This window comes from Rhinatrema bivittatum, chromosome 10 (assembly GCF_901001135.1).
Source record: "Rhinatrema bivittatum chromosome 10, aRhiBiv1.1, whole genome shotgun sequence".
Taxonomy (NCBI): Eukaryota; Metazoa; Chordata; class Amphibia; order Gymnophiona; family Rhinatrematidae; genus Rhinatrema; species Rhinatrema bivittatum.
This window is the reverse complement of record NC_042624.1, coordinates 124,511,887-124,775,532: the sequence shown is the minus strand read 5'-3', so window position 1 is coordinate 124,775,532 and position 263,646 is coordinate 124,511,887. Positions and strand designations below refer to the sequence as shown.

At 44.5% G+C, this 263,646-nt stretch overlaps 2 protein-coding genes across 3 annotated transcripts; one reads left to right on the top strand and one right to left on the bottom strand.

Annotated features, from left to right (window-relative positions):
• Positions 1 to 68,949: 68,949 nt before the first annotated feature.
• On the bottom strand, positions 68,950 to 81,493 carry LOC115099816. Its single transcript, XM_029617665.1, has 3 exons — positions 81,324 to 81,493; positions 70,103 to 70,620; positions 68,950 to 69,720 (listed from the first exon to the last, which is right to left on the bottom strand). The coding sequence occupies exons 1-3, from the start codon at positions 81,491 to 81,493 to the stop codon at positions 69,608 to 69,610; spliced, it is 801 nt and encodes a 266-aa protein (XP_029473525.1). The 3' UTR covers positions 68,950 to 69,607.
• Positions 70,239 to 224,507, top strand: ARTN (artemin). Of its 2 annotated transcripts, none has more exons than XM_029618875.1 (4): positions 70,239 to 70,556; positions 189,435 to 189,508; positions 204,588 to 204,774; positions 219,650 to 224,507. In XM_029618875.1, the coding sequence occupies exons 2-4, from the start codon at positions 189,461 to 189,463 to the stop codon at positions 220,078 to 220,080; spliced, it is 666 nt and encodes a 221-aa protein (XP_029474735.1). In that variant the 5' UTR covers positions 70,239 to 70,556; positions 189,435 to 189,460; the 3' UTR covers positions 220,081 to 224,507. The 2 variants fall into 2 exon arrangements, with proteins under 2 accessions (XP_029474735.1, XP_029474734.1); XM_029618874.1 differs by lacking the exon at positions 70,239 to 70,556 and adding an exon at positions 184,256 to 184,629.
• Positions 224,508 to 263,646: the final 39,139 nt, after the last annotated feature.

The window sequence follows — 263,646 nt, the reverse complement described above, 5'->3', positions numbered from 1 at the left end:
TGCGGCTGATCCTGAACTTTGTGCCATCAACATCCAGCGATCCTCATTTAATATCTCAGTCAGAGCTGAACGATCTGGTCAGAGATTTGGCTTTATCGAAGAGTCAGGCAGAGCTGCTTGGGTCAAGGCTGCAAGTATGGAATCTTTTGTCATCTGATATGAAAATTTCAGTATTTTGCAGCTGTCAACCAAGTAGACAGTCTGACTTTTTGCTGTGACATCAATGGATTGTTTTGTGCTCTCAGATGTGACCATGACCCAACAGAATGGTGACTGTTTATTGATTCATCAATCTTAAGTTTGAGGCTGTTTTGCTGCACAACAGCAATATCTACCCATCAATACCTGTCGGACATGTCGTTCATATGAAAAAAACGTATGAGAACATGCAGCTACTGTTGAACCACATTGAGTACTCGAGGTACAACTGGAATTTGTGTGGTGATCTCAAGGTAGTTGCAATTCTACTGGGTCTGCAGCTTGGTTACACCAAGTATTGTTGCTTCCTTTGTGAGTGGGACAGTCGAGCAAGAGATTCGCATTAAGTCAGAAAAGTCTGGCCTCTCCGCAAGAAGCTGGTTCCAGGACAGAAGAATGTTGTGCACAACCCATTGGTGGATCCAAGTAAGATATTTCTTCCACCTTTGCACATCAAACTTGGCCTGATGAAAAACTTTGTTAAGGCAATGAACAAGCAAAGTAAAGCCTTTGATTATTTGTGGCAAATGTTTCCACTCATAAGTGATGCCAAAATAAAAGAAGGTGTTTTCGTTGGCCCACAAATCTGAGCTGTGATGAAGGACAGACACTTTGATGGTCTTCTGGAAGGTACAGAACGTGTTGCATGGACAGCCTTCAAGAATGTCGTTTGTAACTTTCTAGGCAACTATAAGGCAGCAGGCTATGTCTGGCATACAAATTGTGTTCAGCTTGTTAAAATCTACTTGTTTCACCGAAGGTTGTGGAGAAAACAAAATGTTCCCAAAAATGTGTTTACCAGTGTAAATCAGTGTGCACCTGTATCCACTGTTCACATACTTCTGGGTGTATATCCATCTTATTCGATTATCATTGTATGGTACTGTATATCCCTAAACAGAGGGAAGTAAATGCAAATCATTATTATGCCTCTCACCTTACCCCCATTAGAATGGAAGGCAGATGTCATTCCCTGCCCTAGATAACAGACTAATGCGCTCTGTAAAGCAGATTTTCACCATTCCTTTGCACCTCTGAAAATCGCCATCAATAGTGGCACTTGTTCTGTGTGTGACTGAAGCCTGTTTATGCTCACAGTATTTGAAGAATTCAGCAGATGACAGTCAGAAGCCATTGAGCCCCAGCATGTTATATATTGGGCTGGGGATAGGATGGAGGGGAGATATAGTTTATAGATTAGGGATCAAACAGTGTTATGATGGACAGTTTTATCAGTGTTCACCATTCATGTGTTTTATCATTGGGATTTATAATTGTTTTTTCAGTATAATGGGATGCCTTCTTTTGTGGCTGCCATTTTCCCTTTATTTGTCCACATTGGGTTCCATCCAGTCTGAGAAGGAGCAGGTTTAGAAATGACGGAGTGCAGGCTGAACATTTCAGTTTTACTTGCTAGCAATTAACTGACTGATGCATACAAGAAGCCAGATCACTTTTGCTTAGTTATGCTAAAAGTTGTTTACTATTTGCACACTTCTGATCCTGAGTGAATGTTATTTTATTGTTGAACCACTCATTAGTGGCACACAAGGATGAATGCTTTTAAACCTTTTGTATGAAATATTGAAACAGTTTATTTTTCTGTGAATAACAAAAATGAAGTCTGAATCCCAGAAAAAGGATGCTGGGGAAAAACAGGTAAATAGTGCTTCTTTTTGTTCGCTTCTCTTCCCTCCTGAGATTTGATTTACAGCCTTCTTCAGGAATCATTACTACTGCTACTGCCTCTCATGTCTGTAGCACTACCAAAATGTATGCAGCACTGAGTTGTGACTTAAATCACAGAGCTTGGGACTCTGTTGGAACAGGGAGCTTCCAGCACTGTGAACACAGTATGAAAAAGTAAAAGGTACAATAAACAGAGTTCAGAAGATCCTGCAGAGCCTGAATGGATAACTTTGATTGGGATTTGCACTAGTAATAAAGGAAGCCTCTGATAATTGCATGAGTCTCTGTTCATTGATCTTTGTCCTCCATTCGCTTAAGATGTTTCCAAACTGTTTCATCTAAAAAATATGAGCCAAAAATATTATACATCTCTAAACAAAACATTCATATATTAAAATAATATTGGAAGGTATAATCAAAATTGACAATTTTTTTAGGCCAAGAACAGTTACTCTCGTTTAAAGACTCACCAGGTTCATATGATTACATGTTGTGCCACTTATTTTACTAATAATCGTGCATTAGTGCAAAACTGCCTTCCATTGGTGCAAAGAACATCTATGTTCTGAATCAGGTAAACATCCGTGCTTTTTCCTATTCAGGCAGCTAAACTTCTCTCCAATCAGTCCTCAATACAAAGATTATGTAAGTTTGAAATTATTTATTGTACAGGTAAATTCTACTTACAACGTTGCACTTCAAACGCAAGCACCAAGGCAAGGATCTTTGGTACTGGAGATAGGGTAGCAGGAGGGAGAGGAGGTCTCTTGTGTTGCAGGAGTTGGTTTATGGTAGAGGTAGGAAGCTTGAGGGATATGAGGCTGATTTAGCCTTCAGAAGAAGGCAGTAAGAGAGAAGGCAAAAACCTGATCGTTTCACAGGGTGTTACGGAACGCTGCTGGCTCAGAAGCAAGCATGGGGCAAGACTGAACTCTCGTCGAGAGCTGCTAAAGGAACGCCTCCACAAGCTGGGGGGCAGGGGGCAAGGTCCAATGGCAGCAAGCCTAAGAATCATGTGACACAGGGGGAGCATGAAGGGAGGTCCCTTGAGCCTATAAGGCACCTAGGAAGACTCAAGTAGATTGAGGGGCATTCAAGCTCTTCTGATAGTGAGAGAAAGTGGAGGGGGGAGGGAACTTTTCTTAAGGGCAAAGGCTCCTCTTAAAAGCAAAGGCTCACAGACTTTTATCATGGGTTACAAAAAGTGTTTCAGTATTAGGAATCCTCAGAAGGGAGGAGTGCACTAAAGACAGTTTAAATTACATATGTACAGATAAAACATGTACCCACTGCTGGGACAGAACTCTCCCCGTCTGGTATCGCAAGATACCACTATATCAGTCCTTATATCATTATGCAACAGTGCAAAGTTTACTATAACTGGATCCTTCGACGTTCAGGGAGGTTCACGATCATCTTGTTCTCTCAGTCATCCAGGCGATGTCTTCTTCAAAGGGTTTCACACAGCTGAAATGAGAGACAAACAACACAAAGAGAGAAAGAGTCTCTGAAGTGGACAACGGTCCACGGAGTTCAAGTCTCTTCATGCGGGATGAGGAGGACCACCTCATTGATGGGCCTGTAGAAGATCTTGGCTGTCCCTTGGTCACGGTCTTTACTTCAATCCTTGCGAACACGTCCGTCGTTTCCAGGATAAGTCTTGACGACAAGTCCCAGAGGCCAGCTATTGCGTTGGGTTGGTTGTTTTTGAGAAGGACGAGGTCACCTTCTCGGATGTTGGGCTTGTTGGATTGCCACTTGCTTCGATACTGGAGAGTCAGCAAGTACTCTTTCTTCCAATGACTCCAAAAGGAGTTGGCAAGCTGTTGGATTTGTTTCCATCGACGCTTGTAGAGCTCTTTGCTGTCAAAGTCTCCATGTGGCACAGGAATGTTAATAGTCTTTTGCGTTAAAAGCATGGCTGGAGTTAGGATCAGTGGCAACTCAGGGTCAGATGACACTGGAACTAGCGGCCTTGCGTATATGATGGCTACCACTTCTGCCAGAAGGGAGGTTAAGACTTCATGGGTGAATCGAGTTGGCATTAAGAATGCGGCGTGCTATCCCGATCATTCGCTCCCATGATCCTCCCATGTGTGAAGAATGGGGTGGATTGAATATCCACATGCATTTCTGATCCCAAAGGTACCTTTTAATGGTAGGATAGTCAATCTTAACAGATGCAATGTTCAACTCTTTACAGGTTCCTACGAAGTTAGTTCCACAGTCGGAGTGGATCTGAGTGGCTGAACCCTAGAGTTGAGCGTATACATGGAACCTTCTTGTCTGGTTGTAGATGTAGCCCAGTACTACTTTGCTGTCTGTGTAAAGGTGGATAGCATCAATTTGCATGTCCATTTCAGCTGTTATTAACTCCACTATTTCCACTGCTAGCACCAATCCACAAAATTCCAGATGTGGTATGGTGTGGTTAGGCTGTGGTGCAAACTTGGCTTTGCCGAAGATGAAACCCACACGCACTATTCCTTCTGTGTCTGTCGCTCTCAAAAAGGCTACCGTAGCTATGGCCTTCACAGATGCGTCAGAGAAAACGCAGATCTCTTTGCGGCTGGCTGTATTAAGTGGTATTGGGACATAAGTGCGTGGTATGTGGCGCTGTTCAAGCACTTTTAGGGAGCTCTCCCATTTTTCCCATTCTGGCTTCATTGCTTGAGGTAGTGAGGTGTCCCACTCGGTAGTACTTGATGAGAGCTCTCTTAACAAGGTTCTTCCTTGTATCATGACTGGAGCCACAAACCCCAGTGGATCATACAGGCTGTTGACTATGGACAAGACACCTCGGCGAGTATACGGTTTATCTTGGGTTGAGACTTGGAATGTGAAGATGTCTCTCTTTAGATCCCAATTTAATCCAAGGCTTCGTTGGAAAGGAGGTGTGTCCACTCTCAGGTCCAAGTTCTTTGTCTTTGGCATGATCGTCTGAAGGGAATGCTTTCATTACTTCAGGACTATTGGAGGCTATTTTGTGGAGCCTTAGATTTGCGTCTGCCAGCATTGCTTGTGTCGTCCTTATTAAATTGATTGCTTCCTCTGCAGTAGGTAAGGACTTTAGTCCCATCATCTACATTAGAAGTTCTTTTCCACAAAGTGTCTGGCATCTGCGTCATACTCTTTTTCTCCTTCTTGGGCTGTCCTTCTGAGCCTGTAAATGTGGCTACTGCAGGTGATGGACTATTACCGAAGAACATGCACTCGCATCTGGTATTCCACAATCTCCTTATTGATGTCATTGTCACGGTACCACAGGAATCTTAGGTAATTTCTGTAGTCTTGGTGCATGACAAAGCAGCAGAACATTTGTTGGATGGCAGCTGTCACAGTGACTACTTCTTTCTGAAGCGGATCACTACTCCTAACAAGTATTGATCATGTCAGGTCCCGTGAGAACCACATTGTTGAGTGAGATTCTGCGAAACTGCGCACTGGAATCAAAGACGATCTGGATTTTGGCCTGGTTTCTGCTGATGGTATACACTGAAGATAGGCAAGTACCAACATCTTCATTATCCCTTAAGGGTGGAGCTAGCTCTGCATGGCTATTGTCCACATGTCATTCATGAAGTTAATGAAGTGTTGTTTTTGTCTCCGGTTTCCTTTCCAGAGTTCTCCGCAGTACGTAAATCGTGAGAGTGCTTACTCTCTGTTGTTAGGGAGTCAAGGTCTGGGTGTCCGGAATGGTAGAGGAGCTACCCCAATTATTTGATTCATCTATAAAGAACTCTTTATTCATAATTCTTAAGAATTCTTTGTCTTCTACAGAAAGAGTAGGTTTGTCATCATCCTTGGTGACTTGAAACACTGAGTCCCCTAGATGTTCTTCTACATCTGATGGTAGCTGAATTAAGATTCAGGTCCTCGCAGTTAAGATCTCCTTGGTGCTTAGATGGTTAGGACATGGTTCAAATAGAGTAGGACGTCCATTCTCTAAGACACTCGTAATGTATGCATGAACGCTTGTCTCCTTGTTCGATTAAGCAGACAATCGCCGACTATCACCCATCCCTAGGCGAGTTGGTAAGCAGAGGGAGATGTTGGTGGGCCATCGCCTATCTCCAGGACCTTGATCAGTGCTGGTGCGTCTCTGCCCAATAACAGCAAGATTTCTGCTTCCGGATCTAGTGGTGGGAGCTGATGCATTATGGACTTTAGATGAGAATGGTGCCGAGCGGCTGCTGGTGTAGGAATCTCATCTCTGTTGTCAGGCATCTGGTCGCACTCAATGAGCGTAGGCAAGTTTGACTTGTTGCTGCCGTCTGTCACCTCTATTACATATCCACTTGCTCTCCTCCCTGTCACTCGGGTAATCCCATAGCAGGTTTTGAGGTTGTACAGAGAGTAGTGGTCATGGATATCAAACAAGTCAAAGAATTCTGGCCTTGCCAGGGATCTGTTGCTCTGCTCATCTATGATAACATACATTTTGTCTGCCTTCTCAGGTTGCTCTTTGGGATACACTCTAGCCAAGCATATTTTTGTGCAGGATTTCCCGTTGTTATTTCTCCCGCACACTTGTGTGTATTTGGGGATCACTTCAGGTTCTGGCGCTTGTTCTGCCCTTTCCTCCCCGCCGTGGTTTGAACTAGGGTGTGAGGTTCCCGAAGGATGAAGTTTTGCTCCGTCAGGGTGCAGGGCACTATCATGTTGGTCACTCCCGCACTCTGAACACTTAATGGCTATTTTACAGTCTTTGTGGTTAAATGAAGAACAGCACTGGTAGCAAATTCTGTACCTTTTTAACAGTTCTTTGCGTTATTTTAAAGGTTTCCCTTTGAATCCTCGACACTTTCTGAGTGGGTGAGGTTTCTTGTGTATTGGACACTGTTGGTCTGGATCCTCTGCTCTATTCATACTGAGAAGTTGATCAGATGTAGGTGCTGCAGACGACACTTCCATTTTGTGCACAGAAATGGGTTTCCTGTTGCTGCTATGCTTATTGGTTGGCCTCTCGCCCACTTGGTGGCTGATTCTGTGTATTAAATGTGTACTGAATGAGAAGCTAGGGTCGTTCCTATGTCTTGCTAAATCTCGTATGAACTTTGTGAGGACATGGAAAGGTGGATACTCTTTGTGGTCTTCTTTGTATCGTGCACCATGAGATGCCCATTTATCTTGTATATCACGTGGCAGTTTGTTTATGATGGTGTTTGTGCCTCGTGATGTGTCCAGAAGGTTGAGACCCAGATAAATGAATTCAGCCTTAGCTGTCTCCACCTCTTGGAGGAGATTTCCCAATTCTTGTAACTTTCGGTTATCTCTACTGGATATTTCTGGAAAGTTTTCTATTTTCTCAAATAACGCATTTTCTATGGCGACTGGGTCCCCATAATATCACTCAAGTCTCTCCCATACCTCTTTTAGCGCTATAAAGGGATCACATGGGGTAGACATTTTTTAATCCTTTTACGTGATTGACCAATTCACATCCCAACAATTTTACCATCAAGTTTATCGTTTCCTTCGGAGTCAATCTCATATCCTCTCAGCATCTTGGAAGTCAGATTTCCATGCCCTGTAACTCTCAGGGCGGTCGTTGAACTCGTAAAGCCCTGCGGTTATGAATTCCGGCGGGTCATGTACCTTGCTAGGTCTTCTCTGTCTGGAGACTCGTTCTGAAAGGCAGTAGGTCTTGATGGGTGGGTGTCTTGTGGCTGACTGTGCACGTCACCTTTGTTGTACATTTGCACAGGACATGGTTGATCAGTTGTCTCCTGTTTAGGCATAGGGTACTCAATTGGAACCCTTCTTGAGTGTAGTTGCCTAGCTCTTTCTCGTTCCCAGTCCCCACGGGACGCTGGGATCCATGGTTGCACGGAAGTGTTTTCCTTGGGCGTGTGCTTGGCATGTGAGTTAACTGCCAAGCATCCGTGTGATTTAGAGCCGGTGGATCCACTGCCATGGCATTTAGTATTCATGGCATTTTGCATTTCAGGTTCAATTTGTTTGGTCAAGGCAACCATTTGTGAGGGGGAGCGTGTTCTCCCATGATGCGAGGGTTGTTCTGAGGGAGGCGGCGTTTTGGTGCTGGCATGAGTTGGAGGGTGAGCTGTGACATACTCAAGCATCCACTGGGTGGTGTCCTGCTGGGCCATGGAGCTGAGTGGGTTCCCCCCACCGTCGTCTTGGTCCAGAGCCACATCAAATACCTTAATTTGGCTTCAAGGGCCGCTGCTTCTCTTTTCTCTGCCGCAACAAGTTCAAGGTGATATCTAGATCAACCTTTCTGCGTGCTTCAACGGCAGCTGTAGTGGCAGCTGTAGCAACCCGATCGTTTCACAGGGTGTTACGGAGTGCTGCTGGCTCAGAAGCAAGCATGGCCAAGACTGAACTCTCGTCGAGAGCTGCTAAAGGAAAATCCTCCACAAGCTGGAGGCAGGGGGCAAGGTCCAATGGCAGTGAGCCTAAGAACCATGTGACACAGGGGGAGCATGAAGGGCAGTCCCTCGAGGTCAGACTAACCGGTCTAGAATTCCCAGCCTCCTTATTACTTCCTCTTTTATGAATAGGAACCACATCTGCACTTTTCCAGTCCTCCAGAACTGTTCCCAACTCTAAAGAAGCATTGAAATGGTCAATGAGCAGAGCTGCCAGGACATCTGTAAGTTCCCTTAGTATCCTCGGATGTATCCCATCCAGCCCAAATTGCCTTATCTACTTTAAGTTTAGTTAGCTCCTCACGAACACATTGTTCTAAAAATTGACTGAGATTTACCTCACTTCCAGAAGAAATAAGTTGTTGTCATACTGGGTCAGACCAAGGGTCCATACTCCAACAGTGGCCAATAAGAACATAAGAAAATGCCATACTGGGTCAGACCAAGGGTCCATCAAGCCCAGCATCCTGTTTCCAACAGTGGCCAATCCAGGCCATAGAACCTGGCAAGTACCCAAAACTAAGTCTATTCCATGTAACCATTGCTAATGGCAGTGGCTATTCTCTAAGTGAACTTAATAGCAGGTAATGGACAATCCAAGTCATGAAAATAATGCTGGCAACTAGCTGTGGCTGTTCCCTATTGATTAATAGCTGTTTATGGACTTCTCCTCCAGGAACTTATCCAAACCTTTTTTAAATCCAGCTACACCAACTGCCTTAATCATATCCTCCATCAATGAATTCCAGAGCTTATGTGTTGAGTGAAAAAGGATTTGCTCCAATTTTATTGCTAACATCATGGAGTGCACCCTAGTCTTGTATTATCCGAAAGAGTAAATAACCGTTTCACATTGGAGAAATTACTTACCTGATAATTTTGTTTCCTTAGTGTAGACAGATGGACTCAGGACCAGTGGGTTTATGCTCCCCTGCTAGCAGATGGAGTTGGAGCAAGCTGACGTCACAGTATATGTAATCCTGCAGTGACCCCAGCCTGCCAGTATTCTCTTCAAAGCAACTGTGGACAGACTAACAAAAAACTTGATTAAAACATGATTAAAAACAGGCAACCAAAACTGTACTCAACCAGCAAGAAACCCTGAACTCATGTAAGATTCTAGGTACTCCAAGCTAGGGACTGGATGAACACTTACCAGTAATCCCTTGGGATCCATATCACCACAGGAGGACTACTGACACACTCATGTGGCAGCAGAGAGTGGGAAGCTGGGTCCATCTGTCTACACTAAGGAAAACAAAATTATCAGGTAAATAATTTCTCCATTTCCTAGCGTATAGACAGATGGACTCAGAATCAGTAGGATGTACCAAAGCTACTCCCCATCAGGGTGGGAAGCTGCCCGCGGTCCAGTCAACACCACACATGGAAAGGCTATATCCTCCCGGGCATGCACATCCAGGCGATAAAACCTGGAAAAAGTGTAAACAGGACCACGTCGCAGCTCGGCAGATATCGACAGGCTATAAACTAACCTCCGCACATGACACTGCCTGAGCCCTAGTGGAATGAACCCTAACTTGAGAAGGCAATGGCTTTTTCAGCATCCACAACACGGCAGTGACTACCTCTTTAATCCAGCGAGCTATGGTAGCCTGCGAAACCAGAACACCCTGCTTACTCCTGCCATGGAGAACAAACAGGCGATCTGTCTTTCAAAAAAGTTCAGAAACCTCCAGATACTGCATGACAAGTCTCTTGATATCCAAGGAGTGCAAGAGGCGATACTCCTCCACATCCCTAACCTTATCCAGGGACAGCAAGGAGATGGACTGTTTCAAATGAAAGTCCAAGACTACCTTGGCCAAGAAGAATGGAACAGTACACAGCTATAATGCCCCGGAGTCACCCGAAGGAACGGCTCCTAGCAATACAAAGCCTGCAGCTCAGAAATTGTATGTGCTGAACATATAGCCACCAGGAATACAGTCTTCAAGGTCAAAACTGCAAGGAAAAGCTATGCAATGGTTGGAAAGTAGGGCCCACCAAAACATCCAGCACAAAGCTAAGACTCATCAAGGGAACCAGTAACCTCAAGGGAGGCCTAAGATGCTTCATTCCCTTCAAAAAATGAATCACATCAGGGTGAGACAACAATGAACCACCATTCACCTGACCCCTGAAATAGGTAAGAGCTGCAACCTGCACCTTCAAGGAATTAAGGGCCAATCCTTTATGCAACCCATCATACAAAAAGTCCAGAATGAGTGGGATCTTAACTGAACAAAGAAGAACACCATGTTGCTCACACCAGGCCTCAAAAACTCTCCAAATCCGCACATAAGCCAAGGAGGTGGAGAACGAGCGAGCATGGAGTAAGGTGGCAATCACCTCAGAGGAATAACCACACTTCAACAGGTGAGCCTCCACCAGGAGTCTTCGCAAATCCACATAACATGGACACCTGGGCCAGTCCAATGCCACCAGGAGTACTAGTCCCCTGTGGCCTTCGATCTTGCTAATTATCCTGCCCAGCAAGGGCCACGGACGAAAGGCATAAAGTAATCTGTCTTCTGGCCAGTCCTGTATGACAGTGTCTATTCCCAGGGACCACTGATCTCTCCTGCGACTATAGAATCGAGGAACCTTCGCATTGCGAGAATTCACCAGCAGGTCTAGGAACAGAAGGTCCCAGTGATTCACAATTAGCTGAAACGCCACGGCTAACACCCACTCTCTTGGGTCCAGACTCTCCCTGCTTAGAAAGTCCACTTTTACGTTGTATTTTCCTGCAATGTGAGAGCTGAGATCATCTGCAGATGACCTTCTCTATTTTTTTTTTAATCTTACCAGAGCTCAGCACTTACCAGCTGGTACAGAGATGATCTCCAGCTGCGGAAGGGAGAGGGCATCTGCCATCTCCACCGCACTCGGCCTCCTGCATCTGCTGGCCTTTCAGCTGAACTAGCAGCTAAGTCCATGCTAGGAAACCAGCTACCAGACCAAGGCATACCTCTGAGGGACCACAGAAATCACCTCAAGAATTCTCAATTGGGGGAGGGACCTTTATTTATCACAGCAGGAGAGTGGGGTTTCTTTTCCTTGATTTAGATTTCAAATGTCTCCTTCCAAAAAACTCAAAGCAATCCCCAAAGGGAGATGCACGTCCACCATCTGCTGGAGACAGAGAATACTGGCAGGCTCGGGTCACTGCAGGAATACATATACTGTGACATCAGCTTGCTCTGCCTGCATCTGCTGGCAGGGGAGTATAAACCCACTGGTCCTGAGTCCATCTGTCTACATGCTAGGAAATTATCCATTCAAATCCTTTCATGATTTTGTTGACCTTTATCATATTCTCCCTCAGCTGTCTCTTCTTCGAGCTGAACAACCCTAACCTTATAGCTTTTCCTCGTAGGGGAGCTGTTCCCTGCCGTTTATCATTTTGCTCACCTTTCTCTGTACTTTCTCCAGTCCAATTATATCCTTTTTGAGATGCGGCAACCATAATTGCACAGTATTCAAGGTGCGGTTTAACCATTGAACAATACAGAGGCATTATGACATCCTCCGTTTTATTTGCCATTCCCTTCCTAATAATTCCTAACTTTCATTTTGTTTGCTTTTTTGACTGCCACAGCACACTGAGCTGATGATTTCAATGTAATATCAACTATGACGTCCAAATCTTTTTCCTGGGTGGTAACTCCTAAAATGAAAACTAACATTCTGTAACTCAACCTGGGTTATTTTTCCTTATAAGCATCACCTAGCACTTGTCCACATTAAATTTCATCTGCCATTTGGACGCCCAATCTTACAGTCTCACAAGGTCCTCCTGCAATTTATCACAATCTGCTTGTGATTTAACTACTCTGAATAATTTTGTGTCATCTGCAAATTTGATTACCTCACTCATCATACCTATTTCCTGATCATTTATAAATACATTAAAAAGCACTGGTCCAAGTACAGATCTCTGAGGCACTCCACTGTTTACCTTTTTCTACTGTTTGATCCTACTTTCTGTTTCCTGTCTTTTAACCACTTTGCAATCCACAAAAGGACATCACCTCTTATCCCATGACTTTTTAGTTTTCTTAGAAGCCTCTCATGCGGGACTTTGACAAACGCCTTCTGAAAATCCAAATACACCACATCTACTTGTTCACCTTTATCCACATGTTTATTAACGCCTTCAAAAAAAATGAAGCAGATTTGTTAGGCAAGACTTCCCATCAGTAAATTAATGCTGGCTGTGTCCCATTAAATCATGTCTGTGATTTTATTCTTTATAACAGTTTCACGATTTTTCCCGACACTAAAATCAGGCTCACTGGTCTATAGTTTCCCAGATTACTTCTGGATCCCTTTTTATATATTGGGATTACATTGGCCACCTTCTAGTCTTCAGATACAACAGATAATTTAATGATAGGTTACAAATAGTGTAATAGGTCTGAAATTTCACTTTTTAGTTCTTTCAGAACCCTGGGATGTATACCATCCGGTCCAGGTGATTTACTACTCTTCAGTTTGTCAGTGTGGCCTTCTACATCTTCCAGGTTCACAGTGATTTGGATGAGTTCATCTGAATCGTCACCCTTGAAAACCGTCTCCCCAACATCCTCTCAATAAACACTAAAGCAAAGAATTCATATAGTCTTTCCGCGATGGCCTTATCTTCCTTAAGTGCCCCTTTAACTCCATGATCATCTAACGGTCCAACTGACTCCTTCGCAGGCTTCCTGCTTTGGATATATTTTAAAAAGCTTTTATTAAGAGTTTTGCCTCTATGGCCAATGTTACGTTCGGTGGCCTGTGAGTTACCCCATTGGACTGCAGCACTCACCCTCAGTCCTGCGAGACGGGCGCCCCGTGTCCCGGTATGGGGACTGGCATTTGGTGCGCTGCATCACCACGCACGCTGGGGCCAGTGCGGTGCACGGCTCCTTGCACCGGGGCATCCCTTGTGCGGGCCGCCCTTAGCTTTCTCTGTCCTTCCCCCATTCGGCACGTGCGGGACAGCCTGGCCTCTTATGTTTAACGGTTTTTATTATGCAATGAAAACTATACAGATCCTGCGGAGCGATAACTCTGCAACTCCACAGGTATTTACAACACAGATAATAGACTACTTTTGCATTTTTACCCCCGAATCATAGTACCCTCAGTTGAAACCCCCCTCCCATTTCCATCCCCTCCCCCCTTCTCCAAGTTTGCTTACCCAAGGTATAAAGAATCTGCAGTGATACCCTTAAGGAAACCTGAGAGTCAGACATTCAAAATAAGACTGCGAACGGTGTGACAATGATTGAATATAGCAGTTCCAAACCAGTAAGAATCGTCGCCGATGACTGGGAGATGCGGCTGATGCCATATGTTCCATGAACATCAGTCGATGTAGGCTGTTCTTCCACATCCAAAATGATGGCACCGCTGCATCCTTCCAGAACACTAGGATGAGGTGTTTTCCCACAAGGCTCGCCTTCCGGAGCAACAGCCGGTGTGCTGCATTTCGAATGATGGAGGCATCCACTTGATCAAATAATACTGCCTCAGGAGAAATCCATACACTCGTGTCTAACAGGTCTGCCATATATTGTAAGACCCGGCCCCAGAACCGCCGGATCAGGGAGCAATCCCAAAACACGTGATATAAAGTCCCTGAAGCCCTCTGACATTTTACACAAGACCACGAGGAAGTCAACTTGACAAGGTACAAAACCTGAGGGGACAAATAGGCCGTATACAGAAATTTCAACTGCATTTCCCTATAATACATGTTGGCAGTCACCGCAGACAGGCGCCTGAAACAGGCCTGCAGAGTGGAGGAGGCAAGAGTCGGACATCCATCTTTACGCCAGCCTGGCCTCTTAAAGGGCCAACAGCAGGGGGATGGGTCCTGAAGCCCATGGCCCTTACTGATGACCTCATCAAGCCTGGGACTATTTAAAGCCAGGCCCTGCCTTCAATCAGGGCCTCAGCAATGTGTCCTGCTCCATGAGAGTGTGTTCCAGTGTGATTCCTGTTCCAGCGTTCCTGCCTGATTCCTGTTCCAGCATCCTTGCCTGCTCCTTGCCTTCCGTGCTTGCCCTCTGCTTCTGCCCTGCCGGACCTCTGCCTGTTATTCCGACTCTGAGTGACCTCCGCCTGCCTGACCTCCGCCTGGTATTCCGATTCTGAGTGACCTCTGCCTGCCTGACCCCTGCCTGGTATTCTGACTCTGAGTGACCTCCGCCGGCCTGACCTCCGCCTGGTATTCCGATTCTGAGTGACCTCTGCCTGCCTGACCTCTGCCTGGTATTCCGATTCTGAGTGACCTCTGCCTGCCTGACCTCTGCCTGGTATTCTGACTCTGAGTGACCTCCGCCGGCCTGACCTCCGCCTGGTATTCCGATTCTGAGTGACCTCCGCCGGCCTGACCTCCGCCTGGTATTCCGATTCTGAGTGACCTCTGCCTGCCTGACCTCTGCCTGGTATTCTGACTCTGAGTGACCTCCGCCGGCCTGACCTCTGCCTGGTATTCCGATTCTGAGTGACCTCTGCCTGCCTGACCTCTGCCTGGTATTCTGACTCTGAGTGACCTCCGCCGGCCTGACCTCCGCCTGGTATTCCGATTCTGAGTGACCTCTGCCTGCCTGACCTCCGCCTGGTATTCCGATTCTGAGTGACCTCTGCCTGCCTGACCTCTGCCTGGTATTCTGACTCTGAGTGACCTCCGCCGGCCTGACCTCCGCCTGGTATTCCGATTCTGAGTGACCTCTGCCTGCCTGACCTCTGCCTGGTATTCTGACTCTGAGTGACCTCCGCCTGGTATTCCGATTCTGAGTGACCTCTGCCTGCCTGACCTCTGCCTGGTATTCTGACTCTGAGTGACCTCCGCCGGCCTGACCTCCGCCTGGTATTCCGATTCTGAGTGACCTCTGCCTGCCTGACCTCTGCCTGGTATTCTGACTCTGAGTGACCTCCGCCGGCCTGACCTCCGCCTGGTATTCCGATTCTGAGTGACCTCTGCCTGCCTGACCTCTGCCTGGTATTCTGACTCTGAGTGACCTCCACCGGCCTGACCTCCGCCTGGTATTCCGATTCTGAGTGACCTCTGCCTGCCTGACCTCTGCCTGGTATTCTGACTCTGAGTGACCTCCGCCGGCCTGACCTCCGCCTGGTATTCCGATTCTGAGTGACCTCTGCCTGCCTGACCTCCGCCTGGTATTCCGATTCTGAGTGACCTCTGCCTGCCTGACCTCTGCCTGGTATTCTGACTCTGAGTGACCTCCGCCGGCCTGACCTCCGCCTGGTATTCCGATTCTGAGTGACCTCTGCCTGCCTGACCTCTGCCTGGTATTCTGACTCTGAGTGACCTCCGCCTGGTATTCCGATTCTGAGTGACCTCTGCCTGCCTGACCTCTGCCTGGTATTCTGACTCTGAGTGACCTCCGCCGGCCTGACCTCCGCCTGGTATTCCGATTCTGAGTGACCTCTGCCTGCCTGACCTCTGCCTGGTATTCTGACTCTGAGTGACCTCCGCCGGCCTGACCTCCGCTTGGTATTCCGATTCTGAGTGACCTCTGCCTGCCTGACCTCTGCCTGGTATTCCGATTCTGAGTGACCTCTGCCTGGTATTCTGACTCTGAGTGACCTCTGCCTGGTATTCCGATTCTGAGTGACCTCTGCCTGCCTGACCTCTGCCTGGTATTCTGACTCTGAGTGACCTCTGCCTGCCTGACCTCTGCCTGGTATTCTGACTCTGAGTGACCTCTGCCTGCCTGACCTCTGCCTGGTATTCTGACTCTGAGTGACCTCCGCCGGCCTGACCTCTGCCTGGTATTCCGATTCTGAGTGACCTCTGCCTGCCTGACCTCTGCCTGGTATTCTGACTCTGAGTGACCTCTGCCTGGTATTCCGATTCTGAGTGACCTCTGCCTGCCTGACCTCTGCCTGGTATTCTGACTCTGAGTGACCTCTGCCTGGTATTCCGATTCTGAGTGACCTCTGCCTGCCTGACCTCTGCCTGGTATTCTGACTCTGAGTGACCTCCGCCTGCCTGACCTCCGCCTGGTATTCCGACTCTGAGTGACCTCTGCCTGCCTGACCTCTGCCTGGTATTCTGACTCTGAGTGACCTCCGCCGGCCTGACCTCTGCCTGGTATTCCGATTCTGAGTGACCTCTGCCTGCCTGACCTCTGCCTGGTATTCTGACTCTGAGAGACTTCTGCCTGCCCAGACCTCCAGCCTGTTTCCTCGTCCTCACTCTGCTTGCTGCCTGCCTTGAACTCCGGCCTGTTCCTGACTCCGTTTGTTCTCCATCCACCTCGGCTCCAGTTAGTCCAACACCGCCTCTGCCTCCTCTTCAAGACTCTCTCTGTGGAAGGCCCCTGCCTAAGTCCTGCTGCCCCGGTACCCAAGGACTCAACCTGTGGGGAATGAGGGCTGGTATAGGTGAAGCTCCTGTGGGGCCATCCCTGCCTGTTCCGCCTTCCGCCGACAAGAGCCACCAGGGGCCCTCCCCTGGCGGAAGTACCAACCTTCTCGCCCTAACAGCCAACTTCTTTTCAAATTCTCTCTTCGCCTGTCTTATCAATGTCTTACATTTAACTTGCCAATGTTTATGCTTTTTCCTATTTCTTTCAGATGGATGCTCCTCCAAAGGTTTAAAGGAAGATCTTCTGGCGCAAATAGCTTCTTTCACCTCATCTTTTACCCATGCCGGCAATCGTTTGGTCTTTCTTCCACCTTTCTTAATGCATGGAATACATCTGGACTGCGCTTCTAAGATGGCATTTTTTAACAATGTCCACGCCTATTGTACGCTCTTACCCTAACTGCACCTTTCTGTTTTTTTCTATTTTTCTCATTTTATCAAAGTTTCCCTTTTGAAAGTTTAGTGCTAGCGCCATGGATTTACTTACTTCCAATCATTAATTCAAATTTGATCATGATATGATCACTATTGCCAAGTGGCCCCACCACCGTTACCTCTCTCAGTAAATCCTGGGCTCCACTGAGAATTAGATGTAAAATAGCTCCCTCTCTCATCAGTTCCTTAACCAGTTGCTCCATAAAGCTGTCATTTATTACATCCAGGAAATTTATGTCAGTATTGGAGTAAATGAAATTGCCTATTAATTCTGAATTACCAATTTAGTTAGCTTCCCTAATTTCTCTTAGCATTTTATTGTCCATCTCACCATTTAGGCTAAGTAGATGGTAATATTCTGCTATCACTATAGTCTACCCCAACACACATGGAATTTCTACCCATAAAGATTCGATTGTGCATTTAGTCTCATGCTATCCCGGACATAAAGCGCCCCCCTCCCGCCACCATCACCACCACCACTTTGCTCTTCCGTATCATTGTGATATAATTTGTAACCTGATATAGCACTGTCCCATTGGTTATCCTCCTTCCATCATGTCTCTGAAATATTAAGTCTATGTCATCATTCACTGCTATACACTAACTCTTCCGTCTTACTTCTTAGACTTCTGGCATTGGCATACAGCCATTTCAACGTGTGTTTTTTGTTTGTATTAATAATTTGGAATCCTTTAGATCAGGTGATTCTTTACTTATAGGCACATAGCCTACTTTTACTTTTATTGGAACCTCTCTGATGGGATGCCCTAACTCTCCTGTTTTATTAGTATTCTTTGGAGATGCTGCTGACTGATTGTCTGCTTTCCCCTATGTTCTAATTTAATCTTTATGTGGTCCTGCTTCAGGCCCTTCCACAGTGAACACTGAACAGAAATATTTCTTAAGCAATTTTGCTTTTTTCCTCATCAGCCTCTACACATTCCTTGCCTTCACCTTGGAGTCTCATAGTGCCACTTTTGCACTTCCTTTTATCATTGACTATCTAAAAAAAAAGTCTTGCCCCTCCCTATTTTACCATATTTATGTTTCTTTCTTCTATTTACATCTTTGCAGTCATTTACATCTTTTCAGTTGGGAAATTGGTCCTGCATCTGGGGTGCAGCAATCCAAAAGAGCAGTATGTGATGGGGGATGTAAGACAGATATGCATGGACCAGGAGAGAGATCTTGGGGTGATAGTGTCTGGAGATCTGAAGACGGCGAAGCAATGTGACAAGGTGATAGCTAAAGCCAGAAGAATGCTGGGCTGCACTGAGAGAGGAATAACCAGTAAGAAAAAGGAGGTGATATCCCCTTGTACAGGGCCTTGGTGAGGCCTCACCTGGAGTACTGTGTTCAGTTCTGGAGTCCATACCTGAAGGGGCTTAAAGACAGGATGGAGGCGGCCCAGAGAAGAGCAACCAAAATGGTGTGGGGTCTGTGTCAGAAGACCTATGAGGAGAGGCTGATGGATCTGAATATGTATACCCTGGAAGGGTGGAGATGCAGGGAAGATATGATATAGACCTTCAGATACCTGAAAGATTTTAATGATGCGCAACCGTCAAACCTTTGCCGTTGGAAAGAAATCAGTAGAACTAGGGGTCACGTAATGAACCTCCAGGGAAAACGACTCAGAACCAATGTCAGGAAATATTTCTTCACAGAGAGGGTGGTGGATGCCTGGAATGACCTTCCAGAGGAAGTGGTGAGGATGAAAACAGTGAAAGAATTCAAAGGGGCATGGGATAAACACTGTGGATCCCTAAAAACTAGAGGATGGAAATGAAGAAAAAAAAAAAAGTGCATGGGGTAACTTGCTGAGAAATGGAGAATGGGATTTAGACAGTAACCAATGAGGTCCTGACTTTTACGGTCTGAGGAAACAAATAAGCATGGGGGTAACTTGCTGGTGTGGTGGTTACTACCCTTAACCCATAACGCAACTCCATCATTGCTCTCTGCTTCAACGGCAAGGAGTAACAGGAAATTGGATTCAGATAGTAATCAACAAGGGCACTGAACTTTACAGTTTGGGAAACTGATAAGCATGGGGTAACCTGCACGGCACAGCAGATACTATCATAAGCTTGCTGGGCAGACTGGATGAACCATTTGGTCCTTTTCTGCCGTCATTTCTATGTTTCTATACTGGACAACAGACTTGGAGACTGAACTGGAAATACAAAGGAGCAGGAGAAAAGAGCCAGGTCAAAAAAAAAGAGAAGCTATGAGAAGCACAAAGGATCTTTAGTTACAAAGAAGTAAAAAGAAAAGCCAAAGGTCAACTGGGGTCTTTGGCATTACAGCAGGAATGAAACTGGACAGACTAGATGGGCTTTACAGTTCTTGCCTGCTGTCATATTCTCTGTTTCTATGACAGAGGTGGAATTAGAGGTAAAGGGATGTGTCCAAAGTCACACCCAGTGACTTCCAGAACTGAAAGTAGAGTTCATATCCCAGGAGATTGAACTTGTAGTTCACCCTTGCCCAGGTGCTCTGTATTGCAGCATGAAGCAGACAAATACAATTACAACTGCTATTCCTTAAAATGAAAACAGTAGGCAGCTGTCTGGGCTCCCTCATTTTAGACTTTGTCTTGGGATCTTGTAGTGAATTTCTCTTCATCTGGTCCACCCAAAGATACGCCTACTCCTTTGTTTTCAGGTGTGGGGTGAAGAGTGGCAGCCCTTTTGCACATTGTGTGCTTCTCCGCCTGCTTTGAAACTTGAGCTTTGACATATTTATTTCTCTCTTATTGTAGCTGTGGCCTCAGATTTCAGTCCTATTTGTACCATCCCTTTGTCTCAATGAACCATGACTGCAGCACAGTTTGCACAGCTGCAGAGATTTTGGTGTGGGAACATGAAAGGGAGCATATAGAGTGAAATCCTTAAACATGAGGATGTCTTGTTCTATTCCTGGTTCTCCAGCCTCTGCCAGACACTCAATGAGGTGTATTGCTATATAAACTTGTGTTACAACTGCCAGTCTGTAAGGTTTCACCACCTGTAAACCTCAGGTATCTTCAGGAGCAGAAGGCAGGAATGGAAGACAGGACTCAACTGGCACCTAAACCCCGGTCTCCAACTGTCTTCTCTCCTTCCCATACATTACATACTGACTCTCTCTACTCCCATCTGTTTATTTATTTATTTGAGTGTTTATATACAGTCATTGCATGTGAGAATCACTACTTCAAGCTTCCTCCCTCATGCAAGGACCCTCTCTTGTTACTAACACTAGACTCAGAGCTCTTACACTCTCTCTGTATGTGCGGCTCAACAGCTGTTGTGCTGGTGGTTGATATTAGCACTGTGGGGAATGTCAGTCTCATTTAGCTCATTTAGGTCACAACCTAGAGAAGGAAAAAGTCCATGAGGTAGGGCAAAGAGAGAGAAGGTAATAGACTGTGGTGGGAAGGGGAACCTTGGCCTTAATGTGAATGTACTGCACAATTAAGCTCTGGAATTTGTTGCCAGGGGATGTGGTTAGGGCAGTTAGTGCAGCTGGGTTCAAAAAAGGATTGGATAAGTTCTTGGAGGAGAAGTCCATTACCTGCTATTAATTAAGTTTACTTAGGGAATAGCCACTGCTATTAATTGCATCAGTAGCATGGGATCTTCTTGGTGTTTGGGTAATTCCAGGTTCTTGTGGCCAGGTTCTTGTGCCAGGCTCAGGATGCTGAGCTTGATGGACCCTTGGTCTGACCAAGCATGGCAATTTCTTATGTTCTTATGTACTGCAGAGAGGAATCAGGGTGAGAAGGAAGCCTATTATATAATTAAATATATGCAGTCATCTATTAGCAGACAGCTTCAGGCAGGAGCAAGGAGTATGACAGTATTGCAGTCTCAGTCCTGCCCTCAAACTAGGGTTGCCAACTGGCTCTAGATTTTCAGGACATACAAATATGACAGCAGAAATGAATATGGCTCATCTAATCTACCCATCCATCTAATTTATCTAGCCCTTACAATTCCCAACACTCCCTCAGAGATCCCCTATATTTATTCCATACTTTCTTGAATTCAGATACTGTTTTTGCCTCCATGGGGAGGCTGTTCTATGCATCTACCACCCTCTTTGTAAAGAAATATTTCCTAAAATTACTGCAGAGTCTATCCCCTTTCACCTCATCCTATAACCCCTCGTTCTACAGCCTCCTTTCCATTGAAAGAAGCTCGCCTCCTGAGCATGGAAACCTTTGAGATATCTGAATGTCTCTATCCTATCTCCCCTATCTTGCCTTTCCTCCAGGGTGTACATGTTTAGATCTTTAAGTCTATCTCCATATGCTTTAGAACAAAGACCACCGATCATTTTAGTAGCCACCCTGTGGACTGACTCCATCCTGTTTGTATCCTTTTGAAGATGCGGTCTCCAGAATTGTACTCAGTATTCCCAGTGAGGTCTCACCAGAGACCTAGAGAGGGGCAATATCACCTCCCTTTTTCTGCTGACCATCCCCCTCCCTATGCAGCCAAGCATCTTTCTGGCTTTAGCCATCGCTTTAGCCACATATTTGGCCACCTTAAGATCATCAAATACAAAAATCCCCAGATTCCTCTCTACTTTGGTGCTTAGAAGAATTTTGCCTCCAATACTGTACCTCTCCCTTGTTTTTTGCAGCCTGAATGGAGAATAAAACAGTGAATGTCACAATCCCTCTATATCACTCCATGGTGAGGCCAAATCTAGAGTACTGTGTGCACATCTGGTTGCTGCATCTCAAATATAGTTGTGTTGGAAAAGGTACAGAGAAGGGCAACCAAAATGATAAAGGGGATGGAACAGCTCCTCTGTGAGGAATGTAAAGAGGTTTGAGCTGTTCAGCTTGGAGAAGAGTCGGCTGAGGGGCGATATGATAAAGGTCTATAAAATCTTGAATGGAATAGAATAGGTAAATGTAAATCAGTTATTTATTCCATGTGTGTGTGTGCATGAGTCTAATCAGAAAGAACGAGTGCAAAAAGTGTCCTGAAATCAGAGTATGAAACTAAGGCATTGAATGTGTGTGTGTGTGCGAGTCTTATCAGTGCCCTAAAAATTGACCTTTTCTACATAAAACCCTACATATGTTTATGTGTGTGTGTGGGTGTGTGACTGTAAATGTAATTAGAAGTAAAAAGTGACCAAACTGAAAGACGGAAGAGAGGAGAAAGCAAAGAAAACAAAATAGTTGAGTAAATTTAAAAAAGGCGTAAGACCTCAAAACAAACTCAATAGAAATATGTCAAAATGAAAAAGATAAGCACATGAAAATATATGAAAATTAGGGGTTTTGAAATCTGCTGCAAGAGCTCCCTTGCACACATCAAGTCATGACTGGCTCAGCCTGTGGTGGCAACCCTGGGGGAAGTGGGAGAGAAGCAGAATATGACAAGAAAGGAAGCAGGCAACAGGAGACAAGCCAGAAAGGTAAAAAGAGGATCCCAAGCTGAATGATATGGTTCAGTCCTTATCTGTCATCTGATCTGAAACCTCAGCCTGAGCTTGAAGGCTCCACTCCCTACAGCCCTGGTGAAGGGAGAGAGAGCAAGCCTGAGATTAGGGGATCTGGGATGTATGCTACTGCACCTTGAAGAACCAGCTGCCCTTCTTACACTCAGCAAGGAAGCCTAGGATATTGTTAACCTAGCAATGTGGTGCCTTTTCCAGCACTTCCGTATTTATTTATTTATACTTTTTTAATATACCGACGTTCAAGACCACAGTCTTATCATGCCGGTTTACATCAAACGTAACCAGGGAAAATTACAAATAACAAGAAGAATAAACAAGATAATCAAGGTAAACAGGATGGATAGGTTACAATAACTGGTGGAGTGAACGAGAAATAACTTAAGTAAATCTAGAGTGATGGAATTTGAAGTTAGATTCCATTAAATTTGAAAGTTCCATTGAAGTTAAATCCATTGAATTTGAAAGTTGGAATGTAATAGCGGCATATAAACAGCCTAATCAGAGCTTAAATTACAGTGAATATAAATCGTAATAGCGACATATAAATAACTTGAAGATGGTATGTTACTGAACCAATGACAGAATCGAAAGTCGGTTTTAATGCTGCCTCGGATTAAGGAAAGGCTTGTTTGAAGAGCCAAGTTTTTAAGTTCTTCCTGAATGTTAACAGGCATTGTTCCTGATGTAATTCTGTGGGTAGAGTGTTCCAATGAGAAGGACTGGCGGTGGAGAAGGCGCATTTCATGATGGAGGGGTGCAGCGTGGACTTGGTGGAGGGGACTTGAAGGGTACCTTTATAGGCTTCTCTGGTGGGCCTCATGGAGGAGTGTAGGTGGAGCTGGATTTTTAGCTGGAGTGAGGACTGATTGTGGATGGTCTTGTGGATGATGGTCAGGGACTTATAAAGGATTCTGTAATTGATGGGAAGCCAATGTAAATTCTTGAGAATGGGCGTGATATGTTCTCTTCGACTGGAATTGGTTAGTATCCTTGCAGCTGCGTTCTGGAGCATCTGCAAAGGTTTGGTTGAGGTTGAAGGGAGGCCAAGGAGAAGTGAGTTGCAGTAGTCTGTTTTTGAGAAAAGGGTAGCTTGTAGAACTGTGCGGAAATCGTGAAAGTACAGTAGAGGTCTTATCCTTTTCAAGACTTGTAATTTATAGAAGCATTCCCTTGTGGTGGTGTTAATGAATTTCTTGAAGTTCAGTCAGTCGTCTAGTATAGTGCCAAGATCTCTCACATGGGTTGTGAAGGCTGAGGCTGAGGCTGAGGCTGTGGTGAGGTTGTTGAGGTGGGAGTTATGATCATTAGGGGAGATGAGGAGGAGTTCAGTTTATTGGTGTTTAAGGCTAAGTTGAGGCTGGAGAAGAGCAGGTTAATGGAGTGTAGGCAGCTGTTCCAGAATTTGAGGGTATTTGGGATGGATTCAGTTATGGGGATCAAAATCTGAACGTCGTCGGCGTAAATGAAGTGTGTTAGTTTCAGATTTGCGAGGAGCTGGCAGAGAGGTAGCAGATATATGTTAAAGAGGGTGGGAGAGAGGGATGATCCTTGGGGTACTCCATGTGAAGAGCTGAAGGGCTGGGATTCTTTGTTACTTATTTTGACCTAGTAGTTTCTGTTGCTCAGGAAAGACTTGAACCAGTTGAGGACTGTACCCGAGATGCCAATATCTGAAAGGCGGCTTATGAGAGTGGAATGATTTACAGTGTCAAACGCCGCTGAAATATCCAGTAGAGCCAATAGGAATGTTTGGCCTTTGTCTAGGCCCATGAGGATATTGTCTGTGAGTGAGATAAGGAGTGATTCTGTGCTTAAGGATTTCCGGAATCCGTACTGGGCCGGGTAGAGAATCCTCTGATTATCTAGATAGTCAGAGAGTTGTGAGTTAACCAGTTTCTCCATTAGTTTGGCGATGAAGGGAAGGTTAGCTATCGGGCGGAAGTTCGCTGGGTCTACAGGGTCCAGGTTTGGTTTCTTAAGAAGTGGTTTCAGAGTGGCGAGTTTCAGAGTGTCAGGTACTGATCCTTCTGTTAGGGAGCAGTTTATGATTTCTGCTAGTGGTTTGGAGATAATGCTTCGGATGGTGAGAAGATGTTTGGTAGGGATGTGGTCTGAGCAGTGCGAGGATGGTTTAATTTTCTTAAGGATAGATTCAATTTCTAGGGATGATGTAAAATCAAAGGTATCGAAGTTTGCGTTTGCGTTTAGGCCATTGGGAGGTATGTAGAGAGGGGGAGGTTGGGTATTTGAGAGAATGAGCGGAGCTAAGAGAACAATGGGGACGATGCAATACAGTGTGCTCAGCCGGATGTGGGTTGTCTAGGCGCGTCCACAGCCCCTTATACTATAAGGGGATTAGCGCGTCCAATGTGCCAGGAAACTACTCTGGGCTTTCGGTGCATTTTTTTTTTTTTTTTTTTGCATCGGCCCCAAAATGTGGTCAGGGATGTGAATTACTAGTAGCAAGTCTAAATACCAGTGACTGGAGAACCCAGCATCCAGTTTCAGAACCAGGCTGGAAGAACTTGTAGCAAGGAAAGGAAAATCTATGTGTTCTCGAAAGGAGAGAAACGTTTAAGCCACCTCCAGCACTATTGCTCTCTGGGAACTTGGGAGAAAAGCAGTGAAGATGGAAGCAGAAATTTAGTTTTAGCTCAGGGGCAGGCAACTCAGGTCTTCGAGTGCCACAAGCTGGTGGGAGTTTTTAGGATAGCCGCAATGAATATGCATGAGCAGTATTTGCCTGCATTGAGTGGAGGCAGTGCATGGATATATATATCATGCATATTCATGTCTCTTTACAGATATGTGTCCCATTGATGCTTTTTAATAATTAAGTTGGTGTAGATGGGCAAACTAGATAAGCCGTATGGTCTTTTTTTGCTGTCATGTTTCTCTGTGAATAATAGCACCATTAATAAATAAATTAAGATGCAGATCCATGCTTTCCTTTGCTGAGTAAGGTGCTATCAAACCACTTCAGGCTGAGGGCTTTTATGCTTTACACCACTTTTCTCATCATAGATTATGGAGTTAAAACTTGAGTTGCTCCACTTTACAATCATCCGTAATCACTACCCAAAGATCTCTGAATCTACTGAAAATCCCTGAAGCCTTCAGCATATGGACCAGAAAATCTCCTGGTTTTGTTCTTACTCTCTGGCTGTTGACAGCCTGTTTAGTCAGTCTACTTGCAAATGTATTTTTCCACATACATGGACAGTTGATAAACTGATTGAACTCTTTATCATCATCATCATCTTGGAACTCTTGTTCTCTCTTGTTTAAATATATTACTGTTACAAAATCTATGATTTTATGCAAATATGTGTTTGCACAACCCTCTGCCAAGTGTCAACTAGAATCATTCCCCACTGCTTATTTCCAGATTATTTGCATCTAACTCTCTCTTCCTGAGATCAAAGTCCTTGAGTTGAAAGTCCCAACAATATAGCTCTTCATTCAAGCAAACTTGCATTCATCAAAATAGTACATCCAATTTTTTTCTCAATAAGGATTTTCCTTTTTAAATTCTCTAAGTCCAAGTCAGGTTGGATAACTTCTTGGGACAATTGAAAACACCTCTCTCTACCATCAGTATTGCTAGAATCAGGAAGCCTAGCAGATTTGGTGCTGTTCTGCTGTCACTACTCTTTCAGTGCTTGTGAGTCTTACCGCCTTGTCCTTTGGCAGCGTTAACATTGTTGTGAGTAACAAACCAAATCTTCAGATTACTGGGGGGCATGAGTGCAAATATAATTCTCTAGGGATGGCAGCTAAGGGTGACAGGGTCCAGACTGGATATTGCCAAGAACAGCGGAGCTAATTTGGTTTTGCTGTGACATGGTGTGAATGCAATCAAGACTTTTTGATATTTTATCCCTAATTACTGTTACGAACCTGCTCGCAGAGCCCATCCCGCGAGCAGGCCCTCACTCACTCTGCACGCCGCCGGTCCCCTGTTGACTCGGCCTATGCTGCCCCCGACCACCGCTGCCGCTGCTTCGCAGCCCAACACCACTGTCACGGCAGGAGGGGCCACCGGCATTCCTCTTTGCAACTGGGAAGCTGCTGCTGCTCTTCTATCTTTGCGGCCCTAGTGCCGTCGCCGGAACGCCTCATCTTTGTGGCAGGAAGCCGCTGCCGACTGCTCTGCTTCATGCGGCTGGTGCTGCCGCCAATAGCTTCATCTTCACAGCAGGAAGCCACCACCAACTGTCTTTGTGCAGTCTTGGTGCTGCCACTGACTTCCTCCACCTCCCAGGCTCCTCTAGGTGTGGGCACGTGCCTCTCCATGATATTTAAAGGGCCAGCGGCGGGAAAAGCCCCTTGGCCCCAACGATGACATCATCAGCCTGCTCCTTAATCCAGTCCTATAAAAGGGCTCCCTTCCGATTCTTTGGGGTCTTCGTCTGGACGTCACAGTGGTCTGTGGTCTCCCTTCCGATCAAGGTCCTTCGTGGTCTTCCTGTGTCTTGATGGCTTCATCCTGATGTTCCTGGTCTCCTTCGTCCTGATGTTCCTGGTCCTGATCCTCGTTGGAGCTCCTTCGTTGTCTCTTTGGTGTCCTGATGTTCCATGTCCTGAAGTTCCGATGTTCCATGTCCTGAAGTTCCTGATATTCCAGTCCTGGTCTTGATGTCCTGGTTTCTTCAGTTCCTGGCTCTGGATATTCCTGCCTAATCTCGCCTACCAGATTCTGCCTCCAGATGACCATCCTGAGGGTAATTCTATATGCAGATTAGTTCTGAGGCTAGTGTCCTAAATTCTACAGCATATTCACCCAAGGTCCGGGAGCCTTGGCAAAGGTGGAGTAGGTCAAAGGCTACTGCCATGATTTGCCCTGGCTCCTCAAAGAAGGAGTGAAATTGTTCTATGAACTGTTGGAAGTCAAGTAAGATAGGATCCCCTCATTCCCAAAGAGGGAACACACAGGCCAGCACAGTTCCATTTAGTACTGAGAGGATATGGCATTGTGGCTTGGTCATCAGGGAACAATGGAGATTGTAACTGGAAGTGCATCCTCCACTGATTGAAAAAACTCTGACATCGCTTGAGATCCACAGCATACCAGTGACGAACAGACAGCTGGGGAACCGGCCGACTAGGTGCTGAGGGCGGCATCAGTACCAGTATGGCTGGCGGCTAGCATGGTCAGGGCATCCAAGCAGGTAGTGGGACAGTCCATAGTCACAGCCAGGAGCTCGAAGGCACTCTGGTGGTCTTGCAGCCTGTAGGCTATGCTGGGGATGGCCTGAAGTGAAGTCAAGTCCGCCAAATCCATGACCTCAGCAAATTTTTGTGTCTTTGGACCCTTGGACCAAGGCAAGATTGGCTCTACCTGCAAGGAAGAGCACTGCAGATTCTCATCGGCAACAGATGGACTCAGGAAAAGCAGAGACAAGTCCGGACCTTCACCTAAATCAGCCCACATTCTCTTTGGGTTGAGCCTTTGGGCCCCGGGGCCATCAGGACTTAGGCATGGGTCTCTGCTGATGAGAAAAGAGGTGGTCCCAGGCCAGGCTAGGATTGTAGGCAGTTAGCAGCCAGATGGATCCAGGGTCCAGGCAAAGGTCAGAGGCAGGCAGCGGTAAGGTGTATCCAGAGCCCAGGCAAAGGTCAAACCGGGTATCTGTCTGAGGAAGAGGGACGGATAGGGCTGAAGTAGACAGGAAAGGACTGGAATAAATTGGGCAACAAAGACTGTAAGAGGCTGAGATGAATACTGGCATAAGTTGAGATGAAGACTGGAACAGGCTAGGAAGCAACATGCACTACTCTCGGTAATTGGACCTATCACTGAGGCAAATTGCGACTGGGAAGCTGCCCTTATATAGGGCAGGGGTGCTGACGTCATCAGTAGATGGTGTGGGAATTTTTACGCCACAGTCCCTTTAAAGGTGGAGAGGTCGTGCACGTGCGTGCCTAGGGAGAGGTTTTGAGCGTTGGAGGTATCCCACACGTGGTATTGGGAAATGTGCTGGCAGCATTTTGCCATGCCAAAGAGCAGCGTTGCCAGCATGGCACCTGAGGTACGGGCGGCAGTTTGGGATTAGCCTGCAAACTAATGAATACAGCAGCGGACTTGTCTTGAAATAAAAGGGACATTTCACAATCAATGGCAGCATCTCTCGACGGCTGGTGGGCACCAGGCACACTGCCCCCCCCCCCCGAAGGGATTGACTGCGATATAAAACTTACCCAAAAACATTGAGAAACCTGGCTAGTGAAAATAAGGGGAGAACCAGGAGGGACCCTGTGTTCATTGCTTGATCCTGCAAAAAAAGTACAAGCAAACTAGAGAGAAAAAGTAAACTTCTTAAAGAAGTTGACTCAGTTTTCCATGACACACGAGGTTCTAGAAACTTTGCCATGTTTTCTGTGCCAGGCTCTATCAGATGATGTCACCCATGTGTGAGGACTGAAATCCTGCTTGTCCTCGGAGAAAGCACAGCACCCGATGTCATGAAAACTGATGACATCATTACTAGCAGCCAGTAAACTACTTGAGCCCGGTGTATTGAAAAGGTTGCAACACAAGAGGGAAATCTTTAAGTGAAGCAATGACAAATCTACTAGGGATTTGCATGAGTTGAACCTTGTTGAGCAAATCTGCATGAAACCATTGCTGGGAGATCAAACAAGCCACTGGAGACTTAATATTTGCATTTCTGGTAGATGTTGCAGGAACTCTGTATTGCTGTAATCCTGAGGATCTACAAGTGGCTGAGCATCCAGCTTCACAAGGCAGGTATGGTCAGCACACACAGCTTAATTGAAGGGCCAAGCAATCCCTCCTGTGTAAGTGCGAGTAGTATATCTGTGGGGAACAGCAGGCACACCTATTGGAAGTCTAGGGACAAGCATGAAAGCCAGGACAGGTAACAGCCCACTGCAGGCCATTTTACAATAGAAATTTGAGCAAATACTGAACAAAGAAAGGGGAGAAGTTACAGATATTAACTTATATCCAATCTGGTGTGTGTGCTGCTTGCTGGGTATTACAATACAATATGGCATTCAATTCTTTTTATTTCTACATATGAAACATGAGTCTTGCCCAAAAACCCACACCACATGTCTCGCCCCTGCTAAGAAATCTCTCCCCCATATACTTCATCTGCTATGAGAAACAACCCACCCTTGTCTTACCACTCCCTCCCCCACTTCTTATCCTCTCTCCCCACATCACACACTTCCTAAGAAACAACCCTCCCCCCCCCCCCCGCCAAGTCTCATTCTCCCTGATAAACATCTCTGCAGACCTCTTGCCATACCTGAAAATCAGTCCCCCTATTCTCACCCTCCCTGAGAAAAAAAGCTCCCCCCCCCAATTACATCTCACCCTCACCAAGAAAGCTTCTCCATGAGCACAAGATAAAGCGTTCATGTGACGGGGGAGGGGCAGCCCGGAGCAGTCCTTGTCATCTGTCAATAGGAAGAAAGGAAAGCAATAAAAAAGATTCAATTTCAAAAGTAGGAACTACAGTTAATCTCATAACTGGACCCAATACAGCTTGAAGCAATATTGTGCTGAAGTGTATTCTGCACAGGAGATCAACAAGCTCCTGAAATTCTGAAACCTGCATCAGAGACTGAGGCTGGGGAAAACCCCATGCAGGAGTAGACTCATCCTCCCTATGCACCCAGCACTCAGTCACAGATTTGGGAAGGTGCAATCCCTCCCTCCAGAGCCTCGCTGCGCTCCATCTATCTCCCTTGGGTGAACCTCCGAGCCTTGCCATGCTCCCTCATTCTGACCTCTGCTTCTCTGATGCACTGAGCACACCACTCAGTCACTGTACGGATAGCAAAGTTAGCCAGATAAACTTATCTGGTTCAATAGTGCAGCTGCAGTTAGTGCTTCTCTTAGTAGGGACTCAATCCCCTTCAGCCTGGATGCTCAGACTCCTCCAGGGCTACAAGTACCCCAGACTGAGAATGGGAGCTTGTGAGGTCTTTGCTCCCATTCCTGATGAGGAAAACCTGGAGTCTGATCAGGAGGGTCAAGGCAATGTTGGTGATATTGTCACCTCAGCCTCAGGATCCTTGGTTACAAATACTGACTTTAATTTAATAAAGCCAGCAGTGATCACTATTGATTCATTGTGGGCCACTATCATAGGAATGGGCAGTTCTCTTTCTGGAAAAAATTGATACTGTGCTGTGTAAATATGAGTATCTGTCTCATGAACAAAAGTTGAAGTTTTTGATGAGAAACTTGACTTATTGCCTTCTTACCATAAAGAAATGCAGCAATGTCAAGTCAATGATGAGAGATAAGGAATTGTCTTTTCGTCAATTTGAAAATCTAGACAATCATTCTCGCAGATTCAATTTAAGTTTCCTCGGTTTTCCAAAAATGGATCTGATAGCTCCTCTTGAAATGTTGAAAAGGTTCTATTAGAAATTATTAAAAATTCCTGTGGACTCTTTTTCACCTATCTCGAGGGTCTATTTCCTCAGGATAATCTCAAATCTGAGGCCATTGCTGATAGTAATGATTTTGTTTCTGGGAACTTGGTAGATAATGTAGATCTGACTGCTCATGTTGAAGAAGGTGTTGGAGGGGTTGGAGGCGGTGTCCTCTCTCGAGATGATAAGAATTTCCATCTTGTTGGTATTCAAAACCAGATTGAGGGTGGAGAGTAGGTGGTTAATTGATTGGAGACAATTAACCACCTACTAACAATTATTTGTACGTCATCTGCGTACAAATAGTGAGATAGGTTTAGCTTTGAAAGGAGGTGGCAGAGCGGGAGAAGGTAAATGTTGATCACCCACCCTCTTCAACATTTACCTTCTCCCGCTCTGCCACCTCCTTTCAAAGCTAAACCTATCTCACTATTTGTACGCAGATGACGTACAAATACTCATTCCAATCACAGAATCCTTACAAAAAACCTTAAACCACTGGAACTACTGTCTCCAACCAATTAACCACCTACTCTCCACCCTCATTCTGGTTTTGAATACCAACAAGACGGAGATTCTTATCATCTCGAGAGAGGACACCGCCTCCAACCCCTCTCTGTCCCAAGCAGCCAACTTATCCTTTAAACACTCTCCTTTCGTCAGAGACTTAGGCGACACTCTGGACAACCAGTTCAACCTCAAGAAGTTCATGAACAACACCACCAAGGAGTGCTTCTTCAAACTCCAAGTCCTCAGAAACCTTAAACCGCTTCTTCACTTCCATGATTTTAGACTGGTACTTCAATCACTAATCCTGTTGAAACTAGATTATTGCAATTCCCTACTACTTGGCCTACCAGCCAACTCCCTAAAACCCCTTCAGATGGTTCAAAACTCCGCTGCCAGACTTCTCACCAACACCAAGAAAAGGGATCACATTACCCCTACTCTTCAGAACCTACATTGGCTACCCATCAAATACAGGATCCTCTTCAAGGTACTCACCATCATTCATAAAGCTATCCACGACCTCACTACCCTTCACACATCCACTCAACTAAAACCGCACACCTCCTCCAGACCTATCAGGAGTGCCTATAAAGACACTTTGTATGTCCCCCAAGCCAAAACCTCCCTTAGTAAACGCGCCATATCAACAGCAGGACCTCATCATTGGAATGCACTACCTCCTGACCTTAGACAAGAACCCTGTCAGGCCACTTTCAAAAAGAGACTGAAAACATGGCTGTTTAGCCAAGCCTTTATGGACACCTAATTTCTCACTCCTGTATCTGCACCCTCCCAATTAATATTCACATTCTGACTCCTTAGCCCACCTATCAATTTCTTCTCTTTGCTCTATTTGCTCTAACTACCAGCTCTGCTGTTTCAGAGATGATACTTGAGGTCTGCTTTGCATTTCTATTATAGTTCATTATATCTTATGATATATCAAGAAGAGTTATATTATTATTTATTATGTTTTATTTTACATTATGTTTTAAGTAGTTTTGGACCGTTTTCTTTGTTATCTGTAACCTATGTTCCTTGTACCGCCTCCGAGCGATTGTTAACGTTACACTGTAAACCGATATGATTTGTATATTTTACAGGAATGTCGGTATAGAAAATAAATAAATAAATAAATAAATAATGTTCCCAGAGCCACCCAACAAAGATGCAGATTATTTCTTGTGATGCAACAGAGGGTTTTAGTTCTGATAGCTACATTCGCTTTACATTTTCCCTGTAAGTGTCTGGTTAGGTGGAATGACAACAAATATGTCTTCTGACTGTATTCTTATTAAATAGAGAGGTGCCACAAGCTGTTAGTTTAGATTCGATAGTTTTGATCTGCCAGCTCAAATTGTTATGATATATCTCTTGGACACGTCGAGGGCCATGTTCAAAAGCATTTAGCCGGCTATCTCAGAAGTTAACCAGCTCCATGAATATTTGGGCACTTATCCAGATAAATTCTAAGCAGCTAATAAGATAACCAGCTAGAATATAGTCTGCTAAATGAGGAGCATTCCAAGGGCGTAACTGGGAGGAGTTAAGATGACTCAGATATTCAGAGTTAGCCAGATGAATGAGCTGGCTAAGTCTGGTTGGGCCAAAGAGCTGTCCTAAGGTTAGGAGGCTATAGTTAGCTGGCTAACGTGAAGATAGCCGGTTATATTCAATAGTGCGGTTTCATTCTTGAATATACCTCCAAGGTTAGTTGGATAAGTTTAACCGGCTAACTTTACTAGCCAGATTGTGTCTGAATATGGACCTCCCTATATCCGTTTTTTTTTATTTGTTCCTGAAAAAAGTACCCTTTTTTATTGTGGTCTAATGTTTCCATTGATTTTGCTTTTGAATGTATTGCATTGTTTTATTTATTTCTTATGGAATTGTTTCTGGTTGTCAAGATTTTTCTGACATGTTAAATTAAAATTGATTAAATAAAGAGTTAATTAAAAAAAACAGAGAATGTCATGCCTCTGTATCGCTCCATGGTGAGACCAAACTTTGGACTGGATTTTAAAAGGGTTACGCGCGTAAATGGTCCTGTGCGCGCTGGGCCTATTTTAAAAAGGCCTGGTGGCACGTGTAAAGCCCCGGGACACGTGTAAGTCCCGGGGCTTGCCAAAAGGGGCGGAGAGGGGGCAGGGGTGTGTAACCCTTAAAAAAAACCCCTGCGCGTGCCGAGCCAGCCCCGGGACGCGCGTAAGTCCCGGGTCTTTGCTAGGGGGGGCGGGTCGGGGGCGTGGTTCCGGCCTGGGGGCATGGCCAAGGCCTCCGGACCAGTTCCCGGGTTGGGTGATGGCGCGCCAGCAGGCCACCGGTACGTGCGAGTTACGCCTGCCTCGAGCAGGTGTAACTTTTGCGATAAAGGTAGGGGGGGTTAGATAGGGCTGGGGGTGGGTTAGGTAGCAGAAAGGAGGGGGGAGGCTGAAGGAAAGTTCCCCCTGAGGCCGCTCCGATTTTGGAGCGGCCTCGGAGGGAACGGGCAGCGCGCGCAGGGCTCGGCGCGCGCAAGGTGCACAAATGTGCACCCCCTTGCACGTGCCGACCCCGGATTTTAAAAGATACGCGCGGCTACGCGCGTGTCTATTGAAATCCGGCGTACTTTTGTTTGCGCCTGGTGCACGAACAAAAGTACGCGCTTGCGCTTTTTTTTTAAATGTACCCCATAGTGAATAGCTACTGCTTGTTACTGGCATTAGTAGTATGGGATCTATTTAATGTTTGGGCCCAGGTACTTGTATCCTAGATTGGCCACTATTGCTAGGCTTGATGGATCCTCTGATTGACCTAGAATAGCAATGTATGTTACGTAGTGCTATATAAATTAACAATAATAAACACAGAAAAACAGAACCAGCAGAAAAAGACCATACACCCCATCCAGTCTGCCCATCCATATATGCCCTGCTCTGCTTTATAGTCTTGTCCTCTTCCTTGTCCCATTCTTGGTGCTGAGCGATTTAAGGAAACTTGAACAGTGGTCGAAGATGTGGCAGCTGGGATTCAATGTCAAGAAGTGCAGTCATGCATCTGGGATTTGGTAATCCAAAAGAGCTGTATGTGATGGGGGGGAGTGTGAAAGGCTGATACGCACGGACCAAGAGAGGGATCTTTGACTGTTAGTGTCTGGTGAACTGAAGATGGCAAAGCAATGGGACAAGGCGATAGCTAAATCCAGAAGAATGCTGGGCTGCACAGAAAGAGAAATAAGCAGGAAGAAAAAGGAGGTGATGATGCCCTTCTATAGGTCCTGTTCAATTCTGGAGACCATATCTCAAAAAGAGACAGACAGGATGGAGGCGGTCCAGAGAAAGGTGACCAAAATGGTGGGGGAGGGTGGGGTCTCCATCAAATGACATAGGAGAGGTTGAAGGACCTAAATATGTACACCCTGGAGGAGAGGAGGTGCAGGGAAGATATGATACAGTCCTTCAAATACCTGAAAGGCTTTAATGATGCTCAATCAATAACAAACCTTTTCCGTTGGAAAGAAATCACTCAACGCACAATAAAGCTCTGGAATTTGTTGCCAGAGGATGTGGTTAGTGCAGTTAGTGTAGCTGGGTTCAAAAAAGGTTTGGATAAGTTCTTGGAGGAGAAGTCCTTTAACGGCTATTAATCAAGTTTACTTAGGGAATAGCCACTGCTATTAATTGCATCAGTAGCATGGGATCTTCATAGTGTTTAGATAATTGCCAGGTTCTTGTGGCCTGGTTTGGCCTCTGTTGGAAACAGGATGCTGGGCTTGATGGACCCTTGGTCTGACCCAGTATGACAATTTCTTATCTTATTATGTTCTTATGTAAGGAGTGGAGAGAATGAGATGGGATTTAAGGAAGCTGGAAGATTGGTCGAAGATATGGCAGCTGAGATTCAATGCAAAGAAGTGTGGAAGTGCAAAGTCATGCATATGAGGTGTGGAAATCCGAAACAAATGTATTCGTTGGGGGGTGAAGGGCTGATGTGCACTGAGCAGGAGAGAGACCTTGGGGGTGATAGTGTCTAACAATCTGAAGTCGGTGAAACAATGTGACAAGGCGATAGCTAAAGCCAGAAGAATGCTGGGCTGCATAGAGAGAGGAATATCGAGTAAGAAAAGAGAAGTGATTATCCCCTTGTACAGGTCCTTGGTGAGGCCTCATCTGGAGGCCTCAGTTCTGGAGACCGTATCTCCGAAGGAACAGAGACAGAATGGAGGCGATACAGAGAAGGGTGACCAAAAAGGTGTATGGTCTTCATCGAAATCCTTATGAGGAGAGATTGAAGAATCTAAATGTGTATACCCTGGAGGAAAGGAGGAGTGGGGTGATATGATACAGACCTTCAGATACTTGAAAGGTTTTAATGATCCAAAGTCAATGACAAACCTTTTCCATTGCAAAAAAATCAGCAAAACCAGAGGTCATGATTTAAAACTCCAGGAAGGAAGACTCAGAATCAATGTCAAGAAGTATTTCTTCACGGAGAGGGTAGTGGATGCCTGGAATGCCCTTCCAGAGGAAGTGGTGAAGACTAAAACTGTGAAGGACTTGAAAGGGGTGGTGGGATAAACACTGTGGATCCATAAAGTCTAGAGGATGTGAATGAAGAGAGGGTGGCTTGCAGGAATGACTGCTACTACCTGGAGATAATACCCTTATTCAATAAACATACAGACGGTTAATGCGATTCCAACATTGCTCTGTGCTTCAATGGCAAGAGGAAAAGTGGAAAAAAGGATTTGCATTCACAAAAAAGCAGGTAGTAGCTTGCTTGTTACAGCGGTTACTACCCCAAACCAAATAAGTCTGATACTTCACTTTCAATGCATATCCAGCATTGCTCTCTGCGTCAACGGCAGGGAGGAATGAAGAAAAGATGATTTATATTAAGACAACAACAAGAAGGACTGAATTACATAGTCTGGATAAACAAATAAGCATGGGTGTAGCTTGCTTGTTTTGGCGGTTTCTACCCCGAATCAATTAAGCCTGATTCTTCACTTTCAATGCATATCCAGCGTAGCTCTCTGCTTCAACGGCAGGGGGGAATGAAGAAAAATGGATTTATATTCAGACAACAACCAACAAGGACTGAATTGCACGGGCTGGGTAAGCAGATAAGCGTGGGAGTAGCTTGCTTATTGCGGCGGTTACTACCCCTAACCAATTAAGCTAGATACTTCACTTAGATGCCGTTCTAGCACTGCTTTCTACATTAATGGCGGGGGTGGAAGTGAAATAGAACCAAAATGTTACTAAGGGCCAAGAGTAACGGAGAAGTATGAGGGAAAAAAAAGTGTGAAAACTTGCTGGGCAGACTGGATGGGCCTTTTGATCTTCTTCTGCCTTCATTTCTATGTTTCTCTGGTTTCTGATGCTAAAGCGTACATCAAATCCTGTAACACTTGTGCTCAACAAAAACCCCCGATCAGCCGACCCTGGGGTTTGCTTCAACCACTTCCAGCTCCCAAGGAACCATGAACCCACCTGTCTACAGATTTCATCGTGGACTTGCCTCCATCAAAAGGCCATACCTGTGACTTTGGACATCTGGCCGGGCGATCAAGGCAGCGGTGCCTCCGATCATGAATGCCCAGATACAGGCGGGAAGGTCCATGAACGGACGCCGTGACCTTGGATGTCCGAGGTCATGGCTTCCGTTCATGGACCTTCCCGCTTGTAGGCACCGCTGCCTTGAGCGCCCGGCCGGACGTCCAAGCCTTGACCTTGGACGTCCGGCCGGGCGCTCAAGGCAGCGGTGCCTCCGATCATGAATGCCGTGACCTTGGACGTCCGAGGTCACGGCTTGGACGTCCGGCCGGGCGCTCAATGCAGCAGATGTCCAAGCCGCTGTAGGCACCACTGTAGGCAGCTGTAGGCACCGCTGCCTTGAGCATCCGACCTCGGACGTCCAAGCCGAGGGCTGGCAAGCGAATCCGCTAGTCTCTCTATATTATAAAAGTATTAGGGATGCTGGGCGATCACGTCAGCATGTTCACGCACCACTACACACACATGCGGGCCTCGCATTTCGAGCATTTCTCAACCGCTGTCCGGTACGAAGCTGACTGAACACCACACTAACGCCAGGGACAGGGTAGGTGGAAAATATTCAGGTTAAAGACGCGGTAAATGAGCTGGTTAACAGGGCGATAATTTGGGTGCACGTTACTGTATCGGAGGGAATAGCTAATCCAATCATTAACATATCATATACATGCGGCGGGCGGAAAGGGATACGCGTCCTTTTCGGCAAGCGGTAAGGACGCGTAAAAGCAGATACTGAATCGCGGGTACGCCTTACGTGTCCAAAACGTGCGTCCAAAGCGGATTAAAAACCGGGTAACCACGGCCACGCTTTACTGTATCGGCCCGTCAGTTTGTTAGCAAACGAAGGGCAGGCTAAATACCAGGATGTGATGACGTCACTCGGAGGGGACGCACCCGAGGTGCCCGCCATGACATGGATATAGACGTGGGTGGCACCCTAGGAGGCCCTCAGGAAAATCATGGCGAATACCGTCACCGTTGCTGATCCAGGGACACCGGAGAGAGCGGCATGAAGACACAGCAGCAGCCATCTTCCCAAGGCTTGAAGAGAGAGGTGAGGCACAGAGGTCGAAGCCGTCTGAGACCGGATGCAACAGCACGCACATCTCCTATGCTCAAATATACGTCATGGCGGGAACCTCGGGGACGGCCCCACCGCATGATGTCAGTACCTCCGGGTATATCTAGCCTCCACTTCCGCTACCACCTTGAGATAGCAAAGACTTCGGTTTAGCTACTCTGACCGCTCTGAGCAATACGCTTAGACGCTGCTTTCTCTACCAAGGGTCTCGCTCCAGTAGAAGCTCTAGACACCCGCTACTCGGGGTTCTCTCACTTCCAACTACCCTTCGGGGTCCTCACTAAGACAACCGCTCCTCGGGGGTCTTTCTCTCTCTTCTACATTTCAGGATATTGGACCATCGGGTACTCGCTCCTCGAGGACCTATCTGCCATTATATCCTGCACCACGGACCTTCGGTCCCATCATTCCACCACCAGGAAGACGCCTCCATTCCTGTGAGTACCTCTACGATCCGGTGCGCCAGCTCCACCCACCAGCCGCGGCATTACCCGCACTGCGGGCTCCCGCCTATCATGAACATCTTGGTGAGTCTATACATCTGAGCCTGTTGAACGTACTGGCATTTCATGGATCAGTGCCTTACCTTCCTGCTTTCACCATCTATCTACAGCAGTACAATAAAGCCTCTATCCATACTGTGTCTGCTATCTGAGTTCAGCCTATCGCAGTGGTTCCCCACGGGGCTCCACCCCGTGGGTGGAGTCATCTCCATTGCGACCAAGGGTCCACAATGCCAGAAACACATCAGCTTGAAACATCCTGGATTAAACCCTCCTCCTGTATTTTCGTCGAGCATATCCGGGCAAACCCAGACCTCCAAGGGGGGGGGGGCGTAAAGGGGGGTACTGTTATGCATACCGTCCACGGCAGACCCCCGGCACGGTCCCCTCACCTCTCTGCAGTAACTCCAGTGCCTGGTTCCTCGTCCCTGGCGGCAGTAGGCCGCCAGCTGCATCCTCGGGTCACCCCTGGTGCCTCCGGCTCAGCTACAGACCCTGGTGCTCCTAGTCCAGCTACCACTTACACTGCTCCATGTCGGGCCTCTCCGCATGGCCCGCAGGGAGACGCTGCTGCTCAGTGCTGCACATTACTGAAGCTTAGGTGGGACCCACGGTGGGAACCAAGCTGCAGCCCCGGATGATGACGTCAGCGGAGCACCGGTACTTAAACCTGGCCTCCGCTCCCTAGCTTTGCCTTTGCATCAGGTCTCCTCGCTGGTCGAGTACTCGTTGCTTCCTGAAAGATTCATCTCACTCTCATGTTCCTGTTCCTTGCTGATCCTGGTTCCTGATTCCTTTGCTCCTACATTCCCGCTCTTCACCCTTCCTCGGAATGCCTACACGGACTTTGACTCTGCTTTGCCTGACTACGCCATTGACTCTCTCCAAGCCTGGACCTCTGCTTTGCCTGACCACGTCGTTGCCTCTCTCCAGACCCGGACCTCTGCATTACTTGACTATGTTGTTGCCTCTCTCCAGACCCAGACCTCTTCATTGCCTGACTATGTTTGACTATCTCCGTGATCAGACCTCAGCCTTGCTTGCCACTGCTTCCAGATTGCCGCCAGGTCTGACTCAAGCTTGTTCCACGACGCCTCTTCAGCCTACGTCCTGGACTTGGTCTATTCAGGCTTTGGCCTGCTTTTGCTCGGGCGCCCCGTCTGACTTTGTTCCTTTGGCGCACAGGTCTCTGGGACACTACCTCGTCCAGTACAAGACTATACTATCTTTCTCCTGCTGATCTCGAGCTCTCCATCGACGACGACATACTGAGGCCCAGCTGAGTCCAGCTGGCCCCGGCATCCCACAGGGAACGATGACTGGTATTGGTGAAGCGCCAGCTGGCCTCCGTTCATCAGCCCACTCCGCCTGCCAACGGTGGGGACTCGTAGGTCCCTACTTACAGGCTGCGTCAACCCCACCTCGGCCCAAGGGTCCACCTCCAGCGCAACACTACCCTTAACCAATAAGTCTTCATACTGATGATGCAACTCCATCATTGTTCTGTGCTTCAATGGCAGAGGGAAAAGAGGAAAAGGTGAATTAGATTCAGACAGCAACCAATAAGGACATTGAATTGTACTGTCTGAGAAAATAAATAAGCATGGGGTTTACTTGCTGATGCTATGGTTACTACCTTCAACCAATAAGCCTGATACTTCATGCGATTCCAACATTGCTTTCTGCTTCAACGGCAAGAGATAATGGGGAATTGGAATCAAATGGCAACCAACAAGGGCCCTGAGTTTGACGGTTGGGGAAACTGATAAGTGTATGGAGTAGGAGATACTACCATAAGCTTGCTGGGCAGACTGGATGGACCATTTGGTCCTTTTCTGCCATCATTTTTATGTTGCTATGTATGTTTCAATTCAGATACCATCTTTGTTTCCACCACTTCCACTGGGAAGTTGTTCCATGCATCCTTCATCTTCTCTGTTAAGAAATATTTCCTTAGATTACACCTCAGTCTATCCCCTATCACCCTCATCCCATGATCCCTCACTCCAGATTTATACACAAATTGTTTGTAGATTTGTATTTAATAAGCCTTTGAAAGAGAGGCTTCAATTTGTACACATTCACCTAAAGTCAGCAACCAAGAAATATGTGATAACACTGATAGCAGGTGTTATGTTTCTTCTCTGGTGGGCAAACAGCAGTGCCCTTAAAATTAAAGCTAGTCAGTTTTGAGTCACCTACACCAGGCTCCTCTGCTCTAGTAACCCAATCAAATAATTTGCTTAACTTTTGGACTGAATAGCAAAACATTTTAGAAAGAAATTTCATGGCTTAAGTTTCTAGACCAGTTTTTCTCCCCAGGCCAACCAGAGCTAAGAATGCTGCAGAGGCGGCATTCACAGCCTCTGGAGAAAAGGCCTTTGCTCAATGTTGACACCTTTTGAATTGAACTACAGTGTACACAAACTGGATTCCAGAAGGAATTGTGGTCTGTGCAACATGGTTAAGGACCATTGCTATAATTTATTTATTTAAAACTTTTAGAGGCTACACTTTCCCATTTTCTACATGGCTTACACAAATGTACTTTCATAAAATATAAGAAAAGAAATAAAACATTACTAAACATAAAAATTTAAAAACATAAATCAGTAAAAGTATAAAACAAATAAAACATATAAAATATCATACTGTGAGCAGAGTTTAACATTTCTGTGATAAAATGTAAATGCATTAATAAAATGCCTGTTGAATAATGGCTGGGCTAGGAAAGGTTAGAAAAATAAGGGGAAATTCCCTGGTTAGTTGAGGCACCATTACCCTATCAAACAGTTCTGAATCTGTTAAGCTCGATGCCCAAAAGAGCAGGAAGAAACTGCAGGGACACAAAATTAATTTCACGATTTTTTCCATAACCGGCAGTCACGCAGCAGCCCTCTTGACACTTTCAGCACTGGATAATGGGTACTACTTATTTAAAACTGTATAGCCTGAAGTATCTAAATTGTGACATGGGTAATAGTGGTATATTCATACATAAAACTATGAAAACAAAGAAGCCACTCAGAATGCATGTAGCAGCCCTGCCATATCCTAACAGCACTAAATTAGATCTGGAATTGATGAGGAAGTCAGATGGTGGAGAAGATGGCAGAGTTTGGGCAGGTGTAGCAAGGGTTTGTTGATTTTTTTTTATTTTTACGTAATGTAGTTCTTATAGGTTGTATATGATTTTTATGTATTTTATTGTGCATTTGATATTGTACACTATGTTTATTGTTGTCATATACAGATTATAAAGTTAAGCATTTTTTAAAATAAATGGACGGACAGAAAATAAAAATGCCAAACTAATCAGCCACCAGAAGCATCATAGCAATGAAAATATTTCAAATGTCTGTCCCAACAAATAGGCCTTCAATTGCTTCCTGAATCTGATGATATCATCTATTACCCTTTAACTTATCCAGCAGCGAATTACACAAGCCTGGAGCAGCCACACAGAAAAGCCTCTCCCTAGATTCGTCCAGGCCTGTTTTACGGAAGGAACATCCAGCAAATTGTGAAACGGAAATCTCAAGACCCACGCAGGCTGATAAATCTTCAGAACAAAATTGAAACATTTGGATGCAAATTTGTGAATAACTTTAAAAACAATGAGAATAATCTTAAACTTTGCCCTCCAATAGACTGATAGCCAGTGTAACCTGTATAGGACAGGGATGTTGTGATCGTGAATATGTATTCTTGTAATAATCTGTACCCTAGCATTTTGTACCATCTGCAATGCACAGCTGGATGATTGGAAAAGACCACTAGGATTATATAGCCAAGAGAAGAAATCACCAAACGGTACGCAAAATGATGATCAGTAAAAAGGCAGCCTTCAATACATTCTTAGTTAGTTCTTTATAGAAGAGCATGGATATGATTATTTCTGCTGAATTATAAGTGCCTGAGATATGCACTGGCTAAAATTCTTACAACAATTTGCTTTCCAATTCAGTTGCTTTAAAAAGAGTGTACTGACAGTAACTAAGATCACACATTAAACCAGGGCAGGCTTCGAAATATAATCTATCCTCAAACAGATCAAAGCAAAAGTAACAAAGGATGGGAAAACACATTCTCTTTCCTTTCAATATTTACTCTGTTTTAGAATTGCTGTGAACGCAGTATCAGTGTCACCCTCAGGAGTTCAAAGCTTGTATCCAGGCTGCACCACCAGCAAAAGATGGCTCAGTCTTGATCATGTGTCCCATCTGTATGGCTGAAGGTCTTTCCAAGGGCAGCAATCTGTAGACTTAAAATAGGACTGGGAAATTCCCAAAACATTTCTGCCTTTCACTCATTCACTTTTAGCATTTTGAACCCTCCATTGTTATCATGAGCCCTAGCAGGTCAACTGATAATAGGCGATTCCAACAAGCACAGTTGTTCTTCAAAGCATCAGATTTAACACTGCAGTGCTTAAAGTGGTGGAAAAATGTCCAGTCACGGGCCCGCCTCTCCTGGGAAAAAAGGAGCTCCAAACCCTTCAAAGTTTCTGCTTGTAAGCCACCTAGAACTATGCTATAGGCGGCATATAACTATTTTAAATAAAATAAACAAACTTGGACACAAGGAAGGCAATTTTCAAAGTCATTTTCCCAGCAAAATAGCAGTCTAGCTGGGTACATTGTCTGAATCTTGCCCTAAGTGTATTTTTAACCAGATTGAATGGGGGCATTCTCAGGGGAATGTTTTGGGCAAAATCAAAGAACATGCAGAGATCACATTTTCAGATCAATGTGAGTTCACTTCCATACAAACTTTACCCACGCAAAGCGCAGGTGCAAACGTACAAGCCCTTAGACAGACAGCCCCAAAATGAACAATAAGTGGTGAATGGTCCCAAAAGGCAAACTTCCATGTGGTCACCACTAAAGACACGACTAATAGCAATGTAAGCAGAAGGGCCGAAATTACCCATTAGGCTGTAATAGAGAGGGCTTAGTTTGGTGACAGTGAGTGAGGGATCCATGAGGCTGTCCTGCCACGGGGGCCAAACCCCTTCCTGCTGAGGTCATCAAGGTCCATGGTTAAAAGACAGCCCCCCACAAAGGAGAAGGGGAGGGGCGCCCTTTCGGGATCTCCTTACGTTATAAGAGCAGGGATAAGGGCATTTAGCATTATTTTTGTGGAGTGGGGAACAATTTGTTATGTAATTTAATTTTTATGTTATTTTATGTCTTGCAACAAAGCTGATTCCCTCATTGGAGAGAGTAGGAAGTGAGACTTAGCAGTCTTGGATGTATTGTTATTTTGTTTATGATTTTGTTTTACTTGTCTATCCTTATTATGCATGTAATTAATTTTATCTGGGTGTTTTCGATAACTGTAACTCTCTTTTCCAGATCCTCTACTTTTTTAGTGTAAGAAATAATCAAATTGTTATTTATTACTGTCTGGTAATAAATCAGGAAACCGGTACTCACTCCTCGAGGGCCCATGTTCCCTGTGTCGCTGCCTGCAACTTCTACCTTCTACTTGGAAGAACTAACTACAGTCACCAACTGTGAGTACAGAAAACATCTCTCTCTACAGTGCTGCTTCACCGGAATCAGGTACTCACTCCTCAAGGACCTGCCCTCTGCTCCGGTGCCAGACCTCTCGTCTAGTGGAATCTCTGCTACTGCTAGTGAGTACAACGCTACCGAGTCTCTCTGCTCTAAGGGATCAGGTACTCGCTCCTCGTGGACCTGCCCTCTGCTCCGGTGCCAGACCTCTCGTCTAGTGGAATCTCTGCTACTGCTAGTGAGTACAACGCTACTGAGTCTCTCTGCTCTAAGGGATCAGGTACTCGCTCCTCGAGGGCCTGCCCTCTGCTCCGGTGCCAGACCTCTCGTCTAGTGGAATCTCTGCTACTGCTAGTGAGTACAACGCTACCGAGTCTCTCTGCTCTAAGGGATCAGGTACTCGCTCCTCGAGGGCCTGCTCTCTGCTCCGGTGCCAGACCTCTCGTCTAGTGGAATCTCTGCTACTGCTAGTGAGTACAACGCTACTGAGTCTCTCTGCTCTAAGGGATCAGGTACTCGCTCCTCGAGGGCCTGCCCTCTGCTCCGGTGCCAGACCTCTCGTCTAGTGGAATCTCTGCTACTGCTAGTGAGTACAACGCTACTGAGTCTCTCTGCTCTAAGGGATCAGGTACTCGCTCCTCGTGGACCTGCCCTCTGCTCCGGTGCCAGACCTCTCGTCTAGTGGAATCTCTGCTACTGCTAGTGAGTACAACGCTACCGAGTCTCTCTGCTCTAAGGGATCAGGTACTCGCTCCTCGAGGGCCTGCTCTCTGCTCCGGTGCCAGACCTCTCGTCTAGTGGAATCTCTGCTACTGCTAGTGAGTACAACGCTACTGAGTCTCTCTGCTCTAAGGGATCAGGTACTCGCTCCTCGAGGGCCTGCCCTCTGCTCCGGTGCCAGACCTCTCGTCTAGTGGAATCTCTGCTACTGCTAGTGAGTACAACGCTACCGAGTCTCTCTGCTCTAAGGATCAGGTACTCGCTCCTCGAGGGCCTGCTCTCTGCTCCGGTGCCAGACCTCTCGTCTAGTGGAATCTCTGCTACTGCTAGTGAGTACAACGCTACCGAGTCTCTCTGCTCTAAGGGATCAGGTACTCACTCCTCAAGGACCTGCCCTCTGCTCCGGTGCCAGACCTCTCGTCTAGTGGAATCTCTGCTACTGCTAGTGAGTTCAACGCTACCGAGTCTCTCTGCTCTAAGGGATCAGGTACTCGCTCCTCGAGGGCCTGCTCTCTGCTCCGGTGCCAGACCTCTCGTCTAGTGGAATCTCTGCTACTGCTAGTGAGTACAACGCTACCGAGTCTCTCTGCTCTAAGGGATCAGGTACTCGCTCCTCGAGGGCCTGCCCTCTGCTCCGGTGCCAGACCTCTCGTCTAGTGGAATCTCTGCTACTGCTAGTGAGTACAACGCTACCGAGTCTCTCTGCTCTAAGGGATCAGGTACTCGCTCCTCGAGGGCCTGCTCTCTGCTCCGGTGCCAGACCTCTCGTCTAGTGGAATCTCTGCTACTGCTAGTGAGTACAACGCTACTGAGTCTCTCTGCTCTAAGGGATCAGGTACTCGCTCCTCGAGGGCCTGCTCTCCCTGTCTCGGAGCTCTCCTATTCTACTTGGGACTCTGAATGCTAATTCTATTGTGTGCTCATAACTCTCAGTCTCTTTCCACTACAGCACTGCCTACAGAGGATCCGCTGTTCCAGCGTTCTGTGAGAGACGAGCCCAGCTGGCTCTACAACCACTACTGCCTACTGCCAACTCTGGTGGTTCCATATACTGTTTAATAAAAGATTCAAATCTGTGTTTGTCTGTCCGTTTAGCCTAACACTGTGGTCCCTCAGGGGACTGCCCCCCCCCCCCCCCCGTGGGCCAGGTCAGCTGCCACAGTGTCCAAGGATCCACCCAAACACCAATAACCATAACACAAAGTATACGAATGGTTATTCATGTCAAACAGGTCTGCTATCAGTTCCACCGGCATGCATATCTTTAAACACTATTCAGTGTTACACGTTGAATCGTTTCTCATGTTGCAAACTCGGTATTGAAAAATTGTGCTTAATACCAATATGCAGTAATATATGTCGATTCAATGTAGCAAGAAAATTCCAATCGAAACAGTTGTGCTTATTAGCCATTATATTCCACCACGCGCTGCAGCTCTTTATGTCAGAAACAATATCCAAGCATCTGAGCTGCAAGGAAAATGAGGCAAAGAAGAAGCACTATGGGCCGACCTAAAAAAAGATGATGGGGCATCCATTTTTATTGGAGTGGTTTACAGGCCTCCAAATCAAATGGAAGAGCTGGACAGAGATCTGGTTGAAGGCATCCAAAAGATGGGAAAGAAGGGAGAAATGGTGATTGTTGGAGATTTGAATCTGCTGGATGTAGACTGGAGAATCCCTTCTGCAGAATCTAACAATAGTAGAGACATAGTGGATGTCCTGCAAGGGGCTTTGTTCAAACAAATGGTAATGGAACCCACGAGGGAGGGAGCTACATTTGATTTAGTGCTCACCAATGGAGATAATGTCTCTAATGTCCAGGTGGGTGCCCACCTCAGCACCAGTGATCATCAAACGGTATGATTTAATATCACAAAAAGGATACGGAAATGACAAAGACCCGAGTTTTGCAGTTCAAAAACATGGACTTTGATGAAATGGGGAAGTACCTGAAGGAAGAACTAAAAGGCTGGAAGAACAAGAGAGATGTGGAACAACAATGGACCAAACTAAAAGGAGCAATTACCAAGGCAACTAATCTATATGTTAGAAAAGTAAAGAAAAGCAAAAGAAAAATGAAACCTATCTGGTTCTCAAAGGAGGTGGCTGATTAAAATAAAAGTAAAAAGAACAGCGTTCAAGATCCCAAAGGGAGGAGCACAAGGAAGAATGTCTGGTGGAACTGAGGGAGACAAAGAAAGTAATCAAGACAGCAAAAAGTCAAGTGGAAGAAAGGATTGCCAAAAAGGTAAAGAGAGGTGACAAAACATTTTTCAGATACATCAGAGAAAAGAGAGAAGTCCAAAGTGGTAAAGTGAAATTGAAAGGTGAAAAGGATCAATGTGTGGAAACAGACGAAGAAATGGCAGAAATATTAAACGAATACTTCAGTTCGTGTTCACTAAAGAGGACCCTGGAGAAGGACCGTCACTAGTTAACAAGAAACTGGAGGGGAATGGAGTAGATGTAACTCCATTTACAGAAGAGAATGTATGGGAAGAGCTGGGGAAACTGAAAGTGGACAAAGCCATGGGGCCTGATGAGGTTCATCCCAGGATACCTAGATAGCTCAGAGATGTGCTGGCGGGTCCGCTGTGTGACCTGTTCAATAGATCCCTAGAAACGGGAGTGGTGCCGAGTGATTGGAGAAGAGCGGTGGTGGTCCCGCTTCACAAGAGTGGGAGCAGAGAGAAGGCTGGAAACTACAGGCCAGTTAGCCTCACCTCGATGGTAGGAAAAGTAATGGAGTCGCTGCTGAAAGAAAGATAGAGAACCATCTACAGTCAGAAGAATTGCTGGACCAGAGGCAGCATGGATTCACCAGGGGAAGGTCCTGTCAGACATATCTGATTGACGTTTTTGATTGGGTGACTAGGGAATTAGATCGAGGAAGAGCGCTCGATGTCATCTACTTGGATTTCAGCAAAGCTTCTGATACGGTCCCGCACAGGAGACTTGTGAATAAAATGAGAAGCTTAGGAGTGAGTGCTAAGGTGGTGGCCTGGATTGCAAACTGGTTGACAGACAGAAGACAATGTGTGATGGTAAATGGAACTTACTCTGAAGAGAGAGCGGTGTTAAGCGGAGTGCCACAAGGATCGGTGTTGGGACCGGTCCTGTTCAATATCTTTGTGAGTGACATTGCAGATGAGATAGAAGGTAAAATTTGTCTTTTTACGGATGATACTAAGATCTGCAACAGAGTGGACATGTCGGAAGGAGTGGAGAAAATGAAACGCGATTTAAGGAAGCTGGAAGAGTGGTCAAAGATATGGCAGCTGAGTCATACATATTGGATGTGGAAATCCGAAAGAACAGTATTTGATGGGGGGTGAAGGGCTGATGTGCACAGAGCAGGAGAGAGACCTTGGGGTGATAGTGTCTAACGATCTGAAGTCGGCGAAACCATGTGACAAGTCAATAGCTAAAGCCAGAAGAATGCTGGGCTGCATAGAGAGAGGAATATCGAGTAAGAAAAGGGAAGTGATTATCCCCTTGTACAGGGCCTTGGTGAAGCTTCACCTGGAGTACTGTGTTCAGTTCTGGAGACCGGATCTCCAAAGAGACAGAGACAGGATGGAGGCGGTTCAGAGAAGGGCCACCAAAAAGGTGGATGGTCTTCATAAAATGTCTTATGAGGAGAGATTGAAGAACCTAAATATGTACACCCTGGAGAAGAGGAGGAGCAGGGGTGATATGATACAGACTTTCAGATACTTGAAAGGTTTTAATGTTCCATGGTCAACAACAAACATTTTATGTTGGAAAAAAATCAGTAGAACAAGGGGTAACGATTTGAAGCTCCAGGGAGGAAGACTCAGAACCAATGTCAGGAAGTATTTCTTCACAGAGAGGGTGGTGGATGCCTGGAATGCCCTTCCGGAGGAAGTGGTGAAGACTAAAACTGTGAAGGATTTCAAAGGGGCATGGGATAAACACTGTGGATCCATAAAGGCTAGAGGATGGGAATGAAGAAAAGAGCCATGGGGGTGGAGTACTGGAGTGGAGGCTAGTGCCTGGTGATTACCACCCTTACTCAGTAAACCTTCGCACGGTTAATGCAACTCCAACATTGCTCTCTGCTTCAACGGCAAGGGGAAATGTGGAAAAGAGGATTTGCATTCAGACAACAACCAACAAGGACTGAACTTCACAATCTGGGTAAACAAATAAGCGTGGGGGTAGCTTGCTTATTATGGCAGTTACTACCCTAAACTAATTAAGCCTGATACATCACTTTGAATGCATGTACAGCACTGCTCTTTGCTTCAACGGTAGGGGGAAATGTGGAAAACAGGATTTACATTCAGACAACATCCAGCAAGGCATTGATCTGTGCAGTCTGGGTAAACCAAGCATTGGGGTAACTTGCTTGATGCGGTGGTTACTACCCTTAACCATTAAGCCTTATGTTCACCTTTGATGCAACTCCAACATTACTCTCTGCATCAATGACAGGGTATGGCAGGAAATTTGAATCAAACAGTTACCAACAAGGGCCCTGAACTTGGTGGTTGATGAAACAGATAAGTATGGGGAAATAAGTGTGGGAGCTTGCTGGGCAGAGTGGATGGGCCGATTGGTCTTTTTCTGCTGTCATTTCTATGTTATGAGGGAGTTTTCGTACACTCTCTCACACTTCGCTGTATGGGAAATAATATCCCAGATCTAGACGCAGTCATGGAAGAAGCCACCATGAGATAGTGGTGGTCACAGAGACATGGCACACAGAGCCATGACTGGATGATAGTTATACAAGGCTACAATCTATTCAGGAAGAGAATGGTAGGAAGAAAGGGAGGTGAAGAGGCACTGTACTGTATATAAAAAAATAATATTAAAGCAATAGAATTGCATGGTTTACGAAGTAAGGAGAAGGCACAATGGGTTAATCTTGAAATAGGAAATAGAACATCCATTTATATTGGTGTGATATACAGACCTCATTCACAGGCAGAAGAAATGGATAGACATTAAAAGAACACAATTATAACATTGCTATGAAAAAGGAAGTGCTGTTGCTAGGTGATTTAATCTGCCAGATACTAACTGGGACATTCTGGCTGTGGTGTCATCTAGAAGCAGGGAGGTCCCAGATTGTCTACAGGAAGAACTGGTAACACAACCAACAAGTGAGGGAGCAATAGTGGACCTGGTGCTTACAAATGGGGAGAGTGTTTCTGATATCATAGTTGGGAATTACCTGGGATCCAGTGATAACAGGATAGTGAGCACAGACAGTGATGATTCATTCAAAGGCAATGATCCTAGATTTCAGAAAAACTAACTTTGTGAAAATGGCATACCACAAGGAGGCATTAACTGGATGGGATAAGCGATGGGAAGTTTAAGAGCAGTGTTGCGTCCATTGGTCTCAGACGACTTCGTCCGACATGCCTCACCTCTATCTCAGCCTTCTCCCCCAGCCTCAAGAGAATGGTGTCTGTAGCGTCTCTTTGCCACAACCTCCGGCTTCCCCGGAGCGGCTCTGGTGCGGCGTCCCGCCATGTTGACCTGAGGTCTCCTAGGGCACGTGTGCGCGCATGCCTCACATCTTGTAGCAGTGTTGGCGCGAACCTCGGGAGCGTCCCCCTCGAATGACATCACTGCTTCCATATTCAAAAGATTGCCCATTTGCTGACTCTCGCCGAGTTAGCAACAGTTTGGATTTGTTCCGGTCTGAAGCTGCTCTGCCGCTTCTACTCTGCTGGAAGCCAACTTCACCCTTCAGGGTGCTACTAACCTGGGTACCCGCTCCTTGGGGGCCCTTTGCTTATTTCCAGGTGCCTATCCTCTATACAGGTACTCGCGCCTCGGGGGCCTGTGTATTTATCCTGGTGCCTGCTATCAATTCTTCAACCTGCTGGAATACTACCTATCAGCTACAGAGAGTGAGTAGAACTTCTCCCCGTCTGTCCATCTACAGCTCCTCGCTGCTCATCTGCATCGGGCCCTACACCACCATTGTGGAACAGGTCTCCTCTGCCGAGGATTACAGACTGCTAACATCTATCCTCTCTCTATTGCTCATTGGTAACTCTATCTACTCAGCTACCAGGGAGTGTGTTATAACATCTGCCACTCTGTCTCTCCTTCAGTGCCTTATTGGACATCTGCATCGGGGCCTTACACACCATTGTGGGACGGGTCTCCTACGCCAAGGAGCACAGACTACCGCTACCTAATCTACTCTCTACTGCCTCCTCTGATGGACCACGCTAACTGTTTAATAAAATATATATTCTCTGTGTTTGTGCATCTGAGTCTAGCCTGGTGCTTCAGTTCCCTATGGGGCTCCTCCCCGTAGGAGATAACATCACTGTTGCCCCTGAGAATCCACCAAACACCTCGGTATCATAACAAGCAGGAAGCAAAATTGAAAAGAGATTATGGTGATAGACGGGGGCAGATCCAAGATGGCCGAACGGTAGTCTCGCACACCATCGGCTCTCTCGGGCATATTAGAAATTTCTGATTTCTTGTTAACTTTTGACCTGAGATGGGAAGAAAGAGGAAACCGAGGACGGAGCCTTACCCCATGGCTCCTTTGATGACTTCTTTCTCTGGACCTACAGACGCCCACATCCTATGCAGTAGCTTAATGCCGGGGCCTCAGCCGCTGGAGAGAGGGGGAGGGGAATTTGAGTTCCCCTCTCTCCTTGGCTCTTTGTCACTCTTAAGCCCCGTGGAGAGAACCCCTCCGGATAATCCCGCTGTGACCAGAGGAGCCCCAGAGTCGGGGGAAAAACCGCCAAACCGACGTGCCAGCGAGTTGAGCCCAGTGGGAAATGAAGGGTCAGTGGCAACAGCGGAGAGTCCAGATTTCCATCGTGGACAGACCGGTATGGGAGGAGAAGCATTGATGGAAGGTGGTAGTCGCTGCAATATGGAGTCAGTTCCCCTGAGAATGACTGTTGTGTTTTCTGTAGTGCAGAGCCAACTGTTTTCTCTCTTGAGACAATCTGGGAGGATATCATAGAGATGAGAAGCTCAATCCTGCAACAACTATCACCAGTCATTGTTAAATGTAACGAGTTGGAAGGAAAAATTTTGGAGTTTTCCAGTACACTAACAGCAACGGATCAACAAGTCCTTTCTTTAAGAGAGCAAGTAAGTGGAATACAACAAGTACAGTCAGCAATGACTAAAGAAAGGGGCAATTTAGCCCTGAAAGTTGAAAATTTGGAAAATGCTGTTAAGAACAGTAATTTGAGATTTTTTAATTTTCCTCAAGTACCCCTAATCCCTCCTAAGGAAATGTTTAGGAGGTACTTAGTTGAAATTCTCCAGATTGCAGAAAATGCGATTCCACCAGTTTCTAAGATTTTCTACTTGCTGAAGTCTAAAAGAATGGAAGTACAAGGAGAGAGGATAACACCGCTGGTACCTGTTGGAGACCCAAATTTGAATTTGAATATTTCAACTGTTCTAGAGACATCTGATTCGAAGTTGGCTATTCCAGCCACATTGATAGTGACACTAGCACTTGAACCAGATAAGGAATGGTTAATGAGACTCTGTCTTCGACGTAGGACTGAGTCCTTTCTCCAGTGTAAAGTTAGAGTCTTCCCCGATGTCTCAAGGGAGACCCAAAAAAGGAGAAAATCGTTTCTCCTGTTATGTCCACAGGTTTTAAGAACATAAGAGAATGCCATACTGTTTCCAACAGGATGCCGGGCTTGATGGACCCTTTTGCAAATAGGGGGTGTTTTCTTCTTAAAGTTCCCATGCAAGTTCATGATAAAATACCAGAATTATTTTTTTTATTTATTTATTTTATTTATTTAAAAAAAATTTCTATACCGTCGTTAAGTTATTTACCATCACAACGGTTTACATCAAGGCACATAAAATATCATTAGATATTTAAAATGGATAAAATGTTATTTATTTATTTATTAGCTTTTATATATCAACATTCGTGGGTACATCATGCTGGTTTACAATATAACTGAAGGAGGAAAATACAAAAAACCAGGGTGGGGGGAGGGGAGCAGATAGGAAGCAAGAAGGGACGAGAGAAGAGAGGGAAAAACAGGAAGAGGAGAAAAGGAACAGTACCTGATGGAAAACAACATAAAAGTTGTTATAAAAGTGCCAACAAAAATCCGGTTACAAAATATAATCTTATAAAATCTATTTGATATATTTCATTTGTCTTGTCTCTTAAATACATGTACCATAGTTAGTCTACATGTAAGTATATAAATGTTTCCTGTAATTAATAATCTATATAAAAGCTATCATTTAAAATGTACCAAATGCTCCAGTGAACTTGAATAAAAAAAAATAAAAAATACAAAAAACACAATAAAAACCTGAAGTACTGAGTTTTACGAAAAATAAAATTATCACTAAAAACTTTACTATGCTCAGCCTTTTATTTATATTCTCCATTCTCATTGTAAAACGCCTGTTTAAAAAGCCAGGTTTTTAAAATTCCTTTAAATAATTTAAAATTTCTCTGCAATCTTATCCCAGGAGGCATAGCATTCCACAAAATGGGTCCTGCTAGAGACAAGGCTCGTTCCCTGACCTGTGTAAGTTCTACTGTCTTGACAGATGGAATATTTTATTTTATTTATTTATTTAGAGGCTTTTTTATACCAACATTAGTGGGTACATCATATCGGTTTACATCAAACAGTAGGAATAGTCAATAATGCCTTATTTGCAGATCTAAAATTTCTCCTTGGTACATGAGCACGCAGTGCTGTATTCAGCCATTCTGCTTTTTCATCATGAATTAACTTGTGTATTGTGCATAATACTTTATATTGGACTCTTTGTTCTATTGGTAGCCAGTGTAGTTCTGCTAATGTTTCAGTAATGTGATCTCTTTTCCTTTTACCTGTAAGTATTCTCGCTGCAGAATTTTGTAGTATTTTTTGATCCCCAACAGTTAACGCAGTTTCTAATAGGGAAACTCCCTGTGTTGACAGTGACCTCCAGTCCTAATGCAATAGTTCCCTAATGATACAGATTGCTGCAGTATGCCTACTGTTATTTCCTGTTTAAAAATAATAATATTCTGCTTTGGGTTTGGATAAAGATCTGCTCCTACTTAGAGGACTTGTATTGAGAAAAGGAAAGAATGTTTTGCTTGATATTTTCTGTTAACTTAATTATTCCTGTTCTTAATATTTCTGTTCAAGATTTATCTTGTTATTTTGGAATTGCATAAATTTAAAAAAAAGGAGATTTGAGGGTAACAAATCTTTTTGTCAGAAAAGTAAATAAATTGATTTATATAGATAACAGGAAAAAGAGGCCACTGAGTGTTATGTAGGGGTTTTTGTGTGCCCTTGGGCCTCGGCCCGACCCCAGATGAATCTAGGATCGAACCGAGGGTTGGCGGCATGTCCCAGCATGGCGGAGACATGGTCATACCCTCTGCCGGACCTGCATGCTCCCGGAGCCAACAAGATGATGTTAGTTGATGAACAGCCCTCCAACCGTTCCCAGCCCTTTCGGACCTGACGCATTGGATCGGACGCATTGGATCGGACTGAGGATGAGGGCAGACGGAGGCCTTGTGACACAAAGACGTGGCGACACTGGAAGTGGATAAAGATCGTGGAAGACTCTCGACATGATGAGGAACTTGGAAGTCTCAAGACGAGACGAGGAGCTTGGAAGGAAGACATTGGCACTGTCTCTAAGGGCGCCCTACATAGCCCACCTTCACGGGTGGACCACGCTGTCCCACTGCGCGCCCTACACAGCCTGAGGAGGCTGGTCACGGATCACGCGGAGAGTGGGACGAGCGCAGGAAGGAATCCAGCTGAGGCGAGACTCCGATGATGGAGTCGGTGTCATCCGGAGAACCACAAGAGCTGGCAGGTTCAGGAAGGCTCAGGAGCGCAAGACATGAATCCAGCTGCAGGCAATTCCACTGACAGAGACGCGACACCTGGAGAACCATGGAGCTAGCAGGACAAGAAGGCTCAAGAGCGCAGGAGAATTTGGACAGCACTGGAGAAGAACATCAAGGAACCTGGGACATCAGGAAGCGAGACATCGGAAGATGAGACATCAGGAGACCTGGACGAGGACTTCAGGAGACGAAGACATGGCACAAAAAGCAGACGAGACAAGGAGTTCCAACAATGAGCGAGAAGGACCTGATGGAGCGCTGGAAGACAGGAACTTCCAGGAGTGAAGTAACTCCGATGCGAGGCAAAGGTGGAATGCAGGAGCAGCCCTTTTATAGGGCTGATACAGGAAACAGTCTCTAGGTGGGGCCCAGGGCATATCCGGCCATGGGCCCTTTAAATCTTGAAGGGTGACGCGGCCACGCACCTAGGGAGAGGAACAGGAAGCTGTGCAGGACCGTGGACAACGTCGATGTGGGAAAGGCAGGGCTGGACCGAGGAGCAGGCCCTGACATCAGCAGCGGCTCCTGCCACTGCAGGAGGACCCGAGGGCGGCTCTGGCCATCAGGTGAGACCGGGGACTGCGGCTTCTGGCCGCGACGATGACACAGTCCGTGGCTCCCTGCCGCTGAAGAAGAAGAACACAATGGGTGGCCTCCGGGCCACGAGAGGCAACAGATTCCACGGCTCCGACCGCGGAGAAGGCCCGACGTCGGCGGCGTCGGAAGGCAGCAGCGAGCCTGCTCGTGGGGGAGCCCATGGGCAGGATTCATGGCACTGAGGTTTTCTAAAGAAGAAGCTGAAAAGGTAAGGGAAAAAAAGGCTATTAGCATTTATAAATAACAGACTGCAGAATGAGGAAGGCAGGGAAGAATATCTGGAAAAAACTAAGCGACCAAAGATGCAAATGGAAGAAAAAAACTGCAAATACTGTAAAACGAGGGAGCAAAATGTATTTTAGAGAAGGTTGTGACTGAAGGAAGTGTAAAAATGGGATTGTAAGACTCAAAGGTGAAGGGGGTGAGCATATGTAGATGCTGTTAAAGAGGTTGAAGACTTGCTTAACAAATATTTCTGTTTGATGTTCACTAAGAGGTCATTTTAAAAGTATTGCTCTTGCAAAAATGACCACATATGCGCATATGTGGGCCACATGTGAGCAAGGTGGATTATAAAAAGCCATGAAGTACGCACATATATACCTGTGTGCGTGCCAAAATGAAGAGGGCAGAAAATGGGTGGGGCATGGGCATTCTGAGGCAGGGCCAGCATTTACATGCATAACTCCGTATTTTAAAACTGGAGACTGCGGTGCGTGTGACTCTACTGCTCTTCCTGAGGAGCAAGTCTGGAGGTCTTGAATCCTTATGTGAGCACGTTTAAATCTGCTTATGTATGCATGTAAAAGCCGGCAAAGTCCTATCCAACATACACAAAGTACGTTTGCTCGAACTGTCTCTTAAAATTAGGAGCATACTTGCATGCATGCAATGTATTTTAAAACAATATCGCGCAAGTGTGTGCATGATTTAAAATTGTAGCATATTGCACACCAATAAGCGTGTTTGGAAGCACCAACGCTCATTTTAAAATCAGACTGTTAGACCCTGATTTTAAAAAGCATTTACATGCTTAAAACTGGGTTTTACACATGTAAATACACTTTACATGAGTGAATGGCTTTTAAAAATTGCTACAATTGTAAGTTACATTTGCATGCGTAACTTCTTTGAAAATTACCTCCTAAGGAAGGGCTTGGAGTAGGCCCATAGAAAACTGCCACAAATAGGAATAGAAATGGATTAAACCTCAAACAATATTCAGAAGACTGTTTGCGAGGCTCTAGCTGAAAGCAGATAAAGTGATGGGACCAGATGGAATACATCTGAGAAAGAGAAGTTTTAGCAGCTCCGCTGGCTGACCTTTTCAATGCTTTAGAGTGGAGACTGGAGATAAGCAGATGTGGTTTCTCTTCACAAAAGAGAAAGTAAGGAGGAGTCTGAATGTGCTGTTTAATCTAACTTTGGTGGTTGAGTAAATTAATGGAATTTCTGCTAAAACAGAGGATACTGCAGTTACTGGAATCTAATGGATTACAAGATCCAAGGCAGAATAGTTTTACCAGAGATAGGTCTTGTCAGACAAATCTAATCAATTTCTTTGACTGGGCGACCGGAGAGTTGAATATGGGGAGAGCACTAGATGTAGGGTACTTGGATTTCAGCAAGGCCTTTGACATGGTTCAGCCTTAGGTAAGTAAATGACTGTGTTAGGAACTGGTTAAGAAGGAAGAGACTTGAACAGTAACATTCAAACCAGTAATGGTAATTTTTTTTAACATATGTGCACATGTTATAAAATAGCCTGGCTGCACACACATGTGAACCAAATTTTAAGTGGGTGCACAAGTACGCGCAAATCCCGCTTCTACTATGTAAATAAGAGGAATTTTAAAAGGAGCGCTCACCATTGCCATTCCCAGTTTTACCAGTTCATCCCCAGTTTGCCCAGTTAATACATAGATCCTCCAAACCCCTTAGTTTGATAGTCTTCACCCCCCCAGTTAGCCCTGAACCTTAAAACCCCGCCGATCTGCCTAGTTTTCTTTAAATTTAAACTTAAACAGTATCCATAGCAGAAGTAAAGTTATGTAACAGGGGGTTTCGGCATGCACTGGATCACATCAATATTTACGCCCCTCCCAGGCCATGCCCAGAGACCATCCTTTTTTGAAAACATTTGAGATCTCGGTGGCTTTTAAAATCCACTCAGCGCGCATGAGCATGACTTCTTCACACATCCCCTAACTAATGTGTGCATCGAGCTTTTAAAATTCACCTCTAAGTTTAATGGTAAACAAAGCTCACTCTAAGGGAGTGCTCTTAGCAGAAGTTATGTCTGCTGATGTGTAAGCAGAGCATGAGTTTTGATTGATGAGGAAAAAGTGCTTAAAATTCACAAAGGAACTTGCTTGAGGGTTGAGCTATATACAGTGTTTGTATATTTGTGAGCTGGGAAGTAGTTTGAAAACGTGAATTAATCCTGTGTGGAGTCTGAGTGTATATTTGTGAGTTGGGAAAGTACTGAAAGAGCTTAAATTAATCCTGTGTGGAGTTTAAGGTTAAAATTAATTCTGAGAGTATGACTATGTGTTGGAAAAGTAATTTTTAGAATTTGAAAAAGTCATTTGCTTGCTCTGAGAAGGTGTGAGAGCTGGTTCCTGGACAAATCATTGATGTTTGATTCCCATCCATCGCAGTCACATTTCTGATATAGAGATTGTTTCTCCTATTAGGAGGAAGATTTTCAAAATAAGTCAGTTGGAGATTTACAACAATGTGCAATTTAGTAATGAACTAATTTTAGTCCTATTGCTAAAGATGAATTTTAAAACCCCGACATGTGAATTAATTAGGGGATGCATGAATAAGTTGGGCTCATGTGCACCATCTCCAAAGTTTTCAAAAACGGTGGGGTGTGGGCATGGTCTGAGCAGGGCATGAGCATTTCAGGGCGTGAATCAAAGATGTAGGCATAAATACTTACACATGCTGAGGTCCCCTGCTGCGTAACCTTATTTCTTCTATGGATGATTTGTAAGTTAAAAAATAAAAGGATCGAGCCATTTCTGAGGGTTTTAAAGAGTCTGGGAGAACTGGGGGTAGTGTAGGCTACCAAACCAGGGGGATTGAAGGACCTATCTGTTAACTGGGCAAACTGGTGGATGAGAATGGTGTGGGTGCACGCCCCTTTTAAAATCCCCCACTTTATGTGGTAGAAGAGGGGTTTGTGCGTACATGTACATGCCCACTTAAAATTTGATGCACATGTGCACGCGGCCAGACTATTTTATAACTTGCATGCATATATGCGCGTATGTTATAAAATGGCCACATCCCTGGGTGCAGGCCCACATATGCATGCAAATGTGCACCCACCGTTCCTACAAATTTAAGGGTTTTTAAAATTTGATTAAGCAATCCCGCTACTTAGTTTTTAAAAACTTTAGAAGCTCAAAAACAAGATGCAAAGAGAAGACAGCAGTGAAATAAGGGATACCCAATCTATTGTAAAGAGTGCCACATGTGTGATTACCTGCATGCTGTATAGTGCGCAACTGGTGGAAAGATTCCATGGCTTTCAGAGAAAGAGTCTTATTTCTGGAGGTCATAGTGGGAGATCTGGAGGAGCTGAGGTAGACAGAGAAGTTCCTAGAAGAAACCTTAATAGACATAGTAGAGAAGTCCTAACTCCAGTCTAGCAGTCCTTGTGCTGCTTTCGAGGAGCAAGGTCACCCAGCAGGAGTCCATCACTTTGGTTGTGGCAGGAAGTGATCCTATAGCTAGGACCTGCTCTCCACGTGATGCTTTAGCTTCTCACACCAAAGATGTGTCTCCAGAAGGGAAGGGTTAACACTGCCATTGTACTTGGCAATTCTATCATTAGAAATGTAAATAGCTGGGAGGCTAGTGGGCATGAGGATCAATTGGTAAGTTGCCTGTCTGGTGCTAAGTATTTTTATTTATTTATTAAGCTCTTATATACCGGACTGGCCATCACAGTGGCACTAAGTAGTGAAACGTGTCATCTAGATAGGATTTAAGAAATTGCTGGGGAGGAGCTGGCTGTCATAGTACATTTACCAATGGCATACAAAGATGCAGGAGGGAGATTCTGGAGACTAAATTTAAAGGTAAATTTTCAAAAGTTGCATGCCTAAAAAATAGCACTTAATATGTAAAATAGGATATACGTGAGTATATGCTATTTTAGAAACTTCAACACATGTGAATCAGGATCCATGAGTATATTTACATGTGTAAACATTTATGGGCTAGGGGCATTCTGAGGAGGGGCCAACATTTAAGTGAGTAATTTTCTATTTTATAAGAAATTTACTCATATAAATGTGGCACCTTACTTGCGTATATTTGCTCCTGCTCAATAGCAGGAGTAAGTGATTGTAAGCATATTAAAATTGAGAAAAAATGACTTGGTAGGAGGTCTGGTTGAAATGGGGGGCCTTCAGGCTGAAGAGCCAGGAAGCTCTTCACAAGCTGCAGATGGACTGGGTGAACTGGAAGACTAATTAGTAAAACAGGTAAATTCATTGTCGCATGCATGTTAGAAAATACCCAACCTACATATGTGAAAGACGACTTATGGGAGGTAAATGCGTCTAAATTACGCATGTAAAATTTATTCGCATATCCCTTTAAAACTGAAATAAAGATACGCGTGTATATCATTTGCACACACTTATCCGGGTAAATGTGACTTATCCAGCTAAGTAGCAGCACTTATCTGGACAGATTCTGAATTATCCATCTAAGAAACAGCAAGGTGCTACTTAGCCGGATAAGTGTAACAATACTGGCTGCTAGGCACCTCCCCCCTGCCAGCAGGGGTCTTCAGTGGGCCAGCACTCAATCTTGCTCTAGCCTCCATCTTGAAGAATGCTAGAGCAAGGCCAGCCCTATAAAAACTTCCCTCACGTTTAGCTCTGGGCTCATCATTGAGTCACCCTGGCTCCTTGCTTTGTCCATCCTCGTGCTACCTTGCCTTGTCTGCTTGGGTCTCCAGGTTTCCCTTCTAGCCTGTGTGTACCTTGTATTGTCCGTGCATCATTTGGGTCCTAGTGGCCCGTCTAGCCTGTGTGTACCATGCCTTGTTCTTGTCCTGTCTGGGCCTCCCGGTAGCCCTCCTTGTCTGTGTTTTCCCTGCCCTTATTCTATCTAGATCTCCTGGTGGCCTAGCTTGCATGTGTATTCCTTGCCTTGCCCTTGTCCTATCTAGGTCGCCTGGTGGCCTAGCATGCCTGTGTATTCCTTGCCTTGCCCTTGTCCTATCTAGGTCGCCTGGTGGCCTAGCATGCCTGTGTATTCCTTGCCTTGCCCTTGTCCTATCTAGATCTCCTGGTGGCCTAGCATGCCTGTGTATTCCTTGCCTTGCCCTTGTCCTATCTAGGTCGCCTGGTGGCCTAGCATGCCTGTGTATTCCTTGCCTTGCCCTTGTCCTATCTAGATCTCCTGGTGGCCTAGCATGCCTGTGTATTCCTTGCCTTGCCCTTGTCCTATCTAGATCTCCTGGTGGCCTAGCATGCCTGTGTATTCCTTGCCTTGCCCTTGTCCTATCTAGATCTCCTGGTGGCCTAGCATGCCTGTGTATTCCTTGCCTTGCCCTTGTCCTATCTAGGTCTCCTGGTGGCCTAGCATGCCTGTGTATTCCTTGCCTTGCCCTTGTCCTATCTAGATCTCCTGGTGGCCTAGCATGCCTGTGTATTCCTTGCCTTGCCCTTGTCTAGGCCTCTCAGCGGCCTATCCTGACTCTGCATTCTTTTCCTTGCTCTTGTCTTGTCTAGGCCTCTCAGCGGCCTATCCTGACTCTGCATTCTTTTCCTTGCTCTTGTCTTGTCTAGGCCTCTCAGCGGCCTATCCTGACTCTGCATTCTTTTCCTTGCTCTTGTCTTGTCTAGGCCTCTCAGCGGCCTATCCTGTCTCTGCATTCTTTTCCTTGCTCTTGTCTTGTCTAGGCCTCTCAGCGGCCTATCCTGTCTCTGCATTCTTTTCCTTGCTCTTGTCTTGTCTAGGCCTCTCAGCGGCCTATCCTGACTCTGCATTCTTTTCCTTGCTCTTGTCTTGTCTAGGCCTCTCAGCGGCCTATCCCGTCTCTGCATTCTTTTCCTTGCTCTTGTCTTGTCTAGGCCTCTCAGCGGCCTATCCTGACTCTGCATTCTTTTCCTTGCTCTTGTCTTGTCTAGGCCTCTCAGCGGCCTATCCTGACTCTGCATTCTTTTCCTTGCTCTTGTCTTGTCTAGGCCTCTCAGCGGCCTATCCTGTCTCTGCATTCTTTTCCTTGCTCTTGTCTTGTCTAGGCCTCTCAGCGGCCTATCCTGACTCTGCATTCTTTTCCTTGCTCTTGTCTTGTCTAGGCCTCTCAGCGGCCTATCCTGACTCTGCATTCTTTTCCTTGCTCTTGTCTTGTCTAGGCCTCTCAGCGGCCTATCCTGTCTCTGCATTCTTTTCCTTGCTCTTGTCTTGTCTAGGCCTCTCAGTGGCCTATCCTGTCTCTGCATTCTTTTCCTTGCTCTTGTCTTGTCTAGGCCTCTCAGCGGCCTATCCTGACTCTGCATTCTTTTCCTTGCTCTTGTCTTGTCTAGGCCTCTCAGCGGCCTATCCTGACTCTGCATTCTTTTCCTTGCTCTTGTCTTGTCTAGGCCTCTCAGCGGCCTATCCTGACTCTGCATTCTTTTCCTTGCTCTTGTCTTGTCTAGGCCTCTCAGCGGCCTATCCTGTCTCTGCATTCTTTTCCTTGCTCTTGTCTTGTCTAGGCCTCTCAGCGGCCTATCCTGACTCTGCATTCTTTTCCTTGCTCTTGTCTTGTCTAGGCCTCTCAGCGGCCTATCCTGTCTCTGCATTCTTTTCCTTGCTCTTGTCTTGTCTAGGCCTCTCAGTGGCCTATCCTGTCTCTGCATTCTTTTCCTTGCTCTTGTCTTGTCTAGGCCTCTCAGTGGCCTATCCTGTCTCTGCATTCTTTTCCTTGCTCTTGTCTTGTCTAGGCCTCTCAGCGGCCTATCCTGTCTCTGCATTCTTTTCCTTGCTCTTGTCTTGTCTAGGCCTCTCAGCGGCCTATCCCGTCTCTGCATTCTTTTCCTTGCTCTTGTCTTGTCTAGGCCTCTCAGCGGCCTATCCTGTCTCTGCATTCTTTTCCTTGCTCTTGTCTTGTCTAGGCCTCTCAGCGGCCTATCCCATCTCTGTGTTCCATGTCTTGGCCTCCCCGTGTCCTATCTTGCTTATCTGTTGCCTGTCTTGCTTTTGTCCTGATTAGGCCTCCCAGTGGCCTCCCCTATCTGTCTGTTCTCTGCTTTATCTTTGTCCTGTTTAGTCCTCCTGTAGTCTTTCCTGTCTGTGTATGCCCTTCCTTGCTCCCCTGTCCCAGTTTTGCCTTTGTCTTACCTGGTGGCCTTCCTGCCAGTGTGTTCCTAGACTTGTCCATACCGCTCCTGCCTGCCTTGCTCTTCCTCTACGTTCGGATTGACTTCCTACCACAGACCCTTGCCTGCTCTACAGCTCTGCTTCAATTCTGCCAGTCCTGAGCCTTACCTGTTCTGTGACTCTGCCTAAATACTGCCTCCCTTGACCATGGCCTGCCTTGTCTTTGCCAGAGACGTTCTGCTGGCCACCAGAACCTTCAGGCCCAACTCAAGGAAAAGGTGGCCAGACAGGCAGAAGACCCTCAAGTCTTAAGAACATAAGAACATTTATTTATTTATTTAACATTTTTCTATACCGACCTTCAAGGTTGAATACCATCGAACAGGGGGTAGATCAATATAACATAACATAACATAAGGAACAACTTTTTATAATTAGAGGAGGCAAAAGCAGAGAAGCAAAAAGTTACATAAAAACATGAACTTGGAAGCTGATTCAGCTGGAAAAAGAGAAGCCTTAAGAGGGTATTAAAAGAAATTGCCATGCTGGGTCAGACCAAGGGTCCATCAAGCCCAGCATCCTGTTTCCAACAGTGGCCAATCCAGGACACAAGAACCTGGCAATTACCCAAACACTAAGAAGAACCCATGCTACTGATGCAATTAATAGCAGTGGCTATTCCCTAAGTAAACTTGATTAATAGCCATTAATGGACTTCTCCTCCGAGAACATATCCAAATCTTTTTTGAACCCAGCTACACTAACTGCACTAACCACATCCTCTGGCAACAAATTCCAGAGTTTAATTGTGCGTTGAGTGAAAAAGAATTTTCTCCAATTAGTTTTAAATGTGCTACTTGCTAACTTCATGGAGTGCCCCCTAGTCCTTCTATTATCCGAAAGAGTAAATAACTGATTCACATTTACCCATTCTAGACCTTGCATGATTTTAAAGAACTCTATCATATCACCTTCAGCCATCTCTTCTCCAAGCTGAACAGCCCTAACTTCGTTAATCTTTCCTCATAGGGGAGCTGTTCCATCCCCTTTATCATTTTGGTCGCCCTTCTCTGTACCTTCTCCATCGCAACTATATCTTTTTTGAGCTATGGCGACCAGAATTGTACACAGTATTCAAGGTGTGGTCTCTCCATGGAGCGATACAGAGGCATTATGACATTTTCCTTTTTTTTCACCATTCCCTTCCTAATAATTCCTAACATTCTGTTTGTTTTTTTTGACTTCCGCAGCACACTGAGCTGACGATTTCAGTGTGTTATCCACTATGATGCCTAGACCTCTTTCTTGGGTTGTAGCACCTAATATGGAACCTAACATTGTGTAACTATAGCATGGGTTATTTTTCCCTATATGCATCTCTTGCACTTATCCACATTAAATTTCATCTGCCATTTGGATGCCCAATTTTCCAGTCTCACAAGGTCCTCCTGCAATTTATCACAATCTGCTTGTGATTTAACTACTCTGAATAATTTTGTATCATCTGCAAATCTGATTACCTCACTCATCATATTCCTTTCCAGATCATTTATAAATATATTGAAAAACACGGGTCATAGTACAGATCCTTGAGGCATTACACTGTTTACCCTTTTCCACTGAGAAAATTCTCCATTTAATCCTACTCTCTGTTTCCTGTCTTTTAACCAGTTTGTAATCCACGAAAGGACATCGCCTCCTATCCCATGACTTTTTACTTTTCTTAGAAGTCTCTCATGAGGAACTTTGTCAAATGCCATCTGAATACACTACATCTACCAGTTCACCTTTATCCACATGTTTATTAACCCCTTCAAAAAAGTGAAGATTTGTGAGGCAAAATTTGCCTTGGGTAAAGCCATGCTGACTTTGTGCCATTAAATCATGTCTTTCTATATGTTTGTGATTTTGATCTTTAAAACACTTTCCACTATATTTCCTGTCACTGACGTCAGGCCAACTGGTCTATAATTTCCCAGATCGCCCCTGGAACCCTTTTTAAATACTGAGGTTATATCAGCCACCCTCCAGTTTTCAGGTACAATGGATGATTTTAATGATAGGTTACAAATTTTAACTAATAGGTCTGAAATTTCATTTTTTAGTTCCTTCAGAACCCTGGGGTGTATACCATCTGGTCCAGGTGATTTACTACTCTTCAGTTTGTCAATCAGGCCTACCACATCTTCTAGGTTCACCATGATTTGGTTCTGTTCATCTGAATCATTACCCATGAAAACCTTCTCCAGAACGGGTATCTCTCCAACACCCTCTTCAGTAAACACTGAAGCCCAGTATCCTGATTCCAACAGTGACCAATCCAAGTCACAAGTACCTGGCAAGTACCCAAACATTAGATAGATCACAAGCTACTATTGCTTATTAATTACCATAATAGCAGTTTATGGATTTTTCCTCTAGGAACTTATCCAAACCTTTTTTAAACCCAGTTATACTAACTGCTGTAATCACATCCTCTGGCAAAGAATTCCAGAGCTTAACTATACTCTGAGTGAAAAAGAATTTTCTTCGATTTGTTTTAAATGAGCTACTTGCTAACTTCATGGAGAGTTCCCTGGTCCTTCTATTAGCTGAAAGAGTAAATAACTGATTTACATTAACTTGTACAAGTACTTTCATGATTTTTTAGACTTCTATCAAATCCCCCCTCAGTTGTCTCTTCTCCAAACTGAAAAGCCCTAACTTCTTTAGCCTTTTCTCATAGGGCAGCTATTCCAAGCCCCTTATCATTTTGGTTGCCCTTCTCTGCACTTTCTCCAGTGCAGTTATATCCTTTTTAAGATGCGGTGACCAGAATTGCACATAGTATTAAATTGCAAAGTTTTATCGCAGGAGGGGTCCCACTATTGCAGTGGGGGTGTGGCCACGATAGTGGAGCACCTCCCCTGAATAAAGCACGGCTGCATGGCCCATTATTTTCTCTTGCAGTCAAACCCCGCAGGGCCAAAGAACATGCCTAGCAGCTCTTTAATGCAATAGCAGCCATTGCCTCAATGAGTCGCTGCCCCCCCCCCCAAAAAAAATTGCTGGAAAATGGGGAGGTTGAGCGGGGATCAGAAACATTTCTTGGTATTCTGGGATGACTTTTCCCATGAGAGCTGTGAAGGTACATTTTTTTAAGACTGCATATCCCCCCAAACCATATAATTAATCAATTGTAGACATGGCTTTTCTAATCTGTGTCAGGCTGTACTGTTTCTTCTCCCTTTTTTTGTCTTTTATTCTGCATTATCTGGAGTGTCCTTTTCTTAACCATAAACCTTTTTCTTGAGTTTTCTTAACTTTCTTTTGTCTTTTGCTTGCATTTTTTATTGAATTAGTAAGTATTTTTTAAATTTGGCACCAGGCCTCTCGTCTCTATTCCTCCAACCCAACCTGCCTTTCTATCTATATTCCCTTCTCAGGCTCTCCTCACTTTCAGCTACTCCCTCCTCTCCCCAGAATAAGTACATACTTCATACAGCCACAATTGCTGTGTTATTAAGTGTAGTTCTATGACAACTAACACAGCTGTGCTCTAAATAATTAATATCTCTAGGATGCAGTTGCATAGACATGAATTCAGTTCATACCCTATTTTTAATAGCCCATGTCTAAGATGGAAGTTTATTGTTGCACAGAAATTGTTCATTATCTTAACAGAGCAACCAAAAGTGAGAATTATAATTCTTTGTAATTGGACTAACAATTGAGGTCCAATTTCCTTTTTATTCGCCTGCTACCAAAGTCATACAAAGTGTTTAGAAAATCAAAGAAATGAAAAATTTTTTTTAAATGGACACAGGCAAAAACTCAAGGAGGCTGATGCCTTACAGCTTGCCGTGCGTGCATTTTGGACTCGCTAGAATAACTCCCGATGCAATAATGGGATTAGCGCATCCAAAACAGTACATAGCTAATAGCGCTCATCACATGTAAATGTCATGTAGATGAGGCTATTAGCTATTACTCCTGATGCAAAAAATCACCATGTGCCCGATGCGCACTTTTAAACAAACAAACCTTAACGCCAGCCCCGGAGTTGGCGTTGTCTTCACCCACTCCAAGCCGAAAAAAAAAATGAAAAAAAATAATGCTTTTCAGTGGTTCATAAGAACATAAGAAAATGCCATACTGGGTCAGACCAAGGGTCCATCAAGCCCAGCATCCTGTTTCCAACAGTGGCCAATCCAGGACATAAGAACCTGGCAAGTACCCAAAACTAAGTCTATTCCATGTAACCATTGCTAATGGCAGTGGCTATTCTCTAAGTGAACTTAATAGAAGGTAATGGACTTCTCCTCCAAGAACTTATCCAATCCTTTTTTAAACACAGCTATACTAACTGCCCTAACCACATCCTCTGGCAACAAATTCCAGAGTTTAATTGTGCGTTGAGTAAAAAAGAACTTTCTCCGATTAGTTTTAAATGTGCCCCATGCTAACTTCATGGAGTGCCCCCTAGTCTTTCTACTATCTGAAAGAGTAAATAACTGATTCACATCTACCCGTTCTAGACCTCTCATGATTTTAAACATCTCTATAATATCCCCCCTCAGTCGTCTCTTCTCCAAGCTGAAAAGTCCTAACCTCTTCAGCCTTTCCTCATAGGAGAGTTGTTCCATTCCCCTTATCATTTTGGTAGCCCTTCTCTGTACCTTCTCCATCGCAATTATATCTTTTTTGAGATGCGGCGACCAGAATTGTACACAGTATTCAAGGTGCGGTCTCACCATGGAGCGATACAGAGGCATTATGACATTTTCTGTTTTATTCACCATTCCCTTTCTAATAATTCCTAACATTCTGTTTGCTTTTTTGACTGCCTCAGCACACTGAGCCGACGATTTCAATGTGTTATCCACTATGACGCCTAGATCTTTTTCCTGGGTGGTAGCTCCTAATATGGAACCTAACATTGTGTAATTATAGCATGGGTTATTTTTCCCTATATGCAACACCTTGCACTTATCCACATTAAATTTCATCTGCCATTTGGATGCCCAATTTTCCAGTCTCACAAGGTCTTCCTGCAATTTATCACAATCTGCTTGTGATTTAACTACTCTGAACAATTTTGTGTCATCTGCAAATTTGATTATCTCACTCATCGTATTTCTTTCCAGATCATTTATAAATATATTGAAAAGTAAGGGTCCCAATACAGATCCCTGAGGCCCTCCACTGCCCACACCCTTCCACTGAGAAAATTGCCCATTTAATCCTACTCTCTGTTTCCTGCCTTTTAGCCAGTTTGCAATCCACGAAAGGACATCGCCACCTATCCCATGACTTTTTACTTTTCCTAGAAGCCTCTCATGAGGAACTTTGTCAAACGCCTTCTGAAAATCCAAGTATACTATATCTACCGGTTCACCTTTATCCACATGTTTATTAACCCCTTCAAAAAAGTGAAGCAGATTTGTGATGCAAGACTTGCCCTGGGTAAAGCCATGCTGACTTTGTTCCATTAAACCATGTCTTTCTATATGTTCTGTGATTTTGATGTTTAGAACACTTTCCACTATTTTTCCTGGCACTGAAGTCAGGCTAACCGGTCTGTAGTTTCCCGGATCGCCCCTGGAGCCCTTTTTAAATATTTGGGTTACATTAGCTATCCTCCAGTCTTCAGGTACAATGGATGATTTTAATGATAGGTTACAAATTTTTACTAATAGGTCTGAAATTTCATTTTTTAGTTCCTTCAGAACTCTGGGGTGTATACCATCCGGTCCAGGTGATTTACTGCTCTTCAGTTTGTCAATCAAGCCTACCACATCTTCTAGGTTCACCGTGATTTGGTTTAGTCCATCTGAATCATTTCCCATGAAAACCTTCTCCATTCCGGGTACCTCCCCAACATCCTCTTCAGTAAACACCGAAGCAAAAAAATCATTTAATCTTTCCGCGATGTCCTTATCTTCTCTAAGTGCCCCTTTAACCCCTCGATCATCTAACGGTCCAACTGACTCCCTCACAGGCTTTCTGCTTCAGATATATTTAAAAAAGTTTTTACTGTGAGTTTTTGCCTCTACAGCCAACTTCTTTTCAAATTCTCTCTTAGCCTGTCTTATCAATCTTGTTCCTCCTATTTAGTATTGTCTGGATACTAATTAGGAGGAATAACAGGAAGCAGCATGAAAAAAAAAATCTTGGTAGCAGTTAAGATTGTGCATGGGTTAGGAAAATGGACGCTCATTAGTTGAGCGTCCGTTTTCCTAACCATCACACAGTCACATCTTCTGGGCACCCAATGCCATGGATGTGCTAGGGATGCACAATATATCTCTAGCATGTCCTTTTTAGTGCAGCAGCTCATTTGCCTATTGCATTGGGCACCCAGGAGTGGGGGATGTGCGCGTCTTGAAAAACGTGTGCCCAATTTCGATGCAAGGTTTTTTGCGCTTGATATTGCATCGGCCCCAAGCAGTCTGTTATTCTCTCGGTTTAATGCTGGTTTATATGTAGAGAAGGATTACAGTAGTGCTAAGCCCCAGGGTGGAACAAGAGAAGCCCGCTTGGGAGCTGTGACCTCCCTTGCACACACTTTACCTGAAAGACCACTGACTCAGATTGCCCTGCACTGCCCCCTGCGTCCTTTCTTTGGGGGCTCAGCGCTGTATCAGTTGAGCTAAGTGCAGTTTCCTTCTACTCGTTCAGCTGAGAAAAGGTTCCAAGTTCTTTGCATTTTCTCGAGAAAAGGGAAGTGATATTTGGGCCATTCGCTTTGGAGCTGCAGGCTCCCTTCCCAGTGCAGGGAAGTGCTGCTTCCTTTCTTGGCAGGCGCTTAGGAAGGATCTTCTGTATTGTGTAAAACCTCATTTGGTGGACCATGATGCAAATAAGATGAAAATGTTTTAAAAATCCTTCTTTTGCTTGGCTATTTTCACAGCCCTCTGGGTGCTGCTACTTCTAACTGGGGACGCTGATGTATGTCCTTAATGCACAGAAAGCCACTGGCAGGATACAATTCCTTTATCGGGGACAAGGCGCATAGCCCCACCTTCAAGCTGCTCGGTATACGAGGTTGGAACCTCCAGGAGCAGCTGAGCTGCAGAATAAAAGTAAGGGATGGGGAGAGAAATCCTGCTCATTCCCTCATGTAATGCAGAGATCAGCCCTGCTCCTGCCCAGGCTCTGAAAGTCTCCCGATCTACCCCTCCTTTCCATAATCCTTCCTTCCTGTCTTCTTTCGCCCTCTTCTGTAATCATGCAGACCTGCCCTTCCCACCATCTCCTCTCATTGCTCCCTGCAGCCCACCTTATTGCCAAGCGCACGTTTCTTTTATCTGTGCCTTTCATGAGCCCCCAGTACGACTCCCTCCCTCCCTCCCTCCCTCCGGCCTCCGACCCTGTCCCCCGTCTTTCCTCCCCAGAGCCTCCAGCCCTTTAGAGCCCTCCTTACTACCCCAGCACTGCTCCTCTCCTCTTACATTGGTGCTTTAGATGCTTCTGTCCCCAGAGGGCTCCTTCTTCAGATCCGGAGCTGCGCCTTGGGACCCTGGAGGAAGCGACTTGCCCAAGCTCCCAAGGCGCAGCAGAGGATTTGAACCCTGCCGCTCTCCCCACCCTGCACCGCCCCTGGTGTCCTGCGCTTCCCTCCCCCTGCCCGCAGCGATCAGGTGACGGCGCTGCTGGAATCGGACACCGGCTGCAGGTCCAGGGCAGGAGGCAGATGGCTCCGCAGAGCTGCCACGGAGCCTCCCCGGGAAGCAGGGGCCGGCGCCCACCGCCCGGGCTGAGCGGCTGCGCCTCTGGATATCCGCGCGCGCTCTCCGGGACCCCGAAATCTGCCGGCGAGTCCTGCTTTGGGATAGCCCAGGGCCGGGGCTCCGCTCGCTGCTGCCTGTAGGAGAGGAAAGCGGCAGATCCTGGCCGGAGCTGCAGGTTAGTGCAAGGGTCAACGCCGACCGCAGCGGCTCCAGAAAGATGAAACGAGGAGTCCCCAGCGCTGTGATGCACGGGGCAGCAGACATGGCAGTCCTGGGCCTGGCCTTCCAGTCAGCTTCAGCCTAGGAGGAGGTGGCAGATACCCCACCCCTCACAGGCTCTTCAGGGGCTAGGGGGAGTCCCCAGGCTGCTCTGCACTTAAGTGGCAGATACAAGCTGCAGCCTGCAATAAGCTGAAGTGAAGCATTTAGGGGTCACCGCTTCTATCCACTTTCCAGCTAAGCAGAGGGGAGCTGGAGTAACCCAAGCCGATATAGTACTTCGCCTGGGTGAACTCTATTAATTCCTACATGTATATTGTGGGATACCTATATTAGGGTGGCCACTGGATGCTATGAGACAAATAATTATTGAGATGTAGTAGGTTGTGCACGGGGTGCTCTGGAACAGGGATAGTATTAGTTATGGAGGTACTCTGTGATGGGCAGTGGGTGCTATAAGAAAGGGGGTGTTAATGAACTAGTGGGGGAAGGGCAATAAGTGCTATGAGATAAGAAGAGATACTGAGGTGCTCTGGGATGGGCAGTGGGAAACAGGAATCGTGACTGAGATGTTGTGGGATGGGCAGTGGGTGCTCTGACGCAGGAATAGTGACTGCGGTGCTGTGCATTGGGCAGTAAGCACTATAGAATACTTGCTGAGGTGCTGTGCGATAGGTAGTATGTCACTCAGTGAGATAGGAATAGTTACTGGGGTACTGTGGGATGGGCAGTGGGTACTATGAAATAGGAATAGATACTGAGGTACTGTGGCTGGGTGCTCTGAGATAGGAATAGGATTGTGGTGCTGTGGCATGGGCAGAGAGCACTATAGATTAGAATTATTACTGAGGTGCTGTGCGATAGGCAATATGTACTATGAGATAGGAATAGTTTCTAGGGTACTGTGGGAGGGGCAGTGGGTGCTATGAGATAGCATTAGTTACCGAGGTGCTCTGGATTGGGCAGTATGTTCTATGAGATAGGAAGAGTTACCGAGGTGCTCTGGGCTGGGCAGTATGTTCTATGAGATAGGAAGAGTTACCGAGGTGCCAGTATGTTCTATGAGATAGGAAGAGTTACCGAGGTGCTCTGGGCTGGGCAGTATGTTCTATGAGATAGGAAGAGTTACCGAGGTGCCAGTATGTTCTATGAGATAGGAAGAGTTACCGAGGTGCTCTGGGATGGGCAGTATGTTTTATGAGATAGGAAGAGTTACCGAGGTGCTCTGGGATGGGCAGTATGTTTTATGAGATAGGAAGAGTTACCGAGGTGCTCTGGGATGGGCAGTATGTTTTATGAGATAGGAAGAGTTACCGAGGTGCTCTGAGATGGGCAGTATGTTCTATGAGATAGGAAGAGTTACCGAGGTGCTCTGGGATGGGCAGTATGTTCTATGAGATAAGAAGAGTTACCGAGGTGCCAGTATGTTCTATGAGATAGGAAGAGTTACCGAGGTGCTCTGAGATGGGCAGTATGTTCTATGAGATAGGAAGAGTTACCGAGGTGCTCTGGGCTGGGCAGTATGTTCTATGAGATAGGAAGAGTTACCGAGGTGCCAGTATCTCCTATGAGATAGGAAGAGTTACCGAGGTGCTCTGAGATGGGCAGTATGTTCTATGAGATAGGAAGAGTTACCGAGGTGCTCTGAGATGGGCAGTATGTTCTATGAGATAGGAAGAGTTACTGAGGTGCCAGTATGTTCTATGAGATAGGAAGAGTTACCGAGGTGCTCTGGATTAGGCAGTATGTTCTATGACATAGGAAGAGTTACTGAGGTGCCAGTATGTTCTATGAGATAGGAAGAGTTACCGAGGTGCTCTGAGATGGGCAGTATGTTCTATGAGATAGGAAGAGTTACCGAGGTGCTCTGAGATGGGCAGTATGTTCTATGAGATAGGAAGAGTTACCGAGGTGCTCTGGATTAGGCAGTATGTTCTATGAGATAGGAAGAGTTACCGAGGTGCTCTGGGCTGGGCAGTATGTTCTATGAGATAGGAAGAGTTACCGAGGTGCCAGTATGTTCTATGAGATAGGAAGAGTTACCGAGGTGCTCTGGGATGGGCAGTATGTTCTATGAGATAAGAAGAGTTACCGAGGTGCCAGTATGTTCTATGAGATAGGAAGAGTTACCGAGGTGCTCTGAGATGGGCAGTATGTTCTATGAGATAGGAAGAGTTACCGAGGTGCTCTGGGATGGGCAGTATGTTCTATGAGATAGGAAGAGTTACCGAGGTGCTCTGGGATGGGCAGTATGTTCTATGAGATAGGAAGAGTTACCGAGGTGCTCTGGATTGGGCAGTATGTTCTATGAGATACGAGTTACCGAGGTGCTCTGGGATGGGCAGTATGTTCTATGAGATAGGAAGAGTTACCGAGGTGCTCTGGGATGGGCAGTATGTTCTATGAGATAGGAAGAGTTACCGAGGTGCTCTGGATTGGGCAGTATGTTCTATGAGATAGGAAGAGTTACCGAGGTGCTCTGGATTGGGCAGTATGTTCTATGAGATAGGAAGAGTTACCGAGGTGCTCTGGGATGGGCAGTATGTTCTATGAGATAGGAAGAGTTACCGAGGTGCTCTGGGATGGGCAGTATGTTCTATGAGATAGGAAGAGTTACCGAGGTGCTCTGGATTGGGCAGTATGTTCTATGAGATAGGAAGAGTTACCGAGGTGCTCTGGGATGGGCAGTATGTTCTATGAGATAGGAAGAGTTACCGAGGTGCTCTGGGATGGGCAGTATGTTCTATGAGATAAGAAGAGTTACCGAGGTGCCAGTATGTTCTATGAGATAGGAAGAGTTACCGAGGTGCTCTGGATTGGGCAGTATGTTCTATGAGATAGGAAGAGTTACAGAGGTGCTCTGGGATGGGCAGTATGTTCTATGAGATAAGAAGAGTTACCAAGCTGCTCTGGGATGGGCAGTATGTTCTATGAGATAGGAAGAGTTACCGAGGTGCTCTGGATTGGGCAGTATGTTCTATGAGATAGGAAGAGTTACCGAGGTGCTCTGGGATGGGCAGTATGTTCTATGAGATAGGAAGAGTTACCGAGGTGCTCTGGGATGGGCAGTATGTTTTATGAGATAGGAAGAGTTACCGAGGTGCTCTGGGATGGGCAGTATGTTCTATGAGATACGAACAGTTACCGAGGTGCTCTGAGATGGGCAGTATGTTCTATGAGATAGGAAGAGTTACCGAGGTGCCAGTATGTTCTATGAGATAGGAAGAGTTACCGAGGTGCTCTGGGATGGGCAGTATGTTCTATGAGGTAGGAAGAGTTACCGAGGTGCTCTGGGATGGGCAGTATGTTCTATGAGATAGGAAGAGTTACCGAGGTGCTCTGGACTGGGTAGTATGTTCTATGAGATAGGAAGAGTTACCGAGGTGCTCTGAGATGGGCAGTATGTTCTATGAGATAGGAAGAGTTACCGAGGTGCTCTGGGATGGGCAGTGGATGCTATGGGATAGGATTAGTTACTGAGGTGCTGTTGGGTGGGCAGTGAGTGTTCTGGATTCGGCACTGAATGCTACTAAGGTGCTTTGGGATGGTAACTGGGTTCTCTGGGATTGAAACATGTTTCAGGCAAAGAACATTAGAACAATTTCTCTATGGGGGAGCGAGAAGGGGTATATAAAAGGGCCTGTGTCTGGGTTGCAAATGAGAAGCAAGACCAGTGTGTGAGAAATGTGCTGGGGGAGCATCAGAGCTGTGGTCCTAATTCCTCTGGACTCTCCGCTGATATGTCCCTTCTCTCCCTGCAGGCAGCAGCAGGTGGGCAGGGTTCTGATCACACCCCAGACAGAAGGAGCCACGTGGCTGGGTATTGTGTCTGGGCTTTGGCTGTAGGCAGCAGAGAGGATGAACTCTGGATTGGGGCCCTGCAGGAGGAGGAAAGAGGCAGCTGCAGTGCCCCTGGAGTGGCGAACACCCTGCAAAGTGCACGGTGAGTCTGGGCAAGTGCCAGGGGGCGAGTGCCAGAAAACTAGGGCCATGGACCTCTAAAATCTGTGCCCTGAAAGATGTCTGGAGGCTGGTCATTTGAAGGCCTTGGTGGGGGGGGGAGGGGGGGATGAGTAATCAGATGTTTTTCGTGAAAGATCTGTCTGGGGAGTGATCACTCTCCTGCTGTAGTTTGGGGGGGGGGGGAAGGGGGAATGAACTGATCTATACTGTCAAATGTATATTTGTGGGGAGTAGTGGATAGCAGAATTTCCCTTCTGTGGGTACTTGGATTGTCTGATCTTTTCCTAAAGAATATGAGCAGGGATGTGCTGAAGATTAACAGAAATAGTATCTCAAGAAATGCACTTATATAAACTTACTTCTCTTTCTTAACGATTCTTTTATCAAGCTGTCATTGATAAGAAATTGGCAGTACAACTCCCAGAGCTTAGACGAACTGAACAGCATCAGAACATGAAACTCCAATAGCCCCCACTGCTAAGTGTTACAGAATTTCAGCTTCTTCCTGACTTTTACGGTCTGGGGTACTGACATGCAGACATTAGGAAAAAGCACAGGACTGCTTCTATGGCCAAGTCTAAAAGCAAAGCACATTCAAGCAGCATTGTCTGAATTATCAAAAAGGCAGGTCACCCTGTAAAAATGGTGCTAGTAGTAATTTTGTTATTTATTTATTTATTTACAAGTTTTTATATACCGCATTTGGTAAATTCCATCATAACGGTTTACAGCAATGGCAAGTTATGGGCATGACTGCTGCTTGGTTTTGATTGTAAATATTACTACCCTTAACATAAGGCTCGGGGGTAACCTGCACAGAGCAGCAGTTACTCCCCTTCACAATAACTATCCATGCCATTGGCCGGCCCCTGTCACATGATAGGAGCATTGGATGGCCCGCGCCATTTTTAAAGATGGCGCCGGCCATCCAGTGCTCCCTCCATGTGACAGGGGCCGGCCAATGGCATGGATACCCTGTCACATGGTAAGGGCAAAGTGCCATCGGCGCCATTTTGATTAGTGGCAGCCGACAGCCCGGGAGCGGGAGATCGCTCCTGGGACCCCCACTGGACCACCAGGTACCTGTAAAAAGTTTTTTGGGGGGTTGGGAGGGTGGGGGAAGCTAAGGGATTAGTTTTAAAGGGTCGGGGTGGGTTTTTTGTTTATCGGCGCAGCTGATAAACAAAACCGCGATCGGGCCGGACGAAAAAAAAAAAACACGATGTGAATCCGAACCGGAATCCGAACCGATTCCGGTTCTGATTCACATCTCTAGTAAATTGCACGGAGCAGCAGTTACAACCCTTAACAGAAACATGGAGGTAACCTGCACAGAACGGCAGTTACTTCTCTTAATGGAAAGATATGAATAACCTGCCCAGAGCAGCAGTTACAACCCTTAACAGAAACATGGAGGTAACCTGCACAGAACGGCAGTTACTTCCCTTAACAGAATGCAAAGGATAACCTGTACAGAGTGGCAGTTACTACCCTTAACATAAATGTAAGGGTAACTGGCACCGAAAAGCAAATTTTCTTACCATAAACGGTGTTTCTGTAGACAGCAGGATGAATTAGCCATGCTTTCTGGGAGCGTCGACATGACCGAAGTAGGCGGAGTTTCTCTCTAGTAGTGACAGAGTTTTTAACTCTGTGCGTCTGCGCAGTCGTCTTCCCGCGCGAATCCATTTTTCTCCTCAGTCTCTTTGTAACCAAGGAGATACATAGCAAAAAACAAAAAGGTAGGAAGTACTAGTAGTAGTGGACTGTCCAGGGAGGCGGGAGGGATTGCTTGGCTAATTCATCCTGCTATCTACGGAAACACCGTTTACGGTAAGCAAACTTGCTTTTTCCCGTTGATATCAGGCTGAATTAGCCATGCTTTCTGGGAGTCCCAAGCTCCCGGTTTGAGTCTGCCCAGGTGTGCTCTTTAAGTTCAGGACGACAACCCATGAGTAGAGTAGACAGTCCTAAGTGTCAGGCAAATTGGACAAGACTGCTGCGCCCAATGTAGCATCGGAAGAAGCTTGCTTGTCAATGCAGTAGTGTGATGTGAAGGTATGCAGAGAAGACCAAGTTGCCGCTTTGCAGATGTCTTGTAGCGGAACTTTCCTGAGATGGGCAATTGAAATAGCGGTGGCCCGTATTTGGTGGGCCTTAGGCTTGCTAGGAAGTGTGATAGAGCTTTGTTGTAACAGAATTCTATGCATCTATGCATTGGCTTAACCAGTTTGCAATGGTTCTTTTGGTAACAGGTTGTCCCGGATTGTTTGGATTGAAGGAAAGAAATAATTGAGAAGGTCCTGACGGGGAAAATGTTCTCTGCTTGTAACAGGCTAAAGCTCTCTTACAGTCCAATGAATGTAGGAGTTTATCATGCTCAGAAAATTGGTAGTGTAATCGTTTGATTGAGATGGAATGCTGTAACCACCTTAGGAAGGAGTACAGAGGGTGACTTTGTCATGATAAAATTCCAAGTAAGGAGAATAGTGAACTAAGGCTTGTAGCTCACTTACCCTTCGTACTGATGTAATAGCTACCAGAAAAAACGTTTTCCAGGTTAGGTATTTTACATGGCTTGAGTCCAAAGGTTCAAAAGGAGAAGCCATGAGTTGTTTGAGTACAATGTTCAGATCCCGTGGTACAGGAGGCTTCGTAATTGGTGCCTTAAGTGAAGTATGCCCCGCATGAATCTAGAGATTAGTGGGTGATTAGAAATTGGAAGACCTTGGTGATAGTGGTGAAACGCTGCAATGGCGCTAATATGTATGCGAACTGATGAGTACGCTAGACCAGAGAGGTAGAGCTTGTGAAGATATTCCAGTACCTGGGTCGAAGTAGATGGGAAAGGATCTAGGTGCCTTGGTTGGCACCATTGTGATTAACAATGCCATTTTCCCACATAGTTACGTCTAGTCGAAGGTTTCCTAATTGTGAGCAGTATGTTTTCCAAATTTGAAGAGAGGCCGAAGTGGCTTTATACTTGCCGTTCAACCTCCATGCTGTCAGATGCAGGGATTGGTGCATTGGGTGGAGGAGAGATTCCCCTTCCTGACTTAACAGGTGTGGATGGTACTCCAGGGGAATGGGTGGGCGTATGGAGAGTCACATGAGATACGCATACATGGTTGTCTTGGTCAAGCTGGAGCTATTAAGATCAAGTCCACTGTGTCCTTAATGCATTTCTGAATCGTTTTGTAGATGAGCGGAATGGGTGGATAGGTGAACAGCAAGCCAGCCATCCATGGAATGAAAAAGGTGTCTGGGGCATAACGAAGTTTGCTTGGGTAAATGGAGCAAAAGATCCATGTTTGTCGATTGCTTTGAGTTGCGAATAGATCGATGGTTGGGTAGCCCCATTGCTGAAAAATGTCCTGAGCTACTTTGCGATTTAATGTCCATTCGTGTGGATGAAAAATTCTGCTGAGTCGATGCGCTATGACATTGTCCAGCCCCAGCAGATAAGTGGCGTGAAGTGTTACTCCAATGGCATTCACCCAAAAAAGTATGCAAGGGGCTTCTTGACACAGTGTACATGAACCGGACCCTCCTTCCTTGTTTATGTAAAACATTGCAACTTGGTTGTCGGTGTAGATCATGAGGCTTTTGCGACAGACTTGAGGGGAGAAGGTCTGGAGTGCCTTCCAGATTGCGCAAAGCTCCAGGAGGTTGATCTGGTACGTAGTCTCTTGACCTGACCAGCATCCTTGAGTTTTTAGGTCTAACTGGTGGGCTCCCCAACCTTTTCTGGATGCATCCATCGTTAGTATTAGTCAATGTGGAGGCAATCGAAAGGGAGCTCCCGAAGTTAGGTTTGCAGGGGATATCCACCAGTGCATATCCATGCACATTTGTTTGGTGATTTGAACTTTGGTAGAGAGGGGTTGCAGGAGCTGTGACCATTAAGTCTTTAAACCCCATTGAAGACGACACATATGGAGCCTTGTGAATGGGACTACATGGATTGCCACCACCATGTGACCAAGCAATTGGAGGACTCGATGTGCTGGAACATGGGATTGATTGAGAAGTCTGTGAGCTAGGGCGGAGAGATTTTGAATTCTGTCTTTTGGAAGGTAAGCTCTCTCTTTTCTTGTGTCGATGAGAGCTCCGATGAATTGAAGTGCTTGGGTTGGCTGTAGATTGGACTTGTCGTAATTTATTAGGAAACCTAATGTCTGTAGACAAATTATTGCTTGTACAGTGTGTGCACGTAGAGTGGCTGGATCCGACGCCACTAACAGCCAATCGTCCAGGTAGGGAAAAATTTGGATCGATAATTTCCTGAGGTGAGCCACCACCACCGCTAAAATTTTGTGAAAACTTTTGGGGCTGAAGAAAGACCAAAGGGCAGGACCTTGTATTGGTAGTGTACATTCAGGAATTGGAAACAAAGGTATTGCCACGAAGAAGGGTGCATGGGTATATGGGAGTAAGCATCCTTCAGGTCTATGGAACATAGCCAGTTGTTGGGTTGCAGAAGGGGTAGTATGTTTTTGAGAGAGGTCATCTTGAACTTTTCTCTCTGGATGTATTTGTTGAGGTTCCTTAAATCCAAGATTGGACGAAGGCCTCCTGATTTTTTTGGAATGAGAAAGTAAAGGGAATAGAATCCCTGATTTCATTTTGATAGAGGAAGTCTTTGAATGGAGTGTTGGAGATGTAGGTTTCTTATTTCTTCTTGAAGAAAACAGGTGTGGGATGATGTGCCCCTGAAAGGGGGAACATGGAGAATTTCTAGAGGAGTTATGAAATTTAGACGATAACCTTCTCTGATGATATCTAACACCCAGCGATCGGTAGTTATTTCCATCCAGTTGGTACAGAAATGTAGGCGACCTCCTATGAATAGGGGTGGGGGTGGCTCAGGACAGCTCAAAAAGCCAGTGGTTGCTTCTGAGGAGCTGCAGTGGCTTGTTTTTGTGGACTTTGTTGTCTAGAGTGTCCACGAGACTGGTGAGTTTGAGGCTGGAATCGTGGTTGATTATAGTGTTAATGACGATAAGGATGGAAAGGTCTGAATGACGTTCTTGGGTATGTACGCCTCCTAAAATTAGGGTAGAATCTTTTGTAGGAAGCGTGGGAATCTGTAGATGTTGTTAGTGAAAGCACTGCCGAATTTTGCTCTTTTAATTGTGCAACAGTTTCGGCAAATTTATTGCCAAAAAGGTTGTCTCCCATGCAAGGGATATCAGCCAATTTTTTGTGAACGTTCTCTCGTATTGAGCTAGCCCTTAACCAAGCTTTTCTGCGTGCTGCGATGGCTGTGGCAGCACCTCGTGAGGTACACTCGAAAGATTCATAAACTGTCCTGAGTAAATGGCGAAGTCCTTCCTTCATGTCAGTGAAGGGTTGTGGTAAGGAGTTGTCCGAGGCTAGGCACAGTGGACGTAATTTTTTAAGTGTTTCAAAGAGGTATTGAATAATGTAAAATTGGTGATGTTCAGTTTTGGTGGTTAACATTGAAGTACAATACATCTTTCGTCCAAAATCATCTAAAGATTTATAATCTTTACCAGGTGGCAAATTAGCATGGAGTTTTGATCGCTTTGCCTTGGAGAGGGCAGACTCAACCACTATGGAATTATGAGGTAATTGAGTAGAGTCATAAAGAGCAGAGTTCCGCATCCTATACTTTAAATCTGTTTTTCTGGATGTTGGACCCGAAGAGAAAGGTTTTTCCCAGATCTTGTACAGTACTGAATTTAAAATTGTATGAGGAGGTAATGCAGTAGGCTCTAGTGGCATTTCAAAAATGTTTAGAATCCCCAGAACTTCTGATCTTGGATCCGGGATTTTACCAGTTTCTATGTTCAGAAGGGCACCCACCTTTTCAACAAATTTTGCATAAGTTAAGTCCTCCGGTGAGGAATAGGGTTCCGGAAGACCCTCTGGAGGGTCAAAAGGCATTCCTGTGGACAAACTTGGGAGAAGAGGTCGACCACTGAGAGGCAGGGCTATCCGGATGCTCTCGGTGTGGAGATGATGTTGGTGGTCGAATAGGTTTTGATGGACCCAGTGCATCTGTTGGTAGAGATGGAGTTGCGGGTCATGGGTGCAAGGCTTGTAAATCCTGGAAGAAGGTATTGAGAGCCTGAGAAATCTGAAGCATAGCCTTGGATGCGAGATGCAGCTGCGGTTGTAAAGGAAGCAGAGACAGATGGTCCAGAGATACTGTCTTTTTAGGCTCCTGTGGCTCTCCCTGGGGGGACCCAGGCCTATTATAAGATGATGACGACCAATCCGAGAGTGAAGCATCACTGAGTGAAGGAGCTACAGAGGATTTTGATTCTGAAGATATTTCAACGTCAACTTCCGATTCTTCATCTTGTTGACTCGAGGCAATAAAAAGGAAGGGATCCCGAAGTATATGTTTGGTCTTCTGGGTCTTCTTTTTTGGCTGTTGTACTCCTGGGAGCATTTGCTTCGAGGAAGGAGTCCTCATGTCGCTGGTGGTATAGGCTGCGCCGGTAATCCGATTGATAACGAAGCGCCGTGTTTTACACGTGCTTTGCGGTGCGCCGATGCACTGTGGTGCACCGATGCGTCATCTGGCGCCAATGCGCCAAAGCGCCAAGATGCCTCGATGCGCCGTGGTGCCTCGAAGCGCCATGGTGATGCTTTGGCTCCTTCGTTTTCGGCGCATGAGTAGGAGCAGGAACAAGGCCCTGTATCCCGAGAGGCTCATTTGGGGATTTATGAGGCATAGCCTTCACCCTTTTCTTCGGCGCTTTTGGAACTTCAAACCTGGTCGCTGTACGGTGGTCCCCCGGCTCCAGCGATGCAGCTCTCTTCAATGCCTTCTTTGGTGTCTTTGCTGGTCCCGGCGAAGAATGCGTCGGAGGCGATCTGAGGCGTGCTACTCTCGAGTGCGGTACCTTCGGGACCGGGGAGACATCCAACCACAGTCTCTACATGAGGCTTGGTCATGCTCCGGACCCAGTCATATGTAGCAATAATTATGTCCATCTGTTATGGACATATTTTGCCACACTGGCAGTATTTAAAACCGGATGGCTTAGGAGCCATTACTGCCAGAAAAAGGGGAAAAAGACGCAAAAAATTCGTGAAAAATGAGACGAGGAGTGAGAGAGAAAAAACCCCGCATGCTATCGGCTCGCAGAAAAAGAGACTGAGGAGAAAAAATGGATTCGCGCGGGAAGACAACCGCACAGACGCACAGAGTTAAAAACTGTCACTACTAGAGAGAAACTCCGCCTACTCCGGTCGTATCGACGCTCCCAGAAAGCATGGCTAATTCAGCCTGCTATCAACGGGAAATGGCACTCCATTAACAGAAACATTGGGGTAACATGCATGGAGCGGCAGTTGCTACCCTTACAAGAACGCATGGGGGTAACCTGCACAGAGCAGCAATTACTCCCCTTATCAGAATGCATAGGGTAACCTGCATGGAGTGGTAGTTACTACCCTTAAGAGAAACATGAGGGTAACCTACATGGAGCGGCAGTTACTACCCTAAACAGAATGTATGGGATTAACTTACCTGGAGCGGCACTTACTACCCATAACAGAAACACTGGGGTAAGCTGCATGGAGCATCAATTTCTACCCTTAACAGAAAGGTGGGTAACCCACACAGTGCAGCAGTTACTATCCTTAATAGAAGACATGGAGGTAACTTGCATGGAGCAGCAGTTACTACCCTTAACAGAACTCATAGGGTTAACCTGCACGGAGTGGTAGTTACTACCCTTAATAGAATGCATGGGAGTAACCTGCATAGAGCAGCAGTTACTACCCCTAACAGAAACATGGGAGTAACCTGCATGGAGCAGCAGTTACTACCCTTAACAGAAATGTGGGTAACCCGCACAGAGCAGCAGTTACTACCTTTTGCAGAAGACATGGGGATAACCTGCACTGAGCAGCAGTTATTACCCTTAACAGAAGACTGGGGGTAACCTGCACAGAGCGGCAGTTACCACCCTGTACAGAGACATGGTGGTAACATGAATGGAGCAGTAGCTACTATCCTTAACAGAAACCTGGGGTAAATTGCACGGAGCAGCAGTTACAACCCTTAACAGAAACATGGAGGTAACCTGCATGGAGTGGCAGTTACCACCCTTAACATATACATGGGGTTAACCTGCACAGAACGGCAGTTACTACCCTTAACGGAAACATGGGGTAACCTGCACAGAGTGGTAGCTACTTCCCTTAACAAAAGCATGGGGTAACATGCATGGAGTGGCAGTTAGTACCCTTAAAAGAACATATGGGGGTAACCTGCATGAAGCGGCAGTTAGTACCCTTAAAAGAACATATGGGGGTAACCTGCACGAAGCGGCAGTTATTATCCTTAACAGAATGCATAGGGTAAACTGCGCGGAGTGGCAGTTACTATCCTTAACATAAACACTGTGGTAACCTGCACGGAGAAGCAGTTACTACCCTTAACAGAAACATGGGGGTAACCTGCATGGAGCGGCAGTTATTGCCCTTAACAGAAACATGGGGGTAACCTGCATGGAGTGGCAGTTACTACCCTTAACAGAAGCATGGGGGTAACCTGCATGGAGCGGCAGTTATTGCCCTTAACAGAAACATGGGGGTAACCTGCATGGAGTGGCAGTTACTACCCTTAACAGAACCATGGGGTAACCTGCATGGAGTGGCAGTTACTACCCTTAACAGAAACATGGGGGTAACCTGCATGGAGTGGCAGTTACTACCCTTAACAGAAACATGGGGTAACCTGCATGGAGTGGCAGTTACTACCCTTAACAGAAATATGGGGGTAACCTGCACGGAGCGGCAGTTACTGCCCTTAACAGACACATGGGGGTAACCTGCACGGAGCGGCAGTTACTGCCCTTAACAGAAACATGAGGGTAACCTGCAGGGAGCGGCAGTTTCTACCATAAGAATCTTGCTGGGCAGACTGGCTGGACCATTTAGACTTTTCTATGACATCATTACTATGTATGCTACTATGTATATGAAGATTTAGAGGGCCAAATTGGGGAGGATACAAGGCAATGGGCAGAGAATGACAGTACGGCAGCACCATATGTCCAAGAAGCCTGGTGTAATATGCATGGACCGCCGTTGTTATATTGTAATTCCAACATCAGTGAGCACAGGGTGGACAGGTATTTTGAAGAACAGGCTCACTAGTTTTGGTGTCTTTTACATTATTACAGAGGTATTTATTTTTATTCATTTATTTGATTTAAATTCCACCTTTCAGACACTTCAAAGCAAATTACATTCAGGAAGTGTATATAAAAGTTAGATGGTAAGACATGGCATAAGGGCTGGGTGCTGAATTATTTATGGGTCTTGTAAAAGCCAAACAAAAAGACAAGAGTGCTAGGAATGGTTTACCTGCGGAGCTGGTGGAGGTCAGTACTATAATGGAACTGAAACATGCTTAGGACAGACATAGAAGGCAATTGTAGGAACAGGGTTAAGAGGCTGGTTTGAAGACATAGGGGAGGAGCTGATGTAAATTGAACTGTAGGAATTTATATGTCATCTATTCAAAGTGGAAGAGTCCAGAGAGGAAGGATTTCAACTGGGCAGACTGGATGAGTCAACTGGTGCTTATCTGCTGTCATCTACTCTATTATTAGATTAAACGCTTTCTATAAAGTAAATGCAGATTGAAACATTATTTGAAAATGATACCAACATATTTCCACTTTTAAATAATTTCCTGCTTTTGTGTTTTCGGGAGCACCTTGATTCCCATTGTGCTGTGACTTTTTCTTTAGCATTTTCCTGCTTCCGCCATCCTGAATGGCCTTCTTTTCTTTTGACAACTGAGGAGAAGGAAAAAGGGAAGTCTGCAGCACTGAGAGTGGAGCGTGCAGAGGTCAGCAGCAGTATTCTGGGAGCAATAAGGGGAGCTGATTTAAGAGGGCAGTTTTCTAAAGTTACTTACCTTGGTAAAAGGGCAGTCTGAAAACTGCCAATCCAGAATGCATGGGGAATCAACATCATCATCATCATCATTTATTTTTTGTCATGTTTTTCCACCATAAGAGTTAAAATCCTGTTACATCATAATTATAACAGTAAGACATCAACCCAGCAGTGAGCTACAGTATAAATAAACAGCAGACAAAATAACGAGATCTGGTGGGATTAAGAATGAGGGAACAGGAAGCAATATTAATTAAAGACAATACAGAATTATAAAACACAAGTATAGCATCACAGACGTGATTTCCAGTGGGCTAAGATTTTACAGCAAGGTAGTGTGGAAAAGGCCTGAGCAGTTTTTATGGTTCCTCTGGGGATTTGCTCAGGAATTCAGGGGTCAGGCTGCTGTGAATAACCAGGTTTAAACATAAGGAGGTCTGGGGCAAGCCTGAGCTCAAGTGGCAGCAAGCTGCAGAGGGTGGGAATGGAGGCTGTGAAGGTTCACAAGATTGTGACTGTGAACGCACAGGTCATGTGGGAGTGCAAGGGGTGAATCAGTTCTTCAGTGTGTACTTTTTCCTGTGAGAAAAGGAGACAGGCTCAAAGGCGGAATTAGGTTGCTGTGCTAGTTTTGTATTTTCAGAGAAAAAGTATCTGCAGAAATAGCAGGCGCAGATCTTGGCAGACTTTTTCCCAGGACAAGTTTCAAAGGGAAGGTCTGGGGGGGAAATACCTGCAGACTATGTAACTACCCACCAAAAGGTGAATTTTCAAAAGGTTGTGCGTGTAAAATTAGGACTTATACATCTAAAATAGCATATATTCATGAGCAAATATACACATCTAAAAAAGGAGCAGTCCTGGGCAGGGCTAACAAAGCTGCTATTTTACAACCTGCCAAAGTGATATGCGTACGTCTCTCACTTGTATATATTACACCTGGTCATTATCTGGCTTATGTGAGAATAAAAATCCTCTCTTCCCAATTCTTATATCTTTTAAGATTTTTGCTGATGATATCCAATTATTGTTTCCCATCATTCCAGATATAAATGGATAGAGAACGTTAAAATATGTTTTAATAATATTTTTAATTGCATGTGGAAACAACAGAGGCGATATTGTACTCTAGGACAGTGGTTCTCAACCTTTTTTCTGTCGGGACACACCTGACAGATGGTTCTCACATGCATGACACCCTGACCCATGATCGTCACGGGGCTAGATGTAAAAGTACAGTTTGCATCCACGGGAACCCCCCTGACCCACAATAATGGATGTAAAGCAGAATTACGACATTCCCCATACAACTCACCCTACAAAAAAGATATTCTGGTTCTGGGGTCATCTCAGTAACAGCAACTCAAACTCCTTCTACTTCCAGGCTCAATAGCCCTACTTATGAAAAGACAGCAGTTTACCACCAATGCATGTCCTCTTGAAAAAACACAACAAATAAGACTGATACAAACGCTTACATGCTAATAAAATATCTCGGTAACAGACATAGAACCGACCTAACATACTCCCAGGATCTGTAGTAATGCACATAAACTAATCCGCACACAGTTACACCTGTATTATGGAATACACTCAAACAGGAGCAACCCTATCTATGAAAAGGCAACACTACAAATATTAAATCAGGCCCTAAAAACCAATACACCTCTTATTAGGAATTAGCAAGCAGCTATAGATCCCCACACAGAAATAATTGTAAAACTATACTAATAAGCAGAATAAATGTTTCAAAACAGCTATGAACAGAATAACATCCAACAATTAAAAACTCATAAAAACTATTACAAATTCTCCAAACACCAATAAAATATTTCAAAAAAAAGCAGATACATCACATAATATTAAATAATCAAAATGGCAGTCAATCAAGAAAAATAAACTTAAAAAGCCACCTTTACTTACCCCCTCCAGCAGCTCTCCTACTCCTCTTCCATGCAGGCCGTAGCACACAGCAGAAGCAGTAGAGGCTAAGCTCTATATTCATGGTCCTCTTCCTTAGGGCCCATGTCTCTCATACACACACCATACCAGTCATGCATGCCCCCATGACCAGTTTCTGTCTCTCACACACCAATCATCTCCCAAACAGTCTTTGATACACTCACCAGTCACCTTCCTGAACAGTTTCTCTCATGCCATATACACACACAGGCTTCTCACTCCCATGTTCTACTTACATATACGGGCTTTTCACTCTCATAATCACTTTCTCTGTCTCACACACACTCACCAGTCTCTCACTCCCATGCTTGTTCTCTCCACATGCACAGGCTTCTCATTCCCAAAATCACTTTCTCTGTCTCACACACACTCACCAGTCTCTCACTCCCATGCTTGTTCTCTTCAGATGCACAGGCTTCTCATTCCCATAATCACTTTCTTTCTCTCTCTCACACACACACAAAAACACATACTAGTCACCTGATCTCTCTCATGCATACACACACACACACACACACACTTCCCACTCCCATGTTCTCTTTCAGATATACAGGCTTCTCACTCCCATGCTGTGTCTCACACACACCCAGGTTTCTCACTCCCATGCTCACTCTTCACATGCACAGGTATCTCATTCCCATAATCACTTTCTCTCTCTCACACACGTACACATATACACACAAATCACACCAGTCACCTGATCTCTCTCATGCATACACACACAGGCTTCCCACTTCCATGTTCTGTCTTACATATACAGGTTTCTCCCTCCCATGCTGTGTCTCACACACACCCAGGTTTCTCACTCCCATGCTCACTCTCTTCACATGCACAGGCTTCTCATTCCCATAATCACTTTCTGTCTGTTACACACACACACACACACACACACACACACACACAGTCTCTCTCTCATTTCCATGCTCGCTCTTCAGGTTCACAGGATTCTCATTCCACGAAATCACATTCTTTCTCTCACATTCACACACACCAGTCTCTTTCTCTCACACACACTGTCACCTTACCAACCAATTTCTCTCTCATGCATGCACACACATACACAGGCTTCCCACTCCCATGCTTTCTTTCACACACACCCACAACACCAGGCTTCTTACGCCCATGCTTCTCACATACCCATATTTCTCACTTCCATGCTTTTTCTCTCTCTCTCACACACACACACACACACACACACACATCAGTCACCTCCCTGACTAATGTCTCACACTCTCACATACACATCAGTCATCTCCTTGAGCAGTCACTTTCATTGTCTCTCACATATACACACACACACCCCAGCTCTCTGACCAGTTTCTCTCAATCACACACATGCTCTCAATCAAATACATTCTCTCACTTACACACAGGCTGGCTGCTTCTCTCTCTCTCTCTCTCTCTTTCTCACTCACTCACTTCCACTCCCCCCACCCCAGCACAAATGGTAGCTGCAGCAGCCTCCTCCCCAGCCCCCGCAGGCCAATAAAGAAGAATCCCATCGGCCGCGGGAGGCTCATGCTGCTGTCTCCTTTCCGGCTGCTTCAATTGCTCGGGGGCCGCTGCTACTTTTCCACTTGGCACGGGCCGGCTCTTTCTCCTTCCCGCGCACCGCGTATCACTTCCTGTTCCGGGTCACGGAGGGGGGGGGGGGCGCGGGAAGAAAAAAAGGCCAGCCACGGGTGCCAGAGCTTCTTCCAGTGCCGCTGCCGTTCCTGCTGGGCTTGAACGTGCTGATAGCCCGGCGGCAACGGCAGCAGGGAAGGAAGAGCAGAGGGAGAGACCGGGAGCACGCGACACACCAGCCGGTGCTTGGCGACACACTGGTGTGTCGCGACACACCGGTTGAGAAGCGCTGCTCTAGGACACCACATCCAAATACGCTGTCTCTGGACCTAAATGGAACTCCCGTGATTTTAAAGGATTCCATTAACAATTTAGGTTTTAATTTTGATGAACAATTGTCTTTTAAAGCAGGGTAGTTTTTTACAAGTTGAAATTATTGAGACATGTTAAACATTTGTCACCCACAGATGATTTTTGTACATTAGTATATAGTCTTTTAAATTGTCAACCTTAGATAAAGCAAAATTGCTTACCTTGTAATAGGTGTTATCCCAGGACAGCAGGATGTAGTCCTCACATATGGGTGGCGTCACTGACGGAGCCCTAGCGCGGGAAAACTTTCTGTCAAAGTTTCTAGAAACTTTTGACTGGCCCTGTGAGGCCACTGAGCATGCCCAGCATGCTATGATATTCTCAGCCACAGGGGTCTCTCTCTAGTCTTGTATGTAACAATATGCTTTAGCAAAAATAAAATAATAAAGGTATTAGACCCAACTCCGCAGGGTGGCAGGTGGGTTTCGTGAGGACTACATCCTGCTGTCCTGGGATAACACCTATTACAAGGTAAGCAATTTTGCTTTATCCCAGGACAAGCAGGATGCTAGTCCTCACATATGGGTGATTAGCAAGCTAGAGGCTGAGTCATTTTGTATTGAAGCAACAGTGAAGTATTGTTGATGAAAATGAGGCAGCCGAAGATCACAGCAGGTTGGATGTAGAAGGAGTTGGGATTAAACTGGAAACAAGTTCTTTAAGACAGATTGTCCATAGACTGAATCTTGTCGTCCTTCTTTATCCAAACAGTAATGAGCTGCAAAGGTGTGAAGAGAACTCCATGTTGCTGCTTTACATATGTCAAGGATTGGCACTGAACGATAGTGTACTACTGAGGTTGACATTGCTCGTACTGAATGTGCCTTTACTCGCCCTTGGAGAGGAAGGCCTGCTTTTTCATAGCAAAACTGTATGCAATCTGCTAACCAGTTAGATAGAGTATGTTTACCCACTGTTTTACCAGGTTTGTTTGGATCATAAGAAACAAACAGTTGAGTGGATTTCCTGTGGACTGCAGTGTGGTCTAAGTAAAAGGCTAACACACGTTTACAGTCCAAGGTGTGTAAGGCTCTTTCTCCTTGATGAGAATGAGGCCTTGGAAAAAATGTTGGTAAAACTATGGATTGGTTCAAGTGGAATTCCGTAACTACCTTGGGGAGGAATTTTGGATGTGTTCGGACAACCACTCTGTCATGAAGGAATTTTGTGTAAGGTGAGTACGTGACAAGTGCTTGTAACTCACTAACCCTCCTAGCAGAGGTAATTGCTATGAGGAAGATAGTTTTCCATGTGAGAAATTTAAGATCACAGGAATTCATGGGTTCAAAGGGAGAACGCATGAGTCTTGTTAAGACCAAACACTATCTATCCAGCTATCTTAGGCCAGCATTCTCCATTTTCGCACAGAATGGTGAATCCAGTGGTAACAGGGGGGCGGGCCTGCGAAAGCCAGCAGCCATCGCACCACCGTGGTGTTATCGCTGCCGGCTTTCGCATCCAATAGCGCCACCGTGAAAGGTGGTGCTATTGGGCACGCTACTGGTGGCGATAACGTGGCTTACCTTATCGCCGCTAGCGAAGACAGCACCAAGTCTGCCTCTTCGCCACCCCGACTCCTCCCCTTGCCGCCCCCCGCTTGATATCTCTATAGGATACGGTTAGAAAATGACCCCCTTACTTAGCTGGATAAGTGTTGAAAAGCGCTATATAGCCAGCTAAGTAGCACTTTTGAGATCTATCAAGCTAAGTGGCTTTGCCGCCACTTAGCTTTGGCTTTGCCGCCACTTAGCCAAATAGGTTAGAAGTTATCTGGCTATCTTGAAAATCCATTCTCGTGTAACTTTTTAACACACAGAAATGTTTTAGCATACATTTAAATGTACTTTACATCGTGCATGCACATGATGTAAAATACATGGGCATGAGTGTGTCCGCCCATATACACATATATATGAGTGTGCATATGCATGTTCTAAAGTTATCCTCCCTGTTTTGAAAATTGCCCTCAACTTTTTCTGCAGGTAAACAGTAGAAAACTAGTAGGTTTACTATTAGAAAAAGACCCATTACAAATGCCCTCCCCCATCCAGTGATGATTTTCTGCCAGTCATGCCAGTTAACTGACCTTGAACTTTTTTTTAACTTGCTTCCTTTTCCCCCAGTAGGAAAAAGTGAAAGGTGGAGACGGACATAAAAAATTATAACTGGCCTCCACCTCAGTGCGGGTGAAAGTACTGGTATTGATCACAATGTGGGTACTTTCACCCATGGCCAAAATGTGGCATAGTGAGGTCAGAAAACCTTGTGCTTACTTCCAGCAGGCATATTTGCAATGTACTTGTGTGACTGCAAGTCTCCCACAAAATTGACCACCTAAATGTCTGAGCTTTAACTAAGAAAAAATATTTCTTCAGCTTTCTTCTGAGCACCTGCATTTATTATATTCGTGTTGTTTTGTATTTGTATTGCTATAGGACAGAGACAAATAAATTCACCCTAACTACCTGCTTTAATTAATAACCCAGAGGTCCACATTCAGACAGTCTGGATAGCAAAGTTAGCCGGCTAACTTTGGAGGTATATTCAAGAGTGCCAGCTATCTTAAAGTTAGCCGACTAACTTTAGGACAATTCTTTGGCCCGACTAGACTTAGCCAGCTAAATCATCTGGCTAACTTTGAATATTGAACTTAGTCGGTTAACTTGGCCAGCTAACTGAACTCCTCTCAGTTATAGAAACATAGAAACATAGAAATGACGGCAGAAGAAGACCAAACGGCCCATCCAGTCTGCCCAGCAAGCCACGCACTTTATCCATTTTTTTTCCCCTTTTTTTCTCTCCCACCTGTTACTATTGGCTTCCAGTACCCTCCAGCCCTAATTCCCCTCCACCCCACCACCAATTTAGAGAGCAGCGCCGTATCTGCATCCAAGTGATCGTCCAGCTCAATTAGGGGTAGCAACCGCTGCAACAAGCAGGCCACACCCTTACCCCATACTCTTACCTACCCCTGTTTTTATTTTTTTGTCTGGTTTTTTTTTTTTTTTGGAGATAGCAGCCCTCCATCCTTCCGCTCCGTGAAGGTGGAACACCAATTACTGGCCACTGGCATCCCGCTCCGTGAACGCCTCTGTGGCTACTGCCGCTCCGTGCAGTGTTTTGCTGCCTCCTCTTTATTCACGCCCTCTAGACTTAATGGATTCACAGTGTTTATCCCACGCCCCTTTGAAGTCCTTCACAGTTTTAGACTTCACCACTGCCTCCGGTAGGGCATTCCAGGCATCCACCACCCTTTCCGTGAAGAAATACTTCCTGACATTGGTTCTTAGTCTTCCTCCCTGGAGCCTCAGCTCGTGACCTCTGGTTCTGCTGATTTTTTTCCGACGGAAAAGGTTTGCTGGATACGTTAGGGCCACTCCGGTTATGCCCCGGCGCCGTGCGCCAAGCGTCGCACGCCAAAGGAGCGCGACAAAGGGGCCTGCCCCTTTGTGCGCCCCTTCGTGCACCCCCGCCGGGCAGCCAATACTCCTAAAATTCAACCTCGGCGACATCACTAAACAAAATCAAAAAGAAACATAGAAATGACGGCAGAAGAAGACCAAACGGCCCATCCAGTCTGCCCAACAAGCTTCACACATTTTCTCTCTCATACTTATCTGTTTCTCTTAGCTCTTGGTTCTATTTCCCTTCCACCCCCACCATTAATGTAGAGAGCAGTGATGGAGCTGCATCCAAGTGAAATATCTAGCTTGATTAGTTAGGGGCAGTAGGGGTAGTAACCGCCGCAATAAGCAAGCTACACCCATGATTATTTGTTGTACCCAGACTATGTTATACAGCCCTTATTGGTTGTTTTTTCTTCTCCCTTGCTGTTGAAGCAGGGAGCTATGCTGGATATGCGTGAAGTATCAGTTTTTCTTCTCTCCTGCCGTTGAAGCAGAGAGTTATGCTGGATATGCGTGAAGTATCAGTCTTTCTCCCATGCTGCTGAAGCAGAGAGCCATGCTGGATATGCATTGAAAGTGAAGTATCAGGCACATTTGGTTTGGGGTAGTAACCGCCGTAACAAGCCAGCTACTCCCCACTTTGTGGGGAGTAGCTGGCTTGCGAATCCTTTTTTCTTCTCCGCTGCCGTTGAAGCTATGCTGGAAATGCGTGAAGCATCAGTTTTTCTTTTCCCCTGCTGTTGAAGCAGAGAGCTATGCTGGAAATGCGTGATGTATCAGTCTTTCTCCCATGCTGCTGAAGCAGAGAGACATGCTGGATATGCATCGAAAGTGAAGTATCAGGCACATTTGGTTTGGGGTAGTAACCGCCGTAACAAGCCAGCTACTCCCCTCTTTGTGAGTGCGAACCCTCTTTTCTTCTCCCCTGCCGCTGAAGCAGAGAGCTCTGCTGGATGTGTGAAGTATCAGTTATTCTTCTCCCCTGCCGTTGAAGCAGAGAGCTATGCTGTATATGCATTGAAAGTGAAGTATCAGGCTTATTTGGTTTGGGATAGTAACCGCCGTAACAAGCCAGCTACTCCCCTCTTTGTGAGTGCAAATCCTTTTTTCCACATTTCCTCTTGCTGTTGAAGCTTAGAGTGATGTTGGAGTCACAGTAAGCATGTGTATGTTTATTGAATAAGGGTATTGTGTCCAGGCAGTAGCCATCATTCTGGCGAGTCACCCACTCTTCATTGGCGGCCTCTTGACTTTATGGATCCACAGTGTTTATCCCACGCCCCTTTGAAGTCCTTCACAGTTCTGGTCTTCACCACTTCCTCCGGAAGAGCTAGCCACCGGCCCCCCGCTAACAGGGAATCACTTTCACCTGACGCAGCCTCATCATAATTTTGTCCCCTCTCACTTTACTGATGACCCTCCAGTGAAAGAAGAACCTGCCTGGAATTTTGCACTCGACACGAAAGCCCGTCGGGGCAAGGCCATCACTCCTACTCTACCCTCAAACGGACACCTCCCAATCTACGAGGTGCTCCCTACCCTCTACCACCACCTGCTACTAGGCCTCCACAGTCAGCTTTCCCACCATCCCCAATGCTTAACTGCCCACGCACCTACAAATCCCTCATCCCCATCATGATTTCCCCCACTACCCAATTTTTAGGACTCACCCTTTTCACCATCATACTATTCAACGCCCAATCACTCACTAATAAAACGCTGATACTAAATGACCTTCTTCTGGACACAAATCCAGACTTCTGCGCCATAACTGAAACATGGCTCAAAACCTCAGACATCGCTCTCATAAACCAATTACCAACACAGACCTACGATTTGTTCTCCATCCCAAGGCAAAAAAAAAGAGGCGGGGGTATTCTCCTAGCATTCAAAAAGTCACTGAGATTCACATAATATCCAATCAACTCATCTACCAAACTAGAAACAGGCCTGTTCAAATCAGAACATCTTCAAATTCTCCTGGTCTATGCCCCCCCAGGCCTGCTAGATTCTGATGCCTCTCCCATTCTCGAAATAATAGCATGACACCTAAATCTGGACTCCCCAGCCATAATCTTGGGAGATTTTAACTTACATGTAGACAAATCCCCTCACTCAACTAACTGCGAAGCTTTCCTCACCGCCATGTTAGCCATGGGATTTAAGCAGCTAATCAACAAACCTACCCACAAAGCTGGATCTCATCTTTACAAACTCAGGCATTTCACGCACTGAGCAACCAGTGTGCAAACAAGTCCCTTGGTCAGACCACACCTTAATCTCCACCACCTTCTCACTGTTACAATCGGGCTACAATCACTGCTCCCTACCATCATTTCTCTAAAGGAAAACCTGCTCCTCGGAGCACCTCACCAAACTCCTAGCCCCAGATCTCTCTCTCATCGACGTCTCCACTCCTAACTTGGCCCTCCAATCCTGGTCCAAAATAACTGAATCAGTAGCAAATATACTCTGTCCCCTGACAACAAAAAAAACTCAAACACAATGCTATAAAAAGACAACCTTGGTTCAACGATGAACTTCGAAAACTCAAACATCTCCTACGTCAGAAAGAAAGAAAATGGCACAAAGCCCCTTCACCGACCTCCCTATCTGAATACAAACGCTCCCTCCACTTATACAAGAGCATCACTTTAAAAACAAAAAGGGACTTTTATGCCCACAAGATCCACAATCTCATCTTTGACTCCAAAGCTCTGTTCACCTACGTTTCCAATCTTACAAAAACCAACACTCCAGACATTCCATTCGACCTAGCCCAGACAAAAGCAGACGAGTTGGCTCTCTACTTCAGCAAAAAAATTACCAACCTTCTTAAACAACTGACACCAAATACGTACTCACCTTCTAGTACATATCTCCACCCAAACAAAGACATCTCTTTCAATTACTTTGAACCCATCACTATTTCAGAGATACAATCTGTTCTGAAGAAAATGAAACCGTCCTCACACCCTTTTGATCAAATCCCATCCAAATTGCTTCTACTAATCCCGGATACAATCTCTAAAGCACTGGCCGACATTATAAATTGTTCCTTATCCCAGGGTATCTACCCAGACGCCCTTAAAACGGCCTCAATCAAACCTCTCCTAAAAAAAACCGAACCTAAACACCAGTGATCCCAACAATTTCCGTCCCATCTCCAACCTCCCGTTCATAGCTAAAGTTATGGAAAAATTAGTAAACTCACAATTATCGAATTACATTGAGGATCACCAAATTCTGTTTCCTAATCAATATGGATTTTGCAAAGCATTAAGCACCGAAACACTACTCCTTTCTCTTACAGACTTCCTCCTCTCCGGCATTCATAAAGGTCACGCTTACTTATTAATCCTTCTGGACCTTTCGGCTGCATTCGATACAGTCAACCACTACATCCTCCTAAATCAGCTGGCAAACATCGGCGTCACAGGCATAGCATTGGCCTGATTTAAAACCTTCCTGGAGAACAGAGGATTCAAGGTCAAAATTCATAATAAAGAATCTCGCTACTATCCATCCTCTCTTGGGGTTCCGCAGGGCTCCTCCCTCTCACCCACACTAATGTTTACCTTCTCCCACTCTGCCAACTGCTAACTAATCTGAACCTGAAACATTTCCTATTCGCAGAAGATGTACAGATCGTGATCCCTGTAAAAGAATCCATTAATAAAACATTAGAATTCTGGGAAAGCTGCCTACTAGAGATCAAACACCTCCTCACCAGTCTAAACTTAATCCTCAATGCTTCAAAAACTGAATTCCTGCTTATATCCCCGGAAAACAACAACATCACTTCAAACCCACCAGCCAACCTTCAAACCTCTCACGTAAGAGACCTAGGAGCTATCTTTGACAACCGTCTTAACCTAAAATCATTCATCAACCAAACTACCAAAGATTGCTTTCACAAATTACATGTCCTTAAAAGAATTAAGCCACTCTTCCACTCTCAGGACTTCAGAACAATTTTACAAGCAATAATCTTCTCTAAGATAGATTATTGTAACTCTATTTTATTAGGTCTCCCTGCATCCCATACCAAACCGCTACAGATGGTTCAGAATACAGCAGCCAGAATTCTGACTAACTCTAGGAGAATTGATCACATCTCCCCAATTCTCAAAGACCTACATTGGTTGCCAATTCACTACAGAATCATGTACAAGGCCATCACCACCATTTACAAAGTCATCCATCACCACGCTCCGCTCAACTTACAAATTCCTTTCAAAAAACATACCTCCTCCAGACCCATTAGAGAGTCTTATAAAGAATCACTTCATGTTCCACACGCCAAAACCTTTCAACACAAATCCCTCAAAGACAGAGCATTCTCAACAGCAGGACCACCATTATGGAACTCAATCCCATCCGACCTGCGACAGGAACCGTGCCTACCGACGTTCAGGAAAAGGCTGAAAACATGGCTTTTTAAAAAAGCTTATCCAGACCTCAACTGATCCTTACCTACCAACCATTTACTATCAGACATTACAATCACTTGTTAACAATCTCCTTCACTACATCAATTCTACTACACTGTAAATAATTTTGCAACATTGTAAATAATTTGCTCTCAGTTAATCTCCTTCTTCTTCTCTCTCTTCTGCTCCTGGTTATGCACTTCCCTGTTTTATTGTAACTGCAATTTTCTAACCATGCACTTGTTATAGTTTTTTACCTCTCTGTATATATCACACCCTGTTAAATGTAAACCGGCATGATGTGATACTTGTCATGAATGCCGGTATAATAAAAACACGAAATAAATAAATAAATAAATAAATAGCTAAAAGGGAAAGCTGCTGCAACCTTTCCTCATTTATGGCTGCCAGCGGGTTGAGCTCCCCTGGTAGCCTGCCTCTCTTCTTTGCAGCCTTTTTTCGTTTTTGGCCGCCAGCAAGCTGAGTTCCGCCAGCAACCCCGCATCCTCTCCTGCTACCTCCGCCCCCCACCCCCCAAGTATTCCCGCCCCATGCAAATGCACCAGGCCTGATAGAGTTCTTTGAAAATTACTCTCTATATGTGTAGTTTTGGTCAGAAAAAATATACGCAGAATAAGCAGGTACAAATCTCTGCAGGTACTTCTCCCTGGAGCAATTTTCAAAGTAAAGGTGCACACATATTTTTCCTTTAAAAATTGGTGCAAAAAGCACAGGTAAAAGGTATCCACAAACTTTGCAGCAATGCAGGCTGTTTGCAAATTTACCCCATAATGCATAAATGACTATTTCATGAAGCAGCTTGTCCTGGAACTGACAAGAGGGTGGCTAGTATGGATCTAGTTCTCAAAGGAATGCAGGATCTGGTGGAAAGAGTAATAGTGATGGAGTCGCTTGGCAATAGTGATCATAATACAATCAAATTTAAGATAAACACCAGAGGGAGAATAATAACTACATCCACAACAGTAACATTAAACTTTAAAAAGGAATACTGTGATAAAATGAGGAAATTAGGACACTAAAAGGAGTAGTTATGAGGATTGAAAATTTGTGGGACCCGTGTAATAAGCTGCGGGTCTTACACACATATGTATTAACGTGGTTAGCATGGAAAAAATCCCCGCACAAATCCGCTCAAAAAGCTGTGGCTGGTTTAATGCTAATGCCATGCAAAGGAGCAATTAACTGTTTATGGGCAATGCAAAAAACCGTGCTAGTGCGGCTTTTTTAATAGCAGGTTTTTTAGCGCCTGGGTCAGGGCAGGAGTTAAGAATAAGTAGCTTTCTAGAGGTCGAAAAATTAAGCAGCAGAAACCAGAAGAGAGGTCAGAGAGGGAACAGGCATATGTCATAATTGCTGAATGCTTTTGTAGCCCCTTCCAAATCTGCATTTCCCCCACTCACCGGCATTCGCCATTATAACTTCCACATGGTTGGTGATGGTCTCTCGGACCACTAACTCACTAATGTTTTAAAGGCTTTCAGCCAAGAATCAATCACGGGTCACCGCATTAATGCGGGTTTATTGCATAGGGCCTTCAGTGTGCATTTTTGCGCACTTATCTGCACGGATATTTGTTTTGCAAGGATTTTCTGTGCATATCTCATTTGCATACCTTCCTACTTTTTACATCCCCTGGAGGCACTGTTTTACCACATGTGCCAAAAAAGTACGCGCTGACAAGTTGCACTAATTTGCACTAATTTCACATTGGCCCCTGAATGAGATATGAAGATTATTTTAAAATACTAGTTTGGAAACATAGATAAGAAAAGCATGGCTAAATGATGCTGTGAAAGAGGCTATTACAAAAAAGGTATCTTTTTAAAAAATGGAAAACAGAACCTAATAAGGTGAAAGGAAAGCATATAACTATTGGCAAATTAGATGTAAAACATTAATAAGGCAGGCCAAGAGAAAATTTAATGAGAGACTTGCCAAAAGTAAAAAAAACTAGTAATAAAATCTTTTTCAAGTACATCATAAACAAGAAACCTTGTGGGGTATCAGTTGGACCATTAGATGACTGGTAGATAAAAGGGGCACTTAGGGAGGACAAGGCTCTAGCAGAAAGACAAAATGAATTCGTTGCTTTGGTCTTCACTGCAGATGATGGGGAGATACACATGCTAAAACCAATCTTTATAGGTGAAACAAATTAGTGTAAATGTAAATCTGAAAGAGGGTGTAGAGCAAAACAACAAATTATATAGTAGCAAATCACCAGATCTTCATGATGTTCACCCCAGCGTTTTAAAGGAACCGAAATACAAAATTACAGACATGCTACTGATATTATTTATTTATTTGTTTAAAATGATTTATAGCCCACATGCTCCACATTCGCAGCAGGTAACAATTAGACATCATAATAAAATAGAGAAACAACAATAAAAACAGAAAAACTAGTCATAAACAGAGGCAAAAATTACAAGGGCTGCGCTAAACAAAATAAATAATAGCTGCACCTATGGTATGTCTCTTTCTATTTCTCCAAATGCCAGTCAGATGAGATCAGTCTTCAATTGCTTTTAAAAAGATTTTGCACATTTTGTCATCCAGAGAGGTTCTGGCAAAGAGTTCCAGAGGCAGGGACCGGTAATCAAAAATGCATGTTTTGGGTTTCACCAAGACATACGCTGCGTAGAGAGGGAATGTCCAGCAAACCACATTCAGCAGAATAATAGTCATAGCTTAATGGGGAAGAGCAAGCATGGATTTAGCAAAGGGAAGTTGTGCCCTACTAATCTATTAGAATTATCTGAAGGTGTAAAAAAACATGTGGATAAAGGAGAGTCAGTTAATATCATGTATCTGGATTTCCAGAAGGCATCTGACAAGGCCCCACATTAAAAACTCAAAAGGAAAGTAAAACATTATGGGATAGCAGGCAATGTCTTACTGTGGCTTGGTAAGTGGTTAAAATATATTAAACAAAGAACAGGACTAAACTGTCAGTTTTCTAAACGGAGAACCGTGAATAGTGTAATGTCCCAGGGATCTGTACTAGGACCGGTTTTGTTTAACATATTTATAAATGATTTGGAAAAGGGAGCAGTGAGTGAGGTAATAGGTTTGCAAATGACACACAATAATTCAAAGTAATTAAAACACAGACTGTGAGGAATTGCAAGAGGACTTTGCAAGACTAAGGAACTAGGCATCTAAATAGCAGATGAAATTCAATGTGGACAAATGCAGTGATGCATGTTTATAAATATATTAAAAAGCATCTGTCCCAGAACAGATCCCTGGGGCACTCTACTATTCACCTTTCTCCATTAGGAAAATTTACCATTTAGCCCTGCTCTCTGTTTTTTATCTTTTAACCAGTTGGCAATCCACTATAGGACCCTGCCCCCTATCCCATGACTTTTTAATTTCCTAAGAAATCTCTCAAGAGAGACTTTGTCAAACGCTTTCTGGAAATCCATATATATATATGTATGGATATCTGTATGGATAAAGGCTCACCTTTATCCATACAGATTTGTAAGGCAAGACTTACCTTGGCAAATCCATGTTGGCTTTGTCCCATTAAACTATGCTTATCTTTATGTTCAGCAATGTTGTCCTTTATGATAGTTTCTACCATTTTGCCTGACACAGATGTCAGACTCACTGGTCTGTAGTTTCCTGGATCACCCCTTGATCCCTTTTTAAAAATTGACATTACATTGGCAACCCGCCAGTCTTCAGGTACCATAGATGATATAACTGATAATTTACAAATGTCCAATAGAAGGTCATCAATTGTCTATTTCGGTTCTTTCAGCACTCTGAGATATATACCATCTGTCCAGATGATTTGCTATATTTAAAACAAATTGGAGAAAGTATTTTTTAGCCACGTAGACTTGGGAAAGCCACTTCTTATCCCTGATTATGAGCAAGAAGAATTGGACCTTTTTGGGGGGGATCCTACTGGGTACTTGTGACATGGCTTGGCCACTGTTAGAGACAGGATGCTGGGCTTCATGGACCTTATATTTAGAAACATAGAAACATAGAAATGATGGCAGAAGAAGACCAAACGGCCCATCCAGTCTGCCCAGCAAGCCATGCACTCTTTTTTTTTCTCATACTTGTTACGCCTGGCTTTTAGTACCCCTTAGTTCCATTTCCCCTCCACCCCACCACCAATGTAGAGAGCAGTGCCAGAACCACATCCAAGTGAATATCTAGCTTAATTAGGGGTAGTAATCGCAGCAATAAGCAGGCTACACCCATGCCTTTTTCCACTCAGACTATGTAATTCAGACCTTGTTGGTTGTTGTCCATATACAGATCCTCTTTTCCACATTCCCCCTGCCATTGAAGCAGAGAGCTATGCGTTGAAAGTGAAGTATTTATATGGACAGAAAGAAGACTCGCTAATATTGCATTAAATGTCCAAGAGGCGTGGTCATTGTTAAAAAATACCATTCTAGAAGCACAGTCCAGATGTATTCCACACATTAAGAAAGGTGGAAAGAAGGCAAAACGATTACCGGCATGGTTAAAATGGGAGGTGAAAGAAGCTATTGTAGCCAAAAGATCTTCATTCAAAAATTGGAAGAAGGATCCAACAGAAGAAAATAGGATAAAGCATAAACATTGGCAAGTTAAATGTAAGACATTGATAAGACAGGCTAAGAGAGAATTTGAAAAGAAGTTGGCTGTAGAGGCAAAAACTCACAGTAAAAACTTTTTTAAATATATCCGAAGCAGAAAGCCTGTGAGGGAGTCAGTTGGACCGTTAGATGATCGAGGGGTTAAAGGGGCACTTAGAGAAGATAAGGCCATCGCGGAAAGATTAAATGATTTCTTTGCTTCGGTGTTTACTGAAGAGGATGTTGGGGAGGTACCCGTAATGGAGAAGGTTTTCATGGGTAATGATTCAGATGGACTGAACCAAATCACGGTGAACCTAGAAGATGTGGTAGGCCTGATTGACAAACTGAAGAGTAGTAAATCACCTGGACCGGATGGTATACACCCCAGAGTTCTGAAGGAACTAAAAAATGAAATTTCAGACCTATTAGTAAAAATTTGTAACTTATCATTAAAATCATCCATTGTACCTGAAGACTGGAGGATAGCAAATGTAACCCCAATATTTAAAAAGGGCTCCAGGGGCGATCCGGGAAACTACAGACCGGTTAGCCTGACTTCAGTGCCAGGAAAAATAGTGGAAAGTGTTCTAAACATCAAAATCACAGAACATATAGAAAGACATGGTTTAATGGAACAAAGTCAGCATGGCTTTACCCAGGGCAAGTCTTGCCTCACAAATCTGCTTCACTTTTTTGAAGGAGTTAATAAACATGTGGATAAAGGTGAACCGGTAGATATAGTATACTTGGATTTTCAGAAGGCGTTTGACAAAGTTCCTCATGAGAGGCTTCTAGGAAAAGTAAAAAGTCATGGGATAGGTGGCGATGTCCTTTCGTGGATTGCAAACTGGCTAAAAGACAGGAAACAGAGAGTAGGATTAAATGGGCAATTTTCTCAGTGGAAGGGAGTGGACAGTGGAGTGCCTCAGGGATCTGTATTGGGACCCTTACTGTTCAATATATTTATAAATGATCTGGAAAGAAATACGACGAGTGAGATAATCAAATTTGCAGATGACACAAAATTGTTCAGAGTAGTTAAATCACAAGCAGATTGTGATAAATTGCAGGAAGACCTTGTGAGACTGGAAAATTGGGCATCCAAATGGCAGATGAAATTTAATGTGGATAAGTGCAAGGTGATGCATATAGGGAAAAATAACCCATGCTATAATTACACGATGTTGGGTTCCATATTAGGTGCTACAACCCAAGAAAGAGATCTAGGTGTCATAGTGGATAACACATTGAAATCGTCGGTTCAGTGTGCTGCGGCAGTCAAAAAAGCAAACAGAATGTTGGGAATTATTAGAAAAGGAATGATGAATAAAACGGAAAATGTCATAATGCCTCTGTATCGCTCCATGGTGAGACCGCACCTTGAATACTGTGTACAATTCTGGTCGCCGCATCTCAAAAAAGATATAATTGCGATGGAGAAGGTACAGAGAAGGGCTACCAAAATGATAAGGGGAATGGAACAACTCCCCTATGAGGAAAGACTAAAGAGGTTAGGACTTTTCAGCTTGGAGAAGAGACGACTGAGGGGGGATATGATAGAGGTGTTTAAAATCATGAGAGGTCTAGAATGGGTAGATGTGAATCGGTTATTTACTCTTTCGGATAGTAGAAAGACTAGGGGACACTCCATGAAGTTAGCATGGGGCACATTTAAAACTAATCGGAGAAAGTTCTTTTTTACTCAACGCACAATTAAACTCTGGAATTTGTTGCCAGAGAATGTGGTTCGTGCAGTTAGTATAGCTGTGTTTAAAAAAGGATTGGATAGGTTCTTGGAGGAGAAGTCCATTACCTGCTATTAAGTTCACTTAGAGAATAGCCACTGCCATTAGCAATGGTTACATGGAATAGACTTAGTTTTTGGGTACTTGCCAGGTTCTTATGGCCTGGATTGGCCACTGTTGGAAACAGGATGCTGGGCTTGATGGACCCTTGGTCTGACCCAGTATGGCATGTTCTTATGTTCTTAATATTGAGTTCTGGAAGGCATGGAGATCTTGGAGAAAGCAAAACTGGATATCAGAACCTGCAAAAAATCCTTAAACATAGTAACATAGTAAATCACGGCAGATAAAGCCAGCAAGTTTTTTAGAGTAGTAGCAACTGCTGCTCTGTGAAGGCCACCCCAATGCAGAAATGTAAACTTAGGGGTAATATTAAAGTTACCCCATTTCTTCATTTCCATTCTCTAGCCAGCAGGGATCTTCTGTGAATGTCTCACACCTTTTTCAATTCAATTTTCATTCTTCTCTTGACCATTTCTTCCGGGTCAGCATTCCATGCATCCTCCACCCTTTTCATGAAGAAATATTTCCTGACATTGTTCCTGAGTCTTCTCCCTTGGAGTTTCATATTGTGATCCCTAGTTTTACAACTTCATTTCCATTGGAAAATATTTGATTTTTGCATATCAATTTCTTTCAGATATTTGAAAGTCTGTATCATATTTCCCCTGACTCATCTCATATGGCTTTCTGTACAGACCCCCACACCATTTTGGTTGACTTTCCCTGGACCGCTTCCATTCTGTCCTTATCCTTTTTGAGACGGGGTTTCCAGAACTGAACACAGTATTCCAGGTGAGGTTTCACCAAGGATTTGTACAGTGGCATTACCACCTCCTTTTTGCTGTTGGTTATGCCTATTTTGATGCAGCCCAGCATCCCCCCTAGCCTTAGCCACTACCTTGTTACATTGCTTCACAACTTCAGATCATCTGACTCTATCTCTTCTAGTTCACAGATTTCACCCCTAAAAAATACAACTCCTATGGATTGCCGTAGCCCAAATGCATGACTCTGAACTTCTTGGCATTGAATCCCAACTGCGAAACTTTCAACCACTTCTCAAGTTTTCTTAGGTCACTTTTCATTCTTTCTACTCCTTTAGGCGAGTCCACTCAGTTGCAGATCTTTATGTCATCCTCAAAAAGACAAATTTTACCGTCTAATCCCTCTGCAGTATCACTCACAAAGATATTGAACAGAACCAATCCTCGAGGAACTCCATTTATCACTCTTCTTTCTTCAGAATAGGTTCCATTCATCACTACTCACTGACATCTGTCAGCCAGCCAATTTGTAATCCATTTCACCACCTTGAAACTCACTCCCAGGCTTCTCATTTTATTTTTGAGCCTCCTATACAGAACCATATCATAAGCATAGGCATCTAGGCATCATAGTGGATAATACTTTAAAATCGTCGGCTCAGTGTGCTGCAGAAGTCAAAAAAGCAAACAGAATGTTAGGAATTATTAGGAAGGGAATGGTTAATAAAACGGAAAATGTCATAATGCCTCTGTATCGCTCCATGGTGAGACCGCACCTTGAATACTGTGTACAATTCTGGTCACCGCATCTCAAAAAAGATATAATTGCGATGGAGAAGGTACAGAGAAGGGCAACCAAAATGATAAAGGGGATGGAACAGCTCCCCTATGAGGAAAGGCTGAAGAGATTAGGGCTGTTCAGCTTGGAAAAGAGATGGCTGAGGGGGGATATGATAGAGGTCTTTAAGATCATGAGAGGTCTTGAACGAGTAGATGTGACTCGGTTATTTACACTTTCGAATAATAGAAGGACTAGGGGGCATTTCATGAAGTTAGCAAGTAGCACATTTAAGACTAATCGGAGAAAGTTCTTTTTCACTCAACGCACAATAAAGCTCTGGAATTTGTTGCCAGAGGATGTGGTTAGTGCAGTTAGTGTAGCTGGGTTCAAAAAAGGTCTGGATAAGTTCTTGGAGGAGAAGTCCATTAACTGTTATTAATCAAGTTTACTTAGGGAATAGCCACTGCTATTAATTGTATCAGTAGCATGGAATCTTCTTGGTGTTTGGGTAATTGCCAAGTTCTTATAGCCTGGTTTGGCCTCTGTTGGAAACAGGATGCTGGGCTTGATGGACCCTTGGTCTGACCCAGCATAGCAATTTCTTATGTTCTTAAGCCTTGTTGAAAACTAAGTAAACCACATCAAGTGCTCTTCCTTGACCAATTCTCTAGTCATCCAATCAAAAAAAAATCAGATTCATTTGAATCAGACTATTTAAAACTGTTGCTTTAAGTTCAGATTTCAGACACTGCTCAAATAATACCGTGACTTGACTTACTTAAAGTCAGTGCCATTTGGGAGTGACCTGTTTCTTGAATTATAAACACTGCTCCCATGACTCATATATTTTGCACATTTTGTCATCCAGATGAGTTCTGGCAAAGAGTTCCAGAGGCAGGGACCAGTAATAAAAAATGCATGTTTATGGGTTTCACCAAGACATACACTACATAGAGAGGGAATATCTAGCAAACCACGTTCAGCAGAGTAATAGTCATAGCTTAATGGGAAAGAGCCAGCATGGATTTAGCAAAGGGAAGTTGTGCCCTATTAATCTATTAGAATGCAATGATGCATGTTTATGCTGAATCCTGAGATGGTGCAATATCTTACAGATCTGAGCAGATCTTGGAAAAACAGACTTTATCTCTCAATGATGAGAAACTAGAAGGAAAGGGTAACTGTGTGTGCAGTGCTAGATATTAGAGAACAGACCTTGGCTTCAACACATTACATGTTTTAGTGTTACAGATGGAAAAAAAGGAACAAAGGGAACATTTGGCAGAGATGCAAAGATATCACTAAAGAAACTTTTGTCAAACTAAGCTTGTGCCACAGCAACAAAGCAAAGCAGCTATTGGTATAGTATCAGGTGTGCCCTGTGTTCAAGTCAGAAATGTTGCCCCAGAAATAAACAGAATATTGAGGGAGAGGGGGCAGCATTACTACTCCTGCAACGTAGAAAAATAACATTGAATCATTGCCTCTTGGTAAAGGAGTTCTGCATCTTGTTTTTCGGGGCTCTCCTTGTGATAAGGAAGCTCTGCATCTTATGATACAGATATCTACATCTTGCAATAGAGGGCTCTACACATCTTGTAGTAGGAAATGCTGCTTCTTGTGGTAGAGGGCTCTGTTTCTTGGAATAATGAGGTCTGCTTCTTTAATTAGATTTTCAATGATGTTCAAGGCACTGTACAGCATATTAGAACTTCAAGTGATCTATAAAACATCAATCACACAACTACCCATACACACCAACTGTGTATTCCAGTACACCACAATGTAAACAACTCAACCAACCAATGTACTGGTCTATCTTTATATAGCACATTGTCACCAATAAACTTACGTAAGACCCTCTATTCATGAGCAGGCATGTATACTTCCATCTCGTTTGTCATAGGGGTCTGAATTACTTTAATTGTAAATCCTACGTATGTTTTGTCAAATTTTTGTTAATTTTTTTAAAAATGTCTTCACGAAAATTATAGGGAAAACCCCCCAACTAGTTCAGTCACACAGGTAATATTAATAAGGATACTTATCCACGGTGAAAAGGTCCCAATTTATCCCGACATGGCCATGTTTCGGACCGTAGTCCTGCTTCAGGGGAATAGCGGAAACCAGTTCATCAATCCAATCCGACGCGGTGATTACATCCGTGCAATTCCTTTTTCTAAATGCGGGTTGAGTTTCAATCCGCCTGATTTTCCAATGGCGACCAACCGGAAATCTTTTATACACCTCTTCCGGAAAGATAAGATGGATGCCTCCTCTTCCGGGAGCTCTCCGTAAAGCCCTCCTTCTTTGCGAGGCTATAAATAAGTTCTCTTTCACGTCCTCACATGGCTGTCGCTGCTATATGTGTAAATAACATCATATCCTCAGAAAACTGGGGTAAACGCATATATCCAAGAGTTATCAATATTTTATATCTGTGTGTTCAAATACAAACAATCCACATCTTCTCCAAATTGAAACAAAACAACAATTGATTTGACTAAGGAATAGAAAGTCCTCCATTACGTCCTCTTCATATTGTGACATCAATGGACCAAACCCTACATCAGTTCTCCATCAAGTCCTCATCTAATTAAAACCATTATTGCAAGAACCAAGCAGAATAGGGACAGAAAGAATAAACAAACAGATATAGCACCCCCAAATCAAATCAGGGAGTACCAATTTATCCTCTCATTTAGCCCATGAGGATCCACAGTATTAAGTGAAAAGATCCAGAAATGCTCGCGATGGTTCAATAGTGACTGTATGTCCCCCCCTCTTGGATTGTGAAAAACCTGCTCAAGAATGGACCAACGCAAGTCCGTAAATTGATGATGAACATTGTGACAATGTTGTACAAGAAGGGCCGTCATTTTAAGTGTCTTGATACAACTTCTGTGTTCTATGAGCCTTGTACGGATTTTTCTCTTCGTGCGGCCCACATACACCAACTTACAGGGACATTCTATCACATAGATGACTCCCATCGAATCACATGTTGTTAATTTTTCTCGGCGTATTACCACCCCAGAGTGGGGAGCCTGCCATTGTTCCCCTGTCAAAGCTAGCGCACACATATCACATGATCCACAGACTTGATGTCCCCCAGGTGGAAATTGTCCCTTAGTAGATACAAAATTAAAATGTACAACCCGGTCTCTGATGTTTTGGCCTCTAAAATAGGCGAATCTGGGACTCGTTTTAAAAAACAGAATGCAATGACAAGACCTTCCAATGTGTACGTACGATGTTCACCACTTCATTTACATGCCGGGAAAATTTCAAAGTGCACGTGAGATCTTGATTATAAGGACGTTGCTGATATTGTAGTAAAAGATTTCTATTAGCGAAAAGAGCTCGCTTGTACGCCTTTTTTATCACATCATGAGGATATCCCTTTTGAGCAAATCTTACAAAGAGAGAAGAAGCTTGGCGTTTAAAATCTTCCAAAGAGGAGCATATCCTACGTAACCGAAGGAATTGGGAAATAGGGAGCCCATTTTTTAACCTTTGCGGATGGAAACTGGAGTACCTCAAGTAATGATTGCGATCCGTAGACTTCCTATAGAGAGACGTTATAATGGAACATCCTTCTTTAGTAATGAGGATGTCCATAAGGATGTTACATTGATGACGTGTTTTTCATCTGGACAGCAACGTTGGATGCGTTACAGCAATTTTTAGGATGGTTAAATCTTCAAGATTCACACCTCCAATTCACAGCACATTTCGATCAACGCTCTGTTGCTTTTTTGGACATCCTTATTACTAAAGAAGGATGTTCCATTATAACTTCTCTCTATAGGAAGTCTACGGATCGCAATCATTACTTGAGGTACTCCAGTTTCCATCCGCAAAGGTTAAAAATGGGCTCCCTATTTCCCAATTCCTTCGGTTACGTAGGATATGCTCCTCTTTGGAAGATTTTAAACTCCAAGCTTCTTCTCTCTTTGTAAGATTTGCTCAAAAGGGATATCCTCATGGTGTGATAAAAAAGGCGTACAAGCGAGCTCTTTTCGCTAATAGAAATCTTTTACTACAATATCAGCAACGTCCTTATAATCAAGATCTCACGTGCACTTTGAAATTTTCCCGGCATGTAAATGAAGTGGTGAACATCGTACGTACACATTGGAAGGTCTTGTCATTGCATTCTGTTTTTCAAACGGGTCCCAGATTCGCCTATTTTAGAGGCCAAAACATCAGAGACCGGGTTGTACATTCTAATTTTGTATCTACTAAGGGACAATTTCCACCTGGGGGACATCAAGTCTGTGGATCATGTGATATGTGTGCGCTAGCTTTGACAGGGGAACAATGGCAGGCTCCCCACTCTGGGGTGGTAATACGCCGAGAAAAATTAACAACATGTGATTCGATGGGAGTCATCTATGTGATAGGATGTCCCTGTAAGTTGGTGTATGTGGGCCGCACGAAGAGAAAAATCCGTACGAGGCTCATAGAACCCAGAAGTTGTATCAAGACACTTAAAATGATGGCCCCTCTTGTACAACATTGTTACAATGTTCATCATCAATTTACGGACTTGCATTGGTCCATTCTTGAGCAGGTTTTTCACAATCCAAGAGGGGGGGACATACAGTCACTATTGAACCGTCGCGAGCATTTCTGGATCTTTTCACTCAATACTGTGGATCCTCATGGGCTAAATGAGAGGATAAATTGGTACTCCCTGATTTGATTTGGGGGTGCTATATCTGTTTGTTTATTCTTTCTGTCCCTATTCTGCTTGGTTCTTGCAATAATGGTTTTAATTAGATGAGGACTTGATGGAGAACTGATGTAGGGTTTGGTCCATTGATGTCACAATATGAAGAGGACGTAATGGAGGACTTTCTATTCCTTAGTCAAATCAATTGTTGTTTTGTTTCAATTTGGAGAAGATGTGGATTGTTTGTATTTGAACACACAGATATAAAATATTGATAACTCTTGGATAAATGCGTTTACCCCAGTTTTCTGAGGATATGATGTTATTTACACATATAGCAGTGACAGCCATGTGAGGACGTGAAAGAGAACTTGTTTATAGCCTCGCAAAGAAGGAGGGCTTTACGGAGAGCTCCCAGAAGAGGAGGCATCCATCTTATGTTTCCGGAAGAGGTGTATAAAAGATTTCCGGTTGGTCGCCATTGGAAAATCAGGTGGGTTGAAACTCAACCCGCATTTAGAAAAGGAATTGAAAGGATGTAATCACCGCGTCGGATTGGATTGATGAACTGGTTTCCGCTATTCCCCTGAAGCAGGACAACGGTCCGAAACATGGCCATGTTGGGATAAATTGGGACCTTTTCACCGTGGATAAGTATCTTTATTAATATTACCCGTGTGACTGGACTAGTTGGGGGTTTTTCCCTATAATTTTCGTGAAGACATTTTAAAAAAAATTAACAAAAATTTAACAAAACATACGTAGGATTTACAATTAAAGTAATTCAGACCCCTATGACAAACGAGATGGAAGTATACATGCCTGCTCGTGAATAGAGGGTCTTACGTAAGTTTATTGGTGACAGTGTGCTATATAAAGATAGACCAGTACATTGGTTGGTTGAACTATAAAACATCAAAACATAATAAAAGTGGAAGAGTAACCTAAGCCTAGTGGTTAAAGCAGTGGGCTGTGAACCAGGGAAGCCAGGGAAGCCAGGGTTCAAATCTCATTGCTACTCCTTGTCGCATTAGGCAAGTCTCTTTACCCTCTATTGCCTAATATCAAAATTTAAAGGGAGATTTACTAACCCATGATTTTTTTATGTTGGGAGGAGCCAAATAGCATGGGGGGGGGGGGGAAGGCATCCTCACAATATTGAGCTACTTCCCAACAAAATAAAGCAGCTTCGAAGGCAGGGGGGAAAAGGGGAATTGGATTTAGAAAACAACCAAGGGTCCCAACTTCTACAGTCTGGGATACATTCTGGGATACAAGTCTGGGATACAAGACTGGGATACAAGACTGCTTCTACGGTCTAATCCTAAAAGAAATGAAGGAAGCGTGCATGGGAGTAACTTGCTGGTGCAACAGTTACTATCCTAGCAGAAGGCATGGAGAGGAGGATTGGAGAGGCTCATCTGCATACTGCTCCCAGCATCCCCCGGGAGAAGAGTCCAGAGGTCACTGCAAGCCGTTCAGGGATTGACTTCCACAGCCCCAGCTTCAAGAGGCCCCGCACCCTTTGCAGTAGAGGAGGACTGGAAGTGCGCGCCTAATGGCGCGCAAATCTCAAACCCTTTCATTAACTGAGTGAAGATTAGTTTAACGGTGGTTAAAGAGGATTGGTAAGTATAGCTTTCAAAAATTTTTGGGCTTATAAAAGTTTGGTGAAAAGTGAAATTAAGGGATATATTCTTTAGAGTTTGTGTGTGTCTGAAGTAATAAGCAAGCCAGAGATAGTTAATTCTAGTGTCTGTCTTTCCCACCCACTCAACCCTTGATTTTTAGGCACGAGACACTTTCTCATTAAAAATCAATCAGGGTCTTAGCTAAATCATACTATTGTACCAGCCCTTATTGAAAGTTTAATTATCCCCTTGTAGGACACTAGCTGATTAATTAGTAAATTCACCTGTAAATTTAAAGTACTCTCATTCCAACTCCCTTAGTATCCTAAACTTAACTAGGAACTCAATAAAACTAAGATGAAGGCAGCAGTCCAGCAGCAAGAGGGGGGCTTTCCAGTCTTTTGCATTGAGTGTCACATGTATGATTTTTTTACCCGCAGGTGAGAGATTGTATGTGTGCACTCGGTGCAAAGAGCTCCTGGCTCTCAGGGAATGAGTCCGATCTCTAGAGGCTAGAGTAGCAGACTTGGAGGAGCTGAGGGAGACAGAGAGGTACATTGATGAGACCTTCAGGGACATAGTGGCCAAGTCCCAAATCCAGTCTGGCAGCCCCAGTGCTGCCTTGGATCAGAAAGGTCTCCCAGTAGGAGAACATCACCCTGGTGTAGCAGGAAGTGATCCTGTAGCAAGGACCTGCTCTCCAGGTGATGTATTGTCCTCTCGCACTGAGGACAAGTCTCCCAGGGCTACTGCCCAGGAGGGAAGGGTTAGGCCAGCCATCATAGTTGGTGATTCGATTATTAGAAATGTAGATAGCAGGGTGGCTGGTGGACGTGAGGACTGCCTGGTAACTTGCCTGCCTGGTGCAAAGGTGTCAGACCTCATGCGTCACCTAGATAGGATTATAGACAGTGCTGGGGAGGAGCCAGCTGTCATGGTACATGTGGGCACCAACGACATAGGAAAATGTGGGAGAGAGGTTCTGGAAGCCAAATTTAGGATTTTAGGTAGGAAGCTGAAATCCAGAACCTCCAGGGTGGCATTCTCTGAAATGCTTCCTGTTCCACGTGCAGGTCCCCAGAGGCAGGCAGAGCTCCAGAGTTTCAATGCGTGGATGAGACGATGGTGCAGGGAAGAGAGTTTCAGCTTTGTAAAGAACTGGGGAAACTTTTGGGGAAAGGGGAGACTTTTCCGAAAGGATGGCTCCACTTTAACCAGAGTGGAACCAAGCTGCTGGCACTAACTTTCAAAAAGGAGATAGAGCAGCTTTTAAACTAGAACAAGGGGGAAAGCCGACAGTCACTCAGCAGTGCATGGTTCGGAGAAATGTATCCTTGAAGGATACTAATGAAACAGGAAAGTTAGGGCATCCCAACAGAGAGGTTCCATTAAAAGCAAACATAGTTCATATGCCTATATGTAAAAAATCACTGAAGCTTATGATTTCCGAATTATCCCTAACAACTGAAAAGCAGGTTGTTAAAACAAACAAAAAACACACTTTGAAATGTCTGTATGCCAATGCCAGAAGTCTAAGAAGTAAGATGGGATAGTTTAGAGTGTATGGCAGCAAATGATGAGATTGACATAATTGGCATCATAGAGACTTGGTGGAAGGAGGATAACCAATGGGACAGTGCTATGTCAGGGTACAAATTATATTGCAATGATAGGGAGAATCAACTTGGTGGGGGTGTGGCACTTTATATCCGGGAGGGTATAGAGTCCAACAAGATAAAGATCATACAAGAGACTAAGTGCTCAGTAGAATCTATATGGGTAGAAATCCCATGTGTGTTGGGTAAGAGTATAGTGATAGGAGTATACTACCGTCTAGGGATGTGCAGACCAAAAGTTTATGTTCATAAGTCCATAAGTCGAAAGGGGGGGTCATTTGCGGTCAATATGGACATATGGAGAATTCCATAAGTTGAGTGTATGTCCATATGTGCAAATAAAAATTTAAACCCCTCACCCTCCTTAATCCCCCCCCCCCAAGACTTACCAAAACTCCCTGGTGGTCCAGCGGGGTCAGGACGCCATTTCTGAACTCCTTTGCAAGGAGCACGTGACGTCGGCGTCACGTCGGAGTGACACGACGTCACGTGATTCCCCGCGGGTTCGCTCCGGGACCCTCGTTCGACCCAAAAGGAACTTTTGGCCAGCTTGGGGGGGCCTCCTGACACCCCCAAGCTGGCCAAAAGTTCCTTTTGGGTCGAACGAGGGTCCCGGAGCGAACCCGCGGGGAATCACGTGACGTCGTGTCACTCCGACGTGGCGCCGACGTCACGTGATTCCCCGCAGGACTAGCAACCAATGTAAAGAGAATAAAACTGGAGTAATGTGGTCATATATCTTTGTATTTGTTAATAAATGGGCAGCAGAGTTTTGGACAAGTTGGAGGGGTCTGATTGTGGATTGAGGTAGACCGACATATAGTGATTACTAATGCCTGGGTTCAAGTAAGGGTTTTATGTGCCTAAGAAGGCAAAGTTTACAGTAAGATTTCAATACTGGTTTGATTTGTGATTTCATATCTAATTTGGAGTCAAATTTGACACCAAGATTGGGTGATATGGAGAGTGGTGTTGTCATAGAAAAAGTATTTGGGATATCACTGAAAGTGGGATTACCAAGGATCATTATCCTGGTTTCTGATGTTGTGCTCCGCGGCCGTGGCGCCCCACGACCGTGTTCCCCTACCTGAGTCTCAGGCCATGAAAGCCCCGGGGGAGGGCTCCAACTCGGGCCGTGCTGCCCGCTGCAGGGGAAGCCTCCTGCTTCCCTCAGCGGCGTCTCTCCTTCTCCACCAGGGAAATCCAAGATGGCCGCTGTCAACTCATTTGCATTTAAAGGGACCTGGTCCCTTTAACTAGACTCACCTGTTTCCAATGATCCAGAGCAGAGGAAGTATATAGGGAGGCTTCCTCTGCTCATTCCTTGACTTGGCAATGTCTCCTGTGAGCTTTGTCCAGTCTGCTTGCTTCGGTGAGTTCTTTGAGCTTGGCTTCTGCTTTGGCTTCCTGGTTCCTGACTTCGGATTGGCTTACGGTGATTCTCTGGTTCCTGACTTCGGATTGGCTTACGGTGATTCTCTGGTTCCTGACTTTGGATTGGCAAGCGGTGATTCTCTGGTGCACGACTTCGGACTGGTGAGCGACGACCCTCTGGCACTCGACCTAGGACTCCCTCAAGACTCCGTCTCCAAGGGCCCACCTAAGTCCCAGCGGCCCGGGTCCCTATGGGCTCCTCCTGGGGGGACCGCGGGCTTCCAGGGCGAAGCTCCAGTTGGCCTTTGCACCGTTGCTCTGACCTCCCTAGGTCCACCTAAGTCCCAGCGGTCGGGTCCCTACGGGCTCCTCCCGGGGGGACCGCAGACCACCAGTGGTGAAGAACACAGCGCCTCATCTCGTCTCTTCATCGCCTCTGTATTCACCTCAGCCTCCAGTGCCAAGGGTCAGCTGGTCCCGCCTCCTGTTCTGCCTCGCCACCCGACAAGAGAGCCTACGGACCCTCCGAAAGGTACACCACCCTCTTGTCGGCCAAGGGTCCACAAGCCTGAGCATAACATCTGATAAATTCAGATAGAGTTTATTATGAGTTAACCATTTATTAATCAAGGATAAACAGAAGGAAATAAATTGGGCTGTGGAGTGCCAATTTTTTTGTTAGAAAATAAAATTGAATGTCATCAGCATAAATATGGTTAAGAGAGAAGTAAAATAGAAAGAAGTTGACAGATTGGAGAAAGGTATATGTTAAATAGAACAGATGAAAGTGCTGAACCCTGTGCTACTCCTGTGTTGTGAACCATGCTGAAGTAGCTGAATCTATGCAGATTTGTTGAGATCAGCCTTGTAGATAGGACTTAAACCAGGAAAGAACTGTACCGGTCAAGCTGATGTTGGCAAGGTGAGAGAATAGTATGTCGTGATTGATGGTATCAAATTCCGCAGAAAGATCTAGAAAAATCAAGACAAATGAGATACCTGAATCAAATCCTTGATGAATTGCATCAGTACTGGATAGAAGAAATGTCTCAGTACTATAATATCGTCTAAATCCAAATTGATTTTGATCTAATAAGGAGTGTTGATTAGGTAGTTAGTAAGTTGTTTTAAGAGTGCAGATTTGTTTATTTATAAAGAAATGGAAGTGAAGGGATAGGATGCAAGTTACTGTAGTCATTACTAGTAGTTGTAGGCTTCTTTTGAATTGGCACAACAGAAGCAGTTTTCAGAGAACTGGGGAAGATACCAGTTGACAGGGAGGAATTAACAATCTGAGCAATTGGAGGAGCGATATCATCCTTGATAAGTTTTAACAATACAGTAGAACAAGGTGTTAAAGGGCAGTGGAGGACTTCATTTTGGATATGATTTGGGTAATTTCAGTTCTTGGCACGGTATCAAACATCCCAGATGATGCCTTGTGTGACCTCAGTTGTTAGATGAATCCCAGTAGTGAAGCAGTTTAATAGATTCTGAATTTCTGAATCTATTAAACTGAATTGAAAAAGTATTACATAGTTCAGTAAGTGAATTGGCCTCAGGGAACTTAGGCCCATGATTATGATTTTTTTTGAAAAATGTTAGTCTTAAAAGGAACCTGTGGGTTATTGTTAGCGGTTTGAATACATTTTGATTTAACTAAGTTAACAGCTGTTCTATACAGTGGAAGCTGTTGTTCATAGAGGTCTTGATTCACAGATGTTCTACATTTCTTCCTTGCAAGTTCAGATTTATGAAGATCTTTTTTTTTGTAATGCTAAGGTATGAGTGTACCATGGAGCATAGGATGTTCTTCTACAAGATAACTTTCTTAGCGGGGCAAAACTTTCCATTGTGCTTAGTAGGGCAGAGTTCCAGGCTTCAGTTGTTTTCCCAGAAAGATTGGAAATTAAGGGGAAGAACTCTTCCTTAAGATGTGAGGGTTCAATATGTTTACATTTATAGCTGAATCGAGTTGATTGATTAAGGTTAGGATAAGATAAATTTATCCTAATCACAGCTTTAATTAGATAGTGATTGGTCCAAGGAACAGCAAAAATAAAGATATTGGTTGGGTCACACCAAAATTCTAGAAGATTAAGAAAGAGTAAATCCAAAGCGTGAATGCTCTATAGGTTGATGCAGTAATTTGTTGCCAATTGCATGAATTCATAGCAGTAAAGAAATGTTCAGTGGTGTGCGATGGGGGGAGATTGTTCTTTGTGTAAGTTAAAGTTACCTATAATTATGATTTTCTCAGGACAATTAAGAGAAATAGAGAGAAATTCAATTAGAGGAGAACAATTGTAAGCCAAAAGTCCTGGGGGACAGTATACCAAGCAGAGATTGATATGTTGGCTGGTAAGAAACATAACCTCAAAGGCTGAGGGTATGTTGACTTGGGTCTGAGAGAAATAAAAGAAGAGTTTGTGAAAACCTATGAGATCTCCACCACGACAATGAGTCCAAGCAAAATAGTGAAAAATATAGTCCTGAGGACAGCATTCATTTAGTAAAGAAGTGTCACTATCTGAAATCCTTGCTTCTGTTAAACAGAAGCAGTCAGGTTTAGTAGTCCAAAGCATATCATAAATAATTGGAGCCTTCTTGGTTACAGAACAAGCATTAACTGAAAGTAGAGTTATGGTGGTAAAGACAGTTAATAGTTTTATCGGATGCAGTGGTGTATTAATCAAAGCAGACCTTGATCAGGATGGGTGCCATCTTGGATGAAGATCTCCAAATCTTCTTTGGCCAGTGATAGTTGTAATATTAATGAAGTTCTAGATGTATTATAGTTAATTTATTTCCTACTTCTTCAATTGCCTTCCCAGTGCCCACTTGTCCTCCCCTCCCTCCATCCCCCACTTTTTTGTTTACTATTTTTTCTTCTCCTTATGGGTTCCACTGTAAAGCAATTGCTGCTGTTGTTATGTTTCACTGTAAACCGATGTGATGAATCTTATGAATGTCGGTATAGTAAAAAACGTTAAATAAATAAATAAATGTTGAAATGGCACGAGGGTAAATGAAGAGGTGAACAAAGGTGCATGCTCCTTTCTTAGTGCTTCTATGTGCACAGGCACCTCCAGCATCCTCGACCCGAGTAAATAGGACCGGCACCCACTGATGAAGTCACATGGGAGTCAGAACTTAAACTACCAAAGTGGGAGCTCAGAGAGTTGTTGGCAGAGTCACTCCAGAGCCAGTGATAAGATTTGCACAGATAGATGACACAGTCCAATAGAGCAGTGGGAATCAAGCAGGCAGGCAAAAGGCAGCGGACAAACTTCTCCTCCAGTGTCTTCGGCCCGAGTAAATAGGGCTGGCACCCCTTAATGATCACCATTTATCCAACAAATCCCATTATCTCAATAATCCAAATTCAATAGCGCATACATTATATGACCTTCATACTAGGCGTCATAGTGTGGCAATCCATACCATTTTGTCACTCTGCCTTATGCAGAGTGACATGCATAAGGCAGAGTGACAAAATGGTATGGATTGCCACACTATGATGCCTAGTATGAAGGTCATATAATGTATGCGCTATTGAATTTGGATTATTGAGATAATGGGATTTGTTGGATAAATGGTGGTTAGTATATTGATCCCTACCTCACAAGTAAATTTAGTGGTCGATGACAGGTGGTTGATTGTGTACCCCTTAATGATGTCATGTGGTGGGAAGGACTTCCACTGCCAAAGCAGGAACTCAGAGAGACGTTAGCACAGTCATGCCAGAGCCGGTGATGAGGTTTGCGCAGGTAGATGACAGTCCAATAGAGCAATGAGAATCAAGCAAGCAGGCAACAGGAAACGGAAGTCTTCCAATCTTGCAAGGTACTCCTGCAATTTTTCACAATCTTCTTTTGATTTAACAACTCAGAATAATTTTCTGTTGTCTGCAAATTTGATCACGTCACTCATCATTCCCCTTTACAGATCATTTATAAATATATTAAAAAAACACCAGATCCCTGAGGCACTCCACTTTTTACCCTTCTCACTGAGAAAACAGACCATTTAATCCTACTCTCTGTTTCCCATCTTTGCAATCCACAGCAGGACATTGACTCCTATCCCATGACTTTTTAATTTTCTCAGGAGTCTCTCATGGAGAACTTTGTCAGACTCCTTCTGAAAATCCAAATACACTACATCCACCGGTTCGCCATTACCCACATATTTATTAAACCCCTTCAAAAAAATGTAGCACATTGGTGAAACAAGATTTACCTTATGTAAATCCATGTTTAATGGGGCACATATTGGTTGTGTCCCATTAAACTATGTCTCTCTATATGTTCTGTGATTTTCACCTTAAGAATAGTTTTCACAATTTTTCCTGGCATTGAAGTTAGACCCACCTGTCTATAGTTTCCTGGATCATCTTTGGCACCCTTTTTAAAGTCTGGGGTTACACTGGCCACCTTCAAGTCTTTAGGCACGATTGACGAGCGCAACGATAGGTTACAAATTACCACTAACAGATCTGCAATTTCATTTTTTAGCTCTTTCAGAACTCTATGGTTTATACCATCTAGTCTGGGTGATTTTCTATTCTTTAGTTTGTCAATATCCCTTATTATCTTCCAGCTTCACAGTGATTTTGTTGCGCCCGTCAGTCGCAGACAGCTGCGCCCTCTATTGCTCACCTTTTTTCTACCTGATTCAGCTCAGTTTGGGAAGATGGCTGCCTCTGCTTCTCCATGCCGACCCCTTCAGCGTTCCGAGTCAGGCATGGGCGATTGCATTCACCATCTTTCTCCCGGAGTCACCTAGGGCACGCACGCGCTCAGCCCCGTCCTTTACGTACATCATGGCGGGGACCTCGGGGGAGTCCCCACAGCATGACATCACAAGCTCTGGTATTTAATCTCGGTTCACAAATACAGATCCGAGTTAGCAAGGAATCCTCCATGCTAATCTCTCGATACCAGACGCCTTCGCTCTGCGTACTCTCGCTCCAGGATGACTTAGGTACACAGACCTTGGGGGCCTTGCCTCGCTCCTCTACACCCTCAGGGGTTATCTGCTACCAGCTAGTACGCTTAAGGTATCCGCTCCTCGGGGGCCTTGCCTCGCTCCTGTCTACCCTCCGGGGTTGCCTACCACCTTCAAGGATGCCTAAGGTACTCGCTCCTCGGGGGCCTTATTTCGTCCTGGACCTCCGCTCCTCGGGGGATCTCTGCTTCTACAACCGCCAGTATCAGAGTGAGTACTACCACTCCAGTTCTGTCTCTGCATTGTCTCATCTCTCTTCTCAGATCCTCAGCCTATTCCGCAATGCGGACCACTACTGGATCTACTCTCACTGGCCTTTCCATCTAGGCCTGGGTTCTCGGCCTACCCCGCTTCGCGGACCACTAACGGACCCATCTCCCTCACGGGATCTGGTGAGACTGTGGAACTGCCTTTTCCACCTTGCAGCCCCCAGAATGGAACATTGCCATCAGACATCTCCTCTTCTGGTTGGAATACTACCCGTTCCAGTATAATAAAAACTATACTTCTCTGTGACCATCTCTGCTTGGAGCTAGCCTATCGCTGCAAGTCCCTGCAGGGCTCCGCCCTGTGGGAGGTGCCATCTCTTGCAACGACCAAGGGCCCACGCCTCAATGTCCAAAGCACAACAGATTTGTATCACTTCAACATTGAATACAGTTTCTGGCACAGGTATCTCCCCAACAACCTCTTCAGTAAAAACCGAAACAAAGAATTAATTCAGTCTTTCCCTGAAGGCCTTATCTTCCCTAATTGCCCTTTTAACTCTTGATCATCTAACAGTTCAACCATCTCCCCCACAGGTTTGCTGCTTTGGATATATTTTTTAAAAGATTTTATTATGAGTTTTTGCCTTTAAGGCCAACTTCTTGTCAAATTCTCTTTTAGCCAGCCATATCAATATTTTACATCTAACTTACCAGAACTTAAACTTTTTCCTCTTTTCCTCAGATGGATCCTTTTTCTAATTTTTGAAAAAAGTTCTTTTGGCTAAAATAGCCTTTCACTTTACCTTTTAACTATGGCAGCAGTCGTTTGGCCTTTCTTTCATCTTTTTTAATGCGTGGAATACATCTGGCTGGGCTGCGCTTCCAAGATAGTACTTTTAAACAATGACTATGCCTAATGTAAATTCTTAACTTTTGTAGCTGCACCTTTCAGTTTTTTCTATTTACTTAATGTCCTCCCAGTCATTAAGTCAAATTTGATCGCACTATAATCACTGTTAATAAGCAGTCCCACCACCATTACCTCTAACTCCAAATCTTGTGTTCCACTAAGAATTAGGTCTAAAATGGCTCCCCATCTTATTGGTTCCCAGACCAACTGCTCCATGTAGCTGTCATTTATTTCATCTAGAAACTTTATCTCCCTAGCATGTTCTGATGTTTATTTATTTATTTATTTTATTTTTAATTTTTATATACCGACCTTCTTGCATAAAATGCAAATCAGGCCGGTTTACACTGAAATCTGAACAAGCAGGAAATATAATTCCTTAGTCGAATACATAGAACATCTAGAATTAAAACTGTAAAAGCAAAGTTATTAGACAGCTTAATAGAGGTTACTTAAATAACAAACATAACTAAACTTATTTTACACACAGCACGAAAGTTAGCATGAAGGGGAGCACAAAGGGGAAAGCCCCTTTGTCGCGCCCCTTCGGCACGCGACGCCCGGCGCACGACGCCCGATGTAACGGCGTCTTTTACCGGCTCTGCCGTTAGCATGATGATGTCATTTTGTGGGCGGGTCTCATTCTCTCTGAGGACTCCCTCCGTTGTCAGTTTCAGTTTCATGGCGATTTTTTTTCATTTTTTGTATGTTTTCTTCAGCCCGGGATTGTCTCTCAGGGTACCTGATGTTAGTGGGTTGCCCCTCACCTTCGTTGCCAGATGGAACGGCGTCTTTTACCGGCTCTGCCGTTAGCATGATGATGTCATTTTGTGGGCGGGTCTCATTCTCTCTGAGGACTCTGTTACATTTATCCTCTCAGTATTGGGGTAGTTGAAATCTCCATTATTAGTGTACTGCCAAATTTATTAGCTTCCCTAATTTCTGTTAGCATTTCATCATCCGTCATTCTTCCCCATCAAACATGGAATTTCCATTCATAAGGATTCTACTGTGCATTTAGTCTCCTGCAGGATCATTATCCTGTTGGATTCTAAGCCATCCATAACATAAAGCTTCATCCCCTACCAGATTGATACACCTTATAATTGAGATATAATTTGTACCTGGTATAGCACTGTCCCATTAGTTATCCTCCTTCCACCAGGTCTCTGAGATGCCAGTTATGTCTACCTCTTCATTCAGTGCTATACATTCTAACTCTCCCATGTTATTGTTTAGACTTCTGGCATTAGCGTACAGACATTTCAAAGCATGCTTTTTTGTTGGTATTAACAATCTGCTTATCACTTGATAGGAGTATTTTGGAATCTTGTAACTCACGTGGTTATTTACCTATAGGCACGTGGGCTACTATTGCTTTTATTGGAACTACTCTATCAGGATACCCTAACTCCTCTGTTATTTTAGTGTTCTTTGAAGATACTTCCTCCAAACCATGCACTGATGAGTAGTTGTCAACTTTCCCCCATGCTTTAGATTAAAAGCTGCTCTATATCTTTTTTAAAGGTTAGCGTCAGCAGCCTGGTTCCACCCTGGTTAAAGTGGAGCCCATCCCTTCGGAATAGGATCCCCCTTTGCCAAAATGTTGTCCAGTTCCTAATACAACTAAAGCCCTCTTCCCTGCACCATTGTTTCAACTACGAATTGAGACTCCAGAGCTCTGCCTGCCTCTGGGGTCTTGTGTGTAGAACTGGAAGCATTTCAGAGAATGCAACTCTCGATGTTCTGGCTTTCAACTTTCTATCTAAGAATCTATATTTGGCTTCCAGAACCTCCCTCCCACACCCTCCTATGTCATTGGTGCCCACATGGACCACAATAGCTGTGAGGGAGAGAGCAGGGCTCAACCACAACCCAACGGTTCTGTGGAAAAAGAAAGACTGAGGGACTCTACTTGGGACGCAAGGAGAAGATTACAGCTGCACATGCTCAGGTACAGCATGCTGAAAGCTCTAGAATCTTTGAGATCAAAGTTCCGTGATGGGCTCCATTGGATAATGTCACCCTTGTGTGAGAACTCACATTTTGCTGTTCTCAGAGAATGCAAGACTCATACACTGCCAGTGACCCTTTCATGATCCTCATCCTCTTAATATATAAACAACTTGCACTAATTCAACCCATTTTTGATTCGCAGGAAGCAAGATAGGTTGGGTATTAGCGGGCGTTGATCCAGGAGAAATTGGGGTTGATGGGTGTTACCCTTGGAGAGAGGAGAGGTTAGGCCTGAAAAGTATTAGAGGTTTGGTCTGAAGGGTGCCTGTTCCAGGAGGAAAGAAAAGTCAGACCTGGGAAATGCTGACAGGGGATGTTGTGACCTGAGGTTAATACAGTACACAAACTGCGATATATCTCAGCTGTCTATGTAAAGGTTGAAAATCTTCTCTTTGCTAGTATGAGGCTATGTCTGGTGTGGGTCCAGTAAAGCGCTGAAAAAAGTGTGAAAAGTGGAATATAAATGTAAATAAAAATAAATAAATAAATAAATAAAGTTATAACCAGTATGTATTACTCTGAGGTTATATGTGGTGTGTATTAATGTAGTATTGTATCTACATTGTGTTTCTGTAAGGTTCTATATGACGTGTAGTAGTGTAAAGTTGTGTCAGTGTGTCTATTAGTGTAAGGCACATTTGTAGCCAGGTGTAATACTTAATGTTAGTGCTAATGTGGTAGCTGCGTCAGTATGAGTTTTCCTGTAAAGGGTAACTGTGAAGCATGAAACTAGCTCATTGCTGCATCAGTATGACTCTGCATGTAAGGTGTAACTGTTAAGGATTAGAATAACGCCAAGAGAAAGGAACTCTGGTCCAGGGCAGTTAGACACTGTGGCTTTTCTGTTTTTTTAGCTCCTATCCCCCTGCAAAGCAAGAAAAGACTTGGCAAGAACCATTCTGTACTGCCACCTACTGATACATAATGGTATTGTACAACCTATCTTACAAAACTGGGATAAACATTTCTACTGCAGAAAGCAAATTATAGAGCTCCTTCCCAAGGAAAGAAAAGTCACCCAAGCCTCTTCCCTGCCTTCCCCAACTCAGCAGGAAAAGCATCAGGGACACTGAAGAGCATCTGCAAGAATGTAGGACTGATACAAGAATCACAGGAGCAAGAGAAGGATTTTTACAGGAACCACAGGAGCAGATCAAGGGACTTCTGCAGGAAATACAGGAACAGAGCATGGGACAGCTATGTAATCACAGTAACAGAAGGGCTTCTACTGAAATCGCAGTATCTATTCAAGGGATTATTGCAGTAATCACAGGAGCAGAATGAGGTACTGCAAAAGAAATCACAAAAACAAGAGAGGCTGGTACAGGAAACATTTTGTTGGGATTGTGGGGAGATTGTGCTGGGTCAAGAAACCTGCAGGGTTTTTCCCAACTCTTTATTTGCTTCAGCTAAAAGCCAGTCCATCAACACACGCATGTACCAACAGAAATGAAAGTAATTAAAGAACCAACAAGTATCAACATATACTTAAATACAACAAGAGAGTCACCCAGAGGACACATTGCTTTAAATGTTACATCATCCTCCATAGATACAAAACATACTTTCCCTTAGAGCTAATGTAATCGTCCATTCACTTGGGAGGAATTTTACCATGTTCTGGCCACGCTACACTGTCTGGTGGAGAAAGGTGACTGTATCAATGTCTCTGTCTGAATCTCTGTTGAGACAAGATGGTTATTTGCAAACAGAAGTTCAACATAATCCTGAGTACTTGGAACTGTAGCAACAACCATAAGTCATGAAAACTCTCCCTGTGGTTCTTCTGCACTGGTATTATTTGCTGATAAGCATCTTCATAAATGTCAACATGGTGATGCCAACCTTATTTATCATACCATATAGCAATGGTTCCCAAATCCTGTCCTGGAGGATCCTCAGCCAGTCAGGTTTACAGGGTATCCATAATGATTATATTATGAGATAAATTTGCATGCACTGCCTCCATAGCATGTAAATTAAATAAGCAGGGGAAATGTTGAGCCCCCAACTTGGAGCCCTTCAGTCCATAAGGGAGATTGAAAATCTCCAAACCAAAACAAGCTTTTTAAAATCTACACACAAACTAGAGTGGTCTTTCCAGAGAGGGTGAGATTCTGGATTATTCTGGGGAACTCAAGAAATGAAAATTAGCAGGTAACAACCAATTTTCCTTTCCTTATTGTTCCCCAGATCAATCTAGAAGCATGGGATGCACTCATGCTCCCTTACCTGAAAGACCTGCGCGCAGCACACTCTCTCCGAAACCAGCCGTTTTTGGAGCCTGCGTATCCAGCCCATAATGCTTTGTGAAAGTATGTAGTGAGGACCAAGTCGACACATGACAGATCTCCTCCGTAGAAACCAACTGACATTGTGCCCAAGATGCCGCCTGAGCGATAGAAGAATGGGCTCACAGACTCACTGGATTGGGTGTCCCTAACACATCTAAGCAGAGACAATAGCTCTTTTAGCCTATATGCAATGGTTGCTTTTGAATCTCTTTTCTTGATTCACCAAACAGAACGAACAAGTGATTTGACCTTCAAAACTGTTGGTGATTTTCAAATAGCCCAGCAGGACAAATAGTACATTCACGTGAAGCTCCTTCATATGCAAAGAAGAAGAGTTCAAATCTCGAAAAGTGGGAAGATTCACCGTTAGACTTAAGTGAAAAGGAGATACCACTTTTGTCAAAAAAGAAGGACCCTGCTTAAGAATACCCCAACCTCTGAAATCTGAAGAGAGGTCTCTACAAGACTACCTGAAGCTCTGAAATCCATCTGGATGAACAAATTGCCACAAGAAGACCACCATCAGGGTAAAGTCCTTCAGTGACACCTTTTGCAAAGGCTCGAATGGAGGGCCACAAAGAACTCGCAAGACTAAATTCTCACCATATCCGGGTATGAGGCCAGGGATACTTCAGAATTTTACCTCTGAAGTAGCTCAAGGCTGCCACCTGCATTCTCAGAGCATCCAAAGCAATTAATCATAACCATTTCTGCTGAAAAGCTAAGTCACAAGACAAAAGCAAACCGCCTGACCTAAGAAATTTGGCCCCTGATGAAGTAGCCTGGGAAGAATCCTGAGCCTCAGACCCATCCAGATCTGCAAACTATGGCTGTTGCAATCACTCCAGAGCTACCCGGGTCACCATCCCGCAGTGAGCCTCAATACACCTTAGAACTCTACCTATCAGAGTCCAAGGAGAGAACACATCTAATATGATCCCGCACAGCCGTGGTTGATTGAGAGTCATGAGACCCTTCACAGGTCCTAGCACCCCGGAAGCACATCTACTTCATAATTCAACTGCAGGCTTTGCACCTCTACCATCTGCTGGAGACAAAGAATACATTTGTGTGGTGAGCTGAACCTTGGAGATTAGTGGCTGCAGGAACTGCGACCATTGAGTTTTTAGGCCCCATTGTAAACGACGCATGTGGAGTCTCGTGTGGGGCACTACATGGATGGCTGCTGCCATGTGTCCTAGAAGTTGAAGAACCTGGCGTGCAGATGCTTGATTTCGGTTGAATAAAGTCCACGCTAAATCCAAAAGCGTGTGAATTCTGTCTTGGGGAAGGTAAGCTCTCTCTTGCACAGGGTTGATGACAGCTCCTTGAATTGAAGGATTTGCGTAGGTTGAAGGTGTGATTTCTCGTAGTTGACGAGAAACCCCAGTGTCTGGAGACAGTTGATCGTGCGTAGTGTGTGTGCTTGTAGTGTATCTGGATCCAATGCTACTAGCAGCCAATCGTCTAGATAAGGGAATATTTGGATCGATAATTGCCTGGGATGAGCCACCACCACTGCTAAGCATTTCATGAATACTCTTGGGGCTGAGGACAGGCCAAAGGGCAGAGCTTTGAATTGGTGGTGGACCTTCTGAACTTGAAAACAGAGGTGGCGCCACGCAGATGAGTGCATGGGAATATGGGAGTATGCATCCTTAAGATTTATGGAACATAGCCAATCGTTGGGTTGTAACAGCGGTAAGATGTTCTTGAGCGAAGTCATCTTGAACATCTCCTTCTGGATGTGTTTTTGAGGCTGCGCAAATCCAGAATGGGACAGAGACCTCCCAACTTCTTCGGGATGAGGAAGTATTGGGAATAGAATCCCTGATTGTGTTGTTGAAGAGAGATTGATTGGATTTTTAAATCTGCAGATTTACCACCTCTGCGTTGAGGGTTGACAACTGGAAAGATGTACTCCGTAGTGGAGGTATGTGGGGAAGAGATGGAAGGGTTTGGAAGTTCAGGCGATAACCTTCCTTGATTATGCTGAGTATCCATTGATCTGTGGTGATGGATTCACATCTGCTGAGAAAAAAGCACAGACGTCCTCCTATAAATGGTGGGGTGGTGGCTCTCTGGCTATTAAAAAGCAGGTGGTTGCTTTTGTGGTGGCGCAGTGAATGGTTTGGGCTGTCGTTGATGAGGCCTGCCCCTTGATGAATTAGGTTGTGAAAAATGCCTTGGTTGACCATATTGCTGTGATCTGTAAGGAATATATGGTCTGGAATATGGTCGTTGGTAGGACCTCCTACGATAGGAAGGATAGAATTTCAGATGAGTTTTGTGTGTATCAGAGGGGGTGGGAGGAGAAAGCACCGCCATGTTCTGTTCCTTTAGGTGGGACACATTTTCCCCAAACTTTTCACCAAAATGGTTATCCCCCACGCATGGGATGTTGGCCAACTTGTCGTGAACATCATCACAGATCGCACTTGCTTTTAGCCAAGCGAGACTCCTGGCTGCTATGGCCGTTGCTGAAGCTCTTGCTGAAGATTCAAACCCTTCATAGATTGAATGAAGTAAGTGCCGTAGACCTTCTTCAATGTTGAGGAAGGGCTGCGGGAGGGTATTATCTTCAGCTAGGCAGATAAGGCGAAGCCTTTGAAGACACTCATATAAGTATTGTGTCATATAGAATTGGTGATGTTAAATCCTTGTAGACAACATGATGGAGTGGTAAACCCATCGGCCAAAATCGTCTAAACATTTATTGTCATGGCCGGGGGGAGCATTTGCGTGTAGCTTGGAGCATTTCGCTTTAGTTAACGCAGACTCCACTACTATGGAGTTATGGGGGAGTTGAGAGGTTTCATAGACTGTAGAGTTCCGCATTCTGTAATTTAAATCTGTTTTCCTAGATGCGGCGGTTGTGGAAAAGGGGGTTTCCCACATTTTGTGAAGAACACTATCCAGGACCACATGAGGGGGTAAGGCTGTCGTTTCTGGAGGCATCTTGAATATTTTAAGATTCCCATCATCTCAGCCCTGGGATCTGGGATTTTACCCGTTTCCACTTGTAGCACAGGTCCTACTTTCTTTATGAATTTAGGGTATGTCAGGTCTTCTGGGGGTGAATAGGGCTCTGGTAACCCTTCTGGTGGGTCAGAGGGAATGCCTGTGGAGGAATTTAGTGAAGATGAAAACAATTGTGAGTCTGGACTGCATGGGGGAGCAGGTACTGGTATGTCAGTTGGAGCAGACTGTTCAGGAGCAGGTTATGATGGTAGAGAATGATTTGGAGACTCTATTGGTGGAACCGTTTTTGCCTGTTCAAGATCTTCGAAGAAAGAAGTTAGCACTTGGGAAATTTTAATCATGGCTGTAAATGCGAAGGTTCCCGGTTGTGGTGGTAAGTGCACCGGCCTTGGAGATGGTCTCGCAGGTATTGTAGCCAATAATATGTCTTGAGGCATTGTTCACTTGAGTTGAGGCGAAAGTGGAATGACTGGTTATGGTCTGAATCTTTTGGCTAGGGATACCTGTAGAGACGGGGATAGCCTTTTGGTGCGAGACCCCGAAGACAGGCCTGAATAGGAATCTTCACTGATTGATGTACGTTTCAAGGATTGAGATTCTGGGTCAGAAAGGAGTTCAATATCAATGTCCGGACTTTGAGGAGGACGTTTTGGTGTTCCATGGGTGTGTTTGATCTTCTGAGATCTTTTGCTCCTGAACTGGCGAGCTCGAGGAATGCTTCGAATGCGTCATAGTATGGGTTGGACGCTTATGATATGTTGCAGACTTGGAACGTTTTTCATGTGAGTGTCCAGATGGCGTTGAGTTGGCTGATGGTGCTCCGTGCACCGATGGTGCGCCATGTGCCAATGATGCACCGTGCGTCGATGATGCGCCATGTGTCGATTTTCTTTTGTGCTTCATGTGCGTCGAGTCTTTCGATGCCGGAGAGCGGGGTCAACCGGGAACAGGGCCCTGTGACCCGATCGACGCACCTACGACTCCTTTTTTCCGCGTTATATCTGCCAGAGCCCGGCTTTCTTGGGCACCTCAAAGGGTCTGTCGGACCTGAGTCCGGTACCCAGAGCGGCGTGACTCCTCTTCGTCGGCCCCAGGGAGGAGGCCCTCTTGGTGGATGTCTTACCCCTCTTCACCGGTCCCGGCGATGAGTGCGAGGAAGCTGGTGGGGCATAAGAGCCTGTCCGAAGCCTTTCCATTTTTTCAGCGCGCTGGCGCTGGGCCCTTGGTGACATCCGACCACAGTCTCTACAAGAGGCTTGGTCGTGGGCAGGGACTAAACAGATTGCCACACTGACAATATTTGAATCCAGATGGCTTCGGAGCCATCTGGGATCGAAAAAAGATTTGAAACGAGCGAAAAAAATCGCAAAAAGATTTCCTTATGGAAAAAAAATCTACTGAAGAAAAAACCCCACGTGCGAATCGGCTCATGGAAAAAAAGAAACTGAGGAGAGAATCGCATGGGAAGATTACCAAGCAGACGCACAGAGTCAAAGCTCTGTGACTCACTGAGGAAACTCCGCCTACTTCGGGGTCATGACGCTTCCCAGACAGCATGGCTAATTCAGCCTTGCTATCCACGGGAAAAAATAAAAAAAACAATAATTAAAAAATGTTCTATTCCCCCCCAAAAAATAAATATTTCAAAAGCACAGAATCATCAAATTAGACCCAATAATTAAAACTAATAAGGATTAAAAAATCTTCTGTTCTCCATACCTGTGATCTGATTTCCAGTCACCCTGAGATTTCATGGATTGGGGGAGGTATGGCTGCACTAATTTTATCCTCTCTTACACACATGCACAATAACAGTTTTTGCACAGAATCTATGCCTGAGCTGCCAAAGCAAATTGTGGGAGTGCACCTTACACCTCCTGCACCCTGTTGCCTGACCTTAATTGGGAGTTGGGGGGCGGAAGAGGGGGCACAACAGCAGCAACAGTGCCTAGGGGTGGTAAACTCCTAAATCTGTCTCTGCTCTCAGTGCTGGTGATCTTAGAGTGTCCCTGAGACTGACCCCCTCAGTACTAGCCCGAGATGCCTCAGGCTTCTATGCTTTGTTGGTTTGGTGCCCAGGTAATTGTGTAATCAGCTTGGATGATTCTTTTACAAAGGCTGTTTCACTGGTATACAGAGCTGAGAACAAATTTGTTGGCCTAGAGTCAAAAAGAACCCTGCTGCTTGTTATATGCGGCATTTTCTCAGGTAAACATGGTTTGTGCCTGTACTTTATAGATGTTGCAAACTTAGGTGCACCAGGAAGAGAGAGAGACTGGCATTGTATATTCATGTGAACTAAGGATACAGGTGTCAGGTGAGTAATGCAATTCAGACGGGCTTGTAGAGACTGGAGCAGGGACAGAGCACATTCTGCTCTGTAGGTAATAAGATTTGAGGTAAGCCTGTTCAGGAAAATGGAAGCCCTTCAGTACTTTATTAAACATTTATTGCACGCTCTTCCAGCAGGAAATGGTTAAAAGCATGTTCCAGAAAGTGGAGGTAGCAGGCATTATACTGGATAACAATTTTTAAACAACAAGCAGTATACTAGACATTATAGAAAGGTGACTGAGTATGTCAATAAACTAAACTAAACCTAAACTAAGGGAGGAGGAATAGCCTAGTGGTTAGAGCAGTGGGCTACAAACCAGGAGACCAGGGTTCAAGTTTTGCTGTTTTGTGATCTTGGGCAAGTCACTTTATCCTCCATTACCTCAGGTACAAAACTTAGATTGTAAGCCCTGTGGGGATAGGGAAATACCTACTGTACCTGAATGTAAACCAATGTGATATCTCAGATTGAATATTGGTATATAAAAAAAAATAATAATAATAAACCATTTTTAAAATAACAAGAGGTTTACATTTGATATAGGAAGCATCAAACTACTGACAGAAGTAAAAAGGAGGGAGGAGGGGAATCGGAGAGGTAGGTCTGAGTCAGTCTAGGGAAGCTTATTAAGGTGGTATCCAGTACACAGAATTTAGATGACATAGGCCTGGATTTAAGAAAATGTGATAAGTATCGCATGCGATAGCAAAAGGGGTGTGTTTTATGCTAATATACAGTTTATCGCAATTTGTGCTAATAATCTATGCAAAGAGGTAAGTTAGTGCAAATTGCGATAACATTTTCAGACTTTGCGATAAGTGCCATACCTGTTGTATTTCCTGCATTCAACCAGTGGGGATGGAAGAGAAAGAGAGAAAGAGAGGGAGAGGGAGGGAGGGAGGGAGAGGGAGAGAGAGAGAGAGAGAGAGAGAGAGAGAGAGAGAGAGAGAGAGAGAGAGACTAGCCATAATGTCCTCTCCCTAGATAGGTATTTGTATTCCTTTGGGAGGCCCACCTACTAGCTCGAGGTGAGGTTTACGTATTAGTGTAGGGGGTTAGGGGCCACTTTGACATTCAACGTGAGACGTATGAACAGAACAGTGGTCTCTTGCGAAGATTTGATGACCTTCGGAGAGAGGAAACTCACCCAAAGATGAGATTTGTGAAATGTTCTCTCCACCTAGCTTGATGTTACCCAGGTAGAGGAAGGGAATGGTTAATAAAACGGAAAAAGTCATAATGCCTCTATATCGCTCCATGGTGAGACCGCACCTTGAATTCTGTGTACAATTCTGGTCGCCGCATCTAAAAAAAGATATAGTTGCGATGGAGAAGGTACAGAGAAGGGCAACCAAAATGATAAAGGGGATGGAACAGCTCCCCTATGAGGAAAGGCTGAAGAGGTTAGGGCTGTTCAGCTTGGAGAAGAGAAGGCTGAGGGGGGATATAATAGAAGTCTTTAAGATCATGAGAGGTCTTGAACGAGTAGATGTGAATCGGTTATTTACACTTTCGAATAATAGAAGGACTAGGGGGCATTACATGAAGTTAGCAAGTAGCACAATAAAGCTCTGGAATTTGTTGCCAGAGGATATGGTTAGTGCAGTTAGTGTAGCTGGGTTCAAAAAAGGTTTGGATAAGTTCTTGGAGGAGAAGTCCATTAACGGCTATTAATCAAGTTTACTTAGGGAATAGCCACTGCTATTAATTGCATCAATAGCATGGGATCTTCTTAGTATTTGGATAATTGCCAGGTTATTGTGGCCTGGTTTGGCCTCTGATGGAAACAGGATGCTGGGCTTGATGGACCCTTGGTCTGGCCCAGCATGGCAAATTCTTATGTTCTTATGTTCTTAACGCATGCGAAAACGCCTTACCGCATTTTGATAAATGACCCCCATAGAGTGGTGAGATAGTTGGGGCTTCTGTATCAGGTTGGTGGCTCTAGAGGAAGTTTGAATTTAATGCTAAGGGAGGGGAAACAAATGGTAAAGGATTGTGAATCACAAATCTCACCCCAATACCACTGTATTCCAGTCACCCTGATATGTGTATCCACAATTCGAACAACAATGGTTCAACTGGTCAATCTCAAATTCTTACACTACCAAAGCCAACACAGAAATTCATATGTAGGCCCCTTACTCTCAGAGTCTGTTATGACTTCAGACTCTAATCTGGTATAGAGTCACCTTTACTTTATTATTGTAACAACAACTTTTCTAATTTTTTGTGTCCATTTTTTTAAAAACCATTCTTTCACAACATGCTGCTGGATTCTTAGTGCCAACTTCAGGTCGAATTTTGGTTCACAAAAATACTATGTTTGCCAAACAAGCAAATAATTTGAATACTCATCCGAAGGCCGCTTCGTTCTTATATTCTTAACAGATATGAGCTACTGAAGTTGATGTCAACTGTACTTGATGATGGGCTTTAACCTTGGTAGGGAGATGTATTCCAGTGTTGGCATGGCAATAAGAAACGCAGTCTGAGAGCCATGTAGATAAGGGGTTTTTTTTGTTGTTTGTTTTTTACTGGTAAGCCTTTCTTAGCCGAATATAAGACAGAAACTGTTGTGGAGACTTTCTGAAAGTCTTGGATCCTTCCAAGTAAAACAACAAAGCCCTTTTATAATGTAAGATATGAAGGGCTTATTCAACTTTGTTTGCATGAAGCTTTGGAAAAACATTGGAAGCACAATTGAGAAACAACCTTTGGTAAAAGCTTTGGGTGAGTTCTTAAGACTACTCTGTTTTTATAAATCTGTGTGTAGGGAGCATGGACTACTAAGAGCCTAAAGTTCACTAACTCTGACTGCTCTTAGGAATTGTACTTTCCAAGACAGAAACTTGAGATCCATGTTGGAGTGCGGAGGCGTGGTCCTATTTCAAGGGAGGATATGAGCCCTTGGATCACAGCGCGGCTTAGGGAGGAGCCCCAAGACACACCACGAGAGGTGAGCAGGTACAAGCATGGGCAGAGCAGGAGCAAGGACTGAAGACAAGGTGAGGACTGAAGACAAGGTGAGGAATATCCGGAACAGGAACAAGGCAGACTCAGCCCTCCACTGGACCTACATGCACCAATAAGACCCAGCAACGCAATGCTGGTCTCGAGAGTAGCCCTCCGGCCACTCAATAGCCCTTCCGGACCCGCTGCTTGGGAACGACGAGTGCGTGAGGCCAGACAGAGGCTGAGGACAAGAACAAGAAGACTCAGATGAAGACTCAGGATATGCAGAGGACTCAGACAAAGACTTGGATACTCGGAGGACTCTGACAAGGATTCAGGTTGCTCAGAAGACTCAGGCGAGGATTCAGGTTATTAGGAGGTCTCAGGCAAGGATTCAGGAGAAAGTACTGGGTGAGTGCTGCATCGAGGCGCGTCCTACACAGCCGCCCATGGCTGATCGCGGACCACGTTAAAAGCGAAGCAGACTCCAGACGAGGCAATGGAACTTGAAGCCAGGACTTGATGAAGATTCAGGAGAGGCCTGCACCGGGGAGCGCCCTACACAGCCGCCTGTTGCTGGTCGCAGACCACGCTGAAGCGGAGCAGGTTCTGGCAGAATCTTAGGCATGGCGGAAGCAGGCACAAGGAACTCTGAAGACCGGGACAGGATTCAAGACTCAGGGTTCAAGACTCAGGATTCAAGTCTCAGGATTCTCAGAAGCAAGGCATTAAAAACAGGAGTCTTCCGGAGGCTTGTACTGCAGACAAGAAGGCCTTGTACCATGAGGCGCCCTACACAGCCCCCCATGGGCTGGTCACGAACTACGACAGTGGCACGTCAGGAAGGGTGAACAGACGAGAGACTTGGGAATTGGATGAAGAGCTGAAGATGAGACGGACGGAGTCAGGATAGGAACATCGTCCATCAGGAACGTGGAACATGGTACCTCAGGACACGGAACATCAGGACATCTGGACATCAGGAGAACTGGACATCTGGAACATCAGGAACATGAAACAGGCGACGAGGGGGCTCCGACGAGGGACGAGAGCAGGAACATCAAGGTGACAAAGTTCAGGAACACGAAGAACATGGAACGAAGATCCATCAAGGCACAGGAAGACCACAGAGGACCTAGATCAGGGACAAGATCACAGACGCTGTGAAGATCGGATCCGAAGGCCCTGAGGAAGGGCCCTTTTATAGGGCTGGTCCGGCGAAGACTGATGATATCACTGCTGAGGGCTGCGGTGCTTTTCGTGCTGCTGGCCCTTTAAATGCTGAGAAGAGGCGTGGCCACGCGCCTAGAGGGCCTGGGAGTAGGACCGAGGAAAGCGACGTCCAGGCCGCATGGAAGGCCCAATGGAAGGCAGCTCCCTGCCCCAAAGAAGATGGACAGGCAGCGGCTGAGGGGGCTTCCCTGCCACAGGGAAACAGGCAGCGGCTGTAGCGGTTTCTCTGCCGCTCGAAGGACCTCAGGCGATGGCTCCAGCCACGACAGAGCAGGAGCGGCAGCAGCAGTGGCGCTAGGCCGTGAAGGAAGGAAGGAAGGATGGCATTGGCCTCAGAACCGCAGAGGCACCGACAAAAGCAGGGCCTCCGTTATCGGCGGAAGGTAAGGGACTGCCTGCGGGTCCAGCCGCAGGCAGGATCCTAACAATCCACCCTTGCTAAAGGTTCAAATGTTGTCAATTTAGAGAGAAGCAACATAAAACAGACACATCACAAAACAGTATAATATAAATATCGATATAAATATATAATTGTATTGCTATTTTTCTAATGGTCACAAACAATTAGACATGTCTATAAAGAAAACATACATATAAGATAAAAACAGAACAGTTTCTAGCTATATACAAATTTTAGTAAGATACTTCAAACATCATCATAATCCCAAAATACATTATATAATGTCTGTTTACAAACACTTCTTTTAAATAACAGCATATCCCATGATTGAAAAAAATCTTACTGACAATCTAACCCTTCAAACTTCATAACACTCCCTACAAGGGACCCTTGTTTATTGAAAGAACCCAGTTATGCACAAACCCATAACCTTGAATGGCATAAATTATGTTAAACAAAATATTAAAATTTGAAAGTTCCCTGTGATAAAATATATTTGCACTGAATGCTACTATTCCACTTGATGGTATTCAGTGTAAAGATGGCCAACTTCCTTTGCTTCTAAGCACCAATACCTTATGTTCCTCGATCTCCACCTCTATTTACTGCTTTATGTAAAATAACAACAAACACAATTACACACTAATCCCATGTATTCATTAAACTACTGTATCTCAACTCTATATTTTAAAAATCAATTCAAATACTCGACCTTTCAAACTCCTCTCACAAGATGTCCTCCTCCATAGAGACCATTGTTTCTACTATTCAGCTCCATTTTAACACGCACAGAAATGCCTACAAGTATAAAAAATCATGCTAAAATAAAAAAACCTCTCATACTTATATTCAAATATGCAAGAAACCCACCATGGTACTAAGCAAACACAGAAAACAACTTACCCCTCTAAGTGTTATGAAACTGAATTTGTTTCCGCAAATGCTTGATCTATTAACTGTCAAGATACCAGCTTCAAAAGAACGCAGAGCATGTGCACAATATATCATCTGCCTTTTTCCACATGAACTGATTTCAGCAAATGAAACCTCAGTCCAAACAAATGAAATCTTACAGCTTCACCTTAAAGCTAAACTCTCAATCAATGAAAATAATTTTTTATATGTAATAAATATACTATATTTACTTAAAGCCTCCAAATATAAATATTCTAATTGGGACAGTTATGTAAAATCCAAGAAAAAATTATTCAAATGGAATTACATGTAGCCACATTTTGGGGCAGATTTTTAAAAAGTACGCTAGTGCAAACAAGAGTACGCCAGATTTTAATAGATACGCGTGTATCTTTTAAAATCCGGGGTCGGCGCTCGCAAGGCTGCGAAAATCAGCAGCCTGCGCGCGCCAAGCCGCACAGACTGCCTCCGCTCCCTCCGAGGCCGCTCCGAAATTGGAGCGGCCTCGGAGGGAACTTTCTTTCCGGCACCCCCACCTTCCCTTTCCTTCCCCTAACTAACCCGCCCCCCGGCCCTAACTAATTCCCCTCCCCCCTACCTTTATTTCAAAAGTTACGCCTGCCCGGGCTGGCGCGTCATGTTCCGGTCTGGGAGCTGGTCCAGAGGCCACGGCCATGCCCCCCGGAACGCCCCCCGATGACGCGCCGGCCACGACACCCCCCCCCCCCCCAGGAAAGCCCCGGGACTTACGCACATCCCGGGGCTTGCGCAGCGCGCATAGGGGGTGGAAGGGGCAGCTTTTCTGGGGTTACGCGCGTATCTTATGCCTTTGAAAATCTGCCCCTGTCTGAATATGTTTAAATTAAAAGAATCCCTAGAGATATAAGAATTAATAAATAGCCTTTTTTGTTTGTGGAAAATGAGGAGTTTGTGACTAGGTGGAAAGATGTCTTAGCCAAATGTTTCCATGATTTGATGATTCGGATTGTGGAAACCTTTAAACAATTCATGGTTTCACCTCAGGAACAAACTAAAGATGACCTTAAATTATTGGAAGTGGTGGTGATAGACAGAGTACGTTTTCAATCCTGATTCTGAGAGATTGAGAAGATACTGAAAAAAATGGAAGAACTGCAGCTGAATGGATATGTGTTTTGGTTACCAAATGGAAAATCTTTTCCATTTAAAGTTAAATGCATGTCTGGTAGAAGGTCTTCTTGCTGCTAAAATTGCTTCTCGTTACGGGAAAGGGCATCCATTGCACCACTGTTTGGCTTTTAATCTCCAATTTGTTACTGCTAGCAATTGAAATTTGGACTGAAGAAGTAACTTGTAATTTTGTGTTAGCAACAGTGGAAATACTTGAAGAAATATTTGTGGAGCTAGTCTTTGTAGCCATAGAAACCAGATCTGACATGGTCAAAACAGTGCAATGGCGATCATTTTTGTAATTAAATAGCATAATTTTTTCTTGATAAAATGATAAATATTTCAAATATCTTTTCCAACTCGCCATTACCTAACTCATCTCTCTTCCACTAAATATACCTGAGATAACTTTACATTGGTATCCATAGAGACAATCATATTCTCACAAAACTGAAATCATCTACCTCTCATTTGAATCCTTTACCTGTCATTTACCTGTCATTTACATCCATACTAAAATTTTCCAAACATGTATTATCCACAAATATTGCCCTTTCATCTGGAACCCTTCCTAGTACATTAAAACAGCCTGCAGTTACCACCGATACCTTAAAAAATCCTCAAATGACAAAGTGTGCCATGCTTGTTCTGCTTTTCTGAAAAAGCCACTCCCACCAGACCCCAATCTCTGGCTTTTGGCCTAGCGGCTCTCCCTTATGCGAAATTGTCTATCCCGGAACGTCTTTTTATCTTAAGGGCAGGTACGGTGGGAAAGCAGGTTATTCTTGCAAATTGGATAGATAAATATCCCCCTAGCTATGACAACTGGTTTCAGAAACTAATACGCCTTTGCTCTATGGAGCATGCTGTTGCTAAGCAAGAGTCGCCAAAGAGATCTGTACAGACCAAGCTTATATGGGCAGCTTTTACAAAATACCTAACCCCACGAGTTGGAAATTATCGGGATCCGTGGTCTTTGGACAGGCTGACACACAGCTGAAAGAAGATGCTACCAGCCTTCCTCGCTAGCAGAAAATCACTGTACCTAGTGAACATGACATGAAGATCTCTGAGTACTAGCTTAAAGACTTTATACCCATGAATCGTACACAGTATTCAAGGTGCGGTCTCACCATGGAGTGATACAGAGGCATTATGACATTTTCTGTTTTATTCACCATTCCCTTTCTAATAATTCCCAACATTCTGTTTGCTTTTTTGACTGCCACAGCACACTGAATCGACAATTTCAATGTGTTATCCACTATGACGCCTAGATCTCTTTCTTGGGTAGTAGCACCTAATATGAAACCTAACATTGTGTAACTATAGCATGGGTTATTTTTCCCTATATGCATCACCTTGCACTTGTCCACATTATTTATTTATTTATTTATTTATTTATTTTATTTAGTGGTTTTATTATACCGGCATTCATGACAGGCATCACATCATGCCGGTTTACATTTAACAAGGGGTGAAAAACACAGAGAAAATATAATATACAATACAATACAAAATACAATAAACTTTAACAGATGTGTGGTTAGAAATATTGCAGTTACAATAAAATACATTAAATAAAATACAATTAAAATACATAAAATACATAAAATAAATAAAATACATTAAATTTCATCTGCCATTTTGAAGCCCAATTTTCCAGCCTCACAAAGTCTTCCTGCAATTTATCACAATCTGCTTGTGATTTAACTACTCTGAACAATTGTGTATCATCTGCAAATTTGATTACCTCACTTGTCGTATTTCTTTCCAGATCATTTATAAATATATTGAAAAGTAAGGGTCCCAATACAGATCCCTGAGGCACTCTGTTGAGAACGGGGATGTTTAGTGTGCCCTTGGGCCTCAGCCCGGGCCCAGACCTTCAGGGCCGAGCCGAGGGTTGACGGTGGCTCCGCATGGCTGACGGGCAGACCCTCTGCCAGGCCTGCAAACTCCCAGAGCCAACAACATGTGATGTTGGTAGGGGAATGGTCCTCCGACTGTTCCGAGCCCTTTCGGACCTGCCGCTTGATCGGCATTGGAGCAGCAGGCCTGGCCTGAGGTTGAGGGCGGACAGAGGCCTTGACACGTAGACAGGACTATGACTGATGCGACGGCATCTCGGACAAGACTGGGCTGATGCGACGGCATCACAAGCATGACGAGGTACTTGATCCAAACAAGACAAGACATAAGGCAGGAGGACATTGGCACTGTCTCTCAGGGCGCCCTACACAGCCCACCTTCACGGGCGGACCCAATGGGCTGGTCACGGACCACCCTGTCCCACTACTGGGAACGGGACGAGCGCAGGGCAGACCCAGGCAAGGAGGAACTCCAATGATGAAGCTGGTGTCATCCGAAGCTTCCCCCAAGGCTGGCGGGAACAGACGCTCCAGGCGCAGGGACGGATCCCACCTGTTGGCCACTCCTAGGCCCAACAGGTCAGAAGGCCCGGAGCTCATGACGAAGACGCAGAGAAGAACATCCTGGCAGGCAGACACAATGGGATGAGGAAGATCATGGCGGAACATCAGGACATGGTCAAGGACCTCAGGCAGACATCAAGACACGAAGACGTGGTATAAAAGCAGATGAGACGAGGAGCTCCACAAAAAACGGAAGACCTTACAAAGCTCTGGCAGGCAGGAGCCTCCAGAGAGAAGTCACTACGATGCAAGGCAAAGACAGACTGAAGTTGAAGTCCCTTTATAGGGCTGCAGACCGGCGACTCCCTGGGAGGAGTTTGGCAGGCACATGCCTAGCTGGCCCTATAACTTTGGAGAAGTGCTGCGGGCCGGCCCCTAGGGAAAAGGGCATGGCACAAACCAGGAAGTCCATGTAAACAAAAGCAGCCTCAGGCAGGCCCCAAGGACATCGAGGCCTCCCAGGCCCTGGAGCAAATCCTGGACAGTTCGCAGGCGAGACCCTGGCTTGGAGCGGCCTCCAGGAAGAGGTAAGGTGCCTCCCGTAGCCCCACTACAGGAGGGTTCATAACACACTCCACTGCCCATATCCTTCCACTGAGAAAATTGTCCATTTAATCCTACTCTCTGTTTCCTGTCTTTTAGCCAGTTTGTAATCCACGAAAGGACATCGCCACCTATCCCATGACTTTTTATTTTTCCTAGAAGGCTCTCATGAGGAACTTTGTCAAACGCCTTCTGAAAATCCAAGTACACTACATCTACAGGTTCACCTTTATCCACATGTTTATTAACTCCTTCAAAAAAGTGAAGCAGATTTGTGAGGCAAGACTTGCCTTGGGTAAAGCCATGCTGACTTTGTTCCATTAAACCATGTCTTTCTATATGTTCTGTGATTTTGATGTTTAGAACACTTTCCACTATTTTTCCTGGCACTGACGTCAGGCTAACCGGTCTGTAGTTTCCCGGATCGCCCCTGGAGCCCTTTTTAAATATGGGGGTTACATTATCTATCCTCCAGTCTTCAGGTACAATGGATGATTTTAATGACAGGTTACAAATTTTTACTAATAGGTCTGAAATTTCATTTTTTAGTTCCTTCAGAACTCTGGAGCGTATACATCCGGTCCAGATGATTTACTACTCTTAAGTTTGTCAATCAGGTCTACCACATCTTCTAGGTTCACCGTGATTTGGTTCAGTCCATCTGAATCATTACCCATGAAAACATTCTCCAGTATGGGTACTTCCCCAACATCCTCTTCAGTAAACACCGAAGAGAAGAAATCATTTAATCTTTCCGTGATGGCCTTATCTTCTCTAAGTGCCCCTTTAACCCCTCGATCATCTAACGGTCCAACTGACTCCCTCACAGGCTTTCTGCTTCGGATATATTTTTAAAAGTTTTTACTGTGAGTTTTTGCCTCTACGGCCAACTTCTTTTCAAATTCTCTCTTAGCCTGTCTTATCAATGTCTTACATTTAACTTGCCAACGTGTATGCATTATCCTATTTTCTTCTGTTGGATCCTTCTTCCAATTTTTGAATGAAGATCTTTTGGCTAAAATAGCTTCTTTCACCTCCCCTTTTAACCATGCCGGTAATCATTTTGCCTTCTTTCCACCTTTCTTAATGTGTGGAATACATCTGGATTGTGCTTCTAGGATGGTATTTTTTAACAATGACCACGCCTCTTGCACACTTTTTACTTTTGTAGCTGCTCCTTTCAGTTTTTTCTAACTATTTTTCTCATTTTATCAAAGTTTCCCTTTTGAAAGTTTAGCACGAGATCTGTGGTGTTTGAGAGTGAAACGAAGAATTCTTTGTTGGGAATGTTAGCAAAGACGGACTGTCCTGTGTGAGGAGGAAGGAAAAAGTATTGATGATTGGCAGGTCTTGATCGAATTGGTGTTATTCATTGAAGAGATTTTCAAGCATTTGACGAGGACATTGTGATTGGAGTCTTTGAAACCCTTTGTTGGTTTCCCTTTTCCATCTTACTTTCCTCTTTATACATTTTTTATTTATTGTATTTGGAGTTGGTATGGTATGAGTATGTGTGAATGCTCATTACATGTGTAGGTTTTAATCAATAGGGGGATAGGTATTTCCAGTGCAGTGATAATATTATTGTATAACATTATATTTTTGTACATTGGATATGCAATTAATCATATTTTATTTTTTATTAAAATTGTTGAAATATGATCTTGTAAAAGGCCTGTAAATCATTGTATTTTTTTTGCATTTTTTTTTGTTAGTTTTCTCTCATTATTGGGTGATGTTAAATAGTTATCCAGCCAAGGGCAGCTGCTGAACATGGCCAAATATTTAAATTCAGCCACTTAGCGAGATGTCTATTGAAAATTGCCCCCTATATAATACTCATATCTAAAGCTTCTAGTTCTTATCTTAACACCCCCATCACACTAATGTGAGAAAGAATCTTTGGAAAGATTAATACAGAGCTTGCAACAGGTACACAATATGTACTCTGCAGGCAGGAGCCTCATGTAAGGGTTGTCAGCAGTGTACGAACCTGTGTAAGAATCTATAACAGGTGTACAGTATACACTGTGCAGCACAGAACCTGTGTAAGAGCCTGCAACAGGTAAACGGCCTGCACTGTACAAGAGGGAGCCTGTTAAAGAGCCTACAAACAGGTGTACAGCATGCACTACGTAAGAGGGAACTTCTGTAAGAGCCTTCAACAAATGTACAGCATGTACTGTCAGGAGGGAACCTGTGTATGAGCCTACAACAGGTACATGGCATGCATTGCTCAGGAGAGAACCTGTGTAGGAACCTAGAACAGGTGTGCAACAAGTACTGTGAAGGAGGGAACCCCCATGTATGAGTTTACAATAAGTATACGGCATGCACTGTGCAGGAAGAAGCCCCATACAGATGCCTAATTTTGTAGGAGAGAAGAACAGGTGTAAAGCATAACCTATGCCAGACAAAACTTGTGTAAGAGCCTAAAACAGGTATATGGCATGTACTGTGATGGAGGAAACACACATGTAAGAGCTTACAATAAGTATATGGCATGCACTGTACAGGAAGGAACCCCCAAACCGGTGCCTGCACCAGGTTTGCACATTAATTTTGCAAGGAGGAATGTCCATTCAGTTTGCATCATGTGTGTTGCACGCATTCTGCAAAAGAGATGCATATATGGAGCTTGCATCAGATGTGTGACCCTTAATTTCCTTTTTATTGTATCCTATTCTAAAGGGAGATGTGTTAGAAACCAAAGCAAACCTAAGGAGAACTTTGGTTTCTTTTGTAATGCATCTCATGTTTTCCGTCTGCTGATACCAATCTTATCTTTCAGACTGTAACACCTGCCCTGCTCTCCATCAACTGCAAAGTTTTTTAGCCATGGCTATTGGCATGAGCAGGGCACTGCCAGTACACAGGGGGATTTCACTGCTTTCTCTGAGGTCAGACTCCTCCCCTAAGAAGAATACATTCCAGGACAAGTCATGAGAAAATATTATTTCCCAGAGTTTCAAGTATAATTTTCCCATACAAATATCCAGACATATATTTCCAAGACAGCAAACTCCCTTTTCCTTTGGGAGATTCAATGCTAGACTCTGGACACCACTGGGTATACTGAAGGACCATACTGCCTCTCTCCATTAAGAGCTCAAAACATTAGCCACGCAGGGCCTGAGATTCAGCAGCAGAATCAGTTCTCCAAACAGAGAAAGGTTATTAGTGAAATATCACAGAGATCCGTACTGGGGCCTGGACTGTTTAATAAATTCATAAATGTTCTGAAAAAGGGAACACAACAAGTGAGGTGATCAGATTTGCAGATGACATAAAATTATTCAAAGTTGTTAAAACAGTAGATTGTGGGAGGTGCAGAAGGACCTTGTGAGACCAGAGACTAGGCAACTGAATGGCAGATGAAACTTAACGTGGAAAAGTGCAAAGTGATGCACATAGGGAAAAATAATCCCAACTACAATACATGATGCTGGGTTCTGAACTGTAAGTCATCACCCAGGAAAAGGACCTTGGGAGTCTTTGTTTACAATACATTGAAATCCTCAGCACAGTGGGCGACAGCAGTCAAAAAAGCAAACAGAATTTTAGGAATGATCCAAAAAGGAATGGAGAATAAAATGAAAAATAGCATATTGTTTCTGTATTTGATCCATGGTGCGACTGCACTTTAGAGTATTATGTGCAGTTCCGGTTACCCCATTTGAAAAAAGATAGCAGAATTAGAAAAGGTACAGAGGAGGGAGATAAAAATGATAAATAGATGGGAACTGTACCCCTATAATGAGAGGCTGATGAGAGGTTGGGTCTCTTCAGCTTGGAACAGAGGCGGCTGAGAGGGAACATGATAGAAGTTTACAAAATCATAAATGGAGTGGAACATTAAATAAAGGATGGTGATTTACCTCTTCAAATATTATTAAAACAAATACCTGAATGTACCTGAATGTAATCTTCTTTGAAATGGCTGAAAGGAGGACTATAAGTCAAATAAATAAATATAAAAGAACAACCAGCAGATTTAAAACAAATCGTAGAAAGCATTTTTTCACTCAGCGCACTATCAAGCCGTGGAATCTGCTGCCAGAGGATGTGATCAAGGTGACAAGCATAGCGGGGTTTAGAAGAGGCTTGGACAAGTTCCTGGAAAAAAAGTCCATAACACATTATTAGCCAGGGAGAGTAAAGAAAGCTATTGCTACCCCCGAGAGTAACAGGAATTAGATCTGCCAGGTACTTGCAACCTGGATTGGGCACTGTCAGAGCCAGGATGCTGGGCTCCAAGGACTTTGGTCTGACCCAGCATGGCATTTCTCGCACTGTTTGTAGCCTGAGCGCTAGATCCACAACAAATGGAGTCACGTGCTGTGGCTTGAGCCTAGACTTTGTCAGACACATATAGGTTGAACATGGGCAGAGACTGGACTTCTGCTCATCACATGCACAGCCTGCTAGTGGATTGCCTATGTAAATAACTTAGCCAGCTAAGTGGCATGACGAAGCCGCTGAATATAGGCATATATATATATATATGCACTTAGCCGGATAAGTCTACCTGGCTAAGTTTAGACTTGCTCTATGAGGCGTCTAAACTTACACATATACTTATGCAGTTAATTCTGTATAAGTTATATGGCTAACTGACTCCGCCCCCGCTCCACCCAGTACATGCCTATTTTTTGTGCGTGTAACTTTTAGACTTATAAGGGACTATTACGGCTAAGCGTAGGCGCATATTCAGTGGCTGTTATATAGCCAATAAAAGTCTTGCTTATCCAGCTGAATAACACTAAACGTGCTTTGAATATCGGGCCCACGCCGGGAACACCCATGGTTCTGTCCTGCCCCCACCCAACCTGGCCGGACACGGCAACATTCCACACATAAGGAAAACGTGACATCACTGGGATGCAAATGGCCGCAGCTGTTTATTAGAATACCCTAACAGGGGAGTCTAATTTAGGCACTGAGTCCTGCCACCACTGACCACCGAGCAGGTGCTAATGTCTCCGATTCCATCCGCCCAAGCGGAACTGAGATCTCACTCCCTGTGAGCCCCCAGATCCGGCGTTCACCGGAGGGGTCCCGGGCAGGCTGCCACGCAAGGCCCAATCCCCGGATCTGACATTCATCATCCGTGGCCGACCACCGAGTGGTGGCACCAAGGCCCCTCTCTTCCTTACCCGCACCTCCCTGCTTCCTTTGCCTCCAGTGTTACAACAGCCTTTCCTGGACTCGGTCACCACCGCGGGGACAGAATAACAAATGAACAATAACCCGCTAAGTAACATTTAATTTTGTCTAATACCAAGGTGGCTTGGGCAGGGAATGGCGCTGCGTGTTGAATGACAGTTGGTGAATCACATGTGCACACTCGGCAAGTACAAAGGTGTATTGCATGAGGAGTCTGTAGATAAAAAACTGGCACAAAACCTATGGAGGGAAATTTTCAAGTCATTTACCTGAGTAAAAGGGCAGTCTGAAAACTGCCCATACTATGTTCAGATAGGGGTGGGGGAAATGGGCACATTAAAAACATTGAGGACCATACTCAGCAGCATTTAGCAGCTAAATGAATATCTGGACACATATCCTGCTACATTCTAGCTGGCTAAGTTAGGGGCATTCCAGGAGCATAACTGAGAAGAGCTGAGTTAGCTCCAATTTTGGCTCAAAGATCTGTCTTAAAGTTAGCCAACTAAGGGGATCGTTTTCAAAAGCGATCGCACGCGAAAAGGGACTTTTCACGTGTGATCACTAAATGGGGGCGGGGTGGGGCGGAGTCAGCCCCGGAAGATGAGGAGTCAGGACGGCACCAGGGCCGACTCTGTGGAGACATCGCTGGCGGCGAAAGATAAGGACCCTTATCGCCGCCAGTTTCGCGCCGAATAACTACACCTTTTACGGTGCAGTTATTTGGTGCAAAAGCCAGCAGCCAGCGCACCACAGTGGTGCGCTGGCTGCCGGCATTCGCAGGCCCGCCCCCCCCGCCCCCGTTACCGCCGGATTCTCTAAGGTCTGTGACCTTAGAGAATCCAGGCCTAAGTTTATGAAACTAACTTTGTTATTCAGGCAGACTGAATATGGACCTTAATATGCATACTTTTACCAAGCAGTGGGTGGATCAGAGCAGTGCTACTTAGCCGGCTAACGGGGTCATTTACTAAGCATTTTTCCCATAGACACAAAATGGGAAAAAACTTTTAGTAAATGACCCTCTTAGCTGGATAGTGATATTCGTATTTATCCTGTTAAATTAATCTGCCATAGAGCAGGTCTACTTAGCCGGATATAACTTATCCGACTAAGTAGCAATTTTCGGTGGGATATTCAGCTGCTGAATATCCTATATAAATTAGCCAGATAAGTTTTATCTGGCTAACTTACATAAACGTTTAGTTTTAAACATCTACCTCAATATACATTGTTTTGGATTTTCAGAATTATATTTATTCTTCTGAAGGGAAAAAGTTTCAGCAGAAAAAACAGATGCAAATCTCTTTGGGTGTTATTTCCCTATGTAAAATGAACAACTTTTTTTTTTTTTTTTTTTTTTTTTTTAAACTTTACCTTCTACAGGTTTATACACCATGTTAAAGTTACTATCTTTTCTTCTTCTTACTCCCAGTTGCATGTTTCCTTGTTTATTGTAACTGCATTTATAATATGTATATTACATATTTGTTCTTGGTTCCGGTTATTACCCCATTGTTTATTGTAAACCGGCTTGATGTGATGTTATCACGATTGCCGGTATAGAAAATTAAAATAAAATGTAATTTTCAAAGGGAAAGAATGCGCATATTTCTCATTAAAAATTGGTTTAAAGTCTGCAGGGAAAAGTACTCATGAACTGTACAAGAATTTGCATAGTTTTGTGCTTCAGGACTTATTGTAGACAAAAAGGAAGTGGACTGCTGTGAAATGTTTCAGCCTAGCCTCTCTCTCTCTCTCTTTTTTTTTTTTTTGCAACCCGACCACATTAGTGACAGTCTCTAGTTGTCTCCCATGGAGCTCAACACCACTGAAAGATTATCCAAGCAATAGTAAGCTATGAATGTACGAATAGATGACAAAATTGTGGCCTGGCAGATAGCAAATGGCATATTTTTGAGATGCGCTAATGAAGAGGTGGTGGAGCATACTTGTTGAGCCTTGAGAGGCTGAGGCGTAGCAGTATTGCATACAATTTGTTATCCAATTACATAGAGTTATTTGGTTACTACAACTACAAGTCTGTTAAGGTTGTAAGAGACAAACAGTTGTTGGGCAAGCCTATGACCTTATGTTCTTTCCTTGTAATAAGCAATGGCTTTTTTGCAGTCCAAAGTGTGTAATGCTGTCTCTCTTTCATTTTGATATGGTTTTGGAATGAAAATTGGTAAGGCGATAGCTTCATTTAGATAAAAAGCGATTACTAAATTTGTTAAGAATGCTGGATATGGCTGTAGCACTACTTTGTCATGGAAGAATTGTAGACAAAGCGAGATATGAACCAATGCTTGCAGTTCACTGACTCATCTTGTTTAGGTAACTGCTTCTAGGAATAGAACTGTTCACTTTAGGTGCTTCAGAGGCACCTTTGTAGTGGTTCGAAAGGGCTTGGCATAAGAGCTGTCAGAACAACATTAATGTCCCAAAGAACTTGTGGTTTTCTTACTGGAGGATGTAGATGAACCAAGCCTTTCAAAAAACGTTGAGATCAAAGGGTGTGTTGAGATGGAAAATCCTTTGACTCAGTGGTGATAAGCTGCAATAGCACTTAAATGAACTATTACTGACAAGGTCTTCAGAGTGAGAAACATGGTATAAATAGCTGAAAAAATGTTCAGGTGAGCAAGAGATATACACCAATTGGAATAATGCTTTCATTTGAAGGAACAGTTGCGACGAGTGGACGGTTTTCTTGAAGTGAGGAGAATGTCTTGTATTGGTAGCGGAAGTAGTAATGGTGTTATTCAACATCTATGCCGTAAGGTGGAGCGAGGAAAGGAGTGGGTGGAGGAGCATCCTGTCCTCTTGAACAAGGAGATTTGGATAATTCTCCAGAAGTCTTGGTGGTTGGACTGATAGTTGTACAAGATAGGCATACCATGGCTGTCTTGGCCAAGCTGGTGCTATAAGAATCATGTCTGCTTCATCTTGTATGCACTTCTGTACAGTTCGTGCAATGAGAGGAATTAACAGAAAAGTATATAGAAAACCCACTGACCATGATAGAAGGAATGCATCTTGCAACTCCCTCATTGGACTGGGTAGAAGAGAATAAAACTGTTGTAGCTTCCTGTTGTACTGTGTTGCAAATATATCTATATATATGCATGGTCCTCAGTGGGAGAAGATGTCTTGGCTACATTCTGGTCTAACGCCCAATCGTGTGGATGAAATACTCAGTTGAGTTTGTCCGCTTGTATGTTTTCCATTCCGGGTAAGTATGTTGCCTTGTGTGTGATCATGTGTTGGACTGCCCATTCCCATATCAGGACTGTCTCCTTGCACAAGATTGAGAAACTTGAGCCTCCTTGCTCGTTTATGTAAAACATGGAAACTTGATTGTCTGTGTGAATCATTATCGTTTTCCCTTTCAGAAAGTGTGCAGATACTATCAGGGCATGGTGAATGATCCTGAGTTCCAGTAGGTTGACTTGATAAGTGGATTCCTGGGTTGACCACTGACTTTGTGTCTTGTACCGAAGTAGGTGCACTCCCCACCCCCAGGTGGAAGCGTCGGTGGTGAGGATCAGCTGGTGAGGAAGTGGCCTTAAAGGTGCCCTCTTCTTTAATATATTTGGTTTTAGCCACCAGTATATGTCTTGTTTCATGGAGGCTGTCAAGACTACTCTGATAGACAGTGGTTGTTGGATCTGCGACCACTGGGTATTCAAGCTCCACTGCAATCATCACATGTGGAGATGGGTTAGTAGCACTATGTGAGTGGCTGCTGCCATGTGGCCTAAAATGATCAGAAGCTTGCATACCATCATCGTGGTATGATGTTTTAATTGCAGAGCAAGGAGACACAGGCATTGCGCTCTGTCCTTGGGAAGAAATACTCTTGCGTGAATGGAGTCTATTATCTCTCCTATAAATTAAGTATTTACGTTGGTTTGAATACTGATTTCTTGTAATTTATCAGGAAACCCAATGCTCCAAGACATTGTATTATGGTTTGAAGATCTTCCCATAGGGCTTCTGCATTTGGAGATACTATCAGCCAGTCATTGATATAAGGAAATATCTGTAGTCCTTTGTGACAGAGCTGGGCCACAGCCACCACTAAGCATTTTGTGAAGGCTTTCAGGGCAGATGAGAGGCCAAAGGGGAGTACTTTGCATTGATAATCCTTAGTTCCTACTGGGAAGCAGAGGTATTGGCAAGAGGAATAGTGGGTTGGAATGTAAGTGTATGTGCCTTTTAGATCGAGTGAGCACATATAATCGTTTGGTTGAATGAAGGGCAATATTGTCTTGAGAGTTGTCATCTTTAATGTTTCTTTTTGGAGTGTTTGAGGAGTTTATTATAGAAAAGACACTTCCTGATAGTCACAACACTTAGGTTTAAGAGATCTACACTCTCTGACCATGATGGCCATACATGGATGAAAAACTGGATGTCATCGGCCTATAGTTTATATCCTTCACAGAGGCCCGCTAAGACCTTACACAATGGGGCTAAGTATAAATTAAATAATATAACAGATAAAGCTGACCCTTGTGGTAATCCAATCGTGATATGTGATCATCGCGAGGTCATGTTGTTGTGCTCTATATGTTGAGACCACTGTGACAAAAATGATCTAAATCACTGAAAAACAGGGCCAGAGATTCCACATTCCTGTAACCTGGAAGCTGAAAAAAAAAAACATGTGATGGGAGCGACCAGCCCACTGTAGGAAGCCCGATCCCCCGATAGGAATATCCACCCCAGCTCTGTGGTTGTGAAGGTGAAACAAGCTTAAGACTTGGGAAATATCTACTGTACCTTATTGTAAACCGATGTGATATCTCTTATTGAACGTCGGTATATAAAAATCATAAATAAATAAATAAAGACTGAGGAAAGGAGGAGTAGAGTCAGGGACAGTCACTGTGCTGGTGATGATTGTAATGGAAGGGCAGTCACTATTTGCAAGCCAGCTTCAAGCAGCAATATCCATAGTTACATAAATGATGTCAGAAAGAGACCTAAGTGGTCCATCCAGTCTATCCAGCAAACTTTTTTTTTTTTTAATAATTTTTTTTATCCGGTTAAGGGTAGTAACTGCCGCTCCTTGTGGATTACCCACATGCCTACTGTTAAGGGTAGTAACTCCTGCTTTGTGCAGGTTACCCGAATACAGGTTACTCCTTAATCTTCATTTCCGTCCTTTAGCCACTAGGGATCCTCTTTGTTTATCCCAAGCTCTTTTCAATTCTGTTATATTTCTTCATTACCTATTCTACAGGGCATTCCATGCATCAACCACCCTTTCTGTGAAGAAATATTTCCTGATGTTGTTTCTGAGTCTACTGCCTTGGAGCTTCATATCATGACCCCTAGTTCTACAGCTTTCTTTCCACTGGAAAAGATTTGATTCCCATGCATCTGTTGCGCCCGGTCGCAGATGGCTGCGACCTCTGTTGCTCACCTCTCTTTTCCCTGCATCAGCGATTCTCAAGGCCATGGCCTGCAAACGCCGCCTTCCTCGGCATCCCCGGGACAGCATGGCGATTCCGTCCGCCATCTTGAATCGGGGATTACTTAGGGCACACGCGCGCCAGGCCCTCTCTTATTCACGTCATAGCGGGAACCTCGGGGGCGTCCCTTCTTCATGTCATCACCCGCCAGAAGTATTTAACCCATCCAGCCTATGCTTCCTATGAGTTAGCAAGGACTTCCTTCCTGCTTATTCCACTCCTTTGGAGACGCTTCGCTTCACTACTTTGAACTGGTTCCTGTACTCCCAGACTTAGAACGCTTTAGGTACCCGCTCCTCGGGGGCTTTGTCACATTCTGGCTATCCGCTCCTCGGAGGGCCTTCCTGCCTGGAGAATTCATCTATCTGGGATCCTGCCTAGTTCAAGCCTTGTGAGTGTAATTCTCATTCTACTACTTTGCTGTTGGAACTGCCAGTGTACCCCAAGCCTCAGGCCACTAGCGTGCTCATCCCAGCTACCTTCTTCTACACTTCGGAGTGAGTACCTTCATCTACATTGCTCTGCTGACCTCCTGCACCTCTCTGAACTTCAACTTGCTGATTCTCGGCATACCCCGCGCTGTGAGCCACTACCGGATCTATGCTGAGAGGTGTGCCTTCCGGAGAGGAGTTCCCTGGCGTACCCTGCTCTGCGGGCTACTACCAGGGATATCATCATTGAGCAACCTTACTACTCTGGACTGTGTTTCCTTTCATCTTGTGGGTATTACCCACGTACCAGACTAATAAAGTCTCTTACACCGGTGTCCATCTCAGCTGAGGCCATGCCTATTGTAGTGAGTCCCCACAGGGCCCCTCCCTGTGGGGGGAGTCAGCTCTCACTACGATCCAGGGTCCACGACCATACAAGATTGTAACAGCATCATTAATAACCATCATGTATTTAAAAAATTTTGTTCCTTCTCTCCACCAGGATATACATATTTAGGATCTTCAGTCTCATCTCATATGGCTTTTGATGCAGACCACACACAATTTTGGTTGCATTTCTTTGAATTGTTTCAATTCTATCTCTAACTCTTGTAAGATAGGGTCTCCAGAATTGAACACAGTACTCCAGATGAGGCCTCACTAATGTCCTGTACAGGGGCACTATCACCTCCTTTTTTCTGCTGTTTATGTCTCTCTCAATGCAGCCCAACATCCTTCTGGCCATGACCACCATCTTGTCACATTGCTTTGCTGCTTTCAGATCATCAGGCATTATCATCCCAAGGTCTAGTCCCTGATCCATGCACATTAGTCTCTTGTCTCCTCATCATGCACAGCTCCTTTGGATTTCGGCAACTCAAATTCTTGACTGTACTTTTTGGCATTGGATCCCAGCTGCAAAAACTTTGACCACACCTCATGTTTTCTTAGATCACTATTTATTCTCTCTACTTCTTCATGCATGTCTACTCAGTTGCAGGTCTTAATATCATCTGCAAAAAGACAAACTTTTCCTTCTGATTCTGTTGCTATGTCGCTCAAAGAAATGGCCCTAAAACTGATCCCTGAGGCACTCCACTTATCACTCTTCTCTCTTCAGAATAGGTTCCATTCAGTGGCGTAGCCAGAATTGATTTTTTGGGTGGGCACAAGGTTAACATGGGTGGGCTGTAGGCATGCAGGTCTACTAGTTGTTTTTTTACTGATAAATAATGCCAAATTATGCAGCATAGCATTCACATCTACGCCTAAGTATGAGGTTTACTTAATGATACAAACATAATTCACGGCGATTTGTGGTACTTTAGCCTTCTTATTATTACGATTTTATACACGGCTCCTACCTGTCCATAAATTTTGAGAGAGCGGTTGTGTTGCTTATATTTAAATTGCTAACATCTCAAAATATAGATATATATTTTTACCTTTGTTGTCTGATCTTTGTATTTTGCTAATCAGTTGGTCCTGGTCTCTTTTTCCCATTTTTTCCCTTATAGCTCATTTCCTAATTCCTTTTCAGTGTCTTTCTTCTATTACTGTCTTCTTCCCTTCCACACACACACACACACACACACACACACACACACACACACACTTTCTCTCACAGACTCCCTCTCACACACTCAAGCTCTCACTCTCATATGCTCTCCCCCCCCCCCAGCTCACATTCTCTGCAGACACACATACAAGTTCTCACTTTCTCACCCCTCCCCAGGCTTATATTCTTATGCACACACAGACGCACATCCAGGCACCCATTCTCACCCACACACATAAACCCCAGACTCCCATTCTCACCCACAAACCCATGCTCCCAGTCTCACCCACACATATTCAAGCTCCCATTCTCATCCATACATATACACATTTAAGGTCCTATTCTCACCCACACATACACACATTCAAGCACCCATTCTTATCCACATATTCAAGCTTCCATTCTCACCCACCCACACAAACCCGGGCTCTCATTCTCACCCATATATACACACATTCAAACTCCCATTCTCACCCACCCACAAACCCAGGCTCCCATTCTCACCCACACATACACACATTCAAGCTCCCATTCACCCACATATTCAAGCTTCCATTCTCACCCACACATACACACATTCAAGCTCCCATTCTCACCCACACACAAACCCAGGCTCCCATTCTCACCCACACATACACACATTCGAGCTCCCATTCACCCACATATTCAAGCTTCCATTCTCACCCACACATACACACCCAGGCTCCAGTTTTCACCCACACACACTCCCATTCTCATCCACACATACACATTCAAGCACGTGCACAGCTTCCGCTTCCTCCCCCCAAAGCAGGAAGATCAGCTGCCTCTCCTGCTGCCACCGGCCTCCTGCTATCTTCGGGCGTCGGGCGGTATGGCCCGCCGAACTTCCTGTCGGGGGGGAAGCAGAAGCGCAGCGCACAACGTCCGCTTCCTCCCTCCCCCCCCCCAAGCAGGAAGATCGGCGGACCATACCGCCCGACGCCCGAAGATAGCAGGAGTCCGGTGGCAGCAGGAGAGGCAGCTGATCTTCCTGTTTTGGGGGAGAAAGCGGAAGCTGTGCGCGGCGCTTCCGCTCCCCCACCCCCAAACAGGAAGTTCGGCGGGCCGTTTGGCCCGAAGATAGCAGGAGAACGGGTGGCAGCAAGAGAGGCAGCTGATCTTCCTGCATTGGGGGAGGAAGCGGAAGCTGCGCGCGGCGCTTCCGCTCCCCCCCCCTCCCCTCCCCCGAACAGGAAGACCGGTTGGCCATACGGCCGCAGCAGCGCTTCCCCATGTGTGCCGTGATGGCGCGCGAGGCGTGGGTTCTCTTGTTCGCTGTCGCGGGGATGGGATCCCGTGACAGCCTTGCAGTTCCGGTGCCAGTTGGGTGGGCCTGGGTCTATGTTGGGTGGGCACCTGCCCACCCAGGCCCACCCGTGGCTACGCCACTGGTTCCATGTACCACCATTTCCTGTCATCTGTCAGTCCACCAATTTTTAATTCATTCTACCTCCTTGGGACCCACTCCCAGGTTTCTCATTTTATTAATGAACCTTTTTATACAGGACAATATCAAAAGCTTTGCTGAAATCCAGATAAATCACATCAAATGCTCTTCCTTGATCTAATTCTTTAGTTGCCCAATCAAAAAAATCTATTAGATTCATTTGAGATGACTTTCTTCTGGCAAAACCATGTTGCCTCGAATCCTGCAACCCTTTGGATTGTAGATAGTTGAATATCCTTTCCTTCAGCAGCATTTCCAATAATTTTCTCACCACCAAGTTAAGGCTTACTGGCCTGTAGTTCCCAGCCTCCTCTCTGTTCCCACTTTTGTGAAGCAGGTATACCCACCCTCCTCCAATCTTGCAGCACCACACCCATTTCTATGGATTTACTAAACAAGTCTTTTAGAGGACCTGCCAGAACCTCTCTGAGCTCCCTTAGTGTCCTGGGATGTATCTCAACAGGCTTCATGGTCTTGTCCACCTTCAGGTTTTCTAGTTCCACCCAAAACCTTTCTGTAAATGTGGTTGTATCTACTCCAATCCCATCCATACTCTTATCAACCACTAATCGTCCTCCTCCAAGTTCTTCTTTAGTGAACACTGAACTAAAGTATTTGTTTAATATTTCTTTTTCCTCATCTTTCTTCACACAATGATCCTTGTCTCCTTTCAATCTTACAATAACACCTCTGGTCTTCCTCCTTTCTGTGATGTATCTGAAAAATGTCTTGATACCTCTCTTTACCTCTTTGGTGATCCTTTCTTCCACTCAAGCTTTCACCATATTGATTTCTTCTTTATCTCTTTCAACTTCACCAGACAGATAATCTCTCCTGTGTTCCTCTTTTTGATTTTCTTTGAATTTTTGAATGCTAATCTTTTTTGCCCTTATTTTTGTAGCCACTTCTTTGGAGAATCATATTGATTTCCTTTTCCTCTTTCTTTTATTTCCTTTTCTTACATAAAGATTTGTTTCCTTTATTATAGATCCCTTTAATTTGGCCCACTATTGTTCCACTTCATCCAATTTCTCCTAGCTCCTCTGCATTTCTGAAATCTAGAACTTTGATTTTCATGCAACTTCTTTCCGTCTTAGCTGCTATATCAAACTATATCATCTGGTGATTACTGGTGCTCAGGTGGGCACCTACCCACACATTAGAGATACTATCTCAATTTGTGAGCATCAAGTCTGTTACATTCAGCGGCCCGTGGACTATACCCACGGACCGCCGCACTCACCTCCAGCTCGGCGAGGTGAGCGCACCATGCGCCGCCACACATGTCAGGGCCAGTGCAGTGCTCTTGGGCATTGTGTGTGTGGGCCCTCGCACCAGGGCGCCCCGTCTTCCGGTCGTCCTTGGCTCTTCCCTGCTTTCAGCGTGCGCGCATGGGACAGCTTAAAGGGCAAGCGGCAGGGGAGATGGGTCTGAAGTCCCGCTGATGACCTCATGGGTCTGAAGTTTCGCTGATGACCTCATCAACCAGAGCCTATTTAAGGCCAGGCCCTGACTTCAATCAGGGTTTCAGCAACGGGTCCTGCTCATCTGTGAATATGAGTTGTCTGCATTCCTGATTCCTGCCTGGACTCCTGTGTTCCTAATTCCTACTCCTGCTCCTGCTCCAGTTCCTGATTCCTGGCTCTAGTACTCCTTCCCTCTGTCCCGGTCCTCTCAGTCTCTCTACCACCTCGGATTGCTCTTCTGGTTCTGACCCTGTTTTTTCCTGGACTCCACCTGCCCGCTGTCAGCCCTGACCTACTGCCTGTCTCACTGATTCTGCTTGTTCACCGCCAGCCCTGACCTACTGCCTGATTCTTTGATTCTGCATGTCTGCTGCCTGCCCTGACCTCCTAACCAGTTCTCCGCTTCTACTTGAACGCCACCTGCCTCAACCCTTGGCAAGTCTGATGTCACTTCAACCCTATGTCTTCTGGTTCTTCGCCTTGAGAGACCCCCGCCTAAGTCCTGCCGGCCCCAGTACCCAAGGGCTCAACCTGCAGGGAAAATGGGCTGGTATAGGAGACTGTCCAGTTGGGTCTTCTCTTCTGAAACTGCCTCCTGACAACAAGGACTGAAAGGGGCCTTCCCCTGGTGGTAGCAACAACATGGTCATCTCTGCTCAAGAATCCACCTTCGTTACAAAGTCAAGTTTACTTCTACCCTTGTGTTGCGAGCGCAGGGAATACGGTCGTTTGCTCGAGGAGAGAGTGAGCTCTTGGACCATGGCGTGACCCCAGGACGAGACTCCAAGGAAGACACTGTGGGAAGCGAGCGGTTTGGGTGCAGGCTGGACTTGGAACATAGTTGGAACATAGCTGAGTCTTGGAAGATTACTGAGTCTTGAGATGTATCTTGGAACTTGGAACATAGCTTGAAACTAGGAAGCACAGCTGGCAGCCTGGAAGAAGTCTAACTTGAACCTCCACTGAACTTGAACAGACAGAGTGAGACCCAACAACGCAATGCTGGTCTCAGGGGTAGCCCTCCAGCCATTCGACAGCCCTTTCAGACCTGCCACTTAGGAATGACAAGGCATTAGGTCAGATGAAGACCGAGGACAGGACATGGCATGACATGGAACTCGGACGAAGACTCAGGAGAATCAAACTTGAAATGAAGACTTGGAACTGGAGATGAGGACTCAGAAGTCTTGGAACTGGATACGAAGAGTCAGGAATAGGAGGAGTCCAGCCTCCCAGGGCACTGCACCTCAGTGCACCCTACACAGGCCCCTGTGGGCTGGTTGCGGACCATGCAGTCCCTCTGCGCACCCTACACAATCCACCACAGGTAGGTTGCAGACCACGTGGGGAGCGGGACATGCTCGGAACGGACTTGGAGGAAGACAAGAGTCAGGGCATCACTTGGAACTCAGAACAAGGCTTGGAATAAGGAAAGGCGATCCACTGGCTGGACAAGCTCCACAAGCCCGGAACTAGGAACAGGAACTCGGGATTTATCTTGGAACTTGAAATTCTAGGAACAGGGATGGACTCCGAAGACTTGATCCAGCGAAGACGGACTTGGAAACAGGCCCTAATGCCAGGAAGTGCCCTACTAAGGCGCCCGTGGCTGGTCACGGACCATGATGCTGGCATGCCTGGAGGAACGACGAGGGAAAATCCAGAAGACCAGAACATCAGGAACTTGATTGGAGAGTTGGATGAGGTAAAGATTCAGAAGACTACATGAGGAACCAACAGGAGACCTGGAACAACAAACAGGCAACATGACGGAGCTCTGAAGGGAAAAGGAAGCCAGGAACCAGGACTGGAATAGGAACAGGAGGATCAGGAACATCCAACAAATAACATGGAACCATTTAAACAGGAGCAGACCATGGGAGACCTTGCCAGATGAAGAGACCATGGACAACCATGAAGATCTAATGTAAAGACCCAGATGAGTGGAAGCAGAGCCCTTTTATAGGGCTATAGGAGCAACGAGGCAATGACATCATCAGTTGGGGCCATGAGGCTTTTCCCGCCACTGGCCCTTTAAATATCCAGAAGAGGCACGCACGTGCGCCTATGCAGAGACCCGAGAATAGGCAGAAGCCTCAGCATCGGCGGCGTCCCTGCTGCCGAAAGCAGGGTCAGCGGCAGCAGTGCAAGCCATGAAAGAGAAGACCACTACAGCGGCTCCATACCGCAAGAGAGATGAGTCAGCGGCGGCCCTCTCTGCCGTGAAGATCAAGAACGGTGGCAGCTACCCTGCCGCACAGAAGACCGGTACATTAAAATCTCCATGAGCAACAATTTCCCCTTCCCACTTTTTTTTTTTGTAATTAAAGGTCTTCCTTCCCACTTTTAGGATGTCTTCAGTCAGATCTCTGTCCGGTTCTTTTGTCTGATTCGGAGGCCTGTCAACTACACTGATGTAAATGTACGTGCTATCATGTTTTTCCAAGATAGCCCACAGCATTTCCTCCTTTCCCCACATTCCCAGGATTTCAGTTACGAAGATATCATTTTTGACATGAAGAGCTACTCCTCCCCTTTTCTATTTCTCTATCCTTCCTGAACAAGCTGTAGCCCAGGTTGGCTGTATCCCATTCATGAGGCTCACTGAACCACGTCTCTGTAATAGCAACAATATCCAAGTCTGTCTCCACCATTACGGCATGCACATCTGGAACTTTGTTGCTCAGATTACAACATTTATACACATAGATTTCCAGCTTTTCTCCCTCAGCTTGCTGCTGTTCCTGGGTACTGTTCATTCCTTTCTGTTTAAGAGTGGACTAATTTTGTTCTTTTCTCTACTCACTTCCTATATGTGTTGGATGTGTTGCGAGCAACATTCCCATTGCATTGACTTCCAACTGCTTTCCAACTTCCAACTCCATCCTCTACTTTAAATGCCTGACATATTTATTTATTTATTTCACAGCTTTTTTCGTGGGTTCATCATGGTTTACATATAACTATGTCACTGTAACTCTGGAATCAGTTGTTTTTTGATAATTTAAGTTTTCCTCCTTTAGGACTGGATTTGGACACTGTGTTTATTTTTAGTGTAACACCCTCTGTTTAATATCTAACATATGTTCTGACATATGTATACAGCCAGCCTGAACTCAGAGAGAGGCAGCTGACCCACTGTAAACAAAGCTAGCAAGTCTATGGGAGAGTGGAGGTACAAGCAGGGGGAGGGGGACATGAGAAGGTGACTGCTGTAAGCTGGAGAGGAGCTAGCAGCTAGTGTAAGAACTTTATGTGATGCTGCTGCAGTGCCTCCTGGGGTAGGGGTGGAAGAACTTGCTGAGTAACTGACTGTGAATAAAAGCACAATGACAGAAGAATGTGTGTTAGAGAGAGAATGAATGCATGTCCATATATATCAGAGAGAAAGTAAGTGTATGTCGCAGAAAGAGTGTATGTGTGTCAAAGTGTGTGTATGTCAGAGAGAGCGCATGCTCACGATTGTATATCAGAGAGAGACAGAGTGTGTGGCATACAATTTAGAAAACCCTGCTCCTCTGACCACCTCAACCACCATCTTTCAAAGGAACTAATTCCCCTCGACCTCTCGGACGCAGACGCAGCCATTACTTCATGCACCAACATCACCATAAAATTGCCGATCAAGTTTGCCCTACCTCTACCAAAGTCATATGCCCCGCCTCCCAGAACAGAAAACCATGGTACACCCCAGAACTAAAGGCCCTCAAACAAGACCTAAGGAGAAAAGAAAACACTTGGCGAAAAAATCCATCCTCCTCCACACTGGCTGCCTATAAATCCCTTCTTAATGCTTACAGAATCACCATCCTCAGAATGAAGAAAGACTTCTTTGCAAAGAAGAGCCACCATTTCATCTACGATACTAAAGTTCTCTTCGCATATGTCTCAGCACTCTCTAAGCCAGCCCCCCCCCCCCTACCATTCCTGATGACCTTGCACTCAGCAAAGCCACGGAACTTGCACAATTCTTTGAGAAAAAAATCAACAACCTAACCGCCACTTTGCACACGACCCATGGAATACCTTCTCACGCCCTCCCCTCTCTACCAAAACCGAACTCAATGATCGAAGCGTTCGACCCAACTTCATCACTGGAAGTAGAAAATATACTCAAAAAACTGAAATCTACCTCTCATCCTTCGGACCGATACCGCCTAACCTGCTCTTCAACATCCCAAACACCATCTCCAAGCCAATCTCCGACATCATTAACCTCTCTTTATCCCAAGGATCAGTGCCAGACCCTCTTAAGCTCGCTATTCTCAAACCTATTTTAAAAAAACCAAACTTACCTCCCACAGAACCGTCTAGTTTCTGCCCAATAGCCAACCTTCCCATGATAGCAAAAATCATGGAAAAAATAGTCAACAAACAGCTATCAGATTATCTAGAGGAGCATAACATTCTCTCCCCCACGCAACACGGATTTCGCAAAACACGCAGTACTGAAACCCTGCTCATATCCCTAGCAGACACTATACTATTAAATTTGGAAAAAGGACAAACCTATCTTCTCGCTCTCCTCAATCTGTCAGCCGCCTTTGACACCGTGAACCATAACATCCTTCTTGAACAACTAACTAACATAGGTGTCAAAGGCCCTGCCCATGATTGGTTCAGATCCTTCCTGTCCAACAGGTACTACAAAGTCAGGATCAACAATAAAGAATCTCCCCCTGTTCGCTCCAACCAGGGTGTCCCACAAGGATCTTCCCTATCTCCAACACTCTTCAACATATACCTTCTACCACTCTGCCACCTTCTCACAAGGCTAAAACTATCCCACTATCTCTACGCAGACGATGTACAAATCCTCATTCCGATCAAAGACTCTCTTCAAAAAACACTGAACCACTGGACCACCTGCCTCCAAGAAATCAACCAACTACTTTCCACGCTCAACCTGGTCCTAAACAGCGACAAAACCGAGATTCTTATCATCTCAAAGGAAATCCTCATCAAACCTCCAACACCACCACCCCCAGCTCATTTGGTCAACTCAACGATCAAATCATCTCCTTTCGTCAGAGATCTAGACGTGATCCTAGATAATCAGTTCAACCTAAAGAACTTTGTGAACACCACAGCGAAAGACTGTTTCTTCAAATTACAAGTTCTCAGAAATTTAAAACCTCTCCTTCACCTCCAAGATTTCAGACTGGTATTGCAATCCATCATCCTTTCAAAACTGGACTATTGCAACTCCCTCCTGCTCGGACTCCCAGCCAACACCATAAAACCTCTTCAAATGGTTCAAAACTCAGCCGCCAGGATCCTCACCAATACCAAAAAAAGAGATCATATCACCCCCGTTCTTCAGCACCTCCACTGGCTACCCTTCAAGTTCAGGATCCTCTTCAAAGTCCTCACGATTATCCACAAAGCCAAACACAACCTCACATCAATCGACACCACTATTCAACTCACACCTCACACCTCATCCAGACCCATTAGAAGCGCCTATAAAGACACCCTGTTTGCCCCACAAGCAAAATCAGCCCTAAGAAAGAGGGCCCTCTCGACAGCAGGACCTCATCAATGGAACACATTACCACCAGACCTCAGACAAGAGCACTGTCCATCTTCCTTCAAAAAAAGACTTAAAACATGGCTATTCAGCCTAGCCTTCCCTGACTCCTAATGCTCTTCTTCCCATTCTCCAGATTCCAGCCTTCACAGTCTCCTAATTCTTGCAACCTCTGACTGTTTATTCCTCCTCTCATTCTACCGCAATTCCCTCCCACCTTGTTTCCCACCCACCTCCCCTAAGCTCTCCTCCGAGACATATATTTATGAGAAGTTAATTGATATGATAGGATATGTTACAGTTTACAATATGTTAAGTTAAAATTCATTTCATATTTTTATGCCTTCCTTGTTCTATGTAACGCTCCTAAGCGAATTTTGTTGTTATTATGTAAACCGGTGTGATTTGTATTCGTACAGGAACTTCGGTATAGAAAAATTAAAAATAAATAAATAAATAAATAAATAAATATGTCAGAGAGAATGACTGAGAATATTGGCATTTGGATAGGAAACTAAGTTGGCATACAAGTTACTTGGTCAGTCTTCTACAATACAGTGAGTTGTATTTCTATTTAAATCACATAAGAAAGCAGAGTTGGGGGGAATGCCTACGAAATGAGTAGACGAAAGGACTGAACCTGACTAACTGGAGGAATTGTTTAGTTTTCTTTCTTTCATTTACTGAAGGTCACTTTGTAATTTTAATTTTACATAGCTGGTTGCTAATGTGGGACAGTAATAATAACCAAACACTGTATTTGTATTCTGATGCGCCCTCTGTCATCCTCCCAGTATGTTATGTTATATCATCTGTCTACAATGTAGTCTACTTTTCGTGCTTATTTTGTTATTGCACTTGATATTCCTGTTTTCAAAAATTAATAAAACACAGTTTCAAAAAAAAAAGAAAGCAGAGTTGCTTACCTGTAACAGGTGTTCTCACAGGACAGCAGGATGTTAGTCCTCACATATGGGTGACATCATCTGATGGAGCCAATCACGGAATACTTTTGTCAAAGTTTCTAGAACTTTGACTGGCACCTACTGGGCATGCCCAGCATGGCACTAACCCTGCAGCCAGCAGGGGTCCCACTTCAGTCTTATGTATAGCAAAAAAGAGCGTGCGAAAAATTACATAATAAATCGCAAGCGTACCCAACTCTGCGGGGAGGTGGGTGGGTTTCGTGAGGACTAACATCCTACTGTCCTGTGAGAACACCTGTTACAGGTAAGCAACTCTGCTTTCTCACAGGACAAGCAGGATGGTAGTCCTCACATATGGATGAATAACAAGCTGAGGATGCCCGCACATGTACCGAAAACACCCAAAGACGTGCAACAGGCACAACAACAGGGGTGATTCTTTGGTATACGGAGCAGCCTGAATATCCCAGCGGGTGTAGAAGGAAGTTGGATGTTACGCTGAGAATAGATTGCATAGAACAGACTGGTAAAAGATAGAATTTTGCGTACCTGCCTGAAAACTGAAAAAGTGTCAGAATGAAGCCCAACATTTTTATACAAAGGTGGAAGGTCCCTTGACATGGACCATGTTTCATAGGAACTGCATCAGGAGGGAACCTAATAACATAATGAAATGCAAAAACAAAGCATCAACAGATGGACAAAAAAAGCATCTGAAATAAACAGAATAATGTATATCCAAATGGCTTACCCAAATTTTAGAAATACTCTGGACACTCAAACATTAAGCAAGCACTGTTTCAGATCTAATGGAAGATACAAAATGTAAGGAAAACTAAAAAATATAGATATATATTATCATAATACCAAAAGTGATAATTTGACCACATATCAGGAGAGACATCATAGTTTATCACTAAAGCGACTACTATTGATCACAAGGAAAAAGAGAGAAATATAGAAATAAACTTACGTCAGACTACTGATATGCTGCTCGATCTTGAAAATGAAAATAAACAGCATCAAGCCAGATGTTTTTTATTTTATTTTTATTTATTTAAAATTTTTATATACCACACAATGGATAGAGGTCTATCCGTCTAGGCGGTTTACATAGTTAAAAATACATACATAAAATTATAACGTAACAATCATTACGGACAACAAAATAAATGTAATGCTTCGAGAATGAGAGTCCGATCTAGTATTGGAATATTATTATAAATTGAATGCTTGAGTAAATAGATGAGTTTTTAAAAGTTTTTTAAATTCTCTGCGATTGGAGGTTAAACGAATACAGTCTGGGAGAGAATTCCACATTGTTGGACCAGCTACAGAGAATGCACGCTTTCGAGTTAAGGATAGACTGACAGATCTAATAGAAGGGATTTCTAATATACATTTATCGAGGGAACGCAGCTGTCTGGGGGGTTTATAGATTCTCAACATAGAGCACAGCCAAATAGAGTCAGTATTGTAGATTAGGTTATGAATTGTTGACAAAATTTTATAAGATATACGGAATGATATTGGAAGCCAGTGAAGATTATACAAAATCGGTGTAATATGTTCTCTTCTGGAAACATTGTATAGCATGTGAGCAGTCGCGTTTTGTACTAATTGTAATGGGTGAATAGTAGATTGAGGAAGGCCAAGATATAGTGAGTTACAGTAGTCAAGAGAAGATAATATCAGTGCTTGAGTGACCAGTCGAAAGTCATTTGGAAGAAGTAATGGTTTTAATTTTTTTAACATGTAGATTTTAAAGAAAGATTTTTTTACAGTTTCAGATATATTATTACTCATTGCGAGCCTGGAGTCAATGATAACTCCTAAATTTCTTGCATGAGATTTTATGTTAATAGTTTGGTTATCAAAAGTAAATGTGGATGGGGGTTGATGGATAGAATCTGGCACAGTAGAAAGATAGATTAACTCTGTTTTGTTTGTATTTAATTTCAACCTGTTATGAGAGAGCCATGTTTTTATTGTGGAAAGATATAATTGCAGAAGAGAAAAGGTTTTGGTTCAAGAATCGGTGAAGGGTACAGAAAACTGGATATCGTCGGCATAGATTTTGAAATTTAGATTTAAGCCAGCTAAGAGGCGGCATAGGGGTAGTAAATATAAGTTGAGCTGAGCCTTGAGGAACTCCTGTTGCAGTGTAATACCAATCTGATTGGTGTTTGTTTAGTATGATTCTTTGTTTACGCTTTGACAGAAATGAGGAGAACCATTGTAGTGCAGTACCTGATATACCTATTTGAGAAAGATTGGAAATTAGAATGTCATGATTTATTGTATCAAATGCTGCGGAAATGTCAATTAGGACTAATAGATAGTATTTGAATCAAAACCTCGAATGGTGGTGTCAAATAATGATATGAGTAGTGATTCTGTACTATGACCTTTTCTAAATCCATGTTGATTATTATGTAAAATGTTATTTTCTTCAATGTAGTCGGATATTTGGTGTAATGCAACTGATTCAATAAACTTAGCAATCGAAGGTAATAATGCAATTGGTCGATAATTGCTGAGATCAGCAGGATCATGATTTTTCTTTTTAGGGATGGGTATGATAGCAGTTCTTTTTAAAGAATCTGGAAATATGCCTTGTTGTAAGGACACATTTACCAATTTTGTAATAATCGGAGCAAGAGACTCTTGATTCTTTGAGTAAAAAGCCTGAACAAGGATTAAATGGACTGTTTGATGGTTTGGATTTCGATAAAATGTTGACGATTGTTTTGTCATTTATTGGAAAAAAAATCAGAAAATGAACATGTAGACTGTGGTAGTTTGTTTTTTGGTATAGGTAAAGAATCGAATTCTTTTGAAATGTTTTCAGTTTTGCTCTTAAAAACTGCTGCAATTTTATTACAATAATCATTGGAGATTTCAAGTGGTGAAGGGATAGGTGTAGTGGTTAAATCTTTTACAATTGAAAATAATGTTCTGGGATTACCATTTGCCATCTTTATTTTTGTAGAGTAAAAGGCTTTTTTTGTATTTATTATTTCTTTCTTGTATTTTTGTAGATGTGTGTAGTATTCTTGTTTGCGAGCAGCCAGAGGATTCTTTCGCCATCTTCTTTCTAGCTTACGAAGTTTTTGTTTAGAGATTTTCAAAGAATCATTGTACCATGTGAGAGCACAAATTATAAGAATGTACTGAAGCTAAATTAAATCCGACTTCTCCAGCCAGAGGCCGAGGTCTGACAGGTATCAGTGACGGCATCGATGGACCTGGTCTTGGCTCTCTTTTAGAACCTTTATCCCACTTTGTGGATTAGTTTTTTAAATCATTAGTTCCCAAGCTCGATCATATGTGAGTGACTCTGGGCCTTTTCATCACATTAATCAATCGTTTACCATTATTCACATCACAGATTCTTCTGGTAACTATGGATCTTGAATTCCTGTACACAAATATTTCTCAAGATGAGGCTATCTCCATTGTTCATTCTGCACTCTCCACTTGCCCAAATATTCTGCAACCTTTGATATCTTTTCTAGTGACCTTTACTCATTTGGCACTGACACAGAACTTTTTTTCCTTTAATGGGACTATATACCAGCAGATTAAAGAAACAACCATAGGGGCCATTGCTTGTCTGTATGTCACAGATTTTGAGACTAGAACCTAATATCCCTCAGTTTTGTGGCCCTTCATCAAAATCTGGCTGCGGGATATTGATGATACATTTCTAGTTTGGGAGGATACAGAAATCCAGTTCTATATGTTTTTAGACTGGCTAAACTCATGTCACCAACATCTACATTTTTCAGCCTCACTTCATTCCTCTACAGTTTCTTTTCTGGACATTTAAGTTTTCATTTATAGCTAGCCAGTTCATTACATGTATTTATAGGAAGCCCACAGATAGAAACTTTATTAGCATATAAAAGCTGACATCCATGACATCTTCAAGATAACAACCCCGTTGGCCAATTCTTCCACCTACGCCGTCTGTGTACTACCCGAAACGAGTTTATTAGTCAGGCACAGGCTATGTTTCAGAATTTCATACAACGTGGCTACCCTAAAAAAGTTGTCAAAAGAGCTTTCAAATGTGCACTCAACTGTGACTTGCTTTTTATAAAACTATCTCCACCATTGACGATGCTGTTACATGCGTTATACCCTATTACCCTGCTAGTCGGTATATATTTATTTATTTAAACAATTTTTATATACCGTTTTTTTTACTGGAAAGTAGTCATGCGCAATTATCCATTGTTACTGGACTTGTTTGCAACCCCATCCAGTGTTTCAGAAACACTTATGATTCGCTTTCTTTTAAGATATCCGGCAAGATGCGTGATAAAATATTCTGGTAATGTCTTTGTTTTCTATAACCCTGAACAACTAAGGGAGTTTTTAAATGCCAGAGTAGTCACCCCCACGAATTAAGATATATCCTCGCGAATTAAATGAAAGGGCAATGGTTAACAGGGAGTTTTTTGTTTGATTAGTTTATCTTTTAAGCTCCTGATGTTTTCCTAATTCTCTCTCCCCAATATTACTTTGAAATATTTAAAAGAATTGTTTCAATTGGTGTATAATTTAAATAATCTGAAATATATTGCTTATTTGTAAACTTTCATAAATTTCTGTACAAAGGTTTCTTTGTCATGTATTTGAAAATTCAATAAATTAAAAAAAAAAAAAGATTCGCTTTCAATCTTGGACGAAACTTACGTGACCAGTTTGTATCCTCTGATCTTTTAACTACACTTTCTACTGCGCCTACTCTCAGTGGTCATGCTCCTTATGGCCACTATAAAGCTTACTCTCACTCTTTGACTCTGAGTTTAAACACCCTGTGTCCAACCACTTCTACCCTTTGCGCTCTAGATCTAATTGTTTCACGTCAGGAGTGATTTACATTATTTTATGCCCTTGTGCACTACTCTATGTAGGCAAACCTTACTTAACATCCGCACACATATATTTGAACATTGTTCTTACCTACGTCTGTGTAAAAAAAATGCACCTCTAGTCAAACATTTGATAGACTTTCAACACACCATTGAGAAGCTACATTTATTTGTGATCGAAGTTTGTCACACATCTCCCCTTGGTGGCGATTTTCCTCAGAGATTACTTCAACAAGAGCAAAGATGGACCCATACTCTTGACACTGTTTCCCCAAGAGGTTTGAACATCAGTATTGAATGGTCAGCATTTTTTTAATACAAGTGTTTTTATATATTTTTTTGACATTTTTCTGATATTTTCTGACAACTGTTTAACATAAGAACATAAGAACTTGCCATACCGGGTCAGACCAAGGGTCCATCAAGCCCAGCATCCTGTTTCCAATAGAGGCCAAACCAGGCCACAAGAACCTGGCAATTATCCAAACACTAAGAAGATCCCATGCTACTGATGCAATTAATAGCAGTGGCTATTCCCTAAGTTAACTTGATTAATAGCCGTTAATGGACTTCTCCTTCAAGAACTTATCCAAACTTTTGAATCTAGCTACACTCACTGCACTAACCACTTCCTCTGGCAACAAATTCCAGAGCTTTATGTGCGTTGAGTGAAAAAGAATTTTCTCCGATTAGTCTTAAATGTGCTACTTGCTAACTTCATGGAATGCCCTCTAGTCCTTCTATTATTCAAAAGTTTAAATAACCGAGTCACATCTACTCATTCAAGATCTCTCGTGATCTTAAAGACCTCTATCATATCCCCCCCCAGCCTTCTCTTCTCCAAGCTGAACAGCCATATCCTCTTCAGCCTTTCCTCTTAGGGGAGCTGTTCCATCCCCTTTATCATTTTGGTTGCCCTTCTCTGTACCTTCTCCATCACAACTGTATCTTTTTTGAGATGTGGTGACCAGAATTGTACACAGTATTCAAAGTGCGGTCTCACCATGGAGCGATATAGAGGCATTATGACATTTTCCGTTTTATTAACCATTCCCTTTCTAATAATTCCCAACTGTCTGTTTGCTTTTTTGACTGCTGCAGCACACTGAGCCGACGGTTTTAAAGTATTGTCCACTATGATGCCTAGATCTTTTTCCTGGGTGGTAGCTCCTAATATGGAACCTGACATCGTGTAACTACAGCAAGGGTTATTTTTCCCTATATGCAACACCTTGCACTTGTCCACATTAAATTTCATCTGCCGTTTGGATGCCCAATCTTCCAGTCTTCCAAGGTCCTCCTGTAATGTATCACAATCCACTTATGATTTAACTACTCTAAATAATTTTGTATTATCCACAAATTTGATAACCTCACTCATCGTATTCCTTTCCAGATCATTTATAAATATATTGAAAAGCACCAGTCCAAGTACAGATCCCTGAGGCACTCCACTGTTTACCCTTTTCCACTGAGAAAATTGACCATTTAATCCTACTCTCTGTTTCCTGTCCTTTAACCAGTTTGTAATCCATGAAAGGACATCGCCTCCTATCCCATGACTTTTTAGTTTTCGTAGAAGCCTCTCATGAGGGACTTTGTCAATCGCCTTCCGAAAATCCAAATACACAAGAAATGTTATCTTTACATACCTTTGATTCTTTCAAGTTGTATCCCCCCTCCCCTCCCCTCCTCCCATCTTCCCCTGAATATCCCTATAACCTGTCTTTCTATGTTTGGCTTATTTGAAGCAGCCTCTGCATGAGCTATCTTTACTGTTCTTTTATAATGATGAGCAATTTACTTCTTCTATTTTCTCTCATCTTTTCCTTTTTTCCTTGATTCTTTTAGACTCTCTTACTTGCCACATTCTGGACTTCCCTTTGACGTCAATATATGGGCGATCCTCTTCTAAAAGACAGTTACTACTATTTGATTTCTCTCTAAAGGATTTCCCTCTGACATTAGTATAGGGGTGGTTTTCCTTTGATTGAAAGCTGCTACCATGTGATATTTTTTCTTTCACACCATTTTCAGCCTTTAAGTGCACCTAGTATGACCGATCCTCTGCAAAACTTTTTTGCCCATGTCAGCTTAGCAGTTTATGCCTGGTTATAATGGTGAGTCAGATTTAATTTTTCTGTTAGCTTCATTGAGTTCTTATAATTTGTGCTCGCTGAACCACCATTCTTTACTTATTTCTATGAGTTTATTGCACCATTCTTTGTATTCTTATGCACACCACACTGGGAGCTTCTGGCTTGACACCATTTATTTTCATTTCCAAGATTGAGCAGCACATCAGTAGTCTGACAAGTTTATTTCTATATTTCTCTCTTTCTCCTTGTGATTGGCAGCAATCGCTTTAGGGATAAACTATGATGTCTCCACTGTTTTGTGGTCAAATTATCACTTTTAGTGTTATGAATAATGTATTATATATGTATTTTTTAGTTTTCATTACATTTTTTTTATCTTTCATTAGATCTGAAACAGTGCTTGCTTAATGTTTGAATGTCCAGAGCATTTCTAAAGTTGGGTAAGCTGTTTGGATATACATTACTCTATTTATTTCAGATGCTTTTTTGTCCATCTGTTGATGCTTTGTTTTTATATTTCATTATGTTATTATGTTCCCTCCTGATGCAGTTCCTATGAAACACAGCCCATGTCAGAGGACCTTCCATCTTTGTATAAAACATTTTGGGCTTTATGCTGACACCTTTTCAATTTTCTTCAATAAAGTGGTTATGAATGCTTTATGAATTTTATGGACATTAATGACTTAATCCTTGCACATTTCTTGCTGCTCATCTTTTGATGGTTGGATACTACGCCCTCTGTGATTTCCATTTGACAAAGTCACCCATGAGTGACTACTCAGGAAATTATAAAAACGTGGGATAGGAGGCAGTGTTGTATTGAAAGGAGGTTACTGATTAAAAGGCCAGAAACAGAGAGTAGGACTAAAGGGTCAGTTTTCTGAATGGAGAAAGGTCATTATTGAGTACCATAGGGATTGGTACTGGGACCTATGCTGTTTAACACATTTATAAATGGTCTGGAAAAGGGAACAATAAGTGAGGGGAACACATTTCAGATGGCATAAAACTATTCAAAGTTGTTAAAACAGCAACAGATTATAAGGAACTGCAGAAGGATTTTGCAAGACTGGAGGACTAGACATCTAAACGGCAATGAAATTTAATGTGGAAAAGTACAAAATGATACATACAGAGAAATAAATCTCAACTACAGGTACACAATACTGGGTTCTGAGAAAGGAGTCACTACCTAGGAAAAGGACCATAGTACTTGTGAACAGTACATAGAAATACTCGACTCAGTGCATGCAACATTTATTTATTTTATTTATTTATTTAGAGTTTTTCTATACCGGCATTCATGATACAATCACATCATGCTGGTTTACATATAACAAGGGGGTGTGAACACAGAAATGGAACATTTATTTATTTTATTTATTTAGAGTTTTTCTATACCGGCATTCATGATACAATCACATCATGCTGGTTTACATAGAAACAAGGGGTGTAACAAGAACGTGAAACTGTTAACAAGTGAAGAGAAACAGTGAAGTTACAATAAAACAAAGGTTGGTCAAAACTGGGGAAAGAAAGAAAGAAGGAATTTAACATAAAAATGAACAAATATTTACAATGTTCTAAAGTGTCTGACTATGGTTGTTGTTGAGTTGAGATTGAGTTAGGGTCTGGAAAGGCTTTGTTTAAACAGCCAAGTCTTAAGCCTTTTTCTGAATGTTGGAAGGCAGGGCTCCTGTCGCAGATCAGGTGGGATGGAATTCCATATCGAAGGTCCTGCTGTTGAGAAGGCCCTATTTCTACATGTTAGATGCTAAACTTTCCACACACTTCAGGTACCACATACCAAAACCACCCTGAGTGGTTTTGGTATGTGATACCTGAAGTGATCCCCTATATGCTTCTCTAATGGGTCTGGAAGAGGAATGATGTCTGAATGGAATTTGTAGGTTAAGTGGAGCATGGTGATGAATGGCTTTGTAGATAATGGTGATGGACTTATAAATGATTCTAAAATGAACTGGCAGCCAGTGTAAGTTTTTGAGGATGGGGGAAATGTGGTCTCTTCTCCTCGTGTGTGTCAATATTCTGGCTGCCGCGTTTTGGACCATCTGAAGCGGTTTGGTGTAAGATGAAGGGAGACCTAGTAAGATAGAGTTACAGTAGTCTATCTTGGAGAAGATTATTGCTTGAAGGACAGTTCTGAAATCTTGGAAGTGTAGGAGTGGTTTTATTCTTTTTAGTAGTTGAAGTTTATGGAAGCAGTCCTTAGTTGTTTGGTTGATAAATGACTTTAAATTCAGACGATTGTCGATAATTACTCCTAAGTCTCTTGCTTGGATGATGTGTAGGTTGGCTGGTGGATTTGTAGTGGTATTACTATTTTCCAGAGAGATGAGAAGGAGTTTGCTCTTCGATGAATTTAGTATCAGGTTTAAGCTGGCGAGGAGGGAGTTGATTTCCTGAAGGCATTTTTCCCAGTATTCAAGTGTTTTAGTAATGGATTCTTTGAGGGGGATCACGATTTGGACATTGTCAGTGTATAGAAAGTGTTTTAGATTCAGTTTGGTTAGCAGCTGGCATAGTGGAAGAAGGTAAATGTTGAAGAGTGTGGGGGATAAGGAAGAGCCCTGGGGAACTCCTATGGAGGAGTTATAACGGAGTGATTCTTTATTGTGAATTCTAACTTTGTAGCCTCTGTTGGTGAGGAAGGTTTTGAACCATGCAAATGCCGTTCCAGTTATTCCGATGTTCGATAGCTGGTTTAGGAGGATGGAATGGTTAACGGTGTCAAATGCTGCCAATAGGTCCAGGAGAATCAGTGGGAAAGATTGACCTTTATCGAGGCCCATGATGAGTTGGTCAGTCAGGGAAATGAATAAGGATTCTGTACTTAGTGCTTTTCGGAATCCGTATTGGGAGGGGAATAGAATTTTGTGGTCTTCAATGTAATCAGATAGTTGAGTATTAACTAATTTTTCCATGATCTTTGCTATAAAAGGAAGGTTGGCAATCAGGCGGAAGTTATTAGGATCTTTAGGATCCAGATTTGGTTTCTTTAGGAGTGGTTTGAGGGAGGCCAGTTTGAGGTCATCTGGGAAGATTCCCTGAGATAGTGAACAGTTTATAATGTCAGCCAGTGTTTTTGAAATGGTGTTGGGAATTATCAGGAGCAGTTTAGTGGGGATTTGGTTGAAGGGATGGGAGGAAGGTTTCATTTTCTTTAACACTGCTTGGATCTCTGAAGTGGTGATGGGTTCAAATGAATCAAGAGATATGTCTTTATTAGGGAGATGATATGCACTAGAAAGCGAAGTGGTGCTAGAGGGCAGCTGTGTTAGGAGGTTGGCGATTTTGTTTCGGGAAAAAAAGAGCCAACTCTTCAGCTTTGGATTGTGCTTGGGTGCTAGGGATATCTGGTGCATTGATTAGTGTAAGTTTGGATACATAGGCAAAAAGGGCTTTTGCATCGTAGACAAGGTCATGGATCTTATGCGCGTAGAAATCCCTTTTTGATCTTAAGGTGGAGTTTCTGTATTGGTGAAGAGCGAGTTTATAGTCGGAGAGTGTGCTGGAGCAAGGGGTTTTGTGCCATTTACTCTCTTTCTGTCTTAAGCTCTGTTTTAGTTTTCGAAGTTCGTTGGTGAACCACGGTTGTCTTTTGGAGGAGTTGGGGTTGAATTTTTTTGTTGTAAGTGGGCATAGTTTATTTGCTACAGCTTCTGTAATGTTGCTCCAGGACAGTAGGGCAGAGTTAGGATTGGAGAGGTCTATGAGAGGGAGTTCTGAAGCCAGGTGTTTGCTGAGGAAGTCGGATGAGCAGGATCTTCTGTAGAGAAATGAGGGTTGAGGTGGATGAGAGTTACCGGTTTCTGTCAATGTGAAGGTGGTGGAGATTAATACGTGATCTGACCAAGGAACTTGCTTGCATATAGGGTGGGATGAGTGTGTGATACCAGAATTTACGAAGATAAGGTCTAACGTGTGGCCGGCTTTGTGAGTAGGTTTGTTGACAATCTGCTTGAATCCCATGGCTGAGAGGGCAGTGAGAAAAGCCTCGCAACTGGTTGAAAGTTTAGGGTTGTCTACATGCAAGTTGAAATCTCCTAGGATTATAGCTGGGGAGTCCAGATTGATGTGTGATGTAGTTATTTCTACAATGGGGGAGGCATCTGCTTCCAGGAGGCCCGGTGGGGCGTACACAAGAAGGATTTGTAGTTGGTCTGATTTAAAAAGGCCTATTTCTATTTTTGAATCTGATTTAGCTGGGTATTGAGAGAATCCCAACTCTTTTTTGGTTGCTAGAAGAATGCCCCCACATCTTTTTTTCTGTCTGGGGAGGGAAAAGAAGTCGTAGAACTGTGTTGGTAGTTGATTTATTATTGCTAGATCCGTGGGTTTAAGCCAGGTTTCTGTTATTGCACAAATGTCCGGTTTTGCGTCTAGGAGGTGGTCGTTGAGGATCAGTGATTTCTTGGTGAGGGATTGAGCATTAAATAGTGTCAGGGAGAAGAGAGCGAGGCCTAGGAATTGGGTAATCGGTGAGATCATAATGGGGATGAGAGATTTGTAGGTGCGATGTTGGGGTTGTAAAGATGCTTTTCCGGTGGAGAGTAGACTGTGTTGAAGAATTGGGATTGGGAAACCTGGATGCATTATTGATTGTTGTGTCGGAGAGGCTGGGGTTGGCTGATTGAGTGATCAGGATGAGAGCTAGTCTGAGGATCAATGAGTGCTGAAATGGATGATTGCTGGGGTAAGGTGGATGGAGGCTGGTGTGGATAGAAGCCGGAACAGGTTTAATAGGTGCTGTTATGGATAAGTGCTGGAACAGGCTTGGTATAACTGTTATGGATGAAAATTGAAGCCAGTGCCTACAAGCAGGACATATCAGAAACAGTCAAAAAATCTTTTTTCAAATTATATATGCTCAAAAAACTCAAACCTCTATTACTACCAGCCGACTTTTGTTCAATTACACAAGCCTTAATACTGACAAAACTTGATTATTGCAGTTCCTTATACCTAGGCTTACCTTTGTCAACAATACACCCACTGCAGCTTGTTCAGAATGCTACATCAAGAACCATCTTCAACTTACCAAGATCAGAACACATAACACCTATACTGCAACAACTACATTGGCTTCCAATCACACATCGTATTACTTTTAAATTTTATCCATTATCCACAATCTGCTCTACAACACAAACTCTGTTTGGCTTTGTTCTCTATTACGTATATATAAACCATCCAGACAACTCCGTTCTATGGACAAGTGTATCTTAGAAATTCCTTCAGTCAAATCAGTAAGCTTAGCTTTAATTCGAAAACGTTCTTTTTCAGTGGCAGGTCCAATTCAGTGGAACGCTCTACCTGAACATATAAGATTGACAGCAAATCACAAAGACTTCAAGAAAAAACTGAAAACTTACCTGTTTAATAAAGCGTTCAACATCCAGTAACTTCAGCTAAACTAACTAGATATACTTACCGTACCTGAAGTACTCAAAGTGTATCTAAATGTTGTTTGTCCTTATTTTATGAATGTAATATTGTAAGCCACCTAGACAGGCAGATACCTGCCTTATTCGTGCGGTATGTAGGAATTTTAAATAAATAAATAAATGCAACGGTCAAAAAAGCAAATAGAATGTTAGGAATGATTAAAAAAAGAATGGACAACAAAAAGGAAAGCAAAATTGCTTACCTTGTAATAGGTGTTATCCCAGGACAGCAGGATGTAGTCCTCACATATGGGTGACGTCACCCACGGAGCCCTAAAGCGGGAAAGCTTTCTGTCAAAGTTTCTAGAAACTTTGGACTGGCCCTGTGAGGGCACTGAGCATGCCCAGCGTGCCATGATATTCTCTGCCACAGGGGTCTCTCTTCAGTCTCGTATGTAGCAAATGCATTAGCAAAAATAAAATAATAAAAGGTATGAGGCCCAACTCCGCGGGGAGGCGGGTGGGTTCTGTGAGGACTACATCCTGCTGTCCTGGGATAACACCTATTACAAGGTAAGCAATTTTGCTTTATCCCAGGACAAGCAGGATGCTAGTCCTCACCTATGGGTGATAAGCAAGCTAGAGGCTGAGTCATTTTGTAGTGAAGTAGCACTGAAGTATTGTTGTTGAAATAAGTCAGCTGAAGATCATAGTAAGTTGGTTGTAGAAGGAGTTGGGCTTAGACTGGGAACAAGTTCTTTAGGACAGATTGTCCATAGGATGAATCTTGTCTTCCTTGCTTATCCAAACAGTAATGAGCTGCAAAGGTATGAAGAGAAGTCCATTTTGCTGCTTTACATATGTCAAGGATTGGCACTGAACAATAGTGGGCTACTGAGGTTGACATTGCTCTTACTGAATGCGCCTTTACTCGCCCTTGGAGAGGAAGGCCTGCTTGTTCATAACAAAATTGTATGCAATCTGCTAGCAGGTTGGATAGAGTATGTTTTCCCACTGGTTTACCTGGTTTGTTTGGGTCATAGGAAACAAAGAGTTGATTGGATTTCCTGTGGGCTGCAGTGCGGTTTAGATAAAAGGATAAAGCACGCTTACAGTCCAAGGTATGCAAGGCCCTTTCTCCTTGATGAGAGTGAGGCCTTGGAAAGAATGTGGGTAAAACTATGGATTGGTTCAAGTGGAATTCCGTGACTATCTTGGGGAGGAATTTAAGGTTGAGTACGGAGAACCACTCTGTCGTGTAAGGTTCATATGTGACAAGTGCTTGCAACTCACTAACCCTTCTAGCTGATGTAATGGCTATGAGGAAAATAGTCTTCCATGTAAGAAATTTTAGCTCACTGGAATGTATGGGTTCAAAAGGAGAACGCATAAGTCTTGATAAAACCAAATTGAGATCCCATTGTGTGGCTGGATGTCTAATTGGTGATTTGAGGTGAGTTAAACCTCTCATAAATCTGCTGACAAGAGGTTGTGTAGAGATAGCTGCATCTGCTACCTGATTATGGTAAGCGGAGATTGCACTTAAATGTACTCTTACAGATGAAGTCTGGAGACCAGATTCCGAAAGATGGTACAAGTAGTCTAGTAAAGAATTTGTAGGGCAAGTGAAAGGATTGATGTTGTTTTGCTTGCACCACAAAGTGAACCTTTTCCATTTGGAAGCATAGTTCTTCCGTGTGGAAGGTTTACGTGAAGCTATAAGCACTTGAGATATATTGGATGAAAGATTGAGTGGTTGTAAGATCAAGCTTTCAACATCCATGCTGTCAGGGATAGGGATAGGGATTGGAGGTTGGGATGGCACAACCGACCCTGATCTTGAGTTATGAGAGTGGGAACTACTCCCAACTACTCTAGGAGTGTGGGAAACCATACTTGTCGAGGCCAATATGGGGCTATGAGTATCATGGTCCCCTTGTCCTGTTGCAGCTTCACTAGAGTTTTGGTTATGAGCGGTATTGGAGGATACGTGTAGAGTAGGCCTGAGTTCCAAGGGCGAGCAAATGCGTCCTTGGCTGGCCTGTTGTTCAAGTTGTATAGGAAACAGTAATTGTCCACTTTGTGATTCAGATGTGATGCAAAGAGGTCTACTGTTGGCTGTCCCCAACGTTGAAATATCCTGGTCACTACTGAGGGATCCAGAGACCATTCGTGTGGATGGAATTGACGACTGAATCTGTCCGCCACTACATTGTGAATGCCTGCCAGATAAGTGGCCTTGAGAAACTTGGAGTTGTTCAGGGCCCAACCCCATATCTGAGCTGCCTCTTGTCAAAGGAGGTATGAGCCTGTCCCTCCTTGTTTGTTTATGTACCACATGGCTACTGTGTTGTCCGTTTGGATCAGAACAGTCTTGTGTGTAAGGCAGTCCTTGAAGGCATGTAGAGCACAGCGTATAGCTCGAAGCTCCAGGAAATTGATTTGAAAAGTTGCTTCGAGCTTTGTCCAAGTTCCTTGTGTTTGGAGATTGTCTATATGAGCTCCCCAACCCAAGGAGGATGCATCTGTAGTTACAGTTACTTGTGGAACTGGTTGTTGAAAAGGTAGGCCCTTGCGCAAATTGTCCTTGTTCATCCACCATAGTAAAGAAGAACGTAGTTGGTGGGTTACTTGAATTTGAGTATGCAGTGGTTGAATGGCTTGGATCCATTGTGATCTTAAAGTCCATTGTGTTATTCTCATGGCTAGACGTGCCATGGGTGTGACGTGAACTATAGAGGCCATGTGGCCTAGTAAAGTTAGAAACTGGTGAGCTGTTGCTTGTGTTTGTGAGCTGAGCCACGTTGCTAGCAGTGAGATTGTTTCTGCACAATCTTCTGGTAGAAAAGCTCTTGCAAGGTTGGTGTTCAATTCTGCTCCTATGAATTGAAGCAGTTGTAATGGTGTGAGATGGGATTTTTGATAATTGATCAGGAATCCCACTGAATGTAGTGTTGCAATTGTTTGATTGAGAGAATGGAGAGCTCCTTGTAGAGACTGACTTCTGATGAGCCAGTCGTCTAGGTATGGGAATACATGAGCACCTTGTTTGCGTAGATGTGCTGCTATGACTGCTAGACATTTTAGGGTAGATTTTTAAAAAATGCGCGTTCGCGTACTTTTGTTGGCGCACTAGTCGCCAACAAAAGTATGCTGGATTTTAGTAGATACGCGCGTAGCCGCGCATATCTTCTAAAATCAAGGATCGGCGCGCGCAAGGCTGCCGATTTTGGGCAGCCGGCGCGCGCCGAGCCGCACAGCCTGCCTCCGTTCCCTCCGAGGCCGCTCCGAAATCGGAGCGGCCTCGGAGGGAACTCTCTTTCGCCCTCCCCTCTCCTTCCCCTCCCTTCCTCTACCTAACCCACCCCCCCCCCGGCCCTATCTAAACCCCCCCTACCTTTGTCCACGGATTTATGCCTCCCGGAGGGAGAAGTAAATCCACGCGCGCCAGCGGGCCGCTGGCGCGCCGAGACGCAACCTGGGGGTGGTTCCGGAGGGCACGGCCACGCCCCCGGACCGCCCCGGGCCGAAACCACGCCCCCGGGCCTGCCCCCGAAACGCCGCGTCGATCGGCCCCGCCCCCGACACGCCCCCAACAAAAACCCCGGGACTTACGCGAGTCCCGGGGCTCTGCGCGCGCCGGCAGGCCTATGGAAAATAGGCGCGCCGGCGCGCAAGGCCCTGCTCGCGTAAATCCGGGCGGATTTACGCGAGCAGGGCTTTTAAAATCCGCCCCTTTGTGAACACTCTGGGTGCAGAGGCAAGTCTGAAAGGGAGTACTCTGTATTGGAAGTGTTGATGACCCACTATGAAGCGCAGGTATTTGCGATGAGGGGGGTATATTGGGATGTGAGTATAAGCATCCTGAAGATCCAGAGAACAAAGCCAATCTCCTTTTTGAAGAAGAGGAAGCATGGTGCCTAGGGAAACCATCCTGAATTTTTCTTTCTTTAGAAATTTGTTGAGATTTGTTAGGTCTAGGATGGGGCGTAGGCCTCCTGTTTTCTTTGGAATGAGGAAGTAACGGGAGTAGAATCCTCTTCCCTTCTGAGATTGGGGCACTAACTGTATTGCCCTGATTTTCAGAAGGGTGGATAATTCTGCTTGTAGAGGAATTAGTTGAGACTCTTGTTGTGGGAAGGCTCTCGGTGGAAATTCTGGTGGAATTGACAGGAAATTTAGTTTGTAACCTTGAGCAACTATAGAGAGCACCCATTGGTCTGTTGTTATTGTTTGCCAGTGTGTGTAAAAATGGGATACTCTTCCACCCACTGGAAGTTGTGTGTTAGGGTTTAAAGGAGTGGCTTGTTCTCTGGGCAGTATCTCAAAACCCAGTCACAGGGCCTGTCTAAGGTGGAGGTTGAGTACGAGGTGCCCTGGTTGTCTAGTTTGGGCACGTTGCTGTTGAGGCCTAGTGGATCTACCCCTAGATGTTTGGGAGTAATCTCTGTGTGGCCTGTATTAAGGCCTCCTTGTTTCTCTGCGGGGAAGTCGTCGAGGAGGCTGTGTGGAAGGATCCTGAGGTATTTGGGACAGTTGACGTAATGTCTTGTGTGATCCTTCAGTTGTTGTACTGCCTCTTGTACTTTTTCTCCAAATAGGTTTTCTCCCAAGCATGGAAGATCAACAAGTTTTTCCTGAACCTCAGGCCTGAGGTTGGATGCCTTGAGCCATGCATATCTGCGAGCAGCAATGCCTGCAGCTGCAGTCCTGGAGGCAGTGTCGAAACTGTCGTAGGCCGCTCTTACTTCATGTTTACCTGCTTCCAGGCCTTTATGTATTATGGCTTGTGCAGGTTCTTGAAGCTGTTCAGGCAAAGAGTTTGTAATTTCCTCCATTTGCTTCCATAAATTTCTCTGATACTGTGTCATGTACAGCTGGTATGCAGAGATTCTTGAATTTAGCATTGAAGAGTGATAGATTTTTCTTCCCAAGGAATCAAGGAAGCGATGATCCTTGCCAGGTGGAGTGGAGGAGTGAGGGTGGATTCTTTTCGATTTTTTCTGGGCAGATTCAACTACCACAGATCGATGTGGTAGTTGTGCCTTTTGGTACCCTGGTGCTGATTGTACCAAGTAAGATGAATCTACCCTTTTGTTTACAGATGATACTGTGGATGGATGCTCCCAGATACGGTGTTGCAGGTCTAAGAGCACCTCATGAATTGGGATTGCCAAAACTTGTTTGGGTGGATCCACAAATTGCAGGACCTCTAAAGTATGTTGTCTTGAGTCCTGTTCTGCTTCCAATTTAAAAGGAATGGTGTCTGCCATATCCTGTATGAAATTTGAGAAAGACAGGTCTTCAGGTGGGGACTTCTTTCTGGGTTCTGGAGGTGAGGGATCCGACATGAAGTCCTCAGAAGAGGAGTCCGTATCTTGACTATCCCAGGAATCCTCTTCTTCCTGTCTATAAGGTGGTTTTGACGTGGATCTTGGCGGAAGATGTAGTCCTGATGGACCTGGTAATGGGTCATCAGTGGGAGTAGATGGAAACACATGCTCCCCAGGCTTTTTAGGTGTCTATGACATCCTGATACCTTTGAAGCAGACGTTGGAAGGATGGTAGGTCATGAACATCAGTGTTATCCATCGGTGTTGGTCTCGATGGAACTGAAGTTGGTCTCGACGTCGAGAGCGGCCTTTTTCCTGATGTAGGCGGCAACATAGGCATCGACACGGGAGTAGTCGATGGCAATTGCGCATATATCGACGTCGATGTGGTTATTATTCTTGGTGTCGACGTCGACTCCTCTAGTGTTCTCGGCGTCACTGTGGACACCGGCATCAGTGGTCCCACCGGCATCGGCAAAGTTGCCAGCATCGATGCTTGGAGTATCGGCATCGACGAGCCCGTCGGAATTAGCTGTTCCCTCAAAGCCTGTGATATCGCTTGTCTGATGATATCAGACAATTCCAGCGTTACAACTGATGGTACCAGAGCAGTTGTAAGCGGTGGCGAAGGCTGAGGCGTTGGATCCGCTGCAGGACCCTGCGGGGGATCAGAAGTCGAGATCGGAGGATGAGGCCCAGAACATGGCCGCTTTGCCGTCGACGGATCCTGGGACGTGGATTCAGTCGTCGATGACCATCGATGTCGATGCCTATGTTTTGGCTTTTGCAGGTCAACGGATTTCGTCGATGTGGATGAAGACGATGAATGATCTCCCGACAGTCCCGGGGTGGATTTTTTAAGCAGCAAGCGCTTTGTCGCTCCGGCCGGAGACGATCTTGATGACGTCGAAGGCGATGGTATTAACTGGAGATGGAATAAATGTTCCATTTTTTCCAGTCGAGACTTTCTGGTTTTCGGCGTCATTTCGGCACATTGCGGACAATTTTTCACGTCGTGATTTTCTCCCAGACATATTACGCACTCGAGATGCGGATCAGTAAGCAACATCTTACGGGCGCATACCAGACGTTTTTTAAAACCTGTAGCCATATTGCTATCGACGGCCGTCGAGGCAAACAGCAAATTTGTGAGAAAAAAATTTTCTCCTGAGGAGAATAAAATTGAGACCGAGGTACTCACCAGCCGGTGAAGAAAGGCCCCTTGAGAGAATTGTGAGAGAGAATATCTGAAATAATATGACTTTTTAGTCACAAAAGTATTGAGAAGTTCTCAATGGCTCCTAAACTGCGATGCTTACTGCAGCGCGGAAAGACGAAGACTGAAGAGAGACACCTGTGGCAGAGAATATCATAGCATGCTGGGCATGCTCAGTGCCCTCACAGGGCCAGTCAAAAGTTTCTAGAAACTTTGACAGAAAGCTTTCCCGCTTTAGGGCTCCGTGAGTGACGTCACCCATATGTGAGGACTACATCCTGCTTGTCCTGGGATAAAAAATAATCATATTGCCTCTGTATCAATCCATGGTGTGACTGCCCCTTAAGTATTGTATGCAGTTCTAGTATATCCTATCACAAGAAAGATATAGTGGAACTAGAAAAAATGCAGAGAAGGGCAACATAAAAAGGGATGGTAAGGCGCTTCTATGATGAGAGACTATGCAGGTTAGGGCTCAGCTTAGAAAACAGACAACTAAGAGAGGATATGTCAGAAGTTTTTAAATCGTGTGGGTGGAACGAGTAAAGCAAGTTTGCTTAATGTAAATGGTGTTTTCCGTAGACATGATCCGTGGATGACATCATCCAGTGGCACTGAATGGACTCGTCTCTCCAAGCTAATAGAGTTTTGGGGCTCTACTGAGCATGTGCATGAGTTTCCGCGCAGGTATTGCTATTGAATCTCCTTAGTCTGTTTGAAAACTGATAGAATAGGGTAGTCTGCTGTCCAGGAAGGAGAATGTACATCTCATGGCTAATTCATCCTGCTATCTACAGAAAACACTGTTTACGGTAAGCAAAGTTGTCTTTTTCCTCAATAAGCAAAGCTGAATTAGACATGATGTGTGGGGTTGCAGTGGTGAATTTGTTTCAAGCAACCCACATTCCACTGTGGAGAGCAGACTATTTGTGTAGCAAATGGTGCAGCACAATTTTTCTCACCACAGTGACCGTGGAAACCAGAGAATCCATGGAGTAGTGAGAGGTGAAAGTGTGCACAAATGACTAGATAGCTGCTTTGCAAATGTCTTCAATCGGAACATCTCTGAGGTGTGCAATAGATGAAGCTGTTGCTCGAGCCAGGTGAGCTCTGACTGGATTAGTGACATCAAGTCCAGTTGCCGAATAGCAATGCTGAATGCAGTTTGGAACCCAGTTTAGAAAGTGTTCTTTTAGTCACATTTGTTCCAAGTCTGTTAAGATCGTATGATATGAAAAGTCGGGATGCATTTCTATGGGGTTGTGTCCATCGTTTGTAATACGCCAGTGCTCTTTTACAGACTAATGTATGAAGCACCTTTTCTGCCTCATAAACAATAGGAAGCACTACTGACTGGTATAAATAGAACAAGAAACTACTTTGGGTAGGAATTTAAGATGCGTTCTGAGCACTACTTTATCGTGAAAAAAACTGAAGTAAAGGAAGTAGTGAACTAGTGCTTGTAATTTGTTTATTTGGCGAGTAGAAGTGATTGCTACTTTTGTGGGTGTGCACCACTGGCCATTCTCCCAGGCATAATCCAGCTAGAATTCTCTGGTTACTAATGACATTGAACCCCTGGTTATATCTCTATTGCTTATTCTTACCTTGGTCCTTCCAGTGTGTTGCAGCTGCGGGTTCAAATCCTCTCATTCCCATTGGTGAGCTAGGCTTAAACAAAGTCTCAGGGCCTCTCGATAGTTAGTCTCTGTAGCTTTTGTCTTATCAAAGCACAACAGTCATAGCTTTGTCTTGTCAAACACAGCGGTAAGGAAGAAACTTCTTACTTTAATTCTTCTGCACACTGTTCACAACCGGTTCCTGCACAGCCTAAGCTTGGCTATGTTCATTGGGCCTGGCACTTAGGGAACCAGGCTCTACTGCCACCTCCCACCACAGTTTGCAGCTGGGGTTTATGCTCCCCTTTCACTGTAGCTGCAACTACATCCACCCCACACCAGTGCTCACTTAAAGATGCTAACCTGCAATCTCCATGAGGGTGTCCTCTCCTGGAGGGGTCTCCACCATTCGTCTTCTAAGTCCATCGGCTCAAGCTTATCCTCAGAGTTGCTAATCACCTCAACCTCTATCTCCTCTGACTCTCCATCTGTTTTGAGTAAAACTCCTTTCTGTTCCTGCCCAGCCCCTCCTTCTGACAAACTCTCACCTTTTTCCCACCATGCCTGAGTTCTCTCATCCTCTCGATAGGGTAAAATTTGGGAAGTTCCTCCCCCTCCAGAGCCCCTGTGCCTTCTGGGAGTTGATATTTGACTCCTATTCTGATTTCTTTTACCTACTGGATCTACCTCCTAGGTTTTCCTTATAGCCCACCTTCTTCATTCGCCAGGGGAATATAATGCCCATCACACTACTAAGAAAAGAACTTTCCAGATTAGATATTTTAATGGTACCCAATCCACGGACTCAAAAGGAGGTTGCATAAGGTAAGTTAGTACATTTATGTCCCAGGGCACCGGTGGTATTTTAATTGGTGTGTGCACGTATATAAGGCCTTTTATGAACTTAAGAGATAGCGGATGTGTGAAAATAGGTCTACCATTCTCTGTAGAGTGATAAGCTATGACAGCGCCGAGATGCTTCGTACTGATGAAACCGCAAGTCCAGATATGCAAGGAAGTGAAGGTAAGACAACAGTTATCTTGGATCACAATTGAACAGATCAGTGTGGTAAGCGAAACACCGGAATGAGAAGCGTTTCCATTTAAAAGAATAATTGCATCCAGTAGACTGTTTTCTAGCTAAGAGCAGCATATCTTGAATTGGTTCTGAAAGGGATCACTACTTTAAGACCATGCATTCAACATCCATGCAGTCAGCTTGAGGGATGGTAGTATGGAGTGCAGCAGAGTGCTGTCTTCTTGAGAATGCTTGTCTCAGCCATGCTGGCGTAAGAAGAATCATTCTGGCTTGTTCTCCCATCAGTTTCAATATGAGTGGTATTGGAGGAAAAGCATACACGAGGCCTGTGCTCCAAGGTATCAGGAAAGCTCTAGAGCCTTGTGCAGGAGACTAGATTGGATGGAGCAGAATTGATATAATTTTCAGTTCTGCTTAGTTGCAAAGAAGTCAATCCAAGGGTGTCCCCATAATCTGAATAGATGATCAGCTACATTTTGGTTTAAATGATCATTCATGTGGACAGAATATTCTGCTGAGCCTGTCCACCATTGTATTCTGAATGCCATGCAGGTAAGATGCCTGGAGAGTTGCTTCATTCTGAATCGCCTAGCGCCATATGTGTAAGGCTTTCTGGCATAGTATCCATGATCCAGTTTCTCCTTGTTTGTTCACATAGAACATGGCTAATTGGTTGTCCATTTGTATCATTAAGTTTTTACTTTTGAGAATGTAATTGAAAGTATTGAAAGCCATGAGAGGAAATCACAATACCAAGGAAATTAGGATATAAGGAGAAGAGAAGATGGCCCAGGCATACCAACTGATAGCAGGATGACTGAAGAGGTTGTGGGAATGCATGTTACAGTGATATACTGGGATCTACTGAAGGGAGGGCGTCAGTGATTGCTCATCACTTTTATGGGTACTCGGGTCTATACAGTTGAGGAAAGAGAGAGAACAGAGGAGGAAGAAATAGCCCTTACACAGAATATACAGGACTAGGACACAGTTTTTGGATCTGTTAAAGAATCAAGTCATGTGCAGATTCAGGTTCAACAAGGAAATCATACTGTACCTATGCCAGCAGTCAGAACAGGACCTGTAATCTACCACCTGCAGGAGACATGCCTTGCCAGCACTCATCAAGGTCACTACTGCCCTGGCATTTTTCGCCACCAGCACCTTCCAGACACCTCTAGGGGTCACAGCTGGAATCAACCAGTCTGCCACCTCCATGGGTATAGATCACATCCTGACTGCATTGTTTAGAAAAACGCAACACTATATATTCTTCCATTGGAGAAAACATCAACAACATCAAATAATGACTGATTTCTATCAAATAGCACATTTCCCCTCTGTCTTGGGGGCTATCAATTGCACTCATGTCCTTATAAGGGCACCAGGGGCAAACGAGGCCATTACCACAACCGCAAGAGCTTCCACTCCCTCAATATGTAGGTGGGCTGCAACGCTAAGGGCATCATCCTGGACATCATGCCCAGATTTCCGGGATCCACTCACAATGCCTACATCCTCTCGCAGTTTGGAATTCATGACCACTTCCAGGAAGGCTACATCACCGGGGGCTGGCTTCTAGGTAGGAATGCACTTATACCTACCACCACAAACCAAAGCTGCTATAATTGTCTCCCTCATATCTAGGTGAATGACAGCATTGGGCCAGGAGGACTGCTCTAACTTTGTCCTGTGAACTGCTCTGCTGCCCAACTTTAAGGCCTATTAACTTTGCTCTTCTCTGCCTTCTCCCCTACAGGTGACAGAGGATACCCATTCAAAACCTGGATCATGATCCTGTTGGTTAACCCACAGACTGCAGCAGATATCCGCTACAATGGGGCACACCAGTAGACCAGAGCAGTCATCGAAAGGACCTCTGGCCTATTCAAAACACACTTCTGCTGTCTGGTCAGATTTGGGGGATGCTTTCTCTACAACCAACCAAAAGTCTGTGAGATATTTCTAGCCTGCTGTATGCTACATAACCTGGCCAAAATCAGATGCATACTTCTTCCTGAGGGCCAGCAAGATAATCAAGATGAAAAGGAAGAAGAGCTGAGTCAGGAGAAATTGCAGGAGATACATCACATGAGTTAACAACAGGCTGTAGAGGAAAGGAACACTCTGATATAAAGACATTTTAGAAGGTGAAGGTGTATTTATTTAAATATAGTGCTCTATATGAAGACTATTATGTTACATGAATTTGTTTTTTCTTTTGGCACCCTCCTTTCTGATTTGGGAAAAGCTCAGCAACGTTTAGCCTGCCCATCTCTGGAGCTTCTTCTCAGGGATGTTCGGTCACTGCTGATGCTGCCTTGGAGGGCCTAGGACCAGGGAGCAATGGCACATCTACATGGCTGCAGGGCTTTCTATTACCAGCATAGCATGGCTGTCAGCTGTGGGGAGCCTTGTGTCTTCTGCCACCTGTTCCATCGGTGAAGTGGGAGCAATTCTTGATGGTCATGGCAGTGGGGATGCCGAAGGCTGAATGGGCAGAAGTGGTATTACAGGTCTTGTTAGCAATATGGGTGCTGGTGGAGAACCTGGTGTAGCCTGCAAAGATATAGGTGGAGCTCTGGCCTAAGGAGGGCCTATCTAGGCTGGCAGTGTTGCAAATGCAGGTGGTGGCTGCAATCACTGGGCCATCCCGTAGTGAGGAGCTGGTGGGCATCATCTGCACCATCTCCCTCCTCACTGTAATCTGTGCATCTATAGAATGCCGAAGGCCCTGTAGCTCATGGTGAACACCCTGCATCTCCTACACAACCTCCCCGAGGCTCTGCACTTCGTCCCACATTGCATCCTGGAGGCCACGTATCTCCAGCTATCTCTTCCACCACTCTGGTGTTGAAGTTAATCATTTGTCTCTCTGCTGGATTGTCCTAAATCTCCTCTTCTCAAGGACAGACTCATTCCTCCTCCGATAAACTGTTCTCCTGCTGCACACCAGATAGCTGGGGTCAATGAAAGGAGCTGGTGGCTGGTCTTCCTCTTCCCCATGGTCTGACACTGCTCTTCTGTGAGTCCTACTGCTGCCTCTGTGACCTCCTCCAATCAGGCAGCACCCATGAGCACCATCCTGCCCTTCAGTGGTCACTGGGTTCTGGTCCATCAGTATCTTCACCAGGCTGCTCCCCTGTAAGTTACAAATGTAAACATACTTTAACATGACATATAATATGTGTATTTCTCAGTTGATCTTCCTTTCTGCCTAACATAACAGCTCCATGAGCTCTCATAGAGCACCTCCTGATACACCACAAACTATATGGAAAGCATTCCCCTGGTACAGATATATACTCTGGAATCACTTGTGACACAGCAGCATGCAAAGCCATAGAGAGGACTCTGTAAATAAAATGGCTCTTAAAAAGGGTTGCTTGTTGGCTCTAGGTATGCAGAACTGAAAGATCCAGTCCTGGAATGTAGCCATAGTGTGGAAGTGGTACTTATCCCAAAGACTTGTCTAGTGTGCTAGGTCTGGAGGTGACAGAAAGTGGGAGCTAGTAGGAACAGTATACCATTACCTCAGTATCTGTATGTGAGAGCCTCTCTGCAATTACCTCTCCATTACCTCAGTATCTGTATGTGAGAGCCTCTCTGCAATAAGCTGCTTGTGGCTGTACAAGAGGCAACCCACCATAACAAGCAGACTCCTGAGGTCGGCTTGCATGTCTCATCTCTTCCACCATGATCAGCATGCTCTCCCCAAAAGGATGCTGAGACACAGATTCATTGCCTAGAGCAGGTGCTTCAAGCAATGAGCCTGGCTCAGGAGCCCCGGGAAGAGCAGCAGATGATGGTGGAAGAAAATGAGGGAGATCCAGGTCTCCCTCAGCCAGCAAGGACTGCCAGTGTCAGTTCCAGCATCACTACCTCCCTAGATAGAATAGGGAGGAAGCCCCACCAGGATGAGGAGAGGGATATCAGACTGCTGAGGCCCGGGACCCTTGATTGGGAGTAAATGGGCTGGCCTACCACCGCTGGGTGTCGTGGTGGTGAAGGGGGTATGGGAGGAGCATCCTGCTCCTCCCCAGTGGTGGCATCAGCTGGGACTGGGTCAGGGGCTGTTCAGCTTGGAGAAGAGACGGCTGAGGGGGGATATGATAGAGGCCTTTAAGATCATGAGAGGTCTTGAACGAGTAGATGTGACTCGCTTATTCACTCTCGAATAATAGAAGGACTAGGGGGCATTCCATGAAATTTGCAAGTAGTACATTTAAGACTAATTGGAGAAAATTCTTTTTCACTCAACGCACAATAAAGCTCTGGAATTTGTTGCCAGAGGATGTGGTTAGTGCAGTTAGTGTAGCTGGGTTCAAAAAAGGTTTGGATAAGTTCTTGGAGGAGAAGTCCATTAACGGCTATTAATCAAGTTTACTTAGGGAATAGCCACTGCTATTAATTGCATCAGTAGTGTGGGATCTTCTTAGTGTTTGGGTAATTGCCAGGTTCTTGTGGCCTGGTTTGGCCTCTGTTGGAAACAGGATGCTGGGCTTGATGGATCCTTGGTCTGACCCAGCATGGCAATTTCTTATGTTCTTATGTTCCATCTTCTCTTATTCTTCCTCAGACAGTGACGAGGAGTTATTACCTGTGAAGAGAACAGCAAGTGTGTGTCATTTCATGTGCTCACATGGTGGAGGGTGTGATGTGCTTGCTCACTGAGGCAGGTCGAGGGCATTCATTTTCTGGAAGAGATGTAGACAAAGAGAAATGCTCCTAGCTATGGGACATCTATGTCATATAGGAGGTGACAAGGCCAATGAATGATTCCTTGATATACAGAACATTTATTTCAGTAGTATTTTATTTATTGGTGTCTCACTTGTAATATGGGGACAGAGTTAGACTCAGTGTTAGGGTTTGAAGCGTTGCGTTGTGGTCTACATAGCAAGGCGTCAAGGGCTATGAGGCAGTACATACTTGTATGTGATGGGGGCATATATGTTCACTGGGCATAAATTTAGGAGTGGGTGGGAACATCCTGAAGGGTTTCCAGCTAGGCCTGAGGGTGCCTTCCAAGTAACCTTTTTTTTTTTATTTGAGCTTTTCTGAATAAGAAAGTGAGGCCGTTACGTTAATGGCTCTTTTGTGAAATTTGGTTGTATATTTTATTTGCTTTTATTGAATTATTTATATTTTATTTTATTTACTGGGTTAGGATATGTTCAATTGTATTATATATATGGTTTTGTAGTTTTTATGTTTTATATGATTTTATTTATTCTGTGAACCATTATGATTGTTATCAGAATATCAGTATACAAAACAACAAAAATAAATAAATAAATAAAATGACAATGCTACCCATGACGCAGAGAAATGCCTAAATCAGGGATGCTGAAAACAGTCCACCCCCCCCCCCCCCCCAAGCCAGCTTGGTTTTCAGGATATCCTAAATGAATTTGCATGAGAAATATTTGCATACATAGGAAATAGTGCATGGGATTTTAACCAGTGGTGCTCTGCTGAGCAGGTAAGGGAATGTTGGAAGCAGAATTTGGGAGTGAGTTAAGGTTTGTGTTTTACTCCACCTCACAGGATAGAGTACTGAAAGGATGAGAATGTCTAAAGCAGATAAAAATATAATGTTATATGAAGAAACTGCCTCATCAACAGACTGTGATAGAGCAGCCAAGGAAAAGAGAGATGAGATCAAAGTAGAGAGGGTGCAAAGTTCATAAGAACATAAGAAGATAAGAAATTGCCATGCTGGGTCAGACCAAGGGTCCATCAAGCCCAGCATCCTGTTTCCAACAGTGGCCAATCCAGGCCATAAGAACCTGGCAATTACCCAAACACTAAGAAGATCCCAAGCTACTGATGCAATTAATAGCAGTGGCTATTCCCTAACTAAACTTGATTAATAGCAGTTAATGGACTTCTCCTCCAAGAACTTATCCAAACCTTTTTTGAACCCAGCTACACTAACTGCACTAACCACATCCTCTGGCAACAAATTCCAGAGCTTTATTGTGCGTTGAGTGAAAAAGAATTTTCGCCGATTAGTCTTAAATGTGCTACTTGCTAACTTCATGTTCTTATGTTCTTATGTTCTTCATGTTCTTATGTTCTTAGAGCATAGCTCGAGGTCAAACAAGGAGTTTATAAGGCAAGGAGTTCTGCAACAAAGGAGTCAAATAGATCATTGGCATGAAGGGCAAAGGGTGAAGGGAAGATGAGTCAATGAAGGAGGAAAGTCAGGAGTTAAAGTCAGTGAGGAAAGAGAAGGGGGACTTCTCAGGGAATGAGAGATAGACAACAGCTACTCAAAAGGATAGAGGGCCAAGTAGGCAAACAGTATGAACATCAAAGGAAGAGAAAGAGAAGGACTGAGGAGGGAGAAGGGGCTAAAACTTGCAGGAGGAGGAACATAATAGGCCAACATCACTATCATGGCCAACAGAGCAAGATGTGTGAAAAGACTGCATTGATGAGATAGGACAGCAATGAACCAAGATGTCAGGGAAAAGTCAGGTCTTAATCAAAGCAAGAGCAAAGAGAGAATGATCAATAATGAGGTCATGAATATAGGCAAGTTTATTAAAAATTTAGCAGACATTCCATAAAGAATAAGAGAAAGCACAAAGAAGGAGAGAGCAGAGGGATATGAATAAGATTGGAGAGCTGACAGGTAGATGTATGTAGATAATGTTGCTTTGAATGGCTGAGTACAACATGTGATAGGTATGAGGTAGGGAATGATGCAGTATGCAGGTGAGGTGGGAGGGGCATAGACTTGTGACGAGGTGGAGAGGACCACATTGTAGGGATGAAGTGAGAAGAGGTGCAGCCTTCAAATAAGGTGGGCAGAAATTCAGCGTGGGGATGGGATGGGAAGGCACGCAAAATGGTGATTAGGTGGGAACAGGGTTAGCCTGTGGTTGGATACGCTGATGAGACTGGATAGGGGTTTTGTTTTACACAGGTTCCTTTGTCATTTCAGAAAGGAAGGAGCTGAAGCTGACATTTATGGGAAGAGGATTAGTATTCGGGAAAAATCATCACCAGAGCTGCAAGGTGAATATAATTTTTCTGATATACAACAGTATTCATATTTCTACATCTGACATCCAAAAATGATCCCTGTGCTAGCAATAGTATGCAGATGAATTCCAGGGGGTAAGGAGGAGAAAGCTTTATGACATTCTGATGGGAAGCTATCTTGAATGAAAGTACTTTGTTAATATATTTTGCCTGTCTGTTGAGTCCAGAGAGTTAAGCAAAGTTTAACATGTGTTGTGGGTTCGTACCACCAGCCACTCTCTTCAGTCCCAATCTGCTGGGAATCTCTAGTTAAACAAGAAAACTGAACCACTGGTTGTCTCTGAGGGATTTTCTCCTCAATGCCACTGCCCGACTCCTCCTTGCAACTTACCCCGGTTCTTCTCCCACAGGCTCCCCAGGCCAGGTATTCCAGTCTCTATTGTCTACTTTTACCTTGTTCCTTCCAGGATGTCACTGTGATGGATCTGGATTCTCTTACCCCAGTTAGTGAGCTGGGCTTAAACATAGTCCCAGGTTGTCCCAATAGTTTAAAGTCTCTATAGCCTTATTTTACCCCTTTCCTTCCAGGGTGTCACATTTATGGATCTGGGTACTCTTACCCCAGTTGGCAAACTGGGCTTAAACAAAAATAGTCTCTGGCTATCCCGGTAGTTTAAAGTCCCTATAGCTTTACTTTATCAAAAAACATCAGTCCCAAAATCATACAATAACAAAGCAACTCTTTCCTTAATTCTTCAGCATGCTGCTCACAGTTGATTCCTTCACAACCTAGGCATGGCTTGTGCTCTATGGGCCTGGTTCTAAGGGAACCAGGTCCTACTGCCACCTCCCACCATAGTTTCTAGCTTGGGTTTGTGATTCCCCTTTCACTATGGCTGCAACTACATCCACCCATGGCAGTGTTTGCTTAAAGCTCCTGACCTGCAGACTACCCAAGCGTATCCTCTTCTGGAGGGTCTCCACCACTCATCTCCCAGATCAATCAGCTCAGGCTCATCCTCAGAGTTACTCATCACCGCCACCTCCTTCTCCTCCATCTCTTCTTCTGGCTTTATTAGAACTCCTTCCTGTTCCTGCCCCGCCCTTCTCACAGGCTCTCAGCCTTCTCCCATCACACCTAGGCGCTCTTGTCCCCTCGATAAGGTAAAACCTGGGTTGTTCTCCCCCTCCAGTACCCGTGTCTTCTGAGAATTGGAGTCCTACTTTTATTCTGGCTCCTGTTACTTACTGAATCTCCTTTCCAGGTTTTCCTTACAGCCAACCTCCTTTTATTGACCAGGGGAATATAATACCTATCACACATAGAAACGTAGAACTGACTGCAGAAAAGGACCAATGGTCCATCCAGACAGCCCAGCAAGCTTCCCATGGTAGTATCTGCCATGCCGTGCAGGTTACCCCCATGTATCAGTCAGTTTTGCTTGACGTGCTTTGCTTATGGACTTGGCCGTAGAAGCAGTCATGTGTTTTTAACTTAATGTCTGAGCATCAGTACCCCAGATTGTAAAAAAGTCATGGATCATGTTGCTTGTCCCTGAATCCGAATTTCTCTTTCCTTTAAGGCCCCACGCACCTCCTTAGAAGCAGAGAGCGTTATTGCAGTTGCATCAAAAGCATCAAGGTTTATTGGTTAAGGGTAGTAATCTATTAGTCATATAAATGGAATTTCCAATCCACGATCCAGATAGTGTATATTATTTGAATCATGTAACCGAAAATGTATTGGCACCTACTAGCTAATTTATAATCCTAACCAGACTTATTTATGTGCCTGTCTGTAAACCGTTGTGATGGTATACTACTAAACGACAGTATAGAAAAGTTTTTAAATACATAAATAAATAAATAATCGCATGCTTCTATTTAAGGTAGTAACCACTGCACTGTGTTGGTTACCCCCATGCTTATCAGTTCCGCAGACCATAAAAGTCGGAACCCTCGATGGTTGCTCTCTAAATCCAATTCCCCTTTTCCCCTGCCGCTAAAGCACAGAGTAATATTGGAGTTGCATCAAAAGTATCAAGGTTTATTTGTGTTGTGGTCCCAGTCGCGGCAGTCGCGACTAGGCCCTTACCTCCTTGGTCCCGGCCCGTCTCTGAGGGTCTGCGGCCTGTTTCGTGGCATCCCCGCAGGGGGGACGCCGCCGAGAAGCCCTGCCTGGATGCCTTCTCCCTAGGCGCGCACGCGCAAGCGTGCTTATGAAGGCCATTTCCCGCCACTGAAAGCTCCGCCCTATCCGCGACGTCAGACGCCGCGGCCTATGTAAGGTCGCCGCTGAGCCCAGGACTTTGCCTTGCAACGGGTTCCTTGCGGTTCTCTGTTGCACCGTGCCCCGGAGTGTGCTATAGCGTTAGCAACTCCGTTCCTGCCTGAGACTTGCTTCACTCCGTGCCCAAGTCTTGCTTCTGTCTGGCTTGCTTGAGGTAACCTGTTCTGCTTCAGCTCCAGCTTGGTTCCAGTAGCCAGTCCTGCTTCAGCTCCTGTCTGGTTCCAGTAGCCAGTCCTGCTTCCGCTCTTGTCTGACTCCAGCCGCCAGTCCTGCTTCAGCTCCTGTCTGGTTCCAGCCACCAGTCCTGCTTCAGCTCCTGTCTGGTTCCAGTAGCCAGTCCTGCTTCCGCTCCTGTCTGGCTTCAGCCGCCAGTCCTGCTTCAACTCCTGTCTGGTTCCAGTAGCCAGTCCCGCTGCAGCTTCTGCTTGCTCCAGTTCCAGCCTGCTTCAGTACCTGCCTGACTCCTGATCCCTGCCTGCCTGCTCCAGCTTCCGTGATCTCCTAAGTCCCAGCGGCCGGGCTCCTACGGGCTCCTCCCTGGGGAGTACCGGCTTTCAGGGTGAACCACCTAAGTCCCAGCAGCTGGGCTCCTACGGGCTCCTCCCAGGGGAGTACCGGCTTCCAGGGTGAAGCTCACATCCAGCTCCTGCCTGGTATCCGCCTCCCGACCTGTCACTCACTAGAAACTATAGTACACCTCTCCCCAGTCTCTTACAGGTCGGCCCAAGGGTCCACTAAACAATCACTCACAACAATTTGGTTAAGGGTAGTAAGTGCTGCACCAGCAAGTTACCCCCCTGCATGCTTTCTTTGTTTCCTTTAGGACTTGGCCGTAGAAGCAATCCTATGCTTTTTCCCTTAGGTCTGCATATCAGTATCCAAGTCCATGGAAGTCAGGGCCCTTGGTTGTTGTCTGAATCCAATTCCTCTTTCCCCCCTGCCGTCTAATAGGCCGATACAATAAGGAGCGGTAGGAAGAGCTGCGTTAGTGCCAGGCTCACCCGCGGTTGCCGCACGCACAGTCCGGCTCACCTACCGCTCAATACCGTATTGAAATATCATGCAAATGCAAGCTGCGTCCAAGAAGCATCCGTGAAGCGTTAGGCCCGTGCAACCCATTTTACTGTATAGAGCGCTATACAGCAGGTCAATACAAAGAAATACAAATATTTCTATTAATACAAATAAATATTACATAAATAAATAATAAATAAATAAATAATATTACATACATAATAATATTTATTATTACATAATGTTACATACATATATATATATGTATGTAATATATGTATGTAATATATTTATATATATATGTATGTAATATAATATATTGTGTATTATGTATGTAATAATAATATATGTATGTAATATATGTATATATATATATATATAATATTTATTATTACATAATATTACATACATAATATAATATTACATACATAAATAATATTACATAAATAAATAAATATAGCATAAATAAATAAATAAATAAATAATAAATAATACAAAGAAATAAAAATACAAAGAACTCCTTTGCAAATGAAACAATGAAATAAAGTAATATCACAACAACAAATTACATACATTCATCATGTATATAACATTATCTTAATGAATCCTGCTTATTGCGGCGGCTACTACCCCTAACGAATCAAGCTAGATATTTCACTTGGATGCAGCTCCATCACTGCTCTCTACATTAAAGGTGGGGGTGGAAGGGAAATAGAACCAAGAGCTAAGAGAAACAGATAAGTATGAGAGAAAAAATGTGTGAAGCTTGCTGGGCAGACTGGATGGGCCATTTGGTCTTCTTCTACCGTCATTTCTATGTTTCTATGTTTCTCATAATTACATTGGAAACATAGGAGGGGGAGAAGAATAGGAAAAACTGAGGAGTATAGACATCACAATTATACTTTTACATTATTGCCAGTCACTCCGAATTATTAATTATTAGACCCCCTTATAACTGCAGATCTATGCCCTCCCATTTAGGAACTATCTCAGTTGTTCTGGCATGAAAAAAATATAAGAACATAAGAACATAAGAACATAAGTCCCAGCTGATTTTAGGACACATTTACATGGGAAGCAAAGTAGAAAACTTGCACCCTTAGCCAATGCTTCGGGTCACATAGACAGGAAAACCTTTCTGCATTGTTGAGTGGTTCTTGAAAGATCTGGATAGACCCTTACCACTCCTCCCATGAAAGGGACATTTATATTTTTGAAATAAGCTTTCATCAGCTGGCTCATCTCATGCTCAGTGAAAAAGGAAATAAAGAGAACAGCATGTTCTGTGACTTCCACACTAGAGTTCTCCAGGTAGTCTGTAAGGTTAATAAAATCATCCCTAACTCCCAACAAGGGTGTCTGGGAGGGACTCTTTCTAGTAGGCAAAAATGAGATTTTTCTTTTTACCGGTGGAATCATTTCCATAGGAATTTTTAGAGTCTTATTCACATATCTCTTGAAAATCACCAATGGTGGTTCCCTAATAATTTTAGGAAAGTTAATCATTCTTATATTCAGATGTCTCAGGTAGTTCTGTATCGATTCAAGTCTCCTAAGAGACATCATATGATCCTTCATGAGAGTATTATTCATATCTTGAACTTCTTTGATATTATCAAAGTCAGTATAATATTAGAATGATCCTGTAACATCTTAGAATGATCTTTTTCTACCGAGTCTATTCTTTTTTCAAATTTTCCCTGGAAACGACTGTGCACTGATTGATTGGGCCATTCCTACCATCAAGTCCCAAAGGGACTCCAAAGTTATTACCGCTGGTTTCACAATCTCCAGGGGAACCAAGATGTTCTCTCCTACCTCCTCCAGACGCGATCTTTCTCCTGTTGTTTCTAGAGATTCGATTCCAGTACTCACACCTCCCCTCTCCGGGGTCTCATGGCCAGCAGTCTGAGGGGGTGGGTCCGTCCCAGCTACCGTTTGGTCGGCTAGTCCTCCATGCTGTGTCTGTTCAGTGGCACTTCGGTCCTACAGCACAGCCAAGCTGATTTCTCGGAGGGGAGAGCTACACAGCGGACCTTGGGGATCAGGTAAGCTTAAGATCACTTCGCCTGGTGAATACGCAGCTCCTCTCTGCATTTCAGCAGCGGCACTAACAGCCCTCATTTCGGAGCCAGGAAACGCATATTGGGTGATGTATCTCTGCCCTGCTGGTCCAGGAGAGTCCGGAGGAAACACTAATTTTTCCTTTTCTTTTGTGCGGCATTGCTATTGAAAAATCAAAGGAAACCCGATAATAGCAAGGAAATAGAAAAGCAGAGCAGAAGCCGTTAGCGTCCTCCGGCAGCCATCTTTGACTCCTCCCCAGAGGCCCCATTGTTTTCTTTCCAACAGAAAAGGTTTGAAGTTCATGCATCATTGAAATCTTTTAGGTATCTGAAGGTCTGTACCATATCTCCCCTATATCTCCTCTCTTCCAGGGTATGCATATTCAGATCCTTCAGCGTCTCCTCATAGGTCTTATGATACAAACCCTTCACCTCACTCAAAGTGAAGCCTCACCAAGGATCTGTACAAGGGCATCATCACCTCATTTTTTTAATAGAATAGAATTTATTAACCTCCTTTTTCTTACTGGTTTTTCCTCTCTCTATGTAGCCCAACATTCTTCTGGCTTTAGCTATCGCCTTATCATATTGCTTCGCCATCTTCAGATCAGACATTATCACCCCAAGATCCCTCGGTTCATGCACATCTTTCTTTCACCCCCCCCCCCCCCCCCCCCAAACACATACAGCTCTTTTGGATTACCGCATCCCAGATGCATGACTGCATTTCTTGGCACTGAATCCCAGCTGCCAAATCTCTGACCATTCTTCCAGCTTTCTTAAATTATTTTTCATTCTCTCTACTCCTTCAGGTGTGTCCACTCTGTTGCAGATGTTAGCATCATCTGCAAATAGACAAACCTTACCTTCTATCCCTTCCGCAATGTTCTCACAAAGATACTGAACAGAACCAGTCCCAACACCGATCCTTGTGGCGCTCCATTTAACTCAGCTCTCTCTTCAAAGTAGGTTCCATTTACATGATATTGCAGTGGAGCAATATCCTTCTGTAGTGCCATCCCTGGGAGCAGAACTGCTAGAACAACTTAAATCCTGACTCTTCTTGTAGTGTCTCAGAAACCTGTTGCACATGGAAGCCTCTGCTCATTGTCTGTATCCTGTTTACTAAGGATGAAGAATTCCAACCCTGCCCCATCCTAGGCTTAGGTCTGCAGTTTTATTGCACTTTGTGTCTGTTCACGTTAGATAGCACAGAGAAACTATTTGGGATGCAAGTCATATTGAGGTAGACTAAATGTTCATTTTTCAAACAAAAGTTCAGGGAGGCCAATATTACTGGTATACAAATTTGTAGAAGTCGCCTGCTTCAGCGATAAAATGTGCCATTTATTATTGATGTTGATGTGCCGAATTCAAATATGACAATTAAACCAACTGATTGGCTACTGTTTCCATGATATTTGTTTTTACATTTTATGTCTGTCTGTTGAGCAGATGGTAAAGTTTTATTCATAAATAGTAAACTTGGGACTTTTCGTATATTTATGGTTGCACAATTTTTCACCTGTCCTGTTTATGTAACTTTTTAAAAATTAAATCAGCAAAAGGATTATAGAAATAAAATTTCCTATGAAACAAAAGACCAAAAACTATTATGTACAGTATATATATGTGCATAGTTTGGTTGTTATTTAGTGGAAACAGCTCTTCTTGGCTTGTCTCTTGGATTCATTAAATGGAACATCTCTTGTCACTATCTAGCAATAGTCTGCATGTTATGTTATGAGTAAAGTCAATAGTGGACCCTTGGGCCGGCTGAGGTGGACAGCGTCCACAGGAGTTAATAAGCCGGGAGGCGGCACTCAGCTGGAGCAGACTGGTGGCGTCTTCACCCTGGAAACCCGAGACCCCCCCAGGAGGAGCCCGTAGGGGTCCGAGTCGCTGGGACTTAGGAGAATCGTGAAAGAGTCCAAGGTTCGAGGCTGGCAGAAGACAAAGGAGAATCGTGAAGAAGACCAAGGTTCGTGGCTGGCTGAAGACAAAGGAGAATCGTGAAGAAGACCAAGGTTCGTGGCTGGCTGAAAACAAAGGAGAATCGTGAAGAAGACCAAGGTTCGTGGCTGGCTGAAGACAAAGGAGAATCGTGAAGAAGACCAAGGTTCGTGGCTGGCTGAAGACAAAGGAGAATCAGGAACCGGAGCTGGAGTCAGGATATGTAGACAGCAAGTGGAGCCCAGAGCTGGAACCAAGGCACAGCAGGACCAAACAGAACCTGACCTGGAAGCAAGGCACGGCTGGGACAAGCTGGAACCGGAGCTGGAAGCAAGGCACGGCTGGAACCGGAGCTGGAAGCAAGGCACGGCTGGAACAAGCAGGAACCAGAGCTGGAAGCAAGGCACGGCTGGAACAAGCAGGAACCAGAGCTGGAAGCAACGCTGGGAAGCAACTAAGCACTCAGGAGAGCGACCTCGTTGCAAAGGCAAAGCAAGGAAGTCAGACAATGGTTTAAATAGCCAGCCAGCGTCTGACGTCAGGAACAGGGCGGTTCAGCACTTCCGGGTGCTGGACCTTTAAGAGCCCCCTGCTCACGCGCGCGCGTTGCCTGGCAGTGGGAGGAGTCAGAATCGTCCTTCGGCAGCGTCTCCACGTGGAGAGAGACGCTGCCATGCGGCCCTGCAGGCCCCAGGAGCAACGGATTGCAGCGAGACCGGGGGAGGCAGGAGAAAGGTAAGGACCCGGTCGCTAGCCTAGCGACCAGGACTGCAACAGTACCCCCCCCTTTACGCCCCCTCTTCAGAGGGCTTGGCCTGTCAGGATGGTCCAGATGATATTGCTGCAGAAGAGTCTTGTCCAAGATGTTGCGGGCAGGCTCCCACGTATTGTCTTCGTCTCCACAACCTTCCCAGGCTAGCAAATATTCCCAACGTCTGTTGGCGAAGCGAGCATCCAGGACCTCTCGTACCTGAAACGTAGGATCCTCATCCGTAGTGATGGAAGCGTCCTCAAGAGGCCTGGGGTGGAATCTGGAAAGAATCACTGGTTTTAAGAGGGAGACGTGAAAGACATCATGAATGCGTAAAGTGGTTGGGAGTCGTAGACGGTAAGAGACCAGCCCTACCCTCTCTGCAACGCGGAAAGGACCACAGAACTTGGGTGAGAGCTTCTTGGAAGGTTGCCTCAGATGAATGTTCTTTGTACTAAGCCACACTCGATCGCCTGGGAAAAAAAGCGAATGCCGGTTTTCGGTGTCGATCATAGTAGCGTTTAGAAGTGCGTGCGACTTTCTGAAGTCGGTGTTGAGTAGAGGACCAAAGTTTACTCAATTGGTCCGCGGTCAATTGAGCAGCTGGTGAGGAGGTTGGTACTGGTAGAGGTAACGGTGGTTTGAGCTGTTTACCGTACACAATTTGAAAAGGGGATTTCCCCGTCGCCGTATGTATTTGATTATTATAGGCGAATTCTGCCCAAGGCAAAAGCTCCACCCAATTATCTTGTTTGTGGTTAATGAACGCTCGTAGGAACAACTTTAATGAACGATTCATGCGTTCGGTTTGCCCATTACTTTGCGGGTGGAAAGCGGAGGAGAAACTCAGCTGGATCTTAAATTTTTTGCATAAGGCTTTCCAATACCTGGCTGTGAATTGAGGGCCTCTGTCAGATACAATGTCCTGAGGCAGACCATGAATACGGAATACATGGTGTGTGAACAGAGAAACCAGTTCAGTGGCGGAAGGTAATTTGGGCAAAGGCACAAAGTGAGCCATTTTAGAGAAGCGGTCCACCGTGACCCATACCACAGTCTTGCCTTGCGAAGGCGGGAGTTCCACCATAAAATCAGTAGCAATATGTGTCCAGGGTTCCGTGGGTATAGGTAACGGTTGTAGAAACCCTCTCGGAGGGCCATTAAGCGGTTTCTGCAGGGCGCAAGTGGGGCAAGAATTCACGTAAAGGGAAACATCACGTCAAAGACCAGGCCACCAATAGAAACGATTTATAAGATCCAATGTTCTTAGTCTACCAGCATGTCCCCCGGTCAAGGAGTCATGGCCCCAAGACAAGACTTTCCTCCGAAGCCTCTTAGGAACGGTAGTCTTATTTGAGGAAGCAATGGAAGTGGTAGTTATTTGAACACAGGCAGGATCCAGGATGGTTCGTGGAGAGTCGTCCTCTTCTTCCGGCTGATAGGTACGAGATAGAGCATCGGCTCGAACGTTCTTCTCAGCTGGTCGAAACTTGAGGATGAAATTGAAACGACTGAAGAAGAGTGACCATCTTGCTTGCCGCGAGTTTAGTCGTTGAGCTTGGGCCAAGTACAATAAATTTTTGTGATCAGTGTACACTGTCACCGGATGATTAGCCCCCTCCAGCCATTGCCTCCACTCCTCGAAGGCCAACTTGATGGCTAAGAGTTCTTTGCCTCCGATGCCATAGTTACATTCAGCAGGCGAAAACTTTTTAGAGAAGTAAGAACATGGCATCAATTTGCCCGAAGTATCGTGTTGACTGAGCACCGCTCCAACAGCCAGATTCGAGGCATCGACCTCCAGGATGAAGGGTCGTTGTGGATCTGGGTGTCGTAGGCAGGAAGCGTCTAGGAATGCTTGTTTTAAGTCTTCAAAGGCAGCCGAGGCGGTAGTGGACCAATCGTGAGCGTTAACCCCTTTGCGAGTAAGCGCCGTGAGAGGAGCTACCTTCTGGGAGTAATGTGGTATAAAATGCCTGTAAAAATTGGCGAATCCAAGGAATCGCTGTAGCGCCTTCAGGCCAGACGGGCGAGGCCATTTGACAATGGCCGCCACCTTCTCTGGGTCCATCTGGAAACCGGACGAGGAAACAATATATCCCAAGAACGGAAGCGACTCGCGCTCAAACTGACATTTTTCAAATTTAGCGTATAGATGATTGTCTCTTAGAGCCTGTAAGACCTGTTTGACGTGTTGGCGATGGGAGGAGAGATCTTGGGAATAGATCAGAACGTCATCAAGGTACACTATGACGAAAGAATGAAGCATCTCTCGGAGTACCTCATTCATCAGATTCTGGAAGACAGCAGGGGCATTACATAAGCCGAAAGGCATTACTAAGTATTCGTAATGTCCATCTCGCGTGTTGAACGCTGTCTTCCACTCGTCACCGGGACGAATACGAACCAAATTGTATGCTCCACGTAAATCCAATTTTGTAAAGATCTTGGCCCCCTGAAGTCTATCGAGCAGTTCTGGGATCAGAGGCAAGGGATAGCGATCTTTCTTAGTGATGGAGTTCAGACCTCGATAGTCTATGCACGGCCGGAGGGAGCCATCTTTTTTGGATACAAAAAAGAATCCTGCTCCTGCAGGAGAGTGCGAAGGGCGAATGAACCCTTTGGCAAGATTCTCCGTAATGTAGTCTGACATTGCATGGGTTTCTGGCAGAGAAAGAGGGTATACCCTACCCCGCGGGGGAGTGGAACCAGGTAGTAAATCAATGGCACAATCGAAGGGCCGATGGCATGGAAGCAGTTCAGCTTTTTGTTTGGAGAACACGTCAGCGTAATCCTGGTACGGCAAAGGAAGGTCCAGGGCAGAGTGAGAGAGTAATATCTCCGGTCTAGGAACGGGATCCAGGCAATTCTGGAAACAGGAAGGACTCCATTGCGCAATTTGGAGAGAGTCCCAATGGATCACCGGAGCATGTTGTTGCAACCAAGGGAGTCCCAGGACCACAGGGTGCACCGATTTATCCAGTAGCAAAAAGGAGATTGTCTCAGTGTGAAGCACTCCCGTCCGTAAAGTGAGAGGCATCGTGGTTTCAGAAATGGATCCAGGTAGAGGGGTTCCCCGGATAGAGGTAACCCGTAACGGAGGTATCCGGCGCTTAGTAGGTAGTCCTAATTGGTGTACCAGTTCTCTCCAGATAAAGTTCCCTCCGGCTCCGGAATCAATGAAAGCTAGAGTCTGCAAGGAGCCACCTGGATATTCCAGCGTTATAGGAACTGTACATTGAGGAGTAGCATTAACATAGCCTAGGGGAACCTCCTCATCTCTCCCTAGACTCGAGCATTTCCCGGTCTCGCAGGACATTGACCCAGGAAATGACCCTTAGTGCCGCAGTATAAGCACAGGCCCAGAGTGCGGCGTCGTGTCTTCTCCTCCTCGGTTAGCGGTGCCCGTCCAAGCTGCATAAGTTCCTCTGAGGAGCTGTGGGAGGCTGATGGTGTCTTGTGAGGTACAGTCAGAGACCTGGAGAAGGAGGGTGCCAATGAGACAGGCCGACGAGGAACTCGACCCTCCTTAGCTCGTTGCTGCAATCGCCGGTCAATCCTCCCGGCCAAGTCTATCACCCCGTTCAGAGTGAGGGGCAGGTCGCGAGCCATCAGCTCGTCTTTGATACGACCTGCAAGACCTTCCAGGAAAATACCCCGCAAACAGTCATCCTGCCAGCCGAGTTCCATCGCCAGAGTACGAAATTCAATAGCGTACTCCGCCAGAGAGCGGGATCCTTGTCGTAGCTGTAGAATTTCAGTGGTAGCAGTGGTAGCACGAGCTGGCTCATCAAAAGTCTGTTTTGAAGTGAGTCACGAAATCCTGCAAGTTGTGCAGCATGGCGTCCTGTTTCTCCCACATGGGAGAGGCCCATAGCATAGCCCTCCCATCGAGCAGAGACAAAATATATGCTACCTTGACGGCATCAGACGGGAACTGCCCTGGTAGCAACGTGAAGCGGATGAAGCACTGATTCAAAAACGCCCTGCACGATCTGGCATCCCCGGAGTATCGAGTAGGCGCTGGAAGCTGAGTCTGTGCGGGAGCTTGAACCGCCAGTGGAGGCGGGGGTGGTGCCAGCGGTGGAGGATTGGCGTCCAAGCGACTGGCTAGGCGATCCACCGTAGCAGCCAAGACTTCCAGACATTGCTGTTGCTGCTGGATTCTTTGGGCCATGCCAGGGATGGCCTGCATAGGAGCGGAGTCCGCCGAGTCCATGGCCTTTGCAAACTGTTATGTTATGAGTAAAGTCAATAGTGGACCCTTGGGCCGGCTGAGGTGGACAGCGTCCACAGGAGTTAATAAGCCGGGAGGCGGCACTCAGCTGGAGCGGACTGGTGGCGTCTTCACCCTGGAAACCCGAGACCCCCCCAGGAGGAGCCCGTAGGGGTCCGAGTCGCTGGGACTTAGGAGAATCGTGAAAGAGTCCAAGGTTCGAGGCTGGCAGAAGACAAAGGAGAATCGTGAAGAAGACCAAGGTTCGTGGCTGGCTGAAGACAAAGGAGAATCGTGAAGAAGACCAAGGTTCGTGGCTGGCTGAAGACAAAGGAGAATCGTGAAGAAGACCAAGGTTCGTGGCTGGCTGAAGACAAAGGAGAATCAGGAACCGGAGCTGGAGTCAGGATATGTAGACAGCAAGTGGAGCCCAGAGCTGGAGCCAAGGCACAGCAGGACCAAACAGAACCTGACCTGGAAGCAAGGCACGGCTGGGACAAGCTGGAACCGGAGCTGGAAGCAAGGCACGGCTGGAACAAGCTGGAACCGGAGCTGGAAGCAAGGCACGGCTGGAACAAGCAGGAACCGGAGCTGGAAGCAAGGCACGGCTGGAACAAGCAGGAACCGGAGCTGGAAGCAAGGCCACGGCTGGAACAAGCAGGAACCAGAGCTGGAAGCAAGGCACGGCTGGAACAAGCTGGAACCGGAGCTGGAAGCAAGGCACGGCTGGAACAAGCTGGAACCGGAGCTGGAAGCAAGGCACGGCTGGAACAAGCTGGAACCGGAGCTGGAAGCAAGGCACGGCTGGAACAAGCAGGAACCGGAGCTGGAAGCAAGGCACGGCTGGAACAAGCAGGAACCAGAGCTGGAAGCAAGGCACGGCTGGAACAAGCTGGAACCGGAGCTGGAAGCAAGGCACGGCTGGAACAAGCTGGAACCGGAGCTGGAAGCAAGGCACGGCTGGAACAAGCTGGAACCGGAGCTGGAAGCAAGGCACGGCTGGAACAAGCAGGAACCAGAGCTGGAAGCAAGGCACGGCTGGAACAAGCAGGAACCAGAGCTGGAAGCAACGCTGGGAAGCAACTAAGCACTCAGGAGAGCGACCTCGTTGCAAAGGCAAAGCAAGGAAGTCAGACGATGGTTTAAATAGCCAGCCAGCGTCTGACGTCAGGAACAGGGCGGTTCAGCACTTCCGGGTGCTGGACCTTTAAGAGCCCCCTGCTCACGCGCGCGCGTTGCCTGGCAGTGGGAGGAGTCAGAATCGTCCTTCGGCAGCGTCTCCACGTGGAGAGAGACGCTGCCATGCGGCCCTGCAGGCCCCAGGAGCAACGGATTGCAGCGAGACCGGGGGAGGCAGGAGAAAGGTAAGGAGCGACCGGGACTGCAACACTGCAAGCATTGATGGGCTCCATTTGCTCTGATACAATTTTTCCATTCCTGCAATATCCAGGTGAAAAAGCTCACCATGCTCATCGCTCAGAGCTCCATAGTTTGGTGGGAAAACAAATCTAAATGAGTGTATAAAATGTATCTTTAGTGACTGTTGCAGCCAAGGCTTTTGCATGCCTTGAAGAAGTTTTCCACCATTTTCTTGTAGTTGTCTGCCTTGTTGTTTTCAGGAAAATTTGTTACCACTAACTGGAAGGTTTCCCTTGCCGTCTTTTCCTTGCCATGCAAACCCAGTCACAGATTTATTCATAGATTCAGTCAAAGATGCATATTAGTCATTTCTGGTTTAATTTGAGAACCTTTCCCTTCTTATCTCACTTATCCTCCCAATTCCCAAGTCAGGTTCTATATACTGACCCAATAACATATCTTGAAAACAAGTAAGGTTTGACTACATTCATTTTGGAAGCATTTTGGCTACAGGACTGAGCAAGTTAGTCAGATAAACTTATCCAGCTAACTTGGTTGAGATATTCAGTAGTGTGGCCATGCTGTTGAACATACTTGGCTATCTTATAGTTAGCGGGATAAGTTTATCCTGTTAACTATAGGACAGCCAAATAGCTGTTCTACACTTATCCGGCCCCATTCCATTTCTTATTTAGATCCGGATTCATCAAAGTCTTTTCCCATAGACACAGAATAGGAGAAAGGTTTTAGTGAATCAAGCCCTTGGCTGGCTAACTAACCAGATAAATAATTAGCTGGCTAAATGACAGCCCCTTGCCATGTCCAAATATTGAAACACTGCCGCATAGCCAGCTAAGTCCAAGCTTAACCAGCTAAGTGACGCTGAATATTGACCTCAGGAAGTACAAGTATGGATGAGGAAGGATAAAAGTTTGACTTGGTTACCCATCTAATTTTTAAGGTGACATTTTTTGAGCTATTTTTCACTCATCTTTTCCTTTTTTCTGTCTCTAGACTATCATGTCTCTGCAAGTATATCACACTTTTAAATGCAAACCGGGCCTGGGAGGGTTATTCTTGGAGTTTTTCTATTGGTTAGGAAGCTGTTTTGCTCACTCCTTTTCTCACTTGGTTGCAGCTGCATTCTCTTGTCATTCCATTAACTGAATGACTCTCTAAAAAAATAAACAATTGCATGAAATCCATCGCGGGAAGCAGCAATCACCCCGCCTTCCTTGAGAAAGGAGTGACAAAGAAGTAAGGAGAGCCCTGCCTCTCTTCTGAGCCCTGGAAAATATTCCAGCACTCTGGGGACTGCTTGAGCAGAGCAGGGAGAATCTGGTAGTGTACTGTTGCACTTTGTAAACAGAAGGTGTGCAAGGAGGGTTATCACATTCCCAAGCTCCTTTTATTGGTATTGTGTTCTTACTCTGGCTATGACTGTGCATTGTCTTTTCAAGGTGACACTCTGGACAGCTTTCACCCTCTTGTCACTATTAGCTGGCATGATCACCGGATCTCCCCCACCAGAGGATTGGCAGATGGGTACTGCTGGTGGCATCAGCACAACCAATCCAGAGCTTGTGAGTGAGGGATTAGAAGACAATGTTGAGTTCCTATTGAGATCTACTTGGAGTTCACTCCTTGGTAAGTGCTTACTGAAACATAAGTGAGCTTGGGATTCATCCATGTTAGAAGCTTAAATAAAATAAGATGGTTTTTATGGCACAAGAAAAGATGCTATTAGAGAAATTATATCTCCTTATGCTCTCTGTCCTTAAGGATCTCTGGCATTACATAAAATAAGACTTTTCTGGCTCATAGAGGTCTGGTAACATCTCCATCTTCTCGCACTTCACTTGCTGCCTAATGTAAGAAAACACAATGCATCCAAGAACTAGAGTAGCAAAGTGTCACAGTCCTCTAAAAAGTCCAATAGTGGATAACTGGTATGGGGTTTACTCTTGGGAACCACTAGAATGTGTCCTGGCTAAGTCTGTGGAAAATGTGTTTTTCCAGAGGAAACAGATATTTATTTATTTATTTAACTATTTTCTATACCGACCTTCATGGTAATAACCATATCAAATCGGTTTACATAGAACAAGGGGTATAACTTTAACAAATCAATTTAACAATACAGAGCAAAAGGTTACAGTCAACAGGGTGGAATAACTTGGAGGCTAGAATAGCCAGAAAATAGGATAGGTGGAGAGGTTAACAGAGAACAATTGAGACTAAGAGTTAAGAGCTTAAATTTATTAGATATGTTTTAACAACTGGTTTGATTGGACAACTTATTAGATATGTTTAACAACTGGTTTGATTGGACCAGGGCACCAGTAACTCTACTGTCTCCTTACCAGTAGTAGACAGAAAGGAGACTGGTCAAAACAGACAAGTATCGTTAGGCCATATTTTCAAACAGTTGTAATTGGAAATCTAAGCCTAATGTTAAACATGCAAAGTAGATTTATTTTATTTTTATTTATTTAGGTTTTTTATATACCGGTATTCATGATAAAATCACATCATGCCGGTTTACATTCAAACAGGGTGAGCAGAAAATACAATAACTGAACCTGGTGCAGAATCTGGTGCATTAAAAATAATGAGGTCCATAACCAAAACTATTTAATTGGCTAACTCAGAAGCTAAGTGAACATTTGGGCACATTTCTGGTTAATTTAGTCAGCTAATATGTTGGGCATCTAGAATTTAGCCAGATAAGTTTGGACATTCCAGGGGTGTAACTGGGTTATTGAGTTAGCCAGCTAAGTTAATCGGCTAACTGCAATATTCAGAGTTAACTGATTAACTCTGTTCGGGCCAAACAACTGTCCTAAAGCCAGCCAGCTATAAATAGCCAATTAACTTTAAGATAGCCAGCTATATTCAATAGTGCAGCTGCACTATCTAACATACGTTCAAAGTTAGCTGGATATGTTTATTACGAGGTACTCGTAGTGGCCATCTTGGGTATTAAAGGCCGCTTTCATTCATCTCCAGGTCATATGTAAATGAGATTGTAAGCTCCATGCAGGTCCAGCTTAGAAAATATCTTGGCATTTCGAAGGGGTCCAGCAACTCCGAGATGAGTGGCAGGGGGTATCGGTCTTTCTTCGTGATGGCATTGAGACCCCAGTAGTCTATGCAGGGGCACAGAATTCCATCCTTTTTAGAAACAATGAAAAATCCCGCCCCCGCCGGTGAAGTGGAAGGTCTGATAAATCCTTTAATGAGATTCTCCTAAATGTATTGAGACATTGCTAGTGACTCCAGAGGGGTTAGGGGGTACACCCTTCTCTGGGGTGGAATAGCCCCTGGTAGAAGATTGATGGCGCAGTCGAAACGTCGACGTTCTGGCAGGATTTCTGCTTTGTTCTTGGAGAATATGACTGCGAAGTCCCGATACTGCGACAAGAGGCTGTAGCCAGAGAGATCGCAGTAGGGGATTGGACTCGCTGATGGCAATCATCAAGGCAGTGAGGACCCCAATGAGTAAGCTGGAGTGTTCCCCAGTCGAACCACTTCAATTCTTTATCTCTCAGCACATAGTTAAACTCTGGAATTCATTGCCAGAGGATGTGGTTACAGCAGTTAGTGTAACTGGGTTTAAAAAAGGTTTGGATAAGTTCCAAGAGGATAAATACGTAAACTCTATAACAGTAATTAATAAGCAATAGTAGCTTGTGATCTATCTAATGTTTGGATACTTGCCAGTACTTGTGACTTGGATTGGCCACTGCTGGAAACAGGATACTGGCTTAATGAACCCTTGGTCTGACGCAGTATGGCATATCTTATATCTTATGTTCTTATATGTAAGAGATTCTTTCCATTTTATTGAGATATTAGATGGGTTACCTATCTTTGCTGGGGATGTATTATTAATTATTACTATGGATATTGAATCTTTAAACTTGAATATCCCTCAAGATAGGGCAATTGAGGTTATTCAGGAGACTCTAGAGAGACGGTGTGATAATTTACGAGTTCCTATTCCTTTTTTGGTGGAACTGGAAAACTATGACATGCTTAACGAATCATGTTCACGGACCCCTGACACGAACCGTGTTTCAATTAACTGCAAGCAAACAAATAAACAGCTGGTTTCTTGTTTGTATTACCTGCCACCACTTACAATGAGGGAATCAGAGGGAACCCTTGGCTGTGGGTTTGTTTGCTTTGCTATTTTTGGTCCACTCTGAATATTATTTATTTTCATTCCCATTGCAGATCTGGTCCCTCCCGACACAGTTAAAACACGGTCTGTGTTGGGGTCCATGAACATGTTTCATTATGATGTTAATTGCCATAAATGAATAAAACAGCTTTTCGAGTTCTGTCCCAATCACTATTATTGTCTCTCCACACTACAAGGAACATAACCTGATTAAAAAGGAAATCTCAAGCTGTAGGCACCAAGGCAATGATCTTCTGGATCTCAAGAGGAAGGGCAAAGCCTTAGTTATATTTGGTTAAACTATTACAGAGACTGTTTAAAGGGCCAAGTGTATTGGATTCAGAGAGCAACCAACGAGAACCCTGACCTTTACAGTTTGGGGAACTGTAAAGGTCATGGGGGTAACTTGCTGATGCAGCTTTTACTATCCTTAATCACTAAGCCTGCAGCTCCAACATTGCTCTCTGCTTCTCTTGCCTCCTTTCCTGTGTTGTGATTGGATGAGATAGGGAGAGGAGGTAGGGCACAGCACAGCCCTCAGTTCCCAGTGGCTCCACAAATCTCTGCAGCAATGGCCCTCTGGGTCCCTCCCCCTCCTTCACTGAGTGCTAAGCCAAGACCCAAGAGAGGGACTGCAGCGAGCCAGCCGAGAGATATAGGAAGAGAGGAGGGGAAGGTGGAGAAAGAGACAGTCAGAATCACATGGTAAGGAAAAGGACGAGACAGAGGGGACACAAAGAAAATGGAAGGGAAAGGAAGATAGACACATGGGGAGCAAAGGAGGAAAGAGACACTGAGGAGGGATGGAAGGTCACGGGGAGAGGCACAAAAGGAACATGAGGGAAGGAGGGAGATATAGAGGGGGGAAGGGAAGAAAAAGACTGAAGAGGCACAAAGGAGACAGGGAACACAGGAGGAAAGGAGATAGAGAAAGAGGAAAGCACTGGGGAAGACAGGGAGACAGAAGGGAAGGAGAGAGAGAAAGACATGCATAGGGAGGGAGGGGGACTAGAGACAGGAGGGCAGCACATGAGAGGCAAGCACAGAGAAGGGGGAAGACATATTGAGAGACAGGTGGCACAAGGGACACAGAGATGAAAGGCTGGAAATGTTTTAAGGAAAGGGAAAGCAAACCACCTGTGTCTGAGAAAGGAGGCTGTGTGTGTGTGTGTGTGTGTGTGTGTGTGTTGTGTACGACAGAAGAGGCTATGTGTATGAGAGAGGAGGTTGTTTGGGCGTATGCATGTGTATATGAGAAAGGAGGCTGTGTGTGTGTGTGTGTGTGTGTTGTGTACGACAGAAGAGGCTATGTGTATGAGAGAAGAGGTTGTTTGGACGTATGCATGTGTATATGAGAAAGGAGGCTGTGTGTGTGTGTGTGTGTTGTGTACGACAGAAGAGGCTATGTGTATGAGAGAGGAGGTTGTTTGGGCGTATGCATGTGTATATGAGTAAGGAGGCTGTGTGTGTATGTGTGTGTTGTGTACGACAGAAGAGGCTATGTGTATGAGAGAGGAGGTTGTTTGGACGTATGCATGTGTATATGAGAAAGGAGGCTGTGTGTGTGTGTGTGTTGTGTACGACAGAAGAGGCTATGTGTATGAGAGAGGAGGTTGTTTGGACGTATGCATGTGTATATGAGAAAGGAGGCTGTGTGTGTGTGTGTTGTGTACGACAGAAGAGGCTATGTGTATGAGAGAGGAGGTTGTTTGGACGTATGCATGTGTATATGAGAAAGGAGGCTGTGTGTGTGTGTGTGTTGTGTACGACAGAAGAGGCTATGTGTATGAGAGAGGAGGTTGTTTGGGCGTATGCATGTGTATATGAGAAAGGAGGCTGTGTGTGTATGTGTGTGTGTTGTGTACGACAGAAGAGGCTATGTGTATGAGAGAGGAGGTTGTTTGGACGTATGCATGTGTATATGAGAAAGGAGGCTGTGTGTGTGTGTGTGTGTGTGTGTGTGTTGTGTACGACAGAAGAGGCTATGTGTATGAGAGAGGAGGTTGTTTGGGCGTATGCATGTGTATATGAGAAAGGAGGCTGTGTGTGTGTGTGTGTGTGTGTTGTGTACGACAGAAGAGGCTATGTGTATGAGAGAAGAGGTTGTTTGGACGTATGCATGTGTATATGAGAAAGGAGGCTGTGTGTGTGTGTGTGTGTTGTGTACGACAGAAGAGGCTATGTGTATGAGAGAGGAGGTTGTTTGGGCGTATGCATGTGTATATGAGTAAGGAGGCTGTGTGTTTGGGTTTATTTATTTTATTTATTTATTTATGAGTTTTATATACCATCATTCCAAGATAAGATCACAACGGTTTACAAAGTCATCGTTAGGTTTCTGGGTCAACATTCTTATTTTAGGTCAGCATTCATATTCATATATAGTCGAGGTCATATTCATGCATTATCTTGTTTCTTAAAATTCTAAATATTAATTCTAGGTCAACACAACATCATCAAGTATGCATTAAGATGCTAATTCATTTCATTATCCTATGTGCCATACTCATAATGTAGTCTTTAACATTTTTATATTGTTCAATTCTTTTTACTCAATTTACTAATATTTTTAAAGATCTGGTAGTGACGACAGTTTATTGGCCTTTACGTTAGATTACAGGCTTTTCAGTTCTCGTTTGAAACTCTTTCTTTCTGTTACACTGGGCAACAATGAAAGTGTTACTGACCTAAAAAGGTCCTACTCTGTAGTATCTTGATGTGCTGAACACGAATATGACCATGAAAAGTTTTTATTGGCTCTCGTTTTGAAGATATTTAATATAGTTCACTTTCTATGTTTAGTCGTGTAAATGTATCCAGTAGGACTGTAAATAAGCCCAGAATGATGTAATATTGCATCATATTGCATGATACCATCATGCACACATCATCCAGAGTTTATGACATCAATTTCTGATGCAATGCAGTTCTACTGCCCTGCTGCTGCGGAGTAAGCTGACGTCAGCTGTTGCAATCCTGCCCGCGAGGAGTGCGGGCAGGCTCTTACCTCGTGCGGCCAGTCGGGCCGCTGACGCGGTTGCCACCGCGCCTGTCTCTCCGTGGCCTCCGGGTCCCTCTCCAGCCGCCTTCTGCTCCATGCAGCGGGGCTGACCCGCCGCGAGCTCTCCCTCGCAGTCAGGACCCCCGCTGCTGCTCCTGGCTCTCCACGGCGTGCTCTGCCGCTCCCGGGGTCCTCGGCCGGCAGGGAAGGCCTCCCTGCCGGTGCCTGCAGCCACTCTAGCTTCCTGCAGCCTGCCATCGCTGCTTCCCTTCGGCCCCGTGGCGGGGCTGCGCCTGCTGCCTTCCTTCTTCGGACCCGGCAGCCCTCGGCTCTCCCTGGGGCTCTCCGTGGCTTGGAGCCGTCCCTGCAGCCAGCTTACCTCACTCCTGCTTCAGTCTTCGCGGCTGGGAGCCGCTAGAGCAGCCTGCCACCTCTCCAGCTTCAGGGCAGGGCTGCTCCGCTACCTGCCTGTCTTCCTTGGATTCTCCACGTGGCCGGGTGGACGCCACCAGCTCCAGCGTGCCTCTCCAGCTTCCTAGGGCACGGGCGCGGGCACGCGCCTCTCTACTCCTCTTCTAGGGCCAGCCAGGTGTGGCCCCCTGCTGGCCCCTCTCTGGGCGTTGTCATCATCAGCCCTACTAAAGGGCTCAGCAGTCTGTCTTTGCCTTCGCAAGGAGTTGGTCACTCCTGGGATTCTACCATCCTTGCTCCAGGAGTTGTCCGTGTTCCAACCTTCTGCAAGGTCCAGTGTTACTTGTCCTCTGTTGGAGCTCCTTGTCCCGTCTGATGTCTACCTGCTGTTCCAGTCTTGATGTCTACTTGATGTACCAGCCCTGATGTTTGCCTGTCCACGTTCCTGCCCTTGGCCTGTCTTCCAATCCGATCCCATGTTCCAGTCCAGTTGATGCCTTTACCTTGCCTTCGGCTGCCGGTGTGCAGCAAACCCTGCTTCAGGCTGCCGGTGTGCAGCAAAACCCTGCTATTCGCTGCCAGGAGTGCAGCAACCTGCTTTTACCCTGTTCCTGAATCTCCTGAAAGCTAGCACCTCGTTCCTGTTCTTCAAGATGTCCTGGTGCCCTGCGGCAAGCCATGTCATGGTCCGTGACCAGCCCCATGGGCGGGCTGAGTAGGGCGCTTCGTGATGCAAGCCATGCACCTCGTTCCTGAGTCTGAGAAAAGCCTTACCTTGTTCTTGAACTCTCTGAAAGCCTGGTATCCTGCAGCAACCCTTGTTGTGGTCCTTGACCAGCCCCACGGGCGGGCTGTGTAGGGCGCTCCATGTTGCCACTCTTGTACCTCGCCCTTGAGTCTCCTGTGTGCATCATACCTCGTTCCTGAGCCCACGTCTGCACTTCCAGTACCTTGCTTCTGAGTCTACGTCAGCACGTCCAGTACCTTGTCTCTGAGTCCACGTCTGCCCTTCCAGTACCTTGCTTCTGAGTCTACGTCAGCACGTCCAGTACCTTGTCTCTTGAGTCCACGTCTGCCCTTCCAGTACCTTGCTTCTGAGTCTACGTCAGCACGTCCAGTACCTTGTCTCTGAGTCCACATCTGCCCTTCCAGTACCTTGCTTCTGAGTCTACGTCAGCACGTCCAGTACCTTGTCTCTGAGTCCACATCTGCCCTTCCAGTACCTTGCTTCTGAGTCAGCACGTCCAGTACCTTGTCTCTGAGTCCACATCTGCACTTCCAGTACCTTGCTTCTGAGTCTACGTCAGCATGTCCAGTACCTTGTCTCTGAGTCCACATCTGCCCTTCCAGTACCTTGCTTCTGAGTCTACGTCAGCACGTCCAGTACCTTGTCTCTGAGTCCACATCTGCACTTCCAGTACCTTGCTTCTGAGTCTACGTCAGCACGTCCAGTACCTTGTCTCTTGAGTCCACGTCTGCCCTTCCAGTACCTTGCTTCTGAGTCAGCACGTCCAGTACCTTGTCTCTGAGTCCACATCTGCACTTCCAGTACCTTGCTTCTGAGTCTACGTCAGCATGTCCAGTACCTTGTCTCTGAGTCCACATCTGCCCTTCCAGTACCTTGCTTCTGAGTCTACGTCAGCATGTCCAGTACCTTGTCTCTGAGTCCACATCTGCACTTCCAGTACCTTGCTTCTGAGTCTACGTCAGCACGTCCAGTACCTTGTCTCTGAGTCCACATCTGCCCTTCCAGTACCTTGCTTCTGAGTCTACGTCAGCATGTCCAGTACCTTGCTCCTGAGTCTACGTCAGCACGTCCAGTACCTTGCTTCTGAGTCTACGTCAGCACGTCCAGTACCTTGCTCCTGAGTCTACGTCAGCACGTCCAGTACCTTGTCTCTAAGTCTATGTCTGCACTTCCAGTACCCGTGCCTGAGTCTACGTCTGCACTTCCAGTCCCATGCCTGAGTCTGCACGTCCAGTACCTCGTTTCTGAGTCTCGTCTGCATCCATGTTCCAGTCCTCGCTGCCCTGGCCTCCATCCGGCCTGCCGCTTCATGCCGTACCCTGCGGCAGGTCCAAAAGGGCTGGGAACTGTCGGAGGACTGTTCACAAGACCAACATAGCGTTGTTGGGTCTTCCGAAGCGCGCAGGTCCAGAGGAGGGCCTGTCTTCCAGTCTTCACTCCAGCCCTGCTCCCGTCCAGCCCATGCTCGGGCATGCCACGCCTCCCGCGGCACCTCTCCAGACCCCTCTGGCGTCGAGCCGCGGCCCAAGGGCACACACATCTCCCAGGAGTGGGATCGCTCTCCGAGCGCTCCGCAACAGTCAGCAGTGCACTATATGAAGCCCAGTCAGAAAGGGTGAGCATTTGAAACATTCATGCTGGCTGACTACTGCTGGACACTCCGCAGAGATGCTCCCGAGCAGGTGTACAAGAGACAAGCAAAGACATCTAAGACGTAGTCTATGACTTCATTTTTCAAACGGTATTAACTGTAGGTCTCCTACTATTGGCATACAATTCAAGATGTAATTATATTATTGCATATTACAAAAAAACTAGAGCCAATTTTGCATTTTCACAGTCACATTCGTGTTTAGCACATGGAAATGTATAAGAATTGACTCATTTCATTTCCGTAACATGACTTTTGTGAAAATTTGTTGCCCAGTGTTATCAGACATAGTGGCTCTGGGGTTCCATAACTTGGGACCTGCAATAGAAACATGTGGTCTCCTATTTGATTTAAGCATGTGCTCCGTGTTGTTGGCATTTTTAGCAATCCTTTGTCTTGCGATCTTAAGGCTCTCTACGGTGTGTATGGTTGAAGAGTCACTCCTAACAGGCATGGGTTAATGTTGTTGATGATGTTAAAAATTAGAGTCAGCTCTTTACAGTGGATTCTGTATTGTACAGGAAGCCAGTGCAGTGCTATCAGTGAGAGAGTGATGTGGTCGAATTTCCTTGTCCCTACTAACAGTCTGGCTGAGGCGTTTTGTAGTAGTTGTAAAGGTTTTATGAGTCCAGAGGATAGGCCTAGTAATAGGGAGTTGCAGTAATCTGTGTTGGAAAATATTAGAGACTGTAGAACAATGTGGAAATCCTGTATTGTTAGTAAAGATTTTAGCCGATGTTATATTCAAAGCTTAGAATATCCTGTTTAATTAGTTTGCTTATATGCTTTTTCATTGAAAATTTTTCATCAATCTGTATTCCTAGGTCTCAAACCTGGTCAGAGGGAGTAATGTTAAAGTTTCCTAGGGGGTTTGATTATTGAGGAATTTCTCCTCAACCATATAATTTCAGTATTTTCTATGTTTAGTGTTAATTTCAGCTGAGTTAGTCTTTGTTGTATTGCCTTCATATATGTTGTCAGTGTCGAGGTAGTTTTTTCAAATGATTTATCGAATGGGATGTAGAATTGTATGTCGTCTGCACAGAGGAAGGATTTGATTCCTAGTTCCGCTAGTAATGCGCATAGTGGCAGTATGTCTGAAATTTTTATTTATAAATCTTTATTTATAAAACCTGTTCTGATATTTGTTATGCTATAATATCTGTTATCTGTAAAGCCTGTTGCTAATTTACTGTTTCCCTGTAAACCGAAGTGATGTATAACTATACGTACCTCGGTATAGAAGAATCTATAAATAAATACATAAGTATGTAAATGTTGAATAGGGTAGCCAAGGGTGCTGATCCCTGGGGGACACCTGTATCGATTGGGAAGGTGCCAGATATGCGATTGTCCAGTTTTACTTGAAATGATCTGTTTGCTAGGAAGGATGAGAACCATTTGATAACAGTTCCATCTATTCCAATTTTTCTCAGCTAGTGGCATAGCAGGTTGAGGTCTAAGGTGTCGAAGGCTGCTGTAAGGTCAATTAGTACCAGGATATAGGATTCATCATTATCAAACCCCTGAAGTACAGGGTCAGTTAGTGAACTGAGAAGGGTTTCTGTAGAGTGATCTTTCCTGAAGCCGAATTGGTTAGGGTATAAAATATTATTGTCTTCTAGGTAGCTTTCTAGTTGTGATAAAACTGATTTTTCTAGGATTTTAGCTATGAAAGCCGGTTGGATATTGTTTGATAGTTGCCTAATCATCACTTTTGCCGGATTTATTTTTAAGGATGGGTTTAATCACAGCTTGTTTTGCTTTAATGGGGATCATTCCTTCTGATATTGAGTAGTTGATCATAATTGTGCTTGTTGGCGTTATTACGTTGTGTATTATTTTCAGGGAACTTGCAGGGATTGGATCCAGTGGGTGTATAGCAGGCTTGATTTTTGTAATGATTTGGTTGATTTCGAGTTTTGATACCGTGTCAAATCAGTTCCATTTTGCTTGTCCGTGTTTTTCTTCATGTTCATTTGTAAGTAGGCAGGTGGAGAATTGTGTTTTTAACCTATTGATTTTATTTAACAAAGAAGTGGCGTATTCATTGCATGAGTATTTTGAAAAGTTGTAGTTGTTGGAGATTGAGGACAATGGGTCCTTGATTACATTTTTAACCATTTCAAGGAGTAGTTTGGAATTGAATATTACACCATGAATTTGCTTGGATGCGGTGGAACTCCATGGAGGGTGAAACTCCGAGGATGGATTATGGAGCAGACGTAACTCCGGAGATGGTGTAACTCCGAGGATGGAAGGTGGCGAGGTCGTAACTCCATCCGAAGACACTGAGGAACTGAAGCAGTGCCTTTTTATAGGGCAGGAGGAAGAGCCCTGAAGACATCATCAGGAGGGAACAGGAGGACTTCCTGTCTCTGGACCTTTAAAAGCAGAAGAGAGACACGCAGCCCGCCCCTAGGGGAAGCCCCGGAGGTAGGTGGGCAGAGCCAAGGCCTGCAGTGGTGTCCTGCCGCGTTGGTGAAGAAGCAGGCCGGAGGCGGCTCCTGCCGCTGAAGAGGAGCTGCAGTGGGGCAGATTCCGGCCCCAAGGAAGAAGTCAAAGCTGCGGCGGCTCTCTGCCGCGAAGAGGAACTCCGGCGGCAGTGTTTGAGCCACAGAGGAGGGAATCCCTGTGAGGGGATTCCCCCGAAGGGAAGAGTCGTCGGCACGGCTCCTGCTGCGCGGAAGAGGAGCGGCAGCAGGCTGCGAAGACCAGAGGAAATGCGGCTGAGTGGCGGTCTGGCTGCGAAGAGCTGCAGTGTTGGGCCGGCATGGAGGAAAGGTGAGGGCCTGTCCACGGGATGGGGTCTGCGGGCAGGAGTGTAACAACCAGGGTTTATTTTTGTTTGTAGATGTGTTGTGTTCTTTCTGATGTTTTATCCTGGGCTGGGCATAGATTATCAGCAATGTCATTGATAATATTTTTCCCAGGAGTCAAATGCTGAGGAGGCACTATCAAATTTAAAGTCATTTATTTTATTTTTAATGGTTTCTTCAAATATTTTTGGATCTATCTGTTTCCTAAATGTGAATGATTGATTAATATGTAATTTTGTTTGCTGTGTGTTGAGGAGGGTTATTTCTGCTTTTATTAGTTGGTGATCAGTCCATGGTAGTATGCAGTGAGATGAGTTGATTCTGCAGTTAGTGTTATTGGCGAATATTAGGTCAAGAGTGTGTCCAGCTTTGTGGATGGGGTTAGTTATGAATTGCGACCAGCCCATTGCTTCCATAATATCTAGGAGTACTTCACATGCTGTATTTTATGGTATGCTATCTACATGTAGGTTGAAGTCTCCTACGATTAGGGTGGATTCAGGAGATGGCAACGTCTTTGTGAAGATTTCAATTAGGGGGCAGCAATCTTTTTGGAGTGTTCCAGGTGGGTAACAGACCGTGCCTAGATTTGGCTGTGTAGATTTTAGTATTGCCACCTGGGGGGGGGGGGGAATAGATCTCAATTTTGTATGGTTTAAGTTTGAGCTCTTTTTTGCAGATTATTAAAAGACCCCCACCTTTATGTATTTTTTTCTGGGGAAATAAAAGATATCATAGATGGGGTGATCAATTTGATTTAAGAGAACATTATCATTTTCTTTCAGTTATGCAGAAAATAGTGGGGTAGATTTTCAAAGGGATACACGCGTACTCCCCAAAAACCTACCCCAACCCCCCCCCTGCGCGCGCCGAGCCTATTTTGCATAGGCTTGGCGGTGCGCGCAAGCCCTGGGACGCGCGTAAGTCCCGGGGCTTGCATGGAGAGGCGTGCCGGGGGGCGTGTCGGTCGTGACGTGGCGTTTCGGGGGCATGGCACGGGTGACGCGACGTTTCGGGGGCGGCGCCGCGGGTGTGGTTTCAGCCCGGGGGCATTCCGGGGGCGTGGCCGCCCCCTCCGGAACAGCCCCCGGGTCGGGTGATGGCGCGCGGCAGGCGTAAATCCGGCGATAAAGGTAGGGGGGGGGGTTTAGATAGGGCCGGGGGGGTGGGTTAGGTAGGGGAAGGGAGGGGAAGGTGAGGGGAGGGAACGGAGGCAGGCTGCGTGGCTCGGCGCGCGCAGGCTGCCCAAAATCGGCAGCCTTGCACGCACCGATCCCGGATTTTAATGGATACGCTCGGCTATGCGCGTATCTATTGAAATCCCGCGTACTCTTGTTCGCGCCTGGTACGCGAACAAAAGTACGCACTCGCACAAAATTATAAAATCTACCCCAGCGGGTTTTAGCTCTGCTAGTAAATCATTTATCAAAAGAATTTTCTTTGATAGTGATCGAACATTTACCATAGTAGAGATAACATTACGCTGGTAGAGATTATTTTAGAATTGTCATTTATTGTGGGGAAGATTAGTTTTCTGGTCTTTTTCTCTTTGTGTTTGAGGTTCTATGCAGATTTCCATATATTCCTTGTCCTGTGATGACTTCAATGAGGTTAGTTGGTACCATTATCCTAGCCATTTGGTATGGTCAATATAAATTTAATTTTATTTTTATTCAGGCGTCACTTCAGGTGCGCACAAAGGGGCATGCCTCCGGCGTTCGCACCTCAGTCTTGTCCAGCCCTGGGCTGCGGTGGGCGGTCTCAGGGGTGGTCGGGAGCAGTCCCGTGGGCACCAGTGTTTTGTTTCCTCCTTCCAGGGTTGGGGGAGGGGGAGGGAGGGAACCTCCAGCGCCTGGCCGGACTCCTCTCCCTACCTCCTATTTGCTCCAGCCGGTCCCACCGCTGAGCTCGGCTCCCGCCGGTCTTGTCAGGCAGGCCGTGCTCTCCTGCGCCGCAGTCTTGTCTGGCACTGGGCTGCAGTGGGCAGTCTCAGGGTCAGCCGGTGGGTGGGATTAGTCTTATGGTTGCCAGTGTGTTGGTTCCTTCTTCTGGGGGGGGGGGGGGGGAGGGACCATGCCTCCAGCACCTGGCCGGCCTCCTCTCACTACATCCTATTTGCTCCTGCTGGTCCCGCCGCTGAGCTCGGCTCCCACTGGTCTTGTCGAGCAAGCCGTGCTCTCCTGCACCTTGGTCTTGTCCGGTGCTGGGCTGCGGTGGGCGATCTCAGGAGTGGTCAGTGGGCAGGAGCAGTCCCATGGGAGTGTGCATGTGAGTATGAGAGAGAAGGCTGTGTGTTTGGGAATTTATGTGTGTGTATGAGAGAGGAAGTTGTTCGTTTGGGAGTGTGCATGTGTGAATGAGAGAGGAGGCTGTTCGTTTGGGAGTGTGCATGTGTGAATGAGAGAGGAGGCTGTGTGTTTATGGGGAAGTATGGATATGGGTGTGTATTAGAAAGGCTGCATGAGGCTGCGGTTGATATTTGATGTGTTTATGAGGATAGTTGAAATAAAATTTTATAAAACGAGGTATACTGAGGGGGTGCTTGAAAGCCACGTAATGAGTGGATCGACAACTGACAATAATCTGTAACCTCCCCCCACCCCCTTCAAAGCATGACGTCCAATTATGGTCCATAGAAAAGTTGGCCACCCTACCTGCAGTCCATCCTGCTGGTGAACAATGGAAGGACCTTTGGAATGGTAAGTGGCCATTCTGAAGGAGTGGGTGACAGGTAGGGAGTTCTGTCCTATCCTCCAGAGATTCTTGGAAAGTAGCTCTGGAGAAAGCTGCTGCATTCTAACATCAGAGAATCAAGTGAGGAATAGCCCTGGAAAGTACTTCTTTGTGAATTGGAGTTGTGTGGGAGACATCCTAGAAGGGGCATATTTTATATTGGCAAGGTGGGGGAGAAGCCTTGGGTCCTTAGGCTGGGAGGGAAGCCATGAGGACAGGGCTTCCCTCCTGTATTAAATGATAGCTCTGCAGGTATGTTAACATTTAACATCTGGTCCAAGGCAGGTGTTAAAATGTTTGAGGCTTTAGTGGACCTACAGTAAACAACAAGAAGAGGAGAGCACACAATGCTATTTCTGTGCACTTGCTAAGATCTTATTTTCATGCGATACATGCTTATCGTAATGTGTACCACTAATGTTCTCCAACCCCAGTTTATCTTGTACACCAGGGCCTCCAGGTACACACTAACCTTTAGTGCATAGGTCCTCAATGCCACTTATGCAGATAATATTAACAATTAATAATATGTATCTAACTCCTTGCTGCAATAAGATAACTATAGAATGAGCTTTCCTATACTACTCCCTTCCAGTCATTTCACCTTTGCTGCCAAGGAGGATGGTGGGTCACTCACCATCCCAGTTCTATCCTTTCAAGCCTTTCCAAAGCAAATCCTGCAGTTGCTATCAGCATTGGTAATGTCAATAATTAGATTTTCTTTTTGACTGAATGAAACACCATATTTTATATTCAACTATGATTGTTTGTTGATGTACAGTGAGATGATTTACAGCAGTTTATTTACTCAAATTTAGCCAACAGATGCATTAGTATGATTAGTTTTTAAGAGCTATTATTTAGTCACATCATTTAGCAAAACTATTACTATACCTGCCTTTATTCTTGCTTAATTGCACTACTTGCTTTTCCTGTTTTCTTTTACTTATGTGTTTCTTTCCTGTTGCCACAGGAGACAATGCGACTTTGGATGGACAGAATGCTGAAGAGTTTGCAGATGATCTCCTGTTCCGGTCAGAACGCTCTCCTGCAAACCAGAGTAAGCCCAAGAAAAACAGGAAGCCCTCAGTCCGTGGGAGCAAGGGCTGCCGCATCCGGAGTCTGATGGTCAAAGTGCAGGACTTGGGACTGGGCTACAATTCTGATGAAATTGTGCGGTTTAAGTATTGCAGCGGCTCTTGCCAGCGGTCCAGGAACAACTATGATTTGACACTGTCCAGTCTGCTAAAGACCAAGGCAATCTCCCCAGGTCCACATGAAAGGATCAACAGCCATCCCTGCTGTCGTCCTACAAAGTATGAGCCCGTATCATTCATGGATGTCAAAAACACATGGCAGACTGTAGACAAACTTTCAGCAGCAGAGTGCAATTGTATAGGATGACTGCACTGCAATTTCTCCGCAGAAAATCATGCTAGAGCTCAGAGTCATTGGTGAGTTGGCAAAAAGGCGGATGACAGGTGTAATAAAGATGAAATGCAATTAGAGAGCATGTCTGATGAACAGCAAATGCTCTCAGGAAGACCATCACAGCCAGTCAAAAAAATAAGCAGAATGTGAACAGCATATTTTAGTGGTGAAGGTAGTACAGGGAAAACCCATTTTACTGCCAAAGACAGAACAGTATAATGAATATCCTGCAAAGAACAGTGCAAGTTCTTTCATTCCCAAAGATGGACCTGAACACTTCTCTTCATAGCAGGTTGCGCTGGCTAATCATTGAAAGTCCTAAGGCCTGCCATAATCAACTCTCTATAATTTCTGTTTCCAAAGAGAAGGGATTTAAACTTAGGAAAAAAATTCTCTTTACATCCAGGTTTTAATTAATAACAAGGGCTTGCATTTTTGTAGTGACTTTCATCGTTGTTGCAAACGCAGTACTTATTGAGAATGGACCTAGTTCCTGAGCAAAATACGAAGCTGCAATGGAGATAGAAAAGAGAAAAGATTTGGAGATACCATTGCATATAGTGCTTAAAAATCATAGAAACACAGAAACATGATGGCAGAAAAAGATCATACAAACCATCTAGTCTGCCCAACCACAAAACTGCTCAGCTATAAGGTCCCTGCAACTCCCCAAGAGATCCTCTGTGCTTGTCCCATGCTTCTTGAATTCAGATACTGTTCTTGTCTCCACCATCTTCACTGGGAGACCATTCCATGCATCCACCACTCTGTCTGTAAAAATTCTTCCTTAGAATACTCTTCAGTTTACCCCCTTTCGCCTCCATCCCATGACCCCTCAAATCATGATGATTTATAGATAAACATAGCTACTGAAGGCCTGTAAATGAATTCAGTGGAATTCTCTCTGCCTTAATAAGCAAAAGGTTGGAAGGACAATTCTGCATGGAGCATGAGATGGGATCCTCTATCCAAAATCTATTCTGGAGCCAGAGATAAAGGTGGTGATTAACAAAATCATTAGTGGATGTGCGACATAACAAAGATCTAAGGGACTTTCATGCTTTGACATGTTTATTGATGTTCTCTTTTATCGCTTTTCTGTGTAGGTTATAAGTGTGGCATTGCTGTTTAGCACTTAACCATTCCAAAGATATAGCTGGTTGTTTGGTAGTTAACTTCCAGGCTTCAGTGCAATTTGGGAGGATAATTTTCAAACAGTCCATACAGGCTAAAGTCTGCAGGTATTTTTTAGCCAGAATTTTCAAAGTGAATTTACACGCATAAATCCACTTTGAAAATTCACAGGTGTACTTTTGAAAATCCAAAGTATGTGCAAAAGTCTAAACTGTAGGAATCCTTGCAGGGAAACATACATAAACTGCTTCACACTCCACCCTCAGGAATGCCATTGGTTACTGCAAATTTTATGTGCATACAGGCTATACATACAAGTTTATCTGCACATCAGGCAGGCGATTTTATAACAAAATAAATAAAAGGTCATTTCCACAGTAAAGCACAATTTATCCATAAAAATGCCTTTGAAAATTACCCTCCCTATGTTTCAAACAGTGGGGAAAGTCATATCTTAACTCCATGATGTACGCGCACTCTATTTCTTCTTAGGCGATGAGCCTGTGGCACACACTCCAGTTATAAGCCCTTTCCTATTGTAATGTTACCAGATAACTCTGAATCATCAAGGACCAAACAAGCCAGTCTTGTTCATATAAGTCTCTTCCTCTGTAGAATGAGACATGCAGTTCTGATTTCACTAATAAAAGCAAAATTTCTACTTTCATAATGCAGTGAGAAGTACAGTACTTTCATGACAATAGGGATCCTGAAGAAACCCCACATAAGATATGCCATGCTGGATCAAATCAAGGTCCATCGAACCCAGTGTCCTACCTCAACAGTAGCCAATTCAGATCACAAGTACTTGGCAAATCCCAAAATTAGATCTATTTCCTGTTGCTCACTCCAAGGGATAAGCAATGGCTTTCCAAAGTCAACATGACTAATAATGTTATGGTCTTTTCCTCCAGAAACTTGCCCAAACCTCTCTTAAACTCTGCTATGCTAGTAACATTGACCACATCCTCTAACAACAAATTCCACAGCTTGATTGTATTTTGAGTGAAAAAATATCTTCTATGATTTGTCTTAAATCTGTTACTTGTTTCTTTCATGGTGTGTCCCCTTGTGTTAGTATTATTTGAAAGAGTAAATAACATCCTCTATTTACCCATACCACCCACTCATAATTTTATAAACTTCAGTCATGCCCCCTCTCTCAGTCTCTCTTTTCCAAGCTAAAGAACCCTAATCTGTGTAGCCTTTCTTCATAAGCGAGCTATTCCATTCCCTTTATTATTTTTGTGGCTGATCTCTGCACCTTTTCTAGTTCAGCCATTTATTTTTGAGATAGGGTGACCAGAACCATGCACAATACTCGAGGTGCAGTCGCACCATAGCTCAATACAGAGACAATATGATTTCTGTTTTATTGTCCATTTCTCTCCAAATAATTCCTAATGTTCTATTTTCTCTTTTGACTGCTGCTGCACACTGAGCTGATGATTTCAATGTATTGTCCAGAATGACCCAAGGGCATTTCTCTGCGAGGCAGTTTCTAATACAGAACCCAACATTTTGTACCTGTGATTATATTTCACTATGTACATCATTTTACAGTTTTACACATTTAATTTCATCTGCCATTTAGATACCCAGACCCTTGTCTCGCAAAGACCTTCTGCAATCCCTCCCAATCCACTACTGTTTTAACAACTTTGAATAATTCTAAATTATTTACAAATCTGATCACCTCACTCGTTGCTTCCTTTTCCAGGTCATTTATGAATATGTTAAATAACACAGGTCCTGGTAGATATCCCTGGAGCACTCCATTGACATTTCTCCATATGGAAAACTGATCATTATTACTCTATGTTTCCTTGTCTTTTAACCAATTACCAATCCATAATAGGACACTGGCCACTAATCCCCGACATTTTAATTTCTTACTGAGAGACTTTGTCAAATGCCTTCTGAAGATCCAAATTTCATACAGCAGCTGGCTTACTTTTATCCACAGGTTTATTTACAGTTTCACAAAATCTAACAGATTGATAAGGAAAGACCTCCCTTTGCTAAAACCATGTTGACTCTTCCCCATTAAGCCATATCTATCTATGTGGCCAGTGATTTTGTTTTAAGAATAGTGTCTACCATTTTCCCAGAACTGGCATCAAGCTCACATTCTATTTTCTCAGATCACCCATGGAGTCCCTTTTAAAAATTAGCATCAGATTAGCAATTCCTCCAGTCTTCAGGAATTGTGACAGTTTTAAATGATAAATTACAGATTACAAGTACTGTATCAGATTTGCAGTTTCATATTTGATTTCTTTCAGAACTCTGGGGTGAATATCATCCAGTTCTAGTGATTTGTTACTCTTTAGTTTTGTCAATTTGATCTATTATATCCTGCAGTTTGACAATGATTTGCTTTAGTTAATCAGAATCACCACCAAAGAATGCTTCTGGTGTGGGTAAGTCTCCATCCTCCTCAGTAAAGACCAAGGCAAAGAATGAATTTAGTTTTTCGCTATTTCCTTGTCCTTCCTGAGCACCCCTTTTACCTCTTGGTCATGTAGAGGTCCAATTAACTCCTTCTCAAGCTTTTTGTCTCAAATGTACTTAAAAATGTTTTTGTTATTAGTTTCTACCTCTATACCAAGCTTCTTTTTAAATCTTTTATTGGTCTGTCTTATTACTGTTTTACATCTAACTTGATGTAAAACTATTTTCCTCATTTGGGTCATTTTTCCATTTTTTTTGCATGGAATACATTTTGTCTGGGTTTCTAAGATGGTATTTTTAAATAATACCCACACTTCATGCAAAATTTAATCTTGGCAAAGGTTCCTCTTAGGTTTTTTCTAACTAATTTCTCATTTTATTGTAATCTCCCTTTTTAAAGTTAAATGCTACTGCAGTAGTTTTACTTAGTGATTATGTCAAATTTAATTTTATTATTATGATCACTATTGCCAATAGATCCACCAGCCTGCTACCAGGTCCTGTGTTCCACTCAGAACTAAGAACATAAGAAGTTGCCATACTGGGTCAGATTGAGGGTCCATCAAGCCTAGCATCCTGTTTCCAACAGTGACCAATTCAGGATAAAAGTAACTGGCAAGTACCCAAACATTAAATAGATCCCAGGCTACTAATTATAGTAATAAGAAGTAAATCAACTTGATTAGCAGTTTATGGACGTCTTCAGGAACTTTTTGAGACTATATAGCAGGGGTCGGGAACCTTTTTGGCTGAGAGAGCCATGAACGCCACATATTTTAAAATGTAATTCCGTGAGAGCCATACTAACTACAACCCCCCACCCTCCTGACTCCCCCAAGACCACCAAATTAATTTGCTACAACCCCCTACTCTCCTGATGCCCCCAAGACCTGCCAAATTAATTTACTACAACCCCCCATCCTCCTAAACCCCCCCCCCAAGACCTGCCAAAAGTCCCTGGTGATCCAGTGGGGGTCCAGGGCTCACAGACAAATCTTTAATAAAAAAGTAAAAATCTAACAAAACCCCCCACCCTCCTGATGCCCCCAAGACCTCCAAAATTAATTTACTACAACCCTCACCCTCCTGACCCCCCCAAGACCTGCCAAAAGTCCCTGGTGGTCCAGCGGGGGTTTGGGAGTGATCTCCTGGACTTGGGCTGTCGGCTGCCAGTAGTCAAAATGGCGCAGACGGCCCTTTGCCCTCACTATGTCACTGGGGTTGACCAATGGCGGCGGTAGCCCCTCTGACATAGTAAGGGCAAAGGGTCGTCAACGCCATTTTGATTACTGGCAGCCGACGGCTCTTTGCCCTTACTATGTCACAGGGGCTACCGCCGCCATTGGTCGCCCCCAGTGACTTAGTGAGGGCAAAGGGCCGTCAGCGCCATTTTGACTACTGGCAGCCGACAGCCCAAGTCCAGGAGATCATTCCCAGACCGCTCCTGGACCCCCGCTGGACCACTAGGGACTTTTGACAGGTCTTGGGGGGGTCAGGAGGGTGGGGGATTTTGTTAGATTTTTACTTTTTTATTAAAGATTTGTCTGCGAGCCAGATGCAGCCATCAAAAGAGCCATATCTGGCTCCTGAGCCATAGGTTCCTGACCCCTGCTATATAGTGTCCATTGGCTGTGACAATCCTTTCAGATTTATTCTGGTTACACTGAGTGAAGAAATTTTTATCATTTGTCATATGACTTGTGGCGCCTGAGTCAATACACCAGGTATTTTATGAAATTGTACCTGCATTAGTATTAAATGCAAATTCAACAACAGAATTGTTTTCAGCATCTTTCACAGCATGTTTGGTTTTTTGCCTTGCATTCTGTTTCTGTAGTTGGTTTATTCTAGCTTTCCAAACAAGCAGAGTCTATAAAGCACATGGAACACCTTTAATAGTGTGCACAAAAAGATGAAGACAGAACAATATCCTGCCTCTTGTACAGAATGCAGAGGACATAGCCCCCTTTATTTTAAACTTTTAAGCAGCATAACACTGACATAGTTTCTATATAACACTAGTACACAGCTGAGAACAGTTGTTGTAATAACAGACTGAATTCATAATACAGGTCTAACATATTAGCCTGTATATAATCTCTGTTAGCATTTTACAGTTTGTTTCTTCATCTTGGCCAGGCGGGTGGTAGTATACTCCCACTACTGTACTCTGTCCATCACACTTGGAATTTTTATCCATAAGAATTCCAGAGTATAGTTTGTTTCCTGCAGAACTTTTATCTTGCTTTACTCTATTTCATCCTTAACATATATGGCAATCCCTCCACCAATATGATCTGCCCTCATGTCAATATACTTTGTACCCTGATATCACAGTGTCCCATAGTTATCCTTCTTCCATCAGTTCTTTAAGATGCCTATAATGTTTATATCTTCATTATGTGTCATAAATTCTAACTCTCCAATCTTATTTTTCAGACATCATGCATTTGTATACAGATATTTTAAAATATGTGTAAACCCTTTTGGTTTTAAAGTCACTGTTCTGCTCCTCTCCTCTCATGCATCCAGACTTTTGACCCTAGATGCCAGGGTTCCACCAGCAGGGAGGAGGAAAAGCCTCCAGGGTCTATGGTGCATATCTCACACAGTCTCTGACTCTTACAATGTACTCAGATAAGTAGTCCTCTCTTCAGGCTGATACGCTAAATATGAGACCAAAAGGCAACAGACTTGGGAGTGGTGTTCAAATATAAAGGGTTTACTGTAACTTCCCAAAATCACTTTCTTCTTGTCCATTCTCAGCCCGAATCCGTGTACTTTTCCCAACAATAACTTCTCTTCAGCCCAAAAACATTTTTTGAGCACTGCAAGCCCACTTGACTGTTAGGTAGGCAGACAGACCCAATACTGTTCCTGCCAAGAAAGGGACTTCCCTTTAAGGCTGGTAAACTCACAAAAAACAGGCTCACACTTTGCAAGTCCAAAAGCCTCTTCTCTCTTCTCCTCTGTTCAGGAATAACTTTCTCTGAACTAAGAGAGCACAAAAATAGGATTTCTTTCTGTTATCCCCTTCTAGCAGGCAGAGAGCACACTGGGATCATCCACAAAAATCCAAAAAGCCTCCAAATCTCCACAAAGGCAGACAAACCCTCAAACCCAAGCTACAGTCAACATTCAACTCAGCTCAACCCAACTCAACTCTCAATACAACTCCTCTATCACTCCTGCTGAACATGCTCAACCCCCAGTTATATAGGGGAGCACTGACCAATCCCAAATAAAACAGGTGGAATGGCCACCACTGAAGGATCCAAAAATCTCCCAGATGAAAAAGGGAAAATGTTGGTAAGGGGCGAAGTCACTGCTACATATGTTTTTATTTGTATTCTATTTTTATTTGTATTCACAACCAGCTTGTTGGTAGATAATACAGGCAGTTTAGAGTCATTCATAGCTGTGTGCTTTCTATCTATAAATCATCTGGGCTATTTCAGCCTTAAAACACAACCTCTCCACTGGAATATTCTAACATCCCTGATTTGCACATATCCTTGAAACATACCTCCCTCCGAACTACGTGTTTCTGAGTGACTGTTGGCTTTCTACAATGGTCTAGTTTCAAAGTTGCTCTATCTCCTTTTTAAATATTTATGCTAGCAACATGGTTCCACCCTGGTTAAGGTGAAACCCATCCTATCAGAATAGGTTCCTCATACCCTATAATGTTTTCTAGTCCCTAACAAGCCGAAAACCCTCTTCCCTGCACCATCTCTCATCCATGCACTGAGATTCTGGAGCTCAGCCTGTATCTGGGGTTCTGCATGTAGAACAGGGAGCATTTCTGAGAATGCAACTCTGGAGGTTCTGGATTTCAATTTTCTACCTAAAATTCTAATATATTTATATTTATATCACCATATTAATTTGAGATGGTGATTGGCTTTCCCTCCCTTTGTAAAACTTTCCTTTCTAAACTGGAATAAATATTATGGATTAATACACCAGCCTGGATTAAAATCTTGCATCAATTATAACTGCAGTGAGTATGGTAATCTCCCCCTAATCTTTAATGGCTTTTCATGTAAAAGGAATATGATGACACAGTTAAGGGATAAGATTTCCAAACCACTCCTAGCTTAATAGCCTCCCTTCCTCCCGTAGCAATGACCCTTAAAACCCCGCTGATCTGTCTAGAATTTTTTGTTTTATTACTTACACGTCATCTATAGCAGAAGTAAAGTTACATGGAAGGGACCCCAGCACGCACCACTGCGTAATTATGTACGCACAAATTTAATGGTAAAACCCTGGAACGCCCATGGCCCGCCCAGACCATGCCCACTCCCCACTCCCCACTCCTTTTTGTAAACTTTTTCTTTGTGTGTGCAGCAGCATGTACCTGCATATCCCGGTGGCTTATAAAATCCGCTTGGCACATGCAAGCCTGACTTGTGCATGTATCTCCCAGTTTTGTCTTGTGCCAGGCTTTTAAAGTTTACCTTTATGTTTGCAGCACAGCAATATGTGCAAAAAGGCTTTTGCAGACTGGTTTTTCTAAACCAATAGCTACACCTCAATGATGTGTAGTTATGTTTTTTGCACAGTATGGAAAATCACAACTTCTAAGCAAAATTTGGCACACATTAATACATTGACCTCTTTGAGATACATATTCAGCCACTTAGCAGCTAGTAAAGTTAGCCAGATATAACTATCCGGCTAACTTAACAGGGATATTCAGCACCACGTCGGCACCTCTTAATATTCCTGGATATCTTAAAGTTAGCAGAAAAATATAAAATTAACCATCCAGGTTGCCCAGTTGCATCTACCCACTTTGGGTAGATGCAGTTATAAATTCCATATACAGCCCAACATCAGCTTTCCTCTCCTCCATACCTTACCTGATCTTTCAACCCTTTTCCTAACACTGCTAAAGAAAATCCAGCCTCTCTATTCTCATAGAACATAAGACCATAAAAACATAAGAAATTGCCATGCTGGGTCAGACCAAGGATCCATCAAACCCAGCGTCCTGTTTCCAACAGAGGCCAAACCAGGCCACCAGAACCTGGCAATTACCCAAACACTAAGAAGATCCCATGCCTCTGATCCAATTAATACCAGTGGCTATTCCCTAAGTAAACTTGATTAATAGCCGTTAATGGACTTCTCCTCCAAGAACTTATCCAAACCTTTTTTTGAACCCAGCTACACTAATAGCACTAACCACATCCTCTGGCAACAAATTCCAGAGCTTAATTGTACGCTGAGTGAAAAGTTTCTCCGATTAGTCTTAAATGTGCTACTTGCTAACTTCATGGAATGCCCCCTAGTCCTTCTATTATTCGAAAGTGTAAATAACCGATTCACATCTACTCGTTCAAGACCTCTCATGATCTTAAAGACCTCTATCATATCCCCCCTCAGCCGTCTCTTCTCCAAGCTGAACAGCCCTAACCTCTTCAGTCTTTCCTCATAGGGGAGCTGTTCCATCCCTTTTATCATTTTGGTTGCCCTTCTCTGTACCTTCTCCATTGCAACTATAGGTTTTAATGATGGTCCCTCCATGCTGGTCATTCCAGCCTTCCTAGAAGCATGATGAGGTTTGAAACTCTGCTTCCTGAATTTTAAGATCTATGTGCGGACGTAGATTTGTGCGTGCAACCACAAATCTACGCCCGATTTTATAACATGTGCGCAGCCGCCCGCATGTTATGAAATCCAGGGTCGGCGCACTTAAGGGGGGTGCACAATTGTGCAACTTGTGTGTGCCGAGCTGCACAGCCTTTCTCCGTTCCCTCTGCTCCCCCCACCTTCCCCTCCCTTACCCGCCCCCAGCCCTACCTAAACCCCCCCCCCTTACCTTTATCCTATAAGTTGCGCCTGCCTTCTGGCAGGCATAGGTTGCGCACACCAGCCAACTGCCGGCCAGCGCTCCTGGGCACAGCGGCAAATGGCTGCTGTGCCTGGAGGCTCCGGCCCCACCCACACCCCGCCCCTTTTTTCAAGCCCCGGGACATACGCGCGTCCTGGGGCTTGCGCACGTCACCGGGCCTATGCAAAATAAGCTTGGCACGCGCAGGGCTTTTAAAATCTGCCCCTTTGTGTATTCCATGATAGGCCTTCAGCCAGGGGCAAAAGGCACTAGGGAGCTGAAGCTACCACTTCATTATGGGGAACCATTCTTAAAAATTATAGCAGAAAACCTGAGTTTTAGTGCTTAGCCAGCTTTTTCTCTGCATCCACTGCAGAAAGCCTCAAAGTATGATCTGATTGGTCCATGTCCATTAGATGCCACAAGGTTACCAGAGAACCGTACATGAAGTCATTTATATCTTTTATCGAACTGTGACTCTCTAGGAGTCCAGGGATGTAGAGGAGTGTACTTTAATTAATCTCAAAACTAACAATGTTCACTAAGGACACTATGTTATAGGTACAGTTTTCTTTCAGTTAATAAGTATCAGGCTGAATATGCTGCAGCACACACACACAGGATAATGAAGCAAACATGTATCCGGCTAGCTTTGCAATCCGGCCAGAGACTGAATATTACCCCCCCCCCCCCCCCCCCCCCAATGTTAAACTACTGAATTCATTTCCCCTAAAAAATGTATAAAAACATTTAAATAATGGAATCCTGTAGGACATTGTAAATAATAGGATGTACATTAGAAAAGCAGCTCCCCGCCACACCCCCCCCCCCCCCCTCGTTTGCCATGACCTAGGATCTATCAGCAATGAATAATGTGAACTATTTCAGAGCTGTTCCTTAGATGCCCAAATTTGTCATATCAAGCAATATTAAAACAAATCTCAATGCCATGATAAAGATGACAAAGAATAAGTATGTGCACAAATATTTTTTCATTTCATTTTCTTTATTGTTTGTTTTGTTTCTCTTTGTCATTTAAAATTTAAAAATACCAATTAAATTTTAAAACAAGAAACAAAAAAAATGAAATCATAGTTTCTGGAGATAAGGTCCATAAATAACTATTAGCCAGATAGACTTTGGTTTCTCCACCTCTAAATTCTTGGAGAGAGCAACATGAAACAGACTTTCATATTGGGATTTGCCAGACTATTCCAGGAGACCTGGACTGGCCACTGTAGGAAACAGGATACTTTGCTTGATTGACCTTTACATAGAAACATAGAAATATAGAAATGAGGGCAGAAACTGGCCAAAACGGTCCTTCCAGTCTGCCCAGCAAGCTTCCTAAGGTAGAAACTGCTGCTCCGTGCAGTTGTCATCTAGCTTTATAATAACCCATAAAAATTGCAGGTAGCAACATTTTTTACTGGGTATCAACTTTCTTCCAATTTCAGACAATGCTGCTTGATAAGATTTGCTTATGGACTTTGGCCGTAGAAGCAATCCTATGCTTTTTCCCTTAGGTCTGCGTATCAGTATCCAAGTCCATGGAAGTCAGGGCCCTTGGTTGTTGTCTGAATCCAATTCCTCTTTCCCCCCTGCCGTCTAAGCGGGGAGCAGTGTTGCAGTTGCATTAAAGCATATTGATTAAGGGTAGTAATCTCCATGCTTTCTTATCTCATTTCTGTCCCCTAGCCTTTAGAGATCCACATTGTTTATTCCATGCCCCTACGAATTCTGTGACTGTTTTCTTCTTCACCACCTCCTTCGGAAGGACGTTCCAGGCATTCATCACCCTCTCCATGAAGAAATATTTCCTGATGTTGGTTCTATCCCCCCTCAAGTTTCATTTCATGACCCATTGTTCAATTGTTTTCTTTCCAATGAAAAAGATTTGAAGTCTGTGCATCATTAAAACCTTTTTGGGTATCTGAAGGTTTGTATTATATCTCCCTTGCACCTACTCTCTTCCAGGGAATACATATTCAGATCCTTCAGCTTCCCTTCTCTGGACCACCTTCCTCCTATCTCTATCCTTTTTGAGATACAAGATCCAGAACTGAACATAGTACTGAACGTAGTACTTCAGGTGACAGTTTCACCTTTCTCAAGTTAATGTAAATCAGTTATTTACTCTCTCAGATAATAGAAGGACCAGGGGGCATGCCATGAAGTTAGCCATGAAGTTAGCAAGTAGCTCATTTAAAACAAATCGAAGAAAATTCATTTTCACTCTTTTAAGCTCTGGAATTCATTGCCAGTGGATATGGTTACAGCAGTTAGTGTAACTTGGTTTAAAAAAGGTTTGGATAAGTTCCTAGAGGAAAAATCCAAAAACTATTACAGTAATTAATAAGCAATAGTAGCTTGTGATTTATCTAATGTTTGAGTACTTGCCAGGTACTTGTGACTTGAATTGGCCACTGCTGGAAACAGGATACTGGGTTTGATAGACCCTTGGTCTGACCCGGTATGGCATATCTTATGTTCTTATGACCTGTAAAAGGACAATATCATCTCCTTTTGCTTTCTGGTATTCCTCTCTATATAGTCCAGCATTCTTCTGGTTTAGCTGTCGCCTTGTCACATTGCTTTGCCATTTCAGATCACCAGACACTAACACCCAAAGATCCCTCTCTTGGTCCGTGCGTATCAGCCTTTCACCCCCCACTCATCACATACAGCTATTTTATCCCTTCCACAATGTCGCTCATAAAGATATTGAACAGAACCGGTCCCAACACCGATTCCTGGGAGGCTCTGCTTAACACAGCTCTCTCTTCAGATTAGGCTCCATTTACCATTACATGCGGTCTCCTATCGATCAACCAGTTTATAATCCACGCCACCACTTTACTGCTCACTCCCAGCTTCTCATTTTATTCACAAGCCTCCTATGCAGGACCATATCATAAGCTTTGCTGAAATCCAATTAGATTGCATTTAGTGCTCTTCCTTGAAACTATTCTTTAGTCACCCAATGAAAAAACCAATCAGATTTGTCTGACAGGATGTTCCCCTGGTGAATCCATGCAGCCTCTGGTCCAACAGCATGGCGCTTCTGATCTTCTGTCTTAAAAAAAAACAAAAAACCACCAGCCTTGGGCCATCCTCCCAATTCCCCCACCCCCCAAAACATCTTACCACACTGATGTTTTTCATGGGGCAGGAATGATCTCCTGTTTCTACTACTTCACTGCACTGCACCAGTACTTGTTAATTTTGCCATACAAAATGCCACCAGCCACGACCATATCCAGGCTGGCACTATTTTGTATGGAAGAAATAAAAATAGCACCAAAGTTAGTCTGCTGGTACAATTTTTAATCGAGCAGCAATAGGGCAGGTGTGACTGGGGATTACGTCTTCCCCATAAAGAACAATGGTGACAGAGTTTGGGAGAGAGGGAGGAACACTGCACATTCATTGGAAACCTGGTGCTAAATCATTCACAGACACCTGATTCTGGGTCATTGAATAAAGAGTGGTTCATCCGATGCCAGAGCACATCTATATGATGAATTCCATGGGAATGTCGCGTGTCCCCATTGCGGCAGGCCCACAACCAGGCCTACTCACCTCCGGCACCCGGCTAGCCGCTTGCCCTCCTGCACCCCAACTGCCTCTCTTTCTCTGTCCCTCTGCGGGCTCCTCTGACTCTCCCTGCTCTTCCACGGACTCCTCCAGTTCCCAGCGGGTCTCCCCACATGTGCCGCGGCTCTTTTTAAAGGAGCCGCGGCGGGAATTTTACTTGCAGCCCCGGATGATGACATCATCGTGCCTGCTACTTAAGGCTCATCCTACTTCCTGACTTCGTCCCCGGTTCCTATTCCTGACTTAGTTCCTGGTCCCAGTCCCTGATTCCATTCCTAGTTCCTCCCTAGCCTTGCTTGGACTGACTACTGGCTTTGACCTTTGCTACGTTTGGACCATGCTCAGGACTGACTACTGGCTTTGACCTTTGCTACGTTTGGACCACGCTCAGGACTGACTACTGGCTTTGACCTTTGCTACGTTTGGACCACGCTCAGGACTGACTACTGGCTTTGACCCTCGCTTCGTTGGAACTCCGCTCAGGACTGATTACTGGCTTTGACCCTCGCTTCGTTGGAACTCCGCTCAGGACTGATTACTGGCTTTGACCATTGCTTCATTGGACTTCGCTCAGGACTGATTCCTGTCCTTGGCTCTCGCTCCACTGTACCTCGACTAGCTCTGCCGCCTGCCCTGACTCCAGCCTGTTCCCGTCCATGCCTTCGGTATCTCCTTGGATTTGGCCCTGTCAGGCTCCGGCCTTCTGCTGCCCAAGCATCACCTGCTCTTGTTTCTGGCCCATCCATGGCGCCCGGGCCTCTGGATTCCTGCCTCATCCTGACCTGCTTCAGTCCCTCCGATACCTTTGCTGGTCCCTGGCTACCTGCTACAACATCCACTGGGAGTCGTCTGACGGAAGCCCGCCTAAGACCAGCCAGCCCCGGCACCCATGGGCTCAACCTGCAGGGAATGTGGACTGGTATTGGCGAAGCTCCAGTTGGCCTCCATCTCCTAGTCTGCTCCTCCTCCCGATGGTGGGGACCCATGGGGCTTGCCCTATGGGTAGCGTTAACCCCGCCTTGGGCCAAGGGTCCACCACCAGCGCAACAGGAATGATCGACTGTGGACAAAGAATATTTTTTCTTAAGAGACCCATGGATTTATATGCAAGAAAAGTTTTTTCAATTATTATTTTTATTACAACAAAAGAACCTAAAACACAGTTATAAAATCAAACGAACTTCTGCTGGTATATGATTATTCTTTGGGGTCTCACAGTCAAAGTTAATTGAGATTCGATTGAGCAATTTTCTAAAATAGCTCTAAAAATTTCACCTTATATGAAATCAGTCTTATTGCAGATACAGCATTTTGAACAATTTTCTTAATAGTAGGGGATCTTTTTGCGATCCTGGTAGTGTCTATAATTCTATTTGTTGAACAAGTAACAGACTTCTTGGTCTTGTGTGTCAGTTGTGGAGAGAGAGAGGAGCCACCTGGGAGAGGATATTTTGGCTGCAGACTGTTTTAAAATGAATGGAATGAAAATGAACACAATTTTTTTTGTTTCATTTTAAAAATGAATTGAAACAAAATGGGAAATTTGTGTTCCAAATGACTGAACATGCCTAACAAAGAAGATCATCTGATAAAGTCTCAAAGATTGTCTCAGTTCCATAACCTTCTAGAAGAACCAGTTGAAAGGGGTCAAAGAGGTCAAAATCATCAAGAAACTCCAATAATTCAACAGAAACAGTCTTTTTAATAATCTTACTAAGAAAAGTTACATTGAAAATGGGTCTGTAGTTACAATGATCTGTAGAATCTAAATCAAGTTTATTTTTAAAACAGGCTGAACTGTTGCCTTCAAATCCAGACAGAAACACTTATAGTAGGATTGGAGGCGTAGCCTAGTCATTAGACCAGCTGAAGCCAGGGTTCAAATCCCACTCCCGTGCCTTGGGTAAGTCATTTTATCCTTCATTGAATCAGGTAAGAACATAAGGTTTAGGCTTTGGGTGACGGTGTTAAGTTCTTAACGCCATTGCCCAAGTTCAGCATTAAAAAACTTAACGCCATTGCCCAAGATCTGAACAGAGACCATGGCTTCATGACTCGCTACAATTATCTAACAACTTAAGTTTTATCAGATCATTTTGTTTTTTCACACTTAGCTCATTTGTCAGTAGGCTAATACTATAATGCTATTAACACTCTTTCCACACCATGTCCTTCCTAATCCAAAACCTTCTTCCTGTTCTGTATATATTTTACCCATCTCTTGCACATCATTTCATGCATCTGAGGAAGTGGACTCTGTCCTGGAAAGCTCATGCTTTAATAAATTAGTGAGTCTATAAGGTGCCACCCAACTCCTATCATGTCTGATTTACTAAGGCTTTTCTGCCTTTGGACAGGGGAATATCTATAATGCCTGGTTGTAATCTGTTTTAAAGTGCAAAACAAATGACAATAAGTTCAGCCCTGTTGCTTTAACAAGTCAGATTTAGATAACTAGCAGTAGTATTTAAACACAGCATTTCAACATTACTGATTGATCCACAATCTCATTGAGAGAAACTTCCTCAGCATACTTTCCCTTGCTAAAGTCCTCAAAAAGATTTTTCATTTTCCTTCATGTCATACTTTAGTACTAGTGGTTGCTTTACTGAGATTTAATCTAAATATTATATGAGGTCACAAAATGGAAGTAGTCAGCAAGACTTGGTGAGAGAAATATACTCTGATCTCTCTCCCCTTGGAAATACACCAAAATTATTAATCACCAATATCGCCAAAGACTTCAACATCACTACCAACCTCTGCAATATAAATCAGTTTGTTTTGCACAGATCTTGACAGGAATAAACCCCATTCCTAAACCAGGGTATATTAGAAATTATCTTAACATCTTACATTGACTGCTAGTATTCTTCTCAGTACTTGCATTGTACCAAAGAGAGCCTCCTTCTGGAGTTAATTGGGTGTAATATAAGCAACATATCAAAGTGTGTTTGGAAATTGTTATTAATCAGGTCAGTGGTGCCCAATACAATTGGTACTATTCTTGGCACATTTTCTTGATCTCTGCTTGCATCCCTAAGTACTTCAGGATCTTCTTGCTCTCCATATATCCCACAGAATAGTAGCTTCTATCAGCAATGAGATTCTTGTGCTTTTCTCCAATACCACAATATCTGTTTTTTTTAATCAAGCTTTTTATCAGTTGGATTAGGAATGTCACAGGTGATCACATCTTCTTCATTCTCTATAATTCTCTCTGGGTCATGATCCCAGTGCTTTTCTAGTACAGTGATGTTATATTATTTACACAGTCTCCAGTGGATGTGTTGTGCCACCTTTTCTGTATACAGGCTTTCTTTCATCCACACATCACACCTAGTGGCACACTGTTTCCAATTTAGTTTTACAGAATGTACATTTATCTGTTTTACCATATTTTTGTCTGTACAGGCTCTAAACCATCAGGCCTGTAATCCATTATCCTGTGCTGCAATTATCAATCTCTCATCTTCAGGAATAAGCTCACCTATCCTTAGTCATTTCTGAATCCAGTTTTGATCCATGTGGGGTTTCTAAAGCAACTCTCTGTATTTCCCACTGTATTTGTGCTTTTGTTAACTGGTTTTCCTTGTTTGCTGGTCAGATTCTTCTCCCGTTTTGCAAACTCCACTGCTTCTTTCTTTCATGTGCTGGTAGATTCTCAATCATTCCTTCCACTCGCTGAAATAATCATCCAAATTTAAGCATGGAGACCGATTTCAGCAGTTCACTTTTGTACTTCAGCACTTTTTGAGTATTAAGATCTGTTGATGCTGTTAGGTATGCTTGAAGGCCTATAATAGCAGTTCTATATGTATAATCTATTTCTATAAGATCCATATCATCTTCAGCTCTTGGAATGTATAGTCTCAGCATATAGTGATTCTTATAGATTACTTGATGAGCAAGAAGACATTTTGTTGTTCATATATCCAAATATTTAAGATCTTTATTGGGACAGTCTACAATTCCAAAACTATAGGAAAGAGTGGGAATTGAAAGCTGATTGATAGCAGACACTGTAGTGCATTATCAGCATTATTTGAGGTGCTATACTGGTGCAAGTGTTGTTCTTACAGTATTTAACAACTTCAGCAGTGTAATACTTGTTCGAGTATCCTCAGCAGTGCAATAACAGCATTTGCAACAGGATGAGCACCTGCAACAGTACAACACCTAAAATAATACTGGCAATAATTAGATGAAGGCTTATCAGAATCAGCTACACTGGAAACAGAAATAAAGATCCTGCCATGACAAACAAGTCTATGATTCCCAATTTTCCTTTCAGCCTGGGTATCATGAAGACACTGGAGATCCATATTCAGCAGGTAGTTGCCAAATTAAGTAAACCAGTTAACTTTATCTGGATATTCAGCCAAAATTCACATTGGCTGAATATCCATTCTAAAGTTACCCAGACATAGCTGTTTACCTGGAGTTACCCAGGTAATTCTGTCTGGCCAGCAATAAGAGTACTGCCCGAACAAAGTGATACGTGCCTCATGCCTGCTCCCACCCCCAGAGCTGCCTGCAAGTAAACTCTGTCAGGGCAACAATTTGCCCAGACAAAATTTAGCCATTGTGGGGAGGGGGGCATTTAAAATGTTGGAGTTTATTTGGGTAACTCCAAAGGTTAGCTGGAGAAAACCTTTGGATATGGTCCTCTAGGTTTGTACATTACACTGCACAGTGTCACAGACACCCAAATTTTAAGAGCCCTGTGCGTTTAAAAATCGGAGGTTATGCACATGGCTGCGCGCTGCACACAGTTTGGAATAGGCCAAACCACACACGTAACCCGTTCGTGCAGAAGTGCCAGGCCAAGTAAAAGGGGTGTGGCCTGGGGGGCGGGCCAGGACAGCGCCATTAGACGCTGTTCCGGGGAAGCACGCACCGGCAACCGGCCAGCACGCGGAAGATACTTCTGCTCCAGAGGAGCAGTAAGTATTACAATAAAAAAAATGTGGGGGTAGGTAGGGTTAGGTTAGGGGTCAGGGAGGAGAGGGGGAGGAAGGATAGGGTTAGGGAAGTTCCCTCCCAGTCCGCGTAACATAGAAACATACAAATGACGGCAGAAGAAGACCAAACGGCCCATCCAGTCTGCCCAGCAAGCTTCACACATTTTTTCTCTCATACTTATCTGTTTCTCTTAGCTCTTTGGTTCTATTTCCCTTCCACCCCCACCTTTAATGTAGAGAGCAGTGATGGAGCTGCATCCAAGTGAAATATCTAGCTGATAAGTTAGGGGTAGTAGGGGCAGTAACTGCCGCAATAAGCAAGCTACACCCATGCTTATTTGTTTTACCCAGACTATGTTATTCAGCCCTTATTGGTTGTTTTTCTTCTCCCCTGCCGTTGAAGCAGAGAGCTATGCTGGATATGCGTGAAGTATCAGTTTTTCTTCTCCCCTGCCGTTGAAGCAGAGAGCTATGCTGGATATGCGTGAAGTATCAGTTTTTCTTCTCCCCTGCCGTTGAAGCAGGGAGCTATGCTGGATATGCGTGAAGTATCAGTTTTTCTTCTCCCCTGCCGTTGAAGCAGAGAGCTTTGCTGGATATGCGTGAAGTATCAGTTTTTCTTCTCCCCTGCCGTTGAAGCAGAGAGCTATGCTGGATATGCGTGAAGTATCAGTTTTTCTTCTCCCCTGCCGTTGAAGCAGAGAGCTATGCTGGATATGCGTGAAGTATCAGTTTTTCTTCTCCCCTGCCGTTGAAGCAGGGAGCTATGCTGGATATGCATGAAGTATCAGTTTTTCTTCTCCCCTGCCGTTGAAGCAGAGAGCTATGCTGGATATGCGTGAAGTATCAGTTTTTCTTCTCCCCTGCCGTTGAAGCAGAGAGCTATGCTGGATATGCGTGAAGTATCAGTTTTTCTTCTCCCCTGCCGTTGAAGCAGAGAGCTATGCTGGATATGCGTGAAGTATCAGTTTTTCTTCTCCCCTGCCGTTGAAGCAGGGAGCTATGCTGGATATGCGTGAAGTATCCGTTTTTCTTCTCCCCTGCCGTTGAAGCAGAGAGCTCTGCTGGATGTGTGAAGTATCCGTTTTTCTTCTCTCCTGCCGTTGAAGCAGAGAGCTATGCTGGATATGCATTGAAAGTGAAGTATCAGGCTTATTTGGTTTGGGGTAGTAACCGCCGTAACAAGCCAGCTACTCCCCTCTTTGTGAGTGCAAATCCTTTTTTCCACATTTCCTCTTGCTGTTGAAGCTTAGAGCGATGTTGGAGTCATAGTAAGCATGTGTATGTTTATTGAATAAGGGTATTGTGTCCAGGCAGTAGCCATCATTCTGGCGAGTCACCCACTCTTCATTGGCGGCCTCTTGACTTTATGGATCCACAGTGTTTATCCCACACCCCTTTGAAGTCCTTCACAGTTCTGGTCTTCACCACCTCCTCCGGAAGGGCATTCCAGGCGTCCACCACCCTCTCCGTGAAGAAATACTTCCTGACATTGGTTCTGAATCTTCCTCCCTGGAGCTTCAAATCGTGACCCCTGGTTCTGCTGATTTTTTTCCTACGGAAAAGGTTTGTCGTTGTCTTTGGATCATTAAAACCTTTCAAGTATCTGAAAGTCTGTATCATATCACCTCTGCTCCTCCTTTCCTCCAGGGTGAACATATTTAGGTTCTTCAATCTCTCCTCATAAGTCATTTGATGAAGACCATCCACCTTTTTGGTCGCCCTTCTCTGGACCCGCCTCCATCTTGTCTCTGTCTCTTTGTAGGTTGTAAAATTCCCCCCCCCCCCCCCGCACATGCGCCCACAAATGTTATAAATTGATCGCTTCCATGTGCGTGCACCAGGAACCGCACACACCTTTTAAAATCTACCCCAGAGTGAATAGCTGTGCATACCCAAGCCTGGATTTATCACTAGGTATACTAGCCCTGTGCCAAGGGAAATACACATCTGGGGGCAGCAGGCTGGTTGAAGATAAGCTGCCTTCCACCTGTGCTGAATCTCACTTAGCAGAGAACAGCCCTCTGTTATTTGATCCAATGCCTCTCCTCCCACCAGCATGGGAACAGGAGGGGAGCAGATACAGCAGAGTAAACAGGAGCTACTCTATTTACCTACTCCAGCTGCTCCTCTTCCGTCCTGTCATTCAGGGACAGGAGGGAAGGGGGAGCCTAGAGCACACAGAGCAAAGGGGGACCATTAGAAGGTGAGGAGAGAGGCTGGGGGATGACAGGGGGCCAGCTAGATGTGTGTCCTTGTGAGAGAGGGAAAGGAATGGGGGCAGTGTTTGTGTGTATGAGAGAAGGAATAGGTGCTGTATGTCAGACTGAGTGGGAGGTTAAAGAGGGGATGCAAAGGAAGTAGAAGCAAAGCATGCTAGGGACACTTGCCTCCTCTGTCCCCTTCTTCCCATTACAATTCAGATCCTCTCTCCATCCTGGATTCTATCCTCCAGATCCTGGAGTTTCCCTTTTTTTATACTAAGAACATAAGAAAATGCCATACTGGGTCAGACCAAGGATCCATCAAGCCCAGCATCCTGTTTCCAACAGTGGCCAATCCAGGCCATAAGAACCTGGCAAGTACCCAAAAACTAAGTCTATTCCATGTAACCATTGCTAATGGCAGTGGCTATTCTCTAAGTGAACTTAATAGCAGGTAATGGACTTCTCCTCCAAGAACTTATCCAATCCTTTTTTAAACACAGCTATACTAACTGCACTAACCACATCCTCTGGCAACAAATTCCAGAGTCTAATTGTGCGTTGAGTAAAAAAGAACTTTCTCCGATTAGTTTTAAATGTGCCCCATGCTAACTTCATGGAGTGCCTCCTAGTCTTTCTACTATCCGAAAGAGTAAATAACCGATTCACATCTACCCGTTCTAGACCTCTCATGATTTTAAACACCTCTACCATATCCCCCCTCAGCCGTCTCTTCTCCAAGCTGAAAAGTCCTAACCTCTTTAGTCTTTCCTCATAGGGGAGTTGTTCCATTCCCTTTATCATTTTGGTAGCCCTTCTCTGTACCTTCTCCATCGCAATTTTATCTTTTTTGAGATGCGGCGACCAGAATTGTACACAGTATTCAAGGTGCGGTCTCACCATGGAGCGATACAGAGGCATTATGACATTTTCCGTTTTATTCATCATTCCTTTTCTAATAATTCCCAACATTCTGTTTGCTTTTTTGACTGCCGCAGCACACTGCACCGACGATTTCAATGTGTTGTCCATTATGACACCTAGATCTCTTTCTAGGGTTGTAGCACCTAATATGGAACCCAACATTGTGTAATTATAGCATGGGTTATTTTTCCCTATATGCATCACCTTGCACTTATCCACATTAAATTTCATCTGCCATTTGGATGCCCAATTTTCCAGTCTCACAAGGTCTTCCTGCAATTTATCACAATCTGCTTGTGATTTAACTACTCTGAACAATTTTGTGTCATCTGCAAATTTGATTATCTCACTCGTCGTATTTCTTTCCAGATCATTTATAAATATATTGAACAGTAAGGGTCCCAATACAGATCCCTGAGGCACTCCACTGTCCACTCCCTTCCACTGAGAAAATTGCCCATTTAATCCTACTCTGTTTCCTGTCTTTTAACCAGTTTGCAATCCACGAAAGGACATCACCACCTATCCCATGACTTTTTACTTTTCCTAGAAGCCTCTCATGAGGAACTTTGTCAAACGCCTTCTGAAAATCCAAGTATACTATATCTACCTCTGCATTCTCCCCAAATCCTGGAATCCACCCCACAACCCCCTCCTACTCCTGCCTCTACTTCCCCAATCCCAAAGAGATCCTCTCTCCCTCTATCTCCTTTTCTCCATTCCAGATTTGATTGGTCCCCCTTTCCCAATCTTACCTCATCTTTCAGCCCCCATCCCCAGACCTCTCTCTCTTTCTAGCCCTTCATCTCCAATCCTTTCTTTCTCACATTCCCCCATCACCAGTCCTCTCACCTTCTCCTCTCCCCATCCCTGGTCCTTTTACTCTTTCTTTCTCCTCTCCCCACTCTTGATACCTCCTCCCTGTACAGATCCTTGAGATAATTATGCAAACACAAGCAAGATAGTAAAACTATTTTTATTATGAAAAATAAAAGATGGAAATATTTATCAATGTACTTCAGAATTTTCACATTTTTGTACACAGAATCGATACCGGAGCTACAGCAGGAAACTGTGGAGCTGTGCCTTAGACATTCTGCTCCCTATTGTTCGACCTTATGGGGGTAGGGGAGGGGGGCAACAGCACCAACAGTGCCAGATGGTGACAAAATCCTAAATCTGTCACTGTGCATACCCTGTGTTAACATAGGGCTGTGAAGATACATATGTACAGCAACTCATTACTTTAGAGGTTAAAATCCCAAATAACAGCATATGATGAGTCCAGCCAAGGAGAGTTTAACCTCATTTGTGACTGTCTTACCATCACTTGCCCACCCAAAAGATTTAAAACCAAGGGGAGAGCCTCTACCTCTGCACTGACTGTTTCTTCTTCTGTTGGTTTGTATGACTATGCCTTTCCTCCGCCTATCAATGTAACACAAAGACACATACCTACACATACATGTGCACATGCACAAATATACACACACTGGTCTTTTGCCACAGACTATCCCACTGGATGCTATGCATCTCTCTCTGCATATAAGTATCATAACCAATTTATTTATTATCTTTAAGTTATTTATTTATTATGTTATTAAACTTACTCTTTCAAATAGCAAATCCTATTTATTATGAAGTGAATGTCTTATCTTTTTTAAATATTGTTAATAATAATTTAAACTCAGTAATACTAAAGGAAATTTCAGCAAGAAACTCTATTGGTTCCAGTCTTTCAAACTGCAGTATTTATAAGAATGCATACATATTTTGTCACTTAAAAGGTGTTTTTTAATTATTAAACATATTTACATTTTCAGGTGTTCAATAAAGCTTTATTTTTTTACAGCACCATTCTTCTGTAGAAATAAATTTGAAAAATTATTTTTGGTGTGCTGTGTTTTGTACAATATACTGCAGAAGACGAATGTATTGATTGTTGAATGCATCAAAGCATGGAATAGGTTTTTAGTTTTAAAAACGAATTCAAATATGTTAGGATTATCATCCCAATAGTTAGAGTGCATGCTAGCCCAAAGAATGCTTGTAATAATTACTGTATCCAGTTCCAAAAGCCTGAGAGTGTATGCCAGGATATCCATTAATTTTGCATCCAACTTCACTACTGCAAAATATTAGATAGCACAAGCTTGTCAGATACTCATTTGAACATTCCAAAAAACATTTATCCTCAAAATTCTATTATAGGGTATGCTACCCAAGAACACTATGAATGATCAAGGTCAGAAACTAGGAAGGAAAACTAATAATTGTACTTGCCTTGCGCATTTCACCCACTGGAAAAGAAAACTAATGGTCACACTGTTTTTGAGGTGAACATCAATATCTTCTGACCCAGAATGTCCAGAGGCCAGTGACACCTTGCAGACTAATAGACGTATTGTAGTAGAAGCTTTCACATGTCAGAGCCCAAAAATTACATTAAAGTTGAAGGAGGAGTGTAGGAGAAGCTGAGGTTCACATTTCCTGCAGGGGCTGATAATTGTTAATGTTCTCAGACCAGAAGTCAGTATACTGTATGTACAGTATTGTTATACCATGTTCCTTTTATAAGTAAAATCACTGCCAAAGAAGGACAGTTTTGTTTTCAATAAGAAAGCAAGTTTGCTTACCGTAAACAGTGTTTCCGTAGACAGCAGGATGAATTAGCCATGCTGTCATTGGAACTGTCAATCAGGGCCTGGGAGGCGGAGCTTCCAAAGAGAAAGACAGAGCTTTGCTCTATGCTGCTGCGCGTGAGTTCCTGCGCAGGAAAGAGATCTCTCCTCAGTCTGTGATTAAGTAGTAGATGAATGTAAAGAGCATTAGGTCGACTATCCAGGGAGGTGGGTGGGTCAGCATGGCTAATTCATCCTGCTATCTACGGAAACACCGTTTACGGTAAGCAAACTTGCTTTTTCCTGTTGATAGCAGGGCTGAATTAGCCATGCTGTCATGGGAGTCCATAGCTCCCTATCATGCAATGTTTTTGTTTTTTTTTGCATGAGTAGATTGTGGTGGAAAGTCAACTAGTCACTAAGTTGTTCCAGAATGAAGTATTGTTTTATCTATCCTGGCATCGTCAGATGATTACTGGTCCAGGCAGTAATGAGATGTGAAAGTATGAAGAGATGACCAGGGAGCCGCTTTGCAAATGTCAATGTGCTGTATGTTTCTCAGATGAGCTATGGAAGTTGCCATTGCTCGTACTTGATGAGCACGTGATTGCGATGCAAGAGACATGTTCCATTTGTCGTAGCAAAATTGAATACATTGTGCTATCCAGCAGGAAATCATTCATTTAGTGACCAGGTTTCCCGGAGCATTAAGGTTAAAAGAGACAAATAACTGTGAAACTCTTGTTTGTGAGTGTGTCCTTTCTTTATAATACGCTAGGGCACTTTTACAGTCTAATGTGTGTAGTGCACGTTCCCTGTCGTTGTGCTGAGGTTTAGGAAAGAACGTTGGAAGTTCTATGGATTGGTTTAGGTGGAATTGAGAAACCACCTTTGGCAGAAACGATGGATGAGGTCGTAGGACTGCCTTATGATGGTAAAATTGTAGATAGGGACTATAATGTACCAAGGCTTGTAACTCACTAACTCTGCGTGCCGAGGTTACTGCTACCAGGAACACCACCTTCCATGTCAGGTATTTAATGTGGGCTGAGTCCAATGGTTCGAATGGTGATAGCATAAGTTGTTCCAATATTATGTTTAGGTTCCATGGAACTGGAGGTTTGGATATGGGAGGTCGAACCTTCGTAAGGCCCTTGATGAAACGAGAGACTAGAGGATGGTGTGAAATAGGTTGGCCGCGATGAGGCCTGTGCTAGGCTGAAATGGCACTGAGATGAACTCGAACCAATGCAGTTGCTAGGCCATCCTTGTACAAGGTGTGAAGGTAATCTAGCAGAATCTCTGGTGAACAATCTAAGGGATGAAGGCCCTTGTTCGAGCACCATACTGAATAGCGATTACACTTGAATTGATAATTTCTTCTGGTGGATGGTTTTCTGGATTCGATTATTATCTTTTGTGCTTCAATGGAGATGCCCTGTTCCTCTAGGAGGAGCCATTCAACCTCCATGTTGTCAAGTGAAGAGAAGAGTGCATCAGATGCAGGAGAGTTCCCTCCTCTTGTGTTAGGACATCCGGTAAGAGAATCGGATCTTCTATGGAAAGATTTAGTAGGTAAGTGTACCACGGTTGCCTTGGCCAAGCTGGAGCTATCAGTATTAGCTGTGATGCATCCTGTATGCATTTTTTAAATTGTTCTTGTTATGAGAGGTATCGGAGGAAATGCGTAAAGCAGCCCTTCCTTCCAAGGGAGGAGGAACGCATCTTGCGCCGTCCGTTGAGGGCTTGGCCAGATTAAACAGAATCGAGGTACCTTTGCGTTCTCTTCCTTGGTAAAAAGATCCATCGTTGGTACTCCCCATTGCGCAAAGATGCTTGGTGCTATCTGGTGGTTGAGGGACCATTCGTGAGGATAGAAAATTCTGCTGAGTCTGTCCACCCGGGTGTTGATGACCCCGGGAAGATATGTCGCCTGTAGCTGTATGGACTGTCGGTGTGCATTCTCGTAGATGAGAAGGGTCTCCCTGCAAAGGGACCATGAACCTGACCCTCCTTGTTTGTTGATGTAAAACATTGCTACTTGATTGTCCGTGTAGATCACTACACTTCGACCCCGCAGAAAAGCTTGTATTGCATTGCGTATAGCTCTGAGTTCTAAGAGATTTATTTGAAGATTTTGTTCGTGCGTTGACCATAGACCCTGTGTCTGTAAGTGGTTGAGGTGCGCTCCCCAGCCCTTGCTTGAGGCATCCGTGGCAAGCACTGTGTTGTGCAGCGGAGTGGTGAAAGGGCGCCCTTGGTGAGTGTAGTCTTGTTGAGCCATTAGGTGATGTCCTTGGACATTTCCGCTGTGAGTGTCACTCTGAACTGAAGTGGTTGGGAGTGTTGATTCCATTGAGGTTTTAAACCCCATTGAAGTAGTCTCATATGCAATCTGGTATTGGGAACTGTGTGAATGGCCGCTGCCATGTGTCCCAGTACTGCAAGGATCTGATGAGCTGAAGGACTTTGTGTTATTCTGAGGGAATGTAACAGGCGAATCAATGCTAGTCACCTGTCCTCCGGCAGGAAGGCTCATTTGCGAGTGGTATCCAGTCATGCTCCTATGAACTGTAAGATTTGTGTAGGGGTTAAGATCGACTTCTGGAAGTTGATGACTAAGCCCAATTAATCCAGAGTCTTGATCAATTGGTGTAAGTGCATTAATAGTAGTGTGGGATTCGATGCCACTAGGAGCCAATCATCAAGGTATGGAAATATCCTCATTCCCTGCTGCCGGAGGAATGCCATCACCACCACCATGCATTTGGTGAAAACCCTGGGGGACGATGAAAGGCCAAAAGGAAGAACTGTATATTGGTAATGATTGTTCTGGAACTGGAACGATAGGTAAAGCCATGAGGTTGGAGGAGTGGAAGAATTGATTTCAAGGATACAATTTTGAATTTTTCCTTCACTATATACTTGTTCAATTCCCGAAGGTCTAGTATTGGACATAAGCCACCTGATTTCTTGGGAATTAGGAAATATGGGGAATAGAACCCCTTGTTGCGGACCCACATGGGAATGGTTTGTATGGCCCGTTGGTGGAGTAATGACACTATTTCCGTCGCTGAGGTTGATGGCGTTTGGACCCCCTGCCGATAGACATGGGAATGGGGCTTTTCCCAGAAAATGAAGTTGATATCCATTTTGTATAATGTCCAGAACCCAACGGTCGGAGGTTAGGTTTTCCCATTCCATAAAGCATGCAGTGAGACGTCCTGGTGGATTGAGCTGTGGTGATGGCAAAGGAATCCTTAAAAAGACTGTGATGGTTTAGCTTGAGTTGCCGGTTGTTGATTCTGGTTAAGATTAGTTCTCTGGCATCCCCTTCCTCTTTGATTTTGCTGGTGTTATACTCGTTGCTGCGGCTGGTAAGGGGGGGGGGGGCGATAGGAGGAGTAGGGCCGGAAGGGCCTACGCGAATACATTTGTCTACGTCCTCCCGAGAAGTAGCATCTTGGTGCGCTGTACGCAGTAGGAGCAGTCAACGACTGCACTGCCACCAACTGTTCCTTGAGATTGGATACTGTCTCCTGAAACTGTGGGCCAAATAAATTGTCCCGTTTGCATGGCAAATTGGCGAGCTTGGCGTGCACGTCTTCTCGGATCGCGCTAGCTCTTAGCCATGGCATATGGCGTGCCGCAATGGCCATTGCAGAGGATGTAGTAGTGGTCTCAAAGGCCTCATACACTGTTCTAAGCAAGTGTCAAATTTCTTCTTCAATATCTTGTATTGGTTTGGATGTGGTTGGATCAGGGAGTTCTGCGGTAAATAGCTGACCCTTAATCGCTTGCACGCACTCAAACAGATATTGGACAATATAAAATTGATGTTGGTGAATGCGTGCTGATAACATTGCGGATTGAAATGTTTTCCTTGCTAACTCATCCAGTGACCGATGATCCTTTCCTGGGGGTGCAGAGGAATGTAGCTTGGTTTTCTTAGCCATCTGCATGGCGGATTCCACCACGATGGAGGTTTGTGGAAGTTGTGGTAAGGAGTACAGAAGGGATTGTTTCATACGATACTTTAAATCCATCTTGCGAGACACTGGTGCACTAGTGTATGGTGTTTCCCATGACTTTTCTAAAACCGAGTCAAGAACCTTGTGAGAGGGTAATGACGTTGGTTCTGCTGGTAAGTCGAAGATCTTCAAAAGATCTAGTGTTTCAGCCCTAGGGGTCCGGTACCTTTTGAACGTCTACATGTAAAATGGAACCCACCTTTTCTAAAATATTCGGGTAGGACAAGTCCTCCGGAGGCAAATATGGCTCTGGAGGTTCGTCCGGTGGATCAGAAGGATACCCGGTAGAAGTATCCGGAGATGAACAAGGGGAGTCTGGTAGGGCCGGAGAAGGCAGTATGGAATCCATTGGTTTAGGACTGGCAGGTGGAATGATTGGAGTAGGCTCCAGTGTTGGTTCCCGTGATGAATGCTTGGAATGAATTGAATCCTCCTTCGGGGATGGAGGAATGGTGAATGTGTTTTGTAGTGTAGTAAAAAATCCAGACAGCGCTTCTGAGAGTTGAGAGAAAGCCTGTTGTGTACTATGGGGCATTGGAGGTTTCGCAACTCCTTGTCCATGTGTTAGGGGGAGAGCCGCAGACAGGATGTCTGAGTTGTGATCACGTCTTGAATGTTTCTGTGGTCATAAGTCGTGGGTTATCTTATGTTTCTTAGTAAGTGATTCCTGTAGTACCTGTGTTTTCCTTCTGTGTGTAGACACAGATGATAAATCTGAATAAACTTGTGATTCCGGAGAAGATGATGCGGAATGTGATGGTACCGCTATTAGTTCCTCGTCAGATGTTAGACGATGAGCTGGTGTATGTATTGGTCTCGGTGATCTTGACGGCCGAGAAGCCTGTGAGCTCAATGAAAAAGAGCTGTGTTGTGCTGGAACATTCGGCAGAGGTAAAGCAGCCGTTAAACATTCTCTGGAAGTAGGTCGTCTGGTCTCCCGTGGTAGACTGGTCCCAGTCCCCATCGTATTGAAGGCAACTTGATTATCCGCTGCCTTTAGAGATCATTGCTTTGACCTGTCTGACACGTGTGTCGGGGTAGAAGGTGGATGCGAAGAGACCAGCGAATGCGTCGATGACTTTCGATGATGTGTGCTTTCGGCGCCTTCCCTGGTTTTTGGCATCGATCCCGCGCTGATTAGGGAGTGATGCTTCGATGATGCATCGTGCGTCGAAGATTGATTCGATGTCGACACATGCATCGGCTTTTCGGCTGCGCCGGTCTTGCGCCATGCGTCGATGGAGGTGCATCGAGCGTCGATCCCTGGCTTGGGTCGGCGCCATGTTTCCTTTCCTGCATCGTAGACTTCTTTACCGGCGCAGGCATCGATGGTATCTGCGTTGATGGAACTGATTTTGACTCTGACGCATCCGACACACCTGAATGTCTGAGGCTCCGCGGTCGCTTAATTTTCTCAGGCCTGTGCTTAAGAACATAAGAAAATGCCATACTGGGTCAGACCAAGGGTCCATCAAGCCCAGCATCCTGTTTCCAACAGTGGCCAATCCAGGCCATAAGAACCTGGCAAGTACCCAAAAACTAAGTCTATTCCATGTAACCATTGCTAATGGCAGTGGCTATTCTCTAAGTGAACTTAAGATGTTTAGAGGAGCTTCGCCTCGATCCCGATGGGGTGCCCTTGGTGTCCTGTGGGGGTCTCGACCCTTACGGGTTCTCTCTTCGTCGACTCCAGGCCTGGAGGACGGTATATCCACGGACGAAGCCATTCTTACCTTCAGGCCCGAAGACTTCGACGGGCCTGGGGAAGAGTGCGACTCAGATGGTGGAGCAGAAGTGCTCACAGCGCGGAGTTGTTCAATTTTGTGAGCTCTTTATCTCTGGGCGACATGCGGCCACAGTGCTCGCAGTCGCGTTGGTTGTGGTCAGGGCCCAGACATCTGTAACATCGATCATGTCCATCGGTGATGGATATGATCTTTCCGCATGTACAGGGCTTAAAGCCCGACGGCCTCGGGGCCGATTTTTTTGGTATTTTTCTGATTTTGTAACTCTTTATTTATTTATTTAAAATCTTTTCTATACCGTCGTTAAGTTAAATACCATCTCGATGGTTTACAGGAAGGCACATAAAATGATGATAAATGTATAGGAACATACATTCTAGACAGGTGCTATTAAGATTCAGTTACATAGTTTTATGATCAATACTATTTGGTGAATGTGGTAAATGTTGTCCTTTTATACAGGTATCATTTTATTTACAAGTATCATTTTATAAGTTGTATATTTTATGTTAGCAGTAAGGTAAAATAATAAAATGTGCACAAATTAGGTGCTGTGTGCAGATGTTCTACTGCCTGCCCCCTTCTACTTTCTATTCCCCATTCTCTTTGTGATAAGCTTGTTTAAAAAGCCAAGTTTTTAAACTTTTTTTAAAAAGATTTGATGTCTCTTTGTAATCTGATCTCTAGTGGCATGGTGTTCCATAGAATAGGTCCTGCTAATGATAATGCCCATTCTCTAACTTGGATTAGTCTTGCTGTTCTGATAGAAGGGACAGTTAGGAGTGCTTTGTGAGGAGAAGAGAAGCTCTGCGTGCATTCCCGCACGCGGAAAGAAACAGACTGAGGAGAGATCTATTTCCTGCGTGGGAACTCACGCGCAGCCGCACAGAGCAAAGCTCTGTCTTTCTCTTTGGAAGCTCCGCCTCCCGTGCCCTGATTGACAGTTCCCATGACAGCATGGCTAATTCAGCCCTGCTATCAATGGGAAAAACTGGAATGTCATCTTTACAGTTTTGTTTCATTATGGAATCTTATTGACCTTTGAATAATGGAGTGCAAGGTTTGGAAAAAATAATATATAACTCCTAGGAACCTATTACTTATCTATTTATTCCTTTTATTATTCTGCAACTCCCAACATGTTCAATGCAAATTACAATAGCACATGCATATTAAAACAAATAAAACATAAAAACACATAAAATACCAAACAAAAGCATAAAAAACAGATTACCCAATTAAATATACTTTTAGACTATCCCAAATCTGCTAATCAACCCTACACATCCCTATTCAGTAAATGCCTGAGCAAATAAAACTGCTTTCACTTTCTTCCAAAATTTCAAATAATCATGTTCATTACATATGTCAAAAGGTAAACAATTCCAAATCTTTGGAACCAATATAAAGAACACTTTTGTTCTAGTTTCCTGCAGCTAAAAACCAGTAATTGACAAGACAATAGGTAGCCTTTGTGAAGACAAATGCAAAGAACAATTTGGCACATGCCAGTTCAATCTTTCAACTAAGAATCAGAATAAATAGCTTTATGAGATAAAGTAAGAACCTTAAATTTCATTCTCTAGGACAGTGGTCCCCAACCCTGTCCCGGGGGCCCACCAGCCAGTCGGGTTTTCAGGATATCCACAATGAATATGCATGAGAGAAAATGTGCATGTTATGGAGGCAGTGCATGCAAATGTTCTCTCATGCATATTCATTGTGGATATCCTGAAAACCCGACTGGCTGGTGGGCCCCCGGGACAGGGTTCGGGACCACTGCTCTAGGATATCTACAACAAATGAAGGTTCCTCATATATGGTGCTAATACTCATTCCCCTATGTAAATCAAACACAACTCATACAGCTACATTTTGAACTAATTGCAGTACTTGATTTAAATATTTTGGTATGCACAAATATAAGGAATTACAATAATCCAGACTGCTAAACGCTAAGGGCCATATTTTTAAACCTACGCGCAGGGTACATATGTGCGCACAAATGTATGCCCAATTTTATAAAGTTCCCTCCAAAATCGGAGCGGCCTCAGAGGGAACTTTACTTCGGCGCCCCCCTCCCCCTACCTGTCCCGCCCCCCCAGCCCGAAAAAATACCCCCGCACTGGCCAAGTGCCAGCGTGCGATCCCCAGGCCCAGCGACCAAAGAGAGGCCTCTGGCCCCGCCCCGCCCATTTTTTCAAGCCCCAGGACTTAAGCGTGTCCTGGGGCTTTACGCTTGCCGCCGGACCTTTTGAAAATAGCCCCGGCGCACATAGACTTTTAAAATATACCCCTGGGGCTTGCACAACCAATCCAACTTGCAATAGATACTTTAAAGGCCTAAGCAACCATAATTTTTTAAAAGGTAAACAGTGGAGTTCCTCAGGGATCTGTACTTGGACCAGTGCTTTTTAATATATTTATAAAATGATCTGGAAAGGGGGACGACAAGTGAGATGATCAAATTTGCGGATGATACAAAATTATGCAGAATAGTTAAATCTCAAGCGGATTGTGATGAATTGCAGGAGGACTTTGCAAGACTTGAAGATTGGGCTTCCAAATGGCAGGTGAAGTTTAACATGGACAAGAGCAAAGTGATGCAAATAGGGAAAAATAACCCTTGCTGTAATTACATGTTAGGTACCACATTAGGAGTTACCACCCAGGAAAGAGATCTAGGTATCATAGTGGATAATACATTGAAATAGTCGGCTCAGTGTGCTGTGGCGATAAAAAAGCAAACAGAATGTTAGGAATTATTAGGAAGGGAATGGTGAATAAAACAGAGAATGTCATAATGCCTCTGTATTGCTCCATGGTGAGATTGCACCTTGAATACTGTGTACAATTCTGGTCACCGCATCTCAAAAAGCATATAGCTGCACTGGAGAAAGCGCAGAAAAGGGCGACCAAAATGATAAGGGGCATGGAACGGCTGTCCTTTAAAGAAAGGCTAAAGAAGTTAGGCTTGTTCAGTTTGGAGAAGAGACAACTAAGGGGGGATATGATAGAAGTCTACAAAATAATGAAAGGACTTGAATAAGTGTTATGAAACTGCTCCTGAGGAAGGAGGAGTTAGCAATCTGTTATAGGTTTGCTCATGTGGAAGGAGGAGTTAGCAATCTGTTAGAGGTTTGCTCATGTGGAAGGAGGAGTTAGCAATCTGTTATAGGTTTGCTCATGTGGAAGGAGGAGTTAGCAATCTGTTAGAGGTTTGCTCATGTGGAAGGAGGAGTTAGCAATCTGTTATAGGTTTGCTCATGTGGAAGGAGGAGTTAACAATCTGTTATGAACTGCTCCTGAGGAAGGAGGAGCTAGCAATCTGATATGCTCAGCTCAAGTAAAGGGAGCAGTTAACAATCTGTTAGAGGTTAGACTGCGGAGCAAGCAATCTATTATTAATCTATTGCTGAAGACTCCTGATGGGGAAGGAGTAGCAATCTGTTACCAGCGGAGTGCTTGGAGAGGGCACTCAGCTGTAGAGGAATGTAGATAGGTGGATCCTTGGGCCGATGGCAGATGACTGCGCCCCCAGGAGGATATCCTGAGAGGGACCACCTGCTAAGCTTGGGTATGGAGACAGACACGGATAATTCTTTTATTAGACAAGTTAGTAGAACCACCAGAGGTGGCAGTAGTGAGCTGATATGCCCGGCAGGGCTAAAGTCCCTCAGGTACTGGAACAGCGATCCCAGGATTGCTGAGCTGTAGAGAAACTATAGATAGTGAGTAGACAGGGTATGCTGTGTTCATAGCCAGAACTAGATGACAAAACTCACATAAGGTCTTAAGGAAGCTCAGTAGCTGGAAAGGGTTAGGCCCTCGAGGAGCGAGTACCTGGTTCCAGGGAAAGCTCTGAAAGGGTGGTGGTAACTCACAAATGTCTGTATCTGCGATAGCTTCCAGGCAGTAGAGAATCTTCAGAGTGTTAAGGAACATGGGCCTTCGAGGAGCGAGTACCAGTTCCTATCTGCAATCTGAAATAAAGAAAAGAGAGCGAGGCCCCCGACGAGCAGATACCCCTGGTAAGTCCGAGGAGGCAGAGTAGTGTAGAGAGACAAGCGAGTCCAAATCAATCCCCGCTATCAATCCTTGTTAACTTGATTCGTTAGTGAATACTGAGACCTTTTATATTGGAAGCGGATGATGTCATCTCAGGGGAACGCCCCCAACGTTCGCGCCCTTGCTGGTACATCAATCGGAGTGCGCGAGCGCGCCCTAAGTCATCAGGCAACATGGCGGATCCGCAGCGTCGAGCCGGTCCAGGGACGCTGGAGGGAGACGGCAAGAAGATGCTGCGGCAGCTAACTGTCCATCAGACCCGGAGGGAGTCGCCACAGAGGTAAAGACGGCGGAGTGAAGGCGTCGAGCAGCGACGGACGCAACAATAAGTTAAGAACATACCATACTGGGTCAGACCAAGAGTCCATCAAGCCCAGCATCCTGTTTCCAACGGTGGCCAATCCAGGCCATAAGAACCTGGCAAGTACCCAAAACCTAAGTCTATTCCATGTTACCGTTGCTAGTAATAGCGGTGGTTATTATCTAAGTCAACTTAATTAATAGCAGATAATGGACTTCTCCTCCAAGAACTTATCCAAACTTTTTTTAAACACAGCTATACTAACTGCACTACAGTGCCACATCTTCTGGCAACAAATTCCAGAGTTTAATTGTGCGTTGAGTGAAAAAGAACTTTCTCCAATTAGTTTTAAATGTGCCACATGCTAACTTCATGGAGTGCCCCCTAGTCTATTATCCAAAAGAGTAAAAAACCGATTCACATCTACCCGTTCTAGACCTCTCATGATTTTAAACACCTCTATCATATCCCCCCTCAGCCGTCTCTTCTCCAAGCTGAAAAGTCCTAACCTCTTTAGTCTTTCCTCATAGGGGAGCTGTTCCATTCCCTTTATCATTTTGGTCGCCCTTCTCTGTACTCAACACACAATTAAACACAATTAAACTCTGGAATTGGGATTGGATATGTTCTTGGACAAGAAGTCCATTACCTGCTATTAATTAAGTTGACTTATTTATTTTATTTATTTATTTAACATGTTTTGTATACCGTCATTCAGTTTCGCCATTATAACGGTTTACAGTAATCATGATAAGTAGACAAAGTTACATCAAGGTTTCTACATTGCATATATTAGGTGAAACAAATTAGTTAAAAATAGTTGTATCAGGAAATATGTTAGTTATTACAAATTGAAAAGGTCTTGAGCGGCATAGAGTGGGATTTGTGGTTGTGATGAGACTGCACGTGTGGACACGATGGTATCTGTTTTCTTGGTGTTGTATTCAGTTAGCATGTGGCACATTTAAAACTAATCGGAGAAAGTTCTTTTTTACTCAACGCACAATTTAACTCTGGACTTTGTTGCCAGAGGATGTGGTTAGTGCAGTTAGTATAGTTTAATTAAGTTGACTTAGGGGCGGATTTTAAGAGCCCTGCTCGCGTAAATCCGCCCGGATTTACGCGAGCAGGGCCCTGCGCGCCGGTAAGCCTATTTTACATAGGCCTACCGGCGCGCGCAGACCCCGGGACTCGCGTACGTCCCGGGGTTTTCGGAGGGGGGGCGTGTCGGGGGCGTGTCGGGGGCGGGCCCGGTCGTCGCGGCGTTTCGGGGGCGTGTCGGCAGCGTTTTGGGGGTGGGTACGGGGGCGTGGCTACGGCCCGGGGCGGTCCGGGGGCGTGGCCGCGCCCTCCGTACCCGCCCCCAGGTTGCGGCCCGGCGCGCAGCAGGCCCGCTGGCGCGCGGGGATTTACGTCTCCCTCCGGGAGGCGTAAATCCCCCGACAAAGGTAAGGGGGGGGTGTAGACAGGGCCGGGTGGGTGGGTTAGGTAGGGGAAGGGAGGGTAAGGTGAGGGGAGGGCAAAGGAAAGTTCCCTCCGAGGCCGCTCCGATTTCGGAGCGGCCTTGGAGGGAACGGGGGGAGGCAGCGCGGCTCGGCGCGCGCAGGCTATACAAAATCGATAGCCTTGCGCGCGCCGATCCAGGATTTTAGTGGATACGCGCGGCTCCGCGCATATCTACTAAAATCCAGCGTACTTTTGCTTGAGTCTGATGCGCAAGTAAAAGTAGGCTGATCGCGCTTCTTTTAAAATCTACCCCTTAGAAAATAGCCACTGCTATTACTAGCAACGGTAACATGGAATAGACTTAGTTTTTGAGTACTTGTCAGGTTCTTATGGCCTGGATTGGCCACTGTTGGAAACAGGATGCTGTGCTTGATGGACCCTTGGTCTGATCCGGTATGGCATGTTCTTATTGTCTGGACTTTTTGCAGAAGCAGGTGCAAGAGAGATTAAGACCTTTAACAAAAGACCACACATACATGCTTGCCACAGTCTGTGATCCCTGTGTGAAAGGGAAACTCGCCCTACAGTCCGATTGTCTCACATTTGTGAAGGACCTGCTGTTAGTAAAAGTCTGTGAACAGGAGCGCCATAGGCAGAGACAGATTAGGCATGAAACAGCGGGCACTTCAGCGAGTAGTGCAAGCCCAAGCAGGAGCAGCACTCTGTCAGCAACAGCTAGTACTTCCTCTTCCACTTCAGTATGCCAAAGCCATGTTGCCCCTAAAAAGCATCTGTTCTGGAATAGGCTAGAGCGAAAGCAGCTGGCAAGAAGGACTCTCAGCCCACCCAAGCAAATGAGACACCAGCACAAATGTCAGTTACACGATATCTCACAGAGTCCATAGAGGACATGCAGACAGATCCGCTGGCATATTGGGCACACAAGTCCTCTGTCTGGCCACACCTAGCCAAAGTAGCTGAGTGATATCTGTCATGTCCACCAACCAGTGTGCCCAGTGAATGTGTATTTTCAATGACAGGAGATATCATGAGCCCTCATCGCTCAAGGCTGGCACCAGAGTTGATGGAAATGCTAGTGTTTTTGAAAATAAACATGCCTTTGCTTGGGTTTCCAAATTCTCCCTGTGAATGGCAATTTAAAGCCTTGCAGCAACTCCAACTGCCTCATATGCTCCAGATAATATCAGCACTACAAGGGCCTGACCTCAAATGTTGTGCCTGTCTGTCCAACCCTTACGTCACTACAAGGGCCTGACCTCAAGCACTGTGCCTGTCTGTCCACTGTCCAGCCCTTACGTCATTACAAGGGCCTGACCTCAAATGCTGTGCCTGTTTGTCCAGCCCTTTCGTCACTACAAGGGCCTGACCTCAAACGCTGTGCCTGTCTGTCCAGCCCTTACTTCACTACAAGGGCCTGACCCCAAACGCTGTGCCTGTCTGTCCAGCCCTTACATCACTACAAGGGCCTGACCGCAAATGTTGTGTCTGTCTGTCCACTGACCAGTCCTGATGTCACTATAAGGGCCTGACCCCAAACGCTGTGCCTGTCTGTCCACTGTCCAGCCCTTACGTCACTACAAGGGCTTGACCTCAAACTCTGTGCCTGTCTGTCCAGCCCTTACGACACTACAAGGGCCTGACCTCAAACGCTGTGCCTGTCTGTCCACTGTCCTTATTTATTTATTTTATATACCGTCAATCTGAAGCAGTCTCAACGGTGTACACTCAATTATATAGAAAAACCTATATAATATTACAATAAAACAAATTTTAAAAATTGATCACAGTAAAACAAATGTTTTGCTACATAATAAAATTCAAAATAAAATACAAAAATTTAAACTAATATTTATTTATTTTTTATTTATACAGGGGTAGATTTTCAAAGGGGTACGCGCGTACCCCCCGAAAACCTACCCCAAACCCCCCCTGCGCGCGCCGAGCCTATTTTGCATAGGCTCGGTGGTGCGCGTAAGTCCCGGGGCTTGCATGGAGGGGCGATTTGGGGATGTGCCGCGAGTGACGCGGCGTTTCGGGGGCGGGCCCGGGGGCATGGTCGAGGCCTCCGGACCAGCCCCTGGGTCGGGTGAAGGCCTGCCAGCAGCCTGCTGGCGCGCGCAGATTTACGCCTGCTTTCCGCAGGCGTAAATCTGCCAACAAAGGTAGGGGGTTTAGATAGGGCTGGGGGGGTGGGTTAGGTAGGGGAAGGTGAGGGGAGGCGGAAGGAAAGTTCCCTCCAAGGCCGCTCCGATTTCGGAGCGGCCTGTTCCCTCCAAGCGTAGCCTGTTCCCTCCAAGGCCGCTCCGATTTCGGAGCGGCCTTGGAGGGAACAGGCTACGCGCGTATCTTATAAAATCCAGCGTACTTTTGTTCGTGCCTGGTGCACGAACAAAAGTACGCCCGCGCGTACCTTTATAAAATCTACCTCTCAGCTTTTCTATACCGTTGTACAGAAACAAGTTCTATCTGCACGGTTTACAATAGTCACATTTTAAGAACATGATAAAAGAAAAAGAAAATAACAATATATCTTAAAATATCCAGAAATAAAATTCTATAAATCTTTCTAAAATAGGACTAAAATTAATATTAAAAAAGATAAGAACAGACTAAAAAGGGGAAGAGTGGATCATATGAAAAAAACCTGGATTATACTTCAGTGACCATTTCAAAAGCTTGTTTAAAAAGCCATGTTTTTAGATCTTTCCTGAATCTCTTCAAATTATCTTGTAGCCGTAGTTCTTGGGGCAGTTTGTTCCAGATGGATGGTCCAGCAATAGAAATTGCACGGGCCCTTACTTTGCTTAAAAATAAAGAGTTAAACTTGAGAAATAAAAATAAAATAAGATAAAAAAACCCAATAAATTAAAATAAAATAAAATGAAAGAATATAAAAACACACATAAGCCAGATATTATAGCTTTAAGTGCATGTCCTTACATCACTACAAGGGCATGACCTCAAACGCTGTGCCTGTCCAGCCCTTACGTCACTACAAGGGCCTGACCGCAAACGCTGTGCTTGTCTGTCCAGCCCTTATGTCACTCAAAGGGCCTGACCCCAAACGCTGTGCCTGTCTGTCCAGCCCTTACATCACTACAAGGGCCTGACCTCAAACGCTCTGCCTGTCTGTCCACTGTCCAGCCCTTACGTCACTACAAGGGCCTGACCCCAAATGCTGTGCCTGTCTGTCCAGCCTTTACATCACTACAAGGGCCTGACCTCAAACGCTGTGCCTGTCTGAGTTTAGTTCTTGTATTTCTAATTTCAGTTTCATGCATTTGTGCATCACTTCTTTACAGAATATTCTTTTTCCTGTTTTGCAACATTTGGAATGTAAGAACATAAAAAGCTGACTTAAGATGCCTGGAATGCCCTTCCGAAGGAAGTGGTGAAGACCAGAACTGTGAAGGACTTCAAAGGGGCGTGGGATAAACACTGTGGATCCATAAAATCAAGAGGCCGTCAATAAAGAGTGGGTGGCTCGCCAGAATGACGGCTACTGCCTGGAGATAATACCCTTATTCAATAAACATACACATGGTTACTGTGACTCCAACATCACTCTAAGCTACAACAGCAAGAGGAAATGTGGAAAAAAGGATTCGCACTCACAAAGTGGGGAGTAGCTGGCTTGTTACGGCGGTTACTACCCCAAACCAAATAAGCCTGATACTTCACTTTCAATACATATCCAGCATAGCTCTCTGCTTCAACGGCAGGGGAGAAGAAAAACTGATACTTCACGCATAGCTCTCTGCTTCAACGGCAGGGGAGAAGAAAAACTGATACTTCACACATATCCAGCATAGCTCTCTGCTTCAACGGCAGGGGAGAAGAAAAAAGGATTCGCACTCACAAAGCGGGGAGTAGCTGGCTTGTTACGGCGAACCAAATAAGCCTGATACTTCACTTTCAATGCATATCCTGCTTCAACCGCAGGGGAGAAGAAAAACTGATACTTCACGCATATCCAGCATAGCTCTCTACTTCAACGGCAGGGGAGAAGAAAAACTGATACTACACGCATATCCAGCATAGCTCCCTGCTTCAACGGCAGGGGAGAAGAAAAACAACCAATAAGGGCTGAATAACACAGTCTGGGTAAAACAAATAAACGTGGGTGTAGCTTGCTTATTGCGGCGGTTACTACCCCTACTACCCCTAACTAATCAAGCTTGATATTTTACTTGGTTGCAGCTCCATCACTGCTCTCTACATTAATGGTGGGGGTGGAAGGGAAATAGAACCAAAGAGCTAAGAGAAACAGATAAGTATGAGAAAAAAATGTGAAGCTTGCTGGGCAGACTGGATGGGCCGTTTGGTCTTCTTCTGCCGTCATTTCTATGTTTCTATGTTTCTATAAGATGTTTGTTTGGAGCTTGCATATTTCATATGCTCAATAGTTTTCATGACCTTCATAATATGGGCCATTTTCCCTAAATCTTTTTTAGGTGCCAACATTAATGTTTCTAGTACTATAGAAAACTGGTGGTAGTTGCACTCTAGTTCATCCTCTGTGTTCCCATAGTTTACAGAGGCACTGTGTAGGGTACAAAGTCAACATAGGCTGATTTTGTAGATTTGGACTTGAGAAGCAGTTTTCTTATTTCTGAGAGCTTTTCAAGTTCCTTTGTCATCAGCTGAAGTGCATAAGCAGTTAATAGCTTCTGGATATTCACTAGACACCAACGGAACCACCACACTTTTGGAGCAAACCCATTCCAGGGAGTCCTTTCCTGTGCAAAGGAAAGGGAACTCTCTCCGGGTTTAGCCAGCCTATCTCTTAGTACCCACCGACCCATGTTGAACCAGAACCGCTGTTCACATGGAAACCTCCTCCACATCGACTTGCCACACTTTGAAGGCTCATGCTCCACTCTAGGGGCCAACCCATTCTAGGGATCCCTTTCCTGCACAAAGGAATGGGAACTCTCCCCGGGTGTAGCCTATCTCTTAGTACCTGCTGACACATGTTGAACCAGAACCGCTGTTGACATGGAAACCTCCTCCGCCTCGGCCTTCAAAATTCTCATTTGTATATCTGCTACGTCCACCAAATTTTAAAAGACCAGTGAGAGCTCACTAGATGCCAACGAACCACCTCACTCTAGGGGAGAACCCATTCTAGGGAGCCCTTTCTTGCACAAAGGAAAGGGAACTCTTCCCGGGGCCAGCCCTATCAACTTTCTGCCACTCTGCCTTGCTGCCATACACCAGACAACGCACTCTACTCCTTGTGGTGTTCTTGCCACTATCATGATTCCTCAGTGTGTTGCTGCTAGTCTTTCTGCTGCTTTGTCCCTTTATCTGCGCCTTGTGTTTTTTTCTGACACTCTTTCTGCTTGCTGTGTTCCCCCTTCATTGTGCTGTAGGATGTCAATGCCATTTGTCTTGCCACTTTGCCTGTCGTGCTGCCTTCGAGGGTTCATTCAACTGTTATCGGTGCTCTCTTTTGAAGCTGTGGTGTGTTTTTCACACTCTCGCTGCTGCTTTGCACCTCTGTTAAAGCACTCTTCTTGCCACTTCTTGTACCCCTTTGCCCCTTTACAGTGCCTTAGGCTATTCATGCCACTTTGGTGCCACTTTGCCACAGTCTAAGTACCTTGGAACTCTTTTCTTGTTCTGATGACTGCTCCCCAGAAGTTTCATCAGAATTGATAAGGAAACCCCAATTCTGCAGCCAAAAATAGGCTGCAAATACTTCCCCCATTGACTTTAATGGGAAACGAATGAAACTAATAAACAAATCAGTTATTCCCCCTATGAAACTAATGAAACGTATTTGGGTCCTGGTGAAACGAAAAATGAAACGAAACAAAATTTTTCCTTCTGCACATCCCTTATTATTCAAGGTGCGGTCTTCACCATGGAGTGATACAGAGGCATTATGACATCCATCGTTTTAGTAGTAGTAGTAGTAGTAGTAATTTATAGATTTTTATAATATAGTTTCAAGAAAATAAGTCTTGTACAGAAATACAAGCACAGTTCAAGATCCGGGGTTCCAATGTGGCATCAGCAGAATGTACCATTTGTTGCCTATCTGTCAGAACAGAGCTGAACCGGGTTGAGATCTTGCTGCTTAGGCCGGCCTCTGCTAGTCATGATAATATTACATTGTGATCTACGGTGTCAAAAGCTGCTGAGAAATGCAATAGCATTCAAACTGCTGCTTGGTTACTATCGTGATATTTGAGATCTCCCGATAGGATGACACGAACCCTCCCTGTTCCGTAACCTTTTCTGAGTTCAGACTGATGCGGATCCAGCCACTTTTATTCCAAAGGTTTTACTTCAAAATTACGCACTTCTGTCATCAGCGTTGAAGTATGATGTCATCCAAAAGCGTGACTGACTTATTTATTTATTTAAATATTTGTATGCACCGCGGCACGTTCGGAACATCACCTCGGTTTACAAGAAACATAATGCAGCAACGGGCTTTACAAGAAACACATAAGTGATATAATATAGCAACAGGCTTTACAAAGCAAACTCATAGGATAACAGAAACTGAATAACAAAGGAAATATGTACAGAACAATATGGTGAAAATAGCATTGCTTTACCAGGGGCGGGTACAGTGAGTGCTATCAGGCGAGAGTAATACCAGAGTATTTACAAAGGGAGTAAGCTGAGAGAAGACAAGGAGTAAACTAAGAGAGGGGGGTGCGGGTGAGAATGGTTCAAGTGTATGCCAGGTCTTGAGGTTCTGTTTGAATTTCCTGGGGCACAATTCCTGGCGTAGACTGGGGGGCATCTTGTTCCAAAGAGCAGGCCCTGCGATGGAGAGCGAGCGCTCTCCGGTGGATACAAGTTTAGTGAATTTAGGCCAGGGTGTATGTAGCTTTGCCTGATGTTGAGTTCTGGTGGGTCTGTCAGGTGTGTGAAATAGGAAGTGCTCTTTGTACCAATGCATGTTTTGGTTGTGTAGGGATTTATGTATTTATGACTTGTCCTGCTGTCCACAGAGAACACCACTTACAGGTAAGCATCTTACTTGACAATTGGTGTCACCAATCACACTACCCCTCTTCACCAGGGACCTAATTTATTACTTCTATGACATGCCCTTACCGCCCTTCCTTCATACATATCCTGTGTCACAGCCCTCAATCTGTCTTTTAATAATTATGAGGGAAACAATTTCAGCAGATCTTGCATTCGTACACAAAAACATGGAAGTAGGTTTAAAGTACATGTCTGGAAGTACACACAGAGATTTGAACATTAAATCTCCCCTATCTGTCCATGTTTTTGTACCCACAGTGTTAAAGAGCAGGGAAATGCAATATTAAATGCATGTTTTTATGTAGGGAAACATTTGTTCAACCATTGATTGTTGCCCTAGAATGACTGCATCCCAGAGAGGATATGGAAGGTGGCAAGCTACCAGCAAGGGCATGGGATATTTTATTCTTGGAGAAATGAGTTGGGATTTCGGGAGAACATGGTGCTACACTGCCATCTGCTGAGCAATATTCAGTACTACAACAGTGGAAATGGGAATTTGCTGATGGAATTTGACTGTTCCTCAGCTCACTGCCCATGCTGGCCATCGCTGATTTTAACAAACATTGGAAGCAGCAGCACGGCACATTCCATCCAACTCTATCCCCTTAAAGGCACAGGGTCTTGTGGGCTGAAGTAATTCTAATGTCAGCAGCCTGTAAACCCCTGCACCACTGAAGGCAGGTCCGGCTTTTGGGGTGTGCCATCTGTGCAGCCACACAGGGCAGCATGCATGCTGGTACCCTTGCCCCCTATATCCTCCCACATCATGTAGGCAGAAGGAAAGAGAGAGGGGCTTAGGAGGATAATGGGGAAAATGTGGGGGAGAAGAGAAGGGGATGCTGAGTAGGAGAGGAGAAAGGGGGATGCTGTGCCAGAGCTGCCACCACTGAAGAGGGGGAGGGGCGGGGCACCAGTTTCATTTTTTCTACAGGGTACGGGTTAGCCTAGGGTCGGCCTTGCTTTAAGAGGCGCACTATGACAGGGTGCGCCCATTAATAGCTACGCTGCCACCAACTGGCCCACCATCCCCCTGGGGGATGCCTGAGCCCCGATAAGACCGTCCACCCTTCTCTGCGAGGGCAATTTTTAAATAACCCCTAAAGTAGCAAAGTAAATGGGCACTTACTTTGCATGTACTTCAGAGAAAAAAGTTCAAAGAGAAACTACCCG

What these genes read in the sequence shown, in the direction of transcription:
- LOC115099816 (XM_029617665.1), bottom strand. Translation starts at nt 81,493, where the DNA reads ATGACCAAGCCTCATGTAGAGACTGTGGTTGGATGTCTCCCCGGTCCC. An exon ending in GCTGGAGCCGGGGGACCACC is followed by an intron (nt 70,621 to 81,323) that starts GTACAGCGACCA and finishes CGTGCATCACAG; the next exon opens with CGCTGGGGACTCCTCGTTTC. An exon ending in GAAGCATCTAAAGCACCAAT is followed by an intron (nt 69,721 to 70,102) that starts GTAAGAGGAGAG and finishes TTTATTCTGCAG; the next exon opens with CTCAGCTGCTCCTGGAGGTT.
- ARTN (XM_029618875.1), top strand. Translation starts at nt 189,461, where the DNA reads ATGGGAAGAGGATTAGTATTCGGGAAAAATCATCACCAGAGCTGCAAG. An exon ending in ATCATCACCAGAGCTGCAAG is followed by an intron (nt 189,509 to 204,587) that starts GTGAATATAATT and finishes TGTCTTTTCAAG; the next exon opens with GTGACACTCTGGACAGCTTT. An exon ending in TACTTGGAGTTCACTCCTTG is followed by an intron (nt 204,775 to 219,649) that starts GTAAGTGCTTAC and finishes CTGTTGCCACAG; the next exon opens with GAGACAATGCGACTTTGGAT.